Raw genomic sequence first — 278701 nt, forward strand, 5'->3', positions numbered from 1 at the left:
TTTGAGTTTCTGAGTTTTGTTAATTTCGCTTAGCCTGATAGTCTCTATTTTCATACATGTATTGGCAAATGCCATAATTTCATTCTTTTTAATGGCTGAGTAGAACTCCATTTATATAAATATACATTACAATTTCTTAATCCATTCATCTATTGACAGGCATCTGGATTAACTCTATAATTTAGCTATTGTGAATTGTACTTCTATCGACATTGATGTGGCTATATTGCTGTAGTATACAGATTTTAGATCTTCGGGGAAAATACTCCAGAGTGTGATAGCTGGATCATATGGCTTGTATTTTTTCATTTTTTACATTTGATCTTGATAGATCAGCTTATTTGAAGACTATTTGTGGTGAATAGCTTTTAAGTGAATTGTTTCTTAAACCAACCTAAGTTCTTTCTTATTAACTAGGAGATTACTCTATAACATTTATTGCCTTAATTGTTTCATTTGGCCTTGCTTTATTCTATTTTGTTGGGTTTTTTTTTGGGGGGGTGTTTTGGTTTGGGGGGTTTTGTCTGTTTTCAGTTGTTTTGCTTTTTATTTTGTTACAGGGACTGTGTTTCTTAGTTAACTTAGTTAACTTTACACCTAAGAATCTAATGCAGTGCCTGGCCTCTAACAGGCACCCACTAAATGTAGAATGATTTGGTATATTAAGTATTGAACTCTGCAGTGATATGGAAAACACATACACTGCTTTTAATTCTATCCACAATTAACTTAATTTTTCAAAGCATTCAACAACATTAAACTTTAAGGGTAATAGCAGAATAGCTAAATTATACTCCCCTTTGCTGAAAATGAAGAGTTTAGAACTTTTGAATTTTATCTGGTAAATATACTACTCCAGTCTTCGATAAGTGTCGTATTTATGATAACCATTTTCTTATTTTATAACATGAAACCTTTATTTCACATAAAAATTTATTTAAGATAATTATATAGATATACGTCTTTCTGTTTAACTTGCTTCCATTCTCACTTCCAGTCCTTCCAGCTACAGTTTTCTCATTCTAATTATTGTTTAATCTCTCATTTTTCTGGTAAATATCCTTTAAAAGTATATTCAAGGAGAAATCGGTGCACTGGGTTCTCTAAAGCTTTGCCCATTTGTTCTATTGCTTTCCAAACCTAATGGCCCCAGGGAGTATATCACCTTTGCCAAACTTCTCATATGCCTGGAAATTCCAACATAATTCCTTTGGGGCCACATTTCTCATTCCTCAGCCAAGAATTCCTGCTAAGGGTAATCTCATCTGTGTGTTCAGCTTGTTAGCATCTATCATCTGTATATTTGGTATCCTTGAAACAAGTAAAAATTCAAGAGCCAGTCTTTTAGAATATAGCATCATTGACAAGACCGGGCTATCTAACTTTTGTTACTGCATTGGGTAACCTGAATTTTTGCTTTTAACTAAGTGGCTGAGTCTTGGTCTAGGTCAGGGCCATCTCTGTGGCCAGTGCTGAAAAGTTCTGGGTTTGGCCACTCCTCCAGAGAGGAGGGGGAGAAGGACTGGTGGGAGAGGAAGTTCTCCAAACAGCAGTGCTATTACTAGACAGTGGGGGTAGGATGCTGGGCATCCAGCAATCATGTGTCCAATGCATGCAAGTTGAAAAGAAAGGGATTTGTTTAAACTAAATGTGTACCTTCAGTGGGCCACCTTCTAAAGATCACACCAAGGGTTTCTAGAGGATGGGACATACACCTAATGGATAGAACCGAGTTACTTTCTGGATCATATTCCTCATTTCTTTTTCTGATGTACACAGGGATGTAGTTCGGTTGGAAAATGTCTATCAGTTATGCAGAACCTGGATGTTATAGTATATTTTTCCTAATGGAATTGAATAATTTGAACCCTAGAAAATTAAATTAGCTTCTCTATCCACATTGTCACAGGGAGCAGACTTATTATATGGAGGCAGAGAACTGTGGGAGAGTCGGACTTGGCACTCTTTTAAGATCTCGAGTACCTTCTTGCCACTATCTTCTTATTTTCACAATATAGAACATTTGTTTCACGTAAAAATATATATATATTTGATAATTTTGTAGAGGTATTGCATGCCTTGAGCTGTAGGCTAAATTTAGTATTAACTCTAAACTATTTACTGTGGATGGGAAGTGGGTAGTGACTGGTGGGCCAACTGGAGGTGGGAAGGTGCACTTAGACTCTGGCACTTAGTGGTCTAGGTCAGGGCCATCTCTGTATAGATTATCCCAAGTTATCCTCATGTTTGCTATTTTTTAAAATAGAGTTAAATAAACTAAAATTTTTAGAGCTAAGGAAAAATTCTTAAAATAACCAATATGTAGGAAAAAATCGTATTAAAATGATATAATGTCAATACGACATAATAAAGACATTCAACTGAAGTAATAAATAATATCCATTAAAAAAATAAGTTCAACTAAAACCATTATGTTCAACAGGACCCTTCAGAGCTCCAGGTATGGTGACTGCAGTGTATTTCCTGCTCTGCTAGACTGGTGAAGGCAGAGTTCCCTGCAGGACGCCTTGAGCTCTTGGTGGAGTAAGCCAAGGTCCTTGCTGAGTTTTGGCACCTTAAACTCAGAATGTCCTGTGCAGTGAGCCAACTGGATTCCCTAAATCTTTTCCGAACTTGCAACTGACAAACTACATCTTTTCTCTATACTGTTCAGGTTTTAATCCAAGGTAAAGGCTTTATTTTTACCCCTAAGAAGCAATCTGGCTCATTCTTTCAGCCCATTGCCATTTGGAGTCTATGATCAAGGGCCTTTACTTTGCCTCCAAACTTCTGGCAACCTACATATATTACTTTCTATATCCTCTACCAACTGCTGGTGGAAAAAAAAAAACCAACAAAACAAAACAGGATACAGCTTTTTATATTGCAGTTTAGAGGGGCATACACACTTGTAATCATAGGAAAATGTCCAATTTTTTTAGGTTTATAGAGAAAGGAAAACACGACAACCCCATTTCTCTTTTGGGATTGGTTCTGCTGGAACCCATGAGAGGAAATGCTTCTGAAATGATGGGAGGGGTGGCAGATGTAACAGCTAAGAGCAGTGCCAGAGCTAAGGGTCTCTACAGGCGGATCCTTGGATTGGTCAGGCCTTCTAGAACTATGGTGAGGGGCAGGGGCGGTAGAGTAAGCAACAAGAGACCCTGGAAAAGTCTTCAAGAAGAAGGTGGTTCCTGTAGAAGCCCTTTATTGCTGCTAATATTTTTATTCTTTTTTTTTTAATCTTCCTTTTTTTCTTACTAGAGCATTATACTTGTACCTAGTAGTTGGGTTCACTTTGACAAAATTATGTAGGCATGGAATTTAATTTCAATCCCCACCCACCTGCACTTTCCTCCCCTTTTCTATCCCCCTATTCACCTACCTCTACAGGCTTCCTTTTGCTCATTTATTTATTTATTTTTGAATGGTACCTACCCCGTGGTCTAGTCATATAATATTATTTTGTTAAATTCATTCCAGATTTCCTCCCCTTTCCCATCTCTCCACCTCTGTCACCCTCAATTTCCTTATATTCCATTGATCTTCCCCTATTATCTTTACGATATCCTATACCTCCCCACCCCTGACCCAGGTACAGTCCCACCTTCTTTCCTTTATTTTTCTCTAGCTTCCACATATGAGACAAAATATTCAACTCTTGATTTTTCTGAGTCTGGCTTATTTCACTTAGCTTGATGTTTTCCATTTCCATCCATTTACCAGCAAATGCCATAATTTCATACTTCTTTATAGCTGAGTAAAACTTTATTGTAATGTTTTTCTTTTTATCTACACAATAATATAAGAAACATGGAAAAATGTCTGCTTTGAAACATCAAAGAAAAAAACAAAACAAAACAAAAAACCTACAACCATAGCTAAAGCCAGTCAATATTATAGCAAACAGGATCAGGCTGTCTATCTCCCAGAGTATGGGAATGAGGCTCAGGGATGATCCTCCCCCACCGCAATCTGGAGATGTGGTCCTTCCACCAGTAACCTTGTTGAGAAAAGAGGGAAAAATATTCCAGAATTCTTGCCAATATCCAAACATTTTAGCCATAAAGAACTAAACCACATATAATAAAGTTGAAGCATCAGCATTTCTAGAGTAAATAGTTCATTTTAATTCAGATTTAAATAGCAAGTTAACAACCTGTAACAAAATTCCTTTTTACTAAAGGAAAAAAGAAGACAGACCCAACCTGAAGACGAATTGACTTTGCTTTATTGAATACTGTGTCACACCTGATACTTACAGATGGAATTAAGCTGAATTTATTATTATTACCATGTGGAACATTTTAAGATATTAATCAGAAATGCTCTAAATAGAAATTATCAATTCATTTCTGTTAATATAATAATTAATTTATAATTCTTTAGTCAATATCCATGATTGTTCATTTCATAAAAACTATATTCAAGAAGATATAGGTCTGAGAAAATATAAAAATTCAAAAAAATATTTCTGTGTGTAGTCATAATCTTCCCTTTTTTCTGTAAAAGAAATCAGAAACAAAAACATTCTCAGTTGTATGCACAAATACTTTAATATCCTATTTAATTTCTAGCACAGAAAAGCTATTCTTCTATCATAGTTTCAATATAGGTTTAAACTCTTTGCTTATGTCTAAAAACAAATGTGGGTGTAGTTCAATAGTGGAGCACTTGCCTGGCATGTATGAGTCCCTGGGTTTGATCCCCAGTACCACAGAAGAAGAAGAAAAGAGGAAGAGGAGGTGGGAAGGAGGAGGAGGAGGAGGAGGAGGAGGGGGATGAAGAGAATATGGAGGAGGAGGAAAATCATATTTAAAACCAGCATGTGGCTGCCACCACTACGACCTTGATTTGCCATTTGGATGGCCCATGGAAGGGAATGATATGGACAGTCAAAAGTGAGGAAGCTCTCTCATCAGTTCTAAGTGTAGCTTACTGTAGTAGCCAGCTGCTCTCCCAGGCAGCAAGAGGCATCAGAAATATAACATCTACACCTGCACTTCTGAGAGAATACTGGGATATGAGGGCTAACAGCCCAAATCTACACTTATAACAACATTCTATCAAAAGAGATGCAAAAAATATGGGGATTATAATAACAGTGCACATGATGGGCATTATGTTCTGTATTTGTACCAATGTAAAGACATCTCTCTCTGATTTTAGGTAAACTAGCTTTATAATACATATACAGAACTCAAGAATTACAACATTCTTTATCTTTAAAACGTATGGAGAATATTATTTTAGAGCCTGTTCTTCTGAAAAATTATGGTTATTCAAAATGTATTACTATTATGTTTTGGTCAACTTACAGTTTAAAATGTAAGGTATCTAATTCTATCTACTCATTTTGAAACATTTCAAAATCAGAGTGTCTGTGATAGCAACATCTATATTAAAACCCAGAAAACCTAATTTAATAATTCTTAATGTTATTTATTTCTGTTAGAATGACACTGCTGAAGGGGCTGATAAGCATGACTTCAAAAATCATTATGAATAAATATCATCTGTTATTCAAAATTTAAAAAGCATTCATTTGTCAAAAAGGATCTGAAAATAGTAGTGATAGTAGCAGTGAGTTTTTTCCTTAGTTGAAATTTCCTTTATACTCAATAAGGAGGTATTCTACTCAACAAATGTTTTCTCCAGATAATATAAGGGTGAATTTCAGAATGTTATAAATCATCATATGAATAACTAGAGCCTAAGCTAATGGTGTTTGAGGGGGCACTTCCAAATAACAGAAATTGGGGCTGGAGGTATAGCTCAGTTGGTAAAGTGCTTGGCTTGCATGCACAGGGCCCTGGGTTTGATCCCCAGCACCAAAAAATAAAAAAACAAAATAATAATAATAATAATAGAAATTATACCTATTCGTGAATATTTTAAATAGTCAGAAAAGTATACAGAAATAAAGATAAAATCTGAATAATGCTTTCTAGAAATCACATATATACATCTGCTTGACATGTTTCTATTAAATGTGAACATACTAGTAAAGATTTATTTTACAAAGTAGACATTTTGTTCTGAAAGTCGCTATTTATCAGAATGTAACACAAGGACGACTATTGATCCATGGGTAACAGTACATGAATGTCAGGGACTAACGTTAACTTTCTCACAATACAGGGCACCTACCTATGTGGTCAGTAGTTGATCATTTTCCGAAGGGCATCATAGCACTTCCATTTATCTGGGATGTAAAATGGCTCAAAAATGTGAGGAAACGGTGTGTCATACCCACACACTCTGGATATAGGAGCCTCGAGGTTCAAGAAACATTCTTCCTGCCGAGAAAAATTGAGATGGTCAACTTTAAAAATACATTGGTATTCATAAAAATAAAACATTACAACTTAAAAATAATTCATTTAAAATAAAATGACATCTAAGGATATTAAAAATATCTAAGCATACTATAATGTGGGAAAAAAAGCAGGTAACAAGTAGCATGTTGGCATGATCCCAACCTGACCTAAAATGTTTTCATATATGTACAGGCATCTTATATCTTTATACGTCTATTATCTGAGCCAAATGAAGATCACATGTGTTTCTTATGACTATAAATGTAAGGCATGACGACAGCAAAAGGTTCACAGAAGTTAACTGCAGCTTGAAATTAGTGACGATGCATATTTTCCTGTTTGCTATTTTTTTAATTTAAAAAATGAACATGTATTACTTTCATAATAAATTTCTATAACTCCACTATGCTCCAGCCAGACTAAACTTCTATCAGATTCCTGACTGTGTCCTTATCTCTCTCATGGCCAGGACTTTGCAGATGCTGCTAGTCTCTGGCCACTCACTTCCCAAGCTCACTACTCTCTGCCTGACTGACGTGTGTCTGACTCTCAGGCATTCGCTTAAAGGTCCTGGCCCTAGAAAGCCAGTCTCTATAGCACCTCCCAGTTGTGCACCATAGATGAGGAAAGGCTCCTTCTGCTTAAATTCCCACAGCACTGATCTTGGGCATGGTTCATTGCAGTGACCAAATTATCCCTCTTCCTTAGAGACCAGGAACTCCATAAAGCTAGAGATCTAGTTCAAACATGTGAAGTCCTCATTCCAGTAGAAGAGCATAGAAAATTATTTTTAGGGGTATAAAATGTTAGATAAATAAAACACTCAAATTTGAAAATAAATGAAATTTTTAAAAAGATAAACTAAAAAGAGAGACATGATTAAACTATAGAAAATAATATTAATTTTACTATTCACATCAATTACCTAAATAAAACTCTTGGTTTTGATTCATATATTTTATACACTGTCTTGATTCACAAAGGATTTGAGAAGGCCTATGTTTTCTTACATGTTTTACTATTTTTAATTTTTCATTTGAGCTGATATTTTTACATAAGGAAATCCCGACATCTGAGGCTTAATTTCTAGCCACTGTGCAGTTTTTTTTCCTGTGACAAGTGTACCAAGGCAGAAAGGACACGGAAATGGGACAGATCAGCTCCAAAGAGAAAAAATGGGACATTTACAGACCTCCCTTCAGCCCTGTTAACCACTGTGACTTACAGTATCAAACACCAAATAATTGTTGTATTTCTTAGCAACAGGGAATCTCTACGAACAACTTTAGAACTCAACACCAACTGTTGAAAGAGTCACCTGAGAGATTCCACTACTAATAATCTGGAATGAGATGACAGATTGGATGAATTGTTTCTTGAGTGTAACAAGTAACTTTAAAGGGCTTTCAATTGTCAATTTGGGATTAACAGTTTTATTTCTTTAGCTGACACAGGCTGTTTTTTCCATCTTCCTTGAATACTGCAGTGTCTGTAAACAAATTATCCATGGACACTGCAAAATACAGAAAATCAAGAGCAAAATATTTCACAAAACACCTTTGACTTTTACACCTGTTATAAAATACTATTCTTTCAAACTAGTAACTTGAAAAGCTGGCTTACCACAAAATGACCTGTCAGTGTTTATTAAAATCACTCCCTTTAAGCATAATGACTAACATCGTCAAACTAAATTTTTTTTTTTTCCAAACAGCAATGCTCCTAACTCCTCAAGAATGTGAGCATCAGTCTTTCCAAGAAGACATCTATATGTCTGCACAGGCACAGAAAAACATCTGCTGCCAGGGAATACTTGAACTATAAACAGCGGTTACTCTTTGAGGTGGGGAGCGGCAAGGAGGTGAGAGAAGACTCTACTTTGTACTTTGTATATATTTTTTGAGGCTTTATGAGACTGTTAATTCTGTAATCAAATGACACTGAGAAAGAAGAAAAAAGTAAAGTGAAGGATCCCTTTCATATGTGAATAAATATTCTATTTCATGTGTGATTTTTACAGAAGGGGTTTGCTCACTTTGGAAACAATTACCGTAAATTACATGGAATTAAATGATTATAAAATACTACTATAAGCATATAAAATATACTATAAAAATCATGGAAGATAATTCAAGGATGCATAACAAGAGACTATGAATGGGATATTTGGTTTTATAAGGATATACACTAACCAACTAGAACAGTTTGAGATTCTCTTTGCAAACCGAAATATATTAAAGAGCCTTGAATTACTTCTTCCATGGACTTTAGTAAAAGCTTCTTTTAAAGGAATTGGAAACAAGATGTTTGGGCCAATCAAGCAGCTGCACAGTTACTTCTGAATTGGTTCATATGCTAAGGATTTATGTGAGTGCATGTTAAATCTGCGCTATCGTCAAAACAGGGTGGTGTGAGTGTATGTCTACAGTTTTTTTCATACAGAAGCAGTACACACACACACACACACACACAGAGAGAGAGAGAGAGAGAGAGATAGAAGGGGGGAGAGAGAGAGACACTTGAATCCCACTGGCATGTCTGTAGATTTATGTGCAAGATTAAGCCTTCACAAAGTATCTCTATCTCTACATTATAACCACATGACACTGTAACCATAGCAGCTATTTGCCCTGAATTTTCAAGACAATCCAGATTAATCATATTCATTTGTTCCATTGGTTGCCTCACTATACTCATATTAAAAAAAAATAGATGATTTTTGATTCAGAAACTGTAAACTGCATAAAATCAGGAAGACTGGCCTAGCTCACAGGCTGCTGGGAGGAACACACATACAGTCTACAACACGGGTTGATATGGGAGTGTCAGTGTTTGGTCTTTCTCCCCAGAGACTGCGTATGTGGACTGGCCTGACCCATGTGGAACAATGACAGATGTGACAGCTAGGTTCCAAAGTGATCACAGTATAACAAGTAACCAGGAGCAACAGAAAAGAACTCAGACCAGCATCGAGAGAAACTTTCCTTCAGCTATTTGGGATCCAAAGTTTCAATCAGGATCCCGTGAGGTAGACTGAAAGCAAACCCCAAACAACCATGCTGTAACAGCTACACACATTTTATTGTGATATCTGCTTTCACCTAAATAATCAGCTGCTTAAATTAAAACAGATACTCCTTCCAAAAGACCCATGTGAAACTCTAGAAATAGTAGTCAAACTTTCCCTTTAAATATGCCTACCTACAGTTGTAAGAATTTTTTTCCAAAAATGTGAATAATAAGAATAGTGACCAGTACTTAATGGAATGCCAGGCAGGGTACTAAATGGGTTATATTTTATCTCATGCATAGTTCATTTTATAAGTAAGGAAACTGAGGTGGAAACTCTTGTCCAGGATCAATTAGCCACATACACAGCCCCCACTCAGCTCATGTTCTTAATCTTTATTCTACAAGTTTCAACTTATAGAATATTTTTGAGAAGAGCAATAGCAAGGGGACAACTGAATTAGGAATAAAAAGAAAGGTAAAATTGAAGGCAAGCCGGGATTACCAAGGTTTTGCAACAGAGTCTTGAGAGGTGCAATGGTTAATACAGCCTTAGAAGCAAGTGTCCTCCACATGTATAAGGGAGGTGGGGACTGTGACCTGTAAAGAAACTGAAAGCACAAACTTGCAGACGGTAACGTGCAAAGCCATAAACAGATGGTCACGGGTACTAAAGTGAGCTAGGAACCTCCTGGGCTATAATAAATAATTTAACTAAGCATAACTTAAATTGTTTATATATTAGCCATCTGGATTGCTAATTACTATATCCAGAAAAGGAAGCATGCAATATGAAATGATTCTGAATCATCAAAATCACAGACACAGGCAAAATAAACTACCTTTGCCTATTTTCTGAAACAATATAAATTTATCTTTTGTTGTTGGAAAACAAAATATGTGGTTGAAATCAGGGAAGACAAAGACTGTTAATTCTTTTAGCAGATAAGAGAGGTTAAATACAAATTACTAGTATTGGATCTGTTACAGTTTAAGACACATAAGGTATTATTGTAATTTTAAAAAATTAAGTATACTGTATTTATGCCTATGTTTCAATGAATGTAACTGCCATGATCTGAATGTGTCCCCAAATGTTCACATGTTGGAAATTTGGTCCCCGAATTCATATTCTGATGTTATTTGGAGGAGGAACCCTTGGGAGGTAATTAGGACTAGATGAGGTCATGAGAATGGGCCCCCATAATGGCAGTAGTGGGCTTTTAAGAAGAGGAAGAGAGACCCAAACCGGCATACTAGATCAATCTCACCATGCAATGTCCTCTGTCATGTTATTATGACAAAAAGATGCTTTTGCCATGTTGCTGGACTGCCCAGACTCCAGAGCCAAGAGCCAAACACATTTCTAATCTTTATCAATTGCTCAATCTCAGGAATCTTCTTATAGCATCAAAAAGAGACTAACATATTAACGTATTATATGTTATATTTGTATAAATACATGTATATTAGGGTTTTCATGGTATCCCTCGAGATCATTCAATATTTAACCTCATTTGCTTCTCGTACCTTAGCCATCAATTCTCCTGTCACAGTATCACAGGAGTTACATTATTGAAGTCACTTTCGGGTATTCCACAGTTTAGCTTCAGTCACTATCAGCAAATCTTTTTGTTGTTTTTATGGCAAGCTTGCATAATATAATTGACACAGCATGGAATCTTTGTATAATTATGATTGAATCCCTCTAAGCCACCATTTATAACTGCAAAAAGGAAGCACTTAAAAATCCCAATTACTTCACTTTTATTGTTTTATAACTATTTTATCTTTTTATTATAATTATTAATATATAAAAATTTATTTAAAGTTTGAAACAGGTCTTGCTGTGTTGCTGAGTCTGGCCTTGAACTTGTGATCCTCCTGCCTTTACCTTGCAAGTTACTGAGATTATAGATATGTGCCACCAAGCCTGGCTGACTTACCATTTTTTATAAATGCGAAATAATATGTGTTCTTTGTCTTTCTGTGTTCTCTAATTCCATCCATGTTGCTACAAATGACAAGATTTTATCCTTTTTATAGATGAGTAGTTTTCCATTTATAAATATACCACAATCTCTTTATTCATTCATCCCACGAGGGGCCTCTAGGTTTGATTCCATATTTTGGCTATTGTAAATAGTGCTGCAATAAATATGGGTTCAACAACTATCTTTGGGGTATAAATATTTCATCTCCTTTGGCTATATACCCATTAATGGAATTGACAAATCATATGGTAGTTCTATTTTTAGTCTTTTGAGGAAAAACCAGACTATTTTCCACAATGGCTATATTAAATTATATTCTTATAAGAGTATATAAGAGTTCCCCTCTCTCTGCATTCTTGCCAGCATTTGTTATTTCTTGTCTTTTTATGGATAGCAATTCTAACTGGAGTGCAATACTATCTCACTGTGGTGTTTCACCTGCATTTGTCTGATGATAATGAATTGCACATTTTTTTTTAGGTATTCGTTGGACATTTGTATGTCTTCTTTTGAGAAGTGTCTATAGTGTCTTCTTGTCTATTTGCTGTTTTAGATTGTGTGGTACCTGGTTTCATGCCTGATATGCCATAGTGCTCAATGATTGCTAGTTTGTTTGCCTCTTAAGATTTTCCAAGGTTAAGGAATCCTTGTTCATAATAAACATAAGGCATTTGAAATGGTAAAACAAATCACCACTGAAGACAAGATTTAGTAACACAAAACTGTTAAACCCGAGATGTAGCACAATACCAGCACAGCTACCACCTACTGAATACTTACTAAGCCCTATAAAGTCTAAGAAAATACCAAGAATCATAAGTACTGTATGAAGGTGGAGAACACTGGGTGGGACAGACACAAGGCAAGGCAGGGTCCAGTGCTGCCCCCTGGTGGGGAGCTGGGAGCCTGGCTACTAATCACTAGTTCTGGGAGTGGAATAATGGATTAAATATGACTAGCTAGGGAAGTCAAGAACTCTGGAGATGGTTAAAATAATTCTTCCCCGCAAAGAATATATTTTCCACACAGTGATATGATAGAAAAGTGACATGTCAACCAGATTACAAAAGGTTATGAGTGGAAAAAAAGTCCAATATATAAAAGATGTAAACTAGGCACACACTTAAAAAAAATAGAGTCAAGAATAAAGACCATACAATATCATTTGGTAGGTTTTTAAAGAAATAATTTGCTCTTTATTTATTTTGTAGTTCCGGTAATTTTAGCACAGATTTCTTTCCAAGAACAGCTTTGGAATGATTTTTCGCTCAGTTCTTCTAATGACAGAAAGTTGGATACAGCCGATTGTGTAAGACTACATACTATCTTGAGTTGGAAAGATGTAAGACAAAATTCAAAGTGAGATAAAAAATATGAAGGTCTTTCCTATATAGATGAAATAGGCTGATAAAATTACTTTCTTTTCCTGAAAACCTGTTAACTGATTTTTCTAAGCATTTAATGAAAGTCAGAAAAGCAGGACAGTGTAATGAGAAACACATCACAAATTAAAATATGTGTATGTTATCTGCAGGATTATCTGATAAATCAGCATCTTATATTTCTAAGGAAAAATACCCCCTCACAATTTAATTTCAAAGCAAAAACCCAGAAAAGTGATTTTTAAGTTTCCTTCCAAACAAAAAGATTCAGCTTATATTGGGTAATCATTATATCACTGTATCAATTTGAACTATGAGATTATATTTTACATCTTGGAAGGGAGTGCATTAAGCTATAAATGTCATAAACCCTGCACCATACAGATTATAGACTCACTATTTCTTCTCTAGGAATAATATTAAGAAGTATTTTTAAATTACTTGTAAATGTGCTTTCTAAACCTAAATATTAATATAATTTAGTTTCTATTATTGAATTAATAAAACACCAGAGATTTCACTTCTAATTGCAATTAGTTGTCTAGAGATCAGAATTAGCAGTGCAAGAGTTAAACTAAAAATATAAGAAAAACTAAACTACTATTCCTAAATGACATATATTTCATAACTATAAAGTCCATGAACTTAGAAACTTACATTTAGTTTTAGTTATGTAAGGTTAGACATCACCCAGCTTCCAAATATTATCACAGAATATTTGTTTTAAATCTGCCATGAAAACTTGCCCATAGTCAAAACATGAGTTTTAGCAAATGAGAAAAAATGATTCTAGTCTCTTGAATCACACTTTCTCAGCAAATGAGTCACAGAAACCTGAGAAGGCAGTATGCCAGAAATTCCAAATTAATTTCATTACTGAATTAAATAAATACAACATTACTAATGTAAGATATTATTTTCATTTAAGCTAATGCTTTAAAAGTATGTATTAAAGCATGCATTAAAATTTTTAAACAGAGCTTTATGGGTGTGTATTAACTATGCACCAATGTTCCATATGAACGCATCTATAAAATTAATTCTTTGAAAAGCAATCCTTAAACACCCCAAACTAACATAATGCTCCCCTAAATGTTAAAGGTGTGCTTGTTTTATTTTTCTAATACTGCACAAATAAGATGCACACAACAAACACTAATTGATACCAGGTCTTTCACTTTTAAAACAACTGAACCAATATAACTAAATAAAAGAGTATATGAATAATATAATTTTATATAGATTTGTATAAAACCTAAAATATTATTGTGAACTATTATTGTGAACTATTTCAGCAAAGCTTCTATGTGTTAAATCCAAATTTTGACTAAATAAAAATCTGAATCTCTATTACTTAACTTCACCAAAACATCATCAACATCTGCTGACTTTCTAAAAAATCCATTTCATCCTCTTTTATGCAAATTACTGGTAATTTGGTATATTTTTTCCCTAAAATTTTTTAAACAAGTTAAAGAATAGAATTGAATTCTACATTCATATTTTTATCTAAATTTGGATTCAATTTTTTAAATGGAAGCTGATTTTCTGAAGTTAAAAAAAAAAAATGTTATTTCTGATCTAAACAGGTCTCCCTGGATGTACTCAAGCTACCTAAAACAAAGCAGGAGAATAATATTAAAACATGCATAGTAATGCTACCTGATTCAAACTCAATAGTCACATCAGAATATAAACATGTGTTAATATAAAACCATCTATGAATCTTGATGTATTACCTGTACAAACCAAAGCAGTACAACTTTTAAAATCAAATTTTAATATTAATTCAATATTTTGTGTATTAATCTAGAGATTACTGTAACAGCTATCTAATAAAAACTGCTACTATTTCTCAAAACTATACTTTTCTAAATTTTGCTATTTTAAAAAACAATTAATGAAATCAAGGAAGTGAAAATTAACTTATAACTTTAAATAAATTCACTCAAAAAAACGAACTCATTTCAATTTTCTTAAAATCTACAGTAGTAATCACAAAGTAAAAACTGGAACCTTATCTAAATCACTTTGTTTTGGTTTTCGAGGTAAAACCTGTAAACATTTGGTTCTGCTTTCTCACTTTCCCCCATACAGTCTTGAGCTATGACTCTAGTCACCTACCATTTCCACCTGAAGGGCAGGAAAAAAAAAAAAAAAAAAGAGAGGGCTAAAAATTAATTTATTCATTAACTGTTCCTGCAACACACTGTTTGCTGCAAATAGTCTCTAAAGATGTCCTGAGGCTTTAAAAGTTCAAAGTCTAAAGTATAATTTCTTTTGAGATACACATTGTGTGCAAGTTTTGACATTGAAAATGCACTGGGCTACAATGCTTTTGTTAAAATACTTTAAATTCAAGAAAGGGGAAAAAAAGGCAATGTTCTCAAATTTCCAGACGCTGAAGCTTCTCAAATTTTATAGTTCAAATTCTTCCTATAGAAGAAAGCATCGACAGCAACGACAGCAAGGACGTTTCAAAGTGGAATTTCCTTAGAATGTGGATGCATAATGATAAACATAAGGGACTTGCAGCACTGGGTCACCTCATGAACAAATCGCTCTCTGTAAGGTAGGATTTCTGGTGTGCCTGGCACCAGGAAATTTTAAATACTCCTGAAAAGTGACTTTTGATGATCTTGCAAAGCATTCAATTTTTCTGCTTGTTTTTCCACAAAATTCTTCTTGTAGCAGTCTACCACCACCAAATGGTGTCGAGAAGGCAGAAATCAATCCTGCCTAACGCGAACTGACGATTCCTTTGTCTTGTGACAGAGAAAACATATTGTTTTTTAGAATTTAGGGGACTGAAACTACATTAAAAAGATTTCTGTTAAAATTTGTCACTGTCCCAACTTTGCAACCTGTTTTTAAGTTTCAACACTAATTATAAACTGAAACTACTAAAAAAGAGTGATTGCTCTCTAAATGGTACCATCTTCTAAAAAGTTAGAGCTGGATTAAAAAAAAAATGGCTAAACTATTTTCTATTTTACAAATTATACTCTCAGAAAAACAATAAGGTTTCTTCTTAAGGGCTTTTTCCTTCTCTTTAAACATGTTAAATTTCTACATTGTCTATTACTTTTAAAAGAACATCAAAACAACTTGCTAAAATAAAAAAAGGCAAGAAAAAGGAAAAAACGATGTCCATTTTACTTCACCTGTAAATGCCAAAAGAGATGTGCCAGTGTTTTTTTGCTGATTTGAAGACTAAAAAAAAAACTAATCCTGGGTGCCATAGCAACATGACCTTTAAAATTTGGTTTCACTGAATAAATAAATCAGACCAAGTTATTTTTCAGTAGTTTAATTCTGGTCACTAGATTACTGTAGTTTTATTAATAAAGCATAGCAAAAATAAATGTTAAATGTTCTCACTAATAATTAGGGGGATGTGGTAAAACTTGACCCCCACTGTTAATTGTTAATTGACTTTTACTAACATGGTAAGTTAGTAAGCCTATTCATTAAAACAAGTCTAGCAATTGTAATTATTGTTAGAATCTAATGAAAATAAACTACAGGATCTAAAATATATTTTCCTTTCTACTGTATTTACATATGTTTCTGCCTTTAAAAATTGGTTGATATTTTTTACAAAGCAGCTTTTCAGGTTGAATATCTACGGATTTTCATACACACATTTTTATATTAGTATTGCAACAATCAGGGGACTTTTCAGAACTGGGAGGAAAATAAATATGCCTCAGTTTTTATTCTCATAATTGGATAAGTGGAATGCTGATAAGACGAACCCTGGGCTGGGGATGTGGCTCAAGCGGTAGTGCGCTTGCCTGGCACGAGTGCGGCCCGGGTTTGATCCTCACCACCACATACAAAAAAACCAAAGATGTTATGTCTGCCGATAACTAAAAAATAAATATTGAAATTCTCACTCTCTCTCACTCTCTCTTTAAAAAAAAAAGATGAAGCCAATTCTGCACATATTCTCACAAAGTCTATGTTGCTTGCTCAGTGCATATTTCTAAATAAATGTGTTAACCCATAGATCTACTAACAAAGCATTGGTTAGTGATTAGAATCTGGTTCTGGATACTTTTTGTAGTTAAATGTAAAAATATAAAATTAGAAATGCAAAAAGGTACTTCTAATCAAATAAATTGTGATGAGCTAAAATTTGGGGTTATAAAAGGGTAATATTCACATAAGTTTATTTAGATGGATCAGAGTATTTACTCAATATTTTTTATCTACTTACTTGGGGCTAAACCACATATTCAGTCAGATTCCTCCATGAAGAATTAGAGATTAAGACACCTAACAGGAATTTACATTTATCATACACCAAAATTAACGATGTAAGCCAGTACATTGGGACACATACAACCAATCCTTTTGTACTCAATACATCCTGGTGAATAATCAGAGAAACAACATGGAAAACTGTAGAAAAAGAAATGCACATATATGAGGTTTTTTTTTTTTTTAAAAAAAAGGAATAAATATATGAACACGTGCAACAAAAGATCCAGACATTTAGTTACCAGACTTAATGGTATTGTTATTTAATAATAAAGTCTTAAAACTATAGAGATAGTCTCATCTGATCCTTTCAAAAACTCTGTGGTAGTCTCAAGCAAGAAACTGAGACTGGGAGAGGTGAAATGAGGTGACCAAGGTCATCAAGTGTACTCCATTTGTGGCTATTTGTTCTAGTGTGCCTGGTTAATCTCAGATGCACTGAAAAAGATGTGATTTACAAGTGTTCAAAAGTCCTGCTTGGATACAGGACTTTTAGCCCCAAGTAAGTAGATAAAAAGTATTGAGTATATGCTCTGATCCATCTAAATAAGCTTATTGTGAATATTACCCTTTTATAACCCCAAATTTTAGCTCATCACAATTTATTTAATTAGAAGTACCTTTTGGCATTTCTAATATCCAAATTTTATATTTAGTGCTACCATTGCACCTGTGAAAGAGAAACTGATGGAATTATCAGCTTATTTATGTCAAGTCCAACCACAATCTTTTTTAACTTTTATAAGAATGTTATAGTTGAGTGCCTTTTGAGGGAAGAGGGTCCATTGGATGGAGAATAGGCTTGGATGTACAGGTTGTGTTGGGGTTTTTAAGATACCAAGAAGATGAGCAAATAAGAAATGTGTACATGAGGAGAATTTATTTATAGTTAATTGCTAGCAGCTTGAATGCAGAGCGTGAGCCGCCACTTGGGTTCTAAAGCTGATTTTGAATTCTCAGGAAAAATTGGACATTCACAGTAGGCTGCAAGTTTAAAGTTTTTTCTACTACAAGTTTTTAAAAAAATCACTTAAGTGCTTCATTAAGAAATAACACTTGCTTCCCTTCAATTATTTCCTTATCTATGACACAATCAACTAATTTGATTAAAATGTAGCATTGTGATAGACTGTAAACTATGTTTATTTAAAATATTTAAATAGTTTACAAGTTTTATCCTAGCTTTAATTTAAATTGGAATATGAAATATAATCTTCCCCTCATGGCACACATTTTATAGCTATTCTCTGTGATTAACTCATTTAGTAAACTCTAATACTATACAACAAAATTTCTAAAGTATTTAAGTGTCTTTTGAGAATAAAATTAAATTCCCTTTTCACAATTAAAACAACAGACAACATCATAAGCCATTGCAATTAAGTTAATCTTATATTAAAATGTAAAAATGAGTACAGTATGGGGTCTCACTGTCTCAGACCACACTCACCAGCTTCAATTAGTGGTTACTGGCACAGCCCCATAGCTGCGGACTCTCATTAGAGGTGAAAAGCTAGTTGCCACAGACAAGTGCCATCAAGTGGACATGGCCACACACAGATAGATCCATCTGTCCCTGTGCATAGGATCTGGGATAAGCATTTCAGCCATCTCTGGGAAAGTATCTCATTTAAAAGCCCATTGAGATATATATATATCTGTTTACAATGCATTAGAATTTCACCATTTTCAATTCCCAGACCCCCAAATAAGCATGCTTACATTTGACATAACAAATCACCAACCCACAAGGATTTTCCTTAGGTTTCCTCAAATGCTAATTATGTAGCAAATCTAATTAAGTGCATATGATTCACTTCAGCAGTAGGTACTTCAGTTACTTCAGAACTGCCAAAAGGGATCTGAAGTGTCTATTCTCCCTCCAAAACAATCATGCTGCGCGCCAAACTGATAACCATTAAACACAGCTGCAGAGCAAATGTACGGCCTTGGTCCTGTAAATACAGTGTTCACACATCAATCTACGCTTCAAGCAATTTCAGATTCAGAACTACCGACTGCAGGTTTGCATTACTGTTATATGAGTATTACAGATGAGTACTAAGTCATCTGCTTCACCCAGCATAGCTCGAGCAGATTTCTCTACACCATGAGAGTTCCCGCTACTTAAGAACACATTGAAACTCTGCAAACCGCAAATATTGATAAATACATCAGGTCAACATACTGAATCAGTTTGTTTTCAAGCTCTATAGTTCACATGAATACGAGTAAGGGTCATTTTGTGTGTTCAAGAACACATTTATGTTTAACTTCATTCCTTAAGAAAATTATATATATTGTCATTTGTAAATACTTTTAATTATAGAACGTGAGAGTACAAACCAACCTAGGGTAATTCTGAGCTGCAGAAATTAAACTCCTTACTTCAGTAACTCATATGATTTCCATAGAAGAAAATCTTTTTTCAGGGGGGCTCTCCAGACGGTGTGGGTTACCGGATGCTTAAGGCCATGACCGAATTCCCTCCTGACACTCAGGTCGCTATGGCAACTGCCTTTCCCCTATCAATACGCAAGAGCTACAATACTTGTATTTTGAAAAACCTATTTCCTTTTCTGTGGCGAAAACCATATGACCTAATTTCAGGACTGAAAAATATCTCTTTTGGTGCAAAACAAACAATATCTTTGCTGACTGAATTATTGCTCTAGAATTCAGCTTTATAAATAAATGCAAAAATAGTGAGCCAGCCATTGTACTCCAGTTTCAAAACAAGGCAGAATTTCTGACATGAGTAGTCAAAGGATGTTACAGCCGTATTGGGTTATGTGCTTAGGTCCAGGCAGAAGAAAAACGGGTCTTTAGAGAGACAGTAACTTATCAGAAACAAAACTGGCAACAGGAAAACAACATATGCTTCCACACAGCTTTTGGAGTTTCTTAAAAGAAGCAGACATTTCAATAGTTATATTTCCTATCTATGGTTGTTTTTAGATATATAGTTATTACTGTGCAGGGCAATATATAAATTGACATTTCCAAATTAAATATAATTATTTTTTGTATCCACTTGCTCAAGTATCCACAGCTAAATCTCTAAGTGGTATCTTACTTGGAGTGTGCAAAATCAGGTTTGCAAATCACAAACTGATTTCAAAGCCCTTTGTTTTAAAGGAACAATGTCTGAACTGGAATAACCTTTTTTTTCCCTAAACACATGATGAATGTACAACTTTAATAATTTCTGTTTATACTTATATTCTGTTTCACCTTGGGACATTAATGAGAGTAGTCACTAATGATACAGCCAAAATAAAGAGGAAGGAAGGAAGGAAGGAAGGAAGGAAGGAAGGAAGGAAGGAAGGAAGGAAGGAAGGAAGGAAGGGAGGAAAAATTTAGTGGCACAGAAAGTGGGGTTTAAAGATTTTTACTCCATAGCAATTGCTAAACACCTCTGACTCCTCCACCAGATGCCACACTGTTGCAACTGTCATCCTGTAACTTCCTGAGTTAAAAGTTTTTCCTAGCTTTCCAAAGTTTATTGAATATCTATCCCTGTTTAAGCCCAGTACAATGACAACATATACATGCTGATCTTCACTTTTTTTTTTTTTTTAACGGACTTTACATAAGCCTCTCCTTCTCAAATTCTCTCTTGTTTTCTTATTATGTTGACACAGTCTACCTTTCAAATTCAGCTCCACTCCCCTTTTTCAAGAAGTGGAACTTAGTGCTGATCTTTTAAAATATATTTGTTTTTTCAATCATTGTTAATCAAATATAAGTGCTACTATGTCCCTATCCTCATAGAATTTTTTGTTGCAGTGGGGGAAACATGTTTGAGGGGTGTTAGGAAGGAAGAAAGGAGAGGTGTGTGATAGAAAACCAGGAGCTCTGAGTCATAGTATGTGGGAATAGGGCTTTCTATATAGGTGTTGTTTGAGAAGGAGAAGGAAGAACCATCTCTGCAAAGAACACAGGAGAATCATTATTGCCAGCCCACACAACATGTGCAAAGGCACAGAGGCAGGAGGGAGACTTGAGAGATCCCAAGGATGGAAAGAAGGCCTGTGGGAGTGCAGCACGGGAAGAAGGGAGGAGAAATGCCCCCCTCCCCACCACCCAAGGAGGTATGGTGGGACAGTTGGGGGAGAGAAGGGAACAAGCAGATAGCTGACAGCCAACAGACTATCCCTGGCAGGAAGAGAGTGACAGGTGCTTTGATGCTTTATGTATCTACATTTTATACTATACACAAAAGTATCTGGGTGCTTTACAAGATTGTCAGGGTTCACGTATAGGAAATCCAGAAATATCACTAGAGATGAATAATACAGTTGCTGATAATTTTGAGACACAATATAGTGATGAATGAGATTAGTAAGTCAAAGCACACAATGGAAATGAACAGATCATATGTTTTTGTAATTTGAGGAACATTACTTTACTCAGAAAAAAACAAAATAGGATCCACCCTAAAATGCCCACTTCTAAAAAAGTTAAGAAAATGAAAATACAGGATTTTAGAAGTGAAAGCACTTACTATAGTTTGTGGCTAACTGGAAGCCTTGCTTGGCTTGTATTCAAATATGTTTTCTCGTCTACAAATCTAATGTATTTCTTTCCATAGCCAATGACTTAATGATAGTATCAATTTCCTGTTCACTCATACTCCTGGTTTCCTCTCCTTGTTTCTTATCTTTCTCAGTTCTTTTTTAATGATCATATGTTGTAAAGAAAAAGGCTCAATATTAAGGAACCTAGCAACATGCACAAGGATCCTGTTTTATAAATGGTGACTATAGTCCCTTGGCAAGAAGGAAGGATTTACTGTAGACAGAAACAGATTTTCAAATGCTTTATCTAGGGGCAGTAGAGGAAAACCTTTCTCCCTCCTTGACATCCTCTGTGTTCTCAGTCACCACGCTGGTTACAATACAGCAAATTCTGAGCCGGGGCCATGGTAATTTTACCACATAGAAACTCGAGGGGACTGCAAGGTAGTCTAAAAGTGAGAGGAAAATATAACTAGAGAGTTTTCTATGTGCTCAATTATACAAAAGAATGTGTTTGTTCTTCCTTAGCTTTTATTTTTATTTTGATTTGTAAAATTTCTGGCTGAAAATTCTAATTTTTGGTATCTAGATGTGTCCTGGATTCTTAAAAAAATTTAATTATAACTATCTTTTCACACTGTGAAAAAAATAGTCCCTTTGTGAAAAAGAATGAAAAAAAAAAAAAACTTGACTTCTTTGGGTTTAGGGCTAATACTGTACTAGGAAGTAGAAGACTTGAGTCCTTGTCTTGCATCTGTTATCAACCAGGTAAGTGACAAGACAGTGTGGCTTCCCCTTACACTCAATCATCCACCTGCCAGCGCACACTGATCAGCAGGATGATAAAGGAAACCCAACTCCAGCGGCTGAAAGAGAAAGCCCTTCCCTAAGTCCTTCAAGGGAGTTATCCCAGCATACAAGGTCTGGCCCACAGCAGGCCTTGAGTAAGAAAGGGTTTATCTGAAAAACTCGAGCTTTCACTCATCTTCTCATCTCTCAGGCTAGGAGAAGGCAAGGACTTAGGATTTCTAGCCCTTCAATACCAACACCAGAAGCCAAGATATTTTGTGCTTTCAGCCCTGAATTCTTGACAAAACTTAGACTCAGAAGCTTGTCAGATGACTCTTTTAGCACTAAAATGTCATTAAAAAAAAAAAAGAAGAAGAAGAAAGAAAGTATGGATTGTTAGCTAAATTTTCATAGTAATCAGATCACAAAATACACGAAAGCTAGTCATATTTGTGAAAATAATCTTACCACCATATGCAAGAGGGGTGAGGAAAGACATCCTCAGAGAGTAATGTCACTTCTTTTAAAGGAATTACAGAGAAAGTGGAGAAAACCCTATTTCTTTTCTAAGAAAAACCCAATAAACTTGACAAATCTTGCAAAGTGAAATTCAAGAGATAATTTCCAAGAGTTAAAAAAGGCAGGCTCTACTTCTCCATGGGAAGATCAGAATCCCCAGGAAATGGTATGATGTCACAGATTTAGTTAACACCCACATGACACACTAAGAGTAAATATTTGCAAACCATAAATCTGACAAAGGTCTTACCACACAATATGTAAACAACCCTCACAGCTCAACATTAAAAAAAAAAAAAAAAGAAAGAAACAATTCAATTAGAAAATGGGATAAAGACAGGAATAAACAACCCACTAAAGAAAAGATGTAGATGACAAATAACATGGAAAGATTTCAATATCATGAGCTATTAGGGAAATGAAGATTAAAATCACAATGAGACATTATTACATGCCTATGTGGACTGAGAGGGAGCGTGACAGCACCACACACTGGTGAGGGTACAGAGAAATCAGACCTTACGCTGGTACTAGGAATATGAAATGGTAGCACCACTCCAGCACATAGTTTAGCAGTTTCTTAAGAAACTAAACATGCACTTTCCACATGACTAGCATTCAAATTTTTGGGCATTTATCCCAGAGAAATGAAAACTAGACAAAAATATGCACACAAATATTTATAATGGATTGTTTTCCATAATAAAATAAAATAAAAACAACCCAAATGCCCTTCAGTGGATGAATGGTTAAAAAACCCTAGTGTACTCATCTCATTAAACACTAATCAGCAATAAAAAGAAATGCGTTATTGAGACAACCTGGATGGAATTCAAGGGCTTTATTCTCAGTGCAAAAAGTCAGTTTCAAAAAGTAACATAATGTATGAGTCCATTTATATAAGTGTTCTTGAACTGACACAACTATAGAGATGAAGAAAAGATTAGAGGTTGACAGCAGACAGGGTTGTATGCATGGGGTGCAAACATAAAAGGGTAGCCTAAGAGAGTTTCTTGAAATGGAAGAGTTTTGTATCTTGCTTATGATGGTAGCTATTCAAATCTATACATGGGATAAAATTGCACAAAACTACACAGATTTTGATCTCATTCTACAATTACCTAAGATGCCTCCACTTGGGGAAGTTGAGTGAAGAATACACAGAACTGTAGGTATTGTTTTTTGCAACTTCCTGAGTGCCTTAACATTATTTCAAAAAATTTTAAAGATTTTTTTTTAAACATAGGCAGAGCTTGGAAAGAATGTCTTGCTGAATTGCACCTTTCCATAACAAGAGCAGTGTACCTGGTAGAAAGGCTGAGAACTGGAGTCAAGAAATCCCTTAGACTCTAGAGCAGTTTGTCAGCACACGGATGTGTGGTTGGGCACATTACTTTTATCTTTCAAGTTGCCATTTTTTTTTTCTGATTTGTGGAAATAGTAGGCCTACCTCACAGGCTTCTCAAAACTTGGTGTGTTAATTTTAATGAAACCCAGTACATGTTTGGTATACAATATTGCTGAAAAAATATCAGTGACCTACACCACATGGCTACACACCCTACCCTACAGTGAAACAGACAGACAAGCCAACAGAATTTACAAATGGGAGGCGATAAACCCATAATTAGGGAATGAGATTAATCAGATTATGTGCATACACAAATATAGCATAATGAATCCCACTACTTTGTGTAATTTAATGCACCAATAAAAAATGAAAACATATTTAAGTTCCAAAACACCAAATATAAGGGCTGCTCCACCCCCGGTGTCTACAGTGGGAATCCCAAAGGATGCAAGACTTCTTGCCTTAGTAAAGCAATAATTTTAAGGTTCTTCTGCAGTACCTTATGGCAGGAACTCTTTCTTTAAAATAACTTTTTTTTCTTTTTACGGATAGTTTTGAATTTACAGAAAAACTGTCAAAATAGAACAGACTCCATAAACTCAACAAGCATTTTCCACAATTATTATCTTATGCTACTGTGGGACAATTGTCACATTTAGTGAATCAATACTGATGCATTATTATTAACTAAAGCCCAGTCTTTATTCAAATCTCCTGGGTTTTCCCAAAATGTCCATTTTCCCGCTCCAAGATCCCATCCACATTCAGTTTTCTAGTATTGTAGGTTCCCAAAGCTGTAACAATTTCTCAGAAGGTACTTGGTTTTGATGACCTTGACAGTTTTGAGGAGTACCAGTCATATATTCTGCAGAATGTCCCTCAATTGGGATTTGTCTGATGATTCTTTCTCTCATGACTGGACTGGGGTTATAGGGTTTTGGCTCAAGTACTTTTAATCCCAAGCTCTGGTCCTAAATAGAACAGAAGAAATTGAAATCTGACAATTTGAACTTCCAGAAGCTAGACAGTGGTTTTCTGCTTTCTGTCCTGTTAAGAAATTGCTCTGGGGTATTAAACATTTTTTTTTTTTTTTGAGAACATGATCACTCCATCAAATGGATAAACTCTAGCATGCTGTGTCAACTGCACTATGCATAACACTACCCAAAATGGATAGCTATGCATTTGATCTTATACTATCTTTAGGCTTCTGACTACCTTCTTTTATTTCAAATGCTAGCTCCAATTTGCAGGGGGCTTTAATGGTGCTTTAAAATTCTTACCAGTATTCACTCCATTTTCTAGACAAAAAGTCTACAGGCTCTTAAAATGATGCACCTAGGAATCACATCTTTTTATAAAATAGTAACTAGGAAAAGAATTTCAGGCAATCTCTCCTGCCTGAAATCCTCAGAAATGCAATGATAGAAGTCAGTATTCTAAACTCTACCCACAATTGCAACTTGGTGAACTAATGTGTTTTTGAAAAAAAAAAAAAAGATCAGTAAGATGAGATACAGAGTTGTATACTACAGTGATTGAGTAAATAAAGCCCATTTGGCCTGGTACAAGATAATGTGATACATATTATATTCTAAAACACCACAGAAAATTATTTTTCACTGAAATATTTGCTACTCAGAGAAATGCTAGCACTAGATAGCATTTTCTGAATGCTATTTAAAACTGTTCCCATAAAAATATACAGATATAAAATAGTTCAATATATTAAATCCCTTGGAATTCTACGTAGTGTTCTGTTCTGGCTGCCCACCCAGCACCCACTTCCATCTTCCTGTGTATTTGGGAAGAAGCTCAGACTCCCTACCATTCAGGTTAGCCTCTACTAACTTAGCACTCCCTTGGCCTCAGCCCCAGGTGAAAGGAGCATATGGTCTAAGCAGGGAAAATCTGAAACACTTCAGAATCATTTGAGCCATGGGCCCACTACGAGGGAAGTCAGCTTAGTGATCAAGTATCTGGTATTCTTCCCTCTGTCTTTTGTTTATGAAAGGAAGAATGGCGACTGGCAGAGGGAGGAGGTTGGCAGCATAGGAAAGAAAGGTTGTAGAGAGAAGAGAAAAGAGAGGGAAATCAGGAGCTGGGGCTGTAGCTCAGTGGCAGAATGCTTGCCTAGCGTGTTGTGAAGCACTGGGTTCGATCCTCAGCACTGCATACGAATAAAATAAAGGCACGCTGTCCATGTACATCTACAAAAAAAAAAAAGGTGGGGGGTGGGGGAGTGAGGAAAGGAAAGGTGTATTAGAATTATCTAGGAGCTTCGGCAAACTCTGGGTTTCTCTCCAATGCCTAAGTTGTTGGCACACCCTTTAGAGGAGTGACTGAGACTCACTGCCACACATGCTCACATGGATATGCTAGAATGTTCTTACAGACATGAGCACACTACATTTCCTGCTATAGCTTCTGGAGTCACAAGGAGCTTCTCTCTTATCCCTTTCAGGACCAAATTTTACCAAAATGGTAGTCTGCATTGGCTGCCTCAGTTTCCTCCCCTCCCATGCATTCCTATAATTCTACCTAATTGTGCCCTACAATAGCCTCTCAAGAGGAGATCTCACTACTTGGCTGCATTTATATAATCACCTGAAGGGCTTTAAAAACTGATGCCTGGGTTCCGCCCACAGAAGTTCTGATTTAATTTTTCTGGGCTATAGTCAGTGCACCAGGATTTTTTAAGACTCTAGGAGATTATCATGTCCAACTAGGGCAGAGAACCAGCATATTGCTAAACAGCTGTCATAAATGGCCTCTCAATCAATAAAGACAATGCCTTAGGCAGAAATGGGGGGGGGGAGGGAAAGTCATCATATAGGAGAAAAATTTCTATTCTAATAATTCCATAATGTTGGGAGAAGAGAAGAGCAGCAAAATCAGTATGTAGAAAATGAGCTCTAGGAATACCAAACTGTGGCTAAAGTGTGAAAATTTTAATGGAAAAGAAACTGGATGAGAAAGTGTATGTTAGGGAAATACAAGAAAAGAGGAGAAATAGCTGTATGCAACGTTTGCCAACATATAAATTCCCCTCTGCTGCAGAATAATCTGATTTGGTCTATATACTAGAATGTAAGGCCACTTACTAAACTCTAAGGAAATCACTTTAAGGAATTTTAGCATCTCAAAATGTATATTTTGGGAGAGATGGTATGCATGTATAAGAAAACCTAAACTAACAGAATTTATCATTCTTCTATGAAGTTTCACCAAAAACAAAAGTGATAATTCTAATTTTTAAAAAAAGGATCAATTCATATTATGTGTTCATGAGCAATACAATTCTTCAAAAAGCATTACTAACATATACTCAATGGAATATTACTCAGCTTTAAAAACGAGTGAAATTATGGCATTTGCCAGTAAATGGGTGTAGTTGGATAATATGATGCTAATATGATGCTAAAAGAAATAAGCCAATCCCAAAAAACCAAAGGCCAAATGTTTCCTCTAATATGCGGATGCTAATTCACAATAAGGAGGGGGTCACTAGAGAAGAATAATGTTAGATTAGGTAGAGAAGTGAAGGGAGGGGAGAGAAGGGGAGGAGAGGGGATGTGAGAATAGGAAAGATAGAATAAAATAGACATTATTACTGTATGTATATATGTGACTGCATGATCAATATGATTCTACAACATGTACACTCAGAAAAATGAGAAATTATAACCCATCTACGTATGATATATCAAAGTGCATAAATGTATTCTACTGTCATGTATAACTAACTAAAATAAATTTTAAAAATTCAAAAAGCATGACTAACATTAAATATATTAGCAAAGTGGATTTTTGGAACCAAAGTTACACTGAGAATATTGTTACAAATAGGTAGCTCCTAGTGAGCACATACAAGGTGCAGTGTTAAGCATGTGACATTCATTAACTCATTAATGATAAGTTAATGTACCCATGAGAAGGAAGAATCTCCATTACACCCATTTTAGAGATGAAGAAACTGAAGTTCAGAGACGCAAAGGTACAGACCAAACTATGCAGTTTTCATGAGGCAGAACAACAATTGAAATATGTATTCTACTCCATTTTTATAAATTGATCCATCAAAATTAGTTTAAATTTAAAAACACACTCAAGGTAATATTTTTTTTTTTTTTAAAGTCACTCAACCAATTTTCAAAGATCATTTTGGGAAACTGCAGGACAGAAAGAACAGAGAAGGCTAAAGCAAGTTTAACCTAAGGTGTAAAATGCAGAGCCAGTCACTCTGGAGTTTCTCCATAAATGATGATGATGTAGATAACTTCATGCTATTCTTGATGCATAAGATTTTTGGAACTTTGAAGTTCCTACTTGGTGAATATGTTTCCCGAACATTCTGCTTTTTATTTATACACAACCACAGTCACAAAGCCAATGTCTCCTGTAACTAAAGATTTATAAGTAAATATCAAATTCTAATGAATCTTCTTGAGTTCAGAAAACACACGTCTCAGGCTGGCTTCCATGGATTTGAAAATGGTACCTTTATGGTAGACAAAGGAGACATGATAGCACTCTTCTCTGTAAGTGCCTATATTTTAATTGCTAAATAGTATACAAACATAGACATATATGCTTTACATATACAGTGAAGATCCAAACGGGAGCATGTCTTTTTCTTAATGAGTGCTCCTTGAAGGCGAGTACCTTATTCTATTCATCATTATTTCTCTTCTGCTCAGCGCATGAAGTAGACTCCACATAAATATGTGCTGAGCTTATTTAATGATACGTATTAACTAAAATACTACAATACACAAGGGAAGTGAGAAAACACATTTGATTTGATTATGGTATTTTTCCTAATGGAACTTGCAGTGTAATTGTTTACATTTTACAAAATATAATTGGGAGTACAGAATAACAGGAAATCAGGAAAGGGGCATTTTTCTCTAAGCTGGGTACACATCTCCACACAGGCTCTAGGAAGCTCCTAACAAGAATGACAGGAGTTGCATGTGATGTAAAGCTTTCTGCTTTAGATAAACTACATTATTTAATTAATGATTGCTTAAACTATCATCACTTTCATAATATAAATTTATCTAGTGGCAATAGACTTTATCCTGAGTGTACTGGCTTTCTTGGTATTCTTAGTTGAATAATTACCAATTTAGTACTTTTTTGGGAAGCCACAGAAGAGATAAAATATCTCGTTTTGGTGAGATTTTTGAAGGTTTAATCAATGGTCAAAATTAAAATTTTTAAGAATATATTATATTTCTATTTACATATCAAAAACTGATCATTGTCCCATATGTATAATTTTTTTTTACAAAATATTTGTTTATGTACATTTTAAAGTAAGGAGCTGGAAGGAAACTATATAAGGATACATTTTCTACTAGTGACTGGAATTAACCAAACTAAAATCTAAAAACATAAATAGCCCATCCAACTAGGTAGAAAAATTTTTTCTCTTATTTATAATAATTTTATAAACCTACATTTATGCTTTTTAATTCTTAAAAAAGTATGTTCACTTTGATACCACACAGATTTCCGTTTGCTCATTGGAGGCTAAAGTGAAATGTTCATATTCAGTACATTTTCAACTTAGCTGTATTACATGATAACATTTATGTAATGCTTCTTTTTTCACTGAAGATTTATAAACAGACAAAAACTTTCGGTTGATAAACCAACCTTGAAAAAGAACTGAGCTCAGTTTTGTCTATTAATATTTAAAAGAAGCTACTTGTAGTTACTTTTAATCAAAGTGAAAATTATTTTCTTTTATCATTCTCCAAATTATCTTGCCAAGTTATCAAACAATAAATAAAAAATGTAAAGAACAATGTGAAATCATCTTAATGTAATCAAGCACTATAAAGCATCTTGATAGGAAACTGACAACTTCTATACCCAAACACACACACATCTGAAGTTGTATTCACTTGCCTTACGCAGTACAACCTGGATGCAGAAGAAAAAATCAAGGTAAATCCATGTATTCTTTTCCATGTCAAAAACTAAACAAACATAGCTTTTTCCATGAAGACTGAGTGAAAGTAGACTTATCTGGTTAACAGGTCATGTTATTGCTCCCTAACCTCAAAAGAGAATATGCCACTTTTCCTGAATCCCCCACGGAGACCTGGGGAGCTTACTTTTTGTATGCTTCCCTCACAACACACACACACACACACACACACACACACACACAACCTGTATATACGTATCCATTCTGTATACAGCAATAATTGTACTGTATGTCAGTCTCCCAATTAGCCTTTGACCTTCTTGAGGTCAGGGCCATATCTTTTTACCCAATTATCCTTATATCTGTACATCTGAATGACAAACCAAACAAAGTTTTACTCTAATTTTAGGTGCTACAAACTGATCCTTATAGAGAAAAGCTTCAATGGGAAGGGAGTAACAAGTAATGAGCCTGTGGATTATTCCCCACTCAACTGTTGGGCTTTCACAGCATCTCTGGACTATGCAACTGCACAGCTTGATATGGGAGTTGAAGAAAGTTAAGGGAAAGCAGGAGAGACAACCAAAATCTAGGCTGTTGAATGAAAAGAAGCAGTGAGCAAAGAACCACTGGTCTAGAGGTGGATACACTAGGCTTTACGTTTGGAAAGAACTACATCCTGGACCCACTGTGCTGAGGGAGAAGAGAGCTGGCTTTTCTCCTCCAAGAGCTCAGACTATTGCAATCTGCTAAACAAAAGAGAAAGGAGATGTGACAGGCAGAGTAGCTGCCCTGGGAATGTCCATGTCCTAGCTGTGTGAAACTGTGAATATGTTGCTTTACATGGAAAAAAGGATTTTTCAGGAGTGATTAAGACCAAGGACCTTGAGATGGTAATAGTAGTGTGGATTATGCAACTGGGCTCAATCTGATCATAAATCCTTAAAACTGGAGCAGGAGATGTGACAATGGCCAAAACCAGAAAGATGCAAAGTTGTTTTTTTTTTTTTTTAAAAAAAAAAAAAAAAGATGGGGGAAGAGTCATGAACTAAGAAATTGTGGGCAGCCTCTAAAAGCTAGAAAGGGCAAGGAAATGGGTGATCTCCAAAGAATCTTGCAGAAAGAAGTGTAGCATCTTAGTTTTAGCCCAGTGAAAGGTATATCAGGCTCCAGTCTTACAAAACTGTAAAATAATTACTTTTTGTGTTGTTCTAAACTACTAGATTTGTGGCAATTTATTCCAGCAGTAACAAAACCTAACCACAAAGATCTTCAAATTCTAGGTCAAGACTGCCCCTTGAGGATGGAGGATAGAAACTGCAGGGGCCCTGAGTGCCAGAAGCACATCAGAGAAAAAAGCCACCTCTGACCCAGACTGCTCAACAAAGGGAGAGAGGAACTGAAATGAAAATTTTTAAAGAATTAGAGTGAGCCCAATGAGAATACCTAATGGACAGTCTGATCTGGTCAATCTTTTTCATCTTTTGAGACATGCTGCTCTAATTCTAAACCCCACTCCAAGACTCTGTTTTGAGAAGCCTGATTTGAGCCAATTTAGAATGTCTAAAAACAATCAGAATAAAAGCCACACTGTCAGGTGCTCTTCAATGGTTTCTGCCCTCCCCTGCAATCCAAGGCAGGCAGCCTGTGCGTGGAACAGGAGGCAGTCCCCAAAGCCCTGTAACATGACCCATGCCAGCTAGCCACTGAGAGATTACAAAGAATGAGGTCAGTTCCTTCTCATTCCTTCTAGCATTTCTAAGGAAAGCAAGCAGGAATCACAAGACAAAAGGCAGTGTCATGAGGCACTTTAAGCACTCAATGTGGGAGGTAGCTTGATTTCATATTTTCTTCCATTAATTAATTGCAAAGTTAAAGTATGGATATCATGAACACATTAGCTCATATCATCCATCAAATAGTCATTTGATACAATTGTGGTTGCTGGGAAGGAGAGTTCTGATAAAAAGGAGTATATATATTTTTTATTCTCATAAAGAATTTTAAAAGTCCATGTAAAAGAAAAAAAACTGACAAAAATGAAGAAAAATCCAGTTTGTATTTGAGTTTCACTGAATATTTTTTCACCTAATGAAACAAACAGAATTACTTTTTATATACAAACTAAATCATGATTTTAAAAAATCCAAAATAATCAGAGAATGTAAGTATAGCTTAAATTCTTAAGGTGACTGGACTGACAATTAAAAAATAATTCATTGAGATTTGTAAAATTTTTAACATCTGTTTCATGATTCAACTGTCAAACTAAATTAGCCTAAACTCAAGACTGTGCTACCTACCAAAATTTACCAGTTATTTTCGGTTTTGGAATCTTGAAATAATTGCACATGAATGGAACCTTCCAAGTCAACCCAGTACAACCACTTGCCTGAGGCGAGAGATATCCCTGGCAAATACTTTTACTTTTTAAAATGCTCTAACTAAGGGTTGCAATGTAGCTAAGTAGAAGAGGGCTTGCCTAGCATGTACAAGGTGATAAGATTAGTCTGTAGATCACTTTTCTTTATAGGATGTTCTACAGACCAGTTTATTCTCTAACTTATAGTACACATAAGAATAAAAGAAAATGAAGTGGCACTTTATTCTGTGCTAACTATGCTAGTTATTGTGGTATTTATTTAGATAACTTATTCTTTACATCATTCCAGTGAATGACTAAGAACCTCATTCTATAGAAAAAAATACACAATAAGCTAAAATATAGGATACCAGTCGGGCGCTGTAGTGCACACCTGCAATCCCAACAGCTCAGGAGGCTGAGACAGGAGGATCACAAGTTCAAGGCCAGCCTCAGCAATTTATCGAACACCCTGTCTTAATATAAAAAAATACAAAAAGAGCTGGGACTATGGCTTAGTGGTTAAGCACCCTAGATTCAATCCATGGTACCCACCCCCTCAAAAATTAAGAAATATAAAATATAGGATACCACTATTTATACTCCAACTAAAACTACTAAAATTCTTTGTTATAAATATATATTTCAAAGATATAGTTTAAAAAATCAAAAATGACACTACTAGAAAGTATGAGACAAAAATAGTAGACAAAGTGCATTCTGAATAACCCCCACTATTCAAATCAATGTCAATAATCCGTACTTTAAAAAGTAGAAAAATAGTTTTTTTAATAAAGAAATATTTTAAAGCAAATAATAACAAATACATAATATAGATTTCATTTTGGCAAAGTTATGAAAATTGTCTGTGTGTGTGTATATATATATAATATATATTATATATATATACATACCAAGCAAAATTAGTAAACAAAAAAAGTACCTATAGTTTTTTCACATTTAATCTAAATAGTACTGTTTAGCATTATATGTATAAGATTAAACAGTATAATGTAATGATCTGAGATGATATCAATCTGATATATGTATTAGAAAACATGTTTGAATGTACTTTATGTTAAAATGAATGTTTAGTGACATCTTGCTCTATTATCATTGAGGCTTAAAGTGGTAACTAAGCAAAGTGAACAACAGAAGAATGTTTAAGCAACTCTCATGATGAAAAACTTACAGCCATTAAATAACATTCGTGAACAAAATTGGGATATGAGACAATATTCATGGCATATTAAGTTGTAAATAGCAGGCGGGGCACACTGGCACACACCTGAAATGCCAGCAGCTTAAGGAGGCTGAGGCAGGAGGATCATGAGTTCAAAGCCAGCCTTAGCAAAAGCAAGGCACTAAGCAACTCAGTGAGACCCTGTCTCTAAAATACAAAAGTAGGGCTAGGGATGTGGCTTGGTGGTTGAGTCCCCCCAAGTTCAATCCCTGGTACTCCCCAACACACACACAAAAAAAAGTTGTAAAAAGCAGGAAACAAAACACACATAATCACACAAAGCATAATCCCAAATTCATAAAAATAAAACAATACAAATAAGCACTTAAGTAGAAGGAAATAGCATTGCTTTGTTAACATTCAGCATAGGCATTTCTGGTGATACAATTTGCTGCTCTTATTTTAATAATTAATTTGTATATTAGTTTTATTATTATACTGTCATATTTTTTTCTGTCATATTTTTTTAATATTTAGTTTTTAGTTGTAGTTGGACACAGTATCTTTATTTTATTTATTTATTTTCATGTGGTGCTGAGGATCGAACCCAGAGCCTCGCACGTGCTAGACAAGTGCTCTGCCACTGAGCCACAACCCCAGCCCTAGACTGTCAAAGTTTTTAATGGTATTTCTAAATTTGAAATTGTATTCACTGTGTCAAATAATCCAAATACATATAGACACAACTTCTTAATGGGATTTCTAAAGCTTCAGTAATTTTTTCTCTTTATATGGTTTATATACCAGGTTTAAAAAATACTCTTTTTCATTATGAAATGTGTACTTCATATTCTATTGAAAAGAATGAGACAATGAGACCTAACAAGTCAGTCTAGACATTTACATCACATTCTATAAAACATAAAATATGTTTAATGTTAATACAAATAGTTGGCAAATTTTCTAAAATATTTAAATAAATTTTGTAATTCTATTAACTTTTCAGTAATGATCTTGATATTTTCGACTAGAAGATTTTTATAAACAATTAATGGACACATCTGAAGACTTTTTTAAGTTTACTGAAAATTTAAGAAAGACTCTTTAATGGGGGATGTGTGCCAAAAAATATAATAGAAAATCATCGACGCTATATATATCATTGGATATGGACAGAAGGGATTGAGCGGCTTAAAATTGGGTAAGTCCAAACTTACAATATGAAGAAAAAGAAAATAATGTAGACCACTTATTACATTCCTATTATTTGGCAATGTATTGGGCACTTTTCATACTCCGTCTTACTGAATTGTTTTATGTTAGGTGGGATCATCTCCATTTTACAGATAAGGAAATTGAGATGTAGACAAAAATAACTCATAAAAACACTGCTATTAAGTAGTGGTTTCTAACCCTGGTCATTTTGATTAAATAAAGCCATTTTTTCCAATGTTGTTATGTCTTGTGGGGAAGAAGAGTTTGAGGTGAAGACTAGTTGAAAGACTAAGGAGCAAATCTCAGACAAAGCTGCAGTTATATAAATGACAAGCTAGAAGACTGTAGCTTGATCCGCTTCAAGTATAGAAAAGTGGTTTCAGTGATCCCCTTGGGCTGGAGCTTAGCCTGATGAATACTCTCAAAATTGAGGAATGGATTGAAGTTTACTGGCACCAATTACTTGCTAACAATTAGCAGTTAGCCTAAAGCCAGTGCCCAGGACAATCAAGTGGACATGAAGCCACTCCCAAGAGGAACTTAGGGTCAGGATGAAGGGGAAGAGAGCACTTGGAGCTGATGTCATCCCTTAGCCCTGTGACTCCATGGAAAGAGCTAGACGTCCACATTTCAGCATATTGTCTCATTGCGTGGCTTATCTGTTTCCACAAGTTTCTGTATCATCTGCTGTTAATGAAATTAAATTCTTTATCTGTGTTTGATGATGTCTTTCTATTAATACATACCCTGTTGCAAAGGTATTAAATACTTATTCCTATAAATGGCTGGATTATCTATTTACTATGCTTACTTATCTGCATTCATCAAGTCTTAAGAGAATATTCTACATTCTTTATGAACCTTCTGAATCTTTTTTAATTAACTCAGACACCCTATCTTTATGTTTGGACTGTGCAGTTTACATATCCCATGGCACTGTATCTCAGTTGTCATGTGGTTCATTGAAAAATGTCTCTCCCCATTCAACTGACCTTTTTTGACCTTATAGTTCTTTAAGACCCAGAGTATACCAGATGTTGAGACTCCTTAAAGAAATCTGCTATTCATGTGTTTTTTTTAACACTTAAGGCACATATTGTTTGAACACTTATAATTTAACATGGAATTAAATACCTAATGTCAAAAGGTAACACAGGATGAAAGCATTTTCATAAACACAACAATGGTGCAAAGAAATAAAAACAATAATATTTACTAAGCACTGTATGCCAGGTATTCTACTAGCTTTACATGTGTTAATTCACTTAATCTTTACAATAATATTATACACAAAGTACTATTACTTTTCAATTTTCTAGATGAGAAAACTGAAGCAAAGGAAGATTAAATATCTACCCAGGGTCACACATCTTTTGAAATCAGGCAAATCAGCTCTAGAGTCATTGTTCTTCATGACTTACCAGTCAAAGTGCCCTCTGCATTGATGATTATTATATCCCTCTCTATTTAATCCCTGACAGCAGTTCAATATGATAAGAGGAACAAATAAGGTAAATAAGTCAATTTGAACCAACTTGACTTGGGTGTCATGCCTCTTCAAGTGACATGCAGAACAAGAGGTATTTTGTCTCAGAAACGAATGATGCTCATATTTTTATTATCTCCATTTAGCCTGCTCCTTTTGCTTCAATATGTAGCAGAAATTGTCTCTCATCCAGTTCTTCCTTTTTGGGTTATAGGTTATTTGGGTATTTTATTCATTTCTATAACATTTTAGAATCAACTTGTTAAGTTTCAAGAAAAGATCTCCTTGGATTTTAACTCACTCTAGAGAGCAATTAGATAATAACTTTTTATTGTAATGAATCTCCCTATCTATAAGCATAGTCTTTTTAAAAGTCTCTTAAATTGTTTTTAAGTGGTTTTCATTTGTCTTTTCATTTTTCCATAAAAGTCTCAGATGACATTTTAAAGATTATTCTTTGATACTTCTTTATGCTTTAACTACTATAGATATTTTCTAATGTTCTTAAAAATCATATTTTCAGTGTGTATTTAATGTTTATGGCAACACTGTTAAACTCTTTAATATTAATTAAGCTGTATATGGATGAAGTAGGATTTTCTACATAGAAAATCAATTTTTCCCTGTCAATAAATTACTATTTTATTTCCTTTTGCCTAAATGTTCAATTCTTTTTCTTATATTACCGTGATGGCTAAGACTTCCAGTACAACAATAAATATAATTAATTACAGTGGGTTTTCAGGTTTCTGATTTTAAAGCTAAGTCTTCTAACATTTTACTATTAAATGTAATTTTTATTTTAGGTTTCTGAGTAAAAATGTTGCTAATTTGCTAAGAATGTCTGTGTGTGTGGGGGGGGGGGAATAATTTCTTTCTTTAAATTTCTGAAATAAGAGAGGTAAAGTAGAGAAAATAGACCCAAGGAAATTGAATTAAAATTGTACATAGCATTACTTCATCACATCTTTAATTAACTTCCTTTCCATTCAAAGTTTCACACTATAAAAATGTTGTTACCTTAAAAAGTCATTCAGAATCTTGGATGAAGAAAATTACTACATACTATATTTTCTAAAACACCATAAGGGATTTGCAATATAAAACTTGTATTTTCTGAAACCTCCTAAAATGTACTCAACATTTTCAGACAATAGCTGTCTTTAAAAGAAATGACATCTGTTTATCTTTAAAACCAAGATAAACTTAATCAGTGGTCACATTGTACTGCCAAAGTACAACCAAGCAACTTAATGAACAATGCTACCACTGCAGGGAATTTCGAAGTCATCTATCAAGCCCCCAGAATGATACTTAAGTGGCTTATAAAATAATTATTTTTAAGGGCATGTGAGAAAAACAGTAAATGTCTAGAAGAAGCCTATAAGTAAGGGAAACATGATTTTAAAAGACACACAGGGAGAAAAAGATCTTTAATAGGCAGGATTGAGGTAGAATAGTAAAGGAAGAATATGTGAATCTCAAAGGCATTCACAGATGGTATAAAACTGCATCCAGTTTTTCTTAAAGCTGTTAAGAGGCTATGTCCAATTTTCTCACTCTGAAATTTGAGAACTTCCTGCATCCTCTTGCATCAATGGTTTATACTGAAAATAAGATGAGCTGATTTCTCCCAAATGCTTTTTCACTGCATAATAATTGCTGTTGCATTAATATATATTCATGAGTATTCTGTGCATCCTAATCTTGCACCAAAGATGGTTTAGTAATAAATAATTTTAAGCAATAATACTGGCACAATTAAAAAAAAACTTCACATAATGATCGCAACCCATTTTTTTTTTTTTGTAAAAAAAAAAAAAAGGCACAAAATCTGTGACAATTATGCAGTGAGATGCTGGTATCAACTCAGGCGAATAATCTAACCTAAGAACCATTATTTCTATACTTTGTTCCTGCTAAAATAAGCTCAATTAATTTAAAAAATATATAAAAAATGGTATAATAACAAGAAGGTTGGGACAGGAGGAAGTTAAAAATAAAGCTGAAAGTAAAAGAGACTTTAGGTAAGGGACTCGGTCCATCTTCTTCCAGGCCTACAGGGATCCATGCTGTGTAACAATAACAAGGTTCTCTCCCAAGAACTCAAGCTACAGGTTCTGCCTGCCCGGGAAATAACGCCCATGTGGCCTCTAGGACTGCAAGTTAGCAGTCCTGAAATATTTCAGTGAAGCTTAATAAAGTCAAATACAATATCCCTAAAGGTTTCCTGGAAAATTCAACTCTATTCACAATTGGTTCAAATAAAATAAGCACTAACTAGCACGACTAAAAACCAGGCCCATAGCAATCACAGCAATCAGTTAGTGACAAGGAATGACTTGGCACAGAACAGTTGGGCTGTCTTGATGATATTATTTTTAACTCACATAGCTGAGTAACAAAATCAAAACCTTATATTCCTTCCCCAAGGGTCTATATTGTTGCAATAACTTATCTGTCTAGAAGATTTCTGTTCATATTTCTTCATAATAAGATAAAAAACTTAAGTTAATATAGAATTAATTTGTCACCCCACTTTTATATTGATGTTGAATTTTAAATTATTTTCCACTCCTCCAGCACACAGTAAAAGGAGAACCAAAAGGATATTAAAATATTGAAAAAATATCTTGAGGTACATTTCTATTTTTTTTCAGCCAAGAATCTGATCATCTTAATGTTGAAAAATATAAGTTGAAGAGCAAATAAATCAAAATCAAAACCTTCACACTCAGAACTCATAGCATACAACCTCACAGTCAGTCATCTATGTTGTCTGTGAAGAACTGTACCCTAAGAGGAGTTTGCTTGCCAAATTCCTCCTATCGATAATTAGGAAGTTTACTGGTATTTGAAAATTTGGATTATGTACAAACTCTTAAAAACTATGTAGTTTGAAATCTTCTAGTTTTTGAAGAAAAAACAATAGTACAAAAATAGTGATATAAATAAGGCCTACTTGGTTAAAAAAAAATAAAGACTGGCTAAAACTGATGACAAATCAACTGTTACATAATTTGATAATTCTCTAATGCTTGCAAAATTACCTTGCGGCTTAAATAAATTTAAAAAGGATTATTCAGTTAAAGATTGTATAAAATATTTGCTTTTCTATCAATATAACACATCAGTCAAATATGAAAACAGAATGAAAGCCATTGTAATCCTAAGACTGTTCCAGTGTTGCAATCACAAACATGCCTACAAATATTTAATAGAAATGTTTTTCAGTTTTTACTAAACACACAATATCTTTTATTTCTATCAGAGGAAATTCAAGTATATGGAATCAGATGGGCAAGGTTTAATCTGCTACCTATGAACAGTATGATTTTGGTCAAGTTGTTGGCACATTCTGTGCTCAATTGCTTCATCTGTAAAGTGGAGATGGCTGTGGTTCCTATTTTGAAGTATTATTTGTAGTTCAATGATGTCTGGCAGAGTACAAGCTAAATAAATACTAGGTACATGTCCTGTATTGAATTTTAACTTTTGATGTTTCCCATTTTCTTTAAATAAAATATTAATGAATCAGTAACAAATGGTTAAAAAGAACTAAAGAATAAAAGCTCTTAGGAACATAATGTATCTCCTTCAAATTAATTCCCCAATTTGGAATTCAAAGGCCCCATATTACCTATAATTGAGTGCCTTGACTATTCAACCTTAGGATTTTCAGAACTTTGAAGTGCATAACATTAAAAAAAAAAACCTGAACATTCTTGAAACACTTCTTCTGGGACAGGCTGTTCCTATAAAAAGCATGCTTAGAGATGTACCTAAGTGGACCTTTGAGGCTTTTAATAAAAAGCAATGACAAAATGAAGATAAAGCTCTAAGGAGCTAATATTTCTACATGATAATGAAAAAATTGGTCTATGGCACTATCTTTTGAACTGATATAGTTTCCAAACAAAAACAAACATTGGTGATGGGCACTGGGGCTGCCTTATCTGATGACATGAACATTTAAATAAAATCCAACTAGTATCATTGATTATTATAAGTGTATTTAAAATGGACAAAAATCAGAAAAAAAAAGAACTCACTTTTCTAAGTAAGTATATGGATTTTTGAGTAGTTTCTATTTCTGTGGGGTCTTTCCTTAAGAAAAGACATTCTTTCCTAAGCAGGTTTAAATTTTCTAGGCAGAAAGACCCTTCCTGATGCTTCAGCAGATTCTTCTTGTCTTCCCACATATAGGCTGGTATGGGCACACTAATGGGTGTGAGAAGAAGTTGCAAGAGAATCAGGAGAGATCTGAGATTAGGGCAGAAGATAAGGGCCATTAGGTTGGACATTCTCTAAGATTCTTCTTCTTATTATTATTATTATTATTCATTTTCAATTTCTTGTGTTCTACCCTGATTTTTAGTTTCTTTTGTCTATCACCTATTTTTCCCATACTTATTCAGTTACAATTCATTAGTGGATTTAACCAGTTTTGAAAATAATTTCTTTTTCTATCTGGTCTACTGGATTTCTTATTGCAATAGCACTACTGAAATACTGGGGGATATTGACATAAGATTATGTAAATCCACTTGAGACCATATGATATAAAAGAATTACCCTTTGATTTCAAGTAATACCATGTGAAGACTTTTCCCTGTATGACTTTATTTTACTTTCTACTTTTAATAAAATAAAGTCCTGTCTGCATTTCTCCCTGTGCACAATGGAAATTCTACTGCTGCTTCTTTTATTTTTAAGCATCATTATTTCATTTCAGCTCACATTGACATTTGCGAATCTCAAACACAAACAGTGCAGCCGACCCACAGATCCAAACTTTCCAATGAATGCTGTTTCTCTCCATATGTTCATACTGCAATATTTATTTCACAGCATAGCTCATACTTCGTTTCATTCCAGAATTTTGTTTTAGCAAAACTTCATATATTATTTTCCCCTTTCCCTCAACAATGTAACTAACAAACCAACAAATCCAAAATATAGCTAAAGGTTAAAAACAAGTAAACAACAATTAATTAGAGAGCACTGGTTATTGTTCCCAATGCCTGAACTACCAGAAAGTTCAAGTTACATTGGTGTACAATGACAAATAACAAACAAATACTGAGTTAGTTTTATTAGAAAACATTTGTATCACACATTTGATAACATGGACTTTGCTAGGAAAGGCAGAATTTCAAATACCTAGTCCTCAAACATGTCTCACTTATGATTACTAAACATTTTGCAAAATAAAAAAGGTGTGTAATAAGCTTTAAACATTCTCAAGATTTGTTTCAAAAATAATTTGGTATAATAGTTTTAGTTATATAATTAATGAAAAATGTATTTTAAAATATGCAGAGGGGCTGGGGCTGGGGCTCAGCGGTCTAGTGCTCACCTAGCACGTGCAAGTCCCTGGGTTTGATCCTCAGCACCACATAAAAATAAATAAAAAATAAAGGTATTGACGACTACAAATATTTTAAAAAAATAAAAAATATATATTTTTCAGCAGATATTTTTCAACATGAGCTTCACATTCATATTTCTGGAATGGACCATTGACTCACTATTAATTTACTTATTATAAATACATAATTATAAGCTGACTCAGGCTGCAAATTAATATCTACAAAAGTGTACTCTAGCCAAATGTGGTGGCATACACCTGTAATCTCAGCAACTCAGGAGGGTGAGGCAGAAGGATTGCAAGTTCAAGGCCTACCTCAGCAATTTAGGAAGGCCCTAACCAACTTAGTGAGACCCTGTCTCAAAATTAAAAAAAATATTAAAAAAGGACTGGGGATGTAGCTCAATGGTTAAGCAACCCTGGGTTCAATTCCTGGTACAAAAAAAAAAAAAAAAGTATTCTATTTTACTTTTACTTTTCACTATATTTACATTTGCTTAAAGATTCTTTGCATTCTACAAACAGAAAAATTCTTAACATAGTCTACTCATTGAATACAAAAGGAATGCCATTCAAATAAAAAAGGTGAAATTTTCATTTTACTCATATATTATCAAAAACAGTTGCACATAACTGACATTTTTTATGAAAAATTTAAGAATTCTGCTTCCCAGAAGAAAACAAGTTAAAATTTATTTTTCAGAATATCCTTTCCTTCTAAGAATGAACATTTAATTATAGAAATGCCGTTCATGTCATTGCAGAAGGGGGCAACTTTCATCTTACAGAAAAGCAAAAAACTTCTCTTAATAAATTTACTTGTTTTGTATCTATCTTCTGACTAACATAAATGGATTTCACTGTAAAAATCGAGAAAATGGGTTTTAAGAATACTAAACTTGAAAAAAGTTATGTTTTATATTAAATACACAGAAAAGAGGAAACAGCATCATTACCAGGAAGCTCTGAGTAACACCCCACAGATGAGATCCAGTTTCTCTTGATTCCCTAAAATTCTTATATTGAAACCTAATCCCCAAAGTGAGGGTTGAAGAGGGGAAGCCTTTTAGAGTGATTAGGTCAGGAAGGCAGGGCCCTCATGAATGGTGTTATGGTTTGGATATAAGGTAGCCCCCAACAGTACCTACAGGAAAATTTAGAGGTTAAATGATTAGATTATGAGATCTGTGACCTAACTAGTCCAACCTAGTTTGAATGGACTAATTGGGTGATAGCTGTAGGCAGGTGGGTCATGGGTGGAGGAGGTGGGTCACTGAAAGGGTGTCCTGGAAGGGTTCATCTTCCCTGAGGCCTCTTCCCATCTTTCTCCGCTTCCTTGCTGCTATGAATGGAGCAACCATGGACTAAATCTCCGGAACCATGAGCCAAAATAAACATTTCCTTCTCTAAGTTGTGCTTGTCGGGGTCCCAGCAACACAAAGCTGACTAACACATATGGGATTAGTGCGCTAATAAAAGAGAGCCCTGTGAACTTCCTGTTTCTACCATGTGAGGTTACAGCAAGAAGATGATTGTCTGTGAACCAGGAAGCTGACCCTCAGCAGACACCAAATCGGTCAGTGCCATGATCTTGAACTTCGCAGCCTCCTGAACTGTGATTAAAAAACCAAACTGTGATAAAAAACAAAAACCACTTCTGTGTTCGCTATTTATAAGCCACTCTATTTTATGCTTCTGATATAGAATATCCCAAGTCTCATGTGTACAGAGGTGGGGCTTTTTAGGGCTCTGACTTCATCAGCGGCTTTAATCTATTTGATGGATTAATGCATTGATATCTGAATGGAGTGCTGGGAGGTGGGACCTAATTGGAGGAAGTAGGCCACAGCGGGCATGCCCTGGGTTTATCTTCTCCAAAGGCCCTTTCTCCCTGCTCCCCACTCTACCCACTCCTTCTCAGCTGCCATGAACTGAGCAACTTTCCTCTACCTCTACCACACCTTTCCACCATGATGTTTCTGCCCTGGAGCCAGCCAACCAAGAACTGTTTCCTTTTATCCAAAATAAATCTTTCCTCCTCTAAATTGTTCTTCTCAGGTATTTTGGTCAAAGTGATCAAAAGATGACTAACAAACCCATCTATTTTATTTTGTTACAGTTGACAGCACAGACTGACATTACTTTATACCTCATTTGCTGGAATTAGTTATTGCTGTTTTCATGACACATTAAAAAAGAGTCAAGGAGGGGAGGGGGTGTGGGGATAGGAAGGACAGTGGAATGAATCAGACATTATTACCCTATGTACACATATAACTATATGACCGGTGGGATTCTATATCACATACAACCAGAAGAATGAGAAATTATATTCCATTATATATGATGTATCAAAGTGCATTCTACTGTCATGCATAACTAATTAAAACAAATAATTACTTTAAAAAAATTGATTAAAAAAAAAGAGTCAAGGGAGCAATGGGCTTTGGTGACACAAGTGGTGCAGTCTCTGGTTCGTTTGCTTTATTGGCTACTTTGCTTATCTAGCCTTGGGCACATTAACAATGGCCTCTACCCACCAGCCTCAATTTCCTAGTCTATAAAAACATGCCTAATAGGTAATTTGCTAAGATAGTGATGACTGAAGAGCCTGTGTAAATTTCCCAGTAGAGCAACAAACAATCTACATGTGCTTGAGCACTATCTCACTCCGCCTCCACCCTACCGCCTGACCATCTCTGGTAGAGCACTCAGGCAGAGGAACGCCCAGTACAAAGTATTCATAGTATTCCCTTGTATCAATTTTAACTCCCAACACTGTCATTTTTTGTTTTTCCTTTCCTTTCCCTGATCATTGTTGCTAGGGAATTATCAATTTTAATAATCTAAGAATCAATCTTCTTCAATTTTGTGAAAAATTTCTGTTGTCTCCATTGTACTGATGCCCACTCTTCTTCTTCTTATTATTATTATTATTATTTCCTTTCTTATGACAGATATACTTTGCTCTTCTTTTCCTACATTAAGACAGAAATTTTGATCACTGTTTTAAGCCTTTTTTCTTTTTACTAATATGAGTATTTTATAGTTAAGCATATTCCTCTAATTACTGCTTTAGCTGTTTACATATTTTACATTGTGTTTTCATGACCATTCAATTTATAATATTTAATAACTATGTTTTGTGATTTCTTCTATGAGCTATCATTGTTTAAAGGTATGCTTTTAATTTTTGGATGTGTGAATATTTCCTAGCTGATTTTTATTAATATTAATGTAATTTCATTTGAGTGACACAGCATACCAACACAAGATTTCAAATTTAAATTTGGATAAAATTTAAATTTTATCAAAATGTTAATGACCTCACATATAACTGAGAATTTTGTGTGTATCTGAAAAGAACGCATGTTCTGCAGTTTTATGTAGCAGACCTGAATTGCCATCCGGTCCCACTTTCTTTTAGCAAAAAGAGCTCCCTTCCAGTATTTTTTGAGTGCAGATCTAAATAGCAGGGTATTCTCTCTCTCTCTCTCTCTCTCTCTCTCTCTCTCTCTCTCTCTCTCTCTCCCCTCCCCCACCCCCTTGCTGATGCTTATATGAAAATTTCTTACTCTTTCTACATTTTTTTATTGTCTCTGGCTTTCTACTTTTCCAGTCTTTTAAAAGAAGTGGTTCTATTGCCTCTGACCTCCATTGTTCTGAAGAGACGGAAGCCATCATTTGTAGTGCTGCTGCCTGCATAAAGTTCATATCACAGTCTAGCTTTGACTTAGATTTTACATCTCTGTCTTTCCTACCTCTCCTGTCACATCAATTACAACTTGACACTGGCGACCATATCAATATAGTGTAATTGGAACCAACCTCTCTCTTCAGCATTTATTTAAATTTGAAAGAGATGAAAAGCCAGTGTGGAATAATTAAAAAGAAAAAGTTAATTGTATATTGATTTTTTTCTTCAGTGAATGCTGGGCTAAGGGTTAAAATTATAGAAAAATTTACATAGAACATCATCAACTGCAACATTTATCTATTAAACTAAAAGTGAAATGATTTTTCATAGTTCATTTTGATAGAATCAGCTATATTCATAGTACAAGGTCTAGTGTTATTTGAAATATAGTATTATGAAAGACATGAAAAGTAACACTACACCATATGCAACTTAAGACACTTATCTAGGGCATTTTTGTCTTACCTAGATCAATTTCACATTTTTATATGCTCTATAAAAATATCCTGAAGCTATGGTCAGAAGTATTTGTTTCTTGACTCATATTTAATTTTTTTTTAATCACAATTATTGGCTGAGGAAGTACCTCAGTGCTAGAGCACTTGCTTAGAACGTGCAGAGTGCTGGATTCAATCCCCTGCCCTGAGGGGGTGGGGAAACATAGTTACATTCATTCAAGGAATAAGAACAGATTTATTGCATTTGTTCTCTGTGTGAGATCTATTTATATACACAGATATGTTCTGACCCTTAAAACAGGACACTTAACCACTAATGCTCTCTATAACTCTACCCCTACCATAAGCTTCCCAGTGGTGTGCTACTTCAGCCACTCCATACATAAACAAAGACTAGGCAATGAAACTCATTCCCTTAAGCCCCAGAGTAATTTGTGAAAAGTCCAGGCAATTTCACATGTATTTAAGGGGGGAAAAGTAAAATTAAAATAACTTGTAATATAATAAAAGTTGGTTTAAAAACCTTAAGATAAAGTACAGTATGTGTAACACAGTACTTTTGGGAGGCTCTGCCTTGGGTGAGTGGAGCTGTAGCAGTTATTTTATGAAGTGAAGATCACTTGAGGGAGGGGCACCTGTGCAGCATGCAAACCCCATCATGCTCCTTTCTTTTCTTATAAAAGCAGTGTTTTCTTTTGCCTTGTTTAAAATACATATTTAAAGTGTATTTAACACCATATTTATTTGTTCCTAAGTCACTATTTTCCCTGAGATCTTAATCTTGCCAACTGGGTTATTCTCATCAAGGCGTTTTTTTAGAAACATAAATAACTTATTATAGAATAATTTCAGGCCCTTAATAATATGATTTAATAAAATTCAATGAAGTTTACAGAAAGAGTAAACATGACTGAAATGGTTAATGATTCTCCCCAGATCCTTAATAAAATTCAATGAAGTTTACAGAAAGAGTAAACATGACTGAAATGGTTAATGATTCTCCCCAGATCCTTAACTTTCTATTAGAGAATGATGTAATCTAGCAATTATTTTTAAAAACCAAACATAAAAACGGAAAGGGTCATAGGACTGGGGATATAGCTCAGCTGGTACAGTGCTTGCTTGCACGCACAAGGCCCTGGGTTCAATCCCCAACACCACATCAAAAAAAAAAACAAACAAACAAAAAAAAAAACACACACACACACACAAAACTCAGAAAGGGTCATGGTTTTACTCACTGATTGAAAAGCAGCTAAAAAGTAAAAGGCATATTAAGTCATATGATTATATTTTTACCTTCATTTTGTGCACAATACTAACCACTGAACACCTAATTCAAAAGAACAATATATTTTACTTTAATTACATTTAGAAATTGTTGATGTTCTGAAACTACTAAGAATTACTTAACTTCAACATAACAAATGGCAAGTCATTCAATGGTTTCCAAGTCATTTGTCACCAACTAAAAATACATGACACACATGAAGAAGAAGCAGTAACCACTAGCAATAACACTTAAATTCTTTGACACAGCATTAAAAAAATAATAATAACTGGTGAGATAGGAACAGCATTTGTATTCTTGATTTTTTTTTAAGTTCTTGGACATTAAGAGACTTAGATTTGATTTATAGATACTTTTATCCAATCCTAACTCCATTATCACAAATTCTTTACTTAAAATTTAATGGCACAATGTAATGAGTAACATATTCTACATAGCATAGGTAGGTGATTATACATACAAACTTACATGGAACAGTCCCAGTTTTATGCCAGCTGTCTCATTTCAGAAAATAAAAAATGGTCATCACTATTCACTATTATTTCAGGTCCTCTCAGTGTCTATGACAAGCTTCCTATTCAGGCAATAGAATTTAGGAGCTTGGTGGAAATGGAAACATTTTTAACTACTGGACCAAAAGAGGTGGGTTCAATTTCAGTTCATCTCTCCTTAGAGTGATGTGGAAGCTGAAACAATATGGTCACTTACCGTATATTTCCAAAGGTTTCTTCTTTAGATAAATGTACCACAATATAGATGTGAGCTCTTTTTGACATACAGATGACTAAAGGCTCATGAAAACAAATGCAAATACAATTACATCACACTTAACATGCTTGTATTTATCACACACACACACACACACACACACACACACAATGAATATAGAAGATCATATGCCACTTACTTCTATGATGCCAGAAAGTAATCTTTTACTAATGAAAACCTTCATTAATAACAAAGAACTTTAGGTTTCATCTATGAAGCATTTATCAATTTTAAAATCCTACAGATGGTAGAGAGACTGCTGGTTTCATGGTTGGAAGCAAAAGACTTTAGACAAACTAGCAATCACTTAATCAGCCCAGTTATCCTCTCCCACTAACTCAAGGGAAGCACACATGTGCACAACACAGAATTCTGTCTTCTCAGTTTGTCCCTGAGGAAAAATAAATTCATTAACAGACAATAGAAAGCTAAATCTTAATTATAAAAGAAGCTTTTTAATAGAGGTAGCACAATCATGATGTTACAGATACTGTTGTTTTCAATAATTTACTAATGTTTCCTATTAATGAACAAATATTTTGTCCCAATTTCAAGTCATAAGAAGTAAAACAAAAAAAAAACGTCATTCAAAACGAATTTATAAGTACTTAGCATATATTTCTTCATATAGCATAAAGAACATTTCAAAATGAGACCTTTCCCCCACTTTTCATTTATTGAGGATATCTGTTCCAAAGGAAAAAGAGTTAACATTTAGCTTAGTCTTAGGAGAAATTATTTTAAAATGCTTTATGGATCCCTATCTAATTTTCCCCTTATTTCCAATTTTAAGAATGTCTTTTTAATTATGTATTGAACTGACCCCTACCTCCTGCCAATTTTAATTTTAGTGAATTGACCTATAAAAGTATCAGTAAGCCTACTGTTAACTATGAGAACCTTGGAGGAAATTAATAGCATCAGCATGTCTTATGTCCCATGTTTCATGTCAAACCCATTCAATTGCACCATTTTGAAAATCATCAGTTAAAAAGTTAATTCATATATTTTTTAGGATGAAAAGGCAATGTAGGAAGAACAACCTCCCTTGCTACACACACACACACACACACACACACACACACACACACATCCACACCACTCATATAATAGAAGACTGAGTTTAAGATCAGTTTTCAAAAGTATTACAAATGTTCAGAACTTTCAAAAAATAAGGATTATCTTTGGTCAACTACTAGGGGGAAGATTTTCCTGTAAACAAACTCAACCCTTAACTTGTATCCACGATCACAAAGCACTTCTAGTTCTTGCTTGCCAGGATTGAGAGAGATTTCATAAGTGCAAACTACCCCAAATTATGCTCACTCTCTCCATGGTAAGAGTAGAATTACAGTTTTCCTGCAAAGATCCACATGTTTGCTGAGGCTAGCAAGGAGACAATTGCCAGGAAGGGAAAGGGAAGAAGGGTTCAGGGGGCAAGAAGGAGGGCAGGGCAGAGGAAAGAAAGGAGAAAGCATCATAGTTCTCTGGGTGGCAAAAGTATCTGAAATTAGTTCATGTCTCATTGTTGAACATAGGTTAGTCAGTGTCCTATTTCTGTAAAGTAGGTTACTCTTACGGCAATGAATAAATAATTTACTAAGTAAATTACTAGCTGACCATACAACTCAACTTTTCATCACATTAGAAGACTGCTTTATCAACATTTATGCAGTACTTCACTATTTTAATGTGCCTGAACTGTTTCTGGAACTGCCATATAAAGCTGGTTTTAATAAAATGTATAGGATTATGTGACGTTGGAATATGATTCACAAAATATATTCAAGTTGGTCTGCTATGCACGTGTAGGTAGAAATCAGTGTATAGCATAAATTTAGTATAAGGTAATGCCATGCTTCAATTCCTTTAACTGCTAATATAGAGTTAACTACTGATATTAGAAATGAAGTCTAGCAGAACAAAGGAGAGAAATGGTGATAGCACATTCACAAGTACTAGCCATCTCGGGGAAAACTTGAGATAACCTGTGACTGATCCTCTACGCTCAACAATACAGGCACCTGAGTGCTTTATACTATCACTATTTGAAGCTGGGATTTTAAAATTGATCTGAAAAAGAAAATGCAGAACTATAGCTATTAAGAGAGCAAACTAATTTCATCAAAAGACAGAAAATAATCAGGGCTTTTAAAAAAACTAATGGCATGACTACAATTGCAGATGATACAAATGTGGATTTTGAAGTGTTAGTCACCCAAAGCATACTTTAGAACATAAATATTTGGACCTTTTTTAAAAATCGCCCTGAATCATACCATTTTCAGCTCATAATTTCAGTAAAGACAAATTAGATTCTTTGTGCCATCTAGAATAAAAAACTATCTGAAATAGTAAATATTAATTAGTCCTCTGAAGGATTAAATCAGAAAATCATGACTCTTCAAATGGATCAAGAAGTAAAAATAAAATTTCTTCTTTCACTTGAAAGAAAATAACCAAACATTCAACACTCCTCAATCAAATGTAAAATTTCACACATTTCTGCAAATTAAAATGACATCTTGAACATTTACATTAATATTGATAGATCTGAAAAATCAAAACAATTATAAACTAGATGACTTCTGCTTATAGCTTTCATTTGCCAGCTGTTTATATTTTGCAATAAGTACTGATTTTTACTTGTCTTAATTTTCACAAGTGTTTAAATTCAAATTGGGCAGAAAATTCACTAGCAGTATTTAATCTCTTTTAATGTTTGTTTTAAACTTAACCATGTTTCAGTGAGTGTGAACTCATTCATGAAATCGATGATGGACTTTACAATAAAACATAAACTCATCTGATCTATAAGTTTAATGATTCTAAATTACCATAATAAAATGAGCTTTCAACATCACAAATATAACTGCCTACCAAAAGGCATGACAAATTAACTGAGAAATTTAATTGTATCTTCAGGAGGCAGACCCAGCCTGTTGCTGATTGTTAATACAACCTTGATAAAATATGCCTGACATTTCCTGGAAAATTTATTATGCTTTGCTTTTGCCTAAAATGTTGTGCAAGATGGTCAAGAGGGTTGGCCAGTTGTTCACAGACATATTCTCTGCTCTCATTTACAAAATTTAAACTAACCTTATAGTAGCTTTGTTTAGTTTGGTTTGTTGCTAGAGATTTAACCCAGGTGTGCTTTACCACTGAGCTACATCCTCAGTCTTTTTATTTTTTGTTTAGAGATAGTATCTCCCTAAGTTGTATAGAACCTCACTAAATTGCTGAGGCTGGCCTTGAACTTGTAGTCCTCCTGCCTCAGACTCCCAAGTCACGGGGATTACAGGCATGTGCCACTCTACCTGGCATTGTAGTTTAAAATTTTTTAAAACAGGAATATATATATATATATATATATATATATATTTATTTATTTATTTATTAATATATATATAAATAAATAAATATATATATATATAAATATATATATAAATATATATTTATTTGTTTTAAAATACAAGTATTTGTTTCACACCAAATAAGGAAATAAAATATTTTAAATCAACTATAGTTTTCTTTGGGGATACAACCAGATTTTCAAGGATCATAGTACCAAATGGAGACTACAACTCTTCAAGTACTAAAATACCATGTAATGGTTTCAAATCATAGAAACTGCTGTAACTTTTTAAAATAACAACAAAAAAAAGGAATGCTTTTCTTCAGAGATCCTATTTTATAAATTGTCTATGAAACTTCATTGGTAAATATATAATAATATAATATAATAATAATAATAAATAATCTAAATATCCCAATACAATGCAACTTTCACTTTTTTATAATAAAAGCAATGAATCAAATACGTGTCGTGCAATGTGAAGGACATTAACCTGCAGAAGAACTAAATCTATGCATTGGGTCTTCATTGGTTTTACAACAATCCCACATCACAATTCTGAATAACCATCATCACCATAAATGGCAGTTCTCACAACTCAAATGCACATGATTAATCACGTCAGGATAAATTAAAATCGAATCTTTTAAAAATCACTTTTATGAGCACAATGGGCTTTTTAAATTGAAAACAACAAGCAAGAATTAAAAGGCTAACCATGTCATGTGGTTAAAAACATCTAATTACAATAAAGCTGTTAATTATTATAAAAGTGATTTATGTACATGGGAAATGAGAAAATAACTAAGAAGAAAACACAAACAAAAAAAAGTATTTTCTTACTCTAAGTTTCTGTATGCCTTAATATACATTCCAAATCCACTTCCCTGGACAGGTGAATCAATTTCTACATTCACCCTGTACCATCTCAGCACAAAATATAAATCGTTTTTAAAGGGTGTCACTGTTATGGTTAGGAAATGATGCTGATATCTCATTTTACCCATATGTAAGTCTCTGACTTTATCTTGGGCATCTTCATTATAATGTGTCTAGGTGTGGATCTCTTATGATTTTGCACATTCGGCGTCCTGTAGGCTTCTAGGATTTGGGATTCTGTCTCATTCTTCAAGTCTGGGAAGTTTTCTCGTATTATTTCATTGAATAGATTGCTCATTCCTTTGGTTTGGAGTTCTGTACCTTCCTGTATCCCAATGACTCTTAAGTTTGGTCTCTTAATGTTATCCCATATTTCTTGGATGTTCTGCTCATGGTTTCTTAACAGTCTTGCTGAGCTGTCTATGCTCTTTTCCAGTTGAAATACTTTGTCTTCATTGTCTGATGTTCTATCTTCTAAGTGTTCTACTCTGCTGGTAGTATTCTCAACTGAGTTTTTAAGTTGGTTTATTGCTTCCTGCATTTCTAGGATTTCTGTTTGTTTTTTATAACCTCTATCTCCCTGTATAGTTGATCCTTTGCTTCCTGGATTTGTTTGTGTAATTCATTGTCAAAGTGATCTTTCATTGTCTGATTTTGCTGTCTAATGTCTTCCTTGAGACTCCAGATCATCTGAAGCATGTATATCCTGAATTCTTTATCTGACATTCCATCTGCTGCAGCTGTTACCTCTTATAAAGTTGAGTTGACCTGCATTGCTTGTGGTCCTTTCTTTCCTTGTCTTTTCATACTGCTTGCGTTTCTTTCTGCTTGGTGAAACTGTGGTGTTTTTGAAAATTTTCCCCCCCTATATATTTATATTGCTCTTGTATAGTTGAAAAGTCTCCCTTGCAGGGTCGGGCGGCGGTCTGCCTACCTTGCAGGCACGGGCGGGCATCCCTGTTTTCGACTGACCACAGCTCATTCAGCCATAGAACAGGTAATTCCAGGCTGCCATTCGCCTGCGGCTTGCAGACAGATTACTCAGGCCCAAGTCTCTGACTTTAAATAGAAACTCTATTAATTTCCTTAATGACATTTAAGAACACTTAATAGAGTACACATGCTATGTTCTGCCATGTGTTCTAACACGTTCCCAGTTGTCACTCTCCTTCTAATTGTGTTTTTTTTTTTTTGCCATATGAAATGTTTTAATTTTATACAAATATATTGATCTGTGACAATATGATTAAACCTACTACTTTTAAATATTTTGCTGAAATACTTCTTACCCATCCTAATATATTTTATTGTCTACATTTTTCTTTTAGGTTTTGTGGCTTTCCTTTCTTTTTTAAAGCTCATTTAGAGTTTATTAGAGAAATGGGAAAACGGGGGCAGATTTGAGAGAAACTAAAAGTCCTCCTAGTGGCTGGGCAAGAAGAGCTGATGAGAAAAAGAAGCTTAGGAGGTTTCCAGGGAGTGCTTCAAATTGAGACTGGCATTCTTCACTGAGAAAACTGCATTAAGAGGTTGAGCCTATTTCCAACTACAGTAGACCCTCCTGATCTGCAAGAATATGTTCTAAATCTCCAGTAGATGCCTAAAACCACAAATAGTATCAAAGCCTGGAGGTGTGGACCATTGGTAGAGCACTTGCCTAGCATGCAGGAAGCCCTGGGTTCAATTCCCAGTACTGTTTTTTCCTACGTATATGTACTTAAGATAAATCGATGAATTATAAATACTTAAAAGTTTTGCACAATAAGAGACTGAAGACAATAATAATAAAACAAATAGGGGTGAGGGGTTGCAGGGGAAGGGAGGGGGCATGGAGTTTTAAATGATGGTGGAATGTGATGATCATTATTATCCAAAGTACATGTATGAAGACATGAATTGGTGTGAATATACTGTGTATACAACCAGAGATATGAAAAAATTGTGCTCTATATGTGTAATAAGAACTGTAATGCATTCTGCTGTCATATATAAATAAAAAAATTTTAAAAAACCACAAAATTTAGAAAATTATAAAACAAAAGAATTCTAATATCAAATATCTAATAAAATTCCCAATATCAATAATCTAAAGCTTCGGGTCCATTATTATGTAAAAATAAAGCTTAATTAAATATAAGCACTATGATACCAGGAGAGGTGGCTTGATTGATAACAGAGAGGGCTAAGGACAGTTGATTTGATAACAGAGAGGGCTACTGACTAACAAATGGATAAATAGCATGTACAGTATAGGTAGGTACATAGGACAAAGGTTTGATTCACAGCCCAGGACAGATTTCATCACGCTATTCAGAATGGCCTGCACTATAAACGTTATGAATTGTTTCCTTCTGGAATTTTCCACTTAATATTTTCAGGCTGTAGTTAGCAATGGTAACAAACTATGGAAAGTGAAACCATAGGTAAGGGACGTGACTGTACTTTATTTCTCTCCTTTCCTTAAAAGTCAAGTTAAAAGAGTAGTCTATAGACTACTATAGACTTCAAGCCTTTACTTACTCCTCTGTTTTCATCAGTTACCAATGTCTTCGAGTTGTACATTCAAGGTACAACTATCAGTCCTTAGGAGACAAACTCTGGAAGCATGTAACACCTTTGACTAGGTACTCCATGGTGAAATTGTTCCCGTTTCTCTTTTGTAATGGCATCTCCCGGTTCCTTCCATCTTATCCTCTTTCATGGTTCTTCTTCTTCTTCTTCCTTTTTTTTTCTCTCTCTTAAATGTTAATATACTACTTCTTCAGAAACTCTCTTCTTTCTGCATAATCACATCTATACTCACTCATCACCAGGAAATAATAAATCCTTAATCGTTTCTTATACTTTAGAGGCTCTACTGAGCTTCAGTGATGGGTTTTCATCCATATATCAAATTCTACAGTTTCATAGATAGGCTTAAACCTTTTTTTCACTGATATTTACCATTTCGGTGAAACCACACTGCCATTAAGAAACCATCCAGCGAGGTTCTGTGGCACACGCTTACTATAATCCCAGGTACTCAGGAAGTGGAGGCAGGAGGATCACAAGTCACAGGAGCCTCAACAACTCAGTGAGACCCTGCCTCAAAATAAAAGGGCTAGTGAAGTATTTCAGCGGAGAGTGCTTGCCTAGCATACATGGTACCCTGGGTTCAATCCCCAATACAGGAGAAAAAAGAAAGAGAGAGCATTCAACCAAGGAACCAAGGTGTGCCTTATTCTTGACTCCCATCTGCCCATCCACCATCCTCCTTCAGTTTCTGGCCCATTCCCATCTAATCAGTCAACAACAAGTCTTTCCTTCGGATTCTCTTTCCTGCTCTCTAAAATTCATCTTTCTTGCCAACCCTACTCCTATGTCCTTGGTTATAAAGTCTAGATTACTCAGATAGCTTTTTGATGACTCTCCATTGCTTCCTTCCCCAATGAATCCTCAACGCAACTGCCAAAGAGTTTTCCAAATTTGTAAATCCATCTTTACACATGTCCTGCTTAAAGTCCTTTAATTATATACCTTTGCTTTAAGTAAGGATAATAACTATGACCATTATTTTTCGAGTTCCTACTACTTCCTTTTTGTCAGGAACTCTGTAAAGTATGTTTTTTAATTATTTATGTTTTAGTTATAGGTGGACACAATATCTTTATTTTATTTGTACGTGGTACTGAGGATCAAACCCAGTGCCTCATGCATGGTAGGTGAGTGCTCTACTTCTGAGCCACAACCCCAACCCTGTAAAGTATATTTTGAAAAAAATTGGAATTTATATCCACGGGAGCTGGTTCTACTCAGTCATCACTATTTCCACCAAATAAAACAAATTCTTTAACATTACATTTAAGATTCTTCAGAATCTAATTCTTACCTACTTCTCAGTTCTTACCCCATGCTACAGCCATGCATGCTATTCTTCAACTATTCTAAAACCAGGGTGAACACTGGAAAAGCAAATACTTCATGAGCCCCCTGACTCATATTATTCCCTCTACTTAAAATACCCACCCATCTTTCTTCACTCTCAGGGTCAGATTCATCCTCCAAGAGTAAACTTAGGGGTCGAGGGATTTTGCTCAGCGTAGAATGCTTGCTTAGCATGCATGAGTACATGGGTTTAATCCTCAGTACCACAAAAAGAGAAGAAGAGAAAGGGAGAAAAAAGTAGTTATTTTTAAAAAATGGATTTTAAATAATAGCACTACAAAAAAGATAAGTATGTGAGATGATAAATATGTTAGCTGGATATCATCATTCTACTATATATATGTCAAAACGTTCACACTGTACCCCATAAATGTCTATATTATTTATTAGAAATAAAATTTTAAATTAAAAAAATGCCTTAGAGTTAACTTAGCTGTTGCAATTGGGTTAGTCAATTGATTATTTTATAATCCTACAGTCCTCTAAATTCTGTGTCCTAGAATGTTCCATACTACAATTATCTGTTTATTATTTATTTTTTTCTAATAAATTCTAAGTGTCTAAAATAATAACTCCATTTCTTAGTTTGATGCCAATATCAAGGCTGTGCCCAAAGTACTCAAAAGGGATGGTCATAAGAATGAATTATCATTCAGGAAATAGCCAGTTGGCCAGTGTGATCAGCACATTGGAATCATAAGAGGATGTAAGAAATAACACTGGAAACATTGGTTTGAGTTGATCAGGATCTTGGACGCTGCCACAAAGGTCCTGTTGCTGTAGTCAGAGAAGATCCACTGGAAGATTTAAAAGAGGACAATTTTTTATGTGTGTGTGTTTTTTTTTTAAATGGATAGAAATGTAATGAGAGGTAAGAGGATGGAGACAAGAGCAGTAAAGAGATAGTTAAAAAGGTCCAGAAAGAGCTACAGAGAAATATATCATTTTGTCGCAAGCTGAGTTCCAAAACTTGACAAATACACTGTTTCCTGATTAAATCCTTCCAAATAAATCTTTTTTAAAAATATAAAATTTTTTTAATACCACCAAAATTAGCAAGAAATTAGAATTTTCAATCTAAAGCTCAACAGCAGATTAAACTGGAAAGTTTCAAATAGGAAGAAAGAATGGCCCAAGCAAATGGCTGAGACTGCCCAGAAAAGAATGGGGACATGGTGAGGCTTGTGGTAGAAACTTGGTCCCTCTTACACTAACAAGTAAAGACAAAAGACTCAAGAAGGAGATCAGGAAAGAGAGGAAAACCAAGAGTAGACCACAGGTTTAATGACAAACAGTCGTGAAGTAGCCCCATCCACAACACATGCCTAGAGGGATCTAGACTGGTTCCTATCGGTGGCCACAGAAGCTGTTCACAGAATACTCAACAAGCTGCAGGGCAAAACCACATTTTAAAAAGGCCCTCCTGCATCTGAACACAGTTTCTCTGCTTTCCTGATGCTCTGGCTCCACCTTTTAGCACAGAAGTTTACTTCTCCTGATTGTTTTATCTGCGGCTGTTGGAAAATGTTTTCATCACTGCTAATTTTTTTTTTTTAATTAAGAGGACACAGTTGCAGTAAAATTTTCATCAAATTACTGCTATTCCCCCAGTTTGCTCTCCAAACTCTTCATTTATCAACACAGTGATCTTAAATGTTTTCACAATGGTAAAGACTCCAGACCATTTAGGACCTTTTCTCCTCTTCTTCAAATTGATGTATTTAAGTACAGTACCTATACATTTGGTAGTAATAAGTTTATAAGAAAAAAAATTTCCTTTGAATAAAAATTTCTAACATGAACAGTGAGAAAAGCAAAATTCCTTTCATTGAAAGTTATGAAACTTTCCTTTTATGTAATGATTCATGTAGGACCAATAAAAATCCCTTCAAGCTATCAGAATCTGATTACTTTAAGAAATATATGTTGGTATGCACAATTTTTGAATCCTTATTCTCAGAAAAGAGACCGCACAGAAAGGATAAAACAATGGTATGGAAACTTACCATCCTCTCCAACTGGACTCTTTATTGCAGACTTATTGCTTCCATGTGTTTAAAAAAAGGCAAACCTTTAAGCCAACCACAATCCCTAAAATCTTTGGCACTCTTATTAAGAACTGAATCCAGAAGAAAAATAAATAAGCTATTTTTTATTATCACACGATTATTATCAGAGTCAAGCTTATTTTATCATTACAGGAATGCATCAAAAATTAATAATAAAGGTTGGTTTCTTCAATGCCTAAAGAAATTAGGCTACTTAAAGCTGCAAAAAATACTACAGATTATTTGGTCTTAGCATTTAAATAAATAATGCCTGTGTTGAACACTGCATTCTAGAATATATAATATAAATTAGTTTGAGGGAATATTAAAATTAATGAGGTTGATGCTTCCTTTGTACAGGAAAGACATTTTTTTAAAAACTCTGTGGTTGCATAAAGCTGAGGAAGACAAGTATCACATAAAATTAATTTACGTAATTATCTGAAATAAAGAAAACTTGGCTCGACCTACACAATGACAAGGTCAGTGAATTACCTACACATTGTTGTCTTTGCACTTTTCCACAAATCAGGGTGCACAAGGCACACCTTCAAGAAGGACTTCAACTTTCTCTATGTGTTAAAAGAAAGAAAAGAAGGAAAAAGTTCCCTCAATCCAAAGTGAGAACAGATGGGAATGTAAAATTAGATGGGAAGAGACAGTGAAGCTTTGGATGACCGACCAAGAAATCTTTCCCAGAGGGGGGCCAAATATACCAGACTTCAGCTTGTTCTGTCTCCCAGACTAAGCCCAATAGAAATGGAAATCAGTCTTAGATTAATTGCCCTGTTTTTTATATTCGTAAGCATTCATTTCCATAGAGAGACAAAGTTGAAGAGAAACTGTTAACAAATATACTTAAAATTCTGTCTTATCAATAAAGTCTAGTTGGTTTTGTGAGTTTACCTTACTTATGCTAAGATAGTTAACAATTTTTTTAATAATAAAATAAACAATTTTTTTTAATAATAAAATAAAAAAAAACTAGGGCTGGAGTGGTAGCTCAGTGGTAGAGCAATTGCCTAGCATACGTGAGGCACTGGGTTTGATCTTCAGCACCACATAAAAATAAATAAATAAAATAAAAGCATTGTGTACATCTACAACTAAAAAATATTTTAAAAAAGAAAGAAAGAAAGAACTATATGAAAAAGAAGCTACAGTATGAAGAAACTTAAGATGTGGACACAGCACTCCTTGTCTGATGGAAGAGCCATCTGCTGTCAATTAAAGAGTTATGTAAATAAATTATGACTACATTTTATATTCATTCTTTTCATATTTTATCTGTATTGCTAAAAATAATCTATAATAGTAACACTAATAACAAAATAACACTATAAAAAATGTTCCTTTGATATTTAATTTTAGGTAGCACTTTGTAAATTTTCTATCTAATAATACCAATTGTAAACTCAAATAGATATTCTCTGTAGGGCTGCATTCCCTGAAATATTTTTTAAATGTGGGCAGAGACTTAAATTTCGAATGAAACAATATTTTGGATTTTCAGGCATTCTCAAACATTAATGTATTTTTTAAAAAGTAATTCTATCATTAATAATCGTTCTTTTCAAAGGTCATTTTAAGAGCAACTTTGCAGGATTAACCAGGGGTTTTTGAAAAACTATCAGATTTCTTTCACAAAATAGTGCCTGTGGAGCAAAACAAAACAAAAAAACAATCTTTTTTACTCATGTTCACATAAAATTTAGACTCATTGGTATAATAAGAATATCTCAACATTTTAATCCACCATACTCAAATTTATATATCATTCTCATCCATCATTTTAAGCTCCTTTTCCAAGACAACAATACACATTCTCTGTGTACATTTTTCCTGCCATCTCAGAGAGTTAGCTTTCAATATATTAGCCCTGTTTTATCTTTTCTAATCTTACCAGTTATATATGACCAAAAGAAATACAGAAATATCCATCATTCCAAGTGGTGACAGCAACTGCACCTCACACTTAAGTGACTTCAGTTTAAACAATCCTAGGCACTGGCAATTTGATACAAGTGTTATAATACAGAACAAGGCCATGGAGAAGATGCTGCATATAGTACATTGCATATAGTTGAGTATGTGCATTAAACAATTACTGAAAAGAAGATTTCACTATTCAGATCACTCAAAATTATATAGAAACATTACTAAAAAAGAATTAAAATTTTTTCAAATGATTATTTTTTTAAATTATCCTTATCAACAAATAAAAGTCACAAAAGGCACACGTATCAGGCTCACTAAGATGTATTAAAATTCATTTCCTACACTCTATTTGTACAAATAAAATCTGAATTAAACAAAAACAACTGTGTACATTTTCAAATTCATCCGCATATTAATAAATCAAAATTCTAATTACCCAAAATATTAAATGCAGATCTCTCTACAAATGTTACAGTATTGCCTAATTCATTTTCTGGTTCACTGGTTGAGTAATTTTACCATGGAAAGTACTGCACTTTATAATGAATCCAAAATTTCTATCTTCCTCTTGGGGGACAGTGGACTTTGAATAAAGAATGCATATGCACACACTTAATGTTCACTCAGGATTCCTGTACTACTTCCAGATCTTCCCTGTCTTTATAAAAACGGGTAAGTCACAAGCACTCTGGATGATAAACACTTATCTGTAAAAGGAATACGGAGAGTTTAGATCAGTATCTTTCCAACTACAGACTGTGGACATCTGAGGATTTCTTGGGGGTCTAAGAGGATTGCAAAATGCCGTGACATAGCATCTTTGTATGGTATAAATACAGTTATATTCTGGATAATTCACTGACAACCCCCAATATTGTCACTAGTTTCAATATATAATTTTGATATTTTATTTATGATTTTTGGTGTTAGCTGACTATGTTTAAACTCAATACACTGTTTCTCAAACAGGGATTCACTGATATATTCTTGGGGCTTGAGAGACATTTTTCCATAAACATGAGTCTACATATTATTCAAAACCAAGAGACACTAGATTAGATCATCATTCAAATCCTTTACAGTCTGAAAAATATATTATAGTCTATGGCAGCCTACCAATAATTTATGGAGATCAAATTTTAAAAGCATACTTAGAGAAAGCAAACTTCACGAGAGAAGTTATAATTTCTAATTCTAACTGTGTCCTCCTGGTTTTCCCTATACAATTATATGCAAATGAAACTTTAAATATAACAATAAGCAGTCAATGGCCAAAATCAAGCAGGGGGGTCAAAGTTTCTATTAGCAACCATCATTATGATTTTAAATGGTTCAATACACCACATCTTAACTAAGAGTCAGAAAATCTCGTTTCTTTTTCCGGTTTTGCCTCTGGCTTGAAATAACATCTTGGTATTATAGTGATTTCATTCTTGCAACTCTCATTTTTTACAAATTCAGTATATAATGCTACTCAATGAATAAAGTATACATAAATACCAGTTACCTGTGGCATTTCAATAATATTAATTAGATAAACAGAAAAACACATATCTACAATACACAAACGTTTGCTTTTCTTAATTTTTTCAGTGACTCTATATACTACAAAAGTAACAGTAAAATTTTTTGATTGAATGCAATTGTAGATAATTTTGAATTAGATTTGGAAACATTTAGGCTTAAATTTGCTTAATCTAATTTAAAAATAAATATAATTGTATAATCAGCACTTAAAATATTTTACTGGTAAAAATCATTGTTAAAATCTTACAAATAAATTCTTACCATTATTTGACTACCATAATTTCATATCAAGTTATTAATCCACACACTCTTAAAGGAATTCTCTACTTGTATCTTAAAAATTAAAACATGTTAAAACCAGTAAAGAGAAGTAAAATATTTACAAGCTGTAAGAAATTCTGAATTTAAAATGCATGTACTTCACATTGAAAATAATGTTTTTAGTTTAAAAAATCAGGAAAAATAAAACTCCTTTAAATTATGTTATGCATATCTATGATACAAATGTGAATAAAAGTTTTAAGTAAAAATCCTTCAAAGAGGTATATAGGGTATTTTTTCTGATATGTTAAGGGAACATTTAAAAAAGGAATAAATTTTAAACCATTTCTAAAGCATTGCTGATAACAAAACAATTTAATTATTAAACTAATAAATTATTTCATAGTTATTTACTGAAATTTAAATTATTGATTTCTGGTGTATTCACTTTTGGAAGGTGAAGGCTAAGAAAATCTAAGATCAATTTCACAATCAACCCATTTCATAACAACCTTAAGCTTTATTAAAAGAGGATTATTGGTTTGAAATTTAAAAGATTTTTCTTTACTTGTTAACCCAGCAAATATAATATTATTAAACTCATTTCAAAGTTTCTTCTTCCCATAAAGGATTTCTCCTTTTTATTTTTAAATTTAAATCTATAAGATGTAATTATACCATTAACTAAAGTACAGAACAGTAAGAATGAAAAATGTACACTTCTAAAAAGTGCACGTTTTTATATACTATGATAAGTAGTTCCTTGCCTTCTGGAATAAAGCACATACCACTGCACAAATGTTAAAATCAGTGCCAACAAGTTACTACCTGAACTGTAGAGCTGATCTCTGACGCAAAGCCGCCTGTCAAGGGAGCCTCATGACTGATTAGCAGCCGCCCTGTTTTGATCACAGACTGAAAGAGAAAAGGAAAACCTGATGTTGAAGCAAATACATATTTAAAATATATAATGGTAGTTTTAATTCATTAATGAGATTAAATTTAAATTCAGTAAATAATATAAAATCAGTCAGTCAATTTTGTCTCTAATTTAAAGTTACAACTCCCTTTTGACTGGATAATCTTCAGATTTTTGTACTGTTAAAAAATTTTTCAATATAGCTTATAATCCTAGTACAAAAAAATTGAGATTTTTAAATGTATATAGTATGCACTTTAAAATACATGTCTATTATAGGATATTTTGTGTTATAAGTACAATAACTATTCCAGGTTTTCATATCTTAGTATCAATTATTTTTCTTCACATGACCTTAAGAATAATAGGAATATGTGGTGGCATATATTTGCATATAAATAACAAGAGTTTTGGGATATATTATGTGGATAAGCAAAACGCGAAAATAGCATAAAAAACTTGGAGCAAAGGAAAAAGTCTAATAAGATATTTATGAAAACAGCAATAAGAAATTACTACAAAAGTAAAAAGGTTTGACTCTCTTCATTAACGTGCAATAAAATCTGCTTAATGGCCACAGTTCCAATTAACATGAAAAAAGTCCACAGTTCCAATGTAACATAAAAAAGGTCACAAAAAATAAGGTTATATTCTTAGTTGTTCAGTATGGTTACTCACACTGTGCACAATATACTCTGTACAATAATAAATCAAAAAGTATAGCTATGATATCACCAGCAGCATGCTAGCTGTGTTGTGAGGGAAACTATTAACACCAACAGAAAGTTACTGCTTAAAATACACTGAACAATTACCATATTACCACAGAGAAGTGGTGATTTTATCTCTAGACTTCAGACAATTTGTTATCACCTTTTTAAAAATCACTGCTATTATTTTGTGAATGTGAAATGAAATCTTCCAAGCAAAACTGTGTGTCTAAAATAAAAGATTTCATTCATTCTAGGCAATTATAGTTTTGAAGTTAGAATATGCAGCAGTTTCAACCAGCAGATGTTAAACCCCAAGATATGGCCAGTAGCCATGACAAAAATAAGTTACCGTGTCTACTAAGTAAATAGTGACTGAGGAGCATAAAATTTTATGAACACCTTAATGTATATCACCCCACGTCCAATGAAATACTAACCTTGGAGTATGGGTATTTAGCTTTTTATGACTGAATAATTATCCCATTTGCAAAAGTCACAAATTAAATCTTAACATACGGACTTGGAAAGAAATACTTCACATCAAGAAAAAAAATGTGTCTTCAAAGCATTGTCTGAAAGATGTTCTGCTTTTAAGATTAATCAATTTTAAAACAACAGATTTGACAATCAACTTTATTAAAGTTCTGAAACTGAGAACTCTGCCAACATAAAAGGATGACATGGCTAACATCCATCAAAATGTTACATCTTAAATTTCTTGCAGGTAGAAATAAAAAACTTCTATAAAAATGCAGCTCTTACCCTAAAAGCCCACACAATGAACTGGTCCTTTTTACCTAAGCTCAGGCATATCCGAGATCAAATGGCAACATTTAGAAAGACTCCTGAACATCAACAAGCAATCAGAACAGATGGCCTACTTCCCACAGCCTCTAGAGTGAAGCTAAGCATAGATGCCCCAGGACAACAGCTTCCTGAGTTTGGGATTCATGCAACATGACATAAGTACATAGATGGTATCTGGGACCTGAGTGTCCTTCAGCAGGGAAATGGCTAAGGAGACTGGAGACCAAGACACATCAAAGCAGTGGAGTATTATGTGGTCATGAAAAAGAGTGAGGATGTGGAGAGATGCCCCTAATTAATAAGTCAACTGGTAAAATGAGAAGTTACAGGACAACATAATCTCATTTTTGTAAAAAAAAAAAAATCACAACAATGGAGACACTAAGAAACAGATCTTTTCAACATGTATACTGAGCCTACATGTATAAATATCTACAACATTTCATTCCAAATTATTCAAAATGGTATCTACTGAGGAATGATAGTGGCAGATGAGTGCAAAAGAGCCATTTCACTTTTTACTTTATGTATTTTTAGGTTATCAAAAGTATTCTCAGTAAGTATAAAATTTTAAAAAAAGAAAGTCTTTGAATTAATATTTAAGGTAACAAATGTATGTGACATTAGTCATAATCATATCAAGAAAAAGAATGATTTTTTAAAAAATAATAATCCTTTAAGATGAGCTTCAGAAACAAGGAAATCCTAATTCCCAGACTCCAGCACTAAAAACCCAGGGAGCCAGTCTTCCCCTTCTGCTCTCTTTGTGATCTGCTACATGTCAGGATCATAAACAGCTCCCCATGTCCAGAAATTTCTAAAACACCAAGAACTAGAAGGAAAGAGGAAACACAAAGCAGTCACACTTTGAATTTTTGAAAATCACCACCATACACAAACAAGTGAAAGGGACAGTGTGTGAGAAGCGAAGCGTCAGAAGTGACTACGATCATCAACGACTGTCACAGAGACTGCTCTGTGCCCTGGTCGATGCTCAGCAATTTCTGTTTACTGTTTCTTTTAAATTGGAAAGCACTTACGTTTTGTTTTTCTTCTTAAAAATAATTTCCATTATCTGAAAAGTATTAAAATTTATAAAATAAATTTTATTTTTATAAAATATTTTATTTTTAATAAAATAAAATTTATTTTATAAAGAAATGTTGGGTCAACATTTTCAAAATGCTAACATTTAGAAGTAACACTGGTTATTTTCAGTCATACTCTCAAATTAGCATAACTTGAACTGCCTGAAGAGTTCTCTAATTCTGCCTGTTCAGTGTAATAAAAATTCTGCTTGATATATGTTTATCATTCTTAAATTTAATTCACTAAAATTCCTAAAGATTGCTTTTCTGCACTGTTATGGAAATTAACTCTTTATTAATATTGAGACCATTACACATTTAGAAAACCGAAAAGAATGTTACTCTCTCAATTACTCTTTGTGATTCAATTAGATGTTCTGATTAGGTATTTTTGTCAACTATTAACAGATTTTTAATCTTTATACATCTAGGTAAAATAATGCCTAACTGCCAGGAAATTTTTCTAACCAAATTTAGTAATTTGATGTACTTAGTAAAAATTAATATGGTGTTTTACAATGGAAATTGCCATTAACTTTTTAAAAATAAATAACTATAGATATAAATATTATAATATTTTAAAGTTCATTTTCTTTGGAAGACAATAATTTTTTTAAAGTTTTCAGGTTTTCTTCTGAGATACATGTATTTCTCCACTTGAAAAAGAAATTAAAAGTGTTTAAATAACTTTTCAATATGGAAGCTGAACCCATCAAAGCCAGGAAAGATCACATAAGACTGGATTTTCCAATATCTGCTTCTCCAACTTTTTACCACTAAGAACTGCTCCTGGACTCTGGCCTACAGCAGATGGAGCACCAATGAGCTAGAGGTGACAAATGGCACCAGGAAAGCTAAACCAATTAAAGATTAGGACTATGAGTAACTGGTCACTATGACTTCTACCCCAACACAAAAAGACTTTGTTCCCTGGAGGGGCTTTGAAGATCTGTCAAGAAAACTTTCCAGTTCTGAAAGGTTAGGAGTTTTCTCAACATCTCAAGCAGTCATCTTTTCCATCGAGCATCCGTAGCATCCTAACACAAGGGAAGCAAACAAAACCCCAACACCGACCACACAACTCCAACTCTGTCAACAGACGTGGCATGGCACCCCCTGCTGGTGGAACACGGAAGAGAGCTTGCACCTCACTTGGCCAGTCCAGGATTTCTCCTGTTGTCTGTTTTCTACATTCATGTCTTCATTAATGGAGGTAAATACAAGCTACCTGTGCAGGATATCTAATATAACACTATGAGCATGGGAGGCACTGGAGAGAATTAATCAGAACAAAATCTATTACGTTAAATTACTTAACTGTATGATCGATCCATGGCATTGTTTAAAAATTATTTATGCTATTACTTTCTTGGCAAAATCTGTTCTGCCGTTGTTGTTTGTTTTAGTTTGGTCTTTGACTTTATTTTTATTTTTAGTTACAAAATATTTTTAAGATAATGCAAAACCATATTTCAGCACGTCGCAGAACAATTTAATTATGAAATAAGACTCCAAACTAATGACACATTAATGTAATTTTTTTCTGTTTTAAATCTAAATTTATTTTTGACTAATAAGGAAAAACATAGAAACCATACACATTTATGGGTACTGTGTGATATTTCAGTACATATATGCTAATGTAGCTTTAACAGTGAGATACCTGTGGTTATACAGAGCTAAGTTGTACTCTGTTCAAATGACTGCACAGACTTTGGTTGCCCAAACGTTGGACATATGTTTTAGTGAAAGTAGCCTTTAAAGGTTTTAACACAATCCAACCAGGAAAACTATTAAGCTGTCATCTCAGGAGAAAATGATACAGACAGGCAGACCATTAGGTTTGCATATGACTGAAAGTGTAACAGTGACATTCAAAAAGCAATGTATGTATTATTTCTTACTCAAAATCTACAACAAGATTTTCTCCCTACAGATAATTTAATCTTACCATCCTGAGTTCACCAGCCTATTCTGACTGCTGATAAGATAAAGTAAGAAAATAACACTTTGGATATCTAAATGTAAAGCTAATGAAAAGCAAATGAAACATCAAAGCTGGCCTTTACCAGTTTCTGGGGAATTCCAAATATACATTTAAGCACAACAAAGGATAAAATTCAAACACATACATTTCATTAATCGAGAACATATTAATCAGTAATGCTACAGATATTGTTGAGTTTCAAATATCAACACAAATGAATTAGATAAAATTTTGAGCATTTTCATGTTTAGCAGCCAAATGCATCTGACAAGTTAGCCAGCAAAACCTCACAATTAATCACAGGCTAACTAATGCGTTCATAACTGCCCCGTAACCACTATTAAACAGCATGACCTGCACACATGACTGGATCACTGGCTGAGACTCCACTGGAGAAATACCAGTGCTAAAGAACAGCCATGAGCTCCAGAAAAAGTCCTGAAAAGTCCATTTTGGCAAGGATTTTAGTGATGGGGTTACAGATATTTTAATATTGTAGGAAAGTGTAAACTGAGAAAAACTCAATCCTCAGGGCTTTCTCAACCATGTGGAAAAAGTATGTAAAGGAGCAAGCGGAGCACAATGAGAACTGAAAGTCAAGAGCGGAACAAATACACAAGTAACACTGACCCCCAAAATGAAACATTTGGGAACATTTGAAACATCCTCATTTGTTGATTCTTGTTGACTTTGTTATCATGGCTGAAATACTGAAGAATCTAAGAAAATCCACTTTGACAAAGTCAAAAATAGTCATCTCTCTGAAAGCTACTTCAAAATACTTCGGATCAACATGCTCATGCCAATCAACCTTACCTTTCCAGCTGGTGTTCTAATAGTCCCTCTACACTCCAGACGTGTCAGGTCCCTGGCTACTCCATGAATATGATCCACATTTTCCCTCCCTTGACTTCCTTCCCCAAATTAGCAGACATTCTATCCTTCCCTCAAGACCATCTCGTACAACCCCCTTCTTCCTATGCATCCCCAACGAGCTGGGTTTTCCCTTATTTTAAAAGCCTCCAGTATAGTTCCCTCTTTTTCTTATCAGATTCTTTACATTTCCTAAAAGAGCTCAAGGTAGCTGAGGATGCAAGGATGTTCTGTGACACCTTAAACCAGGGTACAAGGGCAAGGCTCACAGAACAGGGTCAGGTAGCATACACTGCTGTACCTCTCTTAAGAGCACATGGGAATTACTGTCCAGGATATATGTGTGTAGATGTGTTTTACCACGCCCTCCAGCCATACCCCAAAGACAAGTTAGAAGACTGTGTTATGTTTCAATTATAGAATATAGCATACGACATATGTATTTAATTGAGTCAATTATACTCATTTTATTGTTATTTTTATTTTTTTATTTTTTATTTTTTTTTCAGAGTAGAAATTAGAAGTTTATTAAAGGACAGCAGAAAATACTTCTCCCAGAGGAAGAAGGGGACCCAAGAGGTGGAATCCCTATTGTTATTTTTAGACAAGATGTTACATATATTATTTAATAATAAGCAACTGAAAAAGTACCTACGCTCTTTTGTTTTTGTGGTCCTGGGAATAGAACCTAGAGCCTTCTGTGTGCTAGGCAAGCGCTCTACCACTGAGCCACATCCCCAGTCCAGCATCGCTTTTTGTTTGTTTCTTATTTTGGGGTGATATTCTGTCCCTAGCCAAAGTATGTAATATATAGTTGTGTATGTGGATGTTTAATAAATGTGGTTTATATTGACTGAGAAGGGAGGAGGAGAAGAAGGAAAAGGAAGAGGAGGAGGAGGAGAAGGAAGAAGAGGAGGAGGAGGAAGAGGAGGAGGAGGAGGAAGAGGAGGAAGAGGAGGAGGAAGAGGAGGAGGAGGAGGAGGAGGAGGAGGAGGAGGAGGAGGAGGAGGAGGAGGAGGAGGAGGAGGAGGAGGAGGAGGAGGAGGAGGAGTCGGCAGGAGCAGCTTCTGGACACAGTGAGCTAGGTGAACCACTCTCTAGCCTCCAAGTGTAGGATGCCTTTAATTCTTTGGGGGGCTCCAACAATGCACCAAAGGGAAATAAAACAGAAGTCCTATAATCTAAGCTCCAGTCCTTTGTCTGAATCTGACAAAGGATCACCATGGGCTAATACTTCACAACAATTTTCAAAAGATTGATTTCTTTTTTTTTTCTTTTTTTGGCACCAGAGTTTGAACACAGGGGTGCTCAAACACTGAGTCACATGCCCAGCCCTTTTTTTTATTTTGAGAAAGGGTCTCACTAAGTTGCTTAGGTCCTCACTAGGTTGTTGAGGCTGGCTGTGAACTTTCGAACCTCCTGCCTCAGCCTCCCAAATTGCTGGCATTATAGGCCTGCACACAGCATGTTTCTGTTTTTAGGTATCTTTTTAAAAATGCACGATTGTAGTAAATCCATGAGCATAGGATTAGTACAAAACATAAATTTTCTTTTCCTATTGACAAAAGGTCACCATGATGTTAAAAATTTGGTACTGGAATAATGAACATTAATTAGATTTATAGTTAGGATGGGTAAATATGTAAATGAATTTTTTTTAAAGTTTTTGTTTTGTTTATCTGCCTTCTAAGTTTAAACATCAAAAAATAATCACCACCTCTAGGTGATTTCATCATTTTTCTCTGCCAGAACAATTTTTCAAAGATTGAAGTAGCAACTTCTTAAGTTCTTTCAATTCTACGTTCTTAGCACTTTCCTATCATTTTATTGGCAAGGTTTAAAAATATATTTCCATAAACTCGTACCCACTCTCCACCTTAGCTCAATCAGTCTCTTTCGATGAAAACAGCAAATTATGGCATGCCATTTAGATAATAAGTCTGTTGGCTCTAAAGTCAGGGAATTTTAGGAAACTGTTAATAAGGGCTATTAAAAGGCCAAGTTGCACTTCTGAAGCACAGTCAGGCTGTTGCGTTGTACCATCTTCTCTTAGAACCACCCTGGCTCTTCTGTTTTTTTTTTTTTCTTTGGAGTTGGTAATGGCAGGAAGCATTTGGAAGTACCACACACACCTGAAGCCTTCCACTAAGTGTGCTGCTACTCTTCCAATAAATGAAAAAGTGGGAGTGCAAGACTCAACAGCTACTACACAGTACTGGTTAAACTTAGAACCTGACTGAACAGTAAAGATCACTGTCAGTATCATTCCATTCATTAATTCAGGCAGTTTTATCTCATTGAAGATACATTCCCTTGTTACCACGGTTTCCCCTATGTATTGTGCCTAGTTTGGCATTCAGGTTATGATTATAGGCTGACTGAAAAAAACAGCATGGAGAGTTTTGTGATTGTTTGACCATTTTAATAATTGAAACCAGTTCCGTAGTTATTGTACAACCACCCCCTTCATCTCCAGTACTTTTTCATCTTCCCCAGCTGACACTGTGAGGTCCTTAAACAATAACTCCTCATTCCCCCTTCTTCAACCTCCTGGCTCAAGTGTATTTTCTGTCTCTCTGTATTTGACTACTCAAGGAACTTGATGTAATGGAATCATTTAATACATGTTCTTTTGTGACTGGTCTATTTCACTTTTTATGATGTTTTCAAGGTTCATCCATGTTGCAGCACTGGTCACAATGACCCCTCTTTAAGATTGAATGATATCCTGTTGTATGTGTATATCACATTCTGTTGATCCACATATCTGCCAATGGACTCTTGGGTTCCTGTTGCCTTTTGGTTAAATGCAAAGAATCTTCTATGGACATAGGTGTACATATAGCTACTGGAGTCCCTGCTTTCACTCTTTGGGGTTATATACCTAGAAATGGTATTGCTGGGTCATACCATAATCCTGTGACTGAACTATTTTACATACCTTTCAACAGTGCAAAAGAGTTCCAATTCTCCACAATTTTCCCAACATTTGTTATTTTTTTGTGTTTTTGATAATAGCCATCCTAATGAATATGAGATGTTGAACATCCCAATAATTACAGATGTTAAACATTCAACAACTTTTCAAATGTGTACTGCTCATTTGTATATCTTCTTTGGAGAAATGTCTATTAAAGTCCTTTGCCCATTTTTTCATCAGCCTACTTGATCTTTCACTGTTGACATAGCTAGCGCTTTAAAAGAGCTTCATATAATGAATTTCTTAAACAAGTCTCTTTAGGATTGAAAATAAAAATTTTTCAGAATATCATATTCCATACAGAAAAATAGATAACCAAAATCTCAATTGTTCACCATGTCCTCTTTCCTTAAGAACATCATATTCTGGTTTCTTCACCATCCCCCACTTTGAAACCAACACAAGGAAAATCTTTCCTAACATCCCCATCATAATAGAGTCTTTCCCAGATTAACTATCCATGATAGGACTCTTCTCCTGAAAGGTTTCCAATGACAACATTTGAACAGTAGTGGTATCTGCAGTCCTCTCCCCTGGACAACGATGCAGTCTAGCCACACAGTATGGAGCACTCTGAGCCTCAACTCTGTGCTCTACATGTTGCCACCCATTAGGAGATAAACAATGCCAACTAAAAAGCCTTGGAACATTAGTATAAACCAGAAGACCACTTTCATCATCCTATTTTAAAATATATGCAATTTCTCAGTAAACTTTTAATGTAGAAATTTCAAAAGTCACCAGTTCATATAAAAAACAATGTCTTGCAGCTGGGCACAGTGGTGCACACCTGTAATCCCAGTGGCTCAGGAGGCTGAGGCAGGAGGATCATAAGTTCAAAGCCAGCAACTCAGGGAGACCCTGTCTCTAAATAAAATACAAAATAGGAATGGAGATGTGGCTCAGTAGTTGAGTGCCCTTGAGTTCAATCTCCAGAACCAAAAAAAAAAAAAAGTCTTTGCACCACTCACATAAGTTAATACTGGGGGAAAATGATGAATTAACTCAGGTCCCTAAAAGGTTATAATTTGAGTTGCCACAATGCCCTAGAGCAAAGCATTACCAAAAAAAAAAAAAAAAAAAGAAAAACATTTAAAGACTGTATTTAATAATAATAATTTTTTAAAAAGTCAAGTGTTGGTTTTAAAAATCAAGTTATATGTTAAAAGTAAATTGTTTTAGCATTTGAAATTTCAACTCCTTTGTTCTTTTCTCAAGTAATATTGAAAAAATAAACATTTCTCCTCTTAAAACAAATAACAATTACTAATAACTTCTCCTTTGTAATTCATAGGTCTCCATTTGGCAAACTTTTCTCAAGTGTTGACAACGGGGGAAACACTACGTCTGGCCTCCATAGGAGTACTAACCGGCAGACACTGACATCATTCCTCGCACTCCCAGCTTAACATGAATAATAAGAAAGTGCCCCTAACTAAAACCAAGATTGTCAGCCAGTTGCATTTTACACTGCTGTTTTAAGCACGTATCAAGGGTACAATTTTCCCTAAAGCCAGCTGGTTGTCTACCAAGGTAATACTTCTCCAAGGAATGATCAAAAGTATAAACACAGCTACACTTTTGTATCACCATGGATAAATGGTTTTATTTCCTAAAACCTAGTCCAATTTTGTTAGAATAAATGGATTTTTACTCCATTACAAAACAGAAATCATGTGTAGCTCATAACGCATGGGAAAGGCTAAAAATCTTTTAGGTCTTTTTTGGATGTGACTCAAAAGAATATTATAGTGAAACCTAAGAATGTTTCAGCAAAATTTACACATTGAGTGTACATAGCTAAGATAGTACAGAAAGAAAGTGCATAATTTCATACTTTCACTAAAACCAAGATCATGGAGGGAAATTATTTATGTGGCAGGTGAATTCAAAAAAAGAATCCCTATAACAGAACTAGTAATATCCACAAAACGCTCCTTTATTATTTGATAAAATGAAGGTTAAAAAGGCACAGAAATCTCAAGATCAAGAATTATAGTATCAAGTTGGGCACGGTAGAGCACACCTGTAATCGTCCTGTAATTCCGGGGGCACAGGAGGCTGAGGCAGGAAGGAGGACCATGAGTTCAAAGCCAGCCTCAGCAAAATTGAGGCACTAAGCAACTCAGCGAGACTCTGTCTCTAAATAAAATATAAAATAGGGATGGAGATGTGGCTCAGTGGTCAAGTGACCTTGGGTTCAATTCCTGGAACCCCTCCCCTTAAAAAATAAGATTTATAATATCAAATTTCATTGCTATAAGAATAGTAGTGAGAAGATAAAAAATAGTTGTCCAGAAAAATGATTCAATTTTTAAAAATCAATTTATATCTAGATTTAAGTTCTTTTGTTTTTCTCAGGGGAAAAAGTCTGAACTGTTATTTCCTTGAAAACCACAAAAACATCGACAATCCATTCCTATTGGATTTACAGTTCTTTATTCTGCAATGCCTTTATCTTGTTTGTTTTTGTGGTACTGGGGATGGAACCCAAGCACACCAGGGCAAATGCTTCGCCCTGAGCTACATCCCCAGCCCTGTTCCACAATGTAGGTACAAGGACTAACAGAGTAAAATGATTCTGTCCATTTCACCATAGAAAGTGAACCTAAAAGTGAGAAATCTGTATTAAGGTGGGATAATGAAAATGTCTCCTTTTTTCCTTGAGAAGTGGTTCAGAAAATTTTGCACTCACTGACTTATTTTATCATAAGAAGTTTGTTACTCTGCTATATCCTTTATAAACAGAATAATTACTATAAGAAAATACTATTGCTAGTAGAATTAGCAAATGTTCTATCACTAATAATTTGTTATGATTTTCATTATTTATAGCTTATGATATATTTATAATTTTTTAAATAAGAATGAAGTGGTGCTTTATCCATTAAAGTCACAAAGTAATTAAAATTTAAATTCTGGCAACGGTATAGTAAAGCCTTTGTTGAATTGCCACAGGTAACATGAACTGGCATAACTCTTGAGAAATATTATGGAAATATATTTATCCAAAGCTACTAGATGTTCAGATCCCTGGAAGATGCAATTCCAGTTCTGAGACACATTATTCTTAGGGAAAAAAACCAAAAGATACAAAATAATGAATTCCTGGCTTAAAATAGTCATGTGTTAGTGTTTTTATCTGTCAACTGAGTGTTGTTTTTTTTTTAAAGGAGTTCAAAAAAATTTAAGAAATTCTGTTTTAGAGCCAGGGCCACAAACTAAAGACCCAAATGTCATTGGGATCAATGAGCAAATTCCATTCAAAAGGACAAAACATTTTAGAAACTTTAATTTGAATGTCTTTCACAGCTACAATAGCTTGCACCCTGCTTCAATAGCTGTGTTTCAACCACCTAACCTCTGCAGGCCCCTGAGTCTGTGACAAGAAGCAGGTAGAAGGCTGGGCATAAAGGAGGTCTTACCTGCAAAGCAGAGTTCCTAAACTGGGGGACAGGCTGGGAGGTGCACCATCTACCCTTCAGCTGGGAACAGGGAACAGAATCGGAGTGAATCCCTGTTACCTGGCTACTATCAAAGGAGTCTGGACAAAATATATCACCCTACTCAGATGAGTGAAGGAATCAAATTGGAAAATGCTGAATATTATCCTGTTCATTCAGAGGAAAAAGCAAGCTTATAAGAATGATCTACTTAAAATCCAGGAGAAAGTGTTAAGCAACCATTGAATTCTCAATAGAAAATAAGATGTAACTGCTAAGAAACAGGAATAAAGATTCTAAGATAATGGTAAAGCTGGGTGACAAAGGACTTAGATGAGATCTGAGAGTCTCACATAGGGCTAAAACATTCTACTATGTTACCTTTACACGAAACTAAAAGGCAAAATGGTGATAGGGCCATGTCTTGTTACTGTAGAAACTTCCCTTATTACTCTCTGCTAATCCCGTATACTGTTCCACATTCACCAGCTTCCAAAGATATTTGCTGAATGAATGAGTGGGGAAAACTCAGCCTACGATGCAAATATTAGAAAACTCCTAGGCAAGGTAAGAGGTTTCTTTTCTTCTTCCCTGGCCACAGGAGGAGGGTAGGAGGCCTTCCCCTAGTTCACCACCAGTCCCTCTGACAGCCCAGGATACTGCTGGGGAAGTGCGGGCAGGCTTGCCTTCTCTTCTCCTTTCATTTCCCTTTCCCAGTGTCCACCTGGGCCCTGCTATTGCCACAGATGGGCATGGAACCAAGAGCAGCAAGAAGGAAGGAGAGGAGGTTCCTCTTCCCAGTCTGACAGCAACTTAAAGGATGTGGTACACAAATTAGAGAGTGCCTGCAAATAGCTTTCATTTAGCAAGGTCACAAAACAAATGCTTCAAAGCTAGGAGAAGTAATCTAAATAACTGAGGCAATAACAAATGTTGTGTAATATGGACAACCAGAGAATGCAGTATCTGACTTAAGGGGTCAAACTCATTTTTTTTTTAACACTTTGGAAGCCAAGCAAAACATGTCTCCAGGGTGGACTCTCTCCAAGAGTTTACAACCTAATGTTTAAGAAAACATTTTTCTGGCAAAATGATTTTTTTTTCAAATATCAAAATGCACTTTCCACCATGTTATCTTTACCCACAAAATTATACACTGAATTAGGCAGACTTCCATTCTGGTCTTCCCCAATATCATGTGGATATTTATACCAGTACAAACACCCATTTTGTTGTAAAGTTACATTTAACAGATCATACCCAGTGTTTCCAAAGACAGATATTTGAGCCAGTGCTTCACCACATTTCTAAAACCCAGAAAAACAGTGAGCTATCCAAGATAATGTGTAACTTGAAATGTTCAGTAGTCCTACTGTATGTTCCCAAATGACATCACAAGTGGATAAGTTTGGCATTTAGAATTTTAAACGTGCATGAAAAAGCATTCTATAGTTGAAACTTTTCCATGAAACACGCTTGGTAACGTTACTGTATTTTTGAAGAAGCCTTGGATGTCCCTACTAGGAAACATCCAGTGAAAAGTGAAAAGCAATCTCAGGTTTCAATTATTTGTCTTCCTCAGGGGAGAAATACTGCTTCACAAATATTTGCAACAGATCAGAAGCATCTTTATTAATTAAAAGATATTTTAATAATTCTATCATTTTTTCTACAAATATTACATAAAAGAAAACATAAGAATTTTTTTCTGTTTTTTTTTTCTTTCTCTCTTTATTTTATTTTTGTTGTTGTTGTTGTTGGTACCAGGGATTGAACCCAAGGGCACTTGACCATTGAGCCACATCCCCAGTCCTTTCTATTTTGAGACAGGGTCTGGCTAAGTTGCTTAGGGCCTCACTAAGATGCTGAGGCTGGCTTTGAACTTGTAATCCTCCTGCTTCAGCTTCCCAAACCACTGGGATTACTGGCAACGTTTTTCTATTACCACACACAAACAGCACTACCACCACTAGTTTATAGTAAATTGTTAATTTGGGCCAGCAGTGTTGGGAGGGGCCAGACCACTGGTGGGGAGAGTAATGTCCAAAGCTGGTATGTCTGTCTCAGCCTCAAGGTCTGAACAGGTATGAAGAGGAAGTAAAAACATCATGGCCACTGTTTTAAGATAGAGGAAAAGAATGAAGGCAGCACAATGAAAATAATCAGGTTTATTTCAGGTCCCACACCAAAAGGGGGCTGGAAAACCCAAAGAGCCAGATCATGATGACAGAACCATAAGGTTCTCCTCCCAGAGTCCTGCTGTGGGTTTAGTGTGGGCATCATCACCACTGTGTCCTCCTTCTAGGGGATACCAACCCTCACACCTGACACATCTTAACTATACTGAAAAGTGAACCTCAGATTTGGTTTCGGCATTTATTCATTGTTGTGATTTGGATATGAGGCATCTCCACCAAAACATCACATATTGTTAATGCAAGAATGTTCAGAGGCGAAATGATTGGATTATGAGAGCTATAACCTAATTGGTTCATTCCAGCCTGAGCAGTCTGGGTGGTAACTGAAGGGAGTTGGGCTATGGTTGGAGGAAGTGGATCACTGGGGGCGTGCCCTGATGGGGTAGATCTTCCCTGTGGCCCCTTTCCCACTTTCCTGACCCTGCCATGAGTTGAGCATAATTCATCTGCTGGGACCTTCTGCCATGATGTGCCACCTCACTTTGGGCCCAGAACAATGGAGTCTGTCATCTATAGAGGGAGATCTCTAAAACCACAAGCCCCGAATAATCCTGTACTCCTCTGAGTTGTTCTTGTCGGGTATTTGGTCACAGCAATGCAAAAGCTGACTAAAATACCCATAAGTTTATTTCTGTTAAGTATATAAATAGATGATTTTGAATCTATTATATGCTGCCCCTTTAGCTCTGACAGTGATGAATGTCAAGATTATTTCCAATAAATTAAAAGAAACATACCAAGGTTTTGTTATCCTTTTGGCTATTTGGACTCCTAAATAACTCACAAGAAAATGGTTCATAAATCTCTGTCTTAAAGAAAGATGATCATTTCTCAGACCTACTATTAAAATAGCCTGGCTCACAAAGACGTGTAGCTGTGTTTATAAACACACCTTTTTCCACACTCCTTTAGCCACGCTATTTAAAGTTCATGTACTTGAAACCACAGCTTCAAGTGTAACCAGGAAGCCTCTGTCAGGGTGGGATCTTAACATAACCTTCAATATTATTGCTCCCCAGTCCTACCGCTCCGCGATACTGAGCATATCACTTTACACCAAGACAGCCAACCATAATTCCAAATCGGAATTTCACTGGCTCTGCATGACTGACACTGAAACCATAATATTGTCACTGGCCTGGAGCAGTAGCGAGTTGCCCTGCTCACTGACTGAGGCAGTGGGGAGGAACTGGTGGCTGGATACAAGACAATCAAGGTATTAGTCTTCAAATTCTCAGTAAGCTTCAGCCATCAAGAGTTCTGTGTCCCTTCTGGAGTATGTCGAATGTTAGCTCTTTGAACAAAATTCAATGGTGAGACTGGTAATATTAAGTTTATAGCAGCATAATTCACAATAGCCAAGTATGGAACCAGCCTAGGTGTCCATCAACAGATGAATGGATATAGAAAATGTGCTAATATTCAATAGAGTTTTGTTAAGACATAAAGAAGAATATAAGTATGTCATTTGCAGGAAATGAGATGAAACTGGAGAACAGCATGTTAAGTGAGGTAAACCAAGCTCACAAAGTCAAAGTTCATATTTTTTTTTTCATATGTGTAAGCCAAAGAGTAAAAAGGAAGAAAAGGATTTCATGAAAACAGAAGAGAGACCAGTAAAGCAAAGGATGAGGATCAGGAAGAGGGAGGCAAGAAGAAGAATAAGTAGTAAAGAACAAAACTGACCAAATTATATTGTATTAAGGATACACAAATACATCACAATGAATGCCACCATTATACATAATTACAATATACTAATAATTTGTTTTAAATCTACCATACCTTCAATACTGAATTGTTTAAGCCCTACTTTTAAAAACTGTGAGATAAGTCAATCAGAAAACAAGACAAGGGAACTGACATCTACTTTTAAATAATCATTTTTTAGATAGAGAACTCTAAAGAGAAGTCTTCCCTATATATATTTCCATCTTTTAAGATGCATGTATTGATTTTTAAATAAAGCAATACACAGAGTGAAATGCACATGGCTGGAGGGGGTGCAAAAGGACTTGAATTAAAAAATAAAATAAAATCAAGCTTCTCTATTTACCAACTGTGTGGCTTAAGGTAAGTAAATTAACTTCTCTAGGCCTAGGCTTTCATCTGTAAAATGGGGATAGTGTCACCTACTTTAAGTTGCCTTGAGAACCACTCCTTCCATACAGGATATGTCTTGCACTTAGAAAGTACATGCTAAGTGGTAGCCACTGACATGTTATTATCATGATCATCATCACCATCAAAGAGTTATAACATGAACTTAAAACTGGAAGATTGGTTTTATTTATTTAGTTAGTTTTTATTTTATTTTTTTTCTTTGCAGTGCTGGGGATCAAACCCCAAGGCCTTGTGCATGCTAGACAAATACTCTACCACTATACTACACTACAATCCTGAAAGATTGGTTTGACAAGGAAGGATGGCCCTGGAAAACAAGAACAATACAAACTTTCAGCATCAACTAAAAATTGTTATGCCCGATCCAATTTTAATCCCATTTGAATTAAGCATTCTACTACCTTTGGGCTCTAACAGATTCCAACCACTTAACAAAGACTGCTGGGTACCATGTAAAACTGTGAGCCCCAAATTTTGTTGTAGAGCAACAGTGGCAGGCTTGATAGGACCCCTGGAGGCAAGTGCCAACAGAGTGGACAGTTTGATTTTTCTGGGCCAACTGTAGAAACCAGTATTTTGAATTAATAGAAGCCTTTGGTCAATGTTTCTCAACTTGACCTATTAGTTTCAAAAATTTTTCCTCACAAAAAATTCTCAAACCTAATTTATAAACTTAAATAATTCTAATGATACTTAATATGCACAAAATAAAAGCATAAACTCCAAATACATATGTCATACATAACCATAAACCAAAGAAATGTCAAAGGGTGTATAATGAACGAAATCAGCAAAATTCATATCAATACATCTAATTTGTCAGTCCCTAAGTCTCGGTTTTTGAGGAAGATGCAGAATGAGAAACCCATCTATACTGAGTTAATTACTGTTTTAATATAACCTTTATATTAAGCACATTTTGTACTAAGGAGGTTAAGAGGGTAAAGCTCCCAGGAACATGGACAGGAAGTAGCTTAACAGAATTTAGAGCTCCATCTTTGTGCAGTACTGAGCATTCTCCATTTCCAGTTGCCCTGAGAAGACACAACCCCCAACCCGAGGACCTCAATGAGCTTAAATTGAGAAAAAAAAAATCATGCATATAAAGTAAACTATAGTTAGAGGCATAACAACATCCCCTCCAACTACAACCTGGGAGAATGGAGTGGGAAGAAGTTTTGGAGGAAACTGTAACCCAAGATGTCATCACAGGAAGTTGAAAAACATTATATCTTCATGTGTTAAACTTAGATTTCACAATAGGAATGTATGAACTGTTCCTTTTGTGGTAATTCTTGCCAAAGAATAAATATTCACTCTACCACTTTGTTCTCCTCACCAGGATCACTGCTAATATATGAAACATTTTTACTTTGAATTTTATTGACTTAAACTTGTTTACTGACAGTCTGATGATCCAAAGGGAAAGAAATATTTTCTCAATTCAGAGATAAGTATATAATAGAACTTCAGCCTTCAAGATGAAATAAACAAAGGCAAATCTCATCAGGTCACAAATCACCTCCCTGCTGGTCTGCATGCTACCAGAAATCGAAAGTCAAATTTCTGTGCTGGCTTTTTTTCTTATCAGTTGTCCATAAATAACTGATAAATAATAAAATAAATAACCTTAGTAACCAGCATGATACATCTGACATTTTTATACCCTTCATATTTTCTCCAATAAGATTAAGAAATATTTAAAAATAAAAGAGGAGCCACTACCAATGGAAACAAAGGAATGAAATGAAAACCTTATCATGGAAGATTTGTTTTTTGGAAAACTGTACAAGGATGTCTATTTTTAATAAATTTTGAGAAAAAATAACAGTAATTGTTATATTACTAAGGCCTTCAAAATGAATTAATTATGGTGTTCTTGCTCTTTGCACTGTAGTTTCTAGAGTTGCAATATACTGTTGTTAGCAAAAAAACCAGCATGAGACATGTCAACACAGACAAGACTGGGCTCTCATTCCAGGAAGTTTTCAATCTAAATTACTGAATTTTATTTTTTTAATAAAAATTTTTTATATAGAAAAAATATAGACTTAAATTAGGAAGGAAATTATTTAAAGTCTCTAAAAAGAATCAGATTTAAAAGTGTGTGACATGTGAGAAGAGTTAGTGCATTGAAAGAATACAACCGTTCTAATTAAGCACGTAGCCTGCTCTGGCACTGCTCTTCAAGGTCTGACTGTTCAGGTACCAACTACAAATAAATTACCCCTCCACACAGACTGTCCCTTTACCTAACTTAGCCCAAATAAGCATTGCTTACATTTAAACTTCTAATGCAGAAGTCACAGGGAAATGCTGGACAGGGTGATGATGGAGACGGGGATGGTGCAGGCAGGAGGAAAGGATGAAGGAGGAGAAAACAGAGGAGAAGGAAAGTGAAACCGCATTGGAATTTATAAAGAAGTCTATGTAAATGACTTTAGTTTAATGTGTGAGACAATAATTTAATAGTTTGGTTGTATTTTTTATAGTTAACATTTCTATTACTACTTTAGTGTCTCTTAGATCTATTTATAATAATACTTTGTAAGGTTTCAATGTTAAGAAATCACACATGGATTATTTTAAATATTATTTTAAACATTATCTTGTCAAGAGTAAATAGCAAGCTGGGTGCGGAGGAGCATGCTCAGCAACTCTGGAGTCTGAGGCAGGAGAAGTTAGAGGCCAGCCTCAGAAACTCAGCAAGAACCTGTCTCAAAATTAAAAAGGGATGTAGCTAAGTGGTAGGGCATCCTTGGGTTCAATCCACAGTACCACCAAAATAAAGTTCATATTGATTAAATAGTACTAATACAATGGCATTAATAATAATAAACAGCCATTTTAGATGGTGGACATTATTGGCTTAGTTTCATACAAAATAGACAGTGTTATATCAGCTTTTGTTCATTCAGTATTTTCAAATAACTTGAAATTTTTCTAATTTTCTATTAACTCCGGAAAATTAAGTTCAGAAAATTCATTAAAATAGCTTGTTACCAATAACCTTGTCAAAATGTGGTTTTACAAATGAGATGCTGATGAGTGGGGAATTAGGGCAATTTAATTTGTTTATAATCATGTTTGGTTCTTGACATAGTTTTAACCATCACATGTTCATGATAGAAATAATTTGAATGATCTCAGTAATCACATTGTTTGGATGTGAATTTCCCCAGAAACCACTCAATTTCCCACTTGACTTGGAGATGAACAAAAATAAACACCAGTGTTATGTGAAAGAAATTTTTCTTATTTTAAAATGCAACTTCAGCATGGACTTTGTCATTGGACAGCCTGGGTTCACCCCCAACTCATCGTGCTCACTAGTTACGTAAACATAGACAACTCCTTGACCTGCCTGAGTTTTGATTTCTTCAAAGAATGGAGTAATAATACCCACCTAGTAATATATCAGAATGTTTAAATGAAGTATTGCACATAAAACTCTTGACATAATGTTCACTGTATGCATTCTATACGATATTAGCTATTTTTTTTTATTTTGGCATAAAATTGAGCTTTTGATCTGTGTTGACTCATGTTCTCTATTTGTTTACAGTAGTTTTTAAATATTTACATGATAAAGTCCCCACTGACTTTTACTTAGCAGCAGCAAAGTCCAATAAGTAAACAACTCAATCAAAACTCTGTACACAGCTTACATTAAAAGCACTTTTTGAGTATAAGATTTGAGGTTTAATAACTTCCTCTCATCACTACATTAAAAAATTACTAAAGAATCAACCATATGTTGATGTTGGTTACTGAAATCATTCACAAATAAAAACATATAAAAGAAAAAGATGGTCTTTCTGACACCAACAAAATAGTTTTCCATAAGAACAGAAAGTATGAATGATACTCAAAAATTTTGGTGTGGAGTAGCAGTTATTAGCTCTTAACTGTACATAATCTCCTTGGTTCAGACAATAAACATATGGCAGGAGAACTTTGTAAGCATAGAAAGAACACATGATTTGCACTCCCCTCCCAAACAGATTGCTTGGAAATGAAGGGCATTGGTTAAAAATGACATTTCAATAAATTTTACCTTTTTCACATATCCCTGTGACAGACTGTGCTCAGTCTGTGCTCACTCATTGTAAATAAGTTATATTAGTGTCCAACCTTGACCAGGACTCACTAAGATATAATTAAATCATAAAATAAATTAAGCAATTTGTTCTATTTGCACGTACTTATAAAAAAAATTCTGCCTTAAACAATAAAATGTAGATTCTGGTTCCAAGGTGGACTCAGTCATTCTAACCAAGTGACAACAGAAGAAGTACATAGGCAAGGTCCCCACCTTCCTAAGTTCTCCAGATATTACTCCTCTGGTATTCAGGTTTAAAAAAGAGAAGAAGGAGAAGGAGAAGGAGAAAAGGAGGAGGAAGAGAAAAGAAAGAAAGAAAGGAAGGAAGGAAGGAAGGAAGGAAGGAAGGAAGGGGGAAGGAAAGGGAAGGGAAGGGAAGGGAAGGGAAGGAAAGGAAAGGAAAGGAGAAAAAAAACAGAATTCTCTCCCTTTTCCTTCTTTTCTCCCAGTTGTCTCAAACATGGGCTGTAAACAAGACATGAGAAGGCAGACCTGGGCTTCTCACTGTGGGCTAAATACAGACTGCAAAGGTTGATTCCATTTCTTTCCCTTCCTCCACTTGATAGAAGGTTGAAATGGGGGCTGGACCCACAGCCACAATTCCATGAGGCATGCAAAATGCACAGCATGACAGGTTCATGAGACGTGAGAGTAAGCAGCAGGTGTAAAGGTTTATCAGAAAGAAGCACTTCCACCATGGTCTAAACTCCTCGGCTTCACTCTTCCTGCAGTCAAGAACACCAGGCTGTGAGGTGGGAAGAAGCAGAGCCAAACTAGAACAAGACGCTAAGCGTTCTCTGAGGCTGCCACCTAGCCCTGTCTTCACTGTATACCAGAAAAGGCATAAAAATGAACAAGATCCCTGCACTGCCAGGACATGCTAACAGAATAATCAGTAGCATCATTGCAGAATAATACATATACAAGGTACTTTGACTTATAAATACTTCTTTAAAACATAAGTAATTCTAAGAGGAGATTTGCAAGCTGTAATTTTATTTAGCTTCTATGGTAAGTCATTAATTAAGTTACTATCTTATGTTCCTTTTTATGAACTATAAACAAAAATGCAAGTTTAAAATATTAAGTACTAGCTCTTAGGCTTAACATTTTAATACTCAAGCTGTTATTATAGGGCTCATGTTGATCTTATTTGAAACCCACCCTTCTACCTCCCACCCAAGAGTATTATCAGGTAATTCTTTTGGATAATGTACCATAAAACATTGGACATGTAAAAAAGTGACTGCAATTCCTTTGAAATGGCTGAGTCAAACCACAAGCTATTTTATAATTTGGAGTGCAATGTCTCTCAGTCACTCCCTTTCATTTATATATGATACAAATAGAGAGAACAACAAGATTTGATTAGAAACTTGCAGTTATTCATGCTTTCATGTTCAGTAGATGACTTTAAAAAAAATATTATAAAATTACTCAATTGATCCTCCAGGATGAGTAAGCTGCTTTCTTCATGGGATTTCAGAATAATTGCAGACCTGAGTGTATTTTTCTGGGACAAAAACTAATGTAAATCATCACAAAATTCTTTATATAAATTCAAAGAACAGAGCTGGGGATATGGCTCAGTTGGTAGAGTGCTAGCCTCACATGTACAAGGCCCTTAGTTCAATCCCCAGCACCAAAAAAAAAAAAAAAAAAAAATCAAAGAACATGTTCAGGCAGCATTATCTAGCCCATAGGACATTTAGTAATGATTTTAGACATTTTTGGTTGCCACAAGTGGAGAGAGGGATTATGGGGCAACAGGGGTTCCATTAACATCAGTGGGTAGAGACTGATGCTGCTAAACATCCTAAAATATGCACCGGCCAGCCTTTATAACAAAGAATAATCTGGTTCAAAATGTAAATAAGCTAAAGTTGAAAAGCTTAGTTGATGATCATCATTAATTTTCAAAACTTCAGTTTCTACAAAGCCTGCCAATTATACTGAGCACAGAAATCCCTCATAATCACTGTAGCTGTTTCAAGACTACACCCTAGGCCCCAACTAGGATACTCACTTAGAAGAACAATTATGGCATATCTGGTGACTGTTAAACAGGGGATTCATCTCCATGCTCCGTCATTCACTTCCTTGGCTTCCATTGTTGTCTTTAGGCTGATGACACCCAGATCTGTCATTAGAGTGAAAGTTTCTCTACATATTGGATACCTCAGGCTTCCCCACATCCACGGCTAACAGCAGGGGCCTGCCTCTGTTCCCATTCTTCCTCAACCATCCCCTCCAGCTCTTATGGCCCCAGCCCTGGGGAATCGCACCACCCTGACTCCACACAGCGAGGGCAGCCTCTCCTCAGCAGCACCACTGTACTTTGCACATAATTGGCACTTAATTCAAATGTTGAATACTGAGCAAATTAATCTTTTTTCAAACCAATTTACAAATGATAAGAACAAACTCTAAGCCCAAAAAAGACTAGAGGAAATAAAACAAAGCCATGCAGCACAGAATGTACTCTAGTGTTAAAAAAAAAAAAAAAAGCAGCATTTTTGGAAACATGTCCCATGTTCAAAACACAGAAACGGTCACAGACCCAAAGGAACCAAAGAAACCCCAAGACATGGCTTAAACCGTGGAAAAGGCACTAAGATAACAGATGACACTGAACAGCTGGGATCTGAGAAAAGATGACTTCATTTAAAAATGGAGCTTTACAGACAAGAGTATCCTAAAGCACTGAAAAGAAAGAAAGGATACATAAAAACAGGGTACAGTAGGTAAATTAGTTAAAATTACTAGTAGCAATCACTTAACATATAAGCGTTCAAATTTAGAGCATTTGCATGTATGATTTCATTCTCTGAAAAACTCAGGCGAGCAGATCTTATTACTGGGCAATGATACTTGAAGCTCCCATGAACAAGATATTGAAGGGCTTTTTCACAGTAATTTAGCGACAGCTATGGATCACTCTGAATGTTAAATAGCTGAAAGCACCAAAGCTACCCTGACATCATCTCTGCTAAAGTGGTCCTCATCACCCCACAGAATCCCACTTATGCATCCATCAGCAACAATTCATGATGGCGATTACCCAAGGACCTGTTATTTTGGAAACTGAACAGGGGTCACTTTAAGAATCATTTCTATTCATTTTTCATCTCTGATAATAGAATTTGGTCTTCCATAGACAATAGGCTTTACTGTCAGAAGTGAGTCATTATGCCTGTTTTAGAGATAAAATTCTGGAAAGTTTACATCAATTGTAAAGACATCCAAGTGATTCAGAGGAGTCAGAATGTAAACTTTGACAACAGCTTCCCCTCCATATGCATAATTAGCTCACCTGTAACATATCTTTGAAAAACTGACAAATCTGTTTACAAATATACATGGAAATTAGCCTGACTCATTATCACAATATTGGAGATATAACACAAGTACATGATAGAACAACCCAAGTCTAGTCAATAAGATTGAAGAAGCTAATTATTTATGCTTTATTATCTGATTTGTTTTTCATTCTTACTAATCTTGGTGCTCTACCCAGTAAAGCTGAGCAACTTCCACTTTTCAGGGAAGGAGATACAGTCAAAAACAAAAACACTATGGTTCTGTTCTGACTTTCCAAATAGAACATTAAAAATGAGGTCAGCAGAAGCAATTGACTTGAAACCCACACTCTCTATTAAGAGAGAAATGGTCTTGTTCTGATGACCCAAAAGCACTTGGCATGGAATACGTAGAATTGAGAGTTTAAATGGCAATTACTCATAGAGTGTGACAATAGCACAACAGGCTAGAACAGTTTCCCTGGCTGAGGAAAAGAGATAAAAATTTGGTTGGCTGACAGGAAATAAGGACCAAAGTGCTAAACTAGAGTTTCGACATCATCTGGATCCTTGAAGGTGTGTGTTTTGGGGGTGTGGGGAGTGTACATGCGCACAGCATGTGGCAGAGGGAGTAGGGTAGAAATCCTGATAGACTAAAGGGGAATCCACAAATGGCAGAGGCTGGTGCCCACCTTCTGAAATTCTCAGGAAAACCATTTTGGTGGGTCCTATAAAGCATCATGGAGGAACTATCAGAACACCAATGGTGAAGAAGTATGCCAAAACCATTCCCCTGCACCGCCTCGCTGTCCAGCAAAGCCTTCAGGGCTTCTGTTGCAGTGGACAGGTGGGTGACTGAGCATGGAGAGCTAGAGGTAATGGACTCATCATGGCTTCACCATACTCGGGATGCCCCAGTTGTTGACACAGCAACAGCAGATGATATGAAGACAAAGGCCAAAGCCCAAGCAGAATGGGACATGGGAACTGGCCAGGCAGGACCAGGGGAATCGTAAATTGGACTGACACCTTCCTTCTTGCATTGATTCCCCTCCTTTGAAGAAGTTACATTTCTGCATGTGCAAAAAAGCATATGCTTCATATTGCTCAACAGTTCACCAAGTTCATAGGTTAAAGAATCACAGAACATCCTAACATCATCAAGATGATCCTACTGCACAAAATAAGATTGTCTTAAAAACGACTTCCTCTCTCATTTTTAACCAGGTATTCCCCACACCTCTTCTCCTTAGTTTCTGCTTAATTAAGGTTGAGAGGAAGCAGGAGAGGAGGGCCACCCACAGAAGCGCACTGCATTCCATGTGGAACTCTTCTCATCTAACCTAGTATTTTGTCCAACAGGACCTAGCACTGTATTATGGAATCGCTGTTGGTTATTCTGTTTATTCTATTTCTAACTGACTCAGCTAGACACTATAACTGACAGTGTAAATGAAAACAGTATCAGAACTATGACCTCCACCATGTTCTTACCGAGAATCTAAGAGGTCACCAGATGCAGTGTCAGGCCCAGCATGAAGGAAGCTTGAAAAGCTACAGATGAATGTGCCTAGTTTCTGAGCTTTTGGAAGAAAGTTATTTTCCCTTCCCTACAGAAAACCATTCCCGAGTTTTATTCCAGAAGACCATCCTCCTATGGTTATCTGCTCCACCTCTGTGTTCCCACAAGAACCTTTCAATAAACATGTTATTGGCATTATCAGAAAAATAATGAAATTGTTGTTTGTTTACCCACCAAGATAGTATGAGCAGCTTCCAATTCCCAGTCTCTAATCCAATGGACTTTCTGTGTCAACGCTGCAAACAATGTCCTAAAGTACTTGACATACATTAAAATATTAAAACAGTAAGACCAAGAATCAAACTTTTGTTGGGCATATTGGTGCATGCCTATAATCCCAGTGGCTCAGGAGACTGAGGCAGGAGAATCACAACTTCAAAGTCAGTCTAAGAAATTTAGGGAGGCTGTAATCAAGTTAGCAAGGCCTTACCTCACAATAAATAAAAATAATAATAATAATAATAATGGCTGAGGATGTGGCTCAGTGGTTAAGCACCCCTGGGTTCAATTCCTGGCACCAAAATAAAAGAATCCATCTTGAGCTTTTGAGCTCCAGAATAGATAGATGCTCAATAAAAGTTTGTTGAGTTGAACCCAAGCTGTAAAACATATGATGCAAATGTCTAAATTCTTCTCTTCCAGATACTGCCTTTCATCAGCACATTTCAAACCAATATTCCATGAGAATGCAATTAAAGAAACACTGTCTCTTTTGTTTAGTTTGTCTGTTGTGCTACAGACATCTTTCTTCTGCTGCCATACTCCTTCATTTTTTCCAAGATATCATTATTTTTTGAGCCAAAAATCATTATAACATAATGACTTTCATCAGCTTCCATAAGGCTAGTTTTTGGTAGAGAAGAAACTAATTCATTCCATGAGTTGTTAAAAGACATTATCTGTTACTATTATAGTAGATGTACACATCAAGTTTGAACCACACAAACAAAAAGCCTATTACCCATTTTACCTCAGAACAAAGACAATTCTGTTCTCTATTTAAGTAACAACAAAAAGATCAAAAATAACTTATGTCTTTGAACAATTCTTTTAACAATGATTTTAACTGAGCTATTTTTTACTTATAATTATGCCAGAGCCCTTCAAGATCTGATTTATGAGCAACTCCTTTTTAGAATCTTGAGGGGACATTACCTCAAGAGGAAATTCAATTTTCTAATGAATGTTTTTCAAACCATTCATTGCCTGATTATTACTTCTACTACAACATATACCACTAGTCATGCTGTTTTATGGCTACACACTTGTGCTCACACACACACACACACACACACACACACACAGCCCTCACTGTGCCCTTCCCTCTCCACACCTCTCCTACCCTTCACTTCCATTTGTTATCAAACACCTCAGCCTTCCCCACATATTAACACTTAACAGATGTGTCCCAATCGCAGTTTCCCAGCATTAAAAAAACAGTTGTCATCCAACTTTATAGACTCGGGTTTATAGACCAGATATCCGGAAATACTATTTTCTTAAACGCTCTGCTTATAATGTTAGCTTGTAGCTTCTTATTGTCAGAATTTACTGAGTGAAAAAGATAAGTGAGCTGTTCATTCATCATTATATAAATTATCTCTTGAAACAGTCAACATAAGCATAAACTTCATAATTTAATTCCTTATATCAAAACAAACTTAAAGTAAGATTTCTAAAAACATAAAGAACTTGAGAATGCCTCTCGTTCATTCTAACTATTAGCAAATAACACAATTCAAGCTGGTTTTATCCAGGCATGAGTTGAAAACGTTCTATCTCCCCGCAGTCTTTCTGTATTAAATATATACAGATTCAGCTTCCTATGGCCTCATCAAGGAGGAAAGTTTGTCAGGAACCATGGGGCTCCCACTTCTTAACCCTTTCCCCCAATGACGATCCTCTGCCTTTGTATTATGCCCACTGACACTTCAACTGCGCTGCTGGTGCTGAAGGATAAAACATACCAAGAGTCCAGGAATGAGGTGGCACAGTACCAACCTCCTCTTATCCCTGAACTTCTACTTGGGTCTCGGTGCTGGATGATGTCCCCTTCTGCTTTGCCTATTTGCGCCTAGTTTTACACTGCCCAATCACTCTGTGGCTACAATGTGGCTCTCGCATCCAGAAACTCCATGCCTGAGTCCTTTTCCCTGGCTCTGTGACTAAGAGGTGGAATCCTCTGCCAGATCAAGAGATGCCAACCTTCACATTCTGTCAAACCACTTTCTATTCTGATCACTATCTGAATATTCAGATTTCAGACCTGCTGTTTTCCCTGATCATCCCTAGAAACCTACCAAATGTCACAATTTACCTTTTCTTTTCCATGTAGTCTGACATCCCATTACCAGTTGACTACCTTTGGACATTACACAGGTTCATGTTTATTATTGTTATTCCCTAGATGTGCCAGAGATGGTACTCAGTGTTCCCTGGCCTAGTTACCAACCGTCATCTTGCTCCTCCCAAACAATGTGAGCTTCTGAAATAAGCAATCATGCTTTATAGCCCCTCACTACCATGAGTAATGTGATCAAATAATGTACTATCCAAACCAAGACTCATTTAGAAAGGGGGGGGGGGTTATTAACAATTATTCTGAGATAATAATTATGCTGGGCAAACTGGGATGTATTGTCATCTTGCAAAGAATGGAACCAACAGGAATCACCAAGCCCAAAACAAAAAAGACACAGCCAAACTGTAAGCTTGTCAGCAACCTCTGACCTATGCAAGTAATTTGAAAGATGAATCAGCCAACTACATTTACAGTCTGGAATTTAAAATATAGCAAAATTGCCAATGGGTAGCCAGTGCTAAAGCTGATAAACTGGATTAGAGCTGAAGCAGCCAGGATGATCAAGAGGCTGGTCAACGAAAAATGGAGAGTCGGAAGAACATCAGCAGCCATCCACATCAGTATGATGAAGAGCCCTGAGACCTGGGTGCACTCCCTGCTCCTGCTGCAGGGCTCTCCCAGCTTTACCCATTTTATTCAGCAATGCTGCCCAAATTTCCTCAGCTTACATGAATTCCACTTCTCAAATCAAGTTTAGTAGACTCATCCCCAAAGGAGCACTCAACCGTCCTTCTTCAGCACTTCTGTTCATCCATCCAACCTCAGTGAACAAGACTTTCATTCACTTGTTATCATTTTCTGAAGTCTTACTTATTCTGAGTTCACTGAGTCTCCAAGTTTCACGACCCACCTCGGAGGTCACTGAAGCCTGGCTCTTGTTTTCATTGTGACTGGAGTGGCCTTGTTCAGTCCCCCACTGTGGTCTCTCCACTTGAGAGCCTCTGCCTTGGAAACTGCCCTTTCCATTACTAATCCAGTGAACCTCCAGATGGATCAGCATTTAATGATAAATAGTGTTCCTCTGGACCAGTTATAGGAAAAGAAAATGTAATTGGAAAAACCTATATTCATCATAGCAATTAAATTTCTAAGGTATCTGGGAATAAATCTAGCCAAACACGAGCGAGAAGCTGTGGGAAAATAGAAAGAAAGAAAAAAAAAAAGATTATTGAAGAACACAAGAAGCCTAGACTAAATGGAGAGAGATAATATCTATGGAAAGAAAGAATCAGTATTGCCAAGATGTCACAGTTCCCAAATTTTCTATAAATTAAATACAATTCCCATCAAAATCTCTATAGGGGATGTGTGTGTGTGTGTGGGGGGGGGGGTTTGGTTATGTATTCAAGACTTGACAAGTTAATCTTCAAATTCTAATAGAACATAAAAGGATTAGAAGTGATTCAAGATCTAATTTGTGAAAGGCAAAACTTCAACACTACTTAAAGAAATATAAAAGAATATCTTCATAATCTTGTGGTCAGAAAGGATTTCAAGGAGAAAGAGGAAGCATGAACCAGAAATGAAAAGATGAGTAAAATGTTACCACAAGAAAATTTAAAACTGCATCAAAAGATTCCATTAAAAGAATGAGCACACAAGCCATAGACTGTAATTTATAAATGTAACAATATATGAGTTTTGTAATATATGTAACTTATAAATAATATGTAACTTATAAAGTTTTCTTATCCAGAAAATATCCAAAACTTTTTTTTTTTTTAATTTTTTATTGTTGGCTGTTCAAAACATTACATAGTTCTTGATATATCATATTTCACAATTTGATTCAAGTGGGTTAAATATCCAAAACTTGACAAATCAATAAGAAATTTTTATTTTTCCCCAATAGGATGGGAGAAAATGGATAGAAGAGCAACCAGAATGGCCGATATACTTGTGAAAAGATGTTCAACCTCATTAGCAATTAGAGAAAGGCACATTTAAACCCAGTAGGATACCATTTCACACCATCAGAGTGAGCACAACAGGAGATTACACGCACTGTCTGGTGATACTGTAAATGGTAAAACCACACTGCAGAATAATTTGACAGTATCTGCCAAAGTTGAAAATACAAATAATGTATAACTGAGAAGTTTCATTTCCAGGTGTTCAGAGAGAAATAGTTGCATATACACATAAGGAAACATGCACAAAAATATTCCCTGAAGCATTATATGGAACACATATACTAAAAAACAACTTCAACTTAAATATTTATTAATGAAAGAACAAATATATTTTGGAACATTTGTACAATGGAGTACTGGCAGTTAGAATAAATTAGGAAAAAATGAATATGTGTGTGTACATTTATGAGCAAATTAATCATTAATTGTGCTCTTACTGGACTGTTCAGATCAGGTTCTAATTTATCTCACCTATTAATACAAATAAAAATCACAACAACATTCTCTTGACCCTATTTCCACCACTTTAATATCCTTCTTTACTTCCATTTGCCACAAAACCTCTTGACAACTTTCTATGTTAGCATTTTCTATTATTCCTCTCTTTTATTTTCTCATAAGCACACTTCAGGTTTTGACCTCTAACATTCCACATTAAGTTTTTCTCTTAAAACACACACACACACACACACACACACATCACCCAATATACATTTAGAATATCATGAAATTGAGACTTTACAGTAATATTCCACTTCACTGGACATTTGACAGGCAAAGGAGATAAAATGCAGAGATTAAGAACTCCAAATAGACATGGTCTTCACCTAAAGAAATTCTAAATAATTCTCAAAATTTTTTAAAACCAGTTGCTCAGTTCTTCAGAGCTCATCTCCAACACTACCAGCATCTCTTGGCACAGCTAACTACATCCTCCTACCTGACACTCTTCATTTGGTTTCCAGGAGTTCATACTACCAATGTGTCCAAACTCTCTGATCATTCCTCAGTCCCCTCTGCTGGACCTCTAAGGTCAAGTGTCCTAAGGTTGCCTCTCTGGACCTGTTCTCTACTCACACTCACTTCCTTGGTACTCTTAATCAGCCTCATGGATTAAACCATCTACATACTGCTGACTCTCAAATGTATATTCACAGCTCAGACCAGTTTCCCAAACTTCAGACTCACGGGAGACACATGAAACATGACACAATCAAAACTCAGTTCCTGACCTGGAGCATACTCTTAAGAGTTACCCAAATTCAGTCTATAGCAACTTCAACCTTCCAACAGTTCTGATCAAAAAATTTGAGTCCTTGACTCTTCTTAGTCCCTACACCTAATCCATCAATTAATCCCACCAGCTCTGCCTTCAGAAAACACTCAAAATCTGACCACATCTCTCACCCTGTAATTGTATCCACACTGACTGGTTCAAGCCACCATTAAATCTCATCTATCTGGCTACAACTGCCTCCTAACAGGTCTCTCTAATGCTACTCAGCATATCACAACACAGCAACCAAATGAAGTCTTTTCCAGTACACTGCCTCACTTCACTCCACAACAGCTCCATTCCACTTAGGAGAGTCAAAGAACTCACACCCTTCTTACCAACTTCTATCCCCTCACCTCTGACCACACTCATTGACACTAATAGTGCTCCAGTCACACGAACTTCCTTGGAGTTTTCTGTGTACACCAGTCATACCTTAACATTGGCCCCCTGCACAACTAATTCCCTCACCTACTCCAAATTCTGCTCAACAGTCTGTTGAATGAGGTTTACTCTTAGCAATCTATTTAAATTGAGACCCTCAGTCCCCCTCCCCATCTAATTATTTCTAACTTCTTTGCCCTAATTTACTTTCTTTTTCCGTAGTGCATCCTTCAAACATACTATATAATTTACTTTTTAAAATGTGTATTGTATGCTGACTGTATCTTCTAGAATAATAACACTAAGAAGCAATTTTTGTTTTGATCACTGATGTACCCTAGATGTTGGGACAATGTCTAGCAAAGTTTCAATTGTAAATGATGTTTCATTTCCTTAAAAAGAAATGAAGCAAACAGGTCAACATGTTATAATCTATCAATGCTAGACGTGGAAGATGTAGTATGCCGTTTTTTAAAAAATATTTTTAGTAGTAGATGGACACAACACCTTTATTTTATTTTATTTTTTTATGTGTGCGAGGACTCGAACCCAATGCCTCATGCATGCTAGGCAAGCGCTCTACCACTGAGCCAAAACTCTGGCCCCCATAATTTAGGCTTTTTGAATGTTTACTTAATATTTCAAGAATAAGAGAGAGAAAAAGAAATAGTAAACGAACATGCTGTCCTTTAAATACAATTTTCTCATTATTAACCATTCACTTACTCTGCTACCTAAGTATCTGGACCAATTCTGTCCAAAAAATTACACCAGTCACATGTAGAGATTTGATTTTTGAATTTAAATAAATTAAAATTCAATTCATCAGTCACAATAACTGCGTTTCAAGTAGTTGGCAGTCACATGAAATTAGAGGCTACATACAGTGCAGATAGAGTGGTCCATCACCTCCGAAAATTCTATTGGATGCACTGGTCCAGATTCATCAGCCAATGCACATTTAGAATATCATGAAATTGAGACTTTACAGTAATATTCCACTTCACTGGACATTTGACAGGCAAAGGAGATAAAATGCAGAGATTAAGAACTCCAAATAGACATGGTCTTCACCTAAAGAAATTCTAAATAATTCTCAAAGAAATTCTAAATAATCCTCAGAGCCAGGGATGCCTACTTAAGATGAATGGTGCTCACAGTAATAAGAAGCACTTAATTCTGAAGAATGGCAGGAAACTACTAATCCAGAGTGAAAGAATTCAGAAGCAGATAAGAGCAATAATGTGGCCCTTCCCAGGTAATAAGAGAATGTAAATGTTTAGATAAAAGGCAGTAATTTTGATTCCCAATTGACAATAATGTCCAGGAAGTTTCATTGTATATTTATAGAATTCCATTCTTTTTAAATATTTTTTTTTTTTAGTTTTAGATGAACACAATAACTTTATTTTTATGTGGTGCTAAGGATCAAACCCAGTGCCTCATACATGTTAGGCAAGTGCTCTACAACTGAGCTCCAACCCCAACCCCACAGAATTCCATTTTATAAAAGATAATACAAAATTATTTGAGAAAGGCCACGGCCTTGGATACAAGCAGGCTGTTAAAAATTATGGGCCATCTTAATAAGTGGATTAAAGTAGAAGTGTAAACCTTGAAGATAAATGGACTAAAATTTTGATTTTTTTTTTCCTAGAATTAAGACACTTTCAGCTTGCTACACTAATGAGATAGGAGCAAAGAAGGAATGCAAATGAAAACAATGATTAAGTCCAACAAAACCCTTGTTACCTGAAAATATAAAAATATACACATTAGTTATTATTATTGTATATGTCATTTGGGGTACTTGGAAAGGAAGAATTTAAAAAAACAAACACAGTAGAAAACCATTAAATAAAAATATTAAATATAAAATTGTGCTAATGATATTGCTTAAATTACTCTGCAAATTATACATTTACATGGTAAAATGAACAAATGAAAACAACAGTTTGATTAAAGGTTGAACTTCTAGGCAATTTCTGTCTTAGATTGGTGCTGTTTTAATGTGACTGGTATGAAGAAAGAGCCTATCTCTCCTCTCTCTCTCTCTCTCTCTCTCTCTCTCTCTCTCTCTCTCCCCCCCCCACTCTCTCTCTTTCTCTCCATACACACACAGACACACACACACACACACACACATACATACATATAATCCACTTTAAAAATATTTACATTTGTAAAATGTACAATTTATATATAACTTGCACAGTAATAACTAAATCACAGGTAGAATTTAACATACATAATATGTTTATACACAATATATATGTGGCATATAATATGTTTATACACAATAATATGTGGCATATATATATATATATATAGTATGTGTGTGTGTGTATATATATATATACATACACACACATACTGTTATATAAAGACCCACATGTTAAATGGTTGGCCTCCAGCCCATGAGGCTATTGAGAGGCTGGGAAACCCATAAGAGGCAGGGCCTAGTGATGGAATTTAAGTAATTAGAGGCATGCCTTTAAAATGAACATTGGAACCCCGGCCACTTCCTGTTTCTTTTTGCTTCCCAGCTGCCATGAGGACAGCAGCTTCACTGCCCCCCATGATGTACTGTGGCAGTAAGGCCCAAAGCAAGAGGCCAAGCGACCATGGGCTAAAACTCCTGAAACTGTAAGCCAAAATATACCCTTCCTCCTTTAAGTCATTTATCTCAGGTATGTTGTCATAGTGATGGAAAATTAACTAACACGAGCACATGCTATTATATGTAAATATACTATAAAGAGAATTGAAATACGTATTTATATAATAGAAAAAAAAAAATCTCTGTTTAAATGTGCCTGATAGAAAATTTGTTGATAAAAGAATAGACCTTTGGGAAATTACTGATAAACATCTAGAAGTGTAAAACAGATCTATTATGGATCACAATCAATTTATTAGTAATACCTGTAAGTAATACTGTTTTTATCTCTGTTAAAAGTGCAATAGAAATAGTTAACCACCATTACGACTGGAAATCCCTGTGGTTGATGCAAGGGTATCCCTTTATATGTTAATAGTGTGGTTACTATCAATGGAAAAATATGCTTTTGAAATGAACTAGAACATAGCTATGGTTCTAGTTATATTCATTAATTTCTTGTTATATGTCCCAGAACTAGAGTACAAAGCATGAGTAAACACTGTTCTGGGCACAACAAATATTTTCTTTTATTTTTATTATTGTTTTGCAATTAAATAAAAATTTTAAGTGAACTAGATTGCTTACTCATGTGACTTTAAAGGGTTCTTTAAGTGAACTTGAAAACAGCTTACAGTTTTTCCCCATTATAAATCTACCTGTCTATTTTTTTGTTTGTTTGTTTGCTTGTTTTGATTAATGACTCCCTCCCACCAGTCTGTCATAGAACAGGAACCACATTTGTTATGGTTATCTCTGTATCCCCAACAGCCAGCATGGTCCCTGAAACATGGGAAGCCCAAAATATCTATGTGCTGAGTACACAAATGACTGATTCCTAAAATGTACTGAAACTGTAATAACTTAGACAGCTATGAAGTTAGTTAAAAGTAAACATTTTTCAGATACAGTGTCATTGGCACTTCAAAATTCTCAGTTATACAGAACACAACTCATTCTTGGGGGGAAAAAACGCCTATCTCTAGCCAAAACGTAGTGTAATGTTTTTATTCATAAGCTCGCTCACAACACTCTTAACAAAAGTCCTCTCCTTTCAGACCTACAGGATCTCAATTTGTATTTGCAGTACCAACTGCAGTCATTTTCTCAATCAGACCAGAGATAAAAAGTGGGTGAAAGAAAGAAATGGATGGCGTTAGAGCAGATTATGCTAAGTGAAGTTAGCCAATCCCTAAAAAACAAATGCCGAATGTCTTCTTTGATATAAGGGGGGCGACTCAAAACAGAGCAGGGAGGAAGAGCAGAAGAAGATTACCATTAAACAGGGACAAGAGGTGGGAGGGAATGGGAGAGAGAGGGGGAATTGCATGGAAGATGGAAGGAGACCCTCATTGTTATACAAAATTACATATAAGAGGATGTGAGGGGGAAGGGAAAAAAGAGAGAGAAATGAGTTATGGTAGATGGGGTAGAAAGAGGTGATGGGAGGGGAGGGGAGGAGAGGGGACGGGGATAGGAAGGGGATAGGAAGGGCAGCAAAATACAGCAGACACTAGTATGGCAGTATGTATAAATGTGGCTGTATAACCAATGTGATCCTGCAATCTGTACATGTGGGGAAAATAAGAATTCATACCCCATTTGAATCAAATGTATGATATATGATATGTCAAGATCAATGTAATGTTTTGAGCAACTAATAAATTTCTGATGTTTTCACAAAAAAATAAAATAAAATAATAAAAAAAAAGTGGGTGAAAGAAAGAGATATGGAATGTTACGCCTGATGGCACAAGGACAGAGGACAATCTGCAGCACAAGAGAAAACAGACAGTACCAGAAGGAGGTAGTAGAAAACATCTGAAGGCCAGGGGGTCTGTGGCAAATACTTACTTCTAGGATTTAATTCTCAGAAAGCACTCTGGTATTTTAACCCAGGCCAAGAATTTATGTTGTAATGACACTGAGTTAAAAGAAAGAGAGCATATAAACTATATATATAAATACTGAGATGTATTGGGGGAGAGGACTACATAGTCTGTAGTTTGGTTGTTCTGCTTGAAGGTAGTGCTTTTTGGTTGGAGAAATTAAATGTGTCAGCATCATATACAATCATAGTTAAGGATTTTTGATATATTTTGAAAAACTGAAAGCATACTTTCAATTTTTTTTTAATTTGCTTTTCTCCTAAATAATCATCACAGTCCACTTTATAAACCTATGGAAATAACTTAAACTCGTTAGAGCTGGGGATGTGACTCAGTGGTAGAGCCCTTGTCAGCATATGTGAGATACTGGTTTTAATTCCAGCATCACTAATAATAGTAATAGTAATAATAATAATAATAATAATAATACTCATTAGTTTTAATAGCTGCATAAATTTCCCTGATAATAATACAAAATTTATTCAATTATTTCCCGATTATTGGGACATTCAATTTGTTTCCAGTCATTCACAACTGGAAATGAAACTGCAGTAAATCGTAATCATTGGTCTATTCATATTTTTACTGTCTACAGGTTAATGAACATTTGCTGAGCACATGCTATGTACCAAGCAGTTCCCATGGTCTATATGTATTATCTGATCAAATCCTCCCAACAACACTTAGGTAGTGGGTCCTACTACCATTCCCTATTTTACAGCAGGATGGGGATACTAAGCATCTTTTCCCATACTCATGGCCAATTTGGTTTCTCTTTTCAGGAACTGTGTTCTTTTCTGTTTTTACTTGATCGACTGAACATGCTGAATGTTGTGAATATTATCCTTTTTCTCTGGCATATAGGTTGCAAATATTTTTCAATATTTTTCTCTGTCTGTAGCAACTTTTCCATAAACAAAATTTCATGTTTATGTAACCATCTCTACCTTTGCTTTATATATTTTCTGTCTTGTATAAAAAAGTTTCTTTATCCAACACCAGGTTATACAAATAGTTTCTTAACTTTTCTCCTATTATTTTATGGTTTAATAATCTTTGTACAAACTGGGACTATTTCTATCTATAATTAAGTAAGAATTGAATGTGGTTTTGTTTTCATATGAACATAAGTTTTTCAGCATCAATACTAAACAAACTATCTTTCCCAAGTGATTTACAATGACCTTTGTCATATATTTACTAAGCATAATTTTGTTTTAATATCAACATCATATATTGGCCAGTCAGTTAATGAGTAAATACAGTCATGTCCACTGATTTATATATTGTCTGTGACTGCTTTAGTATTGCAAGGGTAGAATTGAGTACTCAAGACAAAAACCATAAAGTCCACAAAGTTGAAATTATTAGTATCTGGCCCTTTACAGAGAAAGTTTGCTAAGCTCTTATCTATATATCAATTTCTAGCCACAGATTATTTATATGACTATGAACTAAGTTTAAATTTCAACTAATCAAAAATCTTCTTTCTTGGCTATTTTTGAGAATTTATTCTTTTAATATATAATTTCAAATATTTTTAGGCAGTTAAAAAAAATTCAAAACTCCTTTGGGATTCACATTGGGGTTGTATTAAGTGGTGTTTATGTGATATAGCTTTGCCATCCAAGAACACAGTATATTGAAGTCTAGTTTTATGGCCTTCCATAAGATTTTATTCTTTCATTCATACATCAACTATCTTTCCTGTAAAGTCCATTCTGAAGTAGTCTACAGTCCCTTACCATTATGAACAGAATCTTTTTGTCATTCTCTGTTTCTGACTATGTATTACAAGTATGGGGAATAGCTACAGAGCTTGAAAATAGTCATGACATAGCAAACTTCCTTTCTTTAGTAAAAGTGTCCTGAATTTCATAAAAGTAAATCACATGTTCTAAAATATAATTAATTTTTAATGTACCATAAAAAGAAAAAAAAGTAAAATAAAATGCAAGTAATTTTATTTTATTTTCCATATTTTTATCAACTCTTTAATTCTCTAGCCTTAAATCATAATTTAGATCCTCCAGAATAGTATTAGTTTATAATGGTGAAAGCAGGCTTCCCTATTTTGTTCCTGATCTACCTGCTGATTACTTCTAAACCCTTGCTTACTCTACTACAACCACACCAACTTTACTGAACTTTACTGCTGTCCTGCCTCAAGCCCTTGGAACATGCTACTCATGCTGTCAACACTTTCCCCCAGATATTTATTTACATGGAGTCCCTTTTTGCTTAAATAAAGGAGCTGCTCAAAAGACACCACTTGAGAGCAGTCATCACTAGTCAACCATCCTCCCTTCACTCGGCTCTCCCTTCCAGCTGCCTCATTTTTCTTCGTAAAACTTATCATGACCTCACCTGGGAGATATTAGTATATTAATTGATGGTAACCCCAAATAGAATCTAAAACACCAAGAAGGCAAACCATTTTCTGCTCTGTCCACTACTGTAATCTCCTTTTCTACATGTGGTTGTAAAAGATATTCAATGAGTATCCGGTGGACAGTCACAGAAGATCCACATGAAGGAGTAAAATGAATACAGTTTTTAATGGCAATGCCTTCAAGGGATCCCAGTTTGGCAGGTTGTCTTCTATGGTGCTTTCATGAGAGTCCTGACTGTGGAACTGTTATGCTTTCCCGAGTGAGTGCTCCGTCTCCCAGGCTCTGCTGTCTCTGGCAGTGTTAAGGTCCAGGCCCTTACACTAAATGTCTCCTCTGTTCACCTTTCAATTCCCATCTAGCAGAAAGGAGAGCAAAGTTCTGAGACCTCTACAAGCCCAGGGTGGGTAAGGAGCATACCTCAGATCTTTGCACACATGGCTCAGGTCTGGTTTGAGAGCAGTGGTGGCAGAAAAGACTGGCCATGACAGACACAAAGCCCCTACCCGAAGCCCAGGATAAACCTAAAGCCAAGTTTGAGGATCTTGTATGCAAAGAAAACACCTTCAGGACAGGCTCTGGCCATCCCCTATGCCAACCCCTAGCTTCCCCCTCAAAATCTGAAGCTGCTTTTCTCAAGACTACGAAGGAGCTCAGAGGCACAAGTTTAGACTGTCACCTTTTAAGAATCTCTCAAGAACTGGATTTCTTCACTTGATGCAAAATGTAATTTAACTTATAAAAATTATATCAGTTACAAAACAAATTAGATCAGTTACTAAACATTGAGGGGAAACAACCACACCTACCTGTGCACTATCTGTTCAATGTTTTTGAAAAACTAAATATGAAAATTTAGGACAGTTCAAATAGACTTCCAGTTCACTGAAGTTATCAGGTTTCATCTAGGCATTTTCAAAGAAATCCCAGAAATCATGAACACAAAATTAAAACGAATAATCGTATATTCTCACCTGGAAGCAGGAAAGGAGTATGCCTGTTCCTTAACAGCCTGAGTGTTTTCTGGGTACGTCTAGGCATTTTCCAAATTTTCCTGTGGGAGTTTACTTTAAATTTACTCCTCTAATATTGAACATTACATCTGGCTGCGGCAAATGTCTTACATGCTTTATTTATTATAAGTTACTTGGAAGGCTGTTGTTGGTTACTCAGAGAGCACCCCAAAGTCATTCCGAAGAGCCTAATCACCACATATGGGATTTGGACAAAGCAACCACGCTCTCATACCACAATCATAAGAATATGTCTGACCCCCTATGGTGGGTTCCCTCCATGGCACATGGGAATAAAAAGCAAGGGAACAACAATTAGTCACAGGACTCAGTCCTGTGAGATAGCAGTTCTAACTATTAGTAGAAGATCTTGTCATTTTCAAAACCTTCTCACATCAGACTTTAGCCCCACGGTTACTTTAAGCACAACACCTCTGAATCCATCAACATCTGGATTCCCTTTAAGGGGTTTTGTGGTCAGACACTTAAGCACATCTTCTGATGTGCTTAAAGTTGGTGTTGCAGCAGAGGTTACCAAAGTCCATAGGTTTAGAGGGCCCAACTATGAGCACTGGAATGTTAATGAGCTAATGGGATTGTAAAGAGCATAGACTTCTGAGACCCAAAATCTAGAATTAAATTTATGGAAACTGGAACCCAAATACTTTTCTGGGGTGAGCACAATTTATCCACTACTTTAGCAAAATTAAATTTAAAAGCAAGAGCCCTAAAGAGATGAAATAATCCTGATACAATTTTAAAATTTGGTTAGCTAGATCATTTAGGGGTCCACATGAATCAACTAGACCTCCCAAAGGGAGTTTAAGGGTTTAAGTGACTAAACAATCTTTCAGTGTCCTCTGAAGTCCTTTAAGGCTATATAATACAATTTACATGGACAACATAATAACCATTTTGCTTTTCCCCAAAAGAGAATGAAATGATTTATATAAATTAGACATGACTTACATCTTTTATTTAACATAGGCCATCTGGAATACATATTGAATGCATTTGGAACATTTTGTTTAATTTACTTTAGTAATCAAAAAAAGTCATCTATCGGTACGGCATTCTCCGCCCCCCACCATCCACATTGTGGCTGTCTGTGGTTTCATGTACCCACGGTCAGCTGGCACAATGTGGCTTGGTAGTCTTCTTCTGATGCTTGTTAGATGGTCCAAAGCAGTTGATGCTGCATTTCAATGCCTATGTCACCCACCTCATTTCATCTCAGGCAGGCACTGTGCCATCCATGTCATCACCAGAAGGGAGAGTGCAGTACAAGATGTTTTAAGAGAGAGAAACCACATTCACATAACATTTATTATGTTTTTATCGCTGCTTTATTTTAAGTGATAAGTCATTGTTAACTGCTTTACTTTGTATAACTTATAAGTTAAACCTTATCATAGATATATTGCATCAGGAAAAAAACAAAAACAAAGTATGTATAGGGTTCTGTGCTGTCTGCAACATCAGGCGTCCAGTGAGGGTCTTAGAAGGAATCCCCATGGATAAGGGCTACTGTATTAACTGAAGTATCCACAAAGATGCTAACTCACTCAAGAGTTAGCTAACTCACTAGCTCTTGCTTACCCTTTCTTAACGTTTCCAAACTTTTTTTTTTCTTTTTTAAATACCAAGGAGAAAAAAAGAAAGCCTCAGTTTTAAGAAGTGGGCAAGAAAATGGAGATGAGGTTGACTCACTCGCTCATGATCATCCAGCAACCAGTGGAAAAGCTGGGCCAGAGATCCCAGTCCTGCCCCAGAGCTTTGTGTACTAACAGAGCACACGGCCTGCCTTTCAGCCTGGGGACTCACAAAGCCAGGATAATACGCTTAATGGTAGCAAGAGAAGGGAGGCACATATCAGGTTATCCTCAGAAAAGGCTTGGCAGGCACATACTACAGGAAAAAAAAAAAAAAAAGTGACAGCTCCAGCTGGAAACCTTTCTCATCCATTCTCCAAAACAAGCTGTGATCCAAGCAAATTCAACTCCTTACTGTATATTTCTAGTGAGGAACTTTGGAGAGACAATAGGTAAAGTCAAGAAATGGGAAACTCTCAGGAATTACACTCTACACTTGCTTGTCAAAGGACCCACTCTACCATCATCAAAACCCCCACCATCATTTTGGTTCTTGAGCCCAAGAGGAGAGCCTGTTCATAAAGCCCTGCGGTTAAGCCCCAGCACTGAAAAAAAGAAGGGGGAAAAAATAGCAATTGATCCTACTTACATAGAGCCCTGTCTTGATAAGATGGCTAGAGGCTTCAGTCCAAGGAGACCATGCATGTTCTCTATCAAGATTAATAGTCATGGAAGTTTCAGTGAGCCTCCCTTCCCCAAGGGTGGAACTATTACAGACCACAATTTTCTTGAGAGACCCTGGGTTTTTTTTAATATCCTTCCTTTGTAACACAAGAACTGTCTCATCAAATATCCTTACATGCAACGTATTACTGGGCTAAATATCTCAGTATAATCGCACTTTTAAAAACATACCTCATTGGCGGTGGGGGGGGGGGGAATGACTACACACTATAGCAGAAAGTAGTTAACATTGTCACTAAAGAATTAGTTGTCCTAAAATAGACCACGCAAAAACTCTGCTTGCCAGAATCTGGCAAAATCTACCAGCTACGCAGCCCTAAATTCATAGTAAGATCAACATACATTTGAAAAACTTGATTTTAGGAACAGGAATAAACTATATTCCATTTACAAAAATGTCACTGGTAAATGTCTAAGAGCATCTAGCAAAGCACAGTTCACATTCTGCTAGGACGAAAATAGGTACATGGTTGACAAAGTGAAAGAAGGCCAATAACAACATGTAGGAAGGATTTCTTAAAAGTTCATAACAATCGAGTCGGATTGCCACAAATGTTGACTATATATAGAATAAGTGAACAACTTGGGCAAATGTGGAGAAAATTAAAAGCACTATCATGTTGTCATGAAGGGAATATGTTGATGGAATTTTTGTGGAAAAGAAGTTTTTAATAAAAGATGCAAAATACTCTAACAAGTGTGTTCACTGAATGGTCAGAAAACCAGAGCTCCTAAATGCCCTTCTAAGAGAAGGGTCTGTAGCCCATTTATTCAGGGATATTCCCATTATTATCCACTATTGTAATATGTCCTATATTTTACAGCTGGTATGGCATTACAAGAGCCCAGTGGACGCCTGAAACCAGATGCCACTGAATCTGAATCCCATACCCATTTATACTATTGCTTTTCCTACAGGCCTTGCATGGCATCATTACATAGTGCCTGAGTTGATGTTTTATACCTTAGCACTTCAGCTGAGCTACACTATAACACTCATTGGCTTCAGTACCATTATTAAGTCAAACAAGGGTTACCTGAAAAAAGCACCGCATGATACCATGACACTGCAACCACTAACCAAGATGCTATGCAGTGACTAACAGGTAGGTAGCACATACAGCATGAAGATGTTAGGCAAAGGGGTCATTCGAGCTCTGGGTGGGGCACTGAAGGGTGGTGTGAGATTTCATAATGCTACTCAGAATTGTGCATGATTCAAACATTAATATTTCTGAAATTTTCCACTTAATATTTTAAGATAACAATTGACCATGACTAACTGAAACCACAGAAAGAGAAAGCAAAACCCACAGTTGGGGTGGTGGGTAGATGGCAAAGGAACTACTGCAATTGGCCTGGAGATGAGAAGGCGATGAGAAGGTTTGAAAGTTGCCTTCAAGCATTTGCAGAGAGGGCAGGTACAAAGAGGTATTAAGAGAATCCTACAAGAGGGCAGAAGAAAAATCAGTAGGTAAGAATGGGTACAGAAGCAAATTTCTAACAACCAGAACTGTACAATAAGAGAACTGTTTGCCTCATTTTATGGAAAGAGTGCAGAAAGAGCTCACTGACCATGTGTCAAGGGTGTCGCACTATAGGACACAGGATGCTAAACTGGGTGACTTCCCACGTCTGGTCACTTTTGGCTACTTGAATATTTTCCTATAGCTACCTGAGGAAACCAACCAATCTCTGACTGTCAGGAGGTAATATGGTAGTGTCATAATTTTATGGTAGTATAAGAGTAGAAGAAATCTATAGATAAAGAAGTGTCGGGCAGCCTGAGGCCTGTGATAGACACCAACTGGCCTGATTAAAATGCATAAGCGCAGATGGAATGGTGATAATATTTCTAATGCACATGACAGGAGGGTACACTCTGAGATAGCCAGTAGAGAGAAAGGAGCACAGCAGTTCTATGAACTGCACCCTGAAGGGAACTGCTGTGACCTGAGAGTGGAGTATGGGTTATCCTGCATCTAACTCCCAGAGAGCAGTGTAGCCACTGGAAAGTCTGGCTCAGACTCATAGTTGTGAAACCTTTTTCAGCTGCCAAAATTTTTCAGTCACATGGAAACTGAGGTTGTCAAGCTTCCTTAAAATTCCATTCTTCAAAATAAGCCTCTCATCCCTAGAGAGACTAATTAAAAACAAAAATCCACATTTCTAACCATCTATCCTTTTGGTCAGAAATACTAATGAGAAAGTAGACTCACAGATAAAAGGCTGTTTCACAGATTAGTCAACCCCTCCACCCTTGGCACCATGAGCCCAACCTCCCCTGGAAGAGTTTAACCACACCGAGAGACATAAGAATCATGTCTCAAGTGATTCACACCAAGAAGATTAACAGTTCCAAGCCCCAGCACAGGGACCTGTAGTACAGTGACTACACATGGGCCCTGTCACACCTCAATATCTCAATCTACAAAAATGAAGGATTAATCTTCCCCTGTTTTCCTCACCACCAGTTAAAGAAATGTTTGGAAAATATTGGAAGGAGTTAACACAAAATACTATCAGAATTAGTGACATGCTGAGGTTTCAACCAGCTAAAATAAATAAGCAGTTCCATGATTAAAATTACTAAAGAAAAAAAAAACAATAAGAGTCAAGAGAAAGGGGCTTGTTTCAATATTTTCCAAATCTGGTAAAAGAAATTAGAAATTAATAGAAAAATGCCCTAGCAGAGGATCAGTTAATGGCATTATTAGAAATGTGAATACAACCAAAGGGAAACTAATGATTAGAAGCAAAGCACTGGTACCCTGCAGCTTTGAGAAAGAAACCCAGCAAAACTTCATTTATGTAACACTGTGGGGGGTTGAAGTAGTCAACATACTTAAAAACTCACCCCACTCATACCTTAAACAATATTGTATTTCAAACACACCACAGGGAACAAAATTGAACCTCCTACATGATGAAGGATATAACTCAGAACATCAATTATAATGCCATGCTATCAAGGTAGATGTCCACCTTTTTTTCTGTATTAAGTGAATACAAATGGCCACGATTTTTAAAAAATAATTTTATGTACTCTTCATAGCTTTTTCTTTTTCTCCAGAGATTCTCTTATTTTTCAGGCCACCGATACATCAGTTTTAACCTTTTCCAACATTCCTACCTCTGTCAACCTAACTTCCCCATTTTCTAATGTGTTGCTTCTAATCAAATGTGGGCTATGACCACAAGTAAAAAGTTTGTTAGGATTCTACCTACATATAGGTTGCTAGGGTATGATTATAGCCAGAGTGGCCTCTCCTCTATAGTTAGTATGTGTGCAATTTAGTGCAGGGATTTATGGGGATCACTCCAAGGTACTTAGAAGACTTTCTCTACCTACTCCGAGATTCTTAGTCACACTCTAGGAAACTGAGATTCTAAGAAACTTCATTTCTAGATAAGAGGCCATGTGTATACGTTATGGGTCAAGAAATGAGTTTTTCTTTCTTATCTATTCTATGCTGCTACACATAATAGCAATTGTGAAGGATATAGAGATAAAAGGCAAGGTGAATGAAATTGAGGAGACATTAAAAACCACAATATAAAGAGATACCTTCTCTGACAGGGCTGGATGTAACGTTCCATGGGAACACTCGGAGGATAACTGCTATGCATACCTGAAAGACAACGGGAATACCAGGGGACAATGTTGACCAATTATGTTGCTAAGTCAGGTGCACGTACCAATACGTAGCAACAAATCCCACTGTTATGTATAATTATAGTGCCTCAATAAAAAATATGGAAAGAAAAAAGAATACTGGAAAAAAAAAAGATCTATACATTTCAACTTTATATAAAATATGTGTTAACTTTAAAAGTTAAAAAAAAAAAAAAACAGACAATAGGAAAGGTCAAGGAGAAGTTCCCTGGAGGAGAAAACCTATAAACTGACCCTTGAAAGACCAATTAGATATCAGATCCATCCAGAGGAAGAAGGGATGGAGGATACACATGCCAAGGTACTATAATAACACAGAACTGGATTTTTTCAAGAAACAGAAAGCAATTTGGCATATCTGAACTATCACACTGTGTGGAGAAAAGGGCAGAAAATGCTATGAGACAGGTATGCCAGGTCAGATTGTGGAAGGCCAAATACATCATGAGAGTTCACATTTTGTCCGGAGGACAACTTGAGACCATGGATAGACTAAACTACAGGAATAATACAAGCAGTTCCTTAGTTAAGAGTAAGTATAGCTCAGGCTGCTGTGATAATCACGACACCCTGTATGGCTCATAATCAAGACACTTATTCCTCAGTCTGGAGGCTGCAAGTTTGCAATCAAAGCTCCAATGCATTTAGATTTTGATGAGTTCCAATCCAGTTCTCAGATTCTCACAGGGAACAAAAGGAGTGAGATACTTTGGGGTCCCTTTTATAAAGGGCTCCACTCAAAAGCCCCACCTCCTGATGCCATCCCCTGGCATGCATGGGAGGATTTCAGCACATGAATTCTGGTGGGCGCAAACATTTGGTCCCTTACCCTGGGCAAAAAGGAAGAGTTTCAAAGGCACAGGAGGACACTACATCTAGAGAGAAATCCCAAATGCTTGAATGAAGCAATGACAATAAAAAGGAGCCAATGATTCCAGAAGGAAAATGGGTTTAAACTGGGGTGGGGACTGGTGGGGAGAGAAGATAGTAGCAGCAGAGAAAATTTAAAAGGACAGATGGCAGAGATGTCGCAAATAAGTCACTTGTACAACTTGGTTGGTGGATTATCTGCTGTACCTACAAAACTGGAAAAATTATATGGCCTTTAATTATGGTTAGATATTGAAGCTAGCAAAAGAAAGATCTAAGGACACCATATTTGACAGGGAACCTGAAAGAGAAATATTTCATAAAGCACAAAAGATAAATGGATAACTTCTTATAGTTTCTGTCTTATTTTGTTATATAATAATGAAATATAATTCTTCTTATACTCCAAAAAGCTAACAAATACTTTTCCCTTATTTTACATAATTTTAGAAGTAGAAGAGACTGTTTACAGCATCTTCCTAATCCTTCTCTTAACGTTCTGCCAGAGCATAATCAAGTCTCTCCTGATAATGTGCAGGGAAGGAGGGTCTCACAACCACAGAAGGTCACTCATTTCCTTTTCCAACAGTTCCAACTGATTTAAACTCCCATTATTAATAAAATCAAGTGACTGTCTTTACTTAGAGATAAAATCAATTCCTGCAACTCCCACCAAACATTTCCAAATTCAAGAAGTTTCTCACTATAAATCTGTTTTAATATCAATAAGGCAATTTTTTTGTGTGCAGTACTGGGGATTAAACCAAGGGAAACTCAACCACTGAGCTACATCTCTAGTCCTTTTTATTTTGAGACATATTCTTACTAAATTGCCTCAGTTGGCCTCAAACTTGTGATCCTCCTGCCTTGGCCTCCCTAGTAGCTAGGATTACAGACCTGTGCCATAGAGCCTGGCCTTCTATAAGGAAATGATTACAGCATCTTTAAAATATAAAAATAAACCAAGGAGTTAAGTTCTCCACATGATAACCAATACCAGATCCTCTTATTGCTAAATAACTCTTTGTTTTAATGCAGCCAACCATGTGGTCCATATTGGCACACAATGGTATCTCCCCATCAATGATTGTTTCACTGGGTCCTTATTGGCTTTAGAGTAAAGATCCATTATAACTGCCAGTTAAATGACCTCTTTTTAATTGACTTACTGCCAAAAAAAATATTAATTTTGCTTCCCAAGAATGATTAACCATCTTGATAATCTAAACTTTGGTAACTCTTTGGGAGGTGTTCGCTGTTTTAGAAAACGAACCTTCCCTTCTTACCATCCCCAGTTCTGAATTGTGGTTACTGATTAAAAAAAGAAAAAAGAAAAAATCACAAAAGATACCCAGTATTTGGTTTTAACTACCAAACTCCTTTGGTCTAAAACACTAACTGTGCTGGGAATTTCTGATATTTTTCTCAATAATCCAGGAACCTATATAATGAAGTTAATACTTTTCATTTTCTACTTAATTGAATCAATTCAAGATTAGGCTTCATAAATACCAGGTTCGGGCTGGGGTTATAGCTCGGTGATAGAGCACTCGCCTAGGCACTGGGTTCGCTCCTCAGCACCACATAAAAAGATGAATTTGATAAATAAGATGACGAAGTTACAAAAAATTAAACATTAACAGTGCCAGAAAATGTCCTATCTCTGCTTCTAATAAAGCTCATTATATGTGGTCTTTTGTTGCAATGTCTGCTTTCATCATCACTGTCATTCACTATTGTCCAGAGATTCTAGCTAAATAAGAAAAAATAAGAATACAGTTTATTCTTAAAAGACACAAAATTGGTATTACTTGCAGAATATTATTAACAACTTAGAAAATCTGACAAAATCAACACAGAAATTATTGGAAAGAATAACATTCCGATGAAAAAACACGACATAGACCAAAATACACAAGTCACCAAGCTTCCTGTTAAAAACTGAGAAGACATAACAGAGGAGGCTTTCAGTACTAAGTGATAGGCTTAGTCTGTGCTTTTGTCTCCCTACTCTCCAAGACAGGAAATGAATGAAAAAGAGAAAACACCTGTAACAGCAAAGACAACAAGGTTGGGAAGGACAGTGATTGTCAGATAAAGGGAACTGAAAAAATTCTCTTGCAGATGTGTGATGAAAAAATAAAGAGCAAAGGAAGTAGAAACCCAGACATATGAGAGATACAATGGAAAAGGAAGCTAATCCCTAACCCCTGAGAGGCAAGTCCATCAGCTGGTGTGGAAGGTAGGCAGAAGAATGGAGAACGATGTTACCCCGTTAATTTGGACAATATTCATGCCTCCACATGCCAGTTAAAAAAAATAAATTTCACATAAAAAAAAAGACAGAATTGACATGGAAAACAGCAGAATTAAAGAGAACAGCTGTACCAACTGCCCCCACTCACAAATGAAATACAGCTTTCCAACACTGGCCCCAAAGACAATCCAGGCAAAGAAGTTAGCTACTGATAAAATTATTCAAATTTCTTATGAAGATAGGCAGCTACTGAAGTGTTGATGTCCAAGAATCAAAACCACCCCACATGCACATCCTGCAGCACCTCTTCTTCCTAGAACGAACTTCCTATCCACTCACCTCAAAACAAAGTCTTGCCCCCTGCGCAGATCTTCTATGCATTTTTCCCCCCATCGGAGAAAGGCCTTGTGAAGAAAGAGATATATGGGAAACTATGCCTGTAAGCTATTCAGAAAAATCAACAATCACAAGTGAAGAAAAATATATATGGCCAAAAAAATAAAACTATTTAGGCAATAGATAATTTCTAGAACAGAACTTTAAAAACCCAATCTGTACAATGTCAGTGACTGAAGACGTCATTACACATACACACATTAAAAAAAAAAATGATGCAAAAAAGACTTGAATAAAGAAAAAAAATTCCACTGTTGAAATTAAAATATTCAAAATAAGAAATAAAAGAATAGAAAAGGGAGGTGGGGGGCAGTGCACTGAGGCTGTGGCTCAGAGGTGGAGTGCTTACCTGGTGAGTATGAGGCATTGGGTTCTGTTATCAGCACCACATATAAATAAATAAAATAAAGGTCTTTCAACAACTAAAAAAAATTTAAAAAAAAGAATAGAGAAGATGGGCAAAACACTGCTAAAACACCAGACAAAAAGTAAGAAACACAAAGAATCCAAATTACATTTATCATACTATAAGAGTTTTTGAAAAGAAGATATTTTTTAAAAAAACTCAAAAGACATAATTATTTTAAAATAAGTAAGAAGGTCCCAGAGGAAAATCATGAAAAATGAACAAGATGTGTGAAAGAGACTCATGGGCAGACTCAAACCTGACATTTCAGTATAGAATAAATAGTCCAAATCAAAAAGTCATAGAAGTTTCCAGAAAAAAAACACACAAAGAGATCACTTACAAAAGAATGAGAATCAGTATGGTATCAAAATTTTCTACTCTAACATGATATAAACATAGAGTGAAATACTGTCTCCAAAGTACTAAGTGAAATTTCCTATGAACCTAGAATTCTGTGAACTACCAGATATAGATCAAGTTCAAGTCAGAAAGAGTCAAAAAAAAAAAAAAAAAAAAAAAAAACCAAACCCATCCCATATACTCTTTGCTTGAAGAAGTTAATTGGGGTATACAGACACCCCCAAAATGAGGGAGAAACCACCACAAGGGAAGTAGCAGGACACATGAGATGGTGTCTTTGAATCACCAGAGAAACATCAGGAGACCATCCTATAGTAGTTTTAGAGAGGTGTGGGTCAAGATGCAAAAGAATGTGAAAGAACCCTGAAAAGGCTGAAATAAACCTGTAATCAAAGAGAGAGTATGAACCAGTGCAGTGATGGCAGTAGGTTGGCAGGTAGGCAACATAGAAAGAGGACACCTCACAGCTTACCTTTCCTAAAGCTTGCTATTCCAGAAAAATCTGTCTAAATTTGAGTTGGCCTCTTTGGACAACCTTTGCCAGAAATGGTTGAGGAGTCCAAGGTTCTGATCCTAAGCCTAGAGGGGGTGGTTTGAAGATCAGAAACTGCCATTCTTGATGATATCCAGACAAAGTGTAGTTTTCAATATTAGTCTCCAAACTTCACTCAGCTGCTTGGGGGAACCATGGCCCCAGGACAACAACACCCTCTCAGGGACTGGATCTGCCTGGCACAAAAACTCTAGTGAACAAGACAGTTGGGCTTCCTTTGGAGAGAATTTGGTGTTGGTTTAGGCTGCTGTTTCAAAAGTGACTGATATATCACAATGACCATGTAATCTTGGAGCAGCCTTGCAGGTGACTGCCTAAGCATGCTTCTGGGAAGGAGGTGAGGGGGGAATTAATATCTGAGACACACTGTTGACTATCTCATAGTGTGGATTTGGGATCTCACATTATTTGTTATCCATAACATTTCATATTTTGATTCAAAAAAAGAGAGTATGAAGGATCCTCAACATATTTTAAAGGCATGTTATGCTTTTTCAAATAAAAAATGAAAGTTAACTAAAAACTCTACAAAATCCAAAAAGATCCAAAAGAATGCCACAGCCCAAAGATGAAGCATCTAAAATCCAGCAAGACTTTCCGCAAATGCACCATAAGAAAAGGCAAACTATTTGATCAAAATACCAAGAAAATTTCCTTTTAGGGTCCAAAGATCAGAGATAATGAAGCTGAAGCAAAAATAAAATCAAACCTTATCCCTCAGCCCCCCACCATCATCTCAGTGGTAAAGAATATTTATTTTATCATAATAATTCAGTTAGAATTAATCTATAGGTAAAGGCTTTAATTATGAGCAAAGAACAGAATGCAATGTTACCAGTCTTGGCAATGATAACCAGCTGACAAAAAATAGGAATTGCAAGGAAAGAAAGAAAGAATGGATGCAGAAGTAGAGGGCATTAACATCACCTTCTGACATAATGAGAAGTCAAGAGATACCAGGAAATGTTAGTGGAACAAGATATAGAGATTGAATTCAATATTTTAAAATCAAAAGGCAATGGGTAAAAGAAATGAACTAGGAAAATAATGAAGTGAGGACAACAGGTAATACAGGCACATTAAAATGGCAATGTGCTATAGGGTTTTAGTCAGTTTCTTCACTGCTGTGACTAAAGGATCTGACCAGAACAATTTCAGGAGGACAAATTTATTGGAGGGTTCAGGGTTCCAGATGTCTCAGTCCATAGAAGGCAGGCTCCATCCTCAAGGCTTGAGGTGAGGCTGAACATCATGGCGGAAGAATGTGGCAGAGGGAAGCAGCTCACGACGTGGTGATCATGAAGCAGAGAGAGACTCCACTCTCCAGATACAAATATATATATATATATATATATATATATATATAGATAGATAGATAGATATAGATATATATAGATATATATATATATATATCCCATACCCACACCCCCGATGAACCACTTCCTTCAGCTACCACTTGGTTAATTCCATCAGGTATTAATTCACTGACTGGGTTAAGGCTATAACCCAATCATTTCTCTTCCAAACCTTCTTTCATTGTCAGACATGTGACCTTTTGGGAGACACCTCACATCCAAACCATCACAGTGTGAGTGAATAATGCTTAAAGTCAAAGATGAGGATGTTGATACACCTGTGATTGTGATGGATCTCTTGTTCTTGAATCACCCAAAACATTTTTACACAGTCTCCACATCTTAATAGGTCACCTGATTATTAATCCCACTTTTTTAAGGTAAAAATGTGAAGAAACTAATTTTCCAGTCTCCAGCATAGCCTAAAAGAAGAGGGGAGCCAGTATCCTCCGATCGGCAGCGAACCTCATAAGGGAATGGACTGGGCAAGGGAAGTTCATTTTCCTGGCACTAGTGGGAAACATACTTTTCAGCCAAAGGTGGCAGCAACTAACCTAGCCATGTTGGCATCCATGCAATTTGCCCCCGCACATTACTGTTTCATGCCATTAAGAAACAAAGTGAATGGCAAAGCATAATCACAGTGCTGACTCAGCCTCAGAGAGGAGCAGGACTGTGCGCTCTGCCTCCTGGCCTGGGCTGGCCCGTCTGCTCTGCCTTAGAGGTGTTTATTGCACGGTCTCCCCAACTTTGATGCATTTTGCCCTTAACTCAGTAATTAAACAGGCTCCGTCTTTCCTGACTAGTTACAAACTCTTCCTTGCTCTCACTACAAAGTTGAAAAGGTTTTTAAATGGTCTACCCAACCTATTTTTTCCAATACAATGTCACTTAGTGATATGAAAGCAGCCACTGAAAGACCAAAATACAGAAGCAGTTGAAAGTGTTTAGAGAGGAGAGAAAGAAGGGAAAAATGTGGTTTTGCATTAGAAACTCTGCTATATTATATATTTTGTAGTCATGTTAAAGTGTAACCTTAATTTTTAAAATCTCTTCTACTGCCACACTGAAAAAGACAATGTAAACAAAGGAAAAACTATAATACTATACTATCACAATATCATCAAAAATACACAAAATATTGAAAATAAACTTAAGATGTAGAACAGATAAATTAAAAAATATATAGCAATTAAAGGTGTAAAAATATATATAAACAACAGACAAACCAAGTTCCAGGAAGAAAAGCAGTAAGACAATATGTTAGGGAGTGTATGTATTTGGAAGGATTAACTAGCCTCGTTTGATAAGGGCAGCCCGAATAATGGAATAGAGAAGGGTAATTTCCTTTTTAAAAAGCCTTTGTGGACCATAGTTTCAATAAATATTTAGGCAAAATTATCATAGTTAGAAATTATCATAGTTAGATCATATAAAATCCTGCAAAACCAGGATTTTATTATAATAGGAAAAGGCAAAAAATAATAATAATTTTCTAAGTATATGTTTAATGCAGAAGCATAAATTAAATGACCATCAAGAAAAGCAGACAACACGTTATGATTTCTTACACTGTACCTAACATGTTAAACTAAGAGCACAATGCACATGACCTTTTTTCACTCTGAAATGAGGTAATGCATTTCTTTATCTTCACTATTGTTCAGTACAACAAAAGCAAATAGTTTCAACAAAACGAAAATCTTGAGTCAAACTCAAATAATTTAAGTGTATTAAAGGGAAAATTCAAAAACACACCAAACAGGATTAGAAATAGAAAACATAATTATACAACTTAATCTTGCTTTATTCAGTTCCATGTAGAAAGAAACAAAAGTAACATTAAATAAAGACAATTTGTTAGTGTGATTTTCAAAGTATTTAGGAGAGTCTTCCACATATACACATATGTTTTTTAAGCACTATACAAGTGGATAAATGTGTTAGAAATTTCCTAGACATGTTATAAAATATGCTACAAGCTGAAATTTAGAAATATTTCATCAGTAAAACTCTCAAGTGATGATTTTTTAAGCATGAAATAATTTAATTGTAAAATAAATATTCTAACATGAGGCACTATTGTACTATGATAAAATCAGGCTTCAAGAATTTAAGACCTAAGGTTGACCTGCAGTGCTTCCCACTTCTTAGCTGAGTGACTTAGGGATGTTTCTCATCTTTCTGAATCTCAATTTCCTTCTCTCTAAGCAAGAATAATAATTCTTAGCACATAGAATACCTGAAAAGGATTAAATCAGAACATGGCTGGTCTAACAAAAAGCCTGGCATGAAACAGACATGAACTAAAAATATTACTGCTCCCCATAAATACATTTCTGTTGCCAATATCTCTTATGCTTTCAGATTACATTTAAATCACATCACAAGCCAGTTATTTCATCAAATCTAGAAAACATTTACAAATTCTATTCAATCTTTGCTTAAGAAGTTGCATGTTATAAGAAAGAAGTTAAGGCTCTGGCACCCAGCAATCTGGGATAAAGCCAGCCCTGTCCCAAACCAGCTATCAGATATTCCACCTTCTCCAAACCTTAGCTTTCTGCCCCTTCATAGAAAATGTTTGCTAAGCCCTTATCTATATAATGACGATGACATCATTAGAAGAACTGAATATGAAAGGAGATGTGCACAAGATATACTTTTAACCTTTTTCACTCACCAGGGACTATGCTAACTTCTGTTATATAAATTATATTACACAGAATCAAGTCAGAAAAACCTACCTAGATTATAACAAAATAAGCCAGGTGGCAGGAATGATATTCTCAGTGTACCTTTTCCTGCAGAAATTACCAGTTTAAAAAACCAAAGACCACAGATGATTTTTAAAATTGAACAAGATCTTTCAACAAATGTATAATGAGCACCTACTACATTCTAGACACTCTTGGTAACTACTGGGAATCTAGCAATACAAAAAATATATAAAACTCCCTGCCTGCAGTGGGCCTAAGAGGAACTGGCCAAAGACCTCCAAGCAGGGCAATGTATGTAGTAATCTCATCCCAATATAGCATTTAAGAGCCCAAAATGGGTTCTGATTTGTATAACAGTCAACGTGCTATAATATGACAAAGAAAATCCCACAGGAAGGACAGCTTAGCAAGTGGGACAAAGTTCCAAACTATTGGCATTCCTGTTTTGGAAAAGAATAACAATAAGTTCTTATCAAACAGGAGGACAAAGTCATATCCACTTTCTTTGCAAGGTCAAACCACATCAAAAACAATTCCAAACTAAAATTGAGACTTGTTTTACTTACTTCTCAAGAAAAAAAACTTAATTTTTCCCCAGATAATAAATATAAGACTGCTGCATTGTTTCTTAATAGTTTTTTATATTAGAAGTTTGTCCTAAACATAAAGAAATACAATTTTTTTACACCCTAAAATATCTTAAGATCTGCCATCAAGAATATAAAATACTCAACAATTAAACAAATAATAATTTAAAACCCCAAATATCCTTACACTGTCAAAAAGATCTATGAATATTTGGTAACATTCTTTGATTACATGTTTTTGCTAAAGATTTATTTAGAGACGAGATTACTAATTTGTTGTTTTCAATCCAATAGATTATCAGTTATTCTGATATGTAAACTACATAAAACATTTAAGTCACATCATAACACATGCTCTAGAACAAAACTACTGGCACACTATTTATTCAGAACTATTACAAAAAATATGTTTCATTTACAAGGATAGTCAGGCCCCACTAGGAAAACGTGGTGATATTAGCCATAAAACCTGACCTAAGAGAGGCCTCTAGCGGTCATTGCTGGTTACTGTTTCCATTACCCCTTCACCTTCCTAATTTCAGTTACTAATTACACCTGACAAGGAAGTTCTTGTTTTTAGTCTCTCTTTTGTTCTCTCTTCCTTCCTCTCCCACTGGCAGCCCCTCCCTGGCCATTTGTGCCCAGCCTCTGTCTCTCCTTCCCCCCACATCTCTCCCTCTCTCACACACACACTCACACATACCCTCAAGCAAAATGGCTAGTAGTTAACACTGAATTATTCATTTAGCTCCAGACACCAATTTTTGAAATATATATAATTGGTGGTGCTTAACCATTAAGGATTCTCTAAAATCAAATACTTCAGCTTCCCCACAAAACCAATTTCAAGCCATGCAGTACAAAGTCTGGGCCCTACATATTAATTTGCTAGTTATTAGCCATCTTAATTAAAAAAAATAAAATTCATCAAGGTATAAATCGACCCTATGAAATATTTAAAAGTCAAACTTGAATGATACAAAATTAGACTTTAATCTAATTTAATCAATGGGTTTCACTAACATGGTCTTCTAAACATGTTTTTCTCTATTAATACTTACACTGATTAACCCAGAGGCCAATGCCAGACTAAGCACTTGGTCATTCTGATACATAAGCAACTAATTAAACACATCCAATCAGCAGGGTTTAACTCCTTCCCAGTCCCATGCCTACAATATCCCTCTCCTTCTTTGTTGAGATCTCTACTCCCAGAACCTCATCCCCACCCACCCCTGCTAGCCTTAATATCTAGCCCACAGTGAAGTCTTCTGTAACAAGAATGGAAACAGTGAAGTGAAAGGGCAGGAGATAGGAAATTTCAATCTAGGGACCCTAAGTGCTCCCTTCCAGTAGGGTCACTCCTTCATGACACAGCAGAATGACTTTGAGCATTAAACTGCAGTATCTCTGAGGCCTTGCCCTGAAGCTATGATAGAGTAATCCCAAAAAACTCCAAGACTAGAGGTGCCCTGATATGTAGCCAAAGAACAACCATTTATGTCTTTAGGCAAATCTTAGTTTTTGCTGGGTAACTTACATTTAAATGAGAAAGGAAAGGGTAAGAGAAAGAGCTGGAGAGAAGACCAGACAGAGATCCTTTCTATATCATTTCCTAATTTTGTTAAAAATTTCGAATTAAAAAATGCCCAGAGAACCTCAGGAAAGTAAGAGGTTGCTTTTAGGGTAGGGAGTGGAAGCAAGGAGACAGTAATCTTATAGCACAATGTGTTTGCACAGAGAAAATCCTTGACCCAAAGCTGTGCATGGTGGCTATGAGCCTACCAAAGGAAACTGGCCCAGGATGACCTCTTCCAGCTAAAATCCCATACAATGTAATGCAGACAAGGAAATAAGAAGAAAGAAGGCTCAGAAAAGCACAAATTGGTAAATTAAGGTTGGAACAGTAAAACAAGTGCTCTTGATTTATGACAAAACACTACAGACCTTCTCTGACCAATGTACATTTCTCAGTTATACTCTTCTGGATCCCATATAGCTAGGTAACAATGAAGCAACAAAAAAAATAAGATAAAATGTAAATTGAAAAAGGCTTGAAAACCATAAAAAATTAAGAACAGACATTTCTGAAAGAAGTAAATGACTACATACCTCAATAAACGTAAATGTCTTAACATGCTATATCAATCCATGTTCATGTGGACTGAGTTTATTTTTCCAAGATAAAAATCACATCCAGTATGTTTTCCTTGAGAAAACATAAGTTTTCAAGTTTTGGAAATAACCACATTCAAAAGAAAAATGTTTTAAAAGCTGCTACAAAAAAATAGTAACTCTCATCCATACAGAAAATGGAATTATTCATAAAATTCATTTCTTAGAAACTAAAGATAGTTGAAGTTTACCATAAAGTCAACTTCACTTTGTCTTTTGGGAAAGACAAATTTGTCCTATTCTAATGAAAATTTAAGTAAAAAATTTCAACATAGCATTATGAAAAATGGACAACTATTAAGAAAAATAAAGCCAAACTCAGAAGATCAAGGGTTGTATGTTTTCTCTCATATTTGGAAGCTGGAGAAGAAAAAGAAAAAGAAAGGTAGGGGAAGCGAGGATCTCATAAAAATCAAAGGGAGTCTAATCCACTGAGCGTCTATTCTCTCCTCACCCCTTTAATTTGTGTTATCATCTTCCTGTCAGAAAGAATATTCAGCCTTTGGTTTGGGGGACTGGCTTATTTCACTTAGCATGATAGTCTCCGTGTCCATCCATTTACTGGCAAAAGTCGTAAAGTCATTCTTTTTTTATGGCTAAGTCAGTAGTATGAATTGACATAACTTTCCTATGTTCATATATGAATACACAACCAGTGAAATGCCACATCATGTATAACCACAAGAATGGGATCCTAATTAGTGTACACATAATATGTCAAAATACACTCTACTGTCATGTATATCTAAAAAGAACAAATTTTTTAAAAAAGAAAAATCATAGGGAGATCAGTAGAAGAAAAGGACTACGTGATAGGAGGCAAGAAGGGAGGGGGTAAATGCCAGGAATGATATTAACCAAATAATATTGTTATATTGCGTGCATGTAAGAATATGTAATCCCAGCAGCTCGGGAGGCTGAAACAAGAGGATGGCAAGTTCAAAGCCAGTCTCAGCAACTTAGAGAAGCCCTAAGCAACTCAATGAGACCCTGTCTCTAAATAAAATATAAAAAAGGGCTGGGGATGTAGCTGAGTGGTTGAGTGCCCCTGAATTCAATCCCTGGTACCAAAAGTGTGTGTGTATATATATATAAAACAACAACTATAATGCACCAATAAAAGTGTGGAAAGAGAAAAAAATAAAATATATTAATTCTAAAAAAATAAATAACATTTTGTTAGATCATGTTATGAAGAAAAAGAAAGGAAAGGTAGACGGAGGTCTTGGTAAGAAAAGAAGAAATAAATATTAAGCAATCTGGTCAAGATGGTCCTTAATGAGAATCTGTTTGCATAGTGACCTAACAGAGTGAACCAAGATCCAGGATACATATCTGACAATAGAGTATTACCTGAAGGGTGGATGTACAGTGTGGGTGTGAAATGGTGAGACGGGGTCCTTATAGGCTTTGGTAAGGCATTTGACGTTTTTTATCAAGTTTAATGGGAAACTACTGAGGCCTTGAGACTAGAAGGGATACTATGTGACTCACGATGAAACTCTGCCTATGGCAAAGGAAGGTCAGAAGCAAGAGACAGCAGTTGGGACGCTAGGGCCAAAACTTAGAAATGTTAGGGGTCTGCACCATGATCAAGGGTAATAACAGAAATGGTGGTCAGATTTTGGACATACTGTGTAGCCGATAGGATCTGCTTTGGAATTAAATGCAGGGAGGCAGGGCATGAGAGAAAGAGAGAAACTAAAGAATTTCAAAGTGTAAAGGCAAAACCCTTAATTTTAACAATTCACACAATTTAATCTTTAGTGAATGTATAATTATGTCCAAATAATAAGTAATAATTTTCTCGATAAATATGGCCATCCCTACACTTCGTAATTTTTTCTTTTTCTTTTTCTCAGTGTTGTATGTAACTGATTCTAAATTAAATGACAATATGACTATTGAAATCCTGAGTTTCTTTCAAAGCTTGTCATTCTCCTGCAAAAAATCAAGATCTTATTTTTCATAGGCAGCTTCTCTGAACTTAAAGAAAAACTTCCTTTCAAATGTGACAGCTCCTCAAGGGCTCCTTCTGTCTGGCCACTGTTTTGTTAATGTGGCAGCTCACTTTTAACTCCTCCTGAATGTGATCTGGATCTCAGCAGGAAAATCCATTAAAGCTTACAACCTTAACCACTGTTCTCACTCCTGGGAAGACCTCGGTGAGCCCAGCTCTACTTCTGAGCTCCTGTTTCACATCAGTGAGACAACAGAGCTTGGTTATAAAGAGAAACTGAACAAGGATGTGGTCAGAGATGCAGGACTAAAGAAAGCCCTGCTGAATAAAACACACCAACGCTCTCCCTTAGCTGACAGAAAGGCGCATAGTACAGGCTGTGTGTTCCTTATCAGATATGCCTGGGACCAGGAATGTTTCCGCTTTTAAAATATTTTGGATATTGGAACATTCACATAGACTTTACCTATTAAGCATTCCCTAACTTGAAAATCCACAATCTAACATTTTTTTTAGCAGTTTCACATTTTGGAGCATTTTGGATTTGGGATTTTCAGAAAGCGATGTTCAAAGAGTGATAAAAAGAAAAGAAAAGAAATCAGAGAATAATGCTTCTTTTTAATTTTTATTTATTTACTTATTTGTGTGTCATTTGTTGAAGTACAGGATATATATAAAAAAGTGAAACAGCACAAAGTCAAATGTACAAAATGAGTGTTCTCAATTTTCAAAAACTGAATTTTAGTATTAATGATTACTAAAATTTCTTCAAAAAGTTGAACAAATGAGTTGTTACTAAAAAGTTTCTTCAACAAACTGTCACTGGCAATCAGTACTACTTCCTCAAGCCCCCTTCCAATTATTAACTATCCTCATGATATTCACTGGCCCAAAGCAATAGCATAACATCATTTTTGCCTACTGTGAATATTATTTAAATAAAGTCATACATAAAATGCTTATTTGAGTCTGCCTTAAGTTATATTTGTGAGATGAGTACACAGTGTCACTAGTGTTTTAGTTCATCAATTCTCATTGCCAAAGAATATTCTATTTACTCATTATTTATCCATTCTCTGGTTGATGGGCATTTAAATAGTTTATAGTATAGATTTATAAGAAACTGTATGCCTATGAAAATTCTTGTACTTATCTTGTGTACATTTCTATTTGATACATATAAATCATTGATTGATTGATTGCATATGAAAGGATATGTAGAATTGCTGGTTTACAGGGTTTAGATGGATACTCACAATTTTTCAAATTGTTTGTACCAATTTATAGTACCATCAATAATATATGAGAGATGGGTTGCTTCATAGTCTTGCCAACATCAGTATTTTAATATTTAACAAAGGTCTCTGATCCTATTACATTAGGACTTTAATTTTCATTTCCTGATGATAAGAAAAATTGACCAACTTTTCATATGCTTATTGGCCATTTGGACAGCTATTTTCTGAAACTCTTTCTCAAGAGCTTTGGCCATATTTCTCTTGGGATGTCTGCTTATGTTTGTTTACTTATTTATTTATTTATTTTTGCTTTTTTTAACTATTCTTTAAGTCAAAGTACTTAATATTTCATGATCTAAATTTCCTTGAGTTTCTCCACATTTCAGGATTGCCTAGTCTCTTACTAATGTCCTTTTGATAATATTTTTTTAATTTTAATGAAATCAGCAGCTTTTTTTAATGCTAGGGTTTTGTTAGTGCACAAAATCATAAAGACATTCACACCAGGTACAATGGCACATTCCTGTCAATCCTGCTACTCAGGAGACTAGTTTGAGGCCAGCCTAGGCAATTTAGTGAGACCCTGTCTCAAAATAAAAAATAAAAGGGGCTGAAAATGTAGCTTAGTGGTAAAGTGCCCCTGCATTCAACTCTAAATACCAAAAATAAGTAAATAGATAAATAAATAAATTCATCTATGCTTTTTCCCAAGGACTTCATCATTCTTTTTTTACAATTAGATCTTCAATCCATCTGGAATTGAAGGTGGTGTGGTAAGGGTTAATTTTCATGAAATCATCATTAATTAATGAACATCATTTACTGAACAAAACAAGCTGTTCCACTGTGAACTGTGATGTCACCTTTGTCCTCAATCCAGCAGATCTCTTTCTGGATTCTATCTGTGTACCTTTATACCAATTCAGCACTGTCATAACTGCAGCCATGACACATCTTGACATTTGGTAACTAAGACCTCCCATCTTTTTCTTTAAGGTTGTCATGGCTATTCTTGGCCTGACAATCCGTTAACAGGGTACAAGGTTGAACATCTTGATCCAAAAACCTCAAATCCAAAATGTTCTGAAATATGAAACTTTTTTGAGCCCTAAGTGAAGCTCAAAAAGTTTTGGATTTCACAGCAGTTCAGATTTTAAATGTTTGAATTAGAGAAGCTCAACTGGCAACATCCATGCAAATTTCCCAAATCTAAAAACTAAAACCTGAAACACTTCTGGTCCCAAACATTTGGATAAGGGGTACTCAAACTAAATTGAATTCAGTTTATTTGCATCTTTGATTTTCCTGAATAATATTTTGGAATTTTCTGTGGAAAGTTCTGACATGTGTATCACTATATTTTCCCCTAGAGAGTCCTGACCTCAAGGAGAAAACTGCACAATTTTTACTAGAAAATATTATTTTTTCTACAGGCATTTTGTGACTACTCTTCATCAGAATAAAAGAATTCACTTCCATTTCATAGTTGCCAAGAAATTGTAATCATGAGTAGATATGGAATTTTAATAACTGCTGTTTATATATTGCAAGATTATTATTTATCTTGTTTTCTTTTAACTTGGGAAATTTCATAAACTGGTTTGTGAATGTGAACATTACTTACATTCATAAGAAAAGTTTATCTATAATTTTCTTTTATTATAGGGTACTATAGGTTTGATATGAAGATTATGCTGGCCTTACAAAAAGAACTTGAAAGCTTCCTCTTTAGCCAGGCACAGTGACACATGCCTGCAATCCAGTGACTTGGGAAACTGAGCCAGGAGGATTGCAAGTTCAAGGCCAGCCTTAGCAAAACTTAATGAGGCCCTAAGCAACTTAGCAATATTCTCTCTTAAAATAAAAAATAAAATAAAAAGCCACTGATATGGCTCAGTGGTTAAGCACCTCTAGGTTACATCCCAGGTACAAAAAAAAAAAAAAAAAAGTTGCCCCTCTGGTTCCACTGTCAATAAGAGTTTGCATAAAGATTGTGTTTTATAGAGTTTACCAGTAAAGTCATGAGTCTAGGGTTTTCTTTGCATGCAGGTTACTGAAAATGGATTTAATGTCTTAAACAGACAATGACAATTCAGATTTTCTAATGGCTCTTTTACCAACTTTAAATGATTCTTATTTTCCCAGGAATTTGTCCATTTAACCTATAACTCATTTAAAAAATTGTTATGATTATTTAATTCATTTGTATTTATTTAATTACTTCTATTTGGAGGTTTATATCTTTCATCTTACAAGAAGTTTTCTATTTACCCACCTGTTTTTTGTACAAATCTCCTTTCCTTCTTTTGGACTAGCCTAATTTATAGTCTTACTAGTTTGTTACATACTCTTTCACTGTCACATCCATTGCCACAATAGGAATTGTAACATACGTTTGATTATAACCTAACAAAAATTTACATTTCACTAATAACCCAAGAATAACTGGGACAGCTGACTTCTTATCATCAAGTATATATATATATATATATATATATATATATATATATATATATATATATATATATATTGGTTCTACAAAGTTTATTTTATATAATTCCAGTTTTGTAACTTCCCTGGACAACATTCAAAATCTCTGCTGCTTTGTCTGTCCTTAAACAATGTTTTCATATACATATCTTCCAAACAACAAACACACCAAGACTAAGCAAAAAGTATGAACTTTTCAACTGTCCTAGAGACACTTTATGGCGTACCGCATACTACTGAATGTGTTCAACACATCATTTTTACCTTTAGTAGGCTTTTTTTGATTAGGCATTCCAAAAGATGTACATTGGTATCAAGTTTAACATACATCGAATAGAGTTGAATTTTATCCTACTAGAAAAACTGATATCACTGAGAACCATAAAAACAAATTTTGATTATTATAGAATTCATAAAGATGAAGAAGAGAAGCTTAACTTTAGTTAAACTAAAAAAGCTATCATTTTTAATACGAATGTTTGGCTATAGGGCCCTCTTCTTTCAAATCCTAAGGAAAAAAGCTTACTACCAAAATTTTTCTCTTTTGATACATGAAAGAAAAACAGAAGATGTACCACAATCAGCAATAAAAAGAGTCCCAAATAGACCCAAGTAATCAAGAAATGACAGGCTGGCTTTCACTGTCAGAACTGGAGGGTCATCAAGCAGGAAAATAACATGATGAAAGGATCCCAATAGAAGACTAAGAAAATGAGGCTGACAGGTCCAAGGTTTAATGCATCACTGTCTCATGCAGTAAAGGACTCCAGCCTCCTCTTTCATCTTTCCTAGTAGGACAGAGCCCTAAGGACACTGAGTTGACATTCCAGGACCATAAAAGATGCAACCAGTAAATTTAATACAGGAAGGCAAAAGCAAATGGATACAAATATAAATAATTACCATGTTCTTTTTTCCTCTCTCTCTCCTCTCTTTACTTTCATGGTTACCAACTTGGGGTGATGTTATGTATTTTACTGTAAGATACTACAAATCCATTTTAAATGTAGAAGGTATAGAAATATGTATATCAAAAAAAGTGCTTGCCCTGATCACATATGAATACCTCACCACTTCAGGACAAAACATCATATCCCCATGCAGAAGTACCATCCACCCTAAAAACACAAACCCAAATGTGTTAAAAACAAGAGGCAAGCTCCAATTTAACCAGAATTTGGAGCATTTGGCTATTTAAGAAACACCCAGGGTCTGACTTGATCTAAAAATGCCTAAAAAAAGCATTAAATTATTTTCATGCAGCTATGAATAATTCAACCTGAAATACTGCAACTACACTCATGAGGTCTTAGGATTGTTGAAATCAAAATCATTTGTAATCCTGTCAAGTGTTCTGCTGATGCCAATGAATCTACAAAAACATTTACTGTAACAAGTCTTTAATCTTCCACTAAATTATAAACAATCTTCACCTAAAAACATCTGTAGAAGTAGTGTCTACAGATTATTTTCATATAGCATAAGAAATAGCATGCAAAAGCTTTGAGCTTGCTAAAGCTCCAAAAACAGTATATACAATAAATCACAAATACTATAGATCTTAGGATCCTGCTCCATTAGGAAATTAAAAAAAAAAAAGTGATTGTTACCTAGACTTAAAAAGATGAAACCATCACAGAGCTTAAATTTTATTATATGCCAATATGAGGACAGATATTCTTTTAATTATCTCAACATTAGAAGATAACTTTTATATACAAGTATACGAGAACTAAATGATATTCTTGAGAGAGGACTATGTAAATCCCATTAATAGTAAGAACAAGATCATTCTCATCAGGCCAAAGATAAAGAGAAGCTCTAAGTCAGAGCAACCAGAATCCTACAACACATCACCCTGTGATCCACAATGTTAAGGCGATATAAAGAGAGCAAGTTTTTAAAAAAATAATCCATCCCCATCAATTTTGGAGAGAAGATGCATGAAAATTCAGCAAAACCATTTACCTGGCTAAATTAAACCTTGCTTATTGAACATATTGAGCCATAACCAATAAGAAGTTAAAAAAAAAAAAAAGGTGATTTCAACTCCCACGATAAAGTTCCTTATTTGCAACACCTCATAGCTCACATGACTCACCCCAAGCTAACTACATGAAAGGTTCAGTTCTGTAATATTTTAAAGAGAAAACTGTCAGAGGAAAAAAAAAAAAAAAAACTCTAATTTGGTTCCTTGGGCATTAAGCTGATGACACAGCATTCATTCCTTTCACACTACAAATTCAGAAGTTTTAAATCAGGTGAAAATGCTCATGCAGCTCACCACCACAAAACAATTCTTTGCAAATATACAATAAGTATGACACAATGTCTTGAAGAAATGATGTTCTATCAACATTATATTTATACCTTGCAAACTGTATCCACATCCCAAGGTATTATAGTCTTCAGGTCAATGACCTCACAAGACACCCCAAGTTTTTCTTGTGCCATGGAAGCCACCTCCCGGATCACATGAACCTAGAAGAAGGAGAAAAGTATGCAGAGAATGACTAGAAATATTCAAACCTAAAAATCAGAGAGCTACTGTTTACAGTCAGAGGAACTGATCTGCACAGAGAATTCATAAATTTGTCTTAGACATGTTGACTTCCATAGATCTTGTAGGAAAAGCATGTAAAGAGAGAAGTAAAAATCAAAAATCATGGAACCCTGTAGGTCACCAACATTTAAGGGAAATAGCAGAACAAGGGTTCACTAAAAACAAAACAAAAACAAAAAATTAAAGAGATAGGGAAAGGGGTAATAGCAGTCACTGTACCCCAGAAGCTAAAGACAAACAGGTTTCATAGAGAAAATAGCTAATGTCTATACCTAAGAATGGGAAAAGGACTGGTTTAAAATGTAGATTAGAAAATTACAAAAAAAAACAGTTTTAGTTTGTTAGTGGTAACACAACTCTTAAGTACAAGGACATATGGAAGTTCAAGAATTAAATATAAGACAGTAGAAAACAGTAGTTCAAGTTTAGCAATAAAAGTGAGCAGGAAGGTATGATGGCATTTAAGGGGGAAATCATTGTTCAAAGAGTGAAGAGATGTGCCATTTTAATAAAAGCAACATGGAAAGGAGACACGAGCATGCAGGAGAGAGAGACTAGCTAACAGGTCCAATCCCGGAGATGGTAAATGGAACAGAATGGAACAAATCTGAAACAGATTTGTAGCGCTAGCTACAAAATAAATAAACCAGACGCTTCCTCTTCAAAGACTAAAGGAAGAAGGGAAAGATTAGCACAGAAGTGGTGAGTGTAAGGGAGAGTAAGCTATGGGAGGTAGTACCAAATACACCCCATTAAGAGAGAAGCAAGGTCACCAGCGGAGAATGGGAATTAAAAAGTGAACTGAAAGAGGGCAAAAAAAGGTTCAGCACAACCACCAGGAGCAATATCAATGGGTGTGACTCCCCAGGCAGCAGTTATCCTACTGCAAATAAGCCACAAGGACTGCAGCTCAAAGCCCAAATCAGGTGGAGAGAGGAGCTTCTGACACTGCAAATGACTTTTGTTATTGTCTTTATATGATGCTGTCTTAAATTTTCTAAAATAGCTTTTCCTTAACACAGAAAATCTGATGATTTCTTTAAAAGAAGAGAAAGGAATGTAAGAGATAGGAGTCCACAACCAAACATAAAATGCCCTGAGCTTGGAGGTGACAAGGTACAGTGGTACACACTTATAGTCCCAGCTACTTGGGAGGCTGAGGCAGGAGAAATACTTGAGCCCAGGAGCTCAAGATTGTCCTGGGCAATGTAGCAAGCACCAATCCCCAAAAAAAAAAAAAAAGGTAGATAAATGTGACCATAAATACTAGGTAAAGCTAAGGCAGATCAATGGAGAAGTCCCAGGAAAAGGGAAAGGCATAGGATTCTGTGGCGGGACCACTGGGTGGATCCACATGGCCAGCTAATTAATGAGGGATGGCAGGAAAGGGATGAAAAAGATAAGTGCAGCAATAAGTGGTGGGGATATGCAAAATGTGCGTCAAAAGATTTTTAATGAAAACATTTTTACAAACATTCAACATATTTTAATTACTTCACCACATGCTTATATATTTTAATATAACAGAATAAGTACCTCAACCCATTCAGAAATCAGTAACACAAACTTTCAGATATAAGTAAGTTCTGAGTACTGAATGTACAGCTTGATGACTATAGCAAATACTATACTGTTTCTTTGAAATTGACTGAGAGTAAATTCTAAGTGTCTCAACACACACACACACACAACTAGCATGTGTAATGACTATGCTAATTTGATTGTCACATGATTTCACAATGTAGTCATATACCAAATCATCATTCTGTATATCTTGAATATATATAATTTTTATCTTTCAATTATACCTTAATAAAATTGATAGGGAGCAGCATCAGTAGTACCAAACAGACTTGAGATATAAAGAAACCATAATTTTCGGGGCTGGGTTGTGGCTCAGTGGTAGAGCACTTGCCTAGCATGTGTGAGGCACTGGGTTCAATTCTCAGCACCGCATATAAATAAATAAATAAAATAAAGGTCCATCAACAAGTAAAGACATATTGAAAAAAAGAAAATATAATTTTCAATTCTTCATATATCAGGATTAAAAATGAGGGCTTCCTAAGCACAACATGGGCTTTAACAGTTGGAAATCAAGGTTACTGACCTGAGTGCCCCAGGCAACGAGAGTAACGTCACTTCCCTCCTGTATAACTTCAGCCTGCGACAATGGGATGTTGTATGGTTCTACAGGAACCTGCTCCACTAAATACATTGGGGGGAGAAACAAAAGGTTAATTATTATTTTTTCGTGTGACATTTGTGCATGAAAAAGTATATGAACCTCACTGTGACAAAACTTTATTTTTTCTCCAAATTCCATACATTATTTAAAATAGATATAGCATTTAATATATGGTTCCATGACATTACTATACAGATGAATAAGTACAATTTAAATGTATACAGTGCAAATGTATACAATATATCAGCTATGCTGGAACATAAAGAAAGACTTTAGTTATGAACTAAGGAAACCTTCATAAGGCATGGGCATTAACCAATAATAATGTGTCAACTTTGGTTTATTAATTGCACTAATTTCAGCATAAAATGTAAATAATAGAGGAAATTGGGTATGCAGGTGGATGAGTACTATCTTCATATTTTTTCTATAAATCTGAAGCTGTTCTTTTTTAAAGGTTTTTTTAAATTGTTACTATATTTGCTAACAGTTTATTGAGCCAAATTAAGTTTTCACACCAATTTTTCATCAAGCAGCAAATATATGGGGGGGAGGTAAAAAAAAATTATGGAAAACACACATAGTAGAACCAAATTTTTAGGTGTGTTTTATTTTTACACCTTGCCTGTATAAACACTTCATTAACTATACTAATTGACAACACTCAATTTTCAAAGTTGAATATTATAGTCCTCAAAAATCAGCTCCACCAACCCAAAAGCAGAAGCCACCACTGGTATGCCAGAAGTTTTAAAAATTTCATGATTTTTGTGCCCAACCAGGTACATATAATATAGAATTGATTGAATCAGGGGAAATTGCAGAGTGGATCTTTTTATTTTTTCAAATATTTATTTATTTATTTATTTATTTATTTTTGCATTACAATTCTTAATACACCATTTTATCATAATTTATCATACCTCTGATTATGTATAAGGTATGTTGACACCAAATTCACATCTTCATACATGTATTTTGTATAAAGTGAAATAAAGTAGGAAGTTGAAGAAAGTGCCTAGCTTGAAGAATTTTCTTAAGTTCTGAGAATAGTATAATAGTTTGAGGAAAAACTGTTTTTGTTTTTTTTTCCCCACAGTACTTTTATTATATCATTACATACAAAGAGCACAGAAAAGTAAAATGAAAGTAAAAGCCTCCCTGGGCTCCCGCATCCTCTGCCCAGAAGTAACCAGTGTGAACAATTTCCTGGTGTCTCCAGTGCACAGCTCCCATTCTCCCTAGCAATGAACTTCTGAATCCTTCCCCTGCATTTGGTAAATCCCCCTCCTTATGAGGCAGGACCCTTTGTCCACTACAGAAGTCAGTTCCACAGATTCACTTTCCCAGTTTCCCTTGCAGGTAGGTCCAAAACTTTGATTCTGCCAATCAAATTCACCTACAGCAGACTCTGAATTGGAAGGTGATTACACAAAAAAGCAGCAACTGTCCAGAATCCACTCTACAGTAGAAACAATGGAGGCAAATTCATCCTCCAGGCAGTGGCATCAGTGATTTAGAAGATAGCAAAGTGCTCACTGACACTTGCTGGGGCATCTTTGCAGAACCAGTTATTCTGTATTGTTTCTAAATATGTGGCCTCTATGGCTGACGTGAGGCACATCAGAGATTTGTGAGCTATTCATTATGCTTCAATAAATCATCAACCTGCAACAGAAAGCTAAGTAGTTAAGAGAATCAAAATGACCTATAAACCTGAAATATTCACTATCTGTTTCTTTAGAGATAATGACAGCTAATTCCGATTATAAACAATGTTTCCAGATATTAATTCCAACCCATTCCCTGATAGCCTAATCCCAGTACTGGATCTATAGATGGATGAAATGGATGGATGGACAAATGAACAGTCAAGGAGACATATTCAACTCGAGTAGCATATTCTACTTAGCAATTAACCAATGTGAGGGTCAAGAACAACACTGATGACATCTGGCCAGAGGTAGCAAGCAGGCATTTTTCCATCATCAAGTCGGCTGGCAGCAAGATCTGCATGCCAGTAGACAAGGCTTGAAGCCAGTACACATTCCAGCTTGCTTATGAATCAGTGCACCACTCAAGAGTCCTGTCTTTTCTGCCTTGTAAATCAGTTCCCAACTGGTGATTAGCAAATCTTTGGAACACAGAACTCCCAGGGATAGCATAGCAAAACAAATGGGTTAGTTAGCATCTTGGACCATCTCCTTTAAAAAGCTGCCAGGGAGTGACTGTTGTCTTAAATAAATTACCCAGAATAATAAGTCCTCACTATTTTAACAATTAATTAAGGAATAACATAGCAAACAAAGCTTTACTCTCTACTTAAAATACGTCATGCAGAGAATTAGACTCAGGGAGAGGCTTATATTAAGAAAAACCAAAAAACAACTATTTAAATTTGCATCGGTTTAATCCTGACAGCAGGAAAATAAGAACACAATTTTAATATGTTCATTTATTTAAACTTGGCAAACAAATCACCTGGAGAGCAAGCTGAAATTCAGAGGTACTTTGTAGTTACATTAATTTAAACACTATTTATTCCAAGAGAAGGTTATTATTTCATATTAACATTCCTGCAGGTCTACCCCACAGCTCTGTGCTTTCAGAAAGAGAGCAGGCAACTAGCATCAGAGCAGTTCTTCAGGAGCTAAAGAGCACTGTGTATGGTCATGCTACAGATTCTTATGTTCACAGAAGTGGAACTAACTGAGCCCACTCCATTTACCACAAGCTGATCACATTCAAATCTCAGCACTAATGAACACTCCACAGAGAAACCCTTCAGCACCAAATACATAATGATATATGTACTTAGAAAATTGTAAAAATATAAAAGAATCAGACAGTATAGAGTTTTTTAAAGTGCATTATAAAATTTCCACGTATATGCTTCCTTGTATATGCAATGAATTTATGTGCATACTACACATTCACTTAGATATTCATGGCATGAATTAGCTCATGTTTATCACTTTATATCTCATCCTTCTCCTTTTTTCCTCCAATTTTCTTCTAATAATCCACTTTGAACATAGTTTTGAAAGAGACAGGGTGTGTAATGACATATACACTATGTACAAGATACATTTATTCATTTAATCGTGACTGTGTACCCAGTATATGTAGGCATAGTGTGAGATGCTGGACTGAAATTTTAAAAGGTAGTTCACACTACAGAGAGGCACAGACTCAACCAGGAGTTATAAAGATGGAAAGAGATTATAAGCCAAAAATGAAAACCTAATATTGGTAGCAAGAAAAAACTGCTCTAAGAATACAGAGAGAGGCAGCAACCCAGTTATAAAGACCAAGGTTTTACCAAGGAGGGTACAACTGATGGAGGTCCTAGAGACAGACACCTCACCAGAGAAAACAGAGGTCATTCCATATAGAAAGAAAGAACATACACAAAGAAATGGAGGTGTAAAACCAAGTGTGTGCTTGCACATGTATCTAAGAAAATACAGATTTATATGATGTTGCAGATGAACACTGAAACCCATAAATGACCTTCCTACATTCCTATATGCACTTTCCAGTTCCTTCTGCCTAACTATATTAATAACTTGAATAGAAAGCTTCTGCAAGTAAATAACCACTTACTCCTATTGATGCAAGTTCCCCTGTGAAGCACACTATGGCCATTACGGAGATAACAGGGTCATTTCTTCTTCCTGGCACTAATCTCCAGTAATTCCAGTTTCCCTATAAATGTGAAAATCAGGTAGGGCTTTATTCATGTTTCATTATACATGTTACAGTGACAAAAGAAAATGTTCTCTGTTTTTCTCTGTTTAAGAGGAAGCAAAGTATAGTTCTAAAATGTTAGTGCATGCTGCCTGATTACCATAGCATATTCAGAGTCTCCATGCCTCAGAAATCCTACTCTCATCTGTCAGAATTTACAGTCTAATGGGGAAGAATGAGACAGGGGTAAGATCCATCCAACTAGAAGCCCAGTTCTGGCCTCGATTCTTTATCTAATTAATCTGGTGGTACTCACAACATATTCTATTCTATTTTTTTTTTTTTTTTTTGCCTCATCTATAATCCTAGAAACATCATAGGAACAGAATGAGGGCATATTAAGATAATCACCCTGGACACTTTTTGTGTTCTTAGGAAGAAAACTGCATTACAATTTAAAATCATTCAATGACATAGTCATTGAGGCTATAAAAAAAGTTTCATCCTAGGAAGAGTCATTCTTATTCCTTCTACCATTTACTAAATAAAACTGATATAGAGGCACAGTAGACTGATATTTCCTTGTGAAACAAATTCTGTTTTAGAAATGTTAGTTCAAATAAAGAAAATAAGGCTACTAATAAGCTATGCAACGTAAAAAGAGCCCAGCAATACTGGGGGTCATATTTGTGATAACCCTATTTTCTCAGATAAATTTAATAACAGCATCCTGACTAGCCACAGAGAAGATGTGAAGCAATAAATTCAGTATCTATACATGCCAGGTAGCATGAGACTCCTGACCACTAAATTAAAAAAAAAAAAAAAAAAAAATAGCTAATCAAGCTGTTTAAATGATAAGTAAAACAGCAAGTCAGGACGAGCAAATGTTTTGCATGTAACCAGGAAACTCCTCACACTGAGATACTTCTACATATAAGGTATGAATTTAAGATTACAAATGTCTTTATAAGTGTTTTTGCTTCAGAAGGTTGGTTTTTGTTTGTTTTTTGTTGGGTTTTTTTGTTTTTGGGTTTTTTTTGTTTGTTTGTTTGTTTTTGTTTTTTTGGTATTTGGGATTAAACTCAGAGATGCTCTACTACTGAGCTATATTTCCAGCCCTTTTTATTTTATTTTTTTTTTTTTTATTTTGAGGCAGGGACTCACTAAGTTGCTTAGAGCTTCAATAAGTTGATAAGGATAGCAATATTACAAAGCCATTCCACATCAACACATGGAGTTTGGAAGAGGGGCAAATCATCCAATAAAAAGAATTATGTTGAGATAGAAAAAGAGTACTTTATTTTCATTGTCAATTATAAAATATAACATTATTTTATGCATTGATAAGGAAAAAGCTGCCAATTAAACTTATACATTTTAGAATTTTAACTTTAGTCTTATTGAAAGAGAAATTTGTAATAGACAGGACTTTTTATTATCATCCTGATACATAAAAACAAAATACAAGCAAAATACATTGGTTTAAGCTGTTTTTAATTTTTTTTTACATTCAGAATCTAATTGTTCTCATTTACTTTCACTTATAATCATCAGTGTCCATGTCTCTTCACAGAACACCATTTTCTGTGTCTCCAAGCACATCAATGATGCAGCCTTTTTAAATGAATTCATAAAAGAATTTAAAAATTTAAAAACTCTCAAGCTAGCCCACTAATTAGATACAGCCTACTTTTTACTTTCGCTTCAAAGGGTTGTTAAACTATTGTGATTATCCGTTTTCCCTGCCCTTCCTACTCACCACAGCTATTCAGAACCTCATTGTCAAAAAAGTTCTCTGATGTTGCTAGAATTTTCTTCTCATTTGTGGAGATGTGTCCTGTAGGAGCTGGTACTCATTTTGATATATGTGCTTGAGCAGTTAATAGCAATTCTCAACCACTGGATAAGATGATTGTAAGACACCATTGATTTTAAGATACATTCCAATTTCAGAGACATTAAAAGGTGAGGAGGAAATGGGCAATTTACAGTCAATGAAATATGTATTGCTATACATATTCCATTGACTTCACAACATTGAAGTATTATTACAGATATTTTTCACATCATGCTTTTGGTACCTGAAGTCCCTCAGTTTCCACAATACAAAATTACTCCTGAGGAGCAGTAGTTCCCATTAGTCACCAAGCACCAGCTGCTGTGTACTGACTTTCTAAATGCAGACAGCAGTCAGAAAAAGTTAGCAGATCAAATCAACAAAAGATAATCACTTTAAAATATGAAAAAACATATAAGGATCTATGATTTCTTTATTAGATTGCAAAATTCCTCAGTGCATGACTGAACAGTGATAACTAACTTTATCAGTAGACATTCAATCAGGAAAACAAAAATCTTTCCAGAAGAATCAGAATGAATTCAGAGAATCAGTTGCAAAGACGTTGAAAGGGATAAAGTAGCAAATGATGAAATAGCACGACCCAGAGATCAGCAAGCAGGTAACATGTCTGGAACTACCATCTGCTGTGACTGAGCAGGACAGTCCCCACTGAAGGCCTCTCACGAATGCTACAGCCATCATCCCTGCAGAACAACAGTCCTCGCAGCAGAGCAGATTCCTCAACTGCCACTATCTGAGGTGCCTTGAAAACCTCAATGGCTTCCTTCCCACCTTTTAAACTAGCACAAGTGCCACCCCCACTGAGGGACTCTAATTGAACTCAACTGGCAAGGGTGTGATGACAATGCTGCCCACTAGCTTCCAACCCCAGCCTTGCAGTGGGGATTGCAGAGAAGCAAATATGAGGATGAAAGCCAACTGAGAAATATCCAACGGATCTACATCATAAACAGCACTTGAGAAAAAATCACTTTGATGAGAAGTAAAGAAATCTCAATACATTAATAATAATTGAAAAGCAAATATTCATTGAGGCTTTTATACATATTAGGCACTGCTTTAAGCACCTTAAAGGTATCACCTTATATTATCTTCACACCTCAGTGTGATTGATATGAGATTTATCTCAAAGCTACAGATGAGAAAGTAAGTATAGACATTATTAAGTAGGTCTGTTAAAGTTATAGGACAGTAAGTGGTAATTCTATAATCCAAATTCATAACTACCATGTTATGTTGGACTGAAATCTGCCCAAAATGGGTTTCAGTAGAAATATGAAAATATGACCACATATCAAGCTTGATCCTCACCATAAACCTTGAAAATTAATAGCAGCAATTGCATATTTTAAGAAAGGGGATATTATACTTGCCATATTTTTTTGAAAAATAGAAAATAAAAATCTTAGGATTAAATAAATAGTTGCCATTTTCCTTAAAACCAATCAAGTATTAAATCTAGAATTCTCTTATTGGTCCCCAGCAATTCACTTCCATTGTCACAAGTTAATTTTTCATACACTAAATGGGCTTTATATTGCATTCCAACTTAGAAATATGAGAAATATTTCCAAGGCCAAACTGTAAAGAAAGTAAGGCAAGTATTACTTACACCTCCACCTACATTATCACCCAGCACCTGCTTCTGTGTATTGCTATACAGCATGCCTCCATTTAGAAACCATTATTTTTCATTTACATAAAGTCCTTCATATCAAATTATGAATTAAAATTACAATACTATGAAGGACTCTGGGTTAATTCATATGGCCAGAAATTATCATGGATAAACATGTAATGGGTTTACTTATTTTTAAATGAAGTCACATGAACACAGTACTTTTTCAAATTTTTATATACCAGTAATGACCAATTTTAACATGTAATGGGGGCAGGGGGATTCTACTCCCAATAGCAACAAATACATAAAACATCTAAGACTAACACTAACCACAAATGTACCAATCTAATGAAAATATCTACAGAATTTACTAGTGGACATAAAAACAAGTTTAAGTGGAAACAACCATATTCTTCGAAAATAAAAATAATTACAGTAAAAACACTAAAAGAAAGAACAATCTCATGTTCTGCTAAAGAAGGAGAAGGAAGGAAGGCAGGCAGGCAAAAATGTTAACTGCTATTAATGATGACAACCAGTAGGAAAGCATTGATATAATGGTGGCATTCCCCAGAAGTTAAACTTTTGAGATCCAGTGGTTTCAAAATAGATTTCTTTTTTTTTTAAACATCAGAAATGTATTAGTTGCTCAAAATATTACATTGATCTTGACATATCATATATCATACATTTGATTCAAATGGGGTATGAATTCTTATTTTCCCCACGTGTACAGATTGCAGGATCACATTGGTTATACAGCCACCTTTATACATATTGCCACACTAGTGTCTGTTGTATTTTGCTGCCCTTCCTATCCCCTTCCTATCCCTGCCTCCTCTCCCCTCCCCTCCCCTCCCCTGCCCTTCCCTCCCCTCATCTCTCTCTACCCCACCTACCATAACACATTTCTCTCTCTTTTTTTCCCCTTCCCCTCACATCCTCTTATATGTATTTTTGTATGACAATGAGGGTCTCCTTCCATCTTCCGTGCAATTCCCCTTCTCTTTCCCATTCCCTCCCACCTCTCATCCCTGTTTGATGGTAATCTTCTCATGCTCTTCCTCCCTACTCTGTTTTGGGTAGCCCTCCCTTATATCAAAGAAGACATTCAGCATTTGTTTTTTAGGGATTGGCTGACTTCACTTAGCATAATCTGCTCTAACGCCATCCATTTCCCTGCAAATGCCATGATTTTGTTATTTTTTAGTGCTGAGTAATATTCCATTGTGTATATATATGCCACATTTATTTTTTTATCCATTCATCTATTGAAGGGCATCTAGGTTGGTTTCACTGTCTAGCTATTGTGAATTGTGCTGCTATGAACACTGATGTAGCTGTATCCCTGTAGTATGCTCTTTTTAGGTCTTTTGGGAATAGTCCAAGAAGGGGAATAGCTGGGTCGAATGGTGGTTCCATTCCCAGCTTTCTGAGGAATCTCCACACTGATTTCCAAATTGGCCGCACCAATTTGCAGTCCCAACAGCAATGTATAAGTGTACCCTTTTCCCCACATCCTCGCCAGCACTTGTTATTGTTTGACTTCATAATGGCTGCCATTCTTACTGGGGTGAGATGGTACCTTAGAGTGGTTTTAATTTGCATTTCTCTGATTGCTAGGGATGGTGAGCATTTTTTCATGTATTTGTTGATTGATTGTATATCTTTCTCTGAGAAGTGTCTGTTCAGATCCTTGGCCCATTTGTTGATTGGGTTATTTGTTTTCTTATCATTTAATTTTTTGAGTTCTTTGTATACTCCAGAGATTAGGGCTCTATCTGAAGTGTGAGGGGTAAAAATTTGTTCCCAGGATGTAGGCTCCCTATTTACCTCTCTTATTGTCTCTCTTGCTGAGAAAAAACTTTTTAGTTTGAGTACGTCCCATTTGTTGATTCTTGATTTTAACTCTTGTGCTATAGGTGTCCTATTAAGGAATTTGGAGCCCGACCCCACAAGGTGGAGATTAGAGTCAACTTTTTCTTCTGTTAGACGCAGAGTTTCTGGTTTGATTCCTAGCTCCTTGATCCATTTTGAGTTAACTTTTGTGCATGGTGAGAGACAGGGATTCAATTTTATTTTGTTGCATATGGATTTCCAGTTCTCCCAGCACCATTTGTTGAAGATGCTATCCTTTCTTCATTGTAAACAAATGTGTAAACTCATTATTTATCATGACTTACAGAAGAGTTCAAGTATAACTGAGAAATTAAACATTTCTGCTCTGCAAAAGACCCTATCAAGAAAATGGAAAGTCAAGCCATAAACTGGAAGAATAAATTCACAAAAGATGTAGCTGATAAAGGACTGCTATTCAAAATACTCAAAGAACTTTAAAAATCAACAATAAGGAAACAAGACAATAAAAAAAAGTCAAAGACCTTAATAGACACCCTAACAAAGAAGATACAAAGATGGCAAAAAATTAAGCTATGAAAAGACCTTTTGCATCATCTATTCAGGAAATGCAAATTAATTAATCTATTTTCTAAAAAGAAATTAAAATAATCACTTTTTTAAAATATTAAGTAGTATAACATATTATTTGTAAATATGATGACTAATTATCAGAAGAAATTGCTGAGTTGAAAGTTGTTGCTTGTAGGGGAAGAAGCATAGATCTGGTAAAGGATTAGGTAAGAAACTGCTATTTTATATTATATTATTTTCACATTAACTTCTATGTAGCTATCATTTCAATTGAAAAGCTACTTCAAAAATCTAACCAATAAATTAAATTTTCTTTCATTAGTGTATTCAACATATTCCTGTCAGGGATTATACGTAGTATTCAATGTATCAGCATGCACAAAAATAGTCTGCTTATACATAAAATACAAAATACTAATTCCTCTCTTCTATGTACACTATTTGGCAAAACATATTTTTAAAGTCTCCTACCATTCAAAACCTTTTTATAACAATGTTTTTCTCTTCAGAATTATGAATCCATATATAATTAGTGTAACTGCTTTTAAAAAATCATCAATGGCATTACGGCCCTATTTTTGAAAGATTTTTGGACCATCCAAAAATCCAAGAAGTCAGCCTATCTCACTTACAAACAACCACAGATAAAAGTCCCATTTGCTTCCATCTCACCAATGTCCTGAATCATTCAATTAAATAAAACCCACAGTTCAAAGACTCCAGAGCATCTTTCCTCCAGATGCCTCTATTTGATAATGTCACCTGACTCATTCTTTTCAATCTTAACCATTTTATACATTTTTGACATTGTCTAGATTGCTCTTTCTTACCTATCATTTCTAAACATCCCTGTGATTTCTAAAAAGATTAACTGCATTCAAATAATCAGGAAATCCAAAGATATGAACAGATTACTCTTTCTACTACATTTATAATACATAAAGCTTTTATATTTATTGTATATTTAAAATAAGTAAAAATAAAATTCAAGAAACTATTTCATAGAGAATATATTACTTAGGCTGGGGATGTAGATCAGGAGAAGAGTATTTGCCTACCATGTGTAAGGCCCTGGGTTCAATCCCCAGTACCACACACACACACACACACACACACACACAATGAGGTATTACCTACCTGTTTTTATTTTATTTTTATCCATAATAATTCATATAGTTGATAGCTGAAGTTAAAAAATATTTTCTAAATGTTGCAGACTGGACACACAGAGGAGAGACCATAGCAAAGATGTTTAAATAAAGCACAGCATATGAGCAGCAGGCCCAGAAATAAGGGTGTTGGAAAAGTTGAAAAGAGCTGACTGGGGTAATGCTGTCCATTCACCAGATGGTTCCACCTATTCTCCCCCAAACACATGAAGACTCACTTCCCAGCTGGTTTGTCTCTGGAGACAGGGGACTAGGCCCTTTAATGCTTCATGGTACAGAGAGAAGCTGAGTCCACCCTGCCCTCATGGTGCTACATCAGACTGTGACATGTAGTTTTTATAACCATCAAAGAAGTTAATTAATCCTATGTCAACAAAGAATGTGTATATATTTGAACCTCATAGTGTATGTAGTATACACTACGTAGGGATATACTGCCTCAACACATGACTATGGATAATATTTATTTCCATTTAATTAAAAGGATTGGGAGTTCAATGACAGCCTCAGCAAAAGCAAGGTGCTAAGAAACTCTGTGAGACCCTATCTCTAAATAAAATACAAAACAGGGCTGGGGGATGTGGCTCAGAGGTTCAGTGCTCCTGAGTTCAATCCCTGGTACCAAAAAAAAAAAAAAAAAAATATATATATATATATATATATATATATATATATATATATAATTTCAATTCTGCAGGAAATTTTTTAACCAGCATATTTTGGGGTATGAAATTGGGCCACTAAAGGGAGTTATATTTTATATGTGCCTTTCATTCAAATAATGATTAATTGGGATGCCCATCTGGGCAAAGTGGCACATGCCTATAATCCCAGAAATTTGAAAGGCTGAGGCAGGAGGATCACCAAGTTTGAGGTCAGTCTCAGAAAATCAGCAAGGCCGTAAGCAATTTAGTGAGGAGGGAGAGAGGGAGGAAGGAAGGAAGGAAGGAAGGGGAAAAGAAGAAAAGAGAAGAGAAGAACAGGGGAGGGAGGGAGCGAGAGAGAGAGAGGGAGGAATTGAGGATGCAGCTCAGTAGGAAAGTATCCTTGGGTTTAATCTCCAATAACCAAATAAATAAATAAAACCTATCTCTATAACTTACTGCCTCTGTAAAATGGAATTAAGATATGTAAGCTCACCAACCATCAGTTTCCGGGTCTGTCTAAAGGTGTCTGACTATACTACCTCACAGGTTTTGTGAAAAATACTTGGAATATGTCCAATATCTGGCTCCAGAGACAGACTCTGGATTTAAATCCTGGTGTGTAACTTTTAACAAGCTTTTAACTTTCCTAATCTTCAAGTTCCTCATCTCTAAAATGCTTATAATGATAAAATTTACCTGATAAGGTAATTGTGAGAATTCAATTGAATAGTTCACATGTCTTCACAATATAGCACTATGTCCAGCACCTCAGTGTTCAAAAAGTGCTTCAAAACCAGGCACAAAGGCATATGTCTGAAATCCCAGAGACTAGGGAAGCTGAGGCAAGAGGATCAAATGTCTGCGGCCAGACTCAAGATCTTGTCTCAAAATAATATAAAATTAAAAGGGCCTCAGCTGTAGATCAGAAGTAGAGAGACCCTGAGTTTAATCCCTAGTACTGAAAAAAATAATTTAAAAAGTCTTAAAACTAGGCAAACACAACATGGATCATCTCACTTAATCCTCTCAGCAACCCTATAAAACTGAATAAAAAAGATGAAGGTTTCTACTTCAGTTATTAGAACAAAAAAATAAATAGCATCCATATTAAATTATGAAAGGCTGAAGTTCATTGTGTTAATCTGATTGGGAATATTTTCCTTTGAAAAGAGAAGCATCTTTCCTCTAACCAAGATAAGGTATCACGTTAATCAAAATCGCCTGCTATACAAGTAAAATCTACAGGAGACTGAAACTCAAGGTAGCTTCGACTTAAAATGAGATTAAATGGAAGAATCTAGGGGAAAATCATTCATAAATGAAGATTAAAGGAATAAAAGTAATTCAGGGCCCCAGTCTCCCATCATCCCAGGCAAATTCCTTCTAGACAGTGTGGCTCTGTCTCCTCATAGAAAATCCCGGAAAAGAAACCAGAATGGTTGGGCTTGTGCCACATGGCTACATCTTGAGACCATGGAAGTCAGATGATGACCTGGAGCCTCCTCAGAACCCCATGGAGTGAGGTACAAGCACTGGAGATGGGGAAAATGTGGTTCCAGGAAAAGAAGGAACAAGAGGTGCTGAGATCATTGGGAGAGCCATGCCCTACAACTCTAAGCCGAAGGCTTGAATCTGCCTCTGTAATGGAATTGTTTCTGAACAGGACTTAGTAATATAAATGTCACAGATTTCAGTGGAAAGTGTACATTATGGGTAAGAGCTGACAAGTTAACTTAGAGCTGACAAGTTAACTTTTTTAGATGCCTAATATTTTAGTCTCCTAAGGAAATCTGCTCCCAGAATCCTTAAAACATTTGTTTCTGGAATTTTGTATAGATTACTGCTTCAGACATGAGAAAACATCTGTACTTTAATAATACTGCAGAAGTTTGTACAACAATGGCAGTTTTCAAAAACAGACAACAATGAGGAACATTTATTCATCAACAGAGAATGGATAAAGTGAGGCTGTGTGACCCAAGAATAAACTGTGATACATGCATGCAATGAATAGCCATACCAAGGACTGTGACTTATTCAGAAACATTTCATATGCCTCAGTTTTTCAGATGTTCTTTTCCCCATAGCCAAGAAGCATTGCCCAATTAATTCATGGACAAGGCAGACTCCAGATATTTGGTTACAATATATTAATTCTATTTACAGGCCATCAGCTTGGTGATAAGAGAAGAGGCAAGTTTGTTTCCTTAGTAGTAACAATGATAGTACTTAGAATAATAATGGAAATAACTGTCATTTCTTAAAAGTAATATAATAACAATAAAAAAGGGTTATTCATGCAATGAAATGGCGATGTTTACTACTTACTAATAACATTCTAATACTGTACAACTGTGTTCAACATTCATTGCAATGGTAATAAGCAATGAATATTCACACAATGGACTGCTACTCAGCAATGAAAAAGGAATGAACTCAATGGTACAAGCAACAATATGTATGAATCTAACATTAGCTTGAACAAAAGAAGTCAAACACACAATAGAATATATACTGTGTGATTCCATTTCTATAATGCCCAAAAACATGTACACCTAATCTAAAAGCAATCAGGAAGTGTCTGAGCTTGGAGCAAGGAGAATGGATTTGGCAGGAAGTAATGGGAAGGGACTTACAGGAATGATTAAAATCTATTATGTTGTTTTGCATAATGATTACATGAAAGTATAGGGCAGTCAAAAACCCTTCAAATTGAACACTTAATACCTGTGCATTTCATTGTACATAAATTACACCAAAATAAAAACATGTTTTAAATTTAACTTTTCAAGGAAAAGAGTGATTTGCCAGAATAATTTTCTTAAATTCAAAACAAAATATACTTTGGACAGAACAAATCATCTGATATTTGAAATTTCCATTACAGCTAAGAAATTAGTGGTCACACATGTGTTTATAGTTATGATTCTGAGCTAACAGGAGGGTGAACAGCATCTCAGTTTGCTGCAGACAGTGACCCCAGTGTAGACCTGATATCACAGCATACCTGCTAACAGTGCCTCCTTCACTGTTAGAAGTAATTTAACTTAGAAGTCACTTATGGTCACTTTAGCCAAAGGGGAATTTAGATACTATGTTGTATAATAACTCTTATGCTTCTTCATTCCACCCACATTTACTAAGCACCCACATACAGCTCCTTTGTTCTTGCTACCACTTCACAGTGCATTTTTTGTTTCTAAAACCAAAATATAAAATAGCTAGATGAATTTTCCCTAAACAAAATTCACACCTATGGATAAACTAAACAGAAGAAATCAATCAGAATTTTTTCTACATGAAAAGTATAAACTCAGCTATTAAAAAGTTAAAATTTCTTAAGCTATGAAAAACAAAGCATATATTCACAAGTATAAAACAAAACCTTTACCTGCTGCTCTGTAAAGTATTTTAGGTTCAAAAAATATACAAGGATTTTTGTCCTCTATGCATGACAAAAGAAGTCCCTTGGCCTGGAAAGGGCTTCTGGGTATAACCACCTGCAAAAACAGATTTTTTTAAAAAACACAATTTTAGTAAAAATGTATCCCAATAAACGTGTTTATAAGGGTTGATATTGAAGTAATCAACTTTACTAAAAATAGAAATTGATTCTTTATTTAATCTAATTACTATTATAAAATTTTCAAATTATCTAAAAAGTTCCTATCATTCAACAAATATTTATAAGATGACTTCCATGATCTGATAACTAAGACACTGCTCTTATCTTAAGGAGATGACTTACCTATTTAAAAAATGAAAAGAATCCACAAAGAGCATATATGGAAGCAAAAAAATAAAATCATCAATATCAACCTGTCTTTACCTATTAAGTAATCTCTTCTACTAATATTCTCCGGCTACATGCAAAGTGCATGTAACTATCTTCTCAACTTTAACACACCAAAATTTCCTTCCTCCCCATGAAAACTTCAGTCTTCATCTTATGAATGGAAAAGTAACCACTGAATTTTATGATCCAGGCACATTATGCCCAGTTTTGGCAGAGTAAAAGGTAATGTGTTCATGCTTCCAGGTGACAGGAAATGGCTCCAAGTCCTTGAAAACCAAGGAGATGATGAAGAAGATGATGGCCACAGGAAAGGGCAGGTGCTAATCTGCCAAACACTGTGTGGATTAACTCATCTCATATTCACAGCAATTTCATGAGGTAGCTAGTATTACTTTTCTCACGTTAGATATAGAGAGTGAGGCATAAAGAGACAAGGAGAAGCTTGCCCAAGGTCAGACGGCTTGCCAGACCAGGATTCTCACCCAAGGATGGAGGCTAGAGCCTGAGGTCTTACTTTCTATACAGTGTTGCCTGAAATCACAAACTTGTGTCTTAATTCTTAGTGACTCTAAAATAATTGTATGATGACAAGGATTACATGGGAAGAATTATTTTAAAAAATTAGCCTGAATTTATCACAGAGATTCAAATAAGATTCACTGAGCAAACTACATGGGCTTTCAAGGTCATTTTATGCCCTTTTTATTGAAGGAATTTTATTTAAAAAATAAAATAGCAGCACAAATCTAGTTCATTTTCTGTAAACAGGCTTCTGAACACAGAGTAACCACATCACATAGCATGTTTATTTTATATTCCTACTTTTCAGATTCTCTTTTTCTGCTTTCTCATATATTTACTTTTAACCTTTTTTATTATATGTATATTTTCATTTGATGTGGGAAACATAGAAAGAAACAGAAGAAAGAAAGAGGACAGGGAAAGAGAAGTTAGGGAACTGAGAAAAGGTCTGCTCTTTAAAACACTAAGTAATGTTACAAACGTTCAGCTCAAACAAAAAATAGCTGTTGTCTCTAATGGGACAGTTGTCCTAGCCTACAACTTCTTGCTTATACTGAGCCAGTACAGAGCCACCACTCAGATAGGAAAAATCTCATAGCTTTTGTCTGTGGAAAAAAACAAACCAGAATAAAACACATGTTCACAACCAAACGATGTCATCAAGAACAAACATCTCCATATTGAGATATCTGTGAGTTTCTATGATTCCCTGGAAAGATGTTCAGTAAATAAGAAATAGAAAAGATGATAGAACAAAATATTGACATAAAATACTCAAAATAATTTTATTATCAAAAAACTAAGCTCCTGTGAAGGCCAATCATAACAGGAAGATGTTTCCAAGTTAATTGTTTAAGACAGCATTACCTTACTCTAGATTAGGAAAATTACATCTAGGTAAGCCTTCTCCCCATCTATGAACAAATAGCAAGTGTCATATCCCACTGACTTCAAGGTAAATGTAAACTAAATGGCAGACTTATTTAAACCATCTTAGAATCATTTAAGTGAGAAAAACCCACTAGAGAGAAACATAAGGCTTTGAAAGAGGAGTAAGACAAACCAATGATGTTCTCAGTTGTATTCTTTGAAATCTATGATGTCAATTATTGCCAATGTCAAGCCAGTATTACTTCAAAAAGAACAATCTGTTAAACTGGGCATTGGATTTAAAAGAAATACCAGCCTCCCTGATTTGGGCGGGGGGGGGGGGGGGGGGGGGGGGCGGGGGGGGTGCACAGGGAGTAGGGGGCGGTGTTTGTTTGCAGTACTGGGAATTAACCCCAGGGATGTTCTATCACTGAGCCACATCCCCAGCCCTTTTTATTTTTTATTTTGAGACAGGGTCTTATTAAGTAGCTAAGGCTGGCCTCAAACATGCAATTCCCCTGCCTCAGCCTCCTGAAAATGCAATCCCCTTCCCTCAGCTTGGATTACAGGTAGTATGCACCACCATTCCAGCATACCTTAATTAACAGTTAAACTAACATAAATTCCAAAATCCTGTTTGTCCCCAGATGAACACATTAGTTAATATTAACAGAATCAACCAAATGGAAATATCAAATGAGGATCTACTCAAGTAAATAAATGAGTATACCTTGATTCCTGGGCAATGGGCAAAAAAAGCTTCAGGACTCTGAGAATGATAAAGAGCCCCATGGCCAACACAGCCCCAAGGGGCCCGGATGGTGAGGCTTCCACAGTTGAAAAGATCCCCAGAGCGATAGCGATACTTGGCAGCTTCGTTAACAATCTGGGAAGAAGGAGAGAAGGCACATGTTGCAATGAGTCCTTCCTTCCCAATCCATCTTCTAAAATCATCTATTAGAACTTTGATTATATTCCCATTAGAAAGTTATAACTGTAAAACACTAAGTTAGGGTTAACAAAATGTGCTTAAGATGGACAATGGGAAGATGGATGCAATACTTCAATACTTCGTGGACTTAGCAACCTCATGAATGCTCATTTACAATAAAATATGAAGCATTTACCTGATCAAAAGCAGGGAAAATGTAATCTGCAAACTGAATTTCAGCAATAGCAGTAGCACCAGTGACTGCAAGTCCAATTCCAAAACCAACAATTCCTTGCTCACACAATGGAGTATTAAAAACTCTGTCTTTTCCTTTAAAAAAAAAAAAGGAGGAAAAAAGTAGACAACATGATACATGAGAGTAATATAATGCATAGCACATCTAAAAATTCAGTAAGTTAATAATTGTAAAATGGAGAACTAGAGAAGACATAGAGGAAACAGATAATAAATAGATGGGGATTGATTTAAATGTAATCAGCAATTACATTAACTGTAAGTAATCAAATGTTTCCATTGAAACACTGTCACGATGGAATAAAATAAAGCAAAACCCAGTCATTTAAAACATAAAGACAAATTTTAAACAAAAAGAAGGAAAAAATACACAATGAAAAACATAATCAAAAGTAAGCTGATGTCACTGTTAATGGCAGACAAAGCCAGCCTCAGGGTGAAAGGCATTACCAAAATTAAGAGGCAAAGTTTATATAGTTGAAGGGTTTGATTCACAAGAAAGACACAACAATCCTAAACCAAAATGTATCTGACAATAGACTCCAAATAAATGGGGAAAATCAACGCAACCAAAAGGAGAAATGGGCAAAGTCACAATATTACAGGGAGATATTTAACATACCCATTCTAATAACTGACATAGAAAGCATACCAAGAAAAAGGTTTAAAAGTATACAAGATGTGGACATGATTATAACTGACATACACAGGACATTATATCCAACAGCTAGGAATACAAATCCTTTTAAAGTAAACAGAGGGCACTTACATTAACTGTTCATATACTAGGCTATAAGTCCTATTTCATTAGCTTTTAAAGAATTAAAATCATACAAGGTATATTCTCTGACCATGGTGGAATTAAGCAATAATTAACAAAAGAAAATTTAAAACTGTAGGCATACCAGGGATAGTAGTGCATGCCTATAATCCCAGCGGCTTGGGAGGCTAAGGCAGGAGGATCAAGAGTTCAAAGCCAGACTCAGCAAAAGCGCACAGCTAAGCAACTCAGTGACACCCTGTTTCTAAAGAAAATACAAAATAGGGCTGGGGATGTGGCTCAGTGGTCAAGTGACCCTGAGTTCAATTCCTGGTACCAAAATACAAAATTCCTACTCAGCTCTCTCTTAGGACCCCTCCCTGTGGAAGTTATGCTTCCTGTTTCAAAATGAAATTGTTACTTTGCTCTCAAAAAAAAAATCCTTATGCTAAATATATACCTCAACATATTGAAGCTCTAAAGACAATGGCAGAGTTGACTCTTTCAGACTAAACCTCTGGCACTGAATGGTTATAAATTCTAGGCAAAATGGAGGCAGCTAGAAGTCAAACAGACTCAATCTTTTTTTTTTTTTAATTTTTTAGTTGTAAATGGACACAATACCTTTATTTATTTTTATGTGGTGCTGAGGATTGTACCCAGTGCTTCATGCATGTGAAGCAAGTGCTCCACCACCAAGCAACAACCCCAGCCCCAGACTCAATCTTAATTGGGGTCGGAGAACCCTGCCTGGGGCTGCCAGTGGCTAGAAATGGAAGATGTAAAGCCCTTAAAGAAGGCATACGTGGTGGTGCCCCAAAATGTACACAAACAGCTCAAACACTCAATGACCCCTATACCTCCAGGACCCTCCAAAAAATCCAACAGAAAATAACCTCTGAAAGCGGAAAGAGCTGAGCAGAAATTTCATCTGTGCCCAATGAAGCGGTGACAGAATGAGTCTAAGACTAAATTAGAGGAGTTCGATATACCCCTCTGGCTTCTCATCAAACCACAGGTACAACTTTATTAACATACCACTCAATTGTCATTTAAAATTTTACCACCTCTCAGATACTGCTGGCATTTCATGACAAATTCATTTCACATCAAATTCTAATTTGGGGAACTGAGTGGATGCAAATAATGGCCACCAGTCTGGCCAGGTAGACAAATGTTTTGTGACAGATCTGATAGTCATACTTCATTTCTATAACCCAGGGCCATCAGTTCTCCTTAGTACATAGAATTCACTTTCAGCTCAACCATTTTCTTTAAATATAAACCACAAATAGGGCAGGTGTGGGAAATGCCAACTAGACACATCTTATAGTTTGAAACTCTAAAAGCAGCTGCAAAAACTTAAAAGCATGATTCATACTCATCATGATCTATGACTATCTTCTGAAAGTGTGACCTCAATTCCTCACAATCCCATTTGACAGCAAGTAGCTTGATAATTTTTGAAAATCTATTGATTCCTTTAAACTAAGAATAATTCAGTGGTAGAAATGAACATAAAATTCGAGTAACCAGCAGCAGAATCCACATTCCTGGAACACCTGATCCACCTTAGCCAAACAAGGAGCATTCTTATTTATTCCTTGATGCTTCAAACCCACAGGATGCAGGAATTTTTGATCTTTATAAGAAAATATAGCCACTAGAAGGCAGAAAAAATAGTAGATTTCTCAGAACTCTTTTGCTCCAAAGGAAGTAGTACAACAAATATCTCCAACGTGTTTGCCCGATATAAAAGGAAGTGTTTCAATGTGAAAACTCTGTTTTTGTTTTCTCCCAAATATTGATGGAGGGTAGAAATACTAATAAGGTGCACAATATTAATAACTTCCTCTCTCATAATGCAATTAACACAATGTAAAGTTCATGCACAGACTAGATGGTAGATGAATTAATACAGTGATTACACTATGAGACAAGGCAGACCAGGATTTAGGTGTTATCTGCACAAATGACTAACATTCCCTAAGACTCTGCTCCTTACATGTAACAGAAAAATCATGATGTTGAAAAGACAAATAATTCAGACATTCCCTCGACAAATGTTTATAAAGTATTTAACATACAAACACTTTTTTCTGCATGTTAAGGAAAACAGTAAGAAAAATGAAACAATTTTTATCTTCATGAAGTTCATATTCTAGTTAAGGGAAACATGATAAAAACAAAATAAAGAAGTAAAATAATTTATGGTGGTAAATGCTATGGAGAAAAGCAAGACAGAGAGTGGTTCAGGGTGGGACTATTGTGATCTCAAATAGGGAGATGGAAATCAGGAAGGCCTCTGAAAGGCAACATTTAAGAAAAGAATTGAAAAAAAAAATGAGGAGTGTACCATATGTATATTCAAGGGAACAGACGTCTGAGCAGAGTGATCAGCAAGAACAAAGACTTTGGTAAAATCAAGGTTAGCACATCAGAGAGCAAGTGGGTATGAGAAACCCTGGCAAGACACAAACTCAAGAGTAATGAAGATGAGATGAAGAGGCAGCCGGATCAGCAGGGCCTGTGGACCACGGTGTTTACTTTCACTGAGGAGAACCAGTGAGTCAGAAAGAGGGTGAGGGAGGGAAACAGGAAGTCATACAGCAAAGCCCTGCTGTCCTCTGAGTCCCATTTCAACAGGATCCCCTCTGGCTGGTATTCTGTGAATAGCCTGTCAACAGCAAGGGAGGGCACAGCAAGGCTGATTACAGGATAGTGTGATATTCCCAGCCAGAGATGATGACGCATGATAACAGAGAAGGTGAGACTGGATATATTCTAAAAACAAAGTCAAAAAGATGTGCTGATAAAATTCATGTAGACTGTGAGTCAGAGAAATGCTAAGGATGATTCAAAGGCTTTTGGCCTGAGTAACCTGAGTGGAGAGTTCAGTTTGGGAGACGTTTACTGTGAGATGCCTTCAGATGGAAGGTAGAACTGTCAGTTAGACTGCTGGATATGAGGAAGAAGCCTCCAGCATAATGAATGGGATAGGATAAAATTACTGAGTAAATTAAAATGAAGGACACAAGAGTGGTTGTGGATGCTCCAATATTAAGAGAACAGTAGGTGATGGATAATCAGGCCAAAGAGTGAGGAGGAAAACTAGAAAAATGCTGGCCTAGGGGCCAAATGAACAAAGCATTTCCACTGAAGAAAGTGACCAGTGATCAACTTTTGTCATGCACTATCAGACAGTGAGATGAGGGCTGAGAATTTTATCACTGATGACCCTGTCATGACAGTTTCTACAAAGTAGGAGGAAGGGAGGAAACAAAAGCTTAACTATAGTAAATTCAAATGAGAAATTGAAGAAAATGAGTAGTTAGAAGTACGTGGAAAAATTCTGCTATAGAGAAGAGAAGGGCAGCAGTCACCAGCTGAAGGGAACAGTATAGAATGGAAGAAATAACATATTTGCATACTAATTGGAATGATGTGTAAACAGGGGAATCTGATGAATTTGAGAAAATTACTGAAATGGAGAGAAATAATAATGACATATCTTTATCTTTGAGAAGGAGACTGCAGAGGAAGGAGTTCAGGTGCCTGATATTCATTCAAAGTCAAGGAGCATAAGGGCACTGATACCAGCACATGGACACAGTCAGGGGTGAGGGGTGCCCAAGCACTCTATAGTGGCAGTTACTTAATATTTTTCAATAAAATAAGAAACTAGATTATTAATGAGGAAGGATGGGAAAAGCCATTTGAAGGAAAAAATACATAAGACTGAATGGACAAAAAAATATGTGTGGATGGGTAGCAATATGAGTGGCCCCTAGAGGTGACTAGTCTTGAACTCAGGATGCAACCAGTTGATGTTGCTCCAGCAACATAGAGCAAAGGGAAGTTGGGTTTTTAGAGAGATGCACGTAAGTAGAACTGGATTTTAACATGGACTCTAAGGTGAGTATAAAGGAAGAAAGGTCACTGGAGAAGACAAAGACAATAACAGGGTGGTGAAATCTGTGGCTTTCGGAATCATAAAGGTCAAAAGATTGCTGTAGTAATGGTACCAGAAGCAGGGAGCTGGAGAAGTTCAAGGCTGAGGACAAGAGTTGGGAATGCTCAACTGAGATTATGGAGAGACTGCAGTCACTGATAATGATAAAAGTATGAATGACCAGCTAAGGTAGGATGAAGGACAAGATCACAAGAGGAGAGAAGAACAAAAAACTAAGAAGCCAGGGCTGGGGATGTGGCTCAAGCGGTAACGCGCTTGCCTGGCATGCGCGGGGCTCTGGGTTCGATCCTCAGCACCACACAAAAATAAAATAAAGATGTTGTGTCCACCGAAAACTAAAAAATAAATTAAAAAAAAAAGAAACTAAGAAGCCAGAATATTGGAAAGACTGATCATGTAGACACTGATAGGAGAACAGAGAGGATAGAGTAAGGCGAGGAACAAAGAACTGAAATAGGTCAGTAGATGAAAAGGAACAGCAGTGAGAGTTGCTTATCACTTACCTGGCACAATGAAAGTATTTAACAAGTATTTATTATAAAAGGATAAATTAGAAAATGGGAGGTACATCGCTTCTCGGCCTTTTGGCTAAGATCAAGTGAAAATGGGAGGTAGGCTTAGAAATCTACTTTTTAAGTCTTTTTCTACCTTCTGAGACAACTAAACTTGGCTTTTGGATATTTGTAATAAAATTTTTCAAATTCCATGTTGTATATATGTAATAATACAATGGTCTTAACCCAGGTAGTATAAAAATATGGATATTCCTGGGCTAGGCACAATGGCACATGCCTATAATTAAAGCTACTCGGGACGCTGAGACAGGAGATTCACAAGTTCAAGTCCAGTCTGGAAAACATAAAAAGATCCTGTCTCAAATTCTTAAAATAAAATAAAGGGCTGAGAATTAGCTCAGCAGCAGAGCACTTGCCTAGCATGCACAAAGTCCTGGGATTAATACATAGCACTGCAGAAAAATAAATAAATAAGATATCCTTGAAATATACTGTGGTTTAAAATAGTCACCTGTGTGATAACTGAAATGTAGAATTAACTTACGGAATCTCTATGTCTTAAAGGCAGTTGAAGTCCATTATGAAAGAGTGAGTTTCTAAGGCTCAAAGTTGCAAAGAAGAATCTATATTAAAGTGCTATAAATTAAGCTCAACAAATATTTAATGTTACGTACTCTGACTTCATATGAAGAAAAAAATCAGGCCTCATCTCTAACAGCTACTGAATGCCTAACAGCTTGGACTGCATCAGAAAAAAGTAAACACTATCTGGATTGCAACTTTCTAAATCTCAGACTAGCTTTAATGTTTTATTCTAGAAAACTAAGGTAAAAAATATTCATAAAACATGAATTCTCTTGCATTTTGCTACTCCTGCTTAAATTTTAAGCTACATCTTTAACTCCATGATCCCCTGAGTCAATGAAAATATGTGTAGAATGCCAGATGGCTGGCTGATTATATATTTGTCTTGTCAAGTTCTCATTTGTGGAAAATCAAGCATAAAGTCATACCACCACTAATAGTGTTCTTTTGTAAGGAAAAGAGGATTAAGAAGTTCTCCATCACTGACAGTGTACCCTGTTAAAGATATTGTCCGCTACATGGTGCCAAACATCAAAATAAAACCAGCAGTTGATTGCTCTTGCCAAAGAATTAGAGATGGGCAAAACTGAGTCCAGCAGTAAGCCCTCGTCCCATCCAACATTTGGCCAAAACTGAAAACCAGAATCAGCAAAGAGAGGGCAAAAAAAACAACAATTAAGAAAAAGAAGGGACCTTGAGATAACCTCCTGGTAGGGTAAGGAAATTACTGAGTACCTCAGTCTCTTCTTTCCCTAGACATATTTTCAGAAACCATACCTAATTTCAGAGTTTTACTTGTAAACAAGTATCATTCCAAATTTAATTTAAATCTACCAGGAGTAGAATTAAATTTTTCTTTTTCCCACTAAAATTTCTGGAAAAGTAGATTCAAAAGTACCCATTCCAAGCTGGATAGAGTGGCACATCCCTATTATAATCCCAGGAACTCAGGAGGATGATGCAGGAGGATCACAAGTTTGAAGCCAGCCTTAGCAACTTAGTGAGACTCTCAGCAACTTAGCAAGACTGTCTCAAATTAAAAACTAAAAGGGCTAGGGTTATAGTTCAGTGGTAAAGCACCCCTGAGTTCAAACCCAACACCAACAAAAAAAAATTAATAGATTAACATAGATGTTAAATGAGCCTCAACAAGTAATTCTAGGCAAAAAGGACTGTCCTGGGTAAACATAGATTTATAGTCACCTTATTATTCGAGGTTAGTAATATTAACACCTAAGTGAAAGGTAATAAATGTTAAAAAAACAATACTGCCCTAACTCATACCTCATCTACCATATATTTAGTCTCCTAAATTAGGCTACTCATTATCCAGTGCAAGAAAATAAAAAGAAAGCTGAATAAGCAATTCAGCCATCATGTAATGGTCATAGTTGCTGCCTAGGTCAGACACTGATGCACATAGCCAAGATTGTCCATTTGGGAAGAGTTGATGCACGACCAATGAAAGCCTTGGCCAACCCTGTGGGATTTCTGCAGTCAGAATGACCCTTCTGAGTCGTACCTAGTTGAACTGAAATGACCAAGTCTTTGTAGTTTCACACTGACTTAGTCAATATGTGGGGGCTGCCAAGCATGACCTCAGACTGGGTGGTTCACTGTAGCTGAAGCAGTCTCCAAAGGGGCGGATGGCTGACACCCGTCAGCAGTAGCATTCTCAGTAGGCAGAGCAACAAGCTAAGTGATCTTCCCAAATGAACAATCTTGGCTATGTGCATCAGTGTCTGACCTAGGCAATAAACTGTGACTGCTACCTTGATGGTTGGTTGAATGGCTTATTCCACTTAAGAATGAACTGGAAAAAGTATTCTAAAAAATAAATGACCAGTTGTGTGTGGTGGCACGTGCCTATAATCACAGTAATTTTTTGAGAGGCTGAGACACATGAAGGCAAGTTCAAGGTCGCCTGGAAACATAGGGAGACTCTGTCTTAAAATAAAAATAAAAATAAAAAAGGCTGAGAATGTACATCAATGGTAGAACAACTCTGGATTCAATCCTCATTACTGCCCCCAAAAAAATTTTTAAAGAAATAGCCAGGTACAGTAACACACACCTGTAGTCCCAGCTGTGAGGCCAAGGCAATAAGATTGCAAGTTGGATGCCAGCCTGGACAATTTAATGAGATACTTTCTCAAAAAAAAAAAAAAAAAAAAAAAAATTAGAAAGGGCTGGGGATATCACTCAGTGGTAGAGCAACCCTGGGTTTAATCTCCAGAACCACTAACAATAAACAGATTACCCATAGAAGCTCTGGCAATTGTATAAAAGCAGTATTTTATTAACCAGCTTTAAAAAGTTCAGTAAAAAACTATGCACAATTAACTGGAAAAAAGAAAAGAAGTCATTATGGGATGAATCAATATTTCACTTGAATTAATTTCTAAATTAAAGAGACTATAGGAACATCCTGTATTGTATCCACTGGAGAAACAATATGGTTAAACCTACCATAATTCCACAGGAGGTAAAAAAAAAAAACACATTCTTTAAGTAAATCGAAAAGGAGAAACCAGCCAGACAATCAATGAGATAACTTAATGATCTGTAATAATTATAGTTTGACATGAAACAATAGCAAGCAGAAAAACTAATTATAGAATCACTAAATCCTAGCATCATTAAGACCTTCCCACCAATGTCCACATTCATCAGGAAACCAAGTGTCTGGTTAAGTGGTTTGTCCAAAGTCCACAGCCAGGAATCAGAGTAGCCTTGGTACCCTAAAAACACTTGTTTCCCTGTACTAGGAAATGTCTTTCCTAAGTTGACTACTGCAAACTATTCAACTCAAAAAAATGCTAAAATATATCCAATTAGACCTTAATTATCTAGCACCACAGCCACAGATACAAAATTGTTTTAAACATCTAATCTGAATGTAATTAATTGTATGTAGACAATGTCCTCAAATTCCCTCAGATGTTTCCTCAAAAAGTTAAAGAAAATCAGATAGCTAATTTAAACTTTCACAATATGGGACCTAGTTACCAACAAAGAAATAAAATAAAAATCCTCTTTAAAAGGAAAATGATAGACAATGGTCAAGAAACTCCTAGTTGAGAGACTGTTTTAAAAAACCTTTTAAAAGGAATTGCTTCAAACTTTGATTCAATAATTAACTGCATAATAAGATAGCACTGTTACTCTGCAGAAATGTTAAGCTACTTTGTAGAAATATCTATCCCCTCAAAATAGTATAAAAGCTCCAAATTTGTAGACAGAACTAAAATATTACTGATAGTGAATTAAAATACTACTGGTAGAAAAGTATCAAATTGTTTTAATATAATGCACTTTTTTTAAAAAAAGGAGTGAAATGGAAAGAAAACAACTAAATAGATAAAACAGAAATTTCAGGTAAAGTTCTCAAAACAGTTCAGACTCAACTGAAATCTCCAATGTATCAGTTTTATACTCCAACAAATCAGCATCATTGTGATAGTTATCAAAAGAAAGTTAAATTGTATTCAATATTTCTTGCTTGCTATGCTCTTGAAGTTAGTCATATTTTTTAAGTTTGTATTTTTAAATAAATTATAAAAGGAATTTTAAAAGATAAAATAAAAATAATGTGGGTACATAAACATTGGGTCTTTTGTTTGTCAAGAAGTTCAATTATGATTAGCAATTACCATATTAGAGACTACTGAAAATATGGAACATTGGAATGAAATTATTTTAATAACAAAGTACTCAGTTTGTCACAAATTAGATAAGATCTTTAATGAATGAGCTGTCTCCCAAGAGGAAGAGCAAACTGATGATACAATAAGAAAGGAAGACTTCTCTAGCATACCTTCTTAATCTTATTAGATAAACATAGCAAGGATAATGTCAAACTCCCCAAATCACCTCTTTCCACCATCAGACCAAGTAATTATTCTGACCAAGTAAAAAAATATAACTTGATTTAATCTTTTTTTTTATGGAACAGAATAAACATTTACACATTATGCCTTTGACCACGACTATAATTGGATGCTACAAATGATATCCAGATATACCACTTATAACTTCCATTACTGTCCTCAAGCAACTTACAATGTAATAGTAAATGAGATGTGAAAATAAAACACTTATTAGAGGAGAGGGAAAAGAAGGAGAGAGTCTCATTTTCTATGATTTATTTGTTTATTTTTTAGGAGATGGCGTCTCAGTATATTGTTCAGCCAGGCTTGCAACTCCTGGGCTCAAGGATCCAGAAAGAAGGGATCCTTTAGGCCTGGAGAAATCTTGCAAAGTTTCATGAAAGAGAAGGCACTGGAATGGGCACAATTTTGATAAGCACAGTGGGAGAGGGAACAGTGTGACTAAAGGCACAGAGGCAGAAAACAAAGTGCAAATTCAGAGTTGGGAAATAAACCAAGAAGGTGCGAGTATAAGGGGATTACAAATAGTAGTGGGAGATAAAAGGTAGGAAGTCTGGCAACTTGGTACAGCAGTTAAAGTTTGTGAGCTCTGGAATCAAAATGCCTGTGTTTAATGTGGCTCCACCATTGCACAGCTGTGTGATTGTAGATCGTGCTTCAATTTCCTCCTCCGTAAACTAGGATAAAAATACCTAACCTGCCTACCAATCAAGGTCGATTTAAGGATCAAACAAGATAAGGCACATTACAAGTAGACTGAAAACCATAAATCACTATATGAATGCAGCATGTTATTACCAGGCTAATGGTAAGGAAAATAAAAAGGAGAATAAATAGAAAATTACTACAGAATCAATAGGATTGAATAGTTGTCAGTTGACAGGCATGTGGGAGCTAAGAATCCCCGAAGTTGGCACTGAGAGATACTGGGGACTCTGCATGTTCTTCAAGGCCCCAGGCCCTCAGTTGGAGAAGCAATGCATCCTTCTAGCCCCCAACCTCCATCCACCCCAGCTAAAAGATGTCTATGGAAGCCCAACTCACTGAATAATAAGCACACCTCTCACTATGGAGATCTGGGGTGAAAGATGGGGTAGGGAAGGAAGTTCAGCCACAGTGACTATGACAGGCAATTTAAAACTGTGGGCCAAAATCCTATTTGTCAGGTTTAGGTCTGAAATATCCCATGTGGAAGGTTTGGTCACTAGCCTTGGGCACCAGACAGAGGCCCTTTAGGAAGGCAGGCCTAGCAGAAGGAAGTTAGGTCTGTGGGAGTGTGCCCTTGAAGGTGATATTGAGGAGCCCAAGCCTTTCCCTTAGCGTTTAGCTTCCCAGACACCGTGAGTTAAACAGTTTTCCTCTGGCAGGCTCTCCCACCACTCGGTGTACTATTCTGCCACAGGCCCAAAGACAACTGAGCCAACCAACCATGGTCTGAAACCTCTGAAATTATACACCAAAAAAAGAACAAAAAAAACCCCTATCCTCCTTTTAAATTAATTTTCTCAGGTATCTTGTCACAGAGGCAGAAATCTGACCAACTCTGTCCCACTGGCAAGACCATGAGTAAGCAGGTAGGAGGCTGCCTGCACCTTCATCCACTAGACAGGCTAGGACTATGAACAAAAGGCTTGGCCCTGCTAACCTGCAAAAAAGATCCCCCAGCAGTGAGAATGAAGCAATTAAGAGCAAAGGCAAACTCAGCAGCTGCTGCTGCTGCTGCTCAGTCCTAGAGACTATGCAGACCAAGGCACAAAGCCCAGGGTGCCTGAAGCCTTCCAATGCACTGCTTGAAATTGAGGGGCAGAAGATCCCAAAGGATTGGCAGTCTCAGTCAAGCAAGAAACCTCTTGGAAACTCCGCTCTCTACTACTCCTCCCAAGGGTACCTGAGCAAGCCAGTGTAAGGTCCCTGTGCTACATGCTATTTACCATAATACTTGAGTAAGGCCCTCAAGACAAGGTGATCCACAGGTGGCAGTACAAAACCAATTCTGGAGGCCAGAGCCCTAGACATCTTCAGGAATTGTCCAGCACTGGCTTTGATGAGAGCTATAGGCCCACAGAAGGCATATTATAACTAGTAATAAATCAACTGCTGGTGTTTTGACACTGTGCATAAGCTGAAATTTTGTTTCTGAGCATAATCAATGTGGTTTAAGGAGATAAAATTCCCACTTATGAAATCACTTTATTGTGAATGAAACTTAATGTAAACAATTGAAATCTGGAGATATGGATTTTGGGGAACACATACTATTACAACTATTTAAGCTTAAATTAGGCTCTCCTTTTAGTGAAACTTGAAAAGAAAAACAAAACAAAACAAACAAAAAAAAAAAACTCACTCCAAACTGCTATTTACTGTGTTTTAAAAAAAGAGAGAGAGGACTATAATTTTGTAATGTGAGAATGAAAACAATCTATTTGGTCCTTTTACTTGCTTTTTTTTTTTTTCCTTGCAGTGCTGCGTATCACATGCATGACCTAATGCATGCTAAACACATGCTTTACCACAGGGCCACATCCTTAACCCTGATTATTCTACCTTTTATTAAAATCAAATTGACAAGTTTACTGATGTAATTACATAAATGTCTTAAGTGGAGCTATCTAAAACTTATAAGAGGAGCTGGGAGTGTAACTCAGTGGCAGAGCCCTTGCTTCACTGTGCAAAGCCCTGGGTTCAATCCCCAGTACCACAAAAGAAATAAGAAAACAACTTATTAAGAGATTAAAGTTGGAATTTACAGAAATACATACCAAAAAATGTAATTTAAAAAAACACACACACATATATACATAGCTGAAGCTGAATAAACAGATTCCAAACAACAAATATAGAAAGTATCTCTGAATAAACCTATAACAACTTCATGATGATTGAATATAACCAAAGCTGTCTTTCCATAAGGCCGAAAGAAATATTTCCATCATCCTTGTGATACCAGCTGGAATTTAAAGGCAAACCATCTACATTTTTCTTTTTAATCTTCCTTCATTTATATGGAAATGAGATGTTTCCTAAAACATATCAGTACCCAGGACCTGCGTCAACAGCAAAGCTCAAAGCACACAAATTCCTCCAGCTGATTCCAGACTATAAGTGAAAACAGCAAGCCAACATCATCTAAAACCCATGTGCGTCATTCACCAAGGAGGACATTACTGAGCTGTCAATTTCCATTAACCTGCCTAGCTTTATAAATAGCCTAAACTTCCCTATCTAAATAGGTTGTTGCCCTTTTCTCAGAAGTGAAGGGAACAACATGACAAAGAAGCATGAAAAATAAATGAGCTTTCCCCTTTGTAAACAAGAGAAGGTTGACAGTAAACCAATTCTACATCCAGATTGAAGAGCTATTAATAAAATAAAGCTCAAAAGAATGAAGAATCAGTTTTAAAGAAAAAATAACCCAATATGCACTAAAAATATCTGTTGCTTTTAAAATATCTGTCAATCTCACTGTTATAGGAACTAACTCAAGGTCCCTATAAAGGCAGAGCCAAACACAAATACCATAACTATGATCTTTAATATGGTCCCAAAAGCAATACAGTGCAAAAGCCTCAGATGATTCATGTTTGGCCTAAAAGATAACCAATTAATGTTGAAAAGCATATTATATTATTCTATTCCAAACCTGGAATTTTTTTAACTTACAGCATCATAATTTCCTATGCTAGATCTAGACATTTTTTTTTCTCTAAAATCAATTATAACCAACAAATCCTACACATCATTTCTACAACCTAATTACCTGTCTGATTTGCACACCAATGAATAAATAAAAGCAGAATCAGAAAATGTATCAATGGAATTTATCAAAAAGAAGAAATGACTAGTAGATATCATTAATCAGTCTAGTGAATCCATTAAAACATCTAATTAATATTCAACTGGGCAGAAAACATGGGTGGCCTATATTAAGCCAGATAAAATATGTGTGGATTCATAAGCATTTAAATACACACATACACGCACATCATCCAGGCGATACTTAAAAAACGCATCAAAAACAGCATGACATAGTGACTTCTCACATATTTTAAGGACAGTCAGCTCACAGATATATCTAGGACACAAACACTAAAAATTAAGTTAAATTGAGGGATTTCCAAGCAATCAAAGAACGATGACAAAGTATATTTAAGCAAGAAAGAGTTGACCACAGTTGTATTTTGGGGAAATTAATCTCAAAGATGCACATAATATGATGAATGGCCATTTGCCTCTACTGCAAAGAATCAAATCCTGTCAATTCTCCCTGGCTAACTCCATCACTGGCTCTGCTCTTCCCTATGCTGCCCTACATTAGAAAGAAACAATGGTTCCCAAACAGTGCTCACTCACAACTGCCACCTCTGCAAAGCTGGGAGAAGTAAAAATTCTCAGGACCCACCTCAGGCCAACAACTCAGAAATCCTGGAGTGGTTTCCAGTAATCTGTGACTTAGCAAACCTTCCAGATGCTTCTTATGCACACATGCTAAACCTTAAATCTCCTGAACTCAGCAATCCCCTCACTCCTGGTCTCCCTGCCTTCAGCCTCAGCTCCCCACACTGTGGACAGAGTTGCATACTAAATTACCCACTTCATAATTTTACCCATCACCTTGTGTGATGGTAGTCAGACTATAAGAGCCTCTTTTAAGCAGAAAAAAATAGACAGCCAATGTCAAATTAGCTATTTCTAATGCTACTAAAATGTCTACAAGCAAAAAGAACAGTTGAATAAAACTAAAAACAACTTTTTATATTTATCAAGCCCAGATATCATTAAAACCACTTTTTTCCAAAGAGAACACAAAACCAATACAATGAAGAACATTTTATCAGAAATCATGTTCTGAAACTCAACCACAACATCAGGTTTAACCACAGAAGGATGAAATCTCAGGCCCAGTTCCAGTTTGTGCTTCTTGGGAAAGGTACTTAACCTCCTTATGCCTCAGTTTCTACATCTGAAGCGTGGATGTTAAGAGAATTTCACAGTTTGTGAGGGTTAGGTGAGTTAATATATGCAAAGTCCTTAGAACAGTACTGGGCATGTAAAAAGCACTGTTAAAGAGTTTTCTGCTACTATTGTCATCACATCATTATCAGTATTATTATACTAATATAGTAAACACCTAGGCATGTAAGCACAGTACCAACTGCTAACTGTCCCCAAACATTTTTTTCTCCCACTCTCCTACAGTAGAAGGGAACAACATGACAAAGAAGCATGAAAAAAAAATGAGCTAGAGTTCTAGCTGAGCACAGCCACACAGAACAAAAACTGCATTTCCCAGACTCACTTACATCTAGATGTTGTTTATCCTTTCCATGGAAAATTTACCTCCATGGGCTGGGGATATAGCTTAGTAGTAGAGCACTTGCCTAGCATGTATGAGGTCCTATGTTCAATCCTCAGCAGCACATAAAAATAAATAAATAAAATAAAGGTATTGTGTACATCTACAACCAAAAAAAATTTTTTTAATTAATCCAATCTCAACCAAATGCCAAATGTTTTCTTTCATTTAAGGAGGCTGATTCATAGTGGGGTGGGGAGAGGGAGCATGGGAGGAATAGATGAACTCTAGAAAGGGCAGAGGGGTTGGAGGGGAAAGGAGGGGGCATGGGGTTAGAAATGATGGTGGAACATGATGATCATTATTATCCAAAGTACATATATGAAGACACGAATTGGTGTGACTATACTCTGTATACAACCAGAGATATGAAAAATTGTGCTCTATATGTGTAATAAGAATTGTAATGCATTCTGCTGTCGTATATAAATTTTTTTTAAAAGTAGAATTTTAAAAAAATTAATCTCTAGGGCTCTGCCCAGTGTGGAGGAAAGCTAAAAAGAAAGATGGGAGCTTCTTCAAAAGACTTTCAGTCAATTCTCCTTACTCTAGAGTCCCATTCCCCATTTCCCAGAGAGACCTGGTATTGCCAGTCCTGAGCCTTTGGATAACTCTTGTGATGTAAACCAGGTTGGTTCTTAACTGTCCACTCTGGATCCTGCTTTTCCAAACCTACTAATCTCCTTACCTTCCGGTTTCTAACAATTTGTTCAGATTGTCTCCAACCCAATCCTACTCATGGATTTAGTCCTTTATAAAGTAAGATCCCTTAACACTCTAGTGGAGCTTAGGGAGGAAACAAAAGCAAAAGCCTATGTTGAATGGATTCTTTTCTAAAAGCCTTGGCCATCATTTTCTATTAAAACTCTCAGTGAATTCAGCAAAGTGGCAGGATATAAAATCAACATGCATAAATCAAAGGCATTTCTGTATATCAGCGACAAAACTTCTGAAACGGAAATGAGGAAAAACACTCCATTCACAATATCCTCAAAAAAAATAAAATACTTGGGAATCAACCTAACAAAAGAGGTGAAGGATTTATACAATGAAAACTACAAAACCCTAAAAAGAGAAGTAGAAGAAGATCTTAGAAGATGGAAAAATATACCCTGTTCATGGATAGGCAGAACTAACATCATCAAAATGGCGATATTACCAAAAGTTCTCTATACGTTTAATGCAATGCCAATCAAAATCCCAACGGCATTTCTTGTAGAAATAGAGAAAGCAATCATGAAATTCATATGGAAAAATAAAAGACCCAGAATAGCAAAAGCAATTCTAAGCAGGAAGTGTGAATCAGGTGGTATAGCGATACCGGAGTTAAAACTATATTACAGAGCAATAGTAACAAAAACAGCATGGTACTGGTACCAAAACAGGCGGGTGGACCAATGGTACAGAATAGAGGACACAGAGACTAATCCACAAAGCTACAACTATCTTATATTTGATAAAGGAGCTAAAAGCATGCAATGGAGGAAGGATAGCATCTTCAACAAATGGTGCTGGGAAAACTGGAAATCCATATGCAACAAAATGAAACTGAATCCCTTCCTCTCGCCATGCACAAAAGTTAACTCAAAGTGGATCAAGGAGCTAGATATCAAATCAGAGACTCTACGTCTGATAGAAGAAAAAGTTGGCTCCGATCTACATATTGTGGGGTCGGGCTCCAAATTCCTTAATAGGACACCCATAGCACAAAAGTTAATAACAAGAATCAACAAATGGGACTTACTTAAACTGAAAAGTTTTTTTCTCAGCAAGAAAAACAATAAGAGAGGTAAATAGGGAGCCTACATCATGGGAACAAATTTTTACCCCTCACACTTCAGATAGAGCCCTAATATCCAGAGTATATAAAGAACTCAAAAAATTAAACAATAAGAAAACAAATAACCCAATCAACAAATGGGCCAAAGACCTGAACAGACACTTCTCAGAGGAGGACATACAATCAATCAACAAGTACATGAAAAAATGCTCACCATCTCTAGCAGTCAGAGAAATGCAAATCAAAACCACCCTAAGATACCATCTCACTCCAGTAAGATTGGCAGCCATTATGAAGTCAAACAACAACAAGTGCTGGAGAGGATGTGGGGAGAAGGGTACTCTTGTACATTGCTGGTGGGACTGCAAACTGGTGCGGCCAATTTGGAAAGCAGTATGGAGATTCCTGGGAAAGCTGGGAATGGAACCACCATTTGACCCAGCTATTGCCCTTCTCGGACTATTCCCTGAAGACCTTAAAAGAGCATACTACAGGGATACTGCTACATCGATGTTCATAGCAGCACAATTCACAATCGCTAGACTGTGGAACCAACCCAGATGCCCTTCAATAGATGAATGGATAAAAAAAAATGTGGCATTTATACACAATGGAGTATTATACAGCACTAAAAAATGACAAAATCATGGAATTTGCAGGGAAATGGATGGCAATAGAGAAGATTATGCTTAGTGAAGCTAGCCAATCCCTAAAAAACAAATACCAAATGTCTTCTTTGATATAATGAGAGCAACTAAGAACAAAGCAGGGAGGAAGAGCAGGAAGAAAAGATTAACATTAAACAGATACATGAGGTGGGAGGGAAAGGGAGAGAAAAGGGAAATTGCATGGTAATGGAGGGAGATCCTCATTGTTATACAAAATTACATATAAGAGGTTGTGAGGGGAATGGGAAAATAAACAAGGAGAGAAATGAATTACAGTAGATGGGGTAGAGAGAGAAGATGGGAGGGGAGGGGAGGGGAGATAGTAGAGGATAGGAAAGGTAGCAGAATACAACAGTTACTAATAGGGCATTATGTAAAAACGTAGATGTGTAACCGACGTGATTCTGCAATCTGTATTTGGGGTAAAATTGGGAGTTCAAAACCCACTTGAATCAAATGTATGAAATATGATATGTCAAGAGCTTTGTAATGTTTTGAACAACCAATAAAAATAAATAAATAAAACTCTCAGTGAATAATTTCAGTACACTCTCTGTTATTTAAATTCTGACCTAACTAAAAAACGATGTTTCTTGGCATCTCATAGATGATTTTATATTGCAATTTTATTCTTACACTATTTTACTTTCTATGTAGTTTTGCTTTGGCCTATCCAGTATATAGTGATTCCTTAAAGGGAAAATATTGGAAATTTTAGCACTTTCTGGAGCAGTTCTCAGTCTAGTCTGCACATTTGAATCACTCAGGGAACTTGAAAAACTCTAACACCAAGGCCATACTCTGAACCAGTAACTCAGAATCACTGGAATGAGGCCTAACTAAGCATCAGTACTACTGCAAATGGTCAAGGCCAGGAAGCACTGTGCATGGTATTGTAACCATCTGGAAGCCCATTTTGAACATTAACCCTACGTAGGCACACACAAAACTGTAAGGCAACGACCTTCCTATGATGACATTGCCAACAAGCTCTTGATCCTAATAAATTCATCTTTGAAATAAGGAAAATAGCCCAAGTAAGCTCAGAACATACTGAAGAACTACATTAATCTAGATAAAGTTCAGTGATATTTTCCCTACTTGTCAAGACACCACTAGTATTAAGTAGCAAGCCCACTAATGCACATGGCAATGGTTACATTTAGTGCCAACATTTCTCAACTTAGATCTTCAGCCCATCTCTGGCTTGTTACTCCTTCACTTCCTGGGAGCAAACGTATCACATGCATGAAGGGATCAGGGCTATTTTGAGTGGCAACCTTCTGATTCTGCAGAAACTATAAACCTGACCCAAATAAATGCAACCGATAAGAGTTGCTTGGTAGCAGAATATCCACATAAGAGGAGGGACATCAGAGGCCCATTCCAGCTTGACACTAAAGCCAAAGGGCTTGTCTTAAACCTACATTTCTATAGCAGGTCTGCTGTTTTTATTTAGATTTGATGTGTGCATTCATTGGTTTAAGAGAACTGCTGAACATTAAAGTCCCCTCAAGCATCCCTGACAATGTCAGCAAAGGCAGGGACCTCAGATCCATGTGTCTCCACACCATCAACTGAGGATCCTTCATTTACAGGTTTTCTTGCTTTGCTTTTTGTTTTTGTTTTTTTGTTTGTTTGTTTCTTGCGTGGAATTTTTGGTTGTTTTTGTTTGGGGGGACTGGGGGATTGTTCCCCTGAGGCCCAGAGATTGGACATCAGTCCACTTATGGCTGTGCAGTTTTGGCAGAGACCGGTAAGGCAAGATGCTGACCAACTGCTAAAGCCCCCACAATACATTAGATGCTAACAACTAATTCCTTCACAGTTCAGCATAAATTAGACACCAAAATAAATGCAAATAACACCAGAGGAGGATCTGCCAAAATGAAGCTGAGCAAGGAATCCTGATACATTAGACTCTTCCCACAATGAAAGTCATGTCCGATATACAGTTGTAAAACAATACCTGTTCTCTGAGAGGGTATGTCCTTGGAACACGGAGACTACTCCAGGGAAATGGGAGGTGGGACGTAAATAAGGAGAGCAGTGGCTCTACAGTGCTACAGGAGAATTTCAGCAGTGAAGACAGTGAGTGACTTTGCTGGTGCTCCCTTAATAAAACAAAGACTGAACTGAGGGTCACTTAGGCTGGAAGAATTAAGAAGAATTTTCACTACCATTTTACTTTACTGAAATTTTTAAATATAATGGCACCTAATGTCAGGAGTGAACTGCCCTCTGCCCCATGCTCCAAGAAAGAGTGTACACTAGATATAAGGACAAAGGTAATTTGACAAGAGCCAACTGAGGGGAATGCTTTATTGAGACTGTATGTCTTAAAGTCTATTTGCAAGTATCTCAGGGAAATAAAAAGAGGCCAGGGAAACTGGAGATTGCCAACAGACCCAGGTCCCATCCTGGTTCACTTTCAGCACACTGTGGAATGAACGAAGTCATTAAAGAGAACACAACTAATGCAACTGTACGCCAAGATATTGAACTTATTTTTTATATAAAGAGCTATAAACTGTGAGCAGACTTCTAACATTCTTTGATGTATATGGATAGAGTAATTAAAAGCTAAATGGTCCTTGGGCAGAAATTGCGCAGAATCTTTATTTGACAAAAGGAAAAGTACTTTCTTCAGGCAAATGACTGAGTTGCCTAATTGCACTTGTAAATTTGTTGAGAATACTGTGAAACTTCTCTCCTTAATGACCATTCTATCAGTGTTTAATTTAAGATTTTAATAAGTACAATGAACTTATGCCATTTAATATGCTCCATTTCTTCCTTTGATTAAAGAATTAAGATATGCATATAATGACTTAAAAGTTTCTATTTCTCTTTTGAGGAGCTTTTTTTAAAAAATGAAATGCTCAAATTCAGTTATATAGGATCTTGATTAATTAAGAATATAAATGCTGGGTTTGTGTGTGTTCCCTTTTGGCTTAGAAACAAGTTTCTTTGTTTCTGCTGGACACCACAACTGGCAAGGAACAGAAAAGAGAAAAAGATGGGTTAAATGAGCAGCCTGCTCAGAGACTGAGAAGAAATTCCCTATTACTAAAGATGCTTGAGTTTCCCAGAGCCAAAACTACAGAATAAGAAACCTTTGGCTGATTTATGACTGGCCATATGCCACCACTTCTGGCTGGTAGCCAGAGGACCTGTGGGGAAGGATGGCAGAATGCCACAGAGAAGGTCACGCACTTCGTTGCTAATGCTGCTTTTGGGTGTAGCTGCTCACCAGGAAACTGAAAACTTTTGGTCCAAGGAGCTCCCCAAGTGATTTCTTAGCACATGACATTTGCCAACCTTTACCTAACGGATCCTTCATCAACTCTGCCAATCAAAGCAACTGGGAAATCGCATCTATGTTAAACAGGAACAGAAAACAAAGCAGTGTGCTCCAATCCTCTGTGACTTTTACCCAGGCAGTCTCACACAACAAATATTTGGCTAATGATATCAGTGCTATCTTCCAGGCAAGGCTGTTTTTACTGGCTACTCCTATTCTGACTAGAAAATTATTTTTCCTAGAGAAATTATTATTAGTAGTATTAGTATTATGTGGTTTTATAACTGCATTAAAGGCACCAAATAGTGGATTCCAAAATAGAATTAGAGGCACAAAATATGGAATTGTGTCATAAAATTCACATTCAGATACAAACTTCCTAAGAGAAGTAAGTAAGTAACTTCAGGTAAGTGACAACATCAACTCAACATCTGAGCACAAAGTCAAGCTGCCCGATGGCTACCACAGCCATCAGGCACACAACTTCTAGAAGAAGAGCATTCTCGGGTGTAATTCAACAAAGTAGGGATCTATTTCAAGTGAACAAAACAGAATGGGAGAATCCAGGCTTTCCCAGCTATTACTGACCAATCTGAACTGTTCAGCAAAAATTATGATGCTGATCCCCTTGGGCCTAATAATTCAGCTTATTAAAATTAACTTCTTTAATGACAGATTTACAGGCTGTTTTTTGCTTAATTTTGAGGAATTTGGTAGAAGTGTTAAACTGATAATCCCCAAGGACCTCTGAGAAACTGAAATCAAGTAATATGCAACGCTGTCTTTAAAAAACTAAAATTATTGTTATTAACTAGTCTAATATAAGATATTCTATGAATTGCTGTGGCAGCGGGTCCATTTTTAATTCCATCCCTGCATGTGGCTTTTCTTTGATAAAAAGAGATTGTGATAAAAGAAATAAAAAGTCCCTTAACAAGTTAAAAAAAAAACATAAAAGCCGATTTTTTTGACACCCTTCCCTCACCACAGCCAATATCAGAACATGGAAATCAAAAGATTAAAGAACAAAGAAACAAAGAGAAGCCATTACTACTTTTCTCAAATTTGTCCAGATCATAAACTTTTCAATTGTATGAAAAGTATGTTTCTTTTTTTAATATTTATTTTTTTAGTTGTAGTTGGACACAATACCTTTATTTGTTTTTATGTGGTGCTGAGGATTGAACCCAGGGCCTTGCGCTTGCTAGGCAAGTGCGCTACCACTGAGCCACAACGCCAGCCCATGAAAAGTATGTTTCTATTTCTAATCCTGTGCACAAAAAGGGAATCCTATGGCCCTCTAAAAAGTATTGTCATATCTAAAAAGGAAAATGCTAAATATATAAGTATCGTATTTAGATTACTATATTCTAATCTACCTATATTTGGATAGGTTAGTCAGACAAGGAACAGCAAGAAGTACAGGATGCCTGACCGTCAACCTGAGCAATAGCAAGGAGTACTTATAAACAATGCTTAGGATTAGTGTGACTCACTTTTTAGTGGATGTCATTTTATGTTAAACATCTCTTTAAAATTTCAATATATTTATATTGTATTTAATTTTTAAAGTCTAATGTTTCATAGTCACAAAGAAATTGATATTATATATGCTGTCATAATCTATGGCTAAATGGGAAGTTTAAAGCAAAAAGAAGGGCTAATTCAAAAATTACAGATATATCAAGTAATAAGCAATTGTGAGACCATACAAAGAAAAATCACAGGCTTCAATGTGCAAAAATGTAAAAGCTAGCTGTCAAAAATAAAACAATTAAAAATAACTAGTGCACATTAATAACGAAATACTAACCATTAAAGGAAAAATAAAATTGTCTGTCCTTCCTTCTATTAAGGGTAACAGAATGCAAGATGACTTTCAGAAGATTCAACACTAGGTTTGTTTTTGTTTGTTTATTTGTTTGTTTGTTTTTGGTGCTGGGGATTGAACTGAGGGCCTTTCACATGCTAGGCAAGTGCCCTATCACTGAGCTATATCTCTAGCCCTGTTTTATTTTATTTTGAGATAGGGTCTCCCTATACTGCCCAGGCTGACCTCAAACTTGCCATTCTCCTTTCTCGGTCTCCCTAATAGCTGGGATTATAAGTATGTTCCTCCACATCTGGTTTAGCAGCAGATTTCAGAAGCTAATTTAGCAACATCATCCCTATGTTGATATGTGACATGTCATACTTGAAAATGAAAGTGTCAAATAAAAGATCTTTTATTTTCTTTTACTTATTGCTCTTAATACTAGTCTCATTTTTCTAATTCTTAACTATGAAGTTCAAAAAGATTGTTATGAATCAATTTTGTACTGTCTGACAATAATTGTCTATAATCCCATTTTTCCCAGTCCACTTTAATTCTACCTCTTAAGCTCCTGTTGGCACTTACATTTTAAAATTTTAAAAGCATGTCATTGTCAAGTAAGGTTTACAAAAACTGGTTTAAGGACCTTACAATCTGAATGATGCTTAAAATGTCAAAGAGAACACCTGTTGGCAGCTCTAACATTTATTATTTACTCAATTAAAGGGGAAAAAATAAGCCAAGGCAGCAGCTGCCGTCCTGAACAACTTAATGCTTTCAGAAAATCTTGTTCATAGGAGAATACAAAAGGAGATTTTTTTCAACCTTTTTAATATAAGCTTCTAATAACTAGCTTCCTCTTAATCCATAAATAATCAAAACACTTGAGCTTTACTTAATTAGAATTCCTTATATGTCTCATATTTTTAAATGAACGTGAGTGAGTAGCTCACCCACTTGCCACTGGGCAATCTGGTAACACCAACCTCTCAGAACTTCAGTTTCTATATTATGTGGAGTCAGAGCAGATCAGGGCTTATCAACCTAGTGCTATTAACTTTTTGGGCCAGACAGTTCTTTGTTTGGTGGGGGAGTGCTGTCCTGTGCCTGGTAGGACATTTAGCAGCATGCCTGGTTTCTATCCACTTGATGAGTGCCTTTCCTCAGTTGTGACAACCAAAAATATTTCTTCGCAGTGCCAAAATCACTACCAGTGGAGAACAATTAGAGTGGATGTATCCTCAATTTCCCTCCAGTTTTGATATGCTACAAAATATATTAGATATCTTTTTTTTTAATGTTGTTTGTGAAGCCACTGGTCAACAGGTCAAATAGAAGAATACTCCTTTTGATTTTTTTTTTTTTTTGAGCAATTTGAAATACAGTGACAAATTGTACCAATTCTAATTTTAGTGAATTCTAAAGCTTTTATATAGAATACAAAATCAAAAAAGATCATCAAAGAAATAAATTTTGAAAGCTAATATAAATGAAGTATGTGTTGATATTTTCATCGTATTTTCTAGGGTAACTCTAACAAAATTAAAAAAGAGATAGAAGGAAAAAAGGCACATTGCTGGATCACAGGGTAGTTCTAATTTTTGAGGAACTGTCTTACTGTGTTCCACTGCAGCTGCAGTACCCTAGATCCATACTCTCAGTGCACAGGAGTTCCAATTTCATCACAACCTCAACAATATTCATCTTTTTTTTACATTTTTGAGAACAGCCAATCAACAAGCATGACATACTGTCCCACTGTGGTTTTGGTTTACATTTTCCTAATAATAATAATTTCCTAATGCGTCTTTTCATATGCTTATTGGCCACTTGCAGATCTTCTTTTTTCTTTTTTTAATTAATTGATTTATTTATTTTATAGAATGCATTTTGACACATTGTACACAAATGGAGCACAACTTCTCATTCCTCTGGCTGGACATGGTGCAGAGTCACTCCACTAATGTAATTATACATGTATATAGGGTAATAATGTCTGTCTCTTTCTATGGTCCTTCCATCCCATAACCCCAGCCCTCCCCTGACTCCCCTCTACAGAAAGAAAGTTCCTTCATTCTTCCCTATCCCCCCGCCCCACTGTGGATCAGCATCTGTTTATCAGAGAAAACATTTGGCTTTGGGTTTTGGGGATTGGCTTATTTTACTTCATGATGTTGGGTTTGATAATGATTTCTTAGAATGACTCCAAAGTCATTATATTAGCATGATATTCTCTAGTTCCATCCATTTGCCTGCAAATGCCATAATTTTATTCTTCTTTAAGGCTGAGTAATAGTCCATTGTATGTATTACCACATTTTCTTTATCCATTCCTCCATTAAAGGGCATCTAGCTTGGTTCCATGGTTTAGCTACTGTGAATTGAGCTGCAATAAACATGGATGTGGCTGCATCATTATAGTATGCTGATTTTAAGTCCTTTGGGTATAGACCGAGAAGTAGGACAGCTGGGTCAATTGGTGGAGCCATTCCAAGTTTTCTGAGGTATCTCCATACTACTTTCCATAGTGGTTGCACCAATTTGCAGTCCTACCAACAATGTATGAGTATACCCAATTCAATTCCTTTGCCTATTTTTTAACTGAGTTATTAGGGATTTCTGTCATTGTTGTAGTATACTTTTAGGAGTTCTCTATGTGTTATGGATATTAATCTCTTACAAAATATGTGATTTGCAAATATTTCTCTCATTCTTTGGCCTGTCTTTTTGTTTGATTCATGGTGTCCTTCAAAACACCAGTTTTTCATTTTGATGAATTATAATTTGCCTATTTTTTTCTTTTGCTGCCTGTGTCTTTGGAGTCATTCCAAGAAATCATTGCCAAATCCAACAACATGAAGCTTTTACTCTACATTTTCCTTTAAGAGTTCTATCTTTAAGAGATCTATGATCAATTTGAGTTAATTTTTGTCATGGTGTTAGGTAAGGATTCAACATCATTCTTTTACATGTAGATATCCAGTTTTCCCAGACTCATTTGTCAAAAAGTATCTTTTCTGCACTGAATGGTCTTTGCAGTCTTGTCAAAATTATCTGACCATATATGCAAGGATGTATTTCTGAGTTTTCTATTCTACTCCATCAGCCAATATGCCTGTCTTTATGCCAGTGTCACTGTTTTGATTATTGAAGCTTTGTAGTAAGTTTTTGTGTAAGGAAGTATGACTCCTCCAACTTTTTTCTTCAGAATTGAAAACAGGTATGGGAAGAAATACTTGTACACCCATGTTTATAGCAACATCATGTACTACATCAAAAAAGGAGCGGCAACACCAATGTCTGTCAACAGATGAATGGAAAAACAAAGTGTATTTTATATACACAATGGCATATTACTCAACCTTAAAAAGGAATTTTTTTTTTTAAATGGGGGTCTTGCCACGTTGTCCAGTCTGGCCTTGAACTCAGGATCCTCCCACCTCAGTCTCTCAAGTAGCTGGTATTATAGGCATGTACTATCAAGCCCAGCTAAAGGAAGGAAATTTTGACACATGCTACAACATGGATAGACTTTGAAGACATTATGCTAAATAAAATAAATCAGTCAAAAGGAAAAATACCATATGGTTCTACTCATATGAGATACTGAAATAATTAAGTTCAATTGAGATAGAAAGTAGAAGGGTAGTCTAGGGCTGAGGGAAGGGAAAATGGGGAGTTGCTGCTTGATAAGTGTAGTGTTCCAGTTTTGCAAGATGAAAGAGCTCTGGTGATGGATGGTGGTAACAAATGCAATAATATGGATGTATTTAATAGCCCTGAACTGCATGCTTAGAAAGTATTAAAATGGTAAATTTTGTTATGTATATTTTAACCACAAAAGTTTTAGTTATTTTCATTAATCTTTATAATGAATAAATTAATTTATAAGTTTGTTATAAAATAGTTCATTATTATGACTCATAATTTTTACAATAAAATTATATTTACTAATTATTTTGTTATGTATATTTTACCACAAAAGTTTAGTTATTTTCATTAATCTTTATAATGAATAAATTAATTTATAAGTTTGTTATAAAATAATTCATTATTATGAATCATAATTTTTACAATTAATAAAATTATATTTACTAATTATTCATTTTTAAATTATTTTTCCCTCTCTCACTGGAGGGAAAAGAAGGCACTATTAAATAAGTATATCTAGTTCTACTATATATTCACTTTCAGAAAAGAAAGGAAACTTGTAATATCAGGAGCAACTCACAGTGTCTGACACTCAGAAAGTTAAGAAAATCATGTAAATCATCATATTACTAATAATCCTTTAACAACTTTTTTAACAAGCATATTAGAAAAAAGAGTTTGACACCCACTTATTAATTTTTGCTATTTTTACTCCGAATTCCTGGAACAGTTAGCCATTTTACTATCTATATGTGGTATTAAATCTGATTTAAGTCATAAATATACTTACGTCAATAGGAGGAATAAATCATGTATTCCATTTCCCTGAGAAATTTTTATGAATTTTATCAAGTTCTTTCTTCAGTAAAATTAGTTTCAATTTGGGCCAAACCCCACCTGGCAGACAGCCACTCTTCAGTGGAACCCTCCTGACACTCAATTCAAAAGTATGATTGACACTGAAGTAACTTTTTCTGCAGCAGGAACGTATAAGAGAAGGTCACTATTTGGTTGAAGATGTTAATTTCATGATTCATATAAGAGACTGTCAACAGATAGTGCTTACATTCCTCAAATTTAAAAGTTACCACACTGGAAAAAAAGAGCTTCTTAAGAGAATTAAATTAAGTGCCGAAGGTACCCCAAGATTCCAAGATGATACAACAATCATATTCATAAACATCTAAATGAAAAGGGAATCAATGCATGAGGAAACTGTATTCCTCTTTTTAAAAAGAAATAAAAGCACAGAGTACTTTCATGTGTGTAGAAGGGTCTACACAGGTCATCTGGTCCTTGTCCTTTACTTCACTGATGACAATAGGGGCCCAAAGTCAACTCCCAATTATTGGCATATTATATAGATTACAAATTGCCTTCTCCACACGCCTGTCCTAGTTTTCCTTCCTGACATCAGTGTATTAAAGTATCTGGTTATACAATTTCTGTGATGTTTACAGAAAGAAACAAGTAAGTGGTTATAACTTTTCCCAAGCTGCTATGACAGCCTCACTTGCAGTGCAAAGGAATGAACATAGTAATGGAAAACATCAGAGCTCATGAAAAGGAAGATGTTCAGGCCTGTAGGCTCATTTGGCAATTTGCCTACTACCCCTTTTCTCACTTAAGCTTCCTCCAACAAGTGGGCCAGATAGTCTAAGATCCACAGCCAAGGAATATTCATCTCAGCGCAGAACAGTGCTAAATAAAAGCACGCCATAGGGGCTGGGGTCATAGCTCAGTAGTAGTGCACTTGCCTAGCACATATGAGGCACTGGATTCAATCCTCAGCACCACATTAAAAATAAATAAATAAATAAATTTTTTTTAAAAGGTATTGTGTTCATCTACAACTGAAAAAAAAAAAAAAGAGAGAACACCTTCAACCTGACATAAAGTCTTAATTGAATAAAACATGTACACACACATACTCAGAATGAAAATAAGAATAAATTTAGTAGATGTATGTGGAATTCAAACATAAAATAACACATACTCTACAAATCAACTACTTTGAACTGTCCTCTGCCCAGAATTCCCCTAATTCCAACTGTTGTTCTGATCAACAAGTCATGGCCAACAGTGCAAAGCTGGCCAGGTATGGTGCCAAACACCTATAATCCCAGCAGTGCAGGAGGATGAGGCAGGAGGATTTCAAGTTCAAAGCCAGCCTCGTGAACTTAGTGAGACCCTAAGCAACTCAACAAGACCCTGTCTCTTACTTGATATAAAATGTAAAAATGGGCTGGGGATTTTGGTTTAGTGGTTAAGCACCCCTAGGTTCAAGTCCTGGTACCAAAAAGAAGAAAAAAAAAAGTTCAAAGTTGCCATCAGGTATACAGTAATGAGGATATGCTACTCTCCTTTTCATTTTTAAGACACGCATATTATTGTGTTCTATGAAAGGTAAGGGAAGGAGTAAAAAAGCATTTTAATGGTGTTAAACCCACACTCACCTGCATTATATGGAATACAAAATAGCTCTGTCTCTCTTCCTTTGTTCTTGGCATTGCTTCTAATTATGCAGTTCCTTCATTTAAATATTCAGTGGCATTCAGCTTTACAATATTGTGTCAGTAAACCTGCAATCCTTCCACTCTGCCTTATGATGGAACATAAAATGCCTCATGACAGTTCCGAGTACTGGAGCAATACAGGATCTCATTACAAAGTACAGGCTGCCACCTACTGATCGTGATCCCTTCCCACTCAACACTCAGATTTCTCCAGCAAGTGAATTGGTCCCTCATCAGAGGTTTTCATTGCTAACTTATTTAACACAATGTATTTAATTATATCAATATAATTTTTAGTTCTTTTAAATAAAATTGTTTAGAATAAACAAAAAGAATACTAGCAGACATGCTTCTATATAGCTAAAAATTTCAGGTCTACATTCTAAAGAGCAGAGATTACTTAAAAAGGATGTTTTGGGGTTTTGTTTTTGTTTTTGTTTTGTTTTGTTTTGGTGTCCTGAATGTGGATTAATGGTATTTTTCTAAGATGCAAGAAAAAATCTATTTTAATATATATTTCTCTTCACCATTCCCTTTATCATTCGTTTCTAAAACCAGAAGCTCACTTGCTCTCATTAGAGTGGTGATTGCTTATCTTGATGTAATTGGAATTTTTAAAAGTTTAAATTTATAGTTCTAAAGTTATTGTAAAAATTCATAGCAGTTAATGACAATAAAGCTAAAAGAGTTACATAGCCATTAATTATCTCAGCCCCTTGCCATGTAGACATAAATCTGCAGGTGGCCTCCAACATTACTAAACGTTTTTCTCAAGAAGGAGTTAGTGTTTCTCTGTTTTAACCTTTTTAAAAAAAAAAAAAAAAATTACTTCAGACCAATGTATTTAAGGAAGACAAGAAAATCCCTTTCTGAAGCAGATGACCATTGTCTTCTGGAGGAACGAGTAAATTCACTCAACAAAATTCATTTAACAAATACTACCTGACAAGATTGATTTAGTGCTAAGATTCACAGAGAGCTTAAAGTTTGTTGTCTTTGAGAAGCTGTCTAGTAGAAGATCTGATAGGGAGATGGTTATAATATAACTTTCAAGAAGTAAGAGACAAGAGCTATAGCTCGGTGGTAGAGCATTTGCCTAGGATGTGCAATGCCTTGGTTTGATCTCCAGCACTGCAAAAACAACAACAAAAAACAAGAATAAATAAGAGATACAATCTAACCAAGGATAAAACAATGCCTGAGACTATGTGGAGGTGGGGGGGGGGGCGACTTTTCAGAGGAAACCTTCTGAAGAAGAAATTAGAGTTTGCCAGATAATCACATGGGGGAAGAGAGATCCAGATAGCATGTACAAAATGACAGAGAGCTCACAAGACACATCAAGTAACATAAAATTTGTAAACAGTAGAGTGGATAAGGTCAAGTAGTTAGCTAGGTAGATCTCAAAGTCTTTTGTACATTGTGCTAAGAAAAGTGAATTTTAGAATGATAACATTGGTAACAAGGTAAAGAATGGATTGAGGGAAAGTGAGGCCAAAGGAAGGGTGATTACTAAGAAATAAAATTGCCTAGGCAGAGAAAATTAAAGATCTGAAGTGCCAGGGCAGTAAGAATGGAGGGGCTGGATTGAAGAGAAACTATGAAGATGAAATTTTCAGATTTGACTGGATGTGAGTAATGAGAAAGAAGGAAGATATTAGGACCATCTAGTTTTGAGCTTGGGTAACTAAATGGATGTTGATACAATCACCAAGATAGAAAATGCAGCAGAAGGCACAGATTTGCTGTGTGGGTGTGATGAGTTTAGTTCCGGAAATGCAGCATTTTTAAGTGACTGTGTGACACTGGGGCGAACATGTGCAGTGAAGGGCTGGGGTTGTAGCTCAGTGGTAGAGCCCCTGCCTAGCATGTGTGAAGCACTGCATTCGATTTTCAGCACCACATATAAATAAATTAAAAAATAAAATAAAGGTCCATCAACAACTTTAAAAAGATATGCTGTGAAATAGTGAAGAAATAGATTATAGCTCAGGAAAGAAGTCTGGATTAGAGACAGGAATTCAGAAGTTTGTGAGTAGCAGGTGCGTGGATGAACTGCCCCAGATGGAATGAGAATCATGGTGAGAATCTGGTCAGAAGGTCCACTGAGGACTTATCAGCTTAAACAAGCCCACGGCATGCCACTACAGTTCCAGAAAAGACAAGACAGCGAAAGCCAAAAATTGTTCAGCCACATAACTACACCAGGCAGACAAAAAGGCTACAAAACTATATACAAAGTGTGCACACATTATCTAATATTTTAAATTATTCAATATTCAAGTATAGTCCAAAAGTACATATTCCAGGGTATGCAGTTATCTCTAGTTTATCTCTACAAGTATGTAAGCAATTTTTATTTTGTCTTCTATGTTTTTCTGTCTTTCCCATTTTTTCTACAAATTGCTTAGGGCCTCACTAAGTTGCTGAGTCTAACTCTGAACTTGCCATCCTCCTGCTTCAGCCTCCCAAGAAGCATTTACAGGTTTTTAAATGTTTTCTTAAAGATCTACAAGTTTGTAGGAGTGTCAATGATTAGGAAAGATCATCTTTTGCTCACTATCTCAAACTCTAAACAGCTGTTAGAATCGAAAAGTAGAAGGCAAAGGGACTAGATCCAAAAACTCAACTTGCCACAGATGGAGTAAAAAAAAAAAAAAAAAACTGTAAGTGCCCAATAAGTTCCCAATGGTCTCTTTGATTTAAGTACATCGTAACCTCACAGAGAGTACAATACAGAGAGAGACGACAATTTTTTTTTTTTTTTTTTTTTTTTGCATTGGGGATTGAACCCAGGGGTGCACTTTACCACTGAGCTACAACCACAGTCCTTTTTATTTTTTTATGTCAGGTCAGGGTCTAGGTAATTTGCTGAGGGTCTCATTAAGTTGCTGAGACTGGCCTCAAATTTGCAATGAGATTACAGTCCTGCCTGGGATTACAGGCCTGAGCTACCAGACCTGGAAAGAGACTATTAAAAAAAAAAAAAAAAAAATCTGAAAAGACACTCACTCCTCACCCTGTGCACACACATGAGCAGTACAGGGCAGGGTAAAGGAAGGAAGAGAGAGAGATGTCAACTCCTGCAAACCCTGAATCACTCTGTGGACTTCCAGATGAGATAAGACTGAGAGAAAAAAATAAAATGACAAAAGCAGCTCAGAGGCATCCTTAACCATGGGGGCGGAAATACATTCCTCACACAGCAAGTCAAGAGTGGGAACTGAGAGCTGGCCAAAACGAATTCTGTCAGCTCTAAGTTGGACCCAAAAGAAAGAAATAAAAGCAACACGCAGAAATCAATCGCATGCCAGGCAAAAGACAGAGCAGCTGGGATGAAGTGGGCATTAGATAGTTAATTTTATGTCATCTTGGCCAGGCTGTAATGTCTAGTTATGTGGTCAAACACAGACTCAGAAGTTGCTGTGAAGGTATCCTTTGTTTAAGATGTGATTAATGTTTAAATCAATAGCTTTGAGTAGAGCAGTTTACCATTCCCAATGTGGGTGGGCCTCATCCAATCAATTTAAAGTTTTAAGAGAAAAGACTTGAGGTTTCCCAAACAAAAAGGAATTTGGCCTCCAGACTAAAACACAGAAACCCTGCCAGAGTTTCCAGCTTGCCCTACAGACTTGCCAGTCCCCACAATCATGTGAGCCAATTCCTTAGGAAATAAATCTCTCAGTCTTTCTCCCCAACAAAGATGAAATTTGTTAATAAACTACCAAGCAGAATCTTGAACTGGAAGAAAGGGAACTGAAGTCCCAGGCCAAGGCATGCTGCAGGAAGATGCCAAAGGTTCTTGAACAGATGAGTGACAATACATTGACTATCATTTAGTGAAGATTATTTTGGAATCTCTAATGTGTGTGATATGAAGTAGATCAGAAGATACCAGAGTTAAAACACATTTTGAGAAATCTAGGCCACAGGACTCTACAGGTGGCTGAGGAAGTGAAAAGGTGCTCACCCATGTAATAAAGATACAGAAATTTAACAAAGTATACTTTGTGGGGTTTTTTTTGTTTGTTTGTTTGTTTTGTTTTGTTTTGTTTTTATCTTGAAGTAAAAGTTCTACAGGAATAATATTCACATAGATATTAACTTACCATACTTGTCTCGCAAGCCAACAGTGCATCTGAAGACTCCACCAAAGGCAACGTCTTCGCCAAATATTACTGGAAAAAAAAAATGTTTAAGGAAGTCATTTTCTTTAGTGATCCCCAAGTAATACTAATCAAGAGAAATAAGCAATTAAAATGTTTATATTTTAAATCATTAAACAGAAATAGACTGAAGATCTAGCTCAAGGTCTCTCAATTTGGATATTATTAACAATTTGGACTAGATAAATCTTCTGTTGGGGGGACTTTCCTGTGCATTGCAGACATACAGCAGAATCCTGGTCTCTACCCACTTGATGACAGCTGCCCATCAAACACATAGCTGTGACAACCAAAATTGTCTCCAGACACTGATAAAGGCATGGGAAGCAGAGTACGGGTGGAAAGAACTCCCTGCAGAGACAGAACCACTGATCCTGAATCTTATCTTGTTTTACCCAGGAAGAAACGAGGCCAGAGGAGTAGTAGAGTGACTTGCCAAGTCAAAAAGCCAGCCAGAACTGTGACTCACAGTCCCGGTTCCCGGGTCTGTGGTTTTCTTAAACATAGTGTACAGTAAGAGTCAGCCCTCGGAGGAGCTGAAGGAGGAGAATTCCAAGCTAACAGAAGGGTCTCAAATAAAAAGGGACTTAGACTATGTAAACAGACAGGAAGCAAGTATGGTAGAACACAGCAGCAGAGGAAAGAATGGGGTCAGAGGAAACTGAGAGGAGCCTTTTAGTAAGGCAAGAAAAAATTAAGGAGTATTCAGAGAGCCCAACTCTGGTCCCATGAATGCACCTGAAAGTTTTATGGACCTCAAGAAAATAAGTCACCCTTCTCTACATTCACTCATCTAGTTCTATCATTCTCAGATAACATTCAAAACAAATCAAGGTCTAGTAATTTTCTAGTCTAGCTCTCACTTCCTTCAAAAAAAATAAATTACCTGTTTTTCATTTCACTTAACTTTAAAACAAAGGATTCTCAAATGGGCCAGGGATGGTGGCACACATCTGTAATCCCAGTGACTCAGAATTGCAAATTCAAGGCTAGCCTCGGCAATTTAGCAAGACCCTCAGCAGCTTAGGGAAACACTGTCCCAGTATAAAAAGTAGAAAGGACTAAGGATGTAGCTCAATGGTAAAGGCCCCTGAGTTCAATCCTCAGTATCAGAAAAAAGGATTCTCAAGGGGAAGCCCAAGGTATAGTAAAGCGAGAGTGTGCATATGTGAAGTAAATCCAACCAAATCTAGAAAACACAGAAGGACAACTTTTTATATCAATCATTAATAAGATAAAAATGAAATTGCTTATGAAATTATGTATAAATATATAAATACTAAAATTATTATTTCTAAAAGAAATATTACAAGTTGAATGACATGTAAAAAGTCAAAAAGTATAGAAATCAAATCTTCATTTATAAATTTGTATCTGAATGACCTGGTATTTTCTGGTTTTTTCCTATACATTAGAGAAACAGAAGTACAAAGCAGATATTAATCCAGAAGAAATTACTATAATATTAGGACCATATGTACTATGAAAACTGACCTAATGTCGACATACATGAGAACTAGTAATGAGTGGATACAAACATGTGCTAATAGTGCAGTTTGGTTCTTCAGCCCTATATATTTGATCAGGTCTTTCAAAAATTTCTGGTTAACATCTACAATGTTAACCTGTGAGCTCCATACAAATTTTTCAAGCAAATTTTTAATTCTGGCATTAGCAACTACCACAATTGAACGTAGATCAATGTTACCTGCAGTAGGATCTTTAGCCAGTGAGTTATCCAAGGCGCTAGTTATCGACTGAAAAAGATTCATTTTTTGAGTTTGCCCTGTGAAAAACAAAAAATAGACTATCTGAACATTATAAAATATGGAAAAATAACCAGTTTCTTAACAATTGACTACAATATAATTAAAATCAAGGTAGAAAGAAAGGCACAGAATATATCATGTGAATTTACTGGATTATTTACAAGGATGCTTGGTCTATGGGATATAAAAAAGCAATAAAAATCTTCAGAAGCTAGTTGATGAGGTAAAACTTACCAATACCAAATAATTTATAAACAATTTTTTAAAGTAAAGAGGGTATATAATCAAGCAAATGAATATACATAGACAATAAAAGCTACAGAACCTTAAGGTGAGATTGAGAGCCAGAGTGCAAGCAGTCTCACCCTAGACAATGTTAGGAATCCCAACCATAAGGAATACATAGGATCAGTGGCATGTGTTAAATATGTCAAGGCAGGCTACCCACAAATAAATTTTAGTACCCAGAACTGCTGGTATTCAGAACAATATAATCCCATGCCTATACGTCCTTCCTACTATCTCATTGCTAGCAGAATCTCTGCAAGTCAATACCTGTCTCCCTGAATAGATTTTTGGGAGGAGTAAATGGAGCAAATACATAAAACACACAGACTAGTACCTGGCACAGCGAATGCTAAAGAAATGATCAAATTAGCTATTTATTGTTAAATTCTGGATTTTGTCCATGTCCTTCCGCTTGACATTAGCATTATTCTAAATGGTTTATTTGATAAAGTTCCAAATGTTGCAATTCAGAAACATCATGACTTTGAAGCTTTGACTGAGGCCTAGATGTCCCAAGGTGCCCTAGAACTGAAGTTCAACTCCTCTCCAAAAGCACTATTCAGAGCACAGACAGACTCCTTCATGAATCTCCTGATCCAGAGGCCCAGTCCTACCTTGGTCTATCCAGTGGTGGCCACCTTAACCTGCTGCTTACCCTGGCCAATGTCCAATCTAACCTCCATACTCTTCAGTCACCCAACCAATGTGTTCCAAAAGTTAAGGCTTAATTCCCAGTATGGGTCAGCTGTTAAGCTACTGCTGTTGCCTTTCACCCTCTGACCATGGAACACTGGTCACTTAACCTCTTCCTGAAAGCCCAACTTCTTCCCTAGCCCAGCCCAGCTCCACAGCCAGCTCTGACCTATAAATCCTCAGTTCTTCCACTATCCTCTGACATGTCTCTCTGATCTTTTAAACAGTGCTGAGGCCCATGCTTCAGGTCTTGCCAATCCCTTATGAGATACGCCCTGTTGCCCTCTGTGCCCAGAATAATAGTCTATTCATACTTTTATTTCTGGTGGAGATGATAGGAATTTACTCAGCAAATCACTGATATGTCATCTTTGTCAAAGGAAACACAACCACACCATGTGTCCACGATTACATCACAGTTGATTTTTCACCAGGCTAAGACTTTTTCCCTTTATAGACAATTTTCTCAAATTCTTGGCTACTCTATGAATATTCCTACAGTATTTATTGGTGCTCAGCATCAGACGATAACAGTTTAGGGTAAAATTTCCTCCTACTCACAATAAAATCCCCCTTCTTTCTCCTGTGTCATTCATTTCAAAGAGCAATATTTATATTTGTCTGTTAGGATTTTCATAGTTAGCCACAGGAGAATTAAAATGCCTCATCATCTAAGCTGGTCTGAATTTTTAAGTCTGCTTACTGAATGCCCCCAAGACTTTTTCATTTTTCTTTCTCTCTCTCTTTTGCATTGCTGGGGATTGAACACAGGGCCTCATGCATGTTAGGAATATGCTGTATCAGTCAGTGCCCACTAATTCCTCTTATTGCATTGCAGCTCTGCAAGATTTTAGCAGAAAAAAAAAGCAAAAACTTTAACAATAAAACTCACACAAAGTAAGTCTGGAAAGCATTGCTTGATATCACAAAGAATGCACTCATATGGGATAACATACAAATAAGGGTATTCAGAATTTATATTTTCACGTGAGCACACAAACTATGCTTTCACTACTGAAAATTTTTACCAAATGGATTTAAAATTTTAGGGTTTGGGATTTATTACTCATCTACTCAATGCTTTTACAAGTTATAAATGCCAATTTTAATATAGTAACATCAACTACCCATTCTTTTTCAAGTTGTAGCATGATTTTTGGATGGAAGAGGAAGAAATCATATTATTCATAGGTAAAATATTTTTAAATGTGTGTTTTCTTGAGAATTATGTATTTGAGGTTACACCAAAGACCACCCATAGAATATGCCTTTATTCCCTAATTAGATAAGCCCAGCACATGCTAACCAAGGCTGTACCACTGGTAAGATTTTTATAGAAAGAAAGAAAGAAAGAGAGGGAGGGAGGGAGGGAGGGAAAGAAAGAAAGAAAGAGGGAGGGAGGGAAGGAAGGAAGGAAGGAAGGAAGGAAGGAAGGAAGGAAGGAAGGAAGGAAGGAAGGAAAGAGTGGGGATAGGGATGTTGCTCAGTGGTGAATGGTTGCCTTGCATGCGCAAGTTCCTGTGTTTAATCCCCAGCCCAGAGGAAAAAAAAAGCATAATACTAAGAAATTACTAAATGCAAATGTCAAATTATGAATGTTAATAAATGGCTGACAAGTTTCAAAACAGATAATTCTTTTTCAAGACAAAAAGTTACAACAAAACCAAAACAATACAGCAGCACAGTTTCTTCCAAGGCAAGGATGTGAGTTAATGGCCACACAGTGGTAAAACTGGGCTCTGTGGTTGGGATCAACTGATTCACTGAAAGTATTTTAAGTAGAAGATCATGAATAACCACATCATCCTGGTTTCTGTTAAAAAAGTAGTATGTCAGCAGAATGTCAAATTCTTAACAGTTTTTGATTAGAGCTATATCTGCAAGACCTGGCAGGTAGTAGGTGCTTGATAAATATTTGTTCACTAAATGACTAAACAAATAAGCACACATAGCTGCTTCAATAAAGTTTTTTTTTAATATGCAAAAAAAAAAGTTACCTACTTAAAGGAATTTATGGGAAAAAAATCTACCAATGTCAGAATTCAAAGACAGACAACATAAGAAGGGCAGCGGGGAGAAGTAATGTGCAACAGCAGTCTGATGGAGTAGGTCTTTGATAACTACTCCTCTGCAGTAGTGTTGAAGCAGTAGAGAAGCCTTTCCCAGAGCTGCGGCATCTGAGACACAGAGGCAAAAGAGTGTCCAAGGGGTAGTCTCCAGAAATAAGTAAGGTTAACAGAGGGCAGGTTACAACCCAAACAAAAACACACTTGTACAATAAAGAAAATTAGGGTCTTTCAGAAAACAAAAGTCTACCAATACATTCAGCACAGGTTCTCCTTTGCACTGTCTAAAGTTTGGTATAGACCTATGCATCAGCACTTCCTCCTCAGATGCCTCTTGGAAACTCCAACATTTAGCACACTGTCTGACACGCCCATTGAAGCATGATGAATAGGTGGCATCCATGACATCGTGTGGTATTAATCACACTGTGAAATGGGAAGATGCAGTGGGCCATTCCAGACACTGTAGCTCCACTGGGTGGTATGTTCTCCGGGCAGCCTCCAGGATCCCCACCACTCCCACCGGGACCTGGGCCAGCCCTTGTTTCTTCAGGCAGCGCCTGATGCTCTAAGGACTTCTAACAGTACCTTGGTGCACGAGTTAAAGTCAACATTCGAGGCTTGCTTTGCTTCTCTCATAATTCAGGAGTATGTTAAGGACGCAAATCAGGAATAAATTCAAACTGGTGTTGATCGATGTATCCAGAAGGTGCTGGGTATTTCAAGACAGACAGAATGCTTTTTTCTACAAAAACAGATTGCAACTGGGGATATAGCTCAGTTGGTAGATGCACAAGGCTCTGGGTTCTAATCCTCAGCACCACCAAAAAATAAAAATTAAAAAAAAAAAAGGCAGGTTGCAGTTGTTGGAAATCAGAGTAAGTTATCAAAGATGATGTCTAAGAATTAAGGAATGAATTGTAGTGGAAAGATGCGCTGGAGAAGAAGCACTTGACAAAGCTGAGGCATTGGCAGCAGGTGCTGGAGGACATCAATGTGCAGCACAAAAAGCCAGCTGAATTCCCTCAGGGCTCCTTGGCCCACCTGGAGCAGGTGTCTGCCAATATCACTGCACCTCTGAAGCAGACCTGAGAGGGGTCTGTTCCACAAGGTAGGCCCCTGCAGACAGTTTTGCCAAACTTCCCTCTGCGTGGACACACATTTTAGAAAAACTATTTGCTAGAGAATGAGTTGATGTTAATTTTGTTTCCACCTAAAAATTTCCCTGAATTTTTATGAGCTGTTAATTACTTGAGTATTTTACAAAATGCCTATAGCTTGGTAAACAAAGTGAGGTTAGGTTCTTTTTTTTTTTTTTTTTATTTTGATCTGTGGCAAAGTTTAGACTACTAGTTTGATGACACAGATTCCTGCTTTTCTTTTTTGCTTGTTTTTAATTTTTGTATGACTTTATGGTTTTTTTTTTACAGTTGTTAATTTGTTATGATCTAGTTTGGTTGTAGGCCTTTCATGATAACTACTCGTCCATGGTAAGTGTAGAAAAATATGTACATTTGTTGTCACAAAACTTGAACTACCTCAAGAAGAGAAATCTAATGCAACATTTGTAATGTTTCCAGAACATTAAAGAGTGTAGATACTTTGTAAATGAATCAGAAAAAGGGTTAAAATAAGGTAGGTTTGAGTAGTAATATTATAGTAGATCCTTAAATTGATGCTGCCTTGTACTGGGTTAAATTTATGTTCTGGGTGGTGTTACTGTTCTGAGGGATGCTGTATTAGGACTTGATGTACATCTAGATGCCTTGCAGAAAAGAATGGGTGTGAGTGACAAAACAGACCCTGTCTCCCTAGCATGACAGCTGAGACACAAATGAAGTATGAGGAGTCAAACCTTGGTCTCATTCTTTTTGTTTTGAGTTTTGTTTAGTTTGCTTGTGTTTTTGTTTTACTTATGGGGAAAAAGTCAGTTTGCATGAAGGAAGATTCTTGCTCATGAATTTGATTCCAAGGGACTAGGGCCTTGGGGTCAAAGGTGACTTGACAGAGTAATCCCCAGCTACTTCACGTCCAGAGAGGACAGGGAGCGTCTCCATCAGGGAAGGTATTTTGTCCTCTTATTGGAGGACATTTTCCTTTCTCTGTTTTACAAATCTCTTATTAGATTACCCTTCACCCAGAACAAACACTCCACTGTCTTCGGAATAGTCAGCAGGTTTGTGGCTCAGTGTCTTGGTTCACCTTGTCCTCTCCAGCCCTGAAGATCCCTCCCCATGCATCTCAATATCCACTCATGTTCTTGGCCTTGGCCTGGTCCACAAAGCCTCCACTTCATTTCAGGGCACAGGGCCTTTTGTTCCTTCCACTGTCCTTGCTAGGTACTCACTTATGGGTTAGTGAATAGCATCTGTTTCTATGGCCCTTGCTGCATTGTACACCCATGGAAATTAGGCATTACTCCCCTTGAATATACAAAGAGCACATATTTTATGACACTTTGTACATACTTATTAGGCATTTAATCTGTGTGCTGTGTGGATGATATTTGGCTTGTGGAACTACGACCTGTGATTACCAGCCTGAGGCTAGCTGATGCCCTTAGTTGGAATATATAGGTGAAAACTTTTTAAAAAATATTTTTAGTTGTAGAGGGACACAATACCTTTATTTTATTTATTTAGTTTTTTTTATATGGACTGGGGATTTGAACCGAGTGCCTCATGTGTGCTAGGCAAGCATTCTACCACTGAACCACAACCCCAGCCCAGGTCAAAACATTTTGAAGTTATTTTTACTCATATTATAAGGGTTTAATCTGGTCATGTCATGCCAATTAAAAGCTCTGATTGGCAGCTTGAGATTTCTTGATTAAAAACCTAAATAAATTAAGTTTGAAGCAGCCTTTCAATGATAAAGGTGTTTTGGGTGAAAAGATTGGAAACTGTGCTACTTGGTGCTTAATGAAAATGTTTTGAATTAGTAATATGTAAGAGTTACTGTCATTTCTTTATTAATTCAGAAATTATCTGTCAAATAAATAAAACTTTTCAATACTAGAAAAATGGGAAGATGACTAAGAAACTGCCTATTTTTCCCAATAAAACTTCTTCCAGCCCTCCAGATACCCTGTTTTCCAAAACTCACTTTCTATTTGCCAGGTGTCTACCTTTATCTCATTCTAATTCCTACTAAGGGTGTTGGAATGGCTACCCCAAGTAGGATAACATGTTGTACTAACCTACTAAACTGTAAATGAAGGGGCTAAGGATAAGTTCTGTGGTACAGTGCTTGCCTAGCATGCCTGAGACCACCTAGATTTAATCCCCAGTACCCAAACAAACCAAAACTGCAAATGAAAGCTCTATAAATATAATTGCCTCTTAAAGTTCCAGTATATATGGTATATCTACGAAAAGGAAGAAAGTAGCGAGTACTTGAGGGGAATAGGGTCACCTAAATCCAAAATTAAGAGGATCTACACTTTAAAGTTGAAGAATTATGGCTGGGGTCCCAAGGTTACCCCATATCAGAGCATCAGGTAATTTTTGCATGATGCCATGGGACATCCCTTCCTTTTGCTGGCTTTATTCTCTGCTCCATCTTTAAAATACATACCTGCTGGTTATCTGCAATATGAATCTCTCCTCTGGGCTTCTGACTTCTATATCCAGCAATCATCAATTCTCTACTTGCTGTCTTGGGCTTTTCTAACTCAAAGACAAAACCAAACTCTAGATTGCTGCTCCCAATACCAGTCTTTCCCATATTAGCAAACAACACTAGCCTCCACCCAGGTGCCCAAGCTGTAAACCCAGGGGCATCCTTAATGTCTTCATTGAACCCATCAAATCCTACTTCCAAGTAAATGACTTAATCTAGCACTGTAATGTTGGGAGCAGTGACTGAATTATGGGTCTTGAACTGTCCTGTGACAGTGGTGATACCTCTCTTGGGAACTCTCAGTGGGAAGGTAGAGACTGCTCAGTTGCTATGGTGACATTCTGTTCAATAGGAGGTTTTGTACCAGCCATGGAGCTGTTCAGTTCTCGACCTTGAGGTTCAGATGCCAGGTGTTCAGGTATAGAAAGTTCTGGGTGGAGAAAGCTGATAATTATAATCAGGCTGCTGGTACTCATGACCTTGGTTCTGCTTACTTTGAAGAACTTTCTCATAATAAATCCTTTTGATGTTTACATCTATATAATAAATGTGCTGAGCATATTATGTATCACTACCTCCCTACCAAGGAGTAGACAACCCCTGAGACCCAGCTTTTTCTCTATTTATGTGCCTGTCTTTTTCCCATCCCCTCACCACTGGGTCGGGGAACCTGAATTAATTAATGGCCCTGAAGGTCACAGCACTTTACAGCCTATGTCCAGAATTACCACCTTTTTCCTCTTCCAGAAAACTGTCTCGTCACTTGTACTGCTTTCACCCCTTCAAATCATTCCCCAAAGATCTGTTACAATAAGAATCCTAAAAAGCAAACCAGATCATATTACTCCTGTGCTCAAAGCCCTACAAAGACTTCTGACCACACTCCTTGTCATGTCCTCAAGGCCCTGCTTGATACCATCCGTGTCCACCTCTCCAGTTCCATTTTTAACCACTGTCCCCACAGATCCCCACTGAAGAGTTCTCTCAGTTCTACCACCTAACCTCCCTGCCACCTCAGGACCGTCACACATTGGAGACCCCTCCAGCTGGCACGCACTTCACACCTCTTTGGATATTCTTTTCAGAGGGATCCTTTGAAGCCTTGCCAGGTCTCTATTATTCATCTTTTTAGAGAAAATGCCTTGAATTATTTCCTTCAAGTAACTTATTAAGAACATTTCCTAAGCTCACATGCTCACCTACTCTTTCTCTCTCTCCCACCAAAAATGTGCTTCTTCTCTGGCATTTGCCACTTGTATCAATGATATCACCACTTTACCATCTTTCCAGGTTCTCAGGCTAAAAATATTTCATACCCCTTCCCTAGGTCCCCCCAGGTAAAACAGTGACAAACCTGGTCATATCGTCAAGACATACAACCCACTAGCACCATCCAAACACAATTACATCCTCTTATACAGACAACAACAATATCTGATCTTTCAGCCTCCTTACTTCCCATTCATTAGTTGACTCTATAAACTTTCCTAATAATGTAACACAAGCACATTAAAAGTCACTTTTTTGCCCAGGGGGAAAAAAAATGGTCTTCCACAGCCCAGCAAAACTTGAGTCCAAATTAATGCACCCATCATAACATGGGGTACATTGAAGATAGGCAATCTGCCCCCCCCACCAACCTTTAGACTGAACTTTCAAAGTTCCATTTACTCATTCAAATTTATTTCTTAATCCTTCTGTTTTTCCTGCAAATAAACTCACTACCTCCCCATTCCTCACATAAACACGATGCTTTCTCACTTATCTTTACTTACATTATTCTGCTCCCTATAAACTCTAATCCTGGAAAGAAGACCTTCATCCCCACAACACAGGGCTATCCAGTCTCCACCTGATCTTGGAGAGACCTGTCCACCTCAACCTGTTCAAGACACCCCCTCTAAATGGTTTTCTCAGTCACCACAACACAAGCTCACCAGACTCATCTTCCGGAAAAAACACTTTCCCCCTGGTCTTTGCAGAGATGATTCTTTGTCAAAGCTCACTGTGTAGCTTAAATGTCACCTATTCAGAGTCCACCCTGACCACCAATTAATTAAGCAGTCTATTTTATATGTTAAGAGAAAACCAACGAATAATAAAAATAAAGAAAGTATTTGCATCAGACATGGTGGCACATGCCTGCAATCCTGGTGGCTCGGGAGGCTGAAGCAGAAGAATTGCAAGTTCAAGGCCAGTCTCAGCAACTCAGGCCCTAAGCAACATAGTGAGACCCTGTCTCAAAATAAAAAATAAAAAGAAAGTGAAAATATGGCTCAGTGGTAAAGCGTACCTGGATGCAATCTTTAGTATCAAAAAAGAAAAACCAAAGAAAAGGATTTGCAACATATATAAAAGGCAAAAAGTTATTATCTTCATTAATATCTTAATTATACAAAATTTTAATACATAAGGCTAAAATGTAGGCTTTGGAGTCAGGCACACTGGGCTTCATGCTCAGGCCCTGCTATTTACCAGACTTGGGAAGGCCACTAACATCTCTGAGCCTCAACTTTCTCACCTGTAAAAAGAGCAAAATACTGTGTAACTCACAAGGTTATTATGAGGATTATGGACTGATCGCCCTCACAACACCTGGAAAGAGTAGTTACTCAATAATGACAGAAAGTATTAATGTTGGTAGAAAAATACTAAGGGCACAAGTTTTTTAAAAATATTTTTTAGTTGTAGATGGACACAATAGCTTTATTTATCTTTATGTGATGTTGAGGGTCAAACCCAGTGCCTCACCAGTGCTAGGCAAGTGCTCTACCAGTGAGCCACAACCCCAGCCCCTAAGAGCATAATTTTTAAAATGTGAAAAAAATCACAGAACATTCAATTCACAGAGAAAATAAATCTAGTGAACAAATACATGGGGAAATATTTCCAAATAGAAATTAAACAAATGCAAATTAAAACAAAGTGCAGTTAGCACAAAATCTGAATATAGTGTATATGTGTGTGTACCTGTGAATTTAGCATTAACACCTAATAAACTCTTATACATTCTTATATTTGAAACAATATAATAGTCTTATAAAGATGGGGTATAACCCAGTCATTTAAAAATCTATTAAGCATTCATATTTTAGGGTTAGAAATCTCACCCCTGGGGCTCTATACTGAAGAAATAATCTCAGAAACATAAAAATCATGTACAAGAAATGCTTAAATTTATGCTATTTATAACATTGCAAAACTGTAACAATAAAAAGCACAATGGTAATTACTGTTTCCATTTACTGAATACTTAGTTATCAAATATCATGTTAAGTATTTTATAAATATTATCTTATGTAAGCCTCCTAACTGCCTTGTGAAGTAGATATAATTATTAACCTCTTATAAAGAAACTGAGATTCCCCCATTCCCCACCCCCCCAGTACTGGGGATGAAACCCAGGGGCATTCTCCCACTGAACTACATCTCCAGCCCTTTTTATTTTTATTGAGATGGTGTCTCACTAAGTTGTGATCCTCCTACCTTTGCTTTTCAAGTTGCTGGGATTACAGGCATGCATTACAACACCCAGCAAGAAACTGAGGCTTAAAGGGGATAAGTGATGACCTCAAAGTCACAGGTGGCAGGGACAAAACAAACTTAGGATAAGCTGATTCTAATTTTTGAATTATAGTATCTCTATGGTACATATCCTCTAAATTCTAAAGAAGTTTATAATGACTATATGTTCTTATGTACCCTTATGTGAAAAGCTTATGATTAAATAAAGCAAATTGTATTTATATGAAGATGACAATTATGGAAAATACACTAAGCTGGAAGGATGCACCCAAATGTTAGCAATATTTACTGAAGTGAATGGTGAAATAACTTTTTACTTTTCTTCTTTTATTTTTTTTTTTCTTTTGGTACCAGGAGAACTAAGGGGCACTCAACCACTGAGTCACATCCCCAGCCCGTTTTTGTATTTTTTTTTAGAGACAGGGTCCCACTGAGTTGCTTAGTGCCTCACTGTTGCTGAGGCTAGCTTTGAACTCACAATCTTCCTGTCTCAGCCTCTGGCGCAGCTGGGATTATAGGTGTGCTCCACCACACCTGGCAACCCTTTACTTTTCTATTATGTAAATTATATGTAATGTGCTTGTATTATTTTTATAAAAACATACAAATGTGACAGCACTAAGATGTTAATTATTTCACAACTGTGGAAAGGGGATTAAGAAGACTTATGCCCTACTTCTCAAGCATTGCGTCAGAGTTTCTTTCTGTGAAGACAGAATTGAGGTTCATCCTGTTGGTGAAAAGCATTCGTATTCACCTTTATGGTATCTATCAACTGTTTCATAAAGCTGGGATACCCTCTTAGTAAATTCTTTCTATATGCATTTTAGTACCATGTTTACAATATTTACAATATCACCTCTAGAATCTGAATGATTAGATTCCAAAGCTGGAGCTGCCACCGACACGTTTTTGTCACCTTGGATAAACTATCTCAAGACTTCAGTTAATGAAACTGCAAAATGGGAATGAAAACATTACCTACCCTTTAAGTTTGTCCTAAGCATCAAATGAGATGACGAATGTAAATTTCTCAGTTCACTGCCTCTCAGTGATAAGCACTCAATAAATTCTTATTCTTGCTGGGTGCAGTGAGCCACCTATAATCCTGGTGGCTCAAGAAGTTGAGACAGAGGATCACAAGTTCAAAGTCAGCCTCAGCAACTTGGTGGAGACCCTAAACAACTTAGCAAGACCCTGTCTCAAATCTAAAAAATTTAAAAAGAGGGTGGGGGACTGGAGATGTGGCTCAGTGATTAAGTGTCCCTGAGTTCAATCCCTGGTCCCAAATTAAATTTTTTTTTAAAGAAATGTTAATATTTATTATTCACAAGTAAAGACATACTTCTAAAAATATCAGCCCTGTCACATAAAAAGTTATTAGACATGGGGCTGGGATTGTGGCTCAATGGTAGAGCACTCGCCTAACACGGGCGGGACCCGGGTTCGATTCTCAGCACCACATAAAAATAAAGGCATTGTGTTTGTGTCCATCTACAAAAAAGATTTTCTCTCTCTCTCTCTCTCTCTCTCTCTCTCTCTCTCTCTCTCTCTCAAAAAAAAAAAAAAAAGTCATTAGACATGAAAATGGAAAACATTTTCTTACAGTTTCCTGATATTCCAATGACAGACACTGGATCTTTAGGAAATTACATAAAATTTTCAAAAAAAAAAAATAGTAAAAGTTTTGCACAAAAGTCATACTATAAAGTATTTGCCAAAAACCCTTCCTATAGCTTCCACCTCCCAACACCTACATCAATTACTCTTCCTTAGCTAAGTGGCACCATGGCCCAGCACAAGGTTGGCACTACACTCAAACATTTTTTCTTTTTTTCTGGGAATGGGGATTAAATCCGGGAACTTGCACTTACTAGACAAGCGCTCTACCACTGAGCTACATCCCCAATCTTTTTTATTTTATTTTGAGACAGGGTTAGTAACTCGCCCAGACTGGCCTCAAACTTGCAATCCTTCTGCCTCAGCCTCCTGAAAAGCCTGGATTTTCCCGACTGAAGGAAGAACCTGTTCTGCAACCTTGGCAAAATCAAATCAGTTACAAGGTCTTATCTACCACGAGCAAAAGCCATAAATAAGTCTTTTAAATGCTGCTGCTGCCTAAAATGAGTGGCACCCAAGGCCCAGGCTGGGAAAGAAGGGACGACAGAGGACACAGGATTCCTTGGGCACCACCTCTCCACCTCAGGCGCTTGCAGAAGGTGGTATGCCCTCTTGCCCATCTCGCAGGTGCCCCGGGGCTGCGTCTCAAAAGCTTAGTAACAAAAACAGGGCGAGGAGTCAGACCCAGAGCCTGGGAGGGTGCTAGAGCTGGCGGGGTTTGAGCCCGAAAGGCAGGAGATCGGCCTACTGATACCCCCTCCTCATGAGGAAGGCGGCCCTCCTCGTGAGCGCCCGCGGACCTGGGAGTCTGGGGCGGCGGGACTGACAGGGTGGCCCCCGACTCACCGTACTTGTGGGACTCAGGGTCCGGCTGGAAAGTGAAGTGAGCCACCTGCCGCGCCTGGGCCGCATCCTTCCTGGCCGAGGCCGGCTGCAGGAAGCTCCGCGCCACTGCATCGCCTCGCCACCGGTGCCAGCGCCCCTCCGGCCCGGCAGCGCGGAGCCTCAGCAGCCGGCCTGCGGCCACCGCCACGACCGCCATCCCCGCTCGCCGCCCGGGTTAGCCGCTCGCTGCCGGCAGGGAGGGCGGAGACCCGAGGCGACTTCCACACTGGTCGGGCCGGAGGGGCGGACCCGAGAAACTGGCAAATCAGAGGTGGCATTTCGGAGGCGGGGACCTGACGACCCAGGTGACAGCTCCGAGTGCGCGTGCGGAAGGGCGGCCAGCGCGGGTGTCGGAGGCCAGTGAACGCCAATGAAAAGGGTTCTGGAGGCGGAGCCTTCCCGAAACCAGCTGTGCGAACCCGGGAGCAGGCTCCTCTGCACAGTGGAACACCATCCCTGGATTTGTTCTTTTCTATTACCATTTGCAATGCCATTTCCAGTGACCTTTTCATTTTAAAATTAATACTTTATTGGGCTTGGATTGTAGCTCAGTGGTAGAGCGCTTGCCTAGCATATGTGAAGCCCTGGGCCCCATCCCAGCACCGACAGAAAGAGAAAGAAAGAAAATTAAAAGTTATTTTTTTTTTCTTTAAAATGTAGCCTTTTATTATTTTTATTATTTCTTCTTCGTCGTCTCTAGTATCTCATAAGTGATGATGGTAAGCGTTGGTTATTGGTCTTCAGTTTCAGATCACTGATCAAAGCCTATGTTCTTAGGAAATACTTAATAAGCATATACAGATTTTTTTTTCTCAATGTTGGAGATCAAACCCACGGCCTTGCGCATTCTGGGCAAGCACTCTAAGCTACAAGCCCCAGTTCTCTATATATAGATTTTTATTGATTTTGGTTTTTCACATTTAGATGAGAGTGAAACATTTCATTCTAAAAATCCTATGAGTAAGAATTTGATAAATTTTAGTGCAGGTGCAGTGAATATTGCCTAACCATCTTACTCTAAATAGTTTTGGAACCTGAAGAATTTTAATCATTAATTTACATTTACGATAATCAACTTTGTACATTTTATTTTAAGAAAATCCAAGTGTTTATTTGTGTTCCTGAATTCACAAATGACAGCAAACCATGTTTGTCGTATTTGATTTTGTCTCCATCAGACATTCGATTTTGTTCACGCCTGGAATCCCAGGGGCTCAGGAGGCTGAGTCAGGAAGATAGAATTCAAAGCCAGTCTCAGAAGAAGTGAGAGGCTGAGCAACTTAGTGATACCCTTTTTCTAATTAAAATACAAAATAGGCTAGGGGTGTGGTTCAGTGGTCAAGTGTCCTTGAGTTCAATTGCAGGTACCCAATAAAAAAAGAAAAAAAAAAAAAGTCCCTCTTTATTCCTGGCTCACAACCCATCTTTAGTTTAGCAAGGAAGCAAGGGAAGAAAGAGACAAAGTGGGGTGAGAGGAAGGGCTGAGAGATGGTTAATTGCCTGTTTTATGATTGGGATTGAGAAATAGAAATTAAGAGCTGCCAAGAAAAGAACCAGTATTTCCATTATTCATACTCCCACACTAAGCCCCAAATTTCAATATTTGGAGGGTTTTTTAATCTTGTCTTTTTATTAGTGTTCACTTCTGCTCTTTTAATTGGGTGGGGGTTGTAGTTTCATCATTATGTGCATGAAGGGTATTTTTATTTTAATGCAAGAGAAAGGTCACAAAGTGAAATTACATTTACATAATCAAATTTTAATTTTAAAATAAAAGATCATGAGCAAAGACCAAAGATAAAATCAAACCATCCTTTATTTCCCCAGTTTCCTGATTATCTGAGGATTTGGAGTACTGAGGTGACTTATGCCTGGGAGAAAAATAATAAAAGAACTAGTGAGAATTTATTGTTCAATTTATTGCTCTGTGATGTAGCAACCAAAGACAAGTCACCACCCAAATAAATAAGACAGAGTACACTTTTAGGGTGTCCCAATTGGTAGAGAATGGAGACAGCACAGTAACAACAATCAAACATGATAGGGACAGCTGGGCACTGTGGTTCATTTCTTGATCCCATCCTCTTGGAAGACTGAGGCAGAAGGATGGCAAGTTCCAAGCCAGCCAGGCTTGTCTCAAAATAAAAACTTCAAAATGGGCTGGGGATGTATCTAAGTGGTTAGAGGATTAGCCTATGTTATGGCGAGACTGCAATAAGTCACTGAGTCCATCTTAAAGCAGGAGATTGAACCATCTTTATTCACCAGCTGGTGGTCCAGATCCAATAGCTGGTGAACAGCAAGCCCACACCCTTCAACAGCCCCACCCCACCCCCCAGTTTAGAGTACTCCTTAATAATCCAAAGCCACATTAATCATAAGTGGCTGTTTTCATGATTCAAAGGCATAAACAAACATGAGATCACAAGCAGAAGGGGAAGTGGGTCAAAATGACCCTACTTGAGTATAAGTTAAAAAATGGTTATTAATGTCTAGCAAGTCATTCACTGACAGAGTACATTGTCCAAAAAACAAATGGAACCAAAAAGAGAACAATTTTACATTGTATAAGAATTGCCATTTTGTGTAGCCAAACATGTCATGCTAAGCTACTGTTGATGCGTACAGGGTACAGGGTGTTCCCATGGGAAAAACATTTCTTAATGACATGGAGTCTCAGGGTAAAATGGAGTCTGTTTGGTCATTGTCCAGATAGCCTGGCCCATAACACCTAGCATGCCCAAGACCCTGCTTTCAATCCCATTCAATCCCAGTTACGGGTGAGAATTGAGGGGTGGAGGGGGGAGGAAGAAAGAAACTGTGATAGGGACCCTAGAAGAAATGCTATGCTGGACCTACAAGATAACTAGAAGTCACCAGGCAGAGCTACAAAGCAGAAGTTCTTCTAGACAAAAGACATGCACAAAGGCTCAGAGGCATGAAAGAATAAAGAGAAATATTCAGAGTTGATTAAAAAGTAGAAAAAATAGATGAAAGGTTGGTTTTGAAGGTGTTTGTGTGCTGGTCTAAGAAGTTGAGACTTCCAGCAATATCCAGTTTGGATGAACATAACACCTAACAGATATGTTGTTGTCAATACACTGCTTTTTTTTTAATGTTTCCCTCACCCACCACACCATTTGCCCATAGCCATGGAAACATTTGTGTTATTAGAGCTGTATTCTCTCTCCTCCCCTAGTCAGTTTGCATTTATTTTAAGTTATGAAACTGGGTGGGTTTTTTCCTGAGAATTTTGGAAGTGTAATTTGTTTTTGTTTTTGTTTTTGGAAGTGTAATTTTAAAAGAAAGAACAGAGCTGGGCACAGTAGCACATGCCTATAATTCCAAAAACTAGGGATGCTGAGGCATGAGGATCGCAAGCCAGCCTCAGCAAACTTGGCAAGCCTCTCTCTCAAACAATAAAAAGGACCTGAGAGGTATCTCAGTGGTAAAGCACCCTGGGTTCAATCCCCATACCATTAAAAGGAAAAGAAAGTTCATGCTCTCTTTCAATACCTCTGGGAAATGCAAAAACTAGGAGATCTGGGTGATCTGATAAACCAAAAGGCAGAGGTGGCCACATTTGAGTTCCTGCTTCCATTTGTTCCAGAGACTTAACTACTTTCTGGTCTTAGGGTTCTATGAGACATCACAATATCATTAAAAAGGATTCTCCTCTTTGTCTGAGCTATTTCTGTAAAGTCCTTGCTTAGCATCTGGATGGCTGTTTTTAAGAAAAACTTTCACTTTCTCGCCTAAGGGCCTTTCTGAGAAAGGCTCACCACTCCCTCATACCAACCCCACCAGGCTGAAATTCCTGAGTCTCCCCCATAAAAGCCCCCAACCCCAAGGCTTTGCCTCTCTCCATCTATGGAGAGATGTGCCTTTATTTGTCAGCTCAGAGTGAGTATCTGCCAGGTCTCCGGCTTTCATTTCCTGCTCACCAGTTCCTCGCTTTCCTTTCAATTTCCAATTGCCTTTCTAACACCTTAACCTCCCTGGACCCATAGAGGACCCAGGACTATCAAACTGGAATACAAATCAGTGTTGTTATTCACAATTCAGAATGACTCTTGGATTTCTTGGATTACTTTCTGTCACTGGGTTTTGTTTTGTTTGTTTTTGATTTTATTGTTTTGTACAGGGAATTAAATAGGGGTGCTTTGCCACTGAGCTAGATCATCAGCCCTTTTTATTTTTTTTAAAGACAGTGTCTTGATAAATTGCTCCGACTGGCATTGAACTTGGGATGGTCATGCCTCAGCCTCTAGAGCAGCTGGGATTACAGGTTTACAGCACCATGTCCAGCTTCTGTCACTGAGCTTTTTTACCCATGCAGCTGCACCTGCTGATATTCATGTCTACTTTTGGACAACCATCTTATATAGCAAGATACAATTTTGCAGCATGATATCCTTATATCCTTGCCATGGACCCATTCAAACTTAGAGACATCAGGGAAGGAGATAGCAAAGGAATCAAGTTCTTGCTGTTGAATTTTAAAATACATTTTATTTATATATATATATTTAGTTGTAGTTGGACACAATATTTTTATTTTATTTTTATGTGGTGCTGAGGATTGAACCCAAGGCCTTGCACGTGCTAGGTAAGCACTCTAGTGCTGAGCCACAACCCCAGCCCCTTAAAATACACTTAAAGCTGATCCCAGAGACAATAATTCGAGGGAGGAGTTTGAGTTTTAAGGACTGGTTTTGAATATTAAATTTAAGGAACCCAAATAACTTAGGACAAAAACTTGAAGGCCAAAACAAAAACTGTAAAAAGAATACAGATTGAAGAGCCAGTCTCTCCTACCTTTACATCTATGAAGGCAGATCCATAGAGAGGGAAGAGCTATAGTATGCTCTTGGTAGATGGGCCTGGAGGAGTATGATCAAATCCTGCAGTTCCCCATCATAGCCTGGCATTTAGAACAGCAGAATACTTCTTCCATGTGTCTACGAGTGATGAAAATGTGGCATCAAGATCCAGAGAACGTGGGGGAGCCAGTAGTCAAAATGGTAAGGGACTTTGTGTCTACATGATATATATAATACTCTTAAATTTAACACTAAAAAAGACAAATTACCCAGTTAAAATAACGGACCAAAAACACTCACTAATTTTTGATGAGAATATAAAATGGCACAGCCATATTGGGAGATAGTTTAGCATTTTCTCACAAAACTAAACATACTCTTAACATATAATCCAGCTATTTGGTTTCACTCAAATGAATTGGAAGTTCATGTTCACATGAAAACCTGCACAAGGGATGTTGTATTTTATCAAATACTTTCTCAGCATCTATTGAGATAATCATATGATTCTTGTCTTTAAGTCTATAGATGTAATTAATTACATTTATTGATTTCCATATGTTGAACCAATCTTGCATCCCTTAGATGAACCCCACATGATCATGGTGCACTATCTTTTTAACAAGTTTTTGTATGTGATTTGCTAGGATTTTATTAAGAATTTTTACATCTATGTTCATGAGGGATATTGGGCTGAACTTTTCTTTCCTTGATGTGTATTTTTCTGGTTTTGGTATCAGGTTGAGACTAACTTTATAGAATGAGTTTGGAAGGGTTCCCTCCTAAAGGATATGGAAAATAAGTCCAAGGACATTTTCCCCAAAATTTTGTCATTCAAAATCCCAGGCTTCAGCCAGAATGAAAGAACACAAAAGGAACTTGCACCTGACTGGTACCTGAACCCCACCCAATACAGTGAACCCCAGGAATTGCTTTCCTGTCCCACCCTAAACAAAGCCTATATAACCCATACCTTTGCTTCAGCCTACTGCCATTTTCTGCCCAGAAAATGAGCCACACCAGGGTTCCACCAATTAATTCAGCAACTAAAACTGAATAAAGAAAACTCTGCTGATCTGAAGTTTGCTTCCAGTTTATAGGAGTTTAGAGGAGAAACGATTGTTATGAGAGTCATTAACAAATGATTGAGTCATTAACCCCCTGAAGGAAAGTTGGGTGTGGGTCATTGGGGGGACATGTCTTGGGGTATATTCTTAGTATCTGGTGAGTGGAGTCTCTCTCTATGCTCCTGATCATCATGTGAGCTGCTTCCCTCAGCCATACTCTTCAGCCATGATGTTCTATCTTACCTTGAGCCAAGAGGAATGAAGCCAGCTACCTCTTGACAGAGACCTCTAAATCCATGAATCCCTAAACTTTTTCTCCTCTAATTGTTCTTGTCAGGGCTTTTAATCACAGCTGCAAAAAAGCTGACTAAAACAGGAGCCAATCTGAAAACACTATATTTTGTATGATTCCAATTATATGAACTTCTGAAAAATTAAAAGTATGGACAGAGAAAAAAGATTAATAGTTTTCAGGAGTTTGTGGAAGGGAAGAATGAATAGGTAGAGCAGAGAGAATTTTTAGGGCAATAAAAAAATTCTGAAGAGGATCTAAAATGGGGGGTCCGAGGGAGGCAACATTCTGTTGTCACTCCATGACATGGGACTCAAGTAGTGAGAATACTGCTTCTGTGTGAGCAATATTTCTGCTCCTAGGCAGGAATCATAGCCACCATGCCCATCCAGTGCTCCAGGCCTCAGCGTTAGAGTAGGTCACCCAACTATTCACCTGCGCAGGACTACCAGGTACCCAAGCAGGACCATTGGCATCAGCACCCATGCAGAACTTTCGGCCACCCACCTGAACAGAAATCTCAGACTCTGCTCCCACTCAGGACACCCAGCAGCTTCCCACACGCAGGAACTCCAGCCACCACTCCCATGTGGACTCCCATCTACCAATGTGGGGCTCCCCTTGTCACCACCGTCTTGGGACTCTGCAGCAGTGGAGATAGTCCTCCACACGCAGTAGCCTGCTTGCACATGAGAACTTCACACAGATTCTGATGTCAGCAGATAACTACATGCTGCATGCCACAGAGCTTGTCTCTTAACTCATTGTCCAACACCATCACCTGGCTCCTCACCACCAGACCTGTCACCCCATCGCTGAAAGCAGGTTCTTCCATCTTGGGTCACTTTCATCACCATCTTCAGTGGGGGCAACTCCAAGTTTGGAACTCTGGCTGACCAGGTACCCAGTTTCTAACTCCCTAATCTCCCCAGCAGCTTCTACCCTGCAACAGTGACACCCTGGTTACCTTCACCATCCTGAGGGCAAAGATACCAGCTAACAACAGAGGGCACCACCTATTGGATGAGAAGGGAAGGGAATCAGGAAAGACACTAATCTCCAACCAAAACAATGCCTGTTTCTTATGTCAAGATTTTTTTTTCTTCTCCCTCTCTATTCTCCCACTCTCACCTCCCCAACATAAGTGAAACCAAGTACTTTACATGAATTAGGATTTTGAGGACTGGGACATCTGAATAGTATATTACAGTTGTGTTGCATGTTCTTTGTTTGTTTGTTGTCTTTTTAATTTTTTCCCACCAATTCCTACTATTTTAACATTTTTTATTTTTTCTTAATATATGTGTGTGTTTGTTTTATGGGTATTCTGTCTTCCCACTTACTTATCTACCCAAAATTACTTCCTCTCTCTTCTCCTACTAAAAATCTTCCTCATTAGATTTCTCTTTCATACTTCCTAAGATATAATAACTCTATATCCTCACCTCCTACCTCATCAGCATATCATCCTATTCCTCACCCCAGGTTCTTTGTCCACCATTAGAAACTATAAACCATTTTACAAACCTACTGAGTTTATTGTAGATAATAGTTGAATTCACCATTTCTGTACATTGTGATCAAACTGTAAATGTCTTAATAGCAAACATTTGTTTTTAGGGTTCATATTGTTTTTATTGGGATCTGTTAACATTGTCCTTCACCTCAAAGGAGAGATATTGGAACCCTACAGGGGCACTATAAGCCTATAGGGTAAAAATGGTAATGACTTGGATCCAGAGCACTAGAAGGGAAGACACACAAGCAATATGAAAAGACAAAGGAAGAAAGTGCCCCAAACAGATCAAGATACTACATTATTAGAATCCATGGCCAGCAATGCAGGAGAAATTACAGAGAAGAGTTCAGGATGTACATAATTAAAATGCTCTATGAACTAAAGGATGAGATAAGAGAGCAAATACAGGCAGCAAAAGATCACTTTGACAAAGAGGTACATAAACAGATACAGGAAGCAAAAGATTACTTCAAAAAGGAGATACAGGTTCTTAAAAAACTAAACAGAAATCCTTGAAATGAAAGAAACAATAAAACAAATTAAAAGTTCAATTTAAAGCATCATTAACAGATTAGACCACTGGAACACAGGACTTCAGACAATGAAGACAAAACATAATCTTGAAAAGAATGTAGACCACACTGTAAAAATGGCAAGAAGCCATGAGCAGAACATCCAAGAACTATGGGATAGCATAAAAGACCAAATTTAGAAGTTACTGGGATAGAGAAAGGCATAGAGTTACAAACCAAAAGTATGAGTAATCTATTCAATGAAATAAAATCAGAAAATTTTCCAAACATGAAGAATGAATTGTAAAACCTAATTCAACAGGCTTACAGGATGCCAAATGTACAAAATCACAACATATCCACACCAAGGCACATTATAATGAAAATGCCCAACATACAGAATAAGGAATATTAAAGGCTATGAGAGAAAGGAATCAGAATACATATACAGGGAAACCAATGAGATTATGTGCAGATTTTTCAACCCAGACCCTGAAAGCTAGAAGATCCCAGAACAACATATTTCAAGCTCTGAAAGAAAAAGTCTGCCAACCAAGAATAGTATATCCAGCAAAAGTAAGCTTTAGATTTGGTGATGAAATAAAAACCTTCCACCATATATAAAAGTTAAAAGAATTTATAACTTGAAAGCCAGCACTAAAGAACATCCTCAGCAAAACATTCCATGAAGAAGAAATGAAAAACAACAATGAAAATCAGCAAAGAGAGGTATTACACTAAAGGAAAAAACAATCAAAGGAGAAAACAAATCAAATTAAATACCAAAAAATAAACAAAAATGGCTGGGAATACAAATCATGTCTCAATAATAACCCTGAATGTTAATGGCCTAAACTCACCAATCAAAAGACATAAACTGGCAGACTGAATTAAAAAAAAAAAAGACCCAACAATATGCTGTCTCCAAGAGACTCATCTCATAGGAAAAGATATCTACAGATTGAAGGTGAAAGATTGGGAAAAATTATACCACTCACATGGACTGTGGAAGCAAGCAGAAGTTTCCATCTCTATATTAAATAAAGTAGACTTTAAGCCAAAGTTAATAAAAAAGAGTTAAAGAAGGATACTTCATACTGCTTAAGGGAAACATTCATCAACAAGACATGACAATAATAAATTTAGATGCTCCAAACAATGGAGCATCTGTGTTCATCAAACTTTTCTGAAGTTCAAGAGTCAAACAGACCACAACATAATAATTCTGGGTGACTTTAACACACCTCTTTCACCACTGGATAGATCGTCCAAACAAAAGCTGAACAAAGAAACTATAGAACTCAATAATACAATCAATAACTTAGACTTAACTGACATATATAGAATATTTCATCCTTCAATGAATGAATACACTTTCTTCTCAGCAGCACATGGATCCTTCTCTAAAATAGACCATATATTATGCCACACAGCAACTCTTAGAAAATATAAAAAAGTAGAGATACTACCCTGCATTCTATCAGGTCATAATAAAATGAAATTAGAAATCAATGATCAAATTGTTTTTAAAAAGCTACTCCAACACCTGAATAATATGCTATTGAATGAACATGGGTGGCAAAAGACATCAAGAAGGGGATTAAAAAATTCTGAGAGTTGAATGAAAACACAGATACAATGTATCAAAATCTCTGGAACACTATGAAGGCAATACTAAGAGGAAAGTTTATTGCACAGTTCATTCCTTCAAAAAAGAAAAGTCAATAAATAAATGATTTAACATTACATCTCAAAGCCCTAGAAAAAGAAGAACAAATCAACACCAAAAGCAGTAGAAGACAGGAAATAATTAAAATCAGAGCTGAAATCAATGAAATTGAAACAAAAGAAACAACTGAAAATTTTGAAAAAAAAAAAGAGTTAGTTCTTTGAAAAAATAAATAAAATTAACAAACCTTCAGCCATGCTGACGAAGAGAAGGAGAGAGAAGACTCAAATCACTAACATACATGATGAAAAAGGAAATATTACAACAGACACTACAGAAATAAAAAAAATAATTCGAAATTATTTTGAAAACCTTTTCTCAAATAAAATAGAAAATATCGAAGGCATTGACAAATTTCTAGAGTCATATGATTTGCCCAAATTGAATCAGGATGATATACATAATTTAAGCAGATCAATTTCAAGTGATGAAATAGATGACGCCGTCAGAAGCCTAGAAACCAAGAAAAGTCCAGGACCAAGTGGATACACAGCTGAGTTCTACAAGACCTTTAAAGAAGAACTAATACCAATACTCTTCAATTTACTTCAGGAAATAGAAAAAGAGGGAGCACTTATAAACTCATTCTATGAAGCCAATATCATCCTGAATTCAAAACCAGGTGAAGATACATCAAAGAAAGAAAACTTCAGACCAATATCTCTAAGGAACATAGATGCAAAAATTCTCAATAAAATTCTGGCAAATCAAATACAAAAACAAACCAAATCATAGTGCACCACAATCAAGTAGGGTTCATCTCAGGGATACAAGGTTGGTTCAACATACAGAAATCAATAAGCGTAACTCATCACATCAATAGACTTAAAGATAAGAACCATATGATCATCTCAATAGAAGCAGAAAAATCATTCAACAAAATATAGCACCTCTTCATGCTCAAAACGCTATAAAAACTAGGGATTACAGGAACATATCTCAACATTGTAAGAGCTATCTATGATAAACCCCAGGCCAACATCATTCTAAATGGAGAAAAATTGAAAGCATTCCCTCTAAAAACTGGAACAAGACAGGGATGCCCCCTTTCACTGATTCTACCTAACACATTTCTTGAAACACTGGCCAGAGCAAATAGACAAAAGAAATTAAAGGAATATAGATAGGGAAAGAAGAACTCAAATTAGCACTATTTGCCAATGATATGATATACCTAGAAGACCCAAAACATTCCACCAGAAAACTTCTAGAACTAGCAAATGAATTCAGCAAAGTAGCAGTATACAAAATCAACACCCATAAATCAAAGGCATTTCTGTATATCAGTGACAAATCCTCTGAAAGGGAAATGAGAAAAGTGTTGGTGAGGATGTGGGGAAAAAGGCACACTCATACATTGTTAGTGGGACTACAAAATGGTGCAGCCAATCTGGAAAACAGTATGGAGATTCCTTTGCAAACTGTGAATGGAACCACCTTTTGATCCAGCTATCCCAGTCCTTGGTCTGTACCCAAAGGACTTAAAAACAGCATACTACAGACACACAGCCACATCAATGTTTATAACAGCACAATTCACAATAGCTAAACTGTGGAACCAACCTAGATGCTCCTCAGTAGATGAATAGATAAAGAAAATATGGTATATATACACAATGTAATATTACTCAGCAATAAGAAAGAATAAAATCATGGCATTTGCATTTAAATGGATAGAGCTGGAGAATATAATGCTAAATGAAGTTAGTCAATCCCAAAAAAGCAAATGCCAAATGTTTTCTCTGATATAAAGAGTCTGATTCAAAATTGGGTTGGGAGGGGGAGCATAGATGGATTAGACAAACTCTAGATAGGACAGAGGGGTTGGAGGGGAAGGGAAGAGGCATGGGGGTAGAAAAGAGGGTAGAACCTGATGATCATTATTACCCAAAGTACATGTATGAAGACATGAATGGTGTGAATATCCTTTATATACAACCAGAGATATGAAAAATTGTGCTTTCTATGTATAATATGAATTGTAATGCATTCTGGTGTCATATATAACAAATTAGAATAAAAATTTTAAAAGATATTCTGTATGATATTATAATGGTGAATAGATGTTTTTATTCATGTTCAAACTTATAGACTCTATAATACCAACTTGGAACCTTGAGGTAAACTGTGGACTTTGAGTGATAGCAATGTACCAATGTGGATTCTGCAGCACAATTCCATCACTGCAGTGGAGATGTTGATGCATGGGAAAACTGTGTATGTGGAGGAAGAAGGCATATGGGAACTCTGTACCACTCTCCTCAATTTTTCTGTGAATCTAAAACTGCTAAAAATAATAAAGAATATTTAAAGAAACAAGTAAATTATTTAAATAGGTATTTCTTCAAAGAAGATATACCAATGGCCAGTAAACATTTTTTAAATGTTTGTAATCATTAGTTATTAGGAAAATGCAAATCAAAACCACAATGAGATATCATTTCACACAACCAGGAAGGCTAAAATAAAAAAGATACCTATAAACAGTGTTGGTGATGGTGTGGAGCAATTGGAGCCCTTGAACATGGTTAATAGAAATGTAAAACATCACATCTGTTGTGGGAAATATTTTAAAAGTCCCCTAAAATGTTAAAAATGGTTTTCATATGATCCAGCAATTTTACTCTTATACTTATAACCAAGAGAAATAAAAAACTTGCATATACACCAACCTTTACACAAATGTTCACAACAACTCTATTTATAATAAACAAAAAATGTTAACAGTTCAAATGTGCATCAAATGATGAATAGGTAGATGAAATGTAGTGTACTCATAGTTGAATATTATTGGCTATTAAAAAGGAATGAAGTACATCTGTAAGCCTAATGGTTTGGGAAGCTGAGGAAGGAGGATGGTGAGTTCAAACTCAGCCTCAGCAATTTAGTGAGGCCCTAAGCAACTCAGTGAGACCTTGACCATAAATAAAATATAAAACAGTGCTATAGATGTGGCTCAGAGGCTAAGTGCTCCTAGGTTCAATTCTGGTACCAAAAAAACTAAACTAAACAAAACAAAAAACACTGTATTAGTGTCCTAGGGTGTTATAACAAAAGACACATAATCTAGATGCAGAAATTTATTGTCTCAGTTCTGGAGGCTAGACAAGGTCAAGTTGTTTGCAGGAACATGGTTCCTCTGAAATCTGAAGGAGAATTTGTCCTTGCTTCTTTCTACTTTCTGGGGGTTCTCTGTCTACTTGGCATGCCTTGGCTTACAGCTGCATAAATCTACTCTGTTTCCCATCACATGACATCCTCCTTGTGTGTCCCCACATCCTTTATGTTCAATCTTTTAATAAGAAAACCAGTCATATTGGATAAGGAGCCCACCTTACCCCAGTATGACCGCCTCATCATAACTAATTACATCTGCAATAACACTATTTCCAAATGGTTTACATTCCGAAGCACTTAGGTTTTGATACTAGGCGTCAAGCTCAAAATATATTTTGGGGTCTGGACACAGTTCAATCTATAAGTCAGAAAATTGGTAACAAAACAGAAGCTAAATGGATGAATGCCTTTGATAAACTATCAGAAGGATGCTTGCAATGTGGCAGAGAATTTATAAATTATTTAATAAATTTTTCCAACAGGTTTCCTGATGTGGGAAATATAATAATTAAGGACACTGGAAGTATTTGGTCTAAATAAGAATTTAAAGGTGCTATACTAGCTCTCCTTCAATAATTGATGGCTCTCTTTCAGAAGAAGCATTAAGTTTGCTGTTTAGTTCAAAGAGGAAGAAGAACAAACAGGTAAAAGCAAATTCTTGTTCAATATAAAGAACTTCTTATCAAGTAGACTGACTTGGAATGTAAGAAATTCTCTATCATTAAAGATAGTAAAGTAAAGAATGGATGGACACTATTGGAAGAGACTTTTGGCAGAATTTAGGAATTATTTAGGGTGAATCCGATGCTACTAGTGTGTATTGACACCCTTGCGTATACCAGTCACGGCTTTGGGTAAGCATAATCTTAAGCAAACCCATGAATCTAATTTCATACCACCCAGCATACAAGTTAATCCTCTTTCCCAAGCTTCTTGGCAACTTCTGTCTGTCTTCTCATCTCCTTCAGGGGCCTGAGATGCACTATGATCAGTTTTTCAGGCATCTGAATCATTCCACATGGACAGAAGCCCCATGTGCAGTCACTATAAAGAGGACGTCCTTCAAAGTCACATTATCTTCAGTTTACGCTCATCCTGTTGGAAGGATTTAGATACAAATGATGGCTCAGAGTCAAATACTGGTATCTGTCTGTATATAAACAATGATTCATAGAGGGCTATTTATCTGTAAAACTCCATGCCATCTGGCTGTAGTGATTTTTTTTTTTTAATTCCAAGGATAATATGTGAGTACTGCCAGGTTTCTAAAAGCCTAATTAAAGTTATGGATTACATAATCATAAATATTTAAACCAAAAGATATTTTTTGAGATTCATGTCTTATCTTCCCTTCATTTTTTTTTATCTGTAATCACTTGGATCTGGAGGCATCAGAGACTTTGCCAGAGTATTAGAAAATAGGATAGTGAACAGGGTGGGAAAGCAGGAAAGAGCACTGAGGCAGGCAAGCTGTGGTCCCCACCAACATCTCAGGACAACTGCTTCATACCACCATTTTAAGCCACCCCTAGACAAAGGTAAAACAGAGGTCTGCCTGTGTCATCACACACACACACACACACACACACACACACACACACATATTTTACCTATACAAGTTAATATGAGACTCTAAATAGAAAGAATGATGCTTCCTTTCAAAAATTCCAAGCCCTAGACCAGTGGTACTCAATCTTTACTTCACATTAGAATATCTTGCTAATACAGCTCCATGTGGTACATTAGTTATACAAATATTTCTATTCCCTCTACTTTTAAGAACTCAGGAGCTGAACAGGATGATGCTGCCTATAATTTAGTGACTCCAGAGACAGAGACATGAGGATCATAAGTTCAAGGCCAGTCTGGACAACTTAGCAAGACCCTGTCACAAAATAAAAAAATGAAAAGTTGTGGGGGATGTAGCTCAGTGGCAAAACCTTCTTGGTTCAACCCCTAGTACTGAAAACAAAACAGAACAAAAAAACAAACAAAAAAAAAAACAGGTCTGCCCCCACGCCAAAAAAAGAAACCTCAAGCTGATTGCACTTTCCAAGTCACCTGAAATCAGGCACAGCAATGTGATTTGCGTTGGCAGTTGACTGAACATAAATGTAGACAGCTATTCTTAGATGGGAGAATTCAAGAGCTGGTGGCCAGTTCTCTATATTCTCTTCTCTGTCTAATCAAGAGCTACCACTCCAGAAGTAGGGCATACATTACCCTGTCTTGGGCAACACTACCTAGAGAGGTATCTGCCCTCTCTCACCCTTGTTTGACATGGAACATGAGTGAAAGACAATTTCACAATGTAAAGTTGAATTATACTGTTATTTTGATTTGAGTTTCAATTTTGATTTTTATAGAACAAGGCTTCTACATACAAACCAACTACTTTTATGTGGTATTCAGTTACTCTAACCTATTCTAATTCTTCAAGAAATGTTCTCAATTGGAAGTACATTTGTCTAAAACATCATGCATAAATAAGGTCATACATATTATTGTGGATTTAAATGATTTTCAACCAGATTCTCACAACTCAAAATTTTTACCTGAGACTTTAATTTTGGAATCTAAACACCTAAAGGTAGACAGATAGTCCTAGATGGAGGAATTCAAGAGCTGGGGCCTTGACCACTAAGACTAATGCAATTCTCGTAATTGAGACAATATGAAAATCCTTTTCATGCATATATCAATCTTTTAAAATAATTTGATGACCAGGATCTTACCATACTGGTTTCATGTATAAGAAAACATGATGCATGAAAATGACTAGCATCAATTTAAGCAATTTAGAGATTTATAATCCATGTTTTCATCTTTGAAAACCTGTATCCTTATGCTGTCACCAAATTTTATTTTGCAAAGTAATCCATGAGGAATTTGTTCAAATTTTAGATTCTTTGGGCCTCACACTGAGAAATCCTTACTCAGTAGGCTCAGAAGTGAGCACTTGCATTTTAAACAAGCTTTTCTAGCCAAGGTCTTTTATAGATAATCCACAAGTCATACAGACAAACTCCCTGAATACCATCTTTCCGTACTCTGTCTAGTATCAGTTAGGGTTATTTGGTTTCAACCATTAAAATCATTTCTGGATAACTTAAGTAAAATGATAAGTACTTTTGAAAATATGATATGGTTCATTAAAAAAATTGTTAAAGACATTTCAAAAAGAATAGAAACCAGGGTAGCCCCAGAGACACAGGTTAATAGGAGTTTATTTGAATAGACACTTGCAAAGGGTATCTTTTGGGACAAGACTGTAAACAGAGTTTTAAAAAAAAAATACCAAAATATAAATCTAGGAACTTCTACCCACAAAAGGGACTGATGTTTGTAGTTCTCGAAACACTGGCCAGAGCAATTAGACAGACGAAAGAAATTAAAGGCATCAAAATAGGAAAAGAAGAACTTAAATTATCACTATTTGCAGATGACATGATTCTATACCTAGCAGACCCAAAAGGGTCTACAAAGAAACTATTAGAGCTAATAAATGAATTCAGCAAAGTGGCAGGATATAAAATCAACACGCATAAATCAAAGGCATTCCTGTATATCAGCGACTAATCCTCTGAAATGGAAATGAGGGCAACCACTCCATTCACAATATCTTCAAAAAAAATAAAATACTTGGGAATCAACCTAACAAAAGAGGTGAAAGACTTATACAATGAAAACTACAGAACCCTAAAGAGAGAAATAGAAGAAGATCTTAGAAGATGGAAAAATATACCCTGTTCATGGATAGGCAGAACTAACATCATCAAAATGGCGATATTACCAAAAGTTCTCTATAGGTTTAATGCAATGCCAATCAAAATCCCAACGGCATTTCTTGTAGAAATAGAGAAAGCAATCATGAAATTCATATGGAAAAATAAACGACCCAGAATAGCAAAAACAACTCTAAGCAGGAAGTGTGAATCAGGCGGTATTGCGATACCAGACTTCAAACTATACTACAGAGAAATAGTAACAAAAACAGCATGGTACTGGTACCAAAACAGGCGGGTGGACCAATGGTACAGAATAGAGGACACAGAAACCAATCCACAAAACTACAACTACCTTATATTTGATAAAGGGGCTAAAAGCATGCAATGGAGGAAGGATAGCATCTTCAACAAATGGTGCTGGGAAAATTGGAAATCCATATGCAACAAAATGAAACTGAATCCCTTTCTCTCGCCATGCACAAAAGTTAATTCAAAATGGATCAAGGAGCTTGATATCAAATCAGAGACACGCCGTCTGATAGAAGAAAAAGTTGGCTACGATCTACATACTGTGGGGTCGGGCTCCAAATTCCTCAATAGGACACCCATAGCACAAAAGTTAATAACTAGAATCAACAAATGGGACTTACTCAAACTAAAAAGTTTTTTCTCAGCAAAAGAAACAATAAGAGAGGTAAATAGAGAGCCTACATCCTGGGAACAAATCTTTACTCCTCACACTTCAGATAGAGCCCTAATATCCAGAGTATACAAAGAACTCAAAAAATTAGACAATAAGAGAACAAACAACCCAATCAACAAATGGGCCAAGGACCTGAACAGACACTTCTCAGAGGAGGACATACAATCAATCAACAAGGACATGAAAAAATGCTCACCATCTCTAGCAGTCAGAGAAATGCAAATCAAAACCACCCTAAGATACCATCTCACTCCAGTTAGATTGGCAGCCATTAGGAAGTCAAACAACAACAAGTGCTGGCGAGGATGTGGGGAAAAGGGTACACTTGTACATTGCTGGTGGGACTGCAAATTGGTGCAGCCAATTTGGAAAGCAGTATGGAGATTTCTTGGAAAGCTGGGAATGGAGCTACCATTTGACCCAGCTATTCCCCTTCTCAGTCTATTCCCTAAAGACCTAAAAAGAGCATGCTACAGGGACACTGCTACATTGATGTTCATAGCAGCACAATTCACAATAGCAAGACTGTGGAACCAACCTAGATGCCCTTCAATAGATGAATGGATAAAAAAAAAATGTGGCATTTATACACAATGGAGTATTACTCTGCATTAAAAAATGACAAAATCATAGAATTTACAGGGAAATGGATGGCATTAGAGCAGATTATGCTAAGTGAAGCTAGCCAATCCCTAAAAAACAAATGCCAAATGTCTTCTTTGATATAAGGAGAGTAACTAAGAACAGAGTAGGGTCGAAGAGCATGAGAAGAAGATTAATATTAAACAGGGATGAGAGGTGGGAGGGAAAGGGAGAGAGAAGGGAAATTGCATGGAAATGGAAGGAGACCCTCAGAGTTATACAAAAGTACATACAAGAGGAAGTGAGGGGAAAGGGAAAAATAATACAAGGGGGACAAATGAATGTCAGTAGAGGGGGCAGAGAGAGAAGAGGGGAGGGGAGGGGGGATAGTAGAGGATAGGAAAGGCAGCAGAACACAACAGACACTAGTATGGCAATATGTAAATCAATGGATGTGTAACTGATGTAATTCTGCAATCTGTATATGGGGTAAAAATGGGAGCTCATAACCCACTTGAATCAAAGTGTGAAATATGATATATCAAGAACTATGTAATGTTTTGAACAGCCAACAATAAAAAATTTAAAAAATAAATAAATAAATAAATAAAATAAAATAAACAAAAGGACAAAAAAAAAAAAGGGACTGATGTTTGGAAGCCAAAAGAACATGTAATGACCATACAACCAGGAGGTACCTGGATTGTCCCTTTCTCTTAAAAACCCCATAACAAAGGTCTTTCCTCCTGATTATTCAACATAGAATCTTATTACTAGAACTTTTATGTACTTATCTATATCTGTAGAATAATAGTGACCTCATAAATCTGAATCTTCTTACATCTTCTTCTTAAAAGCAAAACAGTAAACAAAATAAACACATGATTTATACATGTAAGCATAAAAGTAGGATTCACAGAGGTCTACAAACTACAAGTTTATGTACATATAAAAAGTAAATTGACTTGAAGTAGGCTGATAGAACTAGAGAGAGTCTAGGAAAAGCTTTATTAGAGGAAGAGGAGGATATAAATAGTCTTTTATCTATTGAAGAAATTAAATTCAACTTTAAAATGACCCAATAAAACTCTAAGCTTAGAAGGCTTCACTAGTGAATTGTAACAAGCATTTAAGGAAGATATAGTACCAATTCTATTGTAAAAATTTTCCAAGATATTAAAGAAAAAGTAATATTTTTGACTCTTTATGAAAACAGTATTACTTGTATGTTAAAATCAGATAAAGAAAATATAATATAAGAAAACTACAAATATTCTTCATAATAGACACAAAAGTCCTCAACAAAATTCATGCAATTATAATAAAGCAATACAAAAAGAAAGTACTTCACAATTCATGGCATGCAAGATTGATTTAATGTTTAAAAATTAATCAGTGCTATTAACTGTATCATCATAATGAAAAAAATAAAAGCATGTGATCATCCCAATAGAAGGAGAAAAAGAATAGATCATCAAAAGCAGAGATTGTCAGACTGGATAAAAAACAATAATTGAAACTTCAGGGCCTGGGGTTGTGGCTCAGTGGTAGAGCGCTCACCTAGCATGTGCGAGGCCCTGGGTTTGATCCTCAGCACCATATAAAAAATAATAACAATAAGCAAAACAAAATAAATATATTTTTTAAAAAAGAAACTTCAGTCCTCAAGAACAAGATTCAACTAAATGTTGTCTATAAGAAACTCACTTTAGATTCAAAAACATGAAAGAAAAAATATACAGTTAAATGCTATATAATGAAGTTTTGGCCAATAATAGGCTACATAAAAAAAGAGTGGTCCTAGGAGATTATAATTAAAATGGAAAATTCTTACCTTCTAATGATGCCATAGTCATTGTAACACTGTAGCATAACACATTACTCACATATTTGTTGTGAGGCTGGTGTATACAAACCTACTGCACTGACAGTCATCTAAAAGTAAAACAGGTACAATTATGTACAGTGCATAATAACCAATAATAATAATAATAATAAACAACTATGCATTTAATATATTATTCTTTTTCATTATTTTAGAGTGTGCCCCTTCCACTTGTATAAAAAAAAAAAGTTTATTCTAAAACAGTAAACTATGTTATATCAGAAACATAGATCTTTTTTTTACCATGTCTCTTAATTGTACCAAAAGGCCACATTGAATGATTGCCCTATGCCATCTAGGTTTACAAAAGTAACTATGATATTCATACAAGGATGAACTTGCATAATGATGCATTTCTCAGGATTTATCCTTTTATTAAGTAACAAATAACTGCATATTATGCATACCATGATATACTAATGTATGGTAACTGTATAACTGTATATCATTCTACTATACAAAAGGTAGAATGGCTATACTAATATCAGAAATAAACTTCAGAGTAAAAAATTACAATAGATAAAGAGGGACATTTTATAACAAGGCAATCAATACATCAGGAAAACATAATAATTATAAACACATATGCACCTAGCAACAGAGCATCAAAATATAGCAAAAATTGACAGAAATGAAGGTAGAAATAGACAATTCAACAAGAGTTGAAACTTTAGTACTCAACTTTCAATAATGGATAGAACAACTAGGCATAAAATCAACAAGGAAATAGAAGACTTGAGCACACAATGAACCAACTAGACATAACAGATGTCTGTAAAATACCTAAAAACACAGAGAATACTTTCTTCTCAGGTGCACATGGAACAGTCTCTAAGATATATTATGTGTTAGGCCATAAAATAAGTTTTAGTATATTAAATATAATAGAAATAATACAAAGTACTATGACCACAATCTAAATAAAATTATAAATTAATAACAGAAAGAAATTTGGGAGACTCACAAGTATGTGAAATTAAACAACACAATCCTAAATGATCAATAAGTCAAAAAAAGAAATCCAATTGGAAAGTAGAAAATACTTTGAGATGAATGAAAATAACATATTTAAACTAATGAGTGCAACTAAAGTAAAATTTAGCGGGAAATTTGTGGTTGTAAAATATCTAAATAAGAAAAGAAGAAAGAACTGTGAATGTGGTTCAGTGGTAAGAACACTTTCCTAACATGTGTAAGGCCCTGGATTCAATCCCCAGTACCTGAAAAGGAAAAAACAAAAAACTTCTTGCTGGACATAGTGTTACATGTCTTTAATCCCAACTACTTGAAAAGTTGAGACAGGAGAATTGCAAGTTCAAGTCCAGCCTGAGAAATTTAGTGAGACCTTGTCTCAAAATAAAAAATAAAAAAGGCTGAGGAAGGAGCTTAGTGGTAGAGGACTTGCCTAGCAGGCGCAAGGTCCTGAGTTCAATCCCTGGTACCACCAGGAAGGAAGGAAGACAAAGAAAAAAGAAACAAGAAAATTCTCAAGCCAATATCCTAAATTCCTGCCTGAAGACACTGGAAAAAGAAGGGTTTACACTAAGCCGAAAGCAAGAAGAAGGAAGAAAATGATGAAGATTGGAGTGGAAATTAATGAAATGAAGAGTAAGAAAAAATAGAGAAAAATTAATGAAACCACAAGCTGGATTCTTTGAAAACATCCAAAAAAATTTTTTTTGACAAATATATAGCTAGATTGACCAGATCAAGAAAAAAGAGAGAGAATAATCAAATTCTAGAATCTGAAATGAAAAAAGGAAATGATATAAAATAGAAGGGGAAAAAAGGATCAAAAACAGTAAATACGTGGGTAAAGTAAAAGTTATCATCCTTTTTAATTTCTTAATCATAAAAGACAAATGACTACTTAAAATTAACATTAAAACATATTATGGGAGTTTCCGACAGATTGCAACAATAAAACAGGTGTGTGTTACTCAGCCCATCTCCCATACAGTGGGGAATTCGCATAAAATCTCTCCCAGGCTTTCCGGGGGAGGGATTATCAGAAGGAGCCTGCATAGAGACTCAGGGAAAGGTAGAGACACCTGACCTCCAACTCCCCTCCCATCAGCGGCAAAAAACGAAACCTGTCTTCCCAGCTCTGGGGGAGGGGCAAGCGGAAAAAATCAAAACAATAGGGTGATGATTCGCAATAGCCACCCTCCACACCCAGCAAACTGCAGGCCCAGAGTACAGTTTGAACTGCCGAGAGGCATCACACAGGGGAAGGCAGGGCTAGCAGGAGAAGCCAGGGGACTAGAGGCCAGGCCCTCGCGACTGGACAGCTAGAGACCGCCTGCCCGCCGTGACCACCCGCCCGCTCTCCGCATGACTGGGCGGCTGGAGACCGCCCGCCCGTCCGCCAGCGACCGCCCGCCCACTGCCTGTGTGACTGGGAGGCTAGAGACCGCCCACCCGCAGGTGACCGCCCGCGGCCCCCGCAACTGGGCAGCTGGAGACTGGGCCGCTGGAGACCGACCGCCCGCCCACTGGCGACCGGGCGGCTAGAACCCGAGGTGCGGCCCAGCAGGTACGGCGCAGAGACTCTAGGAAGAGGTCTATAGCCAGGCCTTCATGAAGTAGACAACCGGGAGCTGAAACCAACCAGAGACAGACCAGTCCCACCCCTCCCTTCGGACACCCTGGCAAGGAGCCTGGGGCCCGCCATAGCAGAGAGGTGATGTCACCGGAGTTTGGCCGACGGAATTCCTTCCCAGCAGAATCCACTTTAGCAGGACAGAGCAGAAACACAGCAATCAAACAGAGCTGGAAAGTAAAGTGAACAACATGAAAAAACAAGGGAAAAAAGGATTACAAACAATGCAGGACAACTTAAATCTACAGGAGGACCTAGAAGCATCAGAAACATGGATAGGGAAAGAACTCAAGGCATACCTAACTCAGATGGAACGGAATATTAGAGAAGACATGAGACAGCAAGTCCAAGCAATGAAAGTATATTTTGAAAACGAATTAAACAAACAAATTCAAATGGCAAAGAACGAACTTTACCAGGAGATAGAGATTTAAAAAAAAAAATCAAACAGTAATCCTAGAAATGCAGGAAACTATAAACCAAATTAAAAACTCAAAGGAGAATATTACAGGATTCCACCTCTTGGGTCCCCTTCTTCCTCTGGGAGAAGTCTTTTCTGCTGTCCTTTAATAAACTTCTAATTTCTACTCTGACCTTGCCTCGGCGTGCTTCTTTGGTGTTATTCTTCAACACTGGGGAAGCAAGAACTCGTCACCGGTCAACAGCGGTAACATATTGGAGGTCCCAGACCGAGATTCTACACCGAGGTAAGTGCACGCACCCCATGTCTGTTTGAGGTGCATCTTTCTCTCTCTTTCTTTCTGGAGGGTAAGGTGGGCACCCTACGGCTACTTAAACGCAATTAGTGCAGCCGCCACTCTTCAAGACTCGGGTGAGAGGTTTCCCGGCCTAGGCAGCTCTCAATCACCTGTTCAATACAGAGCAGGCATGTTGGGTTCTGCCAAAGCCACTTCCAATCTTTCTGTCTGGGCCCGGAGAGCAATTGGCATGAGAACAAAGTGTCCCGAATCCCGATCTGCCTCGGATGCGTGGAGGTGGAGGAAGGAGTTTGGAACAACTGCGGAATTCTGGTCTGGGCTACACTCAGATATATTCTTAAGGTTCCTTTCTCTTGAGCCCCCTCCCGACAGCCCTCAGGGTTATCTAGGGTGATCGGTAGATGAATGGCACTGAGGGAAAGCCCCAATCACATTTGCCTCCATATGGGCTATGCAACACTCCCAACCTCGCATCCATTCCTCCTGGATGCTCCCCTTCCTTCACAGGTCAGAAATGTTAGCAATTCAGGTTGTAGGACTGAGAAAGGCATGAGATAATTAGTAAAATCTGCCCAGGTTCCCTAAGGTGCATAGGTAACTTTCACTAGTCTGTTTTACCGCCCCAATGTTTAAGATGAGCTGTGTTCTTTAAGCTGTTAGAGAGGCATTTTTAGAATCAACTCCTCCGGTAATCTGCTAGTCTACAGAGCAAAGGTGACAAAAAGTGCACGATTTTCTTTTGCAATGGGTTTTTAGTGGCCGGGAGGGTAAGCAGTAATGCCCTTAAGTCTGAATCCTCCCAGGGTCTCTGGCACAGGGCAAACTGAGACCCTAGCACTTTGCTAAAGGGGACCAGAAACACCTTTGGCAAGGCAAGGTGAGAGATGGGTTTTCTGGACCATTTAGGAAGCTCAAGCTTAGGGAGACGTCCCTAATGAGAACAGTTTTCTCTGGCACAGAGTGGGCGCCTGAGTCTTGTTTTCTTCTCACTCAGATGGGAGCTTCTCTCTCTCCAATATGCCAGGTGCACCACTAGCCTGCGTATTGAAAAATTGGGATAAATTTGAACCTCAGACACTCAAGAATAAGCGCCTCATTTTCTTGGCCTGGCCTCAATACAAACTCTCTGATGAAGAAACCTGGCCACCAGAGGAAAATATCAATTTTAATACAATTTTACAGTTTGATAAAATTTACAAAAAAGGAAATGGTGTGAGGTACTGTATGTTCAGATTTTCTTTGCTCTAAGGGAAAATCCTAAATTATGCCAACAGTGTAAAATAGATTTAGCTATGATATCTGCCATGAAAAGAAAAAAATCTTGGGGACTCACTGAGGAAAAAGAATCAAGAGAAAAATTTGGGCCGATCAAAGTACATACCCCCTTCCCCCTTCAAGACCTAAGGCAGATAAAAACTGACTATTGGAAAGTTAGGAGATATGCCAGATTGCCTGGGATTGGATCTATCCAAAGGAGCTAATCCTGTAAGTAAAAGGGAAACTGAGGGACTCCCAGCAGCTGCCAAAGCCATTTTCACTTTGGGGAAATTCCTCATTCCTTTCCTGCACTGTAAGGATTACTCCACCTGAATGCAGTAAAGTCAGTCACACTGAGACCCTTGATTTTACACCTATAGTTGCCCCTATGTGAGAACATCTGGTCCACTCGTGGGGAAATCTATGGTGCCACTGATGTAGAAGTCATAATTAAATGGGAGTTAAAAACCTGGAGAGATTTTTCTCTTATCTGGTCTGTCTGTTTTGATTTTTTATTGTAACAATGTGGTATCTAAATGAGTTTGAAGCATTGCATAATCTTGCAGTTAAAAGTTGGGGTTAAATAATTGTTTAGTTTGTGATTTCAGATAATTCATGCCAGAGAACTTAAATATTTAGGATAAAAAATTAAAAGAACTCTACTTCCAAGTTGGCAAGTAACTCCCAATCATTTAGTTTTATTTTTTTTCATCAATTTTTGAACTGGATAGCCTGAAAAGATTTCACTAGGTGTACCAGTGCATTAACTTGGGCAAGGATAGTAAATTATGATATGGTATCTGTTCCCCTCAATGTGTAAGATTTAAAAAAATGTTAAATTAAAACGTTGGTCTGGCTTATTGAAATGACATTAAATAGCAACAGTCTAACAGTCTTAAAATTTTTTAAAGCTTAATTTTGGATATACATGGTAGTGTGTTGTTCTCTTTTAAAATTTTTTTCAAATGATTTAATGTAACTTAGTACTACTTTAGGAACTTCAGAACAAAGGAAGTAGCTTCATGATCCTGAAGAAATTTCTTCTGATGGTAGCTTTTATATTATCAAGAAAGATCCTATTTTCAGTTTTGTGTGAGCAAGTTTTTCTAGTGTAGAAAGATGTAAAGGTGTGAAATTTTATAAATTGTATCTTAAACTTGTATCATAATTTTCAACATCCAAACCTGGAAATTATGACTTATGGTTAAAATGCCTTAGGCATGAGGTTTCTGCTCAGAATTCCAGTTTTCCCAGTTCCTTCCAGACCTCAGCCAGGACTTAAGTTGATATGCAAATAGAAGAAGCCTGGAGCTCAGGAGACAGATCTGAGGCACAAGAAAAAAAAAGAGTAACTAAGTGTCTTTTTATGGGAACTCAAACTAGATTAAACCAAAGAGTAAATTGTATGGCATTTACTAATTACTGGCCGGTCAATTTTTTCTAGGACTTTTGCTTTTTTCTTAGATTCTGTATTTTTTTTGAGCTCATGATTTTGATCCTACAGACAAGTTAATGTTTTTCTGATAAGTTCTATTTTTGATCAACTGGAGTATTTTTTTAAACATTGCAATGAGATTTTACCTGAAAAAGCTACAAGGCCTTTACTATTGTGTTGTGTTACACTTGTGTTACGTGTTGTATGTTGGTATGTCTGTATGTGTGTATGTCCATATATCATGCAGTGATATGACAATTGATAGATATATGAGGAGTGCTCATAAAAAAATTAAACAAATGGATCCAAATATCTTTGATTCACATGATTCAAATGGCTCAATTTAAATTGGGTGAACAGATTAAAGTAGAGATGTCTTTAAAATTAAGCTTATAAGTTTTTCTAGGTGTTCAAAAAAGGCCCTAATAAAATGTTAAATCAGCTTAAATTCAAAAATTTACAAATATTGTTTCAAAATGTGAACAGTAAAAGGTTAACAGATGAGAAAGAGAAACTAAAAGTTTCTAGGTATGGATTTAATAGAGGGAAAATGTGTTTCTGGATAAGAGTCTATATGATTAAGTAATTAAGAGGGTTTAAGCAAATGATATAAAGAGGGTCTGTGTAAGTTGCTTATAAGTGTAAGTTTTTGAGCAAGTAATCTTAAAGAAATTAAACAGCTGGTTAAACAAGTGCTGTTGTTTTAGAGAATTGTGCTATGTTATTTCTTTAAAAGCTAAACTTGGTTAATATAAAAACATCAGTGTAATTGGTACTATTAATGTGTTCATATCTTCCAGGTATACAAGTCTGTAAGGTAGAAGCTTTAGAAAGAGCATTATATCAAGCTGGTGTTCTAAAATTGTATGGTAATTTTAGGTTTAAAAAGAAAAACATGTTGGAGATTTATTTATATCATTTGTGTTCTATAACTGGACTTGTAATCAATAAGATATGTAAAGTTCTATTTTACTTTTTACACTGAGATACAATTTAAATGTACTTTTAAGTTAATGAGATCCTAATCTGTGTGAAGGTTTTATTGCAAAACACAAAAGTACATTACTACTTTTCTACAAAAGGTTAAAAGCTTTCAGCTTTTCTTTAATTCATGTTTTAAGTGTGATATTATATTGTGTTAGCTAATATTCATGTGAACTTGAGCAACAATTTATGTAGGCTTTGTAAAATGATGTTTAAAAAAGCAAAGATCAGTTTCAGAACTACAGTACTTAAGATTTATGAAGAACCCTGCCTTACCTGAGATAAGGCTCTCTGTCCCATCTCATTACATGTGAAAGTGACTATGGAAGAAGTAGGCCAGATTTCAGTACATTTAAAGTTGTGTCCAAAAGTTCGTTTTTGCCAAGATTACTAGGATCTCAAACAGGGGATTATAATGTATAACTCTGCCAAAATTCAAGGTAGCTATTACATGAACTAAATATGTTTTTACTCTTGATAATTTTATTTTGTAGTTTTCTTATAAATGATCTAAAAATTGCCTGTTAATGTTTTGCAGAGGTAATGATTTAAGAACACACAACCTGGGCTAATTTAAGATAAGGAGTTATCACCTACAGGATAGAGAGATAGACATTAAAGCCCAGTACTCAAAAGGCTGTTGAAATTTATTTGCTAGATGTTTAAGATTAAGTTTTAAAATTAGTTAAATCAAAAGGGCCAAGAAAACCAATATTTGGCTCTTGCCCTCTGAGTCAGTCTGAATCAGGGAATAGGGGACTTCTCCAAAGAGCTTTGCAACTCTGGGCCACATAACCTCCCAATCAGGGAGATTAATGAGACCAGTGGAGGACAGAAAGCCAATCAGTGCATTTGCTGTGAAGAGGAGGGTCATCAGAAAAGGGAGACATCCCTGATGCTTCTGAGGGAAGCCACATGGTCAAGCAAGGCCTGGACCCATCCTAGAGCAAGTGGCACTAGCAGAACTGAGAAGCTGCTGTAAGTTCCCCGAGGACTCCCAGGGAAGCTCAGCTGACTGTTAACAATAGATAGAAACAAAAGTCAGTTTGACTTGCTTCATCTTAAACACTTAGCAAAGACAGTCAAAGCCAAAACACAGCTATTCCTGGGCATTTTAAATGATAATAATAGTAAACTGGAGGCTGCAAAAGAGATTCTCAGACAGGAATGCCTGATAACTATCAAAAGGAACTGCCAGAGTAGTTTTTAGTTTAAGGCTTTTATTTCTAACCTACACAGGTAGGCTTAGTGTTTGCTAGTATGGTTATCCAGCCCTAAGTAACAGAATTAAAGATTTCTCTATTAGACACAGATGTCTTACTAGTAAAAGGATTTTGCAAGATCAGATGACATTAAATTATTAAACTGTATCTTAAGGAAAAGGACATCTGTAACCCTAAAAGTTAAATGTTGTGTTTACATCCCTGACATTTTTGGCAATGTGACAAATATTCTTAAAGATTTACATACTCAGATAGAAGCCATGTCCTCAGCAACTTTGTCATGGAAACAATATCTTAGCTTCTGGTTCTTGGTACTTCCTGGTGGAAAACATTGTTAGTCTTTGTCTTGGCCATTATACTCATTGACATATTCCTGTGCTGTGACATTTATTGCTGCATCAATATGGTTCCAGTACTAATGAATTCTTGTTTCTCTTATAGACCACCCATCACCCAAATGGCCCTCCAGCCTATTACTTCTCAATCGGACTTTTATCATGGACCACTCGATAGACCCGATTTTTAAAGGGGGACTCCAAACTGCTTGCCCCACATCGTCCCTTTTCAGCCTGAAGAAGCCAGAAAGATCTTCTTTGCCCTCCTTCCTTACAGCAGTGAGGAGTTCCCAAATTAGAGGGGGGAATGAAGCCAGATTTAAAGTTAGGTAGTCAGTGTAGTTAGATAAATCGGGTCTAATACCGAGTGAAATTTAAAATGGAGGCCATGCTGAGAATGATTCCAGGAAATGCAGGACAGGTCATGGAATGTTAATGAAGTCCTGAAAAGGCCCTAGGCCAAAGTCCATCCCAAAGAAGTGTTAATGAAGTCCTTCCTGCTCAGACTACTTCTTTGGCCCACCTGTGTCCCACCCCTTGGGCCTTCCAACCTACATTCCATCACCAAAACTATAAAAAGGGGAAACAACCGCACTTCACGGATTCCACCTCTTGGGTCCCCTTCATCCTCTGGGAGAAGTCTTTTCTGCTGTCCTTTAATAAACTTCTAATTTCTACTCTGAAAAAAAAAAAACAAGAATATTACAAATAGACTAGATCAAGTAGAAGTCAGAACATCAGATAATGAAGACAAAGTTTATCAACTTGAAAAGAATATAGTCAACACAGAAAAGATGCTTAAATCTCATGAGCAATCTATTCAAGAGATATGGGATGTCATAAAAAAAACCAAACTTGAGAGTCATCGGGATAGAAGAAGGTATAGAGGTTCAAACCAAAGGAATGGACAACCTATTAAATGAAATAATTCTAGAAAACTTCCCAGAGATGAAAGATGGAATGGATTGCCAAATCCTGGAAGCTTACAGGACCCCAAACATTCAAAACCGTAATAGACCAACTCCAAGACATATAATTAAGAAGATAGCCAACATACAGAACAAGGAGAGAATATTAAAAGCTACGAGAGAAAGGAGGCAGATTACATTCAGGGGTAAACCAATTAGGTTAACGACTGATTTTTCATCACAGACTTTGAAAGTGAGAAGATCCTGGAACAATGTATTTCAAACGCTGAAAAATAATGGATTCCCACCAAGAATGCTGTATCCAGCAAAATTAAGCTTCAGATTTGACAATGAAATTAAAACATTTCACAATAAACAAAAGCTAAAAGAATTCGTAGCCAGAAAACCAGCACTGCAAAGCATTTTGAGCAAAATACTACAAGAAGAGGAATTGAAAAATAGCGCCCAAAACTAACAGCAGGAGGTATCTCAGTAAAGGGGGAGGAAAATAACCAAAGAGTAAAAACTAGCCAAACTAAAATAAATAAATAAATAAACATGACTGGAAGTACAAACTAAGTACAACTAAGAACAGAACAGGGAGGAAGAGCATGAGGAAAAGATTAACATTAAACAGAGACGAGTGGGGGGAGAGAAAGGGAGAGAGAAGGGAAATCGTATGGAAATGAATGGTAGGAGACCCTCAGTGTTACACAAAATTACATATAAGAGGTTATGAGGGGAAAGGGGGGGGGAAACAAGGGAGAGAATTGAACAACACCAGATGAGGTAGAGAGGTAAGATGGGAGGGGAGGGGAGGGGGGATAGTAGGGGATAGGAAAGGTAGCAGAATACAACAGTCACTGATATGCCATTTTGTAAAAATGTGAATGTGTAACCGATGTGATTCTGCAATTTGTATTTGGGGTAAAAATGGGAGTTCATAACCCACTTGAGTCAAATTTATGAAAGATGATATGTCATGAGCTTTGTAATGTTTTGAACAACCAATAAAAAATGAATCAAAATCATGTAAAAAAATAAAATAAAACATATTATGGGGTTTGTAGTATATTAAGATGTAAAATATCTGATAATTGTATGAAGGACAGGGTGTACATGGAATTATATTGGTCAAGGTTCTCAGTTTGTATGACATGGTGTGATATTAAATCAAAGTAGATAGTTATATGTAAAGAATGAATACTGAATCCTTACAGCAACTGCTAAACACCTTTCAAAGAGATACAGATAAAAAGCTATTAGAGAACTGGGCGTGTGGCGCATCACTGTAATTCCAGCAGCATGGGAGGCTGAGACAGGAGGTTTGCGAGTTCAAAGCCAGCCAGCAATGGCGAGGCACTGAGCAACTCAGTGAGACCTTGTCTCTAATAAAATACAAAACAGGGCTGGGAATGTGGCTCAGTGGTTGAGTACCACAGTATTAAAAAAAAATTAAAGAAAAACTATTAGAGAAATTAAGCAGATTATTCAGTTAAACCCAAAGAAAGAAACTATTTTACAAGATTATTAATAAGATTGTTACATTGGAAGGAACATCATATTGTATAAAAGAAAAATTGCTACACAAAGCAATTAAGTTAAATTAACTATTATATACTTTAGAGGCAGTGAGAGAGGTAATTGTTTTAAAAGGCATTCCCTCTATCTCTGGCTGTGTGACTTTAGATATATCATTTAACCTTTCTGAGTCTCATAGGGAGAACATAAAGAATTATCTACAGAGATGTCATAATGATAAAACCATACTACATAAAAATTATTGGTAATAAGAGTTGATAAATAATAATTAACTAATTAACATGTAAACGATTTACATATTTTTGGCTCAGAAAAAGAAAGTCTAACAAATATTAACTATGATTATTTTTATTAAAAATTGACAATGATGTGTTGTAGTAACTTGGAAAAGACACCAGGTGGCATGAGATAATAAAAATTATTAGCACTTTATAATGCTCTTCAGAATATGATCATACAATAATTTTTATACAAAATTTGAGTACTGAATTTTCTAAGTCAATGTACATATTTCAAAGTGCCTGTTCATGAATTCACCTTCTGGCAGCAATTCCCTTTCAGGGGTTCAGGCTGTCTGCCTTTGCCTACATCAGGAATAAAACAGCTAAGGCTCACATTACATGTTATTTTATTTCATCCTCATCTCTTCTAGGAAATAGGTATTAACTCCAGTTTATGGATGAGAAAACTGAAGCTTAGGGAAAAAATAAATGGATTTAAACAAGATGTGACAGAAATGTCTTGTAAAAATTATTACACTGCTGTGTTGCATGGTATCCTTGATCTTAAATTCCTCTAAGAAGTATGAGAAGGAAATAGCTAAAGTAACTTTTTTTCCAAGAAAAATATAAGAAAATCTCCAAATCTAGTATGCTTTAAGATTGGATGTGATGTACAGTACTGAATTTAGCAGATATAACTGTAAAGAAATTTTAAGTGAAAGCTTAATAATGCAAAATGTTTTTATGATACTTATATTCAAGAGTCTTAAAAATATGTTGTAGCTTAAAAAAATCAAAGTACATAGTGAATAAGCATCATATTTTCTGTTCACTAAAGGAAAATGGCAAAAAACAAGTGGGGATAAGTTCATTAATCACAGTCACTCCCTCAAAACCCATCTATCAATGAGTTTACAGTATCCACATGCTTGTTTTCCCAGACCAAGGTAGCATTTACTTATTCTCTTTTTCATTCAACAAAAAATTATTGCATGGTGTGTGAAAGCTGATATAAGCCAGACAGAAATCATACCTTCAAAAGTTTTCATCTTGAAGGTGAAAGTTTCTGGACCAGTACCTCAAGATCCAGCCAGCATTGCTTTTCTAACTTTTGAATTGTCTGGGCTATTATCAGTTTTTGTTCTTCCAAATGAACTTTAGGACTGTTTTTTTTCTAGTTCTGTGAAGAATATCATTGATATTTTGATTGGGTATCACATTGACTCTTTCCATAGAGTGGGTCATTTCAACAGTATTTATTCTGCCTATCCATGAACGTGAGAGGTCTCTCCGCCTGCGTTGTCTTCACTTAACTTTCTTCAGTGTTCTGTACTCTTCATTATAGAGGACTTTCACTGACTTGGTTAAATTTAATCCTATTTATTTATTTATTTTTCTATTGTTGTTGTTGTTTTGAGGATATTGTGAGTGGAAGTATTTTCCTGATTTCATTCTCAGCAGATTATTGTTGGTATATAGGAAAGTTATTGGTTTTTATAAACTAATACTTTGCTGACTTTGTTTATTAGTTCCAGCAGTCCTTTGGCAGAGATTTTTTTGGATCATCTTCCTTTTCTCCCCCTCCTACTCCTCCTTCTTTTTCTCATTCTTTTAAAATTATTCTTCTCTGTTCTTATATCTTCTCTCTATATATAATCTCAATTTCATTAATTTCAGCTCTGATCCTAATTAATTACTTACACCTACTGGTTTTGGAATTGATTTGCTCTTCTTTTGTAAGGGACTTGAAAAACATCATTAGGTTATTTGGGATCCCTCTGATTGTCTTATGTAGGAACTCATAGCTATACATTTTCCTCTTAGAACTGTTTCAGAGGTTCTTGTAATTTGTATCACTATTTTCTTTTAATTATGAGTATTTTTAAATTTCTCTTCTGACTTCATTTTTAAATTTCTCTTCTTCCATCATTTGAGAGTAGATTGTTCAATCTCCACATCTTTATATAGAGAGTTTAAGGGTAATATCATTTCATTATGGACTGATAAGATGCAAGAAATTTTATTATTTTTTTTGTATCTGTTAAGAGTTGCTTTAGGGACTAAAATATGGTCTATTTTGGAAAAAGTTCTATGATCCACTCAGTAGAAAGTGTATTCAGTTGTGTAGAATAAAAAAATTCTTTATATGTCTCTTAAATCCATTTGATTTATAATTAAATTGAATTTATAGATCCAAAGAGTCTTTACTGGATTTATGTCTGGACAACCTATCTTTTGGTCAGAGAAGTATTTTAAAATCATCCAGTATTATTGTACCAGAGTGTATCTCAGGCTTTAATTCAAGTACTATCTCTTTTATGTAATTAGATGCACCAACATTTGGAACATAAATATTTATTGTCATTGTATCGTCTTACTGAATTGTTCCCTTTACCAGTGTGAAGTGATCTTCTTTGTATCTTCTGATTAATTTTGGCTTCAAGTCTGCTTTTTCAAATATAAGAGTAGCTACTCCTACTTGTTTTAGGGCCCCATTCATATGTATATCAATTTTAATCATTTTACTTTCATCCTGTGGCTGTCTTTGTCTACATAAGGTAAGTCTCTTGAAAACAACATATAGTTGAATCTTGCTTTTTAATTCATTCTGCCAACCTATGTCTTTTAATTGGACAATTCAGACCACTGACACTCAATGTTATTATAGACAGATGGTTATTAAATCTTGTCATTTTATTATTTATAATGTTTAATGTGGTTCTGTTTCTTATTTGCTTAGATACTCTTCAAATGATATTTGTTCATTTGTAAGCTCTGGAGGTTGTTTCTGTATCTTCTGTGTGGAGTATTTCCTTAAGTACTTTCTGTAGTGCTGGCTCAGTAGTCATGACGTCTTTTAGTTTCTGCTTATCTTGGAATGCTGTTATTTCCTTTTAAATTTTTGCCTGGATAGTTTTTGTTGTACAATGCAATCTTGGTTGACAGTTATTTTATTTCAGGAGTTGGAACAAATCATTCCAAGTCCTCATGGCTTTTATAGTTTCTGCTGAGAAATCAGAAGTAATTCTGTTTGGCTTGCCTTTAAATGTGACCTTATATTTTTCTCTCAAGGCTTTAAAAATTCTATTCTTGTTCTGTATGTTAGGCATTTTTAATTACAATGTGTTATAGAGAGGCTCTTTTTTAAAATTTTGTCTATGTGGAGTTCTGAGTGTCTCCTGCATCTGGATGTTCATTTCAATCTCAAGACTTGGAAATTTTTCTGTTATTATTTCCCTCATTAGCCTGCATCTCATGACCCTCTTCAATTCAAATGATTCTTAAATTTAATCTCTTAATGTTGTCCCAGAGTTCTTGGATATTCTGTTTATGGTTTTTTGTTTCCTTTTCTTTAATATTGTCTGAATGTTCAAGACTGGCCACTTGGTCTCCAAGCTCTAAGACTGTGTCTTCAGTGTGATCTACTCTATGAGAGATACTTTCAACCAAATATTTTGTATAATTTATTGTGTTTTTTTATTTCCAGGAGTTCTGCTTGGTTCTTTTTCAATATCTCTATCTCATTATTGAATTTCTCATTTGTATCCTTACTAATTTCCTTAATTCATTCAATTGCTTTTCTGGATTCTCTTGGAATTCATTGATCATTTTTATAATGATTATTTTGGAATCCTTATCTGATATTTCATTCACTTCGATACCTTTGGAGTTTCATACATTTATTGGGATGCATTTCTCTTCCCCTCTTATGTGTGGGCCATTTTAGGACACAGCCTTCTTTTTACCAAAGTGTCCTGGAGTGATCTAGATTGAGTCCCCCTCATGGGGGTGTGGTATCCACAGTCTTTGTGTTAATTCTCTCTGTTTTTACCCGAGTAGATTTTTCTAAGTGGGACCTGAGGACCCACTCCTAGCTGTTTCTACTTGGGGCTTGGTTCTTTGTTTGGGTTTTTGCCTCTTCTATTCTTTGTATTAAAATATACTTGAAGTTTGAGTGCCATTAATTTGCGTATAGAACAAGATGTGCTGTCTTTTGGCAGGATTTAGTTCAGTAGTAGTTTCTTACCCTGTGAAATTATATTGTCCCTATAGATTACCAGCATCTTGCTGAAAAACAATACCTCCTGCTGCTTGAATCTTGAGCCACAGAAAATCTGGAAAAGCAGGCTTTCTCTAATGCAATTTCTTGAATCTCTACCAAATATTTTGTTATATAAATGTAAAAACCTACCTCATACTATGTACCAAAATTCCAATTGGATTAAAGTTTTAATTGTAAACAATAAAACCATGAATATTTGCCTATATTTTCTATATGTGCCATATGTGTTTACTTATATTTTCTGTATTCTTATATTTTGTCAGAACTTGTTTACATGATGTATAAAAAGGAATGGACTTTTAATACATGCCACAAAAGTGGAAAGAATAATTTAGTCAGTAAGGTATTTGGTATAAGTTACCAAAAACATATAAACTTCCATAGTGGAAAAAAAATCTTTTAACTCCATAGCTGTGGGCCTAAACTTCCACTTCCTTGCTGCCCACACACTTGGATACTTATTCCTCTTTATAGTTTGCTATTTTCCCAGGATGTCTAATCCATAATCAAGTAGAATAAAGATCTCTAAACTAAATTCAACACTTAACTGCAACCATGACCTCAGGTATGTCAGACTTTTAGGGACTCAGTTCCTTTGTTTTTTTTTTTTTCAGAACTAGTTTTGAGTTATATATAAGAAGGTGTTCACCTGGATGATTTCTGAGGTCTTTTCCATTCTAAAATTCTCTTTTTACAAACTTTACTCCTTCTGTTTCAGTTTAAAGGGGATAATAAATAACCACTCTTTCTTCTCCTGAGTTTAGATCAATTAAGATCTAGGATGGGGGGAGGTGTGGAAAAGGGGGAAGGGATGAGGTGGGGGAACAAATGACAATCAAAGTTTTGTTTTGTTTTACTGATAATGTTGAATTTGAAAATGTTGCTTAAATCCATGGCTACATAAACATGCAAACATTTTCCTCCCTTATGCAGAATTCAACTTACCCACCTAATCAAAGAAGAGTTGTACCACCACATGGGGGGGGGGGGTAAGACTGAGAGGTTAAGCCCCATGTTCATATTCTCCTCCCAATCTCACCACAGTAGGGATACAAACTTAACCAGAGTTCCTATACTGAATACAAAATCATGAAGCAAAGGGAAAGAACTCTCTGATTCAATCACATAATTCTTCATTCTTCTTGATAATTAGTCTAGTTCAGGAAACTTTCTTTTTCATTAAAAAATAAGTGTATAAAATTATCTAAAATAATCTTCCCATCTCTGGCCTTCCCACCATCTCATCCATTTTGTGCACCAGTTTAATCTTCAAAAATCATATTATAATCATAAGGTAGCAGTATAAAATCCAAATTTGGGATCAGAAAGCATAGATTTTAATCCCTGATCTTTTTAGCCATATGACCATTGGAAAATCTCTTTACTTTCCTGGTCTTACTTTACTTTTCTGGTTCAGAGAATAATCCATAGTATGACATGGTTAGAGTATCCCTTCCTATCCCAAAATAACAATTTAAGTTTCAAATACTTTTTACTAAGTTCATCTATAGTATAAGCCCCTTATCATGATTTGTGTGTCTCTCTACAAGTTGACTAGTGAATGCTTTTCAACCTTTATTTTCACAATTTTGTATGATTTCTAGCAAAACTGATCTCTGTCACATTCAGTACTTTATTATTTTTGTGCTATTAATTTATCCACGGGGTTCTTTACCATTCCCAGCACTGTTTCTCCAGAGACTGTTCATTCTAAAAGATTCAGCAAAAAACAACACTTCTTTCCTGAGCCTTTTTTGGTTTTTTTCCAGGTATAAACAATGGCAATAATTCAGATCTAGGTTGAGTTGTATTTGTCATACACTCACCTGTACCAGAGACATGCCACTGAATGGCCATATCTCTCTCCCACTCTCTTTGAAGGTAGGAGGAGCCTTGTAACTAGTTCTAGACAATGAGAAAATGTGTAAAAGGGTTATGTCCTACTTCCGGGCTAAATGACCCTCTAGTTCTCTCCTCCTCTGCTATTACAACTTGAAATCTGTGTTTAGATATCTGTTTCACAAAATCTTGTGACATGAAAAACAAAGGACAGCTTGATTAAGCAAGTGACATTTGTTATAATAACATAACCCAACATAGGCTGGCTTAATGTTTCTCCTGAAAGAAGGGTGAGGGTCAGATGGCCAATGCTATTTCCTCAGTTGTACACAGAGATAATGACAGATCATGGTGATGGGGACCCAGTATTTATTATATATATCTATTTTTAATTCATGATTAAGATAATAATCTATGAGAATAATTATTATGTATTGTGATAATATAATTTGTTGTTACACATTACATATCTTTTGACATATTATTTATTATGTTATTTATAATAAACACCAAAGTGTTTCTTTTTACCAATTTTTAGTTGTTTTTCACCTAAAAATCAGTTTTAGATTTAAGATCAGTTTAGATTGAATGTAGTTGTATACCTGCTCTAAGGTAGAGGGCAGAGACATAAGTAGTTCAAATCTTTTAGAAATTGTACCACTAATTCTCATTGTATAATTTCATGACATTTTTATCACTTCCTGAAACATAAGAATTTAGGTCACCTACCTAAATTCATATTTGTACTTCATAAACTAAACTTAGAAAAGTAAGCTTGCCAACAGAAATTATAACCTTGAAAATGTACTTTTGCATTCTCTCCACATTACCCCACCCCAAGCTGGGGATGGAACCCAAGGACTCACCCGTGCTGGGACAGCTGTTCACCACAGAGCTACAGCCCAATCCTCCGACACATGTTCTTAAAGGATCATCTCTCTTCACATTCTTTTAAAATTTATTATGAAAAATGTTAAAAATATACAAAAATATATAACCAACAATGTAATGACTCCCCATGTATCCATCACCCAGATTCAGTGAGAATCAAGATTTTTCCAGTTGCTTATCAATTTGGGGGGTTGTTATAATTGCTGAAATATTCATCTAATGTTTTTTGATTGTTGTTGCTAGAGTGTGATAGAGCTAATATATCATTAGCTTTACATAATTCAGTATACATACCTTAAAATACATTTTCTTGGGGGCTGGGGTTGTAGCTCAGTGATAGAGTACTTGCCTAGCATGCATGAGGCACTGCGATTGATCCCCAACACCACATAAGAATAAACAAATAAATAAAGGTATTGTGTCCATCTACAATAAGAAAAAAAGTGAATTTTCTTATGTGACCTATCACACAACAAAATTCTCAATTCCTACACTGGTTTTCTAAAATTACTATTGGTGGAAAAATTAATTTTGTTGAGTAAATTATTGTGTAATGCAATATAGCATCCTCTTATACAACATAGGGATGTCTTTAATTCAACAAAGAGGACGTTACAGCTGTTTGTTTTGCCTAGTTGCTCCCTGGTCAAAGGGGACATAGAGCCTCCAGCTAGTCATCTCTTCTGCAGAATGGGAGGAAAAGTTATCTCTCTTCCTCCATCAAAGCCTCTTTCCTTGGCTACAAAGTCAATGTGCTTCTTCCCCCAGATATCCCCCTAGATGTATGGTTCTGGAATTGGATAAGTGTAATGTGTAAAAGAAGGGGCTGCTTGGGCTAGGGAAAACTAGACATTTTCCAGGTTGTTAAAGTATGGAGGAGCTGACTTTGTTGTCACTTATTTCTTTAAGTGTATATTGTTATTAAAAGTTTTGACTTGTGTGAAATAGGAAACTAGGAAAAAGCTCTGGATTACTGAAAAGATATCAAACAGAAACTGTGAAGCCCAAGGATTTTGTGTGGTACTCATAACAGTGCTCTTGTCACATTACAGGTTGCCTATATTTTAATCCATTATGCATGGGACCAAAACTACTTTGGATTTCAGACTTTTTTTTTCAGATTTGAAACACTTCTGTATACATAATAAGATAGCTTAGGAATAAGATCCACATCTAGCCAAGCATGGTGGCACACACCTGTGATCTCAGCTGCAGGAGAATTGTGTGTCTGAGAGTAACCTTAGCAATTTAGATCCTATTTTAAAAAAAAAAAAAGCTGGGAATTTAGCTCAGCATGAGGTTCTGGGTTCAATCTCCATTTGGGGGGAGACTGGGGAGACCCAAGTCTAAATACAAAATTCATCTGTTTCATATATACCTTACACACACATTCTGAAGGTAATTTCATAAAATATTTCTAATAATTTTCCACATGTGGAATTTTCCACTTGTGGTATCAGGGTGGTGTTCAAAAAATTCATATTTTTGGACATTCTAGATTTCAGATTAGCATATTAAGGATGCTCATTCTGTATTTATAATATTTGATAAATAGATTAAGCAAAATAATTTCAATAAGAACAAGTTATGACTCACAAGCTATGTCATTCTAAAACAAATCAGTGAGCCCTTAGCTTGATTTCCTCACTTAGAAAATGGGAATACAATTATCTGTTTCACACTAGTATTAGGATTGTCAGGACTAGAGAAAATGTGCAAAAAGGGTTCAGAAATTTATCCCAGAGAGAAAATTTGTAGGGAGTGTAATATGCTTTTAATGACCCACAGGGAGCTAGGCACAGAGGTATAAACCATTAATCCCAGGGCCTCAGGAAACTGAGGCAGGAGGATCACAAGTTTGAGGTCAGCCTGGGAAACTTTGCGAGACTCTATCTCAAAATTTTAAAAAAAGGGGATTGTGGTTGTAGCTCAGTGGTAACATGCTCCTTGGTTCGATGCCCAGTACCAAAATAAGTAAATAAATAAATAAACAAGACCTCACTAGTGTTCTCCAATTTATTGTTGTGATCTAATTTTAAAGTAGGTATGAATTCTGCACACTTCTTTTCTGTCACTGTACCTAAAATTTCAGGAGGAAAGCAACAGCCCCAAGCAACCCACAAACTCTAATCAGGAGGAAGGTGTATGAGTTCACATAGAGGAACCCTGCTCCAGATGGCAGGAGCTCCATTTTCACTGGAGATTTAGTACCTAAGACAGGTCAAATCACTAGGCTAAGAAGTATGTGAAATTAGAAATTGTTAAAGGTAAAGAATCTCAAATAACACACACAAAGTAAAAATTATAAAAGAAAAACAAATAGGTTGAACTTCATTAAAAAAGAGAAAAATTATTGAAGTCAGTTGCTTGATATGGACTGAAAGAAAAAAAAAATTTTCCCAAAGTGCCAACTTATTCTTGGGATGGGTTTGGTATAGAAAAAGGAAAAATAGAAAGAATTCCTTTTTTCCATCTGTCTACAAGGAGAAATGGGAAAAGGAAACAAGAATGGTTTATAAAGAAGTCCACAGGGAACAGGTGTTCCCGAAGGTGGAATTATTTCCCACTCCTAGTCTCCATATTACTCAGTTGTCTGAACTAGGCACAGCTTGATGTGTCCCTAACAGTGCCTCTCTGGCTGTACCAGGATACCAAGTAGTAATCTGGAGATTTCATTATAACAAAATCAAGCACAATAATAGCACCAATAAAAACTATTAGTATTTGAGGATGTGTACTATGAGCCACCTGAGTGCAGTTTTGATTAAAAGTTCCTGACAAGTAATCATCGCCTGATAACAAATTGTATTTGAGAGGCCAATGGTGTGTCAATGTGGTTTTTATCCCTCCAAACTTGGAGAATGCCTCTTGTACTTTATTCTGCCTATGCAAAAAAAGTCAATTTCTGATTTCTAGTTGAAGCTTATTTGTGCAATGAATAAAGTTTTTCCAATCATTTGGGGTGCAATTCATACTGGGTAATCTCTAAATAGTTACAACCCAAGTAAGTACTCCTTGTTAAAACATCTTCAATTTGATCACCTATGTAATGTTAAACTTATGATGGTCAAAATTTTTTGTTTTAAAAATTGTAAACATTTTATTTAAAAAGTAATTTCATTACTAAACTGCAGACCAATATCCATAATGAACATAGATGCAAAAATTCTCAATAAAATTCTGGCAAATCACATATAAAAACATATTAAAAAGGTAGTACACCATGAATAAGTGGGGTTCATCCCCGGGATGCAAGGTTAGTTCAACATATGGAAATAAGAAACATAATTCATCACATCAACAGACTTAGAGACAAGTATCATATGATCATCTCAATAGATTCAGCATTTGTCAAAATTCAGCATCCCTTCATGTTCAAAACACTAGAAAAACTAGGGATAGTAGGAACATATCTCAACATTGTAAAAGCTATCTGTGCTAAATCCAAGGCCAACATCATTCTAAATGGAGAAAAATTGAAAGCATTCCCTCTAGAAACTGGAATAAGACAGGGATGCCCTCTTTCACCACTTTTATTCAACATCATCTTTGGAACTCTAACCAGAGCGATTAGACAGAAAAAAGAAATTAAATGGATATAAATAGGAAAAGAAGAACTTAAATTATCATTATTTGCCGATGACATGATTCTATATTTAGAAGATCCAAAAAATTCCACCAGAAATGTTCTAGAACTAATAAATGAATTTAGCAAAATAGCAGGATGTAAAATTAACACCCATAAATCAAATGTGTTCCTATACATCAGTGATGAATATACTGAAAGAGAAATTAGGAAAACTACCCCATTCATAATAGCCTCAAAAAAAAAAAAACCTTGGGAATCAATCTAACAAAAGAAGTGAAAGACCTATACAATGAAAACTATAGAACAATAAAGAAATAAATTGATGAAGACCTTAGAAGATGGAAGATCTCCCATACTTTTGGATACGCAGTTAAAATGGCCGTACTACCAAAAGTACTTTACAGATTTAATGCCATTCCCATTAGAGTCTAATGATGGTTTTCATAGAAATAGAAAAAGAAATCATGAAATTTATTTAGAAAAATAAGAGACCCAGAATAACCAAAGCAATCCTTAACAAGAAAAATGAAACAGGAGGCATCACAATACCAGATCTTAATTATACTAGAGAGCCATAGTAACAAAACGGCATGGTATTTACAACAAAACAGATACATAGACCAATGGTACAGAATAGAAGACATAGAGACAAACCCACATAAAACAGTTCTCTCATACTAGATGAAGACTTCACAAACATACACTGGAGAAAAGGTAGCCAACTTCAACAAATGGTGCTGGGAAAACTGGAAACCCATATGTAGCAAAATGAAATTCCACCTCTGTCTCTGACCCTGCACAAAAATCAATTCAAAGTGGATCAAAGACTTAGGCAGTAGAGCAGAGACCCTTGAGCCTAACAGAAGAAAGAGTAGGCCCAGATCATCACCATGTCAGCTTAGGAACTGGCGTCCTTAACAAGACTCCTAAAGTACAAGAAGTAAAATCAAGAATTAATAAATGGAATGAAATCAAACTAAAAAGTTCTTCACAACAAAGGAAACAATGTGAAGAAAGAGCCTATGGAATGGGAGAAAATCTTTACCACACGCATCTAAGATAGAGCACTAATCTCCAGGATATATAAAGAACTCAAAAACCTTAAGAGCAAAAAACAAATAACCCAGTCAATAAATGGGCAAAGGAACTGAATAGACACTTCACAGAAGAAGAAATACAGTTGATCAACAAATACATAAAAAAAAATGTTCAACATCTTTAGCAATTAGAGAAATACAAATTAAAACTACACTGAGATTCCATCTCACTCCAGTCAGAATGGCAATTATCAAGAATGCAAGCAACAATAAACGTTGGCAAGGATATAGGGGAAAAGGTACACTCATACATTGCTTGTGGGACTGCCACTCTGGAAAGCTGTATGGAGATTCCTCAGAAAACTTGGAATGGAACCACCATTTGACTCAGTCATCCCACACCTAGGTTTATACTCAAAGGACTTAAAAACAGCATACTACAGTGATGCAGCCACATCAATGTTTATAGCCACTCAATTCACAATAGTTAAAGTATGTAACCAACGTGGGGGCCCTTCAACTGCTGAATGGATAAGGAAAATGTGGTACATATACACAATAGAATATTACTCAAGTCTTAAAAAAGAATGAAATTATGGAATTTGCTGGTAAATGGATGGAACTGGAGAATATTATACTAAGCAAAATAAGCCAATTACAAAGAACCAAAGGCCAAATGTTTTATCTGATATGAGGATGCTAATTCACAACGGAGTGGGGAGAACAGAGGTATTTTGGACTAGACAGAAGGGCATGAAGGGAGGGGAGGGGCCATGGGGGTAAGAAAGATAGTAGAATAAATGGATATTATTACTCTATGTGCATATATGATTACATGACTTGTGTAACTCTATATCATGTATAATCAGACAAATGAAAAGTTATATTTCATTTATGTATGATGTGTCAAAATGCATTCTTCTGTCATATATAACTAATTAGAACAAATAAAAATATATATTAAAACAGTAATTTCAGACATATAGAACATTGCAAAAGTTGTATGAAGAATTTTCATATACCTTCCACTCAGATTCTTGAAATGTTAGCATTTTACATATATAACCGCAGTACAATAATCAAACCAGAGAATTAAAATATTGATAAAATTTATAATCTAGTCTACAGACATTCAAATTTTGAAAATTGTTCCTCTTTCAGCTTTTCAATTATCTGGATTCCAATTAAAGATGGGATCCCACCTATATTTAATTATCATGCTGCATAGTTAACTTAGGTTCTGGATCAAACTTTGGCAAACTTGTTCTGTTAAGGGCTAGGAAGTAAATATTTATGTTGTATGAAAACTATTCAACTCAGCCAAAAATAGCTAGAGAGAATACTTACACAGCTGGGTTTGTCTGCGTTTCAATACAGCAGTAGCGCCCCCTTCTCTGTGGTTTCACTTTTCATGGTTTTAGTTACTATGGTCTGAAAATATTAAATGAAAAATTCCAGAAATCAACAATTCATAAGGTTTAAATGGCTTGCCATTCTAGGTAGCATGATAAAACCCACACTGTCTCACTCCATTCTGTTGGGGATATGAATCATCCTTCCTTCTGTCCAGAGCATCACTCTGTATACTATCTGCTCCTTAGTCACTTAGCAGTCACCTCAGTTATCAGATCAACTGTGGCAGTATGGCAGGCTCTTGTTCAACTAACCCTTATTTTACTGAAGAATTGCTTCAAAAGGGCAAAAGTAGTGGTGCTGGCAATTTGCCCAGGACAGAGAAACTGCAAAGTGATTCTTTATGTATCATTTCATGTCATCTGAAGAAGACAGGTAAGGACAGCACAACAAGGTATTTTGAGAGACCATAACTTTAACTATATACATATTTTAAACTTTTTATTCGATTTAGTAGCTATTATTGTTAATCTGTTTCTTTGCCTAATTCATAAATTAAACTTTATTATTAGTATGTATGTTTAGGGAAAAATATGGTACAGAGGGTTTGGTAATATCCATGGTTTCAGGTTTTCACTGGGGGTCCTGGAACATATCTCTGTAAATAAGAGGATGACTATATAGAAAGGAAACGTAGCAGAATACAACAGTTACTAATATGGCATTATGTAAAAATGTGGATGTGTAACTGATGTGATTCTGCAATCTGTATTTGGGGTAAAAATGGGAGTTCATAACCCACTTGAATCTAATGTATGAAATATGATATGTCAAGAGCTTTGTAATGTTTTGAACAACCAATAAAAATTAAATAAATTAAAAAAAAAAGAAAGAAAAACAAAAAACAAACAAATTCAGCTGCAAGCTGAATTTGGCTGATGGGACATTGCTTTCCCAATCTAGACCACTAGTTCTTTAACTATGATCCCCAGATCACCATATGTTCATCATCTAGGAACTTGTTTGATATGCAAAGTTTCAGTCCCTATCCCAGATCTATGAGTCAGAAACTGGAGGTGAGGGTTGGCATAATCCGTTTCTAACATGTCTGCCCAGGTGTTTATGATGTATGCTAATGTTCTAAAACACTGATCTAGACAATTTTTGAATCTCTGTCTTCTAAGACCTTGATATTTTGGGACTGTACAAGCCTATTGTTCTATAGCACATCCTTCAGTTTGGGTTTGATGTTTGTTCATAATAAAGTTCAGATTGTGCGTTTTGGAAAGAACACCGCAGAACTGATGCTGTGTTCTCCTCTTGGGGCTAACACAGTACCAATATGTCACCTCAATATTGAAGTCAAGTTGTTCACCTGGTGAAAGTGGGGTCTACCAGCTTTCCCCATGGTAAAGTTACTCTTTTTCTGTGCAACCAGGAAGTGCTGTGGGAAGATATTTTGAGATTATGTAAATAATTTTTATTAGCTCATAACTTTTATGAGCTAATTTTAGCATCCATTGATAATTCTTGATCCTAAAACAATCATTACAGTATTAATAAATAATGATTTTTCTATTTTCATCAATCTTTCTGCACATATTACGTAGAATTCAAGCTACTTTAATACTTTTCCTGTTCGCCCATTTACTTATTTGTTCAATTACTTATTTATATCCACAGGGTCCATGGATTCTTATTTTATTCATGGTTTATTACTCATTACTGTCATTAAATTTGTTATTCCAATGTTCTCATACTTAGCCAAAGGGGACCCCTTCAAGTTGGCTCCTCTTTTTGACCTTTACCCATCATATTTTGAAACTTGAAAATTTACATCTTGGTTGTCTCATTTTTGCATTCCACTTTTCTAGTGATGGGACTCAATGAATATGGACTACTTTTAGCTGTACAAATATTTTTTAGAAAGAGATAAACATATTCACCAAAAAAGGATAAAAAAATCAATACCAGATGAACTCAGCTTTCTAAAAATGCCTATGGAAAACTATCTTCCCAAAGTTTTGAATTCTTAATTTATCTGTAACTCGTTGCAAAATTTGCTTTTGAGTCAGACTCCAAAATATGTAAGGAGATGACCTAGGGACCGCCAAGATGCTGTCTTTGCTAATTCTACTCCATCTACTAAGACACTAGAGCCACCCTTCAAATTTGCACTTATAGAAGAGTTTTCACACACTGTGCTAAATTTAGACAAAATTTACCTCAATTTTTCTATCTTTGGAATTAAACAATGTATATTCTCAAAAACAAATAACAGCATCATTCAAAGAGGTAAGTAAAATGTGGATTCAGAAAAGACAGATAGTGGTCTGCCTATTTTTGTGGCTTAATTTTAAAATTCCTGAAGACAGAATTACCAGCCCAAGTCTGCAGGTGTTAAGTGGGGCATGTGTCTCATGTCCACAGTGATACAAGACATAGTCCCAGAGCTTTTGATTGCTACAGAAACCCTAGATTGGTCCTCTCACCCACTTCTGTATGGCTTATGACATAGGTTAAAGTTCAGGAAATGTAAGAGACAAAATGCAACACAGGCAGGAAAGAAGAGTCTGACCCTATATCACTCAGGATGTTGGAATTGATGGCAACAACTGATTGATTTAGCTATGTATTTACTTACTGTATTTATTTATTGAACACATACTAGGTTCAAGGTCCTGAGCTTGATCCTAGTGGGACACCAGGTTGCACCTCAAAAAGATCACTTCTAAGGAATTAAAACGTGTTGAAAAAGTCTCAATAAGAGCCAGACATGGTAGCGTATGCATGTAATCCCAGCTATTTGGGAGGTTGATGCAGGAGGATCACAAGTGTGAGGCCAGTCTCTGTCTCAAAATAAAGTAAATAAATACATTAAAGGATTGGGTGTAGCTCAGTGGTAGAGCAATTGCCTATCACTTGGAAAGCTTTGTGCTCAATCCCTAGTACTGGCCAGGATTTGGGGGGAAGAAGGAGGAGGAGGAAGACAAAAAGAAGAGGAAGAAAAAGAAAAGTATAAATGATTTAACACTCGGAAACACTTAGACTGGGGATAGGGCTTAGTGGTAAAGCACTTGCTAGCATGCGCAAAGTCCTGGCTTCAATCTCCAATACAAAACAAACAAATAAATATCCCCATACATACACACACTTAGACAAATAAGAATTGCTAGGTGTTTTTTGTTTTTGTTTTTGTGTGTGTACCAGGGATTTAATGCAAAGACACTTGACCACTGAGCCACATCCCCAGCCCTATTTTGTATTTTATTTAGAGATGGAGGTCCATTTTGTTTTGTTTTGTTTTTGTGGTATTGGGGATTAAACCCAGGGCCTTGTGCATGCAAGGCGAGCACTCTACCAACTGAGCTATATCCCCAGCCCAAGAGAGAGACAGGGTCTCACTGAGTTGCTTAGCACCTTGCTGTTGCTGAGGCTGGCTTTGAATTCTCAATCTTCCTGTTTCAGCCTCCTGAGCCACTGGATTATAGGCATGCACCACCATGCCTGGCTGCTAGGTTCTTCTTCATTAAATGTTGTTTTTTTTGTAATTTAGTGACCAAATAATCAATTAATTTCTTCAAAAAATGTTAGGGAAAAGCTCAAAATATTAAAAATAAAATTGCATTTCAAAATCAGTTATGAATAGCACAATATGATTTTGTCAATATAAAGTTCTAGAATAAACAAAGTTAATCATAATATATATATTTTTGGTAGTTTTTTTTCTTTTCTTTTCTTTTTTTTTTTTTTTTGGTAGTGCTAGGGATTGAACCCAGGCCCTTGTGCATGCAAGGCAAGCACTCTACCAACTGAGCTATATCCTCAGCCTTAATCATAATATTTTTAAAAATCAGAAGAGAGACAGTAAAAATATCTCATGCTGCATTACAAATACCACTAATATATCAGTCTAAAATAATACACATCTATTACCAAATAGTTTCTGTGGGTCAGAAATTTGGTAGTGGATTAGTAAAATGGTTATGGGTTAAATACAAACAGCCTATACCCCAATGACTAGAATTTCCAAGCTTTTAACATTCTTCCCATTTTCCTTTTAGTTTGGACAGTTTAGGCTTCCTGGGACCTAATTTTTTGTTGTTGTTGTTTATTTGTTTGTTTGTTTGTTTGGTGGTATTGGGAACTGAACCCAAGGCCTTGCATGTGCTAGGCAAGCACTCTATCACTGAACTACCCCCTCTAATCCTTTTTATTATTTTGAGACAAGGTCTCACTAAGTTGCCCAGGCTGGCTCCAAACTTGCCATCCTCTAGCCTCAGCCTCCTACGTAGCTGGGATTATAGGTATCATCACACCTGGCTCCGCTTCTACATTTCTGTCAGTCTCTTGGGTTACATTCCCTTTGAGATTTTGTAACATTTGTCTTCTCCTCTTCTGTCCTGAGTATTACCAGTTCTGAGACTAGTAGGGCAAAGAGGCAGCAGCTAAGGTTCCAGTCACCCGGACAGTGCTAGATACGAGAGCCTGTGACCATACTGCCTGAGTCAGGAGTCTTCAAGTGTAAATTAATCTGTGCTTATTTTATTTTCTTTTACTAACTTAAATTTTTTGTTTATATTCATCTGTTGTCTTTTGCCTATAGATTACAAAGCATAAAGGGAGGTGGAAGGCACAGAAAAAATACAGAATATTGGGGAAAGAAATGCAAGGCAGGAGCTGTGGAGTAGTTGAGCATGTACTGTCTATTACGAACCTCTTCCCTCAAGACTCCTAAAGTATTAGGTATTATTACAATGTGATTTCATGTTTAAGACAAGGACCTGTCTACCCTTACAAAATTTATAGCCAAACGTGCTCCAGTTCCCTGAAATGTCCTTAAGAATTGAGAATAAAGAAATTTAGATGCCAAAATCTAGAATTAACATATTAATATGAATCAATTTTAAAATGTAAGTCATGGTCTGAGGTCTTGCTTTGAGTTGAGGGAGAATTAAATAAATAAATAAATAAATAAGAGGTGAGGTGCCTAGGGCAAAAGAGATTTTGACACTGAAAATGGTAAACAGTAAACAAAGTCTACTTTCTAGGGTTACACCAGGATGTGACTCACCTTGATCAGTTAAGGATGAACCAAGTTGTGGGGCAAGGGCTTACTCATTTGCTTAAGCTGAGGAGTAGCCTAGGACTCACAGCTGTCCTAGGTTGTGACACTTTCAGTGATAAAAGCAAGAAAAGTCCTTTGGCAAACCACTGGTTACCCTAACTGTACTTCATGCCTAGGATTTCATCTTGGCTGGAAATTAGATTTCAGAGTAAGTGCCCAAGGGCATGTTCTATGAGCCAAAGGCATGAATCATGAGATTCTCATTTTCATTTATTGGAGCTCTTGCCTGCATTCTTCCTTGTCCTTACTGTAAATGTGTAGAAGGCAGTTGATCCAACAGCTCTATAAGTAATATTTTAGTCTTCATTGAAAGGCCAGTTATGTTCCTATGCTGCAAAACAACATTTTGGTCAATTACCGACCAAATATATAAAAGTGGTCCCAAAGATTGTCCCACCTACTGATATCAGAGCTGTACTTTGTAACAGTCCGTTCTGTGCTTTCCCTAACTTGTTTCTTAGAACATGTCCTGGTGGTTAAGCAGTGCATGACCGTAGCCCCAAATAAGTAAATATTAAGTCAAATTGTTGTTATTAAAGGAATCACTTCCTTCAGGTTTTAAAATACTGTAATTTGATTAATGATCTTAAAACTATAAAACAGATGTAGGAATTTTTTTATAAATAACCTAATTCTGTCGCTAATTATATTTAATATTTAACTCTTGCCAACATGTACCAAGTTTTTCTTTTCTTGGTTTTTTAATAATAAAATAAGCCCAAACTGGGGATATAGCTAATTGGTAGAAGCACTAGCTCAGTTGTAGAGTATATTTGTAACACACACAGGGCCCCTGGGTTCAATCTCCAGCCCCCAAATACTATTACCAATAATAATAAAATGACTTTTAAAGTGGGAAGCTAGGCTTTGAGATAAATAAACTTCATCACAAATAGAGAAATAAGAAAAGAATGATCAAAGTAAGAACGGAAACCAAAACCAAAACAAACAAAAAACAAGGTACTCTTGTAACTCATGACCTAGGAGAAGAGAGCAGGCCCAAGGAAGCATTCCTGACCAAAGTGTAGCTGTGACCCAGTGAAATGTCTTATTGACCTATGTGGCAACTCATTTGACATCACTTCAGCAAGAGTTCACTCAGTGTCAAAGCTAAACTGAATACCTCCTGTGAACCAAAATCTATACTAGGGCCACATCTGTACTTACATCGCCATGAAATAGTTCTTGACTTCAGGAGTTCACAATCTGGCAGGGGAGACAAATAAAACACTAACCATGGTGCATATTCCAAATATTGGAGAGGAGGCTTCTGCTGGCTTGAGCAAAGTGACCAACAGGAGCTCACATGAAGGGTTGTTTTTTAAGGGAAGTGGCATGAAGTGGGCCTCTAAGGGGAAGGAGAAAAGGGGCCCATCAGAGGACCTGCAGGAAGCTTATGAGTCTGTGGAATGTAAGGTGCCAAATAGGAAGTGGGGAGATGGGGCTGGACAGATAAGTTGAGAACACATGATCCAGTGTTGAAGGCAATCCAAATAATAATGAAGGACATGAGTCACAAATACAATAGCCTAAGTTGATGCACAAAACCAGACCATTCCAGATGTCTGATTTCACTGGATGGTTCTTTTCCACAAAGCTATAAGGAATACTGAGCTAGGGTCACATTGATGGTTAAGTTTCAAAATCTTAAATCCATGCTTTTTGTCCAACATTGTAAAGGTTGTCCTCCCTTAACCAAATTTTTCAAAATGCTGATTAAATCATATAGAATTCAAACACAGGAATTTTCAAATGTGGATAGGCTCAGTAGAGCTATTTGATCTTTGCAGGAATATATGCTTTTAGTGTTTTTCTTTTTTTAATCCTTGTTGCAATTATGTAGTTCTTTATAAATGATTAAATGTAGCCTATAATGGCTCCAGGATAAAACAAATGTTGAAAAAAAAAAAAAGATCATGGGCTAGAGTTGTAGCTCAGCAGTATAGCACTTGCCTAGCAAGTGTGAGACACTGGGTTCAAACCTCAGCACCACATAAAAATAAATAAATGAAACAAAGGTATTAAAAAAAGATCAGAATAAAGAATTATGGCCAGGAAACATAGGGAAAAATATTAAAAATTCAAGACCAGGATATAAAGAACACAAGTGTGTATATGATATGAAAAGATATATTTCTTTTCAGAGGAGCTTCAAATATGGTTCTGAACTTCCTAGAAGTCAAAGCAAAAAAAAAAAAAAAAAAAAGACATGACTCGGTCATCTAGAGTGTAGTCTCACAAGGAAGAAACCAAAGTATAGCAGTTCCTCCAGAGACATGGATTATACCTCAGGTCACATCTAAACAAAGGACATTGGGATAGAAGCCTGAAAAGTTTGCTTTAAAAGTATTTGATGTCTAGCTACAAAATTCCTTCTTGGTAATCACCCCTACCAGTATAACAATCATGTTGACATTCACAACTATTCGCCATATTAAAAGACTGACCTTCCATGGGAGATGAACTTACCTAGTTTTAGTGTAATTCTTTTTTTTTTCCTAGCAATTTTTTAAGTGAAATTATCTATTTATTCTAATTTGTTATACATGATGGCTAAATGCAATTAACTTTATATTGCACATATAAAGCACAATTTTTCAAGACACTGATTGTACACAAAAATTTTGACATCATTCATGTCTTCATACATGTACTTAGGGTAATGATGTTGAACTCATTCCAGCATCATCCCTACCCCTTTGCGCCTCCCTTACCCTTCCTCCCCTTTGCCCCATCTAAAGTTCCTCCTTTCCTCCCCTGCTACTCATACCCCTATCACCATTATGAATCAGCTTCCTCAAATCAAAGAAAACATTTGGCCTTTGTTTTTTGAGGATTGGCTTACTTCACTTAGCATTATATTCTCCAACTCCATTCATTTACCTGCAAATGTCATGATTTCATTCTCTTTTAATGATGAGTAATGTTCCATTGTGTAACAAATTTCCCTATCCATTCATCTACTGAAGGGCATCTAGGTTGTTTCACAGTTTAGCTATTGTGAATTGTGCTGCTATAAACACTGATGTGGCTGTGTCCCTGTAGTATGCTGTTTTTAAGTCCTTTGGGTGTAAACTGAGGAGTACGATTGCTGAGTCAAATGGTGGTTCCATTCCCAGTTTTCTAAGGAATCTCCATACTGCTTTCCAGATTGGCTGCACCATTTTGCAGTCCCTCCAGCAATATATGAGTGTGCCTTTTCCCCCATATCCTCACCGACACTTGTTGTTTGTATTCTTGATAGCTGCCATTCTGACTGGAGTGAGATGAAATCTTAGAGTAGTTTTGATTTGCATTTCTCTTATTGCTAGAGATGTTGAACTTTTTTTCATATGTTTGTTGATTGATTGTATATCCTCTTCTGAGAAGTGTCTGTTCAGTTGCTTGGCCCATTTATTGATTGGGTTATTTGGTTTTTTGGTGTTAAGGTTTTTGAGTTCTTTATATATCCTAGAGATTGTGCTCTATCTGATGTGCTTGTGGTAAAGATTTGCTCCCATTCTGTAGGCTCTCTATTCACCTCACTAGTTGTTTCTTTTGCTGAGAAGAAGCTATTTAGTTTGAATCCATCCCATTTATTGATTCTTGGTTTTAATTCTTGCACTATAGTAGTCTTATTAAAGAAGTTGGGGCCTAATCCAACATGATGGAGATTTGGGCCTACTTTTTCTTCCATTAGGTGAAAGGTCTCTGATTTAATTCCTAGGACTTTGATCCACTTAAGTTTCATGCATGGTGAGAGATAAAGGTTTAATTTCATTTTGTTACATGTGTATTTCCAGTTTTTCTAGCATCATTTTTTGAAGAAGTGATCTTTTCTCCAATGTACATTTTTGGTGCCTTTGTCTAATATAACTGTAGTTATGTAAGTCAGACTCTGTGTCCTCTATTCTGTGCCATTGGTCTACAGATCTATTTTGGTGCCAATATCATGCTGTTTTTGTTACTATTGCTCTGCAGTATAGTTTCAGTTCTGGAATAGTAATGCCACCAGCTTCACTCTTCTTGCTAAGGACTGCTTTGGCTATTCTGGGTCTCTTATTTTTCCAGATGAATTTCATGATTGCTTTTTCTATTTCTATGAATAATGTCATTGACATTTTGATTGGGATTGCATTGAATCTGTATAATGCTTTAGGTAGTATGGTGATTTTGACAATATTAATTCTGCTTACCCAAGAACAAGGGAGATCTTTTCATCTTCTAAGGTCTTCTTTAATTTCTATCTTTAGCATTCTGTAGTTTTCACTGTAGAGGTCTTTCACCTCTTTTGTTAAGTTTATTCCCAACTATTTTATTTTATTTTTTTAAGGCTATTGTAAATAGGGTGGCTTTCCTAGTTTTTCTTTCAGCAGATTTGTCACTGATGTACAGAAAGGCCTTTGATATATGGGTGTTGATTTTATATCCAGCTACTTTGCTGAATTTATTTATTAGTTCTAGGAGATTTCTGTTGGGAATGTTTTGGGTCTTCTATGTATACAATCATATGATCTGCAAATAGTGATAATTTGAGTTCTTCTTTTCCTACCTGTATCCCTTTAATTTCTTTTGTTTGTCTGATTGTTCTGGCTAGAGTTTCAAGAACTATGTTAAATATAAATGGTAAAAGAGGGCATTTCTGTCTTGTTCCAGTTTTTAGAGGGAATGTTTTCAAATTTTCTCCATTTAGAATGATGTTGGTGTGGGGCTTAGCATAGAAACTTTTTACAAAGTTGAGGTATGTTCCTATTATCCCTAGATTTTCTAGCATTTTGAACATGAAGGGGTGCTGTATTTCATCAAATGCTTTCTCAGCATCTATTGAGATGACTATATAATTTTTATCTTTGAGTTTATCGATGTGATAAATTACATTTATTGATTTCCATATATTGAACCAACCTTGCATCCCTGGAATGAATCCTACTTGATCATGGTGCACTATCTTTTTGATATGTTTTTGTATTTGATTTGCCAGAATTTTATTGAGAAATTTTACATTTATATTCATTAGAGATATTGGTATGAAGTTTTGTTTCTTTGATGTGTCTTTGTTCTTGGAATCAGGGTGATATTGGCCTCAAAGAATGTGTTTGGAAGTGTTCCCTCTTTTTCTATTTCATAAAATAATTTGAGAAGTATTGGTGTTAGTTTTTCTTTAGACCTTAGCTGTGTATTCACCATGTAGACCTTAGATGTGTATCCATCCAGTCCTGGGCTTTTCTTGGTTGGTAGGCTTCTGATGGCATCCTCTATTTCCTTACTTGAAATTAATCTGTTTAAATTGTGCATATCATCCTGATTTAGTTTGGGCCTATCATATGCCTCTAGAAATTTGTCAATGCCTTTGATATTTTCTATTTTATTGGAGTACAAAGTTTCAAAAATAATTTCTAATTATCTTCTGTATTTCTGTAGTGTCCATCATAATATTTCCCTTTTCATCGTGGATGTTAGTAATTTGAGGCTTTTTTCTCCTTCTCTTCATTATTATGGCTAATGGCTTATCAATTTTATTTATTTATTCAATGAACCAACTTTTTGTTTTGTCAAATTTTTCAGTTGTTTCTTTTATTTCAATTTCACTGATTTCAGCTCTGATTTTAATTATTTCCTGTCTTCTACTGCTTTGGGAGTTAATTTGTCCTTCTTTTTCTAGGTCTTTGAGATGTAATGTTAGGTCTTTTATTTGTTGACTTTTTCTTCTTTGAAGGAATGAACTCCATGCAATGAACTTACCTCTTAGTACCGCCTTCATAGTGTCCTAGAGATTTCAATATGTTATATCAGTGTTTTCATTTACCTATAATTTTTTTTTAATCTCCTCCTTGATATCTTTTGCAACCAATTGTTCATTTAGTAGCATATTATTTAGTCTCCAGGTGTTGTAGTAGCTTTGATTTTTTATTTTACCATTGATTTCTAATTTCATTCCATTGTGGTCTGAGAGAATGCAGGGTAGTATCTCCACTTTTTTGTATTTATTAAGATTTGCTTTGTGGCATAATATATGGTCTATTTTGGAGAAGGAGCCATGTGCTGCTGAGAAGAAAGTGCATTTGCTCACTGATAGATAACATGCTCTCTATATATCAGTTATGTGTAAGTTATTGATTGTAGTATTGAGTTCTATAGTTTCTTTGTTTAGGTTTTGTTTGGAAGATCTATTCAGTGGTGAAAGAGTTGTGTTAAAGTCACCCAAAATTATTGTGTTGTGATCTATTTGACTCTTAAATTTAAGAAGAGTTTGAGAAATGTAGATGCTCCATTGTTTGGGGCATATATATTTATAACTGTTATGTCTTGTTGTTGTATGTTTCCCTTAGGCAGTATGAAATATCCTTCTTTATCTTTTTTGATCAACTTTGGCTTGAAGTCTACTTTACTTGATATGAGGATGGAACCCCCTGCTTGTTTACGTAGACCATGTGAATGGTATATTTTATCCCAACCTTTTACCTTCAATCTTGGCATCTTTTCCTATGACATGAGTCTCTTGGAGGCAGCATATTATCAGGTCTTTTTAAAAATCCAATCTACCAGCCTATGCCTTTTGATTGGTGAGTTTGGGCCATTAAAATTTAGAGTTATTATTGAGACATGATTTGTATTACTGGTCAATTTTGTTTGTTTTGGTATTTAGCTTGATTTGGTTTCTCCTTTGTTTGGCTTTTCCTTTATTGTAGTTCTTCCCTTTGCAGATTTTCATTGTTGTTTTTCATTTCCTCCCCATGGGATATTTTACCAAGAATGTACTGTAGTGCAGGCTTTCTTGCTGTAAATTATTTTAGCTTTTGTTTATTGTGGAAAGTTTTTATTTCTTCAACAAAATTGAAGCTTAATTTTGCTGGATATAAGATTCTTGGTTGGCATCCATTATCTTTTAGAGCTTGGTATATGTTCTTCCAGGATCTCCTGGCTTTGAGTCTGGTTTGAAAAATCTGCTGAGATCCGAATTGGTCTTCCCTTATAGGTAATCTGATTTTTCTCTTTTGCAGCCTTTAAAATTCTATCCTTATTCTGTGTGCTAGGCAGTTTTATTATAATGTGTCTTGGTGTTGATCTGTTGTAAATGTTGTATATTTGGTGTCATATAGGCCTCTTGTATTTGATTTTCCAATTCAGCCACAGGATAACTTTTAGCACCCCTAGTAGAGAAACCGCTGGTTCAGCCAGGCCACAGGGACCTTGGTGACGTCTTACCAGGTCCTTATTGTTGTCCCTTGATAGAAGCAGCACTATCCCTGTTTTGTGGCAGTGGCAGCCTCAAGCCTATAAGTACCCTAATGTTGGGATTTGGAGCCACGCTTTGGTGAATAAGAAACCCCAGCTGGAGTGGCTGTCTGTATGGGCATGGGGTGGCTCTCCCTTCAGAACTTCAGGCTGCAGTAGTGCAATTCTTGGTACATATCAAGTCTGCCTTTTAATGGAAACAGCATTTCTGATTCATACCATCTCAGTCAAAAACATCTCTCAGTCCTCCCACTATAGATAATTCCTCCTCTTGCTATTAATTTACGTAATTATTTGGAAACTCAAGTATAGAGGGTTAAACTAGTCCACACAAACTTATTTTCACTGTTTTAGAATAGTGGTCTCCATACTATTAAGTGCAAAACAGGAAGAGAGAGTAAAGAAAAGTAAAGATAAAAGAAACCAGGAGCAGTGGTACATGCCTGTGGTACTAGCTACTCATGAAGTTGAGACAGGATGATCTCTTGAGGCCAGGAGTTAGAGGCTAGTCTGGGCAGCCTAGACTCTGTTTCAAGGAAAGAAAAGAAAGAGTGGGGAGAGGGAGGGGGGAAGGAAGAAAAGGAGAGAAAATGTATTTTTTTTTACAGAGTTACTTATTTTGCTTTTTAAAAAATTTTTTATTTGTTATTTTTAGATATACATGACAGTAGAGTATATTTTGACATATTATACATACATGGATTTTAACTTACTCTAATTAGGATCCCATTCTTGTAGTTGTATATGATATGAAATTTTACTGGTGATATATTCATGTATGAACACAGGAAAGTTATGTCTGATTCACTCTACTCTTTCTTATTCCTAACCCCCTTCCTTTCCCTTCATTCCCCTTTGTTCACTCCACTCATCTTCTGCTCTTCCACTCTCCAACCTTGTTGTGTGTTAGCATCTGCATATCAGAGAAAATGTTTACCCTTTTTTTTTTTTTGCATTGGCTTATTTCACTTAGCTTGAGAGTCTTTAGTTTCATCCATTTACTGGCAAAAGTCATAAAATCATTTTTTATGGCTGAGTAATATTCCATTATGTATGTATACCACATTTTCTTTATCCATTCATCTGTTGAAGGGCATCTAGGTTGGTTCCATAGCTTATCTATTGTGAATTGAGCTGCTATAAATATTGATGTGGCTGCATCACTATAGTATACTGATTTTAAATCCTTTGAGTATATACTGAGGAGTGGGACGGCTGGGTCAAATGGTGGTTCCATTCCTTTCTGAGAAATCTCCATATTTTTTTCCAAAGTGGTTATACCAATTTGCAGTCCCACCAGCAATGTATAAGTGTACCTTTCCCCCACATTCTCGCCAACATTTACTGTCACTTATATTCTTGATAATTGCCATACTGACTGGAGTAAGGTACAATCTGTGTAGTTTTAATTTGCATTTCTCTTGTTGCTAGAGATGTTGAATACTTTTCCATATATTTGTTGATCATTCATATTTCCTTTTCTGTGAAGTGCCTCTTCAGTTCCTTTGCCCATTTATTAATTGAGTCATTTGTTTTTATCGTGTTAAGTTTTTTGAGCTCTTTACATATCCTGGAGATTAATGCTCTGAGGTGCAGGTGGCAAAGATTTTCTCCCATTCTGTAGGCTCTCTCTTCACATTCTTGATTGTTTCCTTTGCTGTGAAAAAAGCTTTTCAGTTTGATACCATCCCATTTACTGATTCTTGATTTTATTTCTTGTGTTTGGGGAGTCTTGTTGAGGAAGTCAGTTCCTAAACTGACATGATGGAGCATTGGGCCTACATTTTCACCTGCTAGGCATAGGGTCTCTGGTCTAATGCCAAGGTCTTTGATTCACTTTTGAGTTTTTTCCAGGGTGACAGAAAGGGGTTATCATTACGTTACATATGGATGGGAAAGGAATTTAAATAGTTGTGTTTAAAATTAAAGAAAAACACTTTAAAACAAGAAAAAGTATATATATATATATATATATATATATGTGTGTGTGTGTGTGTGTGTGTGTGTGTGTGTGTATGAGTGAATGAATGAATCTTGTGAGTGTATAACAGGAAAGAGTACAGGCATGACTGACTGAATTATAAGAACTCTCAGTTCCTTTTTGATTTTTAGTTTTGCTAAGGTGCGTGTAGTGGAATGTAAGGAAGATTGGCAAGATCCAGGGTTGATTTCTGGAGTTAATTTCTTAACTTAGATGTAAATATTGTCTCATAATGTATACTTGGCTCACCTAGATAATATACTTATATCAAGATTTACTCTTGCAATAGCCACCCCCTCCTCTGGTGGCCAGTAACCTCAGCTGTCAAGGCTCCTTTACTTTGGCTCTGGGAACTCAAGATCTACTTGGGCTTCTTTCTTTGATCTACCTGGCAGTGACTGATATCAGGACTTAGTATTTCTATGTCATGGCTTCTGAGTTTAGAAACTCATTCAGTTTCCTTATCCACAGATATCTGGTATACAAAACATAGGCAAATGAGCACAATCAAAATCTAAACACTGTTTTATCTACAAATTCTACTAAGCCCGGGTTGCAAAAGAAGATTGAGTGTCCCTGTCTGCAGATTTCAACTGTGTTAACTTTGAGCAAGTTGAGAGTTCTCCGGGAGGCCAGATATATCTTGATTTATGGTTAACTTAAGTAGTGACCAATGCTTTCTACATAGTTATTTTTCTTGTTTTCACTCCCCCTCTCTCATGTATTGTGGATTTTTTAAATATCAAGGAGAAAATAGGATTTATAGAGCAAAGCCATATATAGATGAGGAAACTAAGATCCAATGAAATTTCTGAGGATATAACTTCTATGATAGTAACAGGATTTGAATGGAGATTATCCCCATTTCTCCTTATTCTGTGCTTTGAATAATAGATCATGTCTAAGTGTTCATGTTTTCTCTCTCAGAGAGGTTGATGTGATTTTCTTTTTCAGATCCCTTGGTAGCCCAATTCCTCTTGGCCTAGTCTTGAAAGTGTTGACAATGACACTTCCCTCTTTATCACCTGACCCAAGTCCCAATATAGGTAGAAGGGATGAAGTTGGGGAACAGATATATCTTAATCCTCAGAATCACATGTTATGGGGCACCTGCAAACATTAAAATACACCAACAGGAAGTGGATCTTTGGACAAGTCTGGGCCTCTGTTTCCTCACAAAGGTATTGAGAAAATGATGTTTGGATGGATATCTTCCAGTTCAAATCAGACCTTCTACTTCTTCCACTGCCTGTTGCTGACTGTCCTCTTCGCATGAATTTTCTTCTTCAGCAATCACAAAGAAATTAAGGGAAAGTTGGGTACTTGCTACACATGGATAGCTTTCATATGTGAAATTATTGAGTGCACATGGTGTTTTGGGCACTTTATATTCATTGTACAGGTATACATCTGTAAAATGGGAATAATATCTGAGGTATTGAGCAATTTTCAACATCACACAAGTGACCTTGAAAATGTTTTCAAGGTCACACAAGTTGCAAATGGTAGGTTCAGGATTCAAGCTCAGATACGTGGCTAAGATACCACTTTTTGCTACCTCTTTATTAGAAGATGCTGATTGGTGGGTGCAGTGGCACAGGCCTGTAACCTCAGTCATTTGGGTAGCTAAAGCAGGAAGATAACATGTTTGAGGCCAGCCTGGAAACCCTGCCTAAAAATAAAACTTAAAAAGGAGTTTGGGATGTAATTCAGTAGTAGAGTACTTGCCTAGCATGTGCAAGGCCCTGGGTTCAATCCTGTTTCACTCCACAGAGGGGGAAGAAGGGAATAAAAGACTAAATTTTAATGCATATAAATAATAAAGTTAACACATATATTGAGTACTCGCTAAACATCTGGCATTGTGCTAAGCACTTTTCAAGCATCATTATATTTAATCTTCAAAGCAATCATGAAAAGCGTTATCGTTACCATTTTATAGGTAAAGAATCAAGTCTTAGCCAGGTGCAGTGGCACACATATCTAATACACAGTATGTGACAGGTGGCGGAGTCAGGATGATCACAAGCTAAAGGCCAGCCTCAGCAATGACTGGATTGAGGTCCTAAGCAATTTAGTGAGACCCTGTCTCAAAACAAAAAATAAAAAAGGCTGGGATGTCGCTCAGTGGTAAAGTGCCCCTGTGTTCGATCCTTGGTTGCAAATAAATAAATAAATAACAATTAAAAAATCAAGTCTTAGATAAATACATAATTATAAACATGCATTCAATATTAATATTAGCTATTGAACAATTGTGAACAAAATTACACAGTATGTGACAGAGCCAGATTCCAACTTTGATTTGAATTGCTCCAAAGTCAATGCCCAAGCAAACAATGAAAATGGTTGAACTTTCAGGTTAGGGTCTGAATGAATAATTGAAGGACCAGAAGAATAGACATATTAATGCCAAGTATATTTCAGTCACTGTGGTAATGCTTTTATTTTTTATTTAATGAAGTTTATTTTTTACACAAATGGAGCAAAGCTTTTCATTTCTCTGGTTGTAATGATGTAGTGTCACACCATTCATGCAATCATACCCATACACGGGGGAAATAATGTCCATCTCATTCCCATCATCTCCCCACCACACACACACACACACACACACACACACACACACACACTCCCATTCCCTGCCTCCCCTGTGTTCAATCCAAAGTTCCTCCCTTGCCTCACCCCCCTATTATGGATCAGCATCCACTTATGAGAGAAAACATTTGGCCTTTGGTTTTTGGAGATTGGCTTACTTTGCTTAGCATGATATTCTCCTACTCCATTCATTTACCTGTAAATGCCATAATTTCATTCTTCTTTAAAGCTGAGTAATATTCCATCATGTATCTATAACTGTGGCAATACTTTTAGATCCTTATTTCCATTTACCTCAGTTATTAACACTTTTTTAGAATTAGGTCTCACTTCTGCAAATTGGGATTGAAGAAGGCATTAATTGTTCATTTGTATATAAAATAAAGATTTGCAAGTTATAACTAAAAATTCAATGGTTTTTTAAAATGCTATACATGTTTAAAAAAAAAAAAAGTCATCGGATGGTTGAGCTAGCCTTGGCTCTGACAACAAACAATGAGTTCGTGAACAAATTATTAAACTTCCTGGACTGTTTCTTCATTTACAGAGTGACACAGGTTGGCCTCCTCATATGATATAATTCTAAAAATAAGACTGCCCTGGCAGGGGGCAATGTCTGATTCAGGAAGAAGCCAGTTTCCTGGCGCCTTGTGGTTCAAGAATGGCAAAATCACTCCACACAGTCACACAGAATAAAAGGGATTGGATCAGTTCCCTTCATTCCTCCTCACCACCCCTCCTTCCCACAGATTCCCGCTATCCACATGCCCCTGTGGGGGGTGGGGGGCAGTCATTTCAATCCCGTGTCCCCTGGTGCTGTTTCCTTCTCATCCCTCTTCCCCTTGCATCTTACGCTGGAATCTGTCCCCCTTCTGTTTTTTCCTTGATTGCTCCTCCCAAACGTCCTTTATGCCCAAACACAGGCATTCAGCAAGTGTTTACCAAATGCTTATGAGGTATGTCTAAAAAAAGCTCTTTCCCTCCTGTTTATATTTTTTAATAGAAAAGTCTCCATTAAAAAAAAAAAAATCAACATGGTCGAGCGCTTACTGTTTATAGATGTGTTTCCCAAACATACCTGGTGCTGGGGTATTTATTCTCAGGAACTGTCCAGAAGGTTCTAATTAAGAAGTCTATGGTGGAGCTTTGGGCCTACATGTTTTCCACAAATGCACCAGGTGTTCTTATTATCGGATCAGTTTTGGAAACACCAATGTACGGTAAAAGGAAGTAATTAGGCATTAAGTCGGAAGTAATACAAAGAGATTTAGTGTTATAAAATCTCATGGAACTTGTGATCTATTTGTAGAAAATAGATCCACAGACAGATGGATTGTCAATGCAAAGCAGAATGAATCGCCGTCAACTGATGCATTAGACCATATAAATATGTAAGACCAGAATAGATTCAGAGGGAGGAGGAAGCCACTGGCTGGGCTCAGGAGTAAGAATTGGCTTACACTGGTGCAGTAAGAATGCACAGGATGTGAGTAAGTATGAAGAGCACAGGGAGGGGGTGGCACTGAATAGCAGAAATGGCAGAGAAGAGGAAGTTTGACTAGGGCAAAGGGAATGCAGACTAGGAGCAGATAGGACTGTGGTTGCAAATTTAATCCAGCAGAATTTAATCCTTCAAGATTTGTGATCCGAAGAGGCATCTGAGGAAACAATGATTTTAGCAGGTGACTTTGGTTCTGATTTTCCTTAGTGGCCCAAAGGCTCTTACTCAAAGGGTTTGTTACACCTGAATTTCTGGGTTCCACCCTGAAGTTTCTGATCCAGGAGGTCTGGGATGAAGCCTGAGAGTTTGTTTTTCTAACAAATTCCTAAGTGATACTGATGCTGCTGGTCCAGAGATCATGCTTTGAAAATTAGTGTTCTACTTGTTGGACTGAAGACCACTACAAAGAGGAAGATGGATGGCTGAGTTTCAGGACAAGGTTGGTGGTTCATGGAAGCAAAGCAATAAGAAGGAATCTGGTTTGTAGCTGGAACTCGTATGGAAGAAGCTGGAAAAAAATGGGGAGCAAACCTATTTAACCAAAATGGAAAGAGATAGATAGATAGAGAGAGAGAGAACGCTCTCATTACAGAGCCAACAAGGAAGATAAAACATTCAGTCTTCATTATAGTCAATTACTAGTTGCGTTGAATCCTTCCTGCTCTGTTCCATGTTGCCCCTAGTCATAGAAAAAAGCAGCAAGGACCAGGTAGGGAGGACAAAATGAAAGTTGAGACTGTCAGGAGTGCAAAGAGCATGCTCTGATACTCAGAGGATAGATTAGGCAACTGGTGATTGATGATGCCCTCCAAACTGACCTGACCCACTTACATGCCTATCCCAGCCTGAGCCCTGTAGCATTGTTTCAAATCAGCCATTTACACAAACTCACACCTAAACCAGAAATTCCTGCTTAGGACCAGAACCACAGGTGTTGTCACTGCCACCTCACACCCACCCTGGGGTTGGGAACTGTGAACCCTGACTGACTAAGCAAGCTACTGGCTCCCAAATTTCTCGGTTGGGCAGCACCCTCAGTTCCTGTTGCCCTGACCACAAAGGAGCACTTTCCAGGTCTGTGGAGAAATTTAGGTAAGCCTAAGATTGTACCGGGGAAGGATCCCAGTTAGGTGTAGGCAGAATAGCCAGTTATCACAGAGTGCTTGGCAAGTCTCCAGCAGAGAAGGGAGCCGTGATGCCTCTTAGAGATGGCAAAAGAGAAGGAGGGGGACACTGCTTGCACCACCCCCTGCCACAGCCTCCTAGAATTGTGGACACACATTGGTACACTGCTTGCCCCTGGTGTCCTATCTACATCCCCATGAATTTGCTCTATCATGTCAGCAAAAACCAGAGAGGTAATGCTAAGATATCCGGGTTATCGCCACAAACAAACAAGCAAATTTGTTCCCCCTCATATCACAGAAAGAGGATAAACCAGAAAAGAGAACCTGGGGGTGGGGGGGCGGAGATAACAGTTCACTTCATTTATGTGAACATGGAAATACTGCCTTTAGGACCATATATGACATGATGTCTATAGAAATCCAACCCCCAGTTCTGTTTATGATCCACCCTGTCAGTCAAGGACATTTCCAGGATCTGTGAATCTTTCATTCCTAAAACCTAGTATAGCAAACCAGTCCACACCAAAAGACAGATCCTCATAAAGGACACCTCTTTTTGTTTAATATCTTAGAGGATCCTTGAATGTGCAGAGCTAGCCGCGATTCGCTAATATAGCTAATATCACTTCTCTGTAAAACACATTTCATAATTGTTTCTTTCCAGGAAGAAAGAACTTTTTGTTTTCCTTTTTGTACTGGGAATTGAACCCAGGGCCACTCTACCACTGAGCTATATTCCCAGCCCTTTTTATTTTTTTATTTTGAGACAGGGTCTCATTAATTGCCCAGGCTGGCCTCAAGCAACTCTGGAATGGCTGGGATCATAGACATGTACCATTACACATGGCAGGAAAGAGTTTTTAGGTGGAAAAATAAGAATATAAAATATTAAATATATTATCTCAATTTTATAAACACACCAAATTTTAGCAGTGAATTAGCAGTTATTTGTGCTTCTTTCTACTATATTTTTCAACTTGACTGCAATGAGACTACTTTTCCTAGATAGTAACATCTTTTTAAAAACCACTATTGAAAGATTCACAAGGAAAAACCTTTGTTAATGTTAGTTTCCATTTATACAAAGAGACGGGTAAGATGAAAGCCTGTCATTGTACCAGGTTCATTCAAGCTCATTAATCCCACCAAAGGAGATTTCCCAAATATGTTGTTCAATGTGGCTTTATATACATAACTAACTAGCCTTTCTCCAGGGGATTTCACTCCTTGTCTCTCCTCACCAACTCCACCTGCTTCCCTGCCAGATTTTTCTTCAGGACAGAGATAGTTAGCACACAGTCCACTGTTGCTTTGTGATTGTTTTCTTCACATTTGCTCTTTACAATATCCTTAAACTAAGTGGAGACTGTGTCAATGGGGCCATCAGAGTTTGAACTAATCCTGCACTTGACAGAATGCCAACCGTGTCCTTGCCTCACTTCACTGTCATGGTGGCAAGAAAGTAAACAGCTGTCCAATCACCTCCTTCTTCCCTCACCTGTGTCTACAGGGACCTTTTTGACCCTATTCTCTGAAATGTGTAGAGGTAGTGTATTTCTAAAGTCAAAGCACACACACAAAAATCTATCTCTTTACCAACACTACAACACAATAAACTTTACAACTTTAATATTATATCAGTGACAGCTGATGTAAATCACTATTACTAGCACATTTCCCTCTTTCAATATAATACACTTTTTTTTTTCTGGAGGTAAAATTAGAGAAATAAGCAGAAAGGAAGAAAAGACAAGGAAAGTGGGAAAACCACAGAGAACACTCCAAAATTGCTCATCACTATTTTGAGAAAGTAGCATCCAATAAAACCCCTCCAAAATGATATGGCAAGAAGAAAACAGACAACTTTTTAAAAAATATATACATTTTTTTTTTTAGTTTTAGGTGGACAAAATATCTTTATTTTTATGTGGTGCTGAGGATTGAACCTAGTGCCTCATGCATAGTAGGCAAGCACTCTACCACTGAGCCACAAGCCCAGCCTGGAAAACAGAGAACTTTTATTGTCCAACTCGCTTAATACCCAGCAGCTTGAGGAGACAATAAGCCATAGGTTAGGAACCCCTGATTGAAGGATAGTAAGAAAGAATATTCTCATGTCTTACAAACCTTAATTACTGCTATTCACTTTACACTTTCTGTACTTTTCTTTAGAGACACATGGTCACTATATGTAGCCACATAACCTCTTTGGCCAGTGAATTTTAAACAGAAGTGAAGAGATAATTTGAAGAGGCAGCTCATGATTTACTGTGCTTTCTTTCTGTCAAGTCAACCAGAGAGTAGGGTATTAGAGAGCCTGGGTATCAGAATGAGGACAGCAAGAGTAGGCTCTACTTCTCCTATAGACGTTAGTAAGACAAAATTTTGCCACTTTAAGCCATTAATATATTTTGGGTGGAGGAGAAGTACTGGGGAACTATATTGGACAAATTATACTGTTATATTCTGTGTATGAACAAATATGTAGCAATAAATCCCATCATTATTTAAACTATAATGTACTAATAAAAAATATGGACAGAGGTAAATATATATATATATATACAAAAAAATATTATATGTGTATGTGTGTGTGTGTGTGTGTGTGTATTTTTTTGGGGGGGGGGAATTATTTGTTACCATGGCAAAACCTAACTCATCCTGATTGATGCTCATACTGGTTTAAGTTAATAGCAAATTCTGGCCTCCTCTGGAAATTTCAATGATTGAGATAGAGCAAACAGGAGATCACAAACAAATATCAACAAATGCATTGAAGAGTTAACATAGCAGACCTGACACTGGAATCCTTAAGAAGACCTATTGTCAGGATGGGTCCTTGACTGGTGTCTAAGAACTTAGGTTTCCGGAGGGTTACCAACATTGTAGAAGTGATAAGGGTGGTCCCCAATGCCTGAACAATATGGTTCATTCTAAACACCCACTTTCCTTCTTGGAGTCTAATATTTTGAAAAATGATAGGCAAAGGGTACCTGCATTTCCAGTTACCAAAGAAAAAACAGAAATAATAATAATAATAATAATAATAATAATAATAATAAACAGTACTAAGGACTAATGAGCTTCCCGGCTAGATAACATTTCACAGGTATTGTCACAGCTAGTTCCTATGGGAATGAAGAAAACTCTTGGTAGTTTAGTTGGCACATTGTTTCCTTTGGACATGACCTTCTGTACCTTTTCCCTTTGCTAATTTTGCTTTCCATCCTTTCACCATAATGACTCATAGCCATGAATATAACTATATGCTGAATATTGTAAATTCTTTTAGTAAATTATCAAAACTGGGATGATCTCAGAGACGACAGCACACTAAAAAACCATAAGACAGAATTAGAAGAAAAAACATAGAACACATTTCAACTCAAAAACTTTAAATATGGGAATTGTCAGATACAGAATATAAAATTACTCCCCATGAAATAAACAATGGAATCACACATTTGAGGAAAAAGCAAGAAAACACAAGGAAAGAACAAGCCAATTTTAAAAAGAAATAAATGGAATTTCTTTTCTTTTTCTTTTTTTTTTTTTTGGTATCAGGGATTGAACCCAAGTGTGCTTAACCACTGAGCAACATCCCCAGCCCATTTTTGTATTTTATTTAGAGACAGAGTCTCACTCAGTTGCTTAGGGCCTCATTAAGTTGCTAGGACTGACTTTAGACTCTTGATCCTACTGCTTTAGCCTCTTGAGAGGCTGGGATTATAGGCGTGAGCCACTGCACCTGGCTCAAATGGAATTTCTAAAAGTGAGAAAGTTTGAAGAGACAATGGCTGAAATTTTTCTGAATCAAAAATGTAAGTGAATCTATAGTCTTGAAAGCATAATTCATTCCAAATAGGATTTAAAATGGAAAAAAAAATAATAAGGCATATTGTAATGAAAATTTAGATCACAGAAGGAAATAGAAGGTCTAAAAAATAGCCAGATGCTTTCTTTAAAAAAGTAAATATACATTTATCATAAGATCCCACAATTGCACTCCTTGTTATTTACCAAAAGGAGCTGACCATTGAGTTGAAAAGTGATGTCCACACAGAAACCTACAAACAAAGTATTAGAGCAGGTTCTTCAGAAGTAGCTTTGAATTGAATGTTTTATAAAAGAAAGGCTGAAAATTACTCAAGCATCAAAATTAAGAGGTTAGAAAAATTACAAAAAAAAAAAAAAACACCCAAGGACATTTTAAATATAGACATTCAAGATAAGAACAAAAATCAATAAACAGTAATCATTTAAAAGTATCAACAAATGTAAGAATTTAATTCTTCGATAGACATGAAAAAAACAGAAAAATCACATCAGAAAAAAAAGGAAAATAACTATATAAAGAAACGAAAAAATTAATTTGAAAATATGTGCATAACTCTTAGCTGAAAATTTTGACAAAATGTAGAAATTCCTATAAAAATTCCTTAGTGAAAACTAATTCAAGATGAAATAAAACTTGAATTTTTCTACAGCTATCAAAGACATTAAATCGGAACTATTAGTAAAAATGCTTCTGAATGAAAATAAAAAATTAAGCCTAGATAGTTTCACAGGTAAATTCTACCAAACATTCAAGAAGAGATAATTCTAATCTTTTTTTTTTTTTGGAGGGGGGGGCTTGTTCTGGGGATTGAACTCAGGGGGCGCTCAACCACTGAGTCACATCCCCAGACCTATTTTGTAAATACAAAGTCCTGTTTAGAAACAGGGTCTCACTGAGTTGCTTAGCACTTCGTCATTGCTGAGGCTGGTTTTGAACTCTCAATCCTCCTGTCTCAGCCTCCCAAGTCGCTGGAATTACAGGCATGTGCCACTGTGCCTGGCCAATAATTGTAGTCTTACACAAAGTATTCTACAGAATACAAAACGAAGAAATATTCCCCAAATCATTCTATAAAGTTTAGTTCCAAAATCAGTGTAAAAGAGAAAAATTACTGGCCTATATCATTCATGTGCATAGACACAAAAATTTCAATTAATATATTAAATAAAATGAATTCAATAGTTTAATAAAAGCAAAGCAAATGCTTATGAATTCCTTCGTCGCATATGTACTTTCCTTTGCAGTATGATTGTCACTTTTCCCACTGAGATGTGAAGTCTATCTCCTAACTTTTAATCTGGGCTTCACCATCTGACTTGCTTTGGTCAACAGAATATTATTAGGAAATATAAGGCAAACAGTCTCGGAATGTACTTGCACAATATGCCTGCCCTATGTTTATGCTGAACACCTTTCTGTTACCATGAGGACAAGTCAGGCTGAGCCTCCTGGAGAGAAGGCTGTGGTAGACAAGGAGATGCACAGTCCAATTTTTCCTCCAGAGAACTTGCTGCCCAGCCACAGAAAATGTAGTTAGCTGTCAGCATTCAGCTGCAGCTCCTTCAGGACCACCTCAGCTGCAGAGGTCACACCCTTGCCAAAGCAGCCTATATCCTGTGATTGAATGAACCTGGCAGCAGACATCTCAGATTGGCAAGGTCACTCCAGAGTTCCTTACAATGTAGGCTAACGGCTTTGTTGAGTTGGTCATAGTTCCACTTCTCCGTCTGCATGTTCCTGCTTTCTTCCCCTTTCTTTCACTGTTATCGATTACTAATAAACATCAAGCATCTCAAACTCTTATCTCAGCATTTGCTCCCAGAGAACCCTATCTACACTAAGACCATGCCTGTCCCATTCAGCCCAGCTATCTCAGGAGAAGCCTCACACATGTGAGGCCATCCTGAATCACTGGCCCTTACTGAGCCAACAAAAAACAAAAACAAAACAAACTAACCAACTCATATAATTACAAAAAATAACAAATATTTGTTATTTTATAATAGTAACTTTGTAGGGGTTATATAACTCAGTGGTAGAGGACTTATCTAGCATGTGCAAGGCCCTGGGCTCAATCCTTAGATCCAGGGGGGAAAAAAATAAGATGTTTTAAAATGGATCATCATACAGTGAAAGCTGGCTGGGAAATTAGCATATTAAATAGCTAATATAAAGGTTGGATTTACTTCAGAGTTCACTAGGGAGTTAACATTAGAAAGTTCAGCCATTTACTACATTAACAATTTAAAAGAGGAAAAAATGCAATCATCTGTGTTAGTTGGCACTGTAACAAAACCCTCTAGATAACCAAGTTAAAAAAAGGAAAGGTTTATTTTGGCTCATAGTTTGAGGTTCAAGTCCATGGTTGTTTGGCCCACTGGTTTTGGACTTGTAGGAAAGCAGCAATCATGGCAGTGACTATGTGGTGTAGCAAGTTGCTTATCTAATTGCAGGTGGGAAGTAAAGAGAGAGGAAGAGATGAGGGTCAATCCCCTGCAAGGCCATGCCTTCAGGGACCTAAAAACTCTCCCTAGGCCCCACCTCTTAAATGTTGCATTACCTCCTGACAGCACCACAGGCTGGGGACTAACTAGGCCTTTAACACAGAAACCTTTGGTGGACATTTCAGATCCAATTATAACATCATTCTAGTACATGAGTTAAACTAATAAAACCCCTTTCTTTATTAAAATAAAACAAAAACTTTTAGCAAAGTAGGAACAGAAGGGCACTTTTAAACATGATTAAGGTATATTCCAAAAACCTCAATCAAGAATCAATTGTGGGCAAGGGATATAGTTTAATGGTAGAGCACCTGCATAGGATGAGCAAGGATCTCCAGCAACACACACACACACACACACACACACACACACACACAAATGGAGAAAGAAACATCTTTAAAATCAAGAATTAGAACTATTTTTATTTAATATAATAATGGGGATTAAGGGGTGGGGGTTATGGCTCAATGGTAGAGTGCTCCCCTAGCACATGCAAGGCCCTGGGTTTGATCCTCAGCATCACATAAAAATGAATAAATAAATAAAATAAAGGTATTGTGTCTATGTACAACTAAAAAAATAAGAAATATTAAAATACTAATAATAATGGGGATTAAGAAAAATAAACTTGACTTAAGGAAGAAACTATCAGGGGAGAAGTTACAACAGGAGGCTGCTACTAACACCGTTCTATCACCAGAGGGCGTAATTCAACCAACAGCTCCACCTATGGAGACAACGTATGCTGAGTGGCCCTCAACCCCCGTAGTTGATGGGATCCTGAGACAGGACCTCAAAGATTAGCATGCCCTGTATTTGAGGAGGCAGGAGGGCAGTGAATTCACCATGCTTTAGATTTCAAAACAGTGAAGCAGCTGAAAGAGGCTGTAACAACCTATGGTCCTCAAGCACCCTTCACTGTAAGTATGGTCAAATTCATTACCAACTTGAACATAACACCAGCAGATTGGGCTAGTATGTGCAAAGCTGTGCTAAATGGAGGACAATATCTGTTATAGAAGGTTGCCAATCAGGAATATTGCATGGATATGGCTAGGCAAAATGCAGCAGCCGGTTATCCTCAGAGAAATCTAGATATGTTGTTAGGAGAGGGATCTTATGAGGGTCAGCTGCAACAAATTAGATATGATCCTGCCATATACTCACAAATCACTTCAGCTGGGTTAGGGCATGGAAAACTTTACAGGGGCATGGAGATTTACAAGGTCAATTATCTAAGGTAATACAAGGAGCTAATGAACCTTATGCTGAATTTGTAGATAGGCTTATACAAATAGCTACCAGAATCTTTGGGGATGTAGAACAAGCGATGCCATTAATAAAACAACTAGCCTACGAACAGGCAAATAGATGGTTCAGGGAGGCCATTAGACCATGGAAACATAGAGATTTAAACACATATAGTAAATTATGCAGAGACATTAATGAACAAGGGCAAGTCTTGGCAGCTGCAGTACAACAGGCTTAGGTGCCAGGCCAAAAACATGCTAAAATTGTGAACAAACAGGACATTTTAAAAGGAGTTGCCCCATAGGAGGAGGGTTTAACAAAACTAGGTATCAAAGGGGTAGAATACTGGGTATTTGCCCATGATGCCATAGAGGGAGACATTGGGCTAAATGAATGCCGTTCTCAAACCACTATAGAGGGTATTCCGTTATCAAAAAACGGAAAAGGACCAGGTGTTTACCCATGATATCGTGGAGAAAAACATTGGGCTCCATTGCCAAAAAACGGACAGGGGGGCCCCATGCTCCAGGGCCCACGACCACAAATATACAGGGCACTGGAGGAACCCAGCAACACCATCAGGGTAGTGCCCAGGACACATTATCCATTAGATCTCTCATCAGACAAACCAGAGGGAGCGCAGAGTTGGACATCTGCGCCTTCGCCAGAGCAGTATTAACTCCAGAGATGGGAGTTCAAATCATTCCCACAGGGGTAAAAGGACCTCTTCCCCAAGAAACAGTAGGCTTATTATTAGGACGCAGTTCTTCTACTCTAAAAGGACTTATGATAAGTCCTGGGGTAATTGATCCTGATTATGAAGGTGAAATAAAAATTATAGCCAGTTCTCCAAGTAATTTCAGTAATTTCACCAGGAGATAGAATAGCACAAAATTAATAATACCCAGCCTACATGATAAATTTTCCAGTTGTACTATACAAAGAGGTTCCAGGGGATTAGGCTCCACAGGTGTAGATTGGGCTATGCTTTCTTTAAATTTAGATTCTCGCCCCATGCTAAAACTAAATATTCAAGGACATGAATTTAATGGGCTACTGGATATAGGTGCAGACCTCGTCAAGAATGGCCAAAACATTGGCCGTTACAACAAACCACTCCAACGCTTCAAGGCCTAGGAGTGGCAACTAATCCCCATAGAAGTGCGATGGTATTAGATTGGAATGATCCTGAAGGATGTGAAGGAACTATATAGCCATATGTATTGGATCATCTTCCTATAAATTTATGGGGATGAGATGTCCTAGATCAATTAGGACTAACATTAATAAATAACATCAATTCAAATGCACCCACTATTATGACTAGACAAGGTTTTAGGAAAGGAAAAGGATCAGGAGAAAAAGGACAAAGTATAGTGGCACCAATACAAATAGATCAAGAAATAGATAGACATGGATTGGGTTTTCAGGAGGGGTCACTGAGACAATAAAAATTACTTGGAAATCAGAAAGACCAGTATGGGTTCCTCAGTGGCCCCTGACTAAAGAAAAGATACAAGTAGCCCATGACCTGGTCAAACAACAATTAGTGGAAAGACATATACAAACTTCTGTATCTCCCTATAATACTCCCATTTTTGTCATCAAAAAGAAATCTGGTAAATGGAGATTATTGCAAGATTTAAGAGCTATTAATAACGACATGGTTATTATGGGGCCTGCTCAATCGGGGATTCCTCAATTGTCTGCTTTGCCAAAAACCTGGTATGTTTTAGTTATAGATATTAAATATTGTTTTTTTTTTTTCAATTCCAATTCATCCTGAGGATAGTCCACGTTTTGCATTTACTATTCCTGCGCTGAATCATGAAGGTCCCGATCAGACATATGAATGGAAAGTACCCCCTCAAGGGATGGCTAACAGACCAACTATGTGTCAAATTTATGTTAACAAAGCAATCCAGCCACTTAGAAATCAAAATCCTGAACTACAAATATTTCACTATATGGACAATGCATTATTAGCACACAAAGATAAAAACATATTGCTAAAATGTTATGCCACACTTACAAATTTATTAAAAAAATATAATCTAGAGATAGCAATAGATAAAGTACAATTAAATTTTCCAATTAATTATTTAGGAGTTCTATTATCCTTGACCATGGTCCGTCCACCAAAAATTCAAATATGAGTAGATCAACTCAAATCACTTAACGACTTTCAAAAGTTATTAAGAGACATAAATTGGATAAGGCCTTATCTAGACATACCAACAGGAGAGTTGGGACCTTTAATTGATATCCTAAAAGGTCCATCAGATCCAAATTCACCCCGCATGTTAATGCCTGAAGCAAGAAAGACATTAAAAATCATTGAAACATATATAGAAAATATGCATTTGGATAGAATTGATATAAGTTTGCCTTTATTATTTATTGTACTACCAACAAAAAATATTCCTACAGGAGTATTTTAGCAAGAAGGTTCATTATTATGGATACATTTATCTTATTCTCCTACCACTATTCTTACTAGGTATCCTGAGGCTGTAGGACAACTAATACTCAAAGGAATAAAAGCAGCAAAAGGAGTGTTTGGAATTTCTCCCTATAAAATTATTACTCCATATACTATGGATCAAATTGATGAGTTAGCTAATGAGTTAAATACTTGGGCAATAATCATGTATAAATCTAATGTTTCATTTGATAACCACTTACCATCTAATCCTTTGTTGTCTTTTTGGTCTTCGCATCCTGTAGTTTTTCCAAAAATGACAAGAAAAACACCTATCATGAATGCTCCAAATATATTCACTGATGGGTCAAATAATGGTACACCAGCAATAGTTACACCTGATCAAACTTTTACATTTTTAGTACCCAAACAATCAGCTCAAAAGGTAGAGCTTAATGCAGTATTACAAGCTTTTGTGATGTTTAAAGATTCTGTATTTAATTTATTTTCCGATAGTCAGTATATAGTAAATGCTATAGTATCCCTTGAAGATGCTGGTAGGATTTCCCCTTCCTCTACTGTTTTCTCTTTGTTTTCCACTATACAAAGTCTAATCTGGGACAGAAAAGATCCATTCTTTATAGGACATATCAGGGCACATACAGGATTGCCTGGAGCCCTTAGTTTGGGCAACGATTTAGCAGATAAAACTACACATGACATACATATTTTTTCTACGCTAGAAGAAGCTACAAATTTTCATAAATCCTTCCATGTCAATGCAAATACTTTAAAAAGGCATTTTAAAATAACTAAAGAACAAGCTAGACAAATAATAAAACAATGTCAAAATTGTGTGACCTTTTTACCACAAGTTAATCTTGGAGTCAATCCTAGAGGACTGATACCTAACCATATTTGGCAGATGGATGTCACACACTTGCCAGAATTTGGAAAGTTAAAATATTTGCATGTTACAGTTGATACTTCTTCTGGATTTTTGATGGGCTCCCTTCATGCCGGAGAAAAAACTAGAGATATTATATCTCATTGCTTAAAAAATTTTGCCACTGTGGGCGTTCCAAAACAGTTAAAAACAGATAATGGCCCTGGCTATACTTCTACCTCTTTTAAACAATTTTGCTCATCATTTGGCATTACTCATATAACAGGAATCCCATACAATCCACAGGGACAAGGCATAGTTGAAAGATCTCATCAAACTATTAAAATGTACTTAGTAAAGCAAAAAGAGGGAATTGCGAAGGGGTATATATCCCCCAAAGATGAACTTAAAATAACCCTTTTTACTCTAAACTTTTTAAATTTGGATTCATCAGGGCTTGGTGCTGCAGAAAGGCACATGTGTCCAAAAAATGTACATAAGCCCAAGGTACTTTGGAAGGATATTCTAACAGGACAATGGAAAGGTCCTGACCCAGTGATTGTCTGGAGTCGGAGGTCTGTTTGTGTGTTTCCACAGGGAGAACAGCAGCCGATTTGGATTCCAGAGAGACTAACTAAAGCGATTTCTACAGACCAAAAAGAAGATGATTTGGCTCAAATCCATAACAGCTGATATCCAGAACTTCAGTTTGGCTATCCTACATATGCGACAGTGGTTCTCCCACATCTGGAGGCTAATGAATAATGAACAACATTAAGGCCTATTTCAAATGTAAGAAACCTTGGGGCTTGCTTGTGGGAATACCTTCAGACCCATATGCAAGTTACAGGAAAAAGGATGGGATATCAAAAGAAGAGTCAAACCCAGGTGGTAACCAGGATGCTTTTTTCAATATCTATTTTATTATTGCCCTTTCCCACATCATGAAGTTCTATTTTGGTTTTTGAGCTCATACAGACCTAGGTTAATGTTTTTCTGATCAGTTCTATTTTTTGACTGTGGAGTTTTTGAGCATTGCAATGGAGATTTCACCTGTGAAAAGCTACAAGGCCTTTACTATTATGTTATGTGTTGTATGTATTGTGTTATGTGTGCACACTTGTGTTATGTGTTGTATGTCTGTATGTGCATATGTCCATATATCATATATGAGGAGCGCTCATGAAAAAATGGATCCAAATATTTTTTTTTTATTCACGTGATTTAAACGGTTTAATTTAAATTAGGTAAACAGCTGTTGAGGATTGTTTTAAAAGGTGGTTAACAGATCTGTTTGTTTACTTTCACCTTTCCTTTTCATTATATCTAATTCTATTCAGGATACTAAATTGTTTAGAAAATTGCTTTTTTTTTTTTTTTTAGTGCCTGCTGGAATGTTACATAATTTCTTTTTTTTTTTAGCCATCACTGCCAGAATTCCTATCTTAATCCCAGTGCCAGTAAAGACAAAGATAAAACCAAACTACAGCTTCTGTGATAGCTATCACAACAAACTGTATAAACTGATGCATCAATGAATAATGTAACTCAACAAGTGATACTTAATCAAGGAGTCGATTTACTTTGGGAGGAAATGGACATATTAATGGATTCCTCTGCTTTGAACTGCTTGCAGAACTTGCCTGGACTATGTATCACTTGCATGCATTGTGAACTGTCTGTTGGTACAGTGAATTGTGGTAGTGCTGGGTATCTTTGCTGATGATGTCATCGGTGATACAATTTTTCCAAAAGGGGCCATCAATTGGCTTGGTGTTGTGGCATTTTGTATCCTCCCCTTTCTGCTTGTAGCAGGTTGTTTATGGTGTTTGTGTAAAAACCACTATCCACAAGTGTGGCTAAATGCTGGGCCGGTAGTCAATTACGGGTAAGATCCAATTGCAATGGTACCAACCTAAGACAGGAGGCTGACTCCTTGAGGTCAGCTCATCTGATGACGGGTAAGGACCATTTGTGGTATTGGACAACCTAAGACAGGCACGGTCCCTAAGCCACATGCTTGTTGTTTAATTAAACAGAAGGGGGGAGATATTGAGAGCCGCAGCCAAGTCGGGATGGCACCTGGCATTTTGCCAGGGGGAGTGGTTGAGAGGTGGTGCCAGCGAGCCATTAGGATGGTGATGGTTGAGTTCTCCCGGAGTTCCAGTTAAGTTCCGGTTGAGCTCTCGCGGAGTTCCTGGAGAGTTCTCATGGGTGGTGTTCGCGTGGGTTCGGAAATAAAGTTCGTTCCTGCTTGAATCTACAAGTGGCTCGTGACCTCCCGGTTATTTGTGTCCAGCCAGACTCCGGCATTATTTAAGAATGTATAGTGGTAAAACTATTTTTAAAAAGCAGCAGAAAAGGCAATTTGCACCAACACTCCTGAGGACAAACTTAAAACTTTGTATAAATGTAGCAAAACAAATCATAAAACAAAGAGGTAATGATTTGTGGTAAGAAGCCTTAACAATGGCCCACAATGACCTGTGCCTCCTGATATTCACACCAGATATTATCCCTTCCTCTGGTGTGTGGATTAGACCTAGTAACTCATTTCTAACAAAGAGAAAATGGCCAAAGGTGAAATTTTGTTAATTCCAAGATTAAGTTACAAAAACACCATGGCTTCCATCTTGTCACTGTTGTTTGCTCACTTGCTCCAAGTGAAGCCAGAAGCATACAGCACATTACTATGGAGAGGTCACGCAAGGTGGCCTTTTCCCAACAGCCAGTGAGGAGCTGAGGCTCTCAGCACATTTGCCAATGAGCTTCATCCTCCCAACCACAGGAGAGAACTTTGAGCTCCAGGAGACCACACTCTGGTGAGAGTCAGGAACTACACTAGGGTCCTAGGTCCAACGGTGCCCATCTATGTTCCTGACTTGCAAAAATTATGAGATATTAAGTGTCCGTAGTTTGAAAACACAGTCTTAAAGATATTTGTTACATAACCAAAAAAACCCTAAAAATTAATTAGTAAAGATTATGAGATCAAAATATTAATGATGAAAAAATATTAATGATAATAAAAGCCTAGAGAGGTAAGCACAGATGAGCATTTATTTGCTAATCTGGGAGAAACATCTGTGAAATATACATTTGGCAACTTGGTGGAGTATGATAAACACGACTCCAAGTCCAGGAACGGCCCAGCTGAGATAGGTGAGCTCTCAGGGAGAGAGAGAGACCTTTACAAATGGAGATCTAGATCTAGAGGCATGACCGACCATGCTTGTCTTTTACATTAGATGAACAAAATCTCCAGTGTATGCTTGTACCAGATCAGATAGAAAAAAAAAACAAAAAACAAAAAAACAACCAATTTAAGTGTCACCAGATTCAAAGACTTACACAGTGTGCCCACAACTTATTTATAGCTAGACCACCTAACCAAGAAGAAACATTCAGAACCCCCAAAAGCAAATAATTGACATGGGATTTGATGTTCACAAAAGCTTGCTTGAGAACCCGCACATTTCTTTCCAAAAAAATCATATATATAGTCAGAGAATTTGATCCTGGTTACGTCACTGGTCTTCTCTGAGGTGAGGGGATACCTATTTTGTCCTTTGATAAATCTTTGCTTGTACCTTGCTTTTGACGAGTCCTGAAATTCTTTTCAGCAGTGTTAAGTTGAGGTCCCACTGCCTTTAGGAGGAGCATCCACAGACCTCGGTCTGGTAACACAATGAGTACTCTTTTCATTTCTGAGGATTGAACCCAGGGGTATTCTACCACTGAGCTACGTACCCAACCCTTTTTATAGTTTGGACAGGGTATACCCCTGTCTACCACCATTTTTTATTAGTGCATTGTAATTGTACACAATAGAGGGATTTGTAGTTACGGTTCATTCATGTACATGATACAACAATTTATTTAATCAATATCATTGAGACGTGGTCTTGCTAAGTTGCTCAGGCTGGCCTTAAACTTTCAAAACTCCTGCCTCCCTCTCCCAAGGAGCTGGAATCACATGCATGTGTGACCATGCCCACCATAAGGAGTCTTACATCTTTATTCACTTTAACCTGGAACCAGAAGGGCTGACTTCCAGGAAACATATCTAGAAATAAATTCTGTAGATTTTAATCTGACTTTTTTTTTTTTTAATCACCTGAATGGTCTTGGGAGCCTCAAACTTTGAACCTGGAATATTGTGGTCATGGATAAGCCTTGGATCTGGTATAAGCAAAGCAAACTGCTCTCTAAAGGTAGATGCTCCCAGATAAGACCCCCTTTACTTTGTTTTATCTTCCCACCCCCAACCCCACAAATAATATGACTAGCATCAAGACAAAGACCACCTGGCACAAGGAAAGATCAAGAGGTAACAAAAGAAATGGGCAAAATCTAAAATGTGCATAAACTTTGTGGCACATATCTGAGTACTAGTTATATCTTCTATAGTGCCCCCCCACCTCCACCCAGGCCCATGCTGTGGATAGAATTCAGGACCTTATGCAAGCTAGGCAAGCACTCTACCACTGAGCCTTATAGAGGTATGCTTAAATTTGTACACACATTCAAACCAAAGAATTTTTCAGTAACACTGCTGATAATAACAAAGACCATGAAACCATCTCAAAGCTTGTAAAGTAGGAAATTCGATATATCAATATCAGAGGATACCACATTTTAAAAAATGAGGTAGATCTAAGGAAGTATCTTAAAAGATAGTAAATTTTAAAAATTCAGATTATTTATAGTAAGCCCCAATTCATTTCATACATAGCTATATGCATACACAGGCACAAATAAAACCTGTACATGCTTATTTATGCATAGGTAATTTCCAAATGAACACATAAACCTCTAATAGCAGTTGTCTCTGAGGAAAGAAACTTATGTTGACAGGGAAGCTTACTTTTCATTTTATAGCTCTTAATCTTATTTTTAATTGCAATTTGATTTTGTTTTTAATTAAAAAAAAAAAAACATAGAGTGTACGAGTGTAGCTCAGTGATAGAGCTCTTGCCTTGCATGCTAGAGGACCCGGTTTCCATCCCCATCACTGCTAAAACAAAACAAAACAAACAAAAACCTCAAAACATAAAATGGCTTTCTTAAATGCCTGCAATGATCATTTAGGGAACAGAATGAGATAAAGCACAAAAACATTCACAAAAGAGTCAACAACAAAAAGAAAACAGGGGGAAATTAGAAAAAAAATCTTATCAAGGCATGAGAAATTTATACAATATTTTACACCAAGATGCTGAAAAGAATATCTTAAATATTGTGACAAAAATAATAGGACATTTTGTATAATCAGATTGGCGGTGATTTTTTAAAATAACAACATATTGGCAAATTATGAAGAAAAACATGTATTCTTTCATAGCTGTTGGTGACATAAATTGTTAAAATCTCTCTGAAAAACAATGGAGCTCTGGGTGTAAGAGTCTTAAATACAAACCCCCAACTTTGACCAAAAATTCTACTTCTAGCAAACCTATAAAGAAATGAATAAAAGGGCTGGAGTTGTGCCTCAGTGGTAAAGTGCTTGCCTCGCACATGTGAGGCACTGGGTTCAATCCTCAGCACCACATAAAAATAAAGATTTTGTGTCCATGTATAACTAAAAAATATTTAAAAAGAAATGAGTAAAAGATTTCATTAAGGATGTTCATGACCATCCTGCTGTTAACAATAAAAATTGAATCAAATTAAGCTAAAACTGTCATTTTCCATTAGACAATCTAAAGACCAATTAGATCCAGATTAAACTGGATATGATATGGCACTGGTAGTGATCAGTTTGGTAGCTAGTATGGTAACTGCAGTTACTCTAGAACACACTGTCCAGTGCAAGTGTTGTGAGATGCGTATGTTCTATACCTATGTTCTCCAATGCTGTAGCTATTAGTCACACCTTGCTACTGAACACTTGAAATATGACTCATGCAAACGGTTTAATTTCAACCCATTTAAATGTAATAGCACATGTGCTACTGGACAAAGTCGCACTCCTCTAGAGGCAACTTTCATTTTTCAGGTTAAATTCCTGCCATATCACAATCCATATTGATTTCCTCAGGGGCCCAACAATTATGGACTAGAAGAGCCAAGTGTAATTTTTGCAGTCCTCATGAACTAATAATCTTATTTTCCCCTAAAGTAAGAAATAGCTTTGTAGTGCCCCCAAGTGGATATATAGTTTTATACTTTTATTGACCTTATCTAATCTTTTTTTAGTCTTTCTATTGGTGTTTCAGCAAAAGCGGCTGAAATTGCTATTAAATCTTCCTAATTGCATTGGGTTTTACAAATATCTGTTTATTGAATTCCAAAGATTTTTTAAATGTGCTTTTGAGTGTCAAATTATCAAATTCTGTTTTTAGAAAAATAAGATTTTTTTCTTTTATATCAAATTTGAATTTGATTTCTTCCTTTGAATAAGTCTATGAATTAAAGGCTGAACTATTCTTAGAGCCAAATATGTCCCATATCCCTGTCTGTCCTCCTCTGGCTTATTTCCTATAAGACCAGGAATCCACAGGACAAAAGGATGTACCCATTGGGAAGCAGTGCTCTGGTTGCCCCCTGTCCAGATTGCATTCCAGATGCCTGAGACCCCAGAATTCCCTGCCAGCTCATTTTCAAGACCTACATAGGATTTTTCCCCAGATAGTCCTTCCCAAGTCAAAATACACCCTGAAGATGCTCACCCATTATCTAAGGGATGGCCAAGAGAGGGGGCTGTTTTCTTTTTAATTGACTTGAACCTGAACTGGCATGAGTAGTTTTAAAAAGCTCCCAGGTGACTCTACTATGAAGTCAAATGTCCAGTTAGCTTTTTCAAGGCGGGGAAGGGGTTGCAGGGTGGGGAAGGTGGAAGTTCTAAGCTGGCAAACCTAGCACTTGGAATGTCCTGGATCTAACACTTAAGACAAGCCTGTGCAAAGGTGAAGATGCTTAGTGGTTGATTAAACATCAACATGAATTCTGGGCCTCCGGGAAATCTTAATTTCTGGTTGATCTTATCCACACTTCCCTTTATTCAAAGCTTATAAATCTGTAGACACCCAGTGATCAGCATTTCATCACAGAAATTATTTCCTCTGGGCTCAGGAGCATCCACCTGCAATCCCAGTGACTTGGAGGCTGAGGCAGAAGGATCTCAAGTTTGAGGACAGCCTCAGCAAATTTATGAAAATCTGTCTCAAGGAAAAAAAATAAAAAGGGCTGAGGATGTAGCTCAGCCTGGATATAATTCCCACTACCATAAAAAAAAAAAAAAAAAGAAATGCTTTTTCTACTTTATGTATGCTCTCACTCAGAAAATTTCTCCCATACATAAGTCATTGAAGGCTGTTTAAGAAATGCCAAGGCCTGTAGAAGACTCATAACTATAGAAGACCTTAGGCCTGGCTATCAACTGGGAATGAACACATTTCCTAGGTGTGGAATATACATTACCTAAGTGAAAACCTATGTTATGTAAAATGGGAATATGGTTGATTATTTTGGCAATAAAAATGACTTCAGATTTTAAAAACTAATTTGGCAATAATGAAGTGAGACTCATGAAATAGCAAGACAAATCATTACTTTATTCTAGATTATTGTATAGATTTATCTAAGAAATGAAGATCTCTTGTCAATAAAAAATAAATAAGTGATAATGCCTGGAACCAATGTGAGGTTGAAAAATTAGTTGCTTGCAGTATTTATTAGATTTGGAGAGTTTCATATTAGTTTACTAGGTGTATGCATATATCCAATAGTATTTGATCATTAGAAAAGGCAGTAAAAGGTTAAAAACAGCTCTTATATAAATAAAGAAATTTTCCTCCCCTAACTTCCAATTATAGCACAGTGCACTGACTTGCCACTAGGATGGTCCTGGTGGGAAAATTTAGTTCTGACTATAGTCGTTAACAGTCAGCTGAAGAAGCAAAAGTGGATCTTTGGTGGTTCTCATTCATGTACCATGCAGACTCTTACCCTGGACCCATCAGACTAACACTGCATTGCCAGAGGACCTATGTCCACAGGTGATAAGGTCAGATCTGAGGGTGTTAATTTGTAGTCAGTAAAATTGAAAGCCATTGTAGGGTTTTGGAATAAGGAATGACATGATCTGACTGCATGTTTTAAAATGATTACTCTGGCGATTAAAATAAACTATAAGCGCTAAAAAGTTGATTCAGGGAGACCAATTTAGGAGACTGTTACAGAAACAGTGAGAACAAGGCGGCAAGAAGCGGTAGGACGTAGCTATATTTACAAAATAAAGCAAATGTCTCCTGATGGACTGGATGAGGGCTGAAGACAATGAGGGATTAGGGATGAGTCCAAAGTTTTAGACCATTATAACTGAAAGGATGGAACTGCCATCAGTTTAAATGGGAATTTAAAGGGAACAGGTTTCGACAGGTCAGTTTTATTTTGTATATGTGGAGTTAGGGATGTGTATGACATCCAACATTGAACAATCAACTGAATGTATATGTCTGGAGGAGAGTCTGGGTTGAAGATACAAATAGGGTCATTGTATCCATAAGCATATTGTCTTTAAAATCATGAGTTAAGGAGAGCCCTAGGGAATGCATATCATGGAATCTATTAGTCAGAAAGATCCTAGAAAACACACACTGAGTTTATTGTTCAGTGTTCTAAGTACTTGGCCCAAGTTTTAGTAGGCACTCAGTGTCAGGATATCTCACCCACAATCTCATCCTACTAAATAGGGATGGAAAATAGAAAACCAAAAATTTAAGACAAAATTAAATAGTCAACCTAGCCCAGAGCAGCACGTTCTCACTAAGTCCTGCATTACCCTTTCTCCCTTTCTGGCCACAGTCCCATTCAATCAGCAGACAGAATGGAAGAGGAAGAGGCCAGAGCTCCTGAGTTTTCCTGTAGCCTTTCTTCTAAGAGGTAGAGAACAACAGTCCATACAGGAGTGGTGGGGACTGGGCTGGGCACAAGGAAGATTTCAAAAGCTAAGAGGAAAAAGGCCTCTTTCTGTGCACTCAGGATTTCCCAAACAAGGGCACTTAAGAATCCTTAATCTAGCTTCTAGTTTTGGATTCCTGTAGGAAAATTATGATTTCATA

At 36.3% G+C, this 278701-nt stretch overlaps 1 protein-coding gene and 1 pseudogene across 1 annotated transcript; one reads left to right on the forward strand and one right to left on the reverse strand.

Moving 5' to 3' along the window:
• Positions 1-6150: 6150 nt before the first annotated feature.
• Positions 6151-195421, reverse strand: Bckdhb (branched chain keto acid dehydrogenase E1 subunit beta). Its single transcript, XM_027928393.2, has 10 exons — positions 195192-195421; positions 182472-182549; positions 180707-180775; positions 147728-147861; positions 147331-147486; positions 144804-144912; positions 129914-130011; positions 127611-127721; positions 62686-62772; positions 6151-6299 (listed from the first exon to the last, which is right to left on the reverse strand). The coding sequence occupies exons 1-10, from the start codon at positions 195385-195387 to the stop codon at positions 6159-6161; spliced, it is 1179 nt and encodes a 392-aa protein (XP_027784194.2). The 5' UTR covers positions 195388-195421; the 3' UTR covers positions 6151-6158.
• Positions 186021-186671, forward strand: LOC114086847 (mediator of RNA polymerase II transcription subunit 28 pseudogene; annotated as a pseudogene).
• Positions 195422-278701: the final 83280 nt, after the last annotated feature.

The sequence above is a fragment of the Marmota flaviventris genome, chromosome 6 (assembly GCF_047511675.1).
Source record: "Marmota flaviventris isolate mMarFla1 chromosome 6, mMarFla1.hap1, whole genome shotgun sequence".
NCBI classification, from domain to species: Eukaryota; Metazoa; Chordata; class Mammalia; order Rodentia; family Sciuridae; genus Marmota; species Marmota flaviventris.

Excerpts from the sequence above, each read along its gene's own strand:
- Bckdhb (XM_027928393.2), bottom strand. The coding sequence starts at position 195,387 with ATGGCGGTCGTGGCGGTGGCCGCAGGCCGGCTGCTGAGGCTCCGCGCT. Across the intron at positions 127,722-129,913 it reads TCGTTGCCTGGGGCACTCAG|GTTCATGTGATCCGGGAGGT; the intron begins GTCAGTAACCTT and ends TCCTTCTTCTAG. Across the intron at positions 6,300-62,685 it reads AGATCAGCTCTACAGTTCAG|GAAGAATGTTTCTTGAACCT; the intron begins GTAGTAACTTGT and ends TTTTCTCGGCAG.